We start from the raw sequence: 218,928 nt of genomic DNA, 5'->3' as shown, positions 1-218,928 counted from the left end.
TATTCCATTCCATTCTATTCTATTCTACTTCCACTAATAATGTCAATCATGGTTTCTTGCATTAAAAAAATAATGTATCATTTAGTTTTTCCAATGATGATTTTCCATTACAGTTAAAGGGATGGTTCACCCAAAAATGAAAATTCTGTCATCATTTACTCAGCCTCAAGTAGCTCCAAACCTGTATAAATTTCTTTGTTCTGCTGTACACAAAGGAAGATATTTGGAAGAATGATTGTAACCAAGCAGATCTTGCCCCCCATTGACTACCATAGTATTATTTTTTCCTACTACGGTAGTCAATTGGGTGGGGGGGATTAGTTTACAGCTGTAGTTTACAGCTAATGCTGTGTACTATAATATTAAAGGTTACAATTAACATCAGAGCCTAAACTATTAAATTCAGCTGCTATTTATTTTAAGATATAATAATCAACACTCATATACAAAAGTTACTGTCATACCTTGTTTTCATGACAAATTTATTTAAACATATTAATTAAGACATTACTAACAGGTAAAGTAAATATAATGAATTTATAAGCTAATATAGTGCATATATTTAGTGAAATGCTCCCCTCTAGAGTTCTTTTCTCCAGTGAACTAACATGCTGTGGACACTGAATGACTTGCCTGAGGTAAATGTAGTGCTATTTGAGATATTCTCAAGCTGTTTTATTGATGTCTTTCCGTGGTTGAAACACTGTTTGAGAGATTACATGTAAACATATCTATGCATAGATCATCTGTTCTTCTTCTTCAGCTTTTTCCTGTTGTGGAGGGTAGCATACAGCGTTGCATTACCGCACACGCCCCCTGCTGGATTGGAGTGTGGATCGCCTGTGACTGACTGTATTCGTCATCTGACTGTATGCACCAAACCGTGACGCTGGTACCATGACGGTTTAGGACGAATACATGTACTATTACACCACTAATACAAACACACACACTACCGTTCAAAAATTTGGGGTCTGTAATTTTTTGTTGTTGTTATAGTAAATTAATGCTTGCATTTAATTGATCAAAAGTGACAGTAAAGACATTTATAATTTTACTAAATATTTCTAAACTTTAACAAACTTTCTATTCGTTAAAGAATCCTGAAAATATGTATCATGGCTTTCACAAAAATATTAAGCAGCACAACCATTTTGATTATTGATAATATTAAGAAATGTTTCTTAAAGCATATTAGAATGATTTCTGAAGGATCATGTGACACTGAAGACTGGAGTAATGATGCTGAAAATTCATCTTTGACATCACAGGAGTAAATTTACATTTTAAATATTTTCAAATAGAAAACAGTTCTTTTAAATTGTAATAATATTTCACAATATTACTGTGTTTTACTGTATCTTTGATCTAATAAAAGCAGCATTTGTGAGCATATAAGAGACTCATTTTAATAACTTTAAAATTTTTTACCAACCCTAAACTTCTGAATGGTAGTTTAGTAAAGGTTTTTGACTTTTCCTCATCTATTCCACATCAGATCCGCTTTAAACCTTTCCATACAGTCAAAGCCTTTTCTTAGAAACATGTTTTCTGTCATTTGTGCACAAAATCAATTTCTGTGCTAAGTGTAGTGTAAATGAGGCTATAGATAATTGGATAGGTGTAAAAAACAATAAACTACCACCACACATTTCAGTATGCAAGAAAGAAAACCATTTAGAAGTATGCAAGTATTGCACTGGAGTAATGATGCTGAAAATTCAGCTGTGCATCACAGGAATAAATTACATTTTAAAATATATTTTTTAAAAAAAGTTAAATAGTAATATTTCATAATAGTTCTGCTTTTACTGTATTTTGATCAAATAAATGCAGCCTTAGAGAGCATAAGAGATTTCTTTTAAACCATTAAATTTTATCAACCACAAACTAGTATACAATACATGCAGAAACCTGAAATCATACAACATCAAAGCAAACCCTCCTGATTTAAAGGTTCCTTCTGTGGTCTTTCATGCTGATATTTTAAGCAGCTGTACCTTGAGCCATGTGTGGTTTCCCGCAGATGTATTAAGAAAAGAAATGCTCTTCTATAATGCATTGAGAGTATTGACTTCTCCTTGGTGCGCCATTTCCTTTTCCTGACAGGTAAGAGACATCCACCCCCCTCCGGTCTCTAATGCACCTGTCAATCAGAGAACAAATTCAATTTAGGCTTGTTTGTGTGGACATAAAGAGGGCAAAGCCAAGTCAAAAAAAAAAAAAAAAAAAAAGGTATTAACCGCTATCACTTGGATAATAATGCATTTTAAAGAGCTTATTGTCAGTAAGAGGTTAGTGTGATCGGTCAGAGAGATTAGCCACTTTATAAAGCACTCGTCCCCCAAGGCTCTTCACCCTCTTCCAGATTTATGAAATAAAGTTGTTTTGTATTAGGGGATTGGGAGAGTTACTTTAATCATTTATCACTGAATACTAAAGCCCTCGGTTTAATTCATTTTTTAACGCGTATGCGAGTGCGTATTTTATGTCGTAGAATAAGACAATGGAACCAAAAGTGCTAAAATGCTAACTCATTTCCAGACAGTTTTGACCTACAAATATATGTGATCCCTGCAGAACTCTAGACAAATAAATAAGTAATATTAACAAATGTAATTATTTCTGATTCTAATTCTAGTGTGCACACAGGCTCGGGCTCCACAGGTTCAAACCCTACCAGTTGATCCATGAACCATGGTGGCCTTAGGCAAGACACTAAACTGCATGTTCCTGCCTGTAATATGTTCCCAGAGAGAAACCAGAACCATTAACACACATTTACTGTGGGTGCAAAGGCTAACATCACAATTTAAGTTCAGCTCAGACAGTGCTTGAGTTTAAAAATCACCTTTAATTAAGATCATCACAAAACAACGTCTTCACCGTTGACTCCAAGCTAGACACATTCCCTTTAAAATCTGTATGTTTGCCACAACTGTGTGACAGGAAAGGAAGAAGGACACAAGAAAGCTTTCAGGGACCCAGAGACCCTGACAACAGAGGACAGCCACAATCCAAATGCAGAGAGACAAGTGCAAAAATCCCATTCAGACTCATTAGGCTGTGACATGTCATGGTGCTAAGACTGTTAACGTTACTCGCCTGGCATATGAATTTTTCAGCCTGTGACTGTTTTATTCATGGCGACGTGTGGCAGAGACATGTTCCTCTCAGACACCTGTGATTGAGGTAAGCCAGGGGTCATCTCCCGGAAAACACACCGTTCTGCATTCTGCACCTGCATGATGTGTTTCAGTTTTCAATAAATAGATAAATCTTTAATTAAATGAAATGGGTGAAGCTGGATTCCCTTTATCTGTTCTTGTCAATGGGAATTACTCTGGAAGTGCTGATTGTAGATTTGCAAGATTTAAAAAGCATTTGGTTTTTGAAGTAACCCTTATGTGAAGTAACCCTTATTTTGAAGTAACCCTCCCCCTTATGTGTCTCATGCTATTACTTTTCCAGGCCATGAGATGCACAATGATGATTTGGCGGATGCTAAAATGAGTGGGAAAAAAAAAACTCAAACTTAGACTGGAGTCATATCTACAGACCAGAATATCGTAGGCTTGGGCTATTTTAACTTGAACCAGTGAGCAATTATTGAGGGGTGCATTTCCCGTACAATGATGTAACTCGCTGCTTAACTACGTAAAATAATATATATATTAATCCAGTCTTAGATGGTTTGAGCTGGTCTAAGCTGGTTAAAAGTTCTCAAAACTCCTCTAAAAATAAAAGTTCTTTACTGGCATTTATGGTTCCAGTCAGAGTTCTGCCACTTCGGTCTGTTTATTTTTGGTTTGGTGACAGAGCTCTGACACTCTTATCGTCTTGTCTTTGTGTGAGCGTGCAGTCTAGAGTACGCTCGGGCCTTGCACTCTTTCCTCTGCGACAGGAAACATTGTATGTGCGGAGCATAGTGTTTGGATCCTGACACTTCTATCTAGTTCAGTTTCAGTTCAGTGTTGAACCCGATATTCATGCTCTATGTCTTGTCTCTTGTTGTGAACTCAGGGGTTGAGTGGTCATTTAATCGCCGTGCGCTTATGTGTCACATGTTTTTGTAGAGCGCCAGTCGTTCTTGTGTTGTCGTGTTCTATGTAGCTAGGGCTGTCGCGATAACCGCAAAATCGTAATACCGTGCTATTGACGAGCCAACCGCAGAGGACGGCGAAAACTGCAGCAACCACGATATTTGCATGTTTTCTATTTTCCTTCTCGTTTTACACTTTATGCATTTGTACTAAATATTAAATAAGTTAATAATGATGATAGCATAATGTGCACCATGGTAATTTGTACAGAGGCTCCGTAGATTTGCACTAAACAAGCCTAAACAGACATAATGTGAGAGAGATCGACTGAGCGCGTGCGATTACCTGCGTCTGTCCTTCAGGCCGATACATATTAGTGAAAAAAAGTTTGTTGTGTCCAAGGATAGCAAAATCTCTGCCTTAGCATCGATGCATTACTGGTCAGCTGAGCCTTATAAATGATTTCAACAGCTCGTTTCATTATATCTCACTTTGAATGAATCAGCGTTTTTTAAGGTGTAGTTGAATGAACGGTTTAAAGACTCAAAGACAGTCCCTTGCCGCCACCTTGTGGCACAACAATGTAACTGCACTGACTGACAGCCCGTCTAGATGAGCCCGCAGAGATGAGTAGTTCTGCTTATACTCTTGAAATATCAGCAGAAAGTCTCTTGTTTAGTCAGATTCGAGGATCGGAACTAACTATTATACATATAACAATAGCCCTACGATCTTACTGTCAGGTTTATGTTCTGTTATGTAGACCCTTATTTTGACATTCTCTTCTGTTTACTTCAGTTCCTGTTTCAACGCTCTATTTAGTTTCATTATTGAAAATGACCTCGTTACGCATTTAAAAATATATATATACACATAATCTGCGTAATGAGGTCATATTCAATAACGAAACTAAATAGAGCATATATATATATATATGGCGGTAATACCGCATATCGCGCTATTGAGCCACTCAAAAATACCACAAGGGTTCTGTGTAGCACGATGTCTTTAGTACCTTTCTGAACCTTGACAGTAGTGGTTAAACTGCTGTCTATGGAGAGACAGAAAGCTCTCGCATTTCATCAAAAATATCTTAATTTGTGTTCTGAAGATGAACGAAGGTCTTACGGGTTTGGAACAATACGAGGATGAGTAAATAATGACAGAATTTTCATTTCTGGGTGAACTAACCCTTTAAAATGTTCTTCACACTGAGAAAAAATGGTTATTTTAATAACTGTTCACTGATTTTGTACCGTCATCGTTTACTCTCACTCATGCTGTCCCAAAAGCCTTCTAGAACCAGCCAAAAGACCAGCAAACTATATTAGGCAGGTTTATTTAGCAGGAATTGTGTATAGCAACATTCTAAAAACACTCGGAACACTTTAGCAGCCACCCAAAACACTTCAGCATCATGGTGTCAACTTCAGAAAACAAAAATAGCCCTAGAAGATAATACATTTTCATGAACCTAAATAAATAAACTGCAACAACACTTTAAACTTAGCAAGTATTAACTTTGTTGATGCATGATACATTGCGCTTCACATTTTGTACCCAGACTCCTTCTCCAAGACCTCATTTGCATAGTCTATCTCCAGCCAATCTATGTGTTTTGGAGACCACATGAGGAGACTGGAAAGTAGAGAGTGAAACACTGCTCTAAATAAAGCCTGGCTTTCTGCTGGTGAAGACGTTAGACAGATTTAGCTTTCAGTACAAATATGAAGGGCCCGGTTATGCAGAAATGATAGAGAGGAATGGTAATATAGCCTTTATGATTAGATAGTATCCCGAGGGAGGAGTCCAATGGTAGACGGACGAGAGATGTGCATTTACCTTGAACTGAAACACATTATTATTGATGAAATGACACTCCTCAGCACTCGATCTCTTGCCTTTTCTCTCACACACATATAGTACACACTGTTCATCTTTCTAAATCAAGCTACAGAACTAGAAACCTAAACCTATATTTATTCTTTATCTAAATTCACAAATCAAGAAAAACATAAGCAATTTATCATAAAGGAGCTAACAATGATGTAATATAGAATTTCAAGAGTAAACCAAAATGATTTTTGCTTTATGATCAGAAATATTGGTAACACTTTACAATAAGATCTCATTTGTTAACATTAGTTAATGTATTAAAGGGGTACTTTCAATAAATCTAGGTTGCCTATGCAGGAGAAAGGCGAAACATTTTTTTTTTTTTTAAATCAGTGCTAACTAGGGCTGCACAATTAATCTAATTTCTAACCGCAATTATGATTACGGATGCCACGATTTTGTAATTATTCAAAAGGTGTGATTACAACATAAAATATCCATTTACATTATTCTGCGTGCTTAAGAGGTGTGTTTAGAGCATGTTACATCGTGAGAGGCGAATCACAACAAAAGTATACGCTTATTGATCAAACGAACGTGAAACACCAGCCCCCACCATTTTTAAAAAGCTGTGTGCACAGCCTACATATTTACTCCATGAACTAACTCTACAAACATGGAAAACAGTGATAGATACGCTAAGAAGAAAATCCAGCGCGACTTTGAGTGGACCAAGCGAAACATGATTATATTTCTGCTCAGCTAGTGACATTGGGCATCAACCACACGGCAAAAGCTAATACTTTTTCATATACTGTCTACTTTATATGTATAACAGTTCTATCTAATAAAATATTAGACAGAACTGTTAAACAGATCGTAAACTAATAAAGACAGAGAATGCGAGCATTGTGTGCTCTGGCTGAGCTGTTCTCAGCACCGTCAAAATAAAAGTCACAACAACAAGCGCAGTTTACGTCACTTCAGAGTTCCTATTGGCGGTGCGAATACAACCAGGAAAAAGGCCCTAGGGGTACATTAGTTCTCAGGGAACCACCCTACCCAGGTGGCTAGTTCCTAGAACTAAGTACCTAGAACAACATGGCCCCTATTATTATTACATGCATATGTTTATTTTTTTTTATTTAAAGAAGAAACCAACCAATGTATAGTTGACATTCAAGGCTTAAAGCTATAGAAAAGCAATAAAAAAAAAAAATCAGAAAGAGTGTTTTCAGCCTGTTTTTTATTTTTACATAGAAATATGCCATGTAGTTGCTTCAAACAATGGTATAAAGCTATTCAAAATATCATTCAATGTAATTGTGATAATCGTCATTACAATTTCAAGGGAATAATCGACAATTATAATTTTTGTCATAGCCCTAGTGTTAACTGACTTGAGAAAAGAAAGAAAAAAGGCTGTTGTCTTCCCTTTTGCCAAATAGGTAGGAAAAATTTAACACCCATAATGCACTGGGCATACCGCTGTCCAAGGCCATGCCCACCAGTCTACTATGGTTACGCTTAACCAGTCAAATACTGCCTTGCTTTAGTAGGAAATACTTCTTAGCAAACTTTTAGTCATAATGGTGTTGACTTGTATTGATCCTGGATGCAAGAATTCAAAGAGTAAACTATAAACGGGAGTGAGTTATATTTCGGTTTCCAGTGAAGGCTCCAGTGCATTGTAGGCAGCGGTTAACTGCTGCAAAGAATCGTGAATATGGAGAGAACACCACAACAGACAATCTGAAAAACCTCAGTGTTTGCAGTAAACATTTCAAACTGGGTGACCATGAACACAGTGTTTTATGTCAAACGGAGGGGAAAAACTGAGAGAAACTGCCTTTCTGTCAGTTCCGCCCAACCCCCCGTTGCGTACAGGTAAGAAAGCACAGAGTTCCATTTTTACCATAATGCTGTTTAAAGCATAGACTAAGTACAATACAATTTTCAGCGATAAACCTACCCTTACAATAACTGTTGTGTTAATAAGTTATTACATATTATGTGATCATTATGTGATGCAATCTATCTGTTCAAATACAGCTGTTCATTGTTTGTTCATGTTAGCTCACAGTGCATTAAATAATGTTAACAAATCCAACTTTTAATTTTAAAAAAGTATTAGTAAATGTTAAAATTAACATTAAGATTAATAAATGCTGTAGAAAAAAATTTCATTCTTACTTCATGTTAACAAATGAAACTTTATTAGGCTATAAGCATTAACAAATAACAAATCAATTCAAATTATGTTCCTTGCTATTTGTTGACAATTACAGTATGTTTAAGCCCATTTACTAAACAAGTACTTGCATAAGTGCAGTGACATAATTTCAATAATTAAGCTGATTTTCTTTTGAAGAAAACATGAAATGGCATTCACAACACATTTAGTTTACATAATGTGACATATTTCTGTGTGAAACAGTATATATTCAGTTGGAAATCATGTATGGAACTTAATTTTATCCAATGGTATTTGATCATATGGAAAGGCTATGCTAGGCTGTCATTAGTGGTTAAAGTTAAAAGGTAGAGCCTGAAGAAATTAATTATAAATAGAAATGAGAATTTTAAGGAGTCCCACTTAATTCCGGTTCCATAAATTCTTTTAGAACTCCAAGAGATGTTTAAGAATCACCAGTGCAACCGAAAGTCGTGAAAATGATCTGGGTCTGGTGTGTACAGGTTCAATTGTGTATGGTGGGCCCAATATTTCTCTCAGCATGTTCGTCCCTGCAGAGGTGAAAATAAGGTATGATTCACTCCTTTTACTTTGAGGAGAGGAATTTGTGTTGGCAAGGTCTCTGTGCACACACTGGTCAGCTGAAGAGACCGCTCAGGACCACAGACAGCAACTGACAAAACAAATCAAAGGCTCACGTACTGGAGGCATAGTACAGAAAGACAGTACAGCCGGCGGGTTACGAGAGACAGCTGCAGTCCTTCCAGCGTGGAACGTGTTAGAGAGGTAAAAAAATAAATAAATGAAATAAAAAGAGTACAATGTTGAGTCAGATTACCAGCTGCCTTTTGATTCTTTTGGCATATTTACAGAGATTTAGCCTGATATCTGCTTATGTTATGTTAAAATACCGCTGTATTTTACCAGAACTTGAACAGACTTCAAATTCTGTATGCAAATTACTGGTAGCAAGAAATACTATTGAGTCATTCCGTGACAACTCAACCAGAGGTCCCCGGCTCAAAGTTTTGATTATATTAAAATTTTTCTGTAGAAAGACAGACATAAATAGTGATGAAAGCTAAAATATTAAATGTCACCGATGTATATTTATTGAGTAATCTGCTATTTTGCAGAGGGGGGTCAAAATGACAATTTTCACCTGAGATTTGGAGTCAATTTACAGGGGTATAAATGAATGAATTTAGAAAGATGTCAGCATCGTTATTTTATTTTTACACAGAGATTGGTAGGTTTGTTAGTAAAATCTTTTGACTTTAGCAATCTTTGTTTCATTACATGCCAACAATGACAGTTCAAAAATGGGAAAAAGCACTTCTTGTGTTTTTTGCCTCAAGTTTGCATGCCTGTAACTCAAGAAGTATTAAAGATATCTTAATATCCTTTTAGATTCTGGCTCTTAACAAACTTTCCTTTTGGTATCTTCATTTTAAAGGCCCTCGATGGTTCACTCCTAGAGATATGGAGATCTTAATGCGGCTCCATGAGTAAATTGTTAAATTGTACACATTTTCAGTGGTCAAAAACCAAATGTGGGTCACTGTGCATACAGCTAATACTTTTTCTTTTTTCTTTTAAAGAGGAATATCTAAAGAACAAATAATGTTAAATCTAGAAATATATCTCATTTTCTTTCTATCAGCTCAATTGCATAGAACATACCAGTCTGAGTGCCATAAATATTCATTTTCCAAAGTTTGCTTGCATGTAACTCTAAAAGTATTCAATATATGTTAATATCCTTCTAGATTCTCATTCTTAATAAACTTTCCATTTGAAATCAAAAATTTTAGCCAGGGAAGTTTCCGAAATTTGGTTGATCTGACACGGAATGACCCTATTGCTATTTTAAGCTCATAAACTGTAACTTTCCTAGGTAAGCAAGCACCACTCAAACAAACAGTTCCATCAGAAAAATGAGCTTTCAAACAAAGTTAATTAGTAAGCCAGTAAATTTAGAAAATAAATTAAAGTCAAACATAACTCTGAATCTGCCCTATACTATTTCAGCACTGCCAAGAAATAAATCAAAATCCTTTTTACAGATCATTGCTTGTTTGGGCCAGATAGTAATGAAAATGAAGAATGCTTCAGGAAAACATGATACCAGTTTAATAGTCGATTCTCCATCAAATCATTTATAAGGGTGAGAAATGCAATTAATTTAATGATTCTTTAACTGTGTTTTAACTATAATTCCCATTTCCTAATACATCATTTAGTATTGTTTTGATAGAAGAATTGTATTTCTTATTTCCTTTAAAGCAGTCTGTTGGCAAATGGTGATGAGATTTTAGATTTCAGCAGAACAGATTTAACAAAATCAAACTAAACTAGCATAAACTAATATTAACAAACTGAACTTTATTGTAAAAATGTTACGACACATTTAATACAATTCTTGTGAAAGGTGTGTTTGCAGCAAAGAGGCGAATATGCAAGCCAATGTCTAAACTATTCATTAATAATAATAATAATATAAAAAGTTTACAATTTATTTTAAGGTGTCCTTGTTACAGTGTAATTATACAATTAAGTAATAAGTAATAGTAATTAACTACATGTACTTACTATATAATTAGGGTTATGGTTAAGGTTTGGTTTAGGGTTAGTTGCATGTAACAATGCATAATTGACTTATTAATATAATAACTACATGTAAAATGTGTAATAGGGACACTAAAATAAAGTGTTACAAAAATATATATAAACCATTACATAACACTTAATTTTAGCATTTATTCTCCATTTCAAGTGTCATGGCAAAGCATGCTGGGAAATAGAAATTCCAGCCCAGTTTTAGGTAAATGTAAGTTTGTCTAAATTAAAAGAAACAAGTTCATAAAACTCAAAACAATGAAACAATTCAGATTACTTAAAATGTGTCAGTTTCGTGACCTTAAAAGAGAAAGAAAGTTCTAAATACTTATAAATGTCAATTTGATAGAACTAATTTGTTTAATTTGAGTTTGCCCTACTAAAACCAATTCATTATTTGGAGCGTTAGGGTTTACAGTGTACACATTTTGAAAATCATTCAGTTCTAGGGCCTCATTTATAAAGTGTGCATACTCACAGATTTGATCTTAGAATGTGCGTATGCTTAAATCCACGCCAATGCTCATATTTATAAAAACGGTCTTTGACGTGGAAAAGTGCTTAGCGCCACGTCAGGGTCTGAGCAGACGTATGCACTTTTCCTGGTCAGATTACTACAGGTTTTTGGAAATCTAAGCTATTCTTGCAGCTCGCCAAGGATTGGGACGATGACTGGTGATCTTTTATATCTAAATGACATTAATTAGGTGTAGTTTAAAACGCGGAGAACTGAAACCGTTCAGCTGAGCGCAAGTTCAAGATCATTTGCGATTTATAGATTTCACATCTGAAAGAGAGGTGTACGCTCGTTTTCTGGCTGTACGTTCATTCTATGAATCACACGTACGCGCATCGGAGAAATGATGTTTGTTTTGTTTTTTTCTTAATGGATCTGTTCTGAATAAGAACCATTTCTTGGTTCCCAATCCTACTAATTTGAATAAACTTCACTTTTTTGACAGATGATGAGCCTACAGCCTGAAGAACCGTGAAAGTCACCTCAGATGTGGTCTCGTCCGTGTTATTTTACTGATTTGAGTTCTACAGCAGCTGTGATTAGTTCATCCATCAGGTTGCCATGCATGAGTCAATAAGCTCAATCCAGATCATTTATGTTCTTGTCTAGTGACCTGAGAGAAAGTTATGATCCATTTCTACAGCTTTTGGTGTGGAAGTCGTCTAGACTGGTCTCTCTCATAAGAATGACTAGGAATGGGAAAAAAAAGAAAAAAACAACTGTGTAATTAGCCTGTCAGTGTTATCAATCCTTGTGTTGCGACAGGCTCATTTTTTATCATCAATTACCTTGAAAGCGTTTGGACAATGATCAGACCCTGGCCGTCTTTCTCTAGCTGAGGCGCTGTCAACGGCGTTAATGGAATTTTAAATCTCCTCTGCGGGGATCCACTTAAAGAGCAAGTCCCAATTAGGGAGAGGGTAATACGGCTAATCTCACAAGAGACCACGATCAATATCCAAGCCGAAACATGGGCCCTGCCGCAGTGGAGAGCGATTTGCTCAATGGCTGGATACCACCCTCAAATTCAACAGGTTTAGTTGGGAGTCTTGAAGACAGTGATGGACTGGGACTAAAAATTAGCACAGGACTCATCTCAACCAACAGTGGACAATACACCAATATGTAGTTATAATACAAACTCCTGTACTGTTCAGAAGTTTGAAAGAAGTCTTTATGCTCACCGATGTAATTCATTGATGGCAAAGCCTTCAGAAATCATTCCAATATGCTGATTTACTGCTCAAGAAACTTGACAGACAACACAGAGAAGGTTACTTTTGATGTGAAACAAAGTCTCACATTTAAAATGGTAATTTTTAAAGAAATTTAAACAATAAATACCATTTTGTGTCATGACAGATCACTGTAGCGATGAACATCAGAAGGAATGTTGTTTCAACCACGGAAAGACGTCAGTACACACCATTTTTCAAGTTCAAGTGATTGCTTTGTCGGACAAAATGGCGGATTCAGCGTTATGATTGGTTAGATTGCCTGTCAATCAAACTTGCATTTCTTTACATTTGTAAAGAAATGCAAAATGAATAAACAGCAATGCTGAGTCAAGCATTACATCAAGAACTAGGGTTAAATCACATGGTAAGTTCTGTGGAAGTTTTGTTAGTCAGAATGATCAGAGAAGAAGGCCAGTGGTTCAATATAGTTCGATCAAGGTGAGTGCAAGAGATGAGATTGTTAAATATACATGCAAATACAAATTATCAATACATCACAAGCAAGCAGTTATGAATCTTTTATGGGCAAAGTAGACATGATCATTTTATACCAACTCATAAGTGTGTTTACACAAAACTGAAGACTTCATAAAGGTTTCAAAATGCACCATGCAACTTTTAGTATTGATGAGTGGGTCATAAATATTCAATGAGTTAAAAGAAACCCTAACGCTCTTGGCTTAAGGATCGCTTTTCAATTGACTTGTTCTCTGCGGAGCACAATATCATATGCTTTGTCAAAGTCCATAAGGGCTTCAGTTTAGACTCAGAAAGACAATCGGGGGACTCACGAGAGAGTTTGTTCTGTCAGGAAATATAGAAACAGCCCAAAATTAGCTCGCCTCAGCCATGAAAAAAACCACAGATGGAATTATAATTCATTTATCCACTGACTCTCCTCTTCAATTTTAAATGAAACTTCGTTGACTTTCATGTTTGAGGAATCTTCTCTCCACAGAGTGCAATCAATACTACCAGACAACAACATGAATTATTGATACGCATATCCATATTTCCTCTGTCTGCGCTGCCGCTGAGAGCTACGGCCTCATTATGAGAAGACTAGCGTCTTTGCTATGAACGGTTCAGCGCTAGCAGGCTAAACGCGGCATCTTGCGATAGATTAAGCTCCATTAAAACTACTTCAGCGTGACATGCTCTTCAAGGTGCCATCGCACTGTCAAGGACACGGGCATAATGAGCCCAGACTTTATTTTCCCATTTAAAGAAGCTTGTAGACAGAAGAAAGGTGAGGGCCCACCGCCAGCCGTGTGGCAAAGTGCAGTTTAGCAGCACAATGAGGCCAGTCTGTCAGTCATATGTTATGTCTGACAAGATCGTTGTGTGTTTTGAGAGAGCGTACTGTCACCTGAATGTGTCTGGTTGAGATGTATGACAAAAGTTTTGTCCTCAATAGCTCTAGGTACCCTGATAAACACATACACACTAGATGTTCAACTGACGTCAGAGATCAGTTCATTTGAATGATGTGACCGTAGTTTTCTGCGCGCCTGTGAACCGTACCTGAATCTGTATTAAAAGGGTGGTCTGGGATACAATTTATGTGAACTATGGTGCGATTCACTGCTGTTATTAATGCAATCGCGCTAAATTATGTAAGTGAACCGCTATTGATGACTTTTGATTTGACAAAACTGTGTGTTTGTGTGTGTTCTCACTCACTTTCCTGACTCACTTACAAGCAGAGAGAATGTATATCTCATTTCTGCTTGCCTTCAGCAAAAATGTACTCCTGCATTCGTTAGAACATCTGCAGTACATTCACGGCAGATAGGCGCAAGCGCTGTTAAATGTGCGGACCGGTGGTGTTTTAAAATGAGGAGGCAAAGTCCTCACATTTTGTATATATATATATATATATATATATATATATAAAATTTAGGCCGATATAAATTCATTTAGGCTGATTCAAAAATGCGCGCGAAAATAGGCAGGAATTAGCGCACGAACCAATCATATCCAATCATAACCAATCACATCCAATCATAGCGTAATGGAGGCATTGCCTCCTCTCATGTGACTTTCCCCCAATCATTTTCAATTACCCCCCACTAAACCCAGCGCATGCTTTTGGGGGTCTGTTTAAAGTCAATGGGATCAGGGGAGGCAATCCTCCCACTGTAACTTTACCTGTTGGACAGTGTTACTTTAGAAAAACGAGTGACTTTTACACTTTTAAATGTCACATTTTGTAATATTTGCATTGTTTTATTTTTGTAATATTCATACCCGCGTTACCCTCGGTTTCCAGTGTGCAACAAGTGTCTCATAGCCGCCGAGCGAACGCAGAGTAGCACTTTAACAACTTTTTTAACACAAAATATATCTAATATGATAAATTCATTTAGGCTGATTCAAAAATGCGTGCGAAAATAGGTAGGACTTAGCGCACGAACCAATCATATCCAATCATAACCAATCACATCCAATCATAGCGTAATGGACATTTGCTTGCCACATTTGCTTGACCGGAAGAAGCAGAAGCGGCGACTGCGGCATAATAAAAGATCCACTACTCTCGAGACGCGTCGCGCTCGTCTCTCAATAACAATCTCTCCAGCGGCCTCGTTTCTGCTCTCACAGCACTCGGCCCTGTGCTGCTTCATACTACAGTAACATTAATAATCTCATACAAGAACATGATTTCTGCCCGAGTCCCATCCTGATTCTTTTTCACTGGCTGTAGACGTGAAGACAACACCTCCCATGATTCCGCAAAATCAAGGCGTCATCAAGCTACGCCTTTGTTTTGAATAAGCGACCTCTAGCAAATTTGCATAGTGTGCCTTTAACTGTGAATGGTAAACATACCTGCTTTAGAAAGATACAGAAGAATATATGCAAACACAGATGAGAATAACTGGCTCACTGATGTGAATGTCATGACAGTAGTTGACCTGAAAGACAAAACTGACTGTAAAAGAAGACACTATACTGAGTGCACGTGAAGAAGCTGAGAAAATAAACTGAATGAATTATGCTCTGACATATTTCAACCATGATTTTTGTCATGTTTATCATCACTTTTCAAGATTTGAGTTGTTGACTTGAAAATGTCATGCCCTGCAGTGAGACATGTTATACTCCATCTAAAACTGTTTTAAACAGCTTATTGCTAATTATTTTATAATTATTATGCATGCAGATTTTATAAGCTCATATTAATCGAGAATCAACATATTTGTACTCATGTCACACTGCAGGACAATTTAAAATCAACTAGTCAAGGCAAAATTATTAAAAATGTTAAAAGTTAGAGTACCTAAAAATGCACCTTAACCTAAAATCTTAATGTTGGTTTAAAAAAAAAAAGTGTCAACAAATATATTACAACAAAAACTTCCATATTAAAGTTTAGTATTACATTGTTTACTTAAAGAGAGTTAGCTGATTGTGTTGACATGCTAAAAAAGACTTGCTGAACAATAACAAATTTTGCTGCAAAAATTACCCACCTTTAAAAGGCTGACCCCACAAAAATCACCGTATAATTTGCACACTGCACACACACAGTCTAGCGAGTGTTTATTCCCACTGTATCCTATCTGAAGCTCTCCATACACTCCTGGTCATTAGTAATTGTATTAATCAACACAATGTAATCAACTTTTTACTAATGATCGTTCCGTCTCGTTAAGAGCCTTCCTCATGTTTTATTGAACATCCAATTAGACGGAGCATTCAGCGGTTAATTAGCATGCCAGGGCTCATGTTGTTGTTGTGGGCTCCCACTGTGTGTCAAACAGAGATGTGAGAGGATTTACCAGGGGACGCTTCTAACCGAGGTACTGTATTTGAATGCCCTACTTCAACTTCAACATCTGTGCTATCACAAAACCACATTAAGCTTATTGTGAGACTCAACACTGTGAGACTTTACAATAATAGAGAATTTGTGCTCATATATAACACAACTGATTTTCACAATTTTTTTAAAGATGATATAACATGTACTAAAGGTATTCCAAAAAAAAAAAAAAAAAACTCTAACATCTTATTTAGTTTATGATCATTTTTAAAAGTTATAAAGAGAAGAAACATAATAGGTTAAAAGAAAAAAGCCTTCAAAAGCTGGCACTGCTACTTATGTTAGCACCTGTCTTGCAAATTGCTTTCTCATATAATAGGTGGAGGCTGTCATGGGTTTTTTTTTTTACTGACTGTACTGATGAGTGTTTTAGATGTTATTTTTCATGGTTAATGTCAGAAATGACTCTACATGTCAATTGACGGTCATCTCACAGATGACCTGATGTCTGGCCAGTGACTGCAGATTAGAGACATAATATGATCATACAATAATGTGTCTGTTTTCATATCCGTCCAAACAGAACTTATTATTTTAAGCTCATATTATGGGTGGAAAAAGGTCAAGGCTTGTCCCATAAGATAAAACACAACACAATGAAATTGAATTTTCCTTCAGTTCCTGTTTGCATTGTTGTTTTTCAAACAAAAAATGGAGAAGCATCAGAAAGCAAAAAGGCAAGGGAAGGCAAGGAAAGAAAAAAATGCAAAAGAAAAAGGAGCAAAAATGCAAAAGGATGCATGAAAGAAAGGGTAAAAAGACTGAAACAACACTGAAACAACAAGCAAAAGAATGAGTACATTATTAAAAAAAAAGCGTCGAAAAGCATAAAAGACCAAAATAAAAAAGCAAAACAAAAGAATTGAGAAAGAACAAAAGAAAGAGTGACTCAAGAAAGATCAAAAGAGAAAGAATCAAAAAATATCAAAATAAAGAACAAAAGAGAAAGATCAAAATAAAGATCAAAAGAGAAAGAATTACGAAATACACTGTAAAAAAATATTTTCATGATTTGTTATCATAACATTTTTTCTTTTGTCAAATCAACTTGGATAATTAATGCAGTTCAGATTACATAATATTTTGAGTTTCTGTTAATTAAACCAATCGCCTTCATTGTATTAACTCAGATTTTTAAATTTCAGTGGACTCAAAATTTTAATGAAACCAGGTAACTTACTTTTTTAAGTTAAACCAACCATTCTTTTTTTACAGTGTATAAAAAAAGAAAGGATCAAGAAAGAGCAAAAGAAAGAAAATAAAAAAAATAATCAAGACAGTGTGGAAGGCAAATCAAGAAAGAGGAAAAGAAAGAAAGAATCAAAAAAGAGTAGAAAACAAAGAGCTACAAAAAGAAACGAAAAATCAAAAGCAAGAAATAATCAAGAAAGTGCAGAAGAGATATATATAAAAAAAAAAAAAGAGCAAATAAAAGAAAGAACTGAGAAAGTGCAGAAGACAGGCAGACACACAGAGATAGATATGCATTTGCTGGACTGAACCATGTCAGATTCAGTAGTCACAGATTTTGACTTCTGTTGCATTCATTCACTTAAGCACAGAGGCTCATGAAATGCAGTGTAATTCCCAGATGTACAAGTGTGGTCACAGATGGGCTCTGTCCCAGACACCATGAGAGAAACCACCCCCCTCCTTCAAAATGCAGGTCCCCAAAACAAAGCATCAGCCATTAGTTTCACTCAGTCACTTCACACCTGACTGACATGAGAAAAAATCGGTTCTCTATTTCATGTTGGACTTGTGCTTGAAATAAGGCCAATGTTGAGGGGACAACAATTTCTGAGAGTGGAATATCGCCGGTCTGCTTCTATGGAGAAAGGGGCCGCTACCTGCACGGCTCATGATAAATGAGCACAGTCCAGAGAAAACGGGAAATAAATGCTTCAGAAAATATTGCTTTACAGAGCTCAATGGGCTGACTTCTGAAATGATTGTTATTTATGAGCAAAGGGCCGGCCAGATGACACAGCGAATTATTTTTAGTATATTTCATGCAACGGGATAGCAGTCGAAACCAGACGTGTACGGTCAGTACGAGAGATGGCTGCATCTGAGGGGAGGGGTGAACAAAATTGGTCAGTGAGCAGTAGAGGCAGAGAAAAAATAGAAATCAATAACCAATCTACGGGAGAAAAAAAAGCAGCCCTCGATGTATCGTACGGAGAGGTTATCATAGCAGCGCCTGTAAATGAAGAGTCCTTCAGAGCGAACGGCCACTCTAAGATCAGTTTCACGGGGTTAGTGGGGTCATGGAATGGCCGTCACCATCTTTACGCTGCATAGGACACATTAGTGTCTTTCGAGTTGGAATATGCTCACAACAGCAACCTGACAGCAAAAATATGTGTTAATGTGGTGACTGACGGCAAGTGTTTCCACCTCAATGGAGATATTGAACACTTGGAGTTGTGGTAGATTAAACTAAACTCAGAAACTCTGTGCCTTTCGATGTTTTTCGATGTTAAACTTATCTCACCTGGAGCTATTATTTTAACATGTCTTCAAAATGTATTTTCAGAAAGTTCCACTATTCAATCTATAATTCCAATCAATTTAACTTAAGCTCAAGAGCTCAAAGAACTAACTGCTTCCAGAATAAAAAATAAAATAAAATAATAAACTGGAATAAAATAAAATTAAATAATAAAATAAAAATGACTGACTGCTTCCAAAATAAAATAAAATAAAATAAAATAAAATAAAATAAACTGGAATAAAATAAAATAAACTGGAATAAAATAAAATAAAATGATAAACTGGAATAAAATAAAAAAATAATAAATTAAGCTCAAGAGCTCAAATGACTAACTGTTTCCAGAATAAAATAAAATAAAATAAAATAAAATAAAATGATAAACTGGAATAAAATAAAATTAAATAATAAAATAAAATAATAATAATAATAACATAAGCTCAAGAGCTCAAATGACTAACTGCTTCCAAAATAAAATAAAATAAAATAAAAATAAAATAAAATAAAATAAAATAAAATAAAATAAAATAAAATAAAATAAAATAAAATAAAATAAAATAAAATAAAATAAAATAAAATAAAATAAAAAAACTGGAATAAAATAAAATAAAAAACTGGAATAAAATAAAATAAAATAAACTGGAATAAAATAAAATAATAATAATTTAAGCTCAAGAGCTGACTAACTGCTTCCAGAATAAAATAAAATAAAATAAAATAAAATAAAATAAAATAAAATAAAATAAAATAAAATCTACTGGAAGTCCTTGACTCCTTACATTATAAAAGAATACAGAATGCATTTTGCCTGAACCATTGTTTGAAAGATATATGTCAGAGTTTCTAATAAAATCAGTTTGACTGAAGAAAACCACTGTCACTAACGTTATTTACATGTAAGTAATTATGTTATTAGACAATGGACAAATACACACACATTACCCAAAGCACTCATACACATGCAAACACACTACAACCTATGCACACAAATCAGGTAATACACCACATGCCATAACACACACAGACACACACTCACTTTTTCAAGAGTTGACAGTTATGAAGTCATGTTAATGAGTTTCACTCCTCTGTTTAATCTAAATTAATATCAGTAACAAACTAGATGGAGAGTCTTCACTGATTACAAATTAAGAGTCAGGGATGAAAGTCTATCAATCCTCCAAGAGTCAGAGAACATTTACTGTAGAATGATCAGAAGTAATCCTTCTGTTTACCTCTTTGTTGTTCACAAGCTCTATTTCTCCATTTCTGAGATCTGAACGGTCTAAATCACAGTGTCTTAAACTTAAAGACCTGAAGTCAACATAAAATGATATTCAGAGCCCATTTTCCTGCTGTAATGGAATGTTTTGCCAGTGGATATTTATTGAGAAAGAACTTGATTTTAAGGGTTGAAAAATAAGAGTGCTTGGTAACATCTTTACATTTTGATGAAACAATACAAATACAAACAAGCATTTTTTCCTCTGGAATAACGTGCACTGATAAATCATTCACAATAAGACCAGGAACATGCATTAAAAATTAAATAGGGTCCATTTTGATTTCATGTTGACTTTAACCAGGGTTTCTGAAGGTTTTATGAAGGTAAATTTAAGACTTTAAGACATTTTTAAGGCCAAGTAAAGAGGTTTAAGGGATACATTTAAGGGAGAAACACAATGAGTTTTATTATCAACTTGATTTAAAGATGTTTAGATATTAGTATTGGAAAACAGGACAAAAACACTTTCTGCTCTGATTTAATTTGTGTAAGGGCAAATTAAGACTTTTAAAGACCTTTTAAAGACCCACAGAAACTCTTTAAAGCTATTTAGTTTCTGCTTGCCAAAAATTGACAAATTCAAATTTCAGGAACTAGGCTATTTACTCATATCATTTACAGATATACAACAAATGACCATACCACGAAGTCTTTATTGCTCTGAAAAAAATGTTAATCACTCATATGCTCTGAATATCTTAATATAGTTCTGTCTCTAAATTCTGATAGGATGATCCACATTTTAAAGTCATTGTAAAATAGCTGACAAATTCTATATTAATACCCCAACTTCGTATATCTCCAGTATGAACTAATTTTATGCTAATGACCCATATTAGTTGGCAAATGAATTGTTCATTGTCACTATTAATAGTTGTTTTTTATGGAACAATGGTGTCTTTCATCATAGGGTTGTTGCTATTGTTTAATAGAAGCAATAAGCCTTACAACAACCCTTAAGCATTGTAAAACTCTTGGATACACTCAGCTGGCTCATGAGATCTAGAGCTTGTGTTTAGACACATAAAGAATAGCTTTAATATGGCTGTAATATTCCCTTCAACTGTTTTACCCCAGTCTCGCCGGATGTGACCTCAACTGCCTCCTGAAGCTGGTCTGGATTCAGTCCAGCTTTTCAACTTTTCTTTTCATGCCATCCGCTGGGTCTAGTGATGAAGACCTCACCACCTTGTGTGATCAAGAGCAGAGACAGAAGAAACAGCAGCTGTAAAATCCCCAGAGGAGACAGAGAAGAGAGAACAGCTCTGATGAGAGGAGCCACATGTGGGATCCTAAAAAAGTTGAATTTGGCACAAGACCTTCTTAAGGGAATATGCCAAAGATTGTGGGAGAGACACTTTAGAAATGAAGATGTGAGCTATAGTAGGAAACAAGAGGGTAAAAATATCTAAAACAAAAAAAAAAAAACAGGAAATAAATGGGAGTTTCTTGACTCCTAGTGAGAAATGGCTTTAATTAAAGGAAACTATGAGATTCTGTAAAGTGAACTGCTTTAAAATATATTTCAAAACAAACATTAAGAAGAAAAAAAAAGGAAACATTTTATGACTGTTCTGAGAATTAGAAAGTATTTGATAAAGAGATACACTATAAGGCCCCTACAAACATTCACCATGGTAAGCAGGTTTACACCAAAATATTATATAAATATGTATACTGCAGTTGTTGCTACTGTAGAATAATATTACAATAATACATTATACTACTTTTCAAAAGTTTGGGGTCAGTAAGACTTTTTTTTTTCTTTTTGAAGAAATTTTCAGCAAAGATGCATTAAAGAATTTCACACTGTTTAAAAAAAAAAAAAAAAAATCTATTCAAACAATCCTACAAAAAAATTTGCACATAAAAATATTAAGCTGTTCTCAACATTGATAATAATAACAAATGTTCCTTGAGCAGAAAATCAGCATATTAGAATGATTTCTGAAAGATCATGTGACACTGAAGACTGGAGTAATGATGATGAAAATTCAGCTTTGCCATCAATAAAATACATTTTAAAATATATTCAAATAGAAAACAGTTATTTTAAATGGTAATATTTCAAAATATTACTGTTTTACTGTATTATTTTTATATAAATGCAGCCTTGGTGATCAAGAGACTCAAAAACATTCAAAATAATTGTAGAAGCTTTAAAAAAAGAAGCTTTTAAAACCTTATTAAGTACTATTATATTTACAATTTAAAGGAATAAATCACCCAAAAATAAAACATGAGCTCCAATAATGACAAAAAGCACCATAACTTCTTGCCTTCCATTGCAGCTTTCAAACCACGTTCATGTTTGCATCTTTTTAAATGTCATGACACGTCGCGTAAGGTTTGATGTCAATGACGATCAGTGGAGATGCGAGAACCGATGACTCTTCATGTTGCTGATGTCAAACCTGACCAGCCATATTTGTATGAATACGAACAAAAACGATTTGAGAGCTACGGCAGAGCAAAACAGAAGTGTAGACCATTTATGGAGCTCTGCAGCAACCTTTTTTACTTTTAATACTTCTTACTGGGTCATGGTCTGATGAAATGGTGCTGTTATCTCTGTGACTAAGTCTCAACATAACAGTTTGAGACTAAATTAACCTCAGGATGAACACTGCTGCCCCACTGAATACATGATGACTTTTTTGGTACGTATTACCAGAAATTCTTCTGTAAATGTCTATGATGTAATTCTAGTAACAACTACTAGTACTAGCTAGCTAACACTTTTATTCCAAGCAATACATATTTATTACAAGTTCTGTAGTAACCTGAGGTTAAGTGTCTTGCTCAAGGATCAAACTTCCATGTTCAAATCTGCAATCTTAAACCACCCCGACTACAAAGAGGTCAGTGTTTTGGTAAGAAATACCAGGAGCACAGCTCAAAAAGAGCAATGAAAACAACTCCTGGCAACCTGCTCGCTAAGGATTATGGGAATGCAGACACAAGCTTTTCAGTGCAACCTTGACCAGGGTGAGCTATAGAGCAGTGCAGACCACACTACACCCTTTGGGCTCAACTGTGTCAATGCACAGCTCTCTGTAGAGGAAAAATAGACAAAGACGGCCAGTGGCAGAATGGGAAATGAGACACATGAGGGGAAAAGGGGGGAAAATTAAGGAACAAAAAAGCCCAAAAGGTCATTCCGGGAAATCATGTTATTCATGGTTAGGCGAAACTTGCTTGAATAGCCTGTCTCATGTTATTTAAATGTTTTCATAAAGGTAAAAAACATGTCCAGGCTGGGAAAAAATGAAGACAGAGCTTTTACAAAATTTGTCAAATTAGCAAATCTGATTCTGCATCATCTACTGTAATTTTGTACTGAAATACATGACAACATTTCTACTAGGGCTGGGTATTGACACACATTTCAAAACTTGATTTGATTTCGATTCACAAGCTTGCAATTCAATTCAATTCGAATTCAATATATATTATTTTGTATATATATCAGGAACAGTATATGGCAAATTTTCTCAAGGAAAAAAATCTCTCAACTAATGCAGTAAACTATACATGTGAGTCTATTGGTACTACATTACAATAATACTGAAGGTTAAAATGAACTGATTTGTATACAAACACTTAAATTACACTCAATGAAGTTTTTATAATAATAAAGTTAAAATACTAACTTTACAATTACATAATTATATTTCTACTCCAATGCGTTTTTTTGAAATATAAACATTTAAATGGTGGCTGTCATAAAAACTTGACGGATTTATTCAAACATGCAATTTTGAAGAACATTAAAAATTATAATGAATATGTAATAAGGTGCATATATTTAGCTCCTCTTTAGAGTTCATTTTTCTAGCTGACTAACGAGTTGGTCACTGAATATGGTTTTTCTGAGGTAAATGTGATGTTACCTGACATTGTTTACAAGCTGTTTTATTGACGTCTTTCCATGGTTAAAACACTGACTGAGAGACTACATGAGACAGGATACGGATTGCGGTAAGTTGTACTGTATATTTTAACATATCTTCGGTTCTTCATTCATGTTTATTTTGCGCTGTAACTGATATTAAAGCGGAGGAGATTATCAGTTCACATGCTGCCTCTCTTGAACTGAGGCGCTACAGCGATCTGTCACGCCACATTAAACAGCGTCAAAACTTTTTTTTTTTCGTAATAAAATGGACAGAATTTGAAATCTGAGACTTTGTTTCATATCAAAAGTAACAAAACACAAATCTTATTGCCATTTATTGAATGGGAGGCACGCTGTTCATTCATCAACTGAAAACAGACTAGACTAATCGATTCTTGGGATTTAAGAATCGATATCGGTTCGTAAAAAAATGAGAATCGACTAAAATCGAGAAAACAATATTTTTTTATCCAGCCCTAATTTTTACCTTGATCAGTTTTAATATCTGGGCTCAGTCAAGATCTTAGTGTCATCTCAGTACATTAATAGGTTATGTCATTTCCTTTTCTTGACCAGCTCGCAGTGATCTTATGAGTCCAGTTTACAATGAAGGAGCCACAATATCACCATTTATCTCCCTGATTCCAGATCAGTTTAGGGTGATGATGTGGAGGTCTTTCCCTCAGAAGGATAAATCACTGCAGCATGAAGAACAGAATTTCCAGCCCATTTCCTCCCTTTGATTGTGCCGTTATATTCAGCCCCATAATAGATTGTTGTGTATCATAAATCTCTTCTTTTCCTCCCCCGTCTGAGACCCTTTACACAGGGTAGCTTATATATTGCATGGCATCTCAAATCTGCCCCGATATGTATATATTATTATTATTATTATACAGGTAGAATATGAATATGAATTGAGCTTTGTTATGGAAGCTTGTTTCAGCCACTGAATAAAAAATTTAAAAAAGGCAATTCTGACTTTTTTTTTTTCCTCAGAATTGTGTAATATAAAGTCGCAATTGTGAATTATAAAGTCTGAATTGAGAGATACAAACTTCCAATTTTGAGAAAATAAGTCAGAATTGCGAGATATGTAGTTGCAAAAAAAAAAAACAGAATCGCGAGAAAAAGTCAGAATTGCAAGATACAAACTTGCAATTGTGAGAAAAAAGAATTGCGACTTTATATCTTGCAATTCTGACCTTATAACTCGCAATTGCGAATTTATCTCATAATTCTAAGAAAAAAAGTCTGAATTGTGAGATAAAAAGTCAGAATTGCAAGAAAAAGTCAGAATTGCAAGACACAAACTCGCAATTGTGAGAAAAACTTTATATCTTGCACTTCTGACATTTTAACACAATTGTGAGTTTATATTTCGTAATTCTGAAAAAGAAGTCAGAATTGTGGTATATAAACTCATAATTGCGAGAAAAAAATCTGAATCGTGAGAAAAGTCAGAATTGTGAGATATAAACATGTAATTGCAAGAAAAAATTCAGAATTGTGGTATATAAACTTGTAATTGCGAGAAAAAAATCCGAATCGCGAGAAAAGCCAGAATTGCGAGATATAAACTTACAATTGTGAGGAAAAAAAAGTCAGAATTGTGAGATAAAAAGTTAAAATTATCTTTTAAAATAAGCCCAGTCAGTCAGTCCAAAAAAAAAAAAACAGGCTGCATTTTGCGCACCCCCTAAAGCTTCTGGTTTCATATAGGCTTCTAACGCACTATAACATGTCAAATGATCTAAAACAAATTCAAGTGAGCTTTAGAAAAAATAAAACAAATATCTAATATTAACTATTATTAGATAAATATGAAATATAATATAATGAATAATTATTTAAAGACTATTAATAATAAATATTATTAAAAGTATTATTTAGAACTTGAGTCATAAGTTTAAAAAAGATAATCAAGGCTTTACAGAATGTGCCGATATGAGATCCAAAGATAACCACGCAATCCTCCTAATCAAGGCCCAGAGATAGCCAAGGCTTTATGAAATGCTCTGAAATGATGTCCGAAGATAGCTGAGGCCAAACAGAATGTTAGGAAATGATGTCCGAAGATAACCATGGCTTTACAGAATGCTCCAAAATGAAGTCCAGAGATAACAGAGGCTTACAACAGCCACAGAGAAAGATTTCCTTGTGACAGTGTATAGTCTCGGATACTATTCGCATAGCTTAATACATGATTTTGTTATGCTTAGATGTCAAATTGTTTTGCTACTTTCTACATAGAGTTAATCATAGCCTCTGGAATTCATGTAACTGTCAAGTTGAAGAGTGTTATTTCAGGCATTACTCTCAGATCTATACATCTGTAAGCATTCATACTACACAGGCTGCTATGACAGGACACATATCAAACAGCAAAAGATGTCAGATCATGTGAAGACATTACATGAAGCCTTGGGGTGAGTCTGACACTGACCTCTGACCTCTTTAAAGAGAATCTGAGGGTTGGCTCCCAGACAGAATGGCCCTGGAGGGAAGGGAGTCATTTTTATGCTCTGCTGGAAGGCATCTCTCTCTCTCGCTCTCCATCTCATGCTCGCCTTCGGGCAAGAAACACAACAAGAGTGATGGTATAGAGGAGAGTTTTGTTCTTCTGTTACTTTGTGAGGTTTTTCTGTGCTGTGTGTCTCAAACTTTGAAATAATGTTCCTATATTTGGGTGCATCTCATAAAGAGGGGTCCAGGACACAAAATAAAAAATAAAAGACGGAAGAAATATATTATCTGCGAAAAGAAAATAAACAAAAGTATTGGTAGGGCTATTTCTGCATTATTTCTGCAAACATTGAACATAATATCTGTTAGTCTTCTGCCCTAGATGTCACTACATGCTTAACATGGCGGATGTAGATGCGCCTTTCAGCGTGAAAGACGTTCCTTCAAAACAGTTGAAGGAACTGTCAGTGTCCCAAGGACAGTACTGCACAGTCACGAAAGTTTATCATTTGCACGCGTTTTCAAGCCTTACCAATTTAAGCATTCAAGCACAAGAAGATGCGAAAGATAACTCACATACTGTGTGGGAAGTTTTGTGTGCGCACACATCCGAAGCGCACACAGAAATTTGCGCATCTTAGACAGTGTGCAAATAATAAAATAATTCTCTTTCACGTCTCCTTGCGCTTAACCGGACAAATTCACACAAATTTATCTCAAAATGGTGCATTGGCGAGTATCTTAGTAAACATAGGCGGTTATGACTTAAGTGAATGTAAACAGTAGAAAGACAACGCATGTGTGTATCATTAAATTGGATCAGTGCAGCTCTTAAAGTGACAGCAGCCTAATATTCCTGCTGCTGTCTGTTTTTAATGTTAATCAAACTACAAATGACAAAGAAATCACTCACTGCTCTTCACTGAATAACTTTTTTGTTACTTTAATAAGGGTTATCCTTAATTTAATTTGTACAGTAAAGATTATTTGCAGTGTTATTTTAGATTTGATTACTTTATTCAATTTCTGTACCTGCATGAAAACTCTGTTAGACCTACAGTACATGAAAAACCTTAAAAGCACTGATTATTTCATTTGTATCTTTGTTCTATTGTATTTATTTGTGCTCTTGCTTGTAGTTTAATTATTTGTTGTTGTTTTTTATTAATGACTGTTAGACTTGTCTTTAATAATCTTTGAAATTTATATTAGTTAGATAGTAGTTCTAGCTGTGGTATCGAAATTGGAATCGAGAATTGTTAAATTTCACTGGTATCTAAAATTTTGGTGTCATAACCTTATTTATTACAATACAGATATACATGGGTCAAAAACAACACCAACAAAATTATTTTTTTCATTTACTATAATTTTTTTGAGGTGGGGCCAGTGAAAATCAAGTCATTGAATTCACTGAATTGAATCGAAAATTGAGAATCGAATCGAAAATTGAGCATCAAATTGAATCAAATTGAGATCTTGTGAATTAGAATCGAATCAAATCGGGACATCTGTATCGATACCCATTCTTAATTATTGGACCCTTATAAAAATGTGACAATATTTTCAGGACACTTCACATTACTGTAATGTCTAATCTCATATAGTCTAATCTCATTACTGTAAATAAAAAAAAAAAATAAAAAAAATTATTATATAGCAACTTAATTTTAAAATTTAAAATTTAACTTAATTTAAAAGCATTTATACATAATTCTAGCATTTATTGTACAGACTTTAATTCAAAATGAAAACAAATTTATTTAAATTAAAAAAATATTACAATAAAAGATTTCAAATATAAATGGAATAATATAATATAATATAATATAATATAATATAATATAATATAATATAATATAATATAATATAATAGATGCATAATTGTCCTGAAAATAACGGCACAATGCTTTTTCTTTGCTTATGCTTTTAGGAGTTTGTAGTTTTGAAATCATGTTTAAATAAAATATAAAATGTATCATGATTATTTGTTCATTGCTTTAAATGGAAAACACTAGGCACAGATAATGGCACCTCCTAAATGTCTAAAGTTATAATATACAACTTTATGTTCGTGGAAGCACACAGAGTGAATCCATTTGAGACCACAGAGACAGGCCATCATCCTGGAGAAAATAGCCCATCTCTGTTTGCTTGTATTCACTCTTATAATAAATCAAATTCACAATGTTGTAAGCACCTCACAATCATTTTCCCTATCACGGCTTCTTCATCAGTACCGGCAATAACAGTACGATATGATGATGTGCCAAACAAGCTAGCTCAGGTAAAATAAATCTGATGTTATTTTAAATTTGGTAAAATTAGCATTTTTGTCCATTTAGAGCCATCTGCATGGTACTTTGCATACGAATATTAGCAAAGATAACATTCTCATAAAACTCCCACATTCTGGCCACAGTGACAAAACACAACAGGACAATACGTAAAATTGAGCTGCGTATCAGAGCGCTTCTCATGAAGAACTGAATAGCAGGTATGAAATTGAGGGTGTGAACTCATTTTGAGATGCCGATGTTGCCGTTTGTCTCTGCGTGCAGCATACTCTGTGTTTGCTCAGAGCCAGTCTTGGCGTACACCATTATCCCGGACACCCTTCAGAGCTAAAGAGAGGCTCTCAGAAGAGCAGGGACTGCTGACGGCAAGACTTTTTACATACTAGCACGATTTCTCGACCACATGAGCACCAAAGGTGATGAAATGAGAGTCAGTCAAACGTAATGATGGAGATGTCAGGCACGGCGGTTCATCGCTTTGCAAAACACAACATGCAGGGAATAATAATGAGGCTTTGTTGTTGTTGTTGGTAATTAGAGCGATGTGGCTATCTCTCGTTTAGCGGTGATAGTGTCAGGCTAAATTTCACTTAGCCTTAAGCATAAATGGACATTTCTTCTGCTTCACATTACAATGTCCAATTACATGTAACATGTACATGTAATTATTTACAAGCTATTACACCAAATAAATACAATTATACCATAATTACAGCTCTAAAAACCAATTGCCAATAAACACACACCAGTAAACAAATGTTAATTGAATTTTATGCTAATATACCATCTTGTTAAAAGCCATTTAAACAGTGTAATGAAATATTACTTGGAAGCACTGTAAATTATTACATTATTAAAAACATTTATTAGAATAAGGAGGATCTTTATAGACAGATGGTCATTATTGTCATTATGCAAGAAGCAGTTACAGAGATAAGCGCACCAATAGCATAAAATTTTGAATAATTGTAGTATTCTGTGGCCAGTTGCATAAACTGCTTAGACTAGTCTTACAAGTTAGTCATTTAATTTCTATATATAATATATTTTATATACAATATATACATTTTTCAATTGTAGTCTTTTAAAAAGGCATCTGAAATAATAAACTAAGTGCAATGTAGTGGTGTCAAAAATATTGTTTTTTTTTTTTTTTTTGGTACATATAACTAATGAAATATCTGAAACGCTTCCTATACTCATTTTTCGCAGAATAGATACACGATACCAGCTGCTAGTGTTGTCAAAAGTACTGACCGAGATACCAAGTCGGTACTGAAATTTTAAAAATATGACACTTTGAGCGCTGTTGAGCGGATTCCTAAACACCCCCGATTGGCCTTTGTGTTCACGCGCTCATGAGATATGTTTGTGATTGGCTACAATGATCAATGCTTCAAAAACATGTTGTAAATATAGTCATCAATGACGCTCTTCACCGTGCGCTTACACAGATACACATGGGAGCGTTTGAAAGCAGGCGTCTACCAGCTGACCGGTCTTCCTCCGAACGGTTCTAAGAACGTTAAGGAACTGTTTCCATCAGGGCTTGATATTAACTTTTTTGCTCACCAGCCACTGTGGCTAGTGGTTTCCCAAAGGTACTAGCCACTCAGCATTTTCACTGGCCATAATTTTGACATTATGGGGAAAAAACTGCCATATAGATGTTTTTAATATTATCTCATAATTTGGCAGCAGGTATAATAGGCTGTTGTCACTTTAAGACCTGATGCACGGATCCATTATACTGTTACATCTCAACTGTTTATGTGACTGTGTTTACATGAATACTCGCCAAGACCAGCTTTTTGACGTTATTTTGTGTGTATTTGACTGTTTAAGTGCAATAAGCAGCAAAAAAGAAATAAATTTAGTACTGTGAGGCGGCTTTATGTGCGAGCATTTTGGGTATGAGCACAAAATCTGCGGGAATGAGTAAAAAATTCTGTAAAAGCGGGAGAGAGACAGATAGAAAGAAAAAAAAGCCTGCTTTCAAAAGCGCCCGCTTTCAAATGCTCCTGTGCGCTGATCCTTGTAGCTAATCAGACATATCTGATGCGCACGTGAACACAAAGGCCAATCAGAGGTGTTTACGAATCCACTCAATAGCGCTCAAAGCGTCATTTTTAAAATTTTCGACTTGGTATCACAGTCGGTACTTTTGACAACACTACCCGCTTTCTCACTCTATCATCCCTCCAACAGCGAACTGACACACAGACCTGCCTCCAAATGTCCGCCTCCACTCACTCGTTTCATTTGCTCTGGATGAATGTTGTTGTTATAGGGCTTGAATTTCAGCATGGGATTGCGCATATTGCTCATAATTTTACTCATTCCTACAGATTTTGTGCTCACACCCAAAGTATGCGCACATAAAGCCGCCTCTCAGTACTAAATTAAGTTTGCTTTTGCTGTTTTTTGCACTTAATCAGTCAAATGCACACAAAATAATATCAAAATGCCGGTCTTGGTGAGGATTCATGTAAACACAGTTTTAAGTGAACGTAAACAGTTGAGAAAGAAAACGCATGTGTAACAGTATAATGGATCCACGCGTCAGATCTTAAAGTGACAGCAGCCTGATATACCTGCTGCTAAATTATGAGATAATATTAAAAATATCTATATGGCAGTTTTCCCCCATTGTATCAATGTCAAAATTGTGGCCAGTAAAAATGCTAAGTGGCTAGTAACTTTGGAAACCCACTAGCCACAGTGGCTGGTGAGCAAAAAAGTTATGTCAAGCCCTGATGGGAACAGTTCCTTAAAATTCTTAGAACCGTTCAGTGGAAAAGTGGCTAAAATGTCATAGCAAGACCTTCTGTTTAAACTGGACTTCTCTGTGGTAGGCAGGACTTCTCCAATCATTTAGTCTGCAAGCTCACGTTCATCTTCCTCCACATTTGAGTGCCACTTCTCAATGTTCAATCAACAACCCAAGCACAGTCCCTGCTCAACTTTTTTTTAACTTTTCCGATAATCCATTACACTTGGATGTACGTCAAAATACAGAAGAAAAAAAACTGTTATACTACTTCCATTTCATCATGACTTTAAACAATTGTTTCACACTTTGTTGTTAAACAGAGATCATCTTCAATTTTGCAGTCTAACAAGGCTGCCGCCCTTCTTCCTGTCTGCATAAATGTTGGTCAGTGATATTTAATACCATAAATAGGAGAGAGAAGACAGGAAATGAGTGCAGAGGGAAATCAGCACATTGCACAGGTTTCAGGGAGCACTTTGGTGTGTGTGTGTGGTGTACACGTTTTCCTGGGATTTTCGAGTCCTTGGTCAAGGGTAATGTCAAACGTTCCTGTTTGTCACTGTTGACTCTCTATCATGGACAGCAAAGGCCATGTAAGCAGCAGTCTCAACACGCTGAAATGCTGAGGCAGGATTGATATGGTGCCAAAAGTCACAGCATGGAAAAAAAGCCTCACTGTTCCTCACAGATCTAAGTGCCTACACAACAAAACAAATGCAGAACAAATCTGCAGCTAAAATAAACTCAGACGATCCTTACAATTACCTTAATGCATGACCAAATGGACCAAACGGCAGACAGGAAACACCACACTGCAAATATGAAAATCAAAGCAGCGTTATAATTTGATTTCTGTGCACGGCACAAAATTGCTGTATTTGAAAATCAACCTTGTATTCTCAAGTCCTGCAAATCCCATCTTGTTTTTCTTTCTTCCTAATTCGGCAGCCGAACGCTGCCTCCACATTTCTTCATTAACTTGGGTTCCTTCATTTAAAAATCACTCCCTCTTGCTTTTGAATTCAAATGACTTCCATTTGAAGGAGCCGTTTTCATTATAACTACTGACTGTCTCAATTGAGTATGATTTTTGATAGCCATAATCCTTTTAAAACAGTATAATGGTCATATATGAGGGAAAAGTCTCAGAGGAACACAAATAAAGCCGGAATACAAATCAAGTCTTTCAATTTACATATTTCTAATTTATAAACCCTCCCGTTTGAATGGCTATTTTGTGACCTATGGGCACAGAGATAAGGAAATAGCTGAATTTTTTTCTGCTATCTTTTCATTGTTTTTTCTCGTTTTTTTTCCCCTGTCTGTCTCTCTCTCCCGCTTTTACAGAACTGAAATCGCGTATGCTTAATCTTCAAAGATGAAAGTTTGTTATGAAATTAAAAAACCGTGTATAGCCTTCAGATGTTGTAGCCTCTTCAACTCATCTACTCTCTTCTAGCCTTGTTGTCTCGCTGTGGTTCTCCTCTTCTCCATTATTGACCTGTAACTGCGTGTGGTGGCTGTAGCGGGTCCCTCGTTCCTCTGACAGGGCAGCTGTAGCAGGCCCCTCATCCTCGGGCCCCAATTAGGCCATGCCATCCAGGCCGGTCTCCCCAGAGATGGCGTCTCCCCCTCAGGATTGAAGTGAGCTGCCAGTCTCTGATGCTGATGAGGGGGAACAGTAGCTGAAGGGGAGGGCAGTTAGAGCTGCAGCCTCTGAGGCCTTGCCAGCAATTTTTTGAGAATAAATGCCACTTTCATTTTGGGTTTTTTTTTGTTGTTTTTTTTTTTTTTTGCGTGCCAGTGCCGTAACAGCTCACAGCTTCTGGCAATGTGAACTGGTCGAATCAAACTGTGGGTTTAATAAGTCACTTTTCTATCTTTTTTTTTTTACCCTGCCCCCTTCTATCCACGTTCTTTCCTAGTTCTGGTGGACAATAAAAACATAAACAAAAAAGTTACTCAAGACATATGATATAGACAGGAGAATATTATAAAACTATTGCCAGAATGTAATTACCTAGTAATTACTGGGTAATTACTAGTACCTAATAATTACCTAGTAATTATGGAGCCTTATATAGTGGCCACGAATTCATAATTTGTTCTCTCGTTTTACCATTTTACATAGGTCGTTGACGAATAAGGTTTTTAAAAGTGTAAAAAAAAAAAAAAATGGAAATATGGAATAATGGAAATATAATTAATTTTGAAGTTTTATTAAGTGTTAACAATGAGATTATGTGGTTTTCATAATCAGTTAACACTGCTTTTGTCATTTTTTTACAAGATGGACAAAATTTGTCATCAAAACAAACCAAAAATGTCAGTTAACCAAAATTTCGGTTTTACCGAACAACACTTTTGGTTATACTGAATGACGATATTTTCAAACAATGCTAACAGGCTGATATCTAGCTAGCTAGCAAAAGGACAATCAAAATTTTATATTTAGTACAAGTTTTTAAAATATTACAACATTTTCCATTTTATAGCAGTTGTACTGAATGACCTGATGCTTCGGGACATGCGTATGAGCAAGTGAAAACATACATTTTTCAAATAGTTAAGAGAGAGTTAGTTACTTTGCTTCACGACTATGTGGTCCTTTGCAGGTGTCTGAATGATGTCCCATCCTGTCACATGATATTGATTGCATGACTTGATCCTGTCACACTTGGTTGCAGCAAATGATGAGATGTAGGATCTAAGCGCAAGCAGTATAAGGTTTATTGACAATAACTTTAAACAAAAACACTCTTCACTATGAAACAGAAACAGAACAACCAGGTTTACACAACAGAGAACTGACAACTGAACTGAACTAAACACAGGGCTTAAATACACTGAACAAACAAAGGAACTAATTAACTAGACACACCTGAACACTAACTCAATCAGTAACCATAGAGACCAACAGGGGGAGAACGGAGGAATACAGGACTAATTAACAAAACAAGAAAGCTTAGAACTCAAACAATGAACAGAAACACATCTTCAGAACAAACTCAAAACATGAACAATCAAACTCAAAATGTGACAGATCCAAAATGGTCCCTTTATATTGGTTACTCCGAAAGACATCAATGAAATTCATTTTTCCGGACATTCTTTCTCATAACAAAGCAACAACGACTTCTACACAAAATTTTAATACCATTTTGCACTATGTTGATATATGATGTTATAAAATCATGCCAGAAAAAAAATATATACATTTATTACATTTTAAGATATTTTAATCACAAATGAATTGGCTGTAGGCCTTTGGATGGTTAAACCGAATGACCTTTTGACACTTCAAAATCTTTAAAATACCTTTATATGTAGCAAAATATAATTAAATCATTTTGGATTCAATAAGAAAGATCTAGTTGTACTAACTTACATACTTTGGACAAACATGTCATATTTTTTTTGTTTTTTATTATTATTAAGGCCTTTGGACAGAAAAATGACCCGTCATGTCATTGACCTATATATATAGCGGCCAAGAATTATGTGGCCACAAATTTGTTCTCTCCTTTTAGTAAATCATAGCCATGATTTACTAATTCTTTCCGTTGTTTTAATTAAATCGTTATTATAAAATCAATATTATAATTTGTTTCTTTTGTTTTAGTAAATCGTGGCCACATTGTACTAATTAATTCCCTTGTTTTGATTAAACTAAAAAAAGAGAACAGATTATTACAACATGGCCATGATTTAGTAAAACGAGGTAACAAATTATTATATTGTGCGCATGAAGTACTTAAAAAGAGGGAACAAGTTAGTAAAACGTCCTGACGTTAATTCGTGGCCACGATATACACATTTTTTTCCCCACATGTCCTGTGCGGGGCTCCGTAACCTAGCAAATGACTCAGATAACATATGTCCAAAATGGAATACTTCCCTACTATATAGTATGCAAAAAACAGTACACCAAGAGTAGCATGAATACATATTATTATTAGAAAAACAGTAGGCGAAAAGTGCCCGAGTGACCTACTACTTTTACCGAGATTCTGAAGTGTGCAGTTGAAGGACACCATAGACTACTATCCCATGAGGCCACGGGAAAGGAGTTTTAAATGGTGGTGAAGTGATGCAACTGACAGCGTAGGTCACATGACAGTACATCCGAATTATATAACATAAAAAAATTTTCAACTACCTATAGCACCCTAGCGCCCTATAGCACCCTAGAGGTAACTCACTTTGACCAACACCTTTTCATTTTTAAGAAATTAATCAAACATGACAGTAAAGACTTTTACATTGTTATAAAAAATATTTCAAATAAATACTGTTCTTTTAAACTTTCTATTCATTAAAGAATACTAAAAAAAAAAAAAAAAACAGTTTGCAGCAACTGTTTTCAACACTGATAACAATAAGAAATGTGTATTTAGCATTTACAGAGTAATGATGCTGAAAATTCAGCTCTGCAATCACAGCAATAAATTAAATTTTAAAATATATTACAATAGAAAACACTTATTTTAAATTACAATGAAACTACACAATATTACTTTTTACTACTGTATTTTTATTAAACAAATGCAGCCTTGGTGAGCATAAAAGACTTCTTTCAATAACATTAAACTTTTGAATGTCAGTGTATGTAAACTAAATAATGCAATAATTTCACATTCAACAAGACTCACGCCTTTCTGAGTCATCGAGCAGTCTGAAGGACCACATCAAGGGTTGACGCCACCAATTTTCTGCCTTTTCAGATTTTCCAGTCATTACAGGTTAGTCATTAAGGCCATTCTTTTGAGAAACATGGACATAGAAGCATATCTGCCAAGTAATTAGCATTCCTGAGGTACATACCATAACCTTCAGACTGCATTCAAAATAAGATGGCATGAATCACACATGGCACACAAACTGGCAGATCTTGTGTTTAAAGAAAACGGATATCATCACTTAACACTTAACTACTGTATATCCACTTAACAGCTCACAGCAGACAATTACTCTTATTACAGACTGAAGTCCTGAGTGTTTTATCATCTCAATGTCCAGAAGTTATTACAAGCTGACAAAAAGAGACTCTAAGTACGGTATAGGACAGAAAAATAGTACAGACTATTTCACATAATCAGAAAACAGATTGATGCCACCTTGCAAAGTTCAAGGATTATTTCAGCCAAATATATGCTCGATGGACCAACCCATTACCTTTTTTTCAGACAGACTTTGAAAACAAACAAACAAAAAGCACCTCACTGGAAGTTGTGTAATTTCATCTAATCAGATTAGATCTTACTATGCTTTCCCTACTCAACATGAATTCAACTTCAATATAAACCAGCCACAGGTCCTCATGGGGGAAACGGTTTAATGATCTAAAACCACTGAAAGACTAAATTTTAGAGTCAAGGATAGAGGATGGAAAACATCAGCTCTGTATAAATACAAAACAAGTCATGATAGTAAAAACCTTTCAATTTTATTGCATCTAAGACAGCTGTCTCGCTCTTTTCTGCTGTATTATTTATCATTCTGTACTTAACTGCTCACATATAATATATTTTCTCTGAGCAGATAAACTCTTTACAGTATATGGACACTGTCATCTTCCTGCCAGGTTGACTGCATATCATATCAAAACAGCTTTATGGTGGTTTGACAATGTCAGGTCATGAAATGTTAATGCTTAAATAATAAACCTTGGATGTCTTCTTCTATTCAAGGATGTACTAAAGGGTTAGCTGACCCAGAAATGTTTTAAACTTACTTATTCGTGTCGTGTGAAATATGAATGACTTTATCCGTGGAGCTGGAAATGTTTACAGTTGCTTTTTTTTCCCCCACACAACGCAGGTGGGAGCAGGCACTGATGAACAAAAAGCCCAAAAGTACAATAAAAGCGTCATAAAGGTAATCATTACGGCTCTATATTCTAAGTCATATGATAGCTTTGTGTGCGGAATAAATTAAATTTAACTTACAATTCAGTCAAAATCTTCTTGTAAGTTAAATATGGCGCGTTTATAAAGCTGAACTGTTTTGTGTTCTCAGCGGAAGCGTTGCGACCTGCGAACCATATAAGGACAAGAAGGAGGAAACGTAATGGCAACTTTTGTTGACGCAAACTAACCAAACGCTGTACTTTTTAATAAACAATACATTATATATATATATATATATATATATCGTATATATATTTTTGTCTGACATTTCAACGTGATCTCATGAGAACACATGTGTATTTTTACGTAAATTGTGGTTCTACCACAAGTACATTTACTTACGTTTTCATACACACAAAAACGTACAACATTGACGTATTTAGAGGACTAAAACGTAAAAATACTTTTACGTATTAACAGCAATAAAAACGTAAATCATGTAACGTAAAGTGTGAATGTATATTAATTCCCATGTATTAATATTAAAATCGTGGCTTTAATGATTTAATGTTGTTTTTAGTCGAATTTATTGACAGCAGTTCACTCATCTACTTAATATGAAATAACATTTCTGTTCGTGACTTGTGCTGCTCGTTTCGGAGGATCGCATAATGTTAAACAAGACTACAATTTAAAACCTTATGAATACATTTTCTGTAATTGTTTAACCATTTTGTAATATTTAGTTTGTTTGCTGTGCGACACAGAAGGCGTTTTCTCCAATGCAGCGACTGACAATACAACCATAAGATACACCAAAACACAACATAAATTCACAAATCACATCAATTTTATTTGTTCGCTGTACTCCCAATCTTTAGAAACTATGTTTGTAAGGAACAGATCCAAATTCAGCCCTTTATCCATCGATCTTCATTTTGATTCTCAGCTACATCAACCATCACAGTCAAAGCTCGCGCTCTTTATGATTCAAATTTGAAAGTAGCGCCACCCTCGAGAAGCGTTACGACATGGTTTACGGCACTGATATCAAACGCTCATTGGTTCTCACTTGCTTCGTCACAGATTGCGACATGCCGTGTTTCAGTGGATTGACATTTGAAATGAGTGTCGCGCCTTCACGGAGAGAAGCCGGATTCATCATATTTTCATGGATTAATAAGTTAAATTCTGCTCTATACCCTATAAAAAACTATTACCGCCAGAGAGGACTGTGACTGGAACTCATCATCATTTGAACTACTTTTGGTACCACTTTTGACATTTTCGCTAAAAAAAAAAAAATGTGATTACGCTTGTTTGTCTGTCATTCTTTTATTTATATTAGTAACGTTAGGTAGTTTAAAGAAATGGTTATGGGTAGGTTTAGGGGTAGGTGTAGGATTAGTGGCTCAAAATATTTTAATGTTATATTTCTACTAAAATTGTCATTTTCCTACACATTTCTGCCCATTATGTTTTATTCTTTTAACATTCTGTATAAAATGGGTAGGTTTAGGTTCGGGATGGGGTTTAGGGATCTTACATTTATCTACAAAACGATAAAAGGGAAATTATACATATATCTTTAAGACATGATAAGATTCGTAAATATTTTACGTTTTTTCGCTGTAAAAACGTAAGTATTTTTACGTTTTAGTGCCATAATTACGTCAATATTGTACGTTTTAGCACCTTTCTAAACGTACAAAAATGTACGTTTTGTGTCTTTGAAAGTTACGTATTAATACCTACGTATTAACAATGAGACCAGGCTGGACATTTAGATTGCTTGAGTTATTGTTACTAATTTAGACATCTATCCATGTTGTATTTCCATGAATGCATATGCAGTTAACCCTTTTCACGGACTGTGATGACGCGTTTTAACGGTCATCAGCATAGTAAATCTTGCAAAGTTATCAATCTCTCTATATTTTTTCCTCTTTTTGAAAAAAATATATTTAATGTATTCTCTCATTCACCGCCATAGAATTGACCCTTTTCACAGACTGTGATGACGCGTTTTAACGGTCATCAATATCGTAAATCCTGCAAAGTTTTTTATATTTTCATTTTTTAAAAAACGTATGTACATTTATAACTCTATACTTAGTATTCTATTACCTTTGCATCAAATGACAAAAAACTAGTTAACACTGCTGTGAGGGTGTTTCTAATACAGCTGCTATGGGAGTGACGGTAAAAATTTCATCTTGCTCTCTTCTGACTGCCGTTATCAATTGCTCTCTATTTTTATTCCTCTTTTTTAAAGTTGTGAAAACACTATTGTGGAGTTTTTCTTTTGCTATTTGAGCAAATGGAAACAAAAAAAATATATTTAATGTATTCTCTCATTCACCGCTATAGAATTTTACCCAACTATGACGACTTCAAGAAACCCGGAAATGTGAAAAGGGTCTATTTTACCCAAGGATCTGTTAGGAAAGAAAGATTAAAATGAATAAACAAAAATAGAGAAACCTAGCCACACATTAAGCCCAAACAGATTCCAAAGTATCTGTGTATGTGTCTTATTCTCTGCTTTGACTACTTTAGTTTCTCTGAGGTCTAGGCTATTTGAATCATGCAACGTGGTTTAACGTGAGACCATTAATCTCCTTTTAAATTTAACTTTACAAATGACCTGCGTCATCACCAATAGCTTTAGATGAAACGTCATTGGAAAATCAAGACAGAAAGTTCATGTCATTTCCTGATAAGTTCACAGTGAGGATGTTGTAAATCCCGGCAAACCGTGAAACAAACTTTGACCTCTCATCCTGTTTCTATATCTTTCACCTCTTTCTTTAAGACGAGGAAGACGAACAGAATGAAGTAGTAGTGGGAGAAATTAAATGTCAGTATGCCCATGTCTCTAAATCCTCTGTGCCAAATGTCAAAGAAAACGAGAGAGAGGCAGACAGATTATCTAGCAGTCACTCCCGTCAATTTCCTGGTTCACCCTAAATGGTGTATTGTGACATAACTGGAAAACTGAGCTAATTATTTACTAATTATTCAAATGTCTACATTTAAGCCGGGGAAGGAGAACATATTTTATAAAGATTTGGTGAGACAGTTCAAAATATTTCATTATTTTCTTATAAACATTATATTTTTTTATGATTGTATGCTACATCATGTCAACCCACGTACACAGCACATGTACATCTGCAAGATGTCTGTTAAAAAATCATCTGGAAAAGCATCTGCTGCATACAAACGTCTATAAGGTGTCAGTTTTACCAACATTCCAAATTATAAACATCTTAAAGACATCTTCTAAACGTCTATTTGACATCTGACAGGAAACGTCCTATAGCAAACACTAAAAAATACATCTTCCAGATGTAAACACACACATCAAATATACATCTCTGAGATGTATGTGTGTTATCAGGGAAAAGTTTTAAACACAACAAGTTTATTATTTATTATATTTACTATTATTATTGCATATTTATGGAAGATCAGGGAACACAAATGATCAAAGACAGAACGTTTTTTGAAGGCATTCTCTTTTCATGTATTTTTTTTTTTTTATATTTCATTGCATATGCAAAAAAAAAAAAAACATTTATTCTGATGATATTTCAAACACTTTCCTTCTTCTGATAAGTAAATAAGGAGTAGTAACTCATGAGGGACTGTCAGCCCATATGCTTCAAAATGATTCATTCTCTGAAGTTACACTTCAAGCTTGTTTCACTGTGATGAAATTGAACAAAGAGGAAGGGAGACAGAAAGAGACCACCAGATGGACTTCTTTTACTTTAGTCTAAGAATTGAAGACACTGGGAGAAACTTCCTACAAAAACAAAAATTTCACGAACAGAAATAAATATTAGCATACAGAAGCAGCAGAGAAACATACAATATTGAATCAGATGGATGGATGGATGGATGGATGGATGGATGGATAGATAGATAGATAGATAGATGATAGAATTTTTTGAGTCATTAAAAACAAATATCTCCTTATTTTTGGCCATTGTTTGTTTTTTCTGTTTATCTATATAGTATATCTATATAGTATATATTTGACTTGACCAATTGTCAACCCCTCAATAGGACAACAAGTAAAAAAAAAAAAAGAATATCTAGGCTAGGGGGAAAAGGTCTCTAACATGATTTAATAGAATTATGCAAATTATCATAATTATTCTTATGAAACCAGTCCCATCTCCATAATTGCGACACCTTTTAAAAGCTGTGTGTTTAGGCCTTACCAAACACAAGGCTAATTACGCAATGACTAAAACCAGTGGTATTACAGATGACGAGGCCATGACTCAGCCCTGATCCTGACCTCTGACTGAAACAGAGGACGGGCCACTGGCTAAATGTGCGTATGCACCACTGCACCTGCCCTAAAACCCTGTGAAAAATAGGCTCTCTGCCAGGAAACCAACTTCAAACACTCAACCAAAGGTTTATTGATCTTTGTGGATTGCAGCCTCTTAGGAACATAAAGAATCTTAAGGTAATCACAGAGGTTTAATAAAGAAGAAAAGCAAGAGACACTTTGAGTTAATTATCAAATAAAAGTCAAGTGTGAGATACATAAATGTAATGAAAAAGCTGGCTAGGTAATTAAAAAAAGCTGTGCGTACTATTGCACAGCATAGAAAATGAATTTAGTTCCAGCCACTATAAAAAATAGACACATCAATGTCATTTCAAATATTCTTTTGAGATCCACAGGTGAATTAGTGCCATATGTACATGAAGTCTTGTACATAAGACAAAGCAGAAAAACATGAAATATTCCAAAGAACCTGTTGCACCCAGGGCCTAAAACTAACTTTTTGCCACATCTGCCAATGGCTGATGACTTAAGAAAATTGATAAATATTTTTTTATCAGCCATGAAACGGTTTCTGCAAAAACAGACAGTTATGATAGTATATTCTGAGTATAGTATATTCTAAATTCTAATTCAGTCAAGAGCAGTGAGTGATTTTTCTTTGTCTTTTGTTGTTTGATTAACATTAAGGACACAGACGGCAGCAGGTTTATTAGGCTGCTGTCACTTTAAGAGATGCACGGATCCAATATACTGATACACGTGTTTTCTTTCTCAACTGCTTATGTTCACTTAAGACATAACTGACTATGTTTACGAGGATACTCGCCAATACTTGCATTTTCAAGCACAAGAAGATACAAAAGAGTCCAATTCAGTGTCCACACACTGTCCAAGACTCAGCACGCATGTAACCCTTCCTGTTTGAACCACCCGCTCTAAGCGGGACTCAAACCCTGGTCCGCCGGCATGGTAGTTGTGCACTCTAACAAGGAGGCTAGTGTATGTTACGTATGCACAAGTGCGAGCACGAGTGATAAGTTGCTGGCTGCAGTTCACCTAATGATCACCGGTGGTGCTAATAACAAGGGTGTCTGAATTCTACATTTAGTCCCTTTAAATTACACCCAATCTTCATGGAAGTTCAAGAACACCATTTGTGTAACTAGAAGAATAGAATAGAATAGAATAGAATAGAATAGAATAGAATAGAATAGAATGAGATCTTCAGAGTTGTTTCCTGATAAATATTTGATTGATTGGGACACTTTTTGCCATTGAGATGACTGGGAAAAAGTGTCCCAATCAACCTGAATTCCCCCTGTGTAGAAATAAATCCGGAAGATCATATCCACTTAAAGTTAGCATGAAATAGCATTTACAACAAATTTCACTTGCATAATGTGACATAATTCTAAGTGAACCAAAACACTGAACAAGAAAATAAGTTTGGGTGGGACTTGATTTTATCCAGCGGGAATTGATTGGATGAATGTAAATAGAGTCACTTTTGATTTCATGCTGACTTTATCTGCGGGATGTTATACTGTATGTGGGCTGTTGGCATGTGGATGTGTGCTCTGTGCACCCAAAGATTCTCAAATTCACTTTTCAATGTTTTATGAGACCACATAAAACCATTAACAGGTTGAGAGGTGTACACATCCACTGTATCGGTTTCAGAAGAAGTAAAGAACATCCACACTGATCAATGGAAACCAGAGGAAGAGTAAAATGAGCCCGTGTTTATGGTTATACGTGAACATGCAGTAAAACATACTATAGATTCCCCATGTGATCGTCGGCAACAACACTTAAGTGAATCTGATCAATATGATTTTCATAGAGTGTACAGTATTTGTTTCATATGCGGGTCCAGCTCCAAACTAAAGAAAAAACACATTTCTGAATGATTCAATAAATGGCAAAAATAAATAAAAAGCTCAGAAAAAAATCCTCAAATGCCCATCATATGCTTCAAATACATAAAATATGCCATTTGCTTACATGATGCAGATACCATAACAACAAGTATTTTACTATTAATAAATTCAATTAGAATATCTAATGTGTATAATATCATGACGATTCTATGAATATATAATGACTCATTAAAGAAATTCAGAAGTGTAGATTTTATTTACAGTTAGCAAAAAATATAAAACAATTTCCCAAAACACAGTGAATAAAATATAATCAGACTAGGACAGGTATGGGTTACATTTACATTGTCAACAGTAATGACTTCAGTCCACTGAGCTGAAGATCTGAGGAGAGACGGTCGCTGTCCGTGGTGCTGAAAGACTAAGACTGTACAGCAGCACAACACTGAACATGAAAATAAGTTGGGCGGGGCTTGATTTTATCCGGCAGGAACTGATTGGATGGTGAATGTAAATAAGGTCAATTTTGACTTTAACTGCAGGATGTTATAAATATGTGAGCTGTTGGCATGTGGATGTGCTCTGTGCACCCAACTACAAGAGTATGGGTACCAAAAAAAAAAAAAATTAAATAAATATATATATATTTATATCACCAAGGGTGCTTCTCAATACTCAAATATTTCCTCGCTTCCTTGCTCCTTCGTCCTCCAGCTCGTGACCCGGAAACTGATCGAACTCAGCCATCTGGAAGGGCATCTCAATTCTCTAATTGCACCGTGAAGAGGCAAGGAACGAGGGAGTCATGAGCAAGGATACACAGGTGTATCCTTCCCTCACATCTTAAGGGGGTGGAGTTAAGATGCGAGAAAAGGAAGTGAAACAAGGATGCACAAATAAGAAAGCACCCCAAGAAATGATCAAACACAATCAACACCAGACAAAGAACTGGGACAAACAAAGGGCTATGTATACACAGGTGAAAATAAGTAACATGACAACCATTTAACAAAAAATGACAAATTCATAATAAAAGTCCATAGAAACATGACAGAATCAGTGGCTGTGTTTCCATCCAAAGTTGTGAATTTAACTAATGCGCAAAATTGGAATATCGCATAAAGCATTTGTAAATAAAGCACTGTTTCCATCCAATGAGCCGAAGAGAACAAAATCATCACTTCCTGATAAACTGGCGCTAAATATCACTTGGAAACATGGAAGTTGCTGCAGTAGGAGAAGCCACTGTATTAGTGCTGTCAAAATTAATGCGTTAATGCATGCGATTAATTTTTCCAGTATATCGCGTTTAAAATATTTAACGCAATTAACGCAGCATCCGTTTTTTTCTGTCATCTTTTAGCTAGTGTTATATGATCACGCTGTCATTCATTCAAGTGCTATTAAACCATTCAAGCGCGATAAGGCGCAAAAAAGAACTTAAATCTGAGTTTAAATTTGAGTTCTCTTTCGCACTTAAATGGACAAAAACACACAAAAGTATGCCAAAATGCCCTCAAAAGAGAATGCCTTCAAAATTGTCGAGTATTCTCGAAAGCACAGTCTTAAATGAGTTGAAGTCTGTAAAGAGTTGGAGGACATCGGGTGTGTGTCAGATCTTAAAGTGACAGCAGCCTAATAAACCTGCTGCTGTGATGTCTGTCATCAGTGTTAATCAAAAGACAAAGAGAAAATCACTCGCTGCTCTTGACTGAATCACTTTTGCAGCTTTAATAAGGATTAATCTATATTTCATTTATAATTTATGCAGTGAAGTCTGTGAAGTGTTTGGTAACTTTATTCAATTTCTGTATATTTCCTACCTGTTGTATCAAATATTTAAAATATACTGTCTTTATGTTGTTTCTACATTCATTTGGAGATTAGATGTGAATTTATTACAATATAAAAATATATTAAAAACTTTAATGTTAGATGTGATTAATCGCGATTAATTTTTTTTTTTTTTTTTTTAACCAATTGACAGCACTACACTGTATATAATAAATTACTTGCCCCTCAGAGCTTGTAGACAAAACGCAATAAATACATAGAGGTCTGCTGTTTTGGGAACACAGTCGTGTAAGATAGTTCTGGGAGGTAATTATACTGAACCACTTTGACGGCAGATTTTAGTCGGGCATTTCAGATGCTGTGCAACGAGATCAGTCTGCTGGTTGGTCCAGGTACCTTCCCATTGCAAAGTCACATGTCTTTTTTGATGCGCATCAAGGGTTTTATTCAGTAAATTTGTTTCCATCGAAGTTTATGCGCATTTTTTTTTATTGGATAAAAAGTTTATCCGACTCAATTGAGTACATATGTTTTTTTATACACAGTTTTAGAATTTCTATGCACTTTGGCGTTTTCATCCAGGGTTCTTTTTTTATGCGATATCCCAAAATGTGCATAAAAACAGGTGTATGGAAACATAGCTAGTGTCATCTACAACCCTAGAAAGCATGACAGTCATAAATCTTGAAGCTGCAACTGTGGCAAGAAAGTGACACAAAATTTTGTCTTCACTTTATTTTTATTTCTTCACATCGCCCTAATGAAATTTACTTGGTCCGAAGTACATTTTAGTCACTAAACATGTGATAGCTGTATAATTTCAATGTAGTTGCAAATGTTCTTCTTGTAAAGGAAAAAAAATATATAAAAATAAATAAAAAATAATTTTATTGCACAAAAAATTACATATAATAATAATATAATGACATTTATAACAACAACAACAATAATATTTAATGATACATTTAAATATTTTTGAATTATATATAAATATATAGAATTTATATATATATATATATATATATATATATGATTATTTGTATGTGGTGGGGACAGTAAAAATTATAACTACTGGCTTGAATGGGCCAGCAGAAAAAAAAAAAATCCTTGTTATAGAGCCCTGATAAATATTACACGAGGTAATGGGAAGCCAGATACTGAGATTAAGGTCCCTTTATTAGGATGAATTCATTTGACATCCTCATAATGAACTTAACACAAAAAAGGCATACTATCTCATTTTCCATTTTTGTGTGATAAACGTAGCCTATATATTCAGTCTGTCTCTCCCATTCACATACCGTAGACTATCTTTCTCTGTCTGGCTCCGGTGAGAAGAGTAAATTCCTGTCTTAATGTGTTAGCACATGACACATGCCCCCATTAACCATAAGTCTGTCTGCAGACAGAAGTGGGTTCACCCTCAGTGCAGCCTGCTGCAAAATGCATGTAGGAGCGTATAGAGCGCCTCTGAGCCAGCTGTGAAAGCACCATTTCCCCAGCACGGCCTCCCCTGAGGACCGGAGAGCACCATTTCCTGAGCGAGAGAAGGCTGGACCGCTCGTCTGGTGGTTATTGGCACATTAACGCTCTTAGTGTGCCGCTTTGTGACCTAGTAGAGGTTCAGAAGCCTTTTCCAGAAAGTTCCAGTAGAAATTGAGTCTTCCCCGAGGAGTGTCATGCTCCTCCGTGGGCCACAAGGGACTTTTTAAGTCTGCTCATTGTGGTTTTCTTGCTGAGTACAAGCTCTCTACGATAGCGTCCGTGCAGTTTTAGTCTTCATGATCAGATGATGCGGCCAAACCTCCCTAAAACAAGAGAAAAACAAGAAAAACATCAAAGTTAAATCAAACAAAGAAAAACCAAATGGCGAATAAACTTTTTAGCCCTATTCGGATGGGACTAGTTTTTCAGGGGGACGTTAGAGAAATTTGTGTTTCACAGACGTACTTTGTGTGTACCAAGTGTGTGTTTTTCTCACATAACCTCAGAAAAAAATCAAGAGCAAATTACCTACTGTTTTTCGGCAAACTCCGTGGTCCTCTGAGAAATCTAATCCCGTTCAAACGAGAATGTCTGTGATAGCTGATGTTCTATTATCTGTTTCTCCTCGTGTGTTTTTGACCTACCTGAGCTACTGTTTGCGCACCAATCTTTGGCATGCTTTAATTTCGTTTCAATAAGGACGGTATCTGTCGAAAAAAACATTATTAAATAAAACAAAATTAAAAAATATAGCCAAATCGTGGAAACTGCGAAGACTGTCCATTTTAATATCAGTGTCAGGTAAGAGTAAGATACTGATGCACGCACAGCAGATGACCTTCTGTAATGTCCACATCTACACTCACACCTCTGTAATAAACACGGTCCCATCCCGTCTGAATCGGTACATGAAATTACAGATACTAAGTGATAAGAATTGTAACTCAAACATCGTTTAGGAAACTATTCCCGTCAGAATAGGGCTTTTGACCCATGTAAAAGAGTACACCCACAAGACTCCAGAAACCAATACGCTGATCTGGAGAGCCTATAATGTAACATCATAAACTGGGGTTCTCTGGGGTCCGTCTCTTAGCCAGGGGCTCCCTAAGATGATGGATTTTTACACTTACTTTTCCATTGGCCTAGATTTCATAAGTATATTTTACATTTGTTTTCTATTTAAGCATCTTCAGTATAGAGATCTCAGTCTTAAATTATATTAGAAAAAAAGTAGCATCTGAAAATATTCAAATATTTGAAAAACACAGAACATTGCACACTTAATACTATATTATTTAATTTTTTCACTGTTGCTGCAATGGTACCAGGAATTTAGCAAATTAAATAAAACAAAGAAATAAAAGAAATTAAATTAAATAAATAAATACATAATAAAATTCCAATAAAATTAATTCAGTAATTAAAATTGTTTTATTAAAATGGATTTCAAACAAAATTTATCCAACAAAAAATCTTTAAAATATTAAAGTTATTTAAAAAATAAAAATATTAAAATAAATAAATTTGGAACAAACTAATAAATTTTTTTTAACACAATAAAACAGAAATAAAAAAACATTCAAATATTACAAATGAATTACAAACATTAAAAATTTTAAAAATATTACAAATTAAAAATAAATACAATTTAATAATAACACAAACCACTTTAATACATTGTATTAAAGTTCATTTCAAAGCAGATGTAGCCGAAACAGGCCTGTACAGCAGCACATTCAACTGAGAAGCACCCTTGGAGTTCATGGTAGGCCTGTCTTGAAAGGTTTACGAAGCTAAAAATCAATTTCTTTATGGAGAAAATGTGTCGGGTTTTAAGCGTCTGAGTATGCTATCAAAAAGAGCGTAGGTATTTTTCTCTGTGATTTTTGTTTACTCATTTCTTGTGTACGTATGACCAGGATGTAATCTGGAAAAAAACATTTATGCAGCTGTTTCTCTGGTCTATCTTCTTTTATATGGAGATAAACACTACCGTTTCATCATTTCTCTAGCATGCTACATTTGTAGTGGTGAGGGGGAGGGGAAAGTGGGAACCAAAAAAGTTTGAGATACCCTTGAAAAACAACAACAACAACAAAAAAACAGTTCTTGATGAAATAGTTCTTTGCTGAATGTGAAACTCTAAAGAACCTTACTTTTAGACAAAAGTAATAACATAAAACACCTTTTCGTGACCTGCAGCTTTTCTGTTGATTTACTAAACTGATCAGTTTCAGCTGAGAATAGATGCGACCGTACTTGCATAGGACAATACATGGATTAGTGCATCCCAAATCATTGTATGAATGTATGAAGTATATGTATGAAGTGTTTCTCTATGCCGATAATGTTGGATCACAGCAAGTCTTCGTCTCAGATGTTACAGCCACAGACTGCATAAATCACACAAAATGGGAAATACAGACGTTGGGAGTTTCAAAGTCATCATCTGATTGATTTAATTCTACAGGATTTCTGAGAGACGTTCTTTAACGGTCCACCTGGAAACAAAGCCGTCGTGAAGCCAAACCCCCTCATGGAAGAAGAAAGCTGCGGTAAAAAGTATGTGAAGTTTGCGGTGTCATTGTTGCAGTAAATTTTAGTAGATGCACGCTGGTCAGTTATTGTAGGGACATCAGGCCCTATCATACACCCAGTGTAATGCGACGCCAGGTGCGACACAAGTGTTTCAACCCGCCACAGTTATCATTTTCACGTCCAGCACCCACGTTGTTTAAATAGCAAATGCACTCATGCCCATCTGTTCACCCATGGGCATGCTGAAAACGAGGTGTGTTCAGGTGCATTGTTGGCGTGTTGCTATTTTGAGGCAACTGAAAACAACTGCGCCATTGACGAACAAAAACCTGGTCTAAAGTCAATATTATGTCGGCCACCATATCGGTATTGGCCAATATATGTTCATTTTTAATGCTATCGTTATCTGCCTGATAAGAAAATTTTGCCGATATATTAAAGCCTATAAATAATGGATTATTTCCTTCAGCTGAGACACTTCAGATGCACACTGTCCACCATTATGGTTTTGAATTGCTTGAAATATGATTGAAATCACTTTAAAAAGGAAAATACAGTTAAGCGCAACATATAGCGCAAGTCTGTCATATATGCTACATAATATTATAATGAAAACATTATAATTGTGTGCTTGAGACATGGCTTTTAATGGTAAGACTTTTGTTGGCTCTCAAAAAGTATATAAAAATTTTGATTTAGGTTTATTGGCCAATATATCAGTTATCAGCTTTCAAATATAAAAAAATATCGGTTATCGGTATCGGCCAAACTTTTTCATATCAGTGCATCCCTATATTTGACCAATTGTGGCAAAACACACATGTATTTAAACCGACTCATCAGGTTGAGGGTGTCTATATTCTGCCATGTAAGTAGCAATCCGCCATGGTGCAAGCGCACCTGGCTTTTAAAGGGAATAGGAGATGACACTCTGATTGGTTTATTGAACGTTACGCCCAAAACACACCCATTACTCATTAAGAGACCAGTTACAACCCTTTTGGACCATTTTTTCCGTCGTTAAACTAGCAAAAGTGGATTTAGACACTTCAGTGGATGCGCTTCAGACCATGCGCTTAGATCGTTAAAATAGAGCCCGACTTTACATTTTCACACCCCTAAACATGACAACGAACTGTGATTGGCTGCTTTACATGTCAGTCAGACTGCCTCTAGGCAGTCCTTGGCCATGAAAGCTGCGATGGAGTCCAGACCTTCTGCCATCAGTCTGAAGGTCTGGTTACGCGAGACTAGATCACGAGTGGCAGGGCGTCGAGGCAGAGGGTGGCACTCAGTGCAGTAATCAGCCACGGAGAGCAGTTGCACTGATAGGATTACTCTATGAGATCTCTACCCGTCTCTCCTCTCCCGACGGCTCAGCTCTTTATCCTCTCATGCCGTGGAAGCTCTTGTTTGACAGTCGCTGGAGGAAAGCCTGTCTGCTCTCTCGAGGCAGGGATTTAACAGCAAAAGCACTTAATAGAACTCTTGCTTTCTTCATCACTGTCAGACGACTTCAGTTAGTTTACACATTAAACCCCTCATTTGTGTTTAAATGCCTCATAATATCACAATAATACTGGAAACCACCTAGAGAGTATTTAAAAGGAAGGAATAAGTGTTTGCGTTCCCTGAAAGGCAGATTACGCTAGATATTCCTGCAAAAGAGTGTCATTATTTGTTGTAAGGGTGTTTACACAGATCTGTTTCCAACCGAGTACAGCATGACTCTAAACAGCATCCTAACTGAAATGGTGCCTCATAAGGGACTGATTTGGAATGCATTTTTAAATTTTTGCATTTAATTTTTTTTTTTTTTTTTTTTTTGCTTTTTTAATTACCAAAGTATAAACCCATGTAAATTAATTAATTATTTTGCTATTATTTGAACTTACAAACACTCTTTTATACCAGTGGCAATTAGAATATTTAATTGGATTAATTAATTGTAAGCATCTTAGGTGGTTGTTTTTAATTTGCTGATTATGATTATGTGTATAACTTTTGTGTTTTATGAGATGCCAAAAGGAAAAAAGTTCAGTCAATTAATCAGTCAATAAATAAATACATAAAAATTATATATTTAACAGTTTAAATAGAACACACACAATTCAAACTGTGAAAAAATTAATATAAATGAAATGAATATATATATATATATATAGTGCCCTCCACAATTATTGGCACCCTTAGTAAATATGAGCAAAGGCGGCTGTGAAAATAAATCTGCATTGTTTATCCTTTTGATCTTTCATTCAAAAAATTCAAAAAATTATAACCTATCATTGAAGTAAAACAAATGAAAATGGGGGGAAAAGCTCATTATGAAATAAATGTTTTTCTCTAGTTCATGTTGGCCACAATTATTGGCACCCAATTATTGCAACGTCCTTTTCCCAAGATAACAGCTCTAAGTCTTCTTCTAAAATGCCTAATGAGTTTGGAGAACACCTGACAAGATATTCAAGACCATTCCTTCATACAGAATCTCTCCAGATCCTTCAGATTCCCAGCTTCATGTTGGTTCTTCTTCTCTTCAGTTCACTCCACTCATTTTCTATAAGATTCAGGTCAGGGAACTGGGATAGCCATAGCAGAAGCTTGAGACTCAAGACTCAACTAATCTCTGCAATTCTCCAGCTGTGATCCTTGGAGAGTCTTTGTCCACTCAAACTTTCCTCCTCACCGCGCATTAGGACGATTTAGACACTCATCCTCTTCCAGGCAGATTTGTAACATCTTTAGTTGATTGGAACTTTTTAATTATTGCCCTGATGGTGGAAATGGGGATTTTCAATGCGTTAGCTTTTTTCTTATAGCCATTTTCTATGTTGTGAAGCTCAACAATCTTTTGCTGCACATCAGAACTATATTCTTTGGTTTTTCTCATTGTGTTGAATGATTAAGGGAATTTGGCCTTTGTGTTTCCTCATGTTTATACTCATGTGGAACAGGAAGTTATGGCTGGACAATTTCATGCTCCTAGTCACCCTGGTGTGCTAAAAAATGTAAATATGAATGGGAATATACTTCAGAGATATTTTACTCATAAGGATTTCTAGGAGTGCCAATAATTGTGGCCAACATGTATTGGAGAAAAACATTTATTTCATAATGTGAGTTTCCCCCCACTTTCAATTGTTTTACTTCGATGAAAGGTTATAATTTTTTGAAATTTTTGAATGAAAGAGCAAAAGGATAAACAATGCAGATTTATTTTCACGGCCGCCTTTGCTCATATTTACTAAGGGTGCCAATATTTGTGGAGGGCACTGTATGTATATATATATATATATATATATATATATATATATATATATTTATTTATTTTTTCATTTCATTTATATTAATTTAACAGTTCAAATAATACCCAATCAGTCAAAAATGATAAAATAAAATTATAAAAATTACATACACACACACACACACACACAAATATATATATATATATATATATATATATATATATATATATATATATACACACAGTGTGTACGGAAAGTATTCAGACCCCCTTACATTTTTCACTGATTTTGCTAAAATCATTTAAGTTCATTTTTTTTTCCTCATTAATGTACACACAGCACCCCATATTGACAGAAAAACACAGAATTGTTGATATTTTTGCAGATTTATTAAAAAAGAAAAACTGAAATATCACATGGTCCTAAGTATTCAGACCCTTTGCTCAGTATTTAGTAGAAGCACCCTTTTGATCTAATACAGCCATGAGTCTTTTTGGGAAAGATGCAACAAGTTTTTCACACCTGGATTTGGGGATCCTCTGCCATTCCTCCTTGCAGATCCTCTCCAGTTCTGTCAGGTTGGATGGTAAATGTTGGTGGACAGCCATTTTTAGGTCTCTCCAGAGATGCTCAATTGGGTTTAAGTCAGGGCTCTGGCTGGGCCATTCAAGAACAGTCACGGAGTTGTTGTGAAGCCACTCCTTCGTTATTTTAGCTGTGTGCTTAGAGTTATTGTCTTGTTGGAAGGTAAACCTTCGGCCCAGTCTGAGGTCCTGAGCACTCTGGAGAAGGTTTTCGTCCAGGATATCCCTGTACTTGGCCGCATTCATCTTTCCCTCGATTGCAACCAGTCGTCCTGTCCCTGCAGCTGAAAAACACCCCCACAGCATGATGCTGCCACCACCATGCTTCACTGTTGGGACTGTATTGGACAGGTGATGAGCAGTGCCTGGTTTTCTCCACACATACCGCTTAGAATTAAGGCCAAAAAGTTCTATCTTGGTCTCATCAGACCAGAGAATCTTATTTCTCACCATCTTGGAGTCCTCCATGCGCGCTTTCATGTGTCTTGCACTGAGGAGAGGCTTCCGTCGGGCCACTCTGCCATAAAGCCCCGACTGGTGGAGGGCTGCAGTGATGGTTGACTTTCTACAACTTTCTCCCATCTCCCGACTGCATCTCTGGAGCTCAGCCACAGTGATCTTTGGGTTCTTCTTTACCTCTCTCACCAAGGCTCTTCTCCCCCGATAGCTCAGTTTGGCCGGACGGCCAGCTCTAGGAAGGGTTCTGGTCGTCCCAAACGTCTTCCATTTAAGGATTATGGAGGCCACTGTGCTCTTAGGAACCTTAAGTGCAGCAGAATTTTTTTTGTAACCTTGGCCAGATCTGTGCCTTGCCACAATTCTGTCTCTGAGCTCTTCAGGCAGTTCCTTTGACCTCGTGATTCTCATTTGCTCTGACATGCACTGTGAGCTGTAAGGTCTTATATAGACAGGTGTGTGGCTTTCCTAATCAAGTCCAATCAGTATAATCAAACACAGCTGGACTCAAATGAAGGTGTAGAACCATCTCAAGGATGATCAGAAGAAATGGACAGCACCTGAGTTAAATATAGGAGTGTCACAGCAAAGGGTCTGAATACTTAGGAAAATGTGATATTTCAGTTTTTCTTTTTTAATAAATCTGCAAAAATGTCAACAATTCTGTGTTTTTCTGTCAATATGGGGTGCTGTGTGTACATTAATGAGGAAAAAAAATGAACTTAAATGATTTTAGCAAATGGCTGCAATATAACAAAGAGTGAAAAATTTAAGGGGGTCTGAATATTTTTCGTACCCACTGTATATATATATATATACAAATGTCAGATAACACTTAAGCAAAACATGGTCAGGTCAAAGTGTCTGAATAATTTTTGGTCCCAAATGGTTATCAATTTTACTGGTAGTCCACTGTATGTCGAATTTTTGGGTATGTCACAGTTTACTTTATTTTGCTATCCTCACTTACATAAATGAACTATAGCATCCTGCACCCACTAGTAAAAAAATATCAAAAATATAAAAAATGTCTGAATAATTTTTGGTTTGACTATATATATATATATATATATATATATATATATTATTCCAATCGTTGGGTATATTTGTATTTGGGTATAATTGTATTGGGTATAATTGTATTTTATAATCAATCAATCAATCAATCAACCAACCAATCAATCAAGTCAATCAATCAATTGATCGATCAATCAGTCAAATAAATAAATAAATAATTATATTTTTAACCGTTTGAATAGTGTATGTGTATATATACTCTATTCAAACTGTTAAATATATATATGCATTTCATTTATATTCATTTAACAGTTAAAATATGAATTTTTCAAAACATCAAGCTCACCCCAAACAATCTGAGAAGAGCTTCAGTGGCGTTTCATGGCTTCAGGCTCAGCTATCGCAATCTGAAAAAGAAAAGAAAAACATTAAAACTGATAAAAAACAAAACCAACAAAACACAAACAAACACAAGTTTACCATAAATCTGCAATGGTTTACAAAGCTTATAGTATGATAATATTAAACATTCATTTATTTAAAGCTATACCACACATACAAATATATAAGTTTAGCTCCTTCTTAAAAATAATTGGTGATAATAATGATTTGTTAAAGCAATATTACAGCTATTTATTAATCTTTTTACAATTTTACTTCTAATTTAAGTTCCTCAGCAAAACGTAAGCCAAGAAAAGCTTTAAATGAACAGGTTTGTTTTTGTTTTATCCAGTTTAAGGGCTAGTTTAGATGAGATTAGATTGTGACGGGTTGTTTACCTTGTAGAACGAAGGCCTGTAAATACAGCTACCGCCATCCTCATCAGCTCTGAGGTCAGCTGGGGTCATTTAGAGGTCATGTGGGGGCGGGCTGTTTAGTGGACTATAGAGACGGTCATGTGACCAGAAGGGGGAAGAAAGAGCAAAAACAGCAAGCAGAAATCCCCAAAAAGAACCAAGGTCAAAAAGCCACTGCTTACATTATTGAATCTTAGAATATGAAAGACAATATGTGGAATTAGTTTCCATGTGCAACTGATGCAATAGTACCGTCTTGGAAAAATTATGGAAAGGAGTATGATTAAAGATATATTAGTGAATAATTAACTTCTATGAGGAAGTTGCTTTCATATGCTTTACCACAGAAGAGCCTCATGTGTTTTCAAGTAGAAAGAATTATAACAGATAATAAGGCTGGTTTATAATTGCAAATTTATTTCAAGCTGCTGGGTACGGTATATTACAGATGAATTTAATTGTGCTGGTTGCAATTAAATTTAATTCTACAGAGGTAATTCTTGTCAAAATAGTTACATGCATCAGATTAATTTTGGGAGAAAAAAAAATACTAGAACAAAACTTTTTGGTTTATTTTCACTTTTATGTGGGCTTAAAGGTTTTTGTTCTCATAACGTACTCTACACTTTTTTATGATAATACACATCAGATGTTAGTTTAGATTATGAAGTTTTACCAAAGTAAACAAGGACAAAATGTGCTCTCAAACACAGTGATAATTTTGCTTTCAAAAAGTTTATTTTATAATCAACTGAGACGAGAATTAAAGGGCTTACACAAGCTTACAAATATTATAGCTCTTAACAGAAAAGTATTAAACTGCCACCACCAGTACCACAATAATTTTCATTACTATCACCTTTTAAACTTCAGCATACATTTGATTAGACTTTTAATAGTTTTATAAAACAGTACTAGTTAAACTTCAGTATTTGGTTTAGAAATGACCAGTAACACTTTGCTGTGCACTTGAAATGCATTACAACAAGGTTTAAAGGATACACAATGTGCCAAAAACTGCTGGATTCCCTTTAAATTTCATAGACTTTCACAAGTGATGCTTTTCTTTTGTTTTTAAATGCTCTGTCACTATTTTTAACCCATCCACGCTATATAACATACTAATGGACTAACCAACATTAGTGCCGGATAAAGGATTATATGTGCTATAATGGATTAGAATTGCACAGGAAAGTGTGCAGAAACATCATTACCTTGATGTATTTATTGAAGGAATCTATCATATATCAAACTGAACTGGGGATTTTAGCCACAATCGTGTTACTGTGAATTTCAGTCGGATTAATAGTCAAAAACTGTTGATTTAGACGCTCCTGAGAAGGTCTGAAAGTAGATCGCTCACTAGGAGAAAACACCTATCACCACAGAGCTCATTAAAGGGTTTAAACGCTCAACACAAAAACCAGACAAAACTACGCAGGCTTTTCTCATCGCAACTGAAACTGCACACAGTTTTTTACGACATGCTCCTATAAGCCCTTTAACGCTGAAGAACTTTCCATTTAGAAAAGAGAAAAGAAGAAAAACAACAGTTGCACTGACTTTTTTTCTACTTAATTTTCATTAGAGGTCAAATTTACAAGGGACACATTGAAGCTGATCACCCATCAAAAAAAAGTATCTACAAAAACTGACCTGCTAAATCTAAACATCGTACACCTGATATAACTCCGCCCCTAACTGCTAGTGCCCGCCTCCTTCCGACATAAGTGAGTCTATTTGAATTCTGATTGGTTTTCCGATTTAAACTACATAATCCAGTGATCCGTAATATTCCGTTTGCGGGGGTCGTCCATGTCAGTTCAACAGACATAATTTTACCCATCAACCTCTTTCTATTTTTGTCGTTTTGGTTGATTTTATTTGCAAAAAAGGAAATAGAGTCCATAGAAAATCCATTACTTGGGAGGGCACACGAAGGACTGTAGCAGGTCAGAACCGGGAATAAGGCTGCTCTCTGTACACTCCTTTGCTTGTCCTTGCTGGTGGCGCCTTGTTGCGGTTGTTTGTCCATTCCTCCGGGCCTGAAGAGGGACACAAAGAGCAGAGGTCAGGAAGTTCATTAGTGAAACACAGTCCTTTAGGCCTTGTTAGAATGCTTTAATTCAAGCATTCTGTAGCGAAACATGCTCATAAGACACGTTGCTGTGTGCGTCACAGACTAACATCGACATGTTTGCGTCAAAAACAAATGTATTTTGTTGAATTAAATCAGTTTGTGTGATGATTGTTTAAACTGCATGGTCAAATACAGCATGTAAACAGACAATGAAACATACGTGTGCAGAAAGAAAAATAACAATACTGACACGATAACACACATCAAAATGTGTGTAAAAAAAATTTTATAAAACGATAATTTACATTTTAATGGACTACTTTAATTTCCAACTACGATGTGAAAAAGGCTTTACAGAATAAACAAGTGAAAATATTACCAGTGTCACGTTTTAGGAGTGTGCGGAAAAATGGGTGACCTGTCAAGAAGATGCCCGGTTTTATTTTAATTTTTTATTTACTTATTTTTATTATTATTTCTTTAGTGCTTTTTTAACCTTCCCCTTCATAATTTATGAACACTGTATCGGCTACGAGTGTGATATTGCATTTATACAACAGTTCAATGGCACAAGTGTGTAAATAAATAAGAAACAACAATGGATTGCCTTTAAAAACCCTCTTTTGTGAGGAACTACTTCCTTCCACCACAGATTCAAATCTCAAGTTGACAGTTGAGACCAAGCCTCCCTTATTAATTCTAAAACGTCACTTTAGAACTAGTAACGAAGGAATGTTGAGTCGCTTCATTGAAGCTCATTGTAATATCTGTCCGCTGAGGAAAGCGATATCTTTGTCTTTGTCCTTTTAACATTTAAGAGGATTTCCCATGACAGCGCTAGTCGATGCATCCTTGTTTCAGTCCATTTTAATAGAAAAGTCTTTGCAACTGACTCGCTTACTCATAAAGACAGTCTTTGCCGCCATCTAATGTAACTCTCACTTAAGTCAAAATCACTAACAGACTCTTTCTCAATACCAAAATATACGGCATGTTATTTATATAAAATATTATTTATTGAACAATAATATTTAAATGAACAACAATAGCTGGAAAGACCTCTCAGCCAATCAGATTCGAGATATATATATATATATATATATAGTATATATAAGTATATTATCTGTTTTGTTGTAATTAATTGTTTTGTTAAAATTTAAAAAAAAAAAATAATTAAGGATATTAAGGAAAATTAAGCATATTTTACAACAAATAAGACTTTTTGGTATTGTGAATATTAATATTAAAACTTAAAATAAATAAATATAAATAAATTCTGGACTTGAAATGAGAATGGAGGAAATGTGGTTAATTGTCACAATGTAATAAAAATCATAAAATATAATAATTTTTTTCACAATGGAAAAATCTTGATCCTAAAAATAAGCTTTATTTTCTTTAAACAACATTTTATACATAATTTTTGGCATGAAATGTGACCTTGAGCATGTTTCTGTGAGATTCACCTGGATGCCAGTAAAGTGTAATTTCCTTGTATGTGTGTGTTAAACAGGGACCGACTGGGACGCTGACAGTGATTTGTAGTTGTGGAACACGCAGCAATCCGAACCACCTTCAAAAGCGACTTTTACACAACACCACCAATCTTTAAAGCAACAAATCCCAAGAGTCACAGCACCATCCACTATCTTCCTCTCTGAGCTCATGGCAACTCTGATAATTTAGCCCAACACTGACAATCAGAGAGAAACGTCCCCAAACCATCTTCCTTTTGTCCTTCACCTTAGAAAGAACAAAACAACTTTAATTGCACCAGAGGATCAAATAGCCACTTGAAAGGGGTTTAGTCGAGTGCCCTCAGGCGAGAGGTTACCGCCGCCATTAGCGTAACAGCAGAGCTCATTCACGAGCGTCCGTGTCGATGAACGAGAGCGGTATCGACGGCAGCTTTTGTGTGATCTTGCTCGTTTTCAGCTCTTCTTAGGGACAGAAAGGCACAAAGGCCGTTTCTCTAAAGTCACTCGTTTTGCAGACTGGGAGCCATAGCCAATAATCTTTAATTAGAGAGCTGTCAATCTCAGGTTAGCCCGCGCTAGCTTCAAGGAAAGAGTTCATGGGCACTGTCCTTGCGTTTAGTAAGAATAAGGATGTGTATCAGCCGGATAATAGAAAGTTCTCCTTTGAACTGTCAAGCTGTCAATGTTTTGTACCACCTGGAAAGTGTTAACTTGAGTGTTATGGATTGCTTGTGTGTGTGTGTGTGTGTGTGTGTGTGTGTGTGTGTGTGTGTGTGTGCTTGTATAATGAACATGAAATATGAGGACATTTCATGAGTCCTCATATTCAAAATAGCTTTAAAAACATACTAAATGTTTTATTAAAAATGTAAAAATGCAGACAGTTTTCTGTGATGGGTAGGTTTAGGGGTAGGGGTAGTGTAGGGGGAGAGAATGTACAGTTTGTACAGTATAAAAACCATTACAAGAAATCTTTTTAAAGACAAATCAAATTCTAGTCCTCAAAGCTATTTTTTTTTTTTTTTTTTAAATCATAAAATAGTTTTAAAACTATATGGTAAACAAAACTAGCTGTTGATTCTGTTACAATATATACACACTAAAAGCACGCACACATTAATATTCTAGCTGCTCAGAAATATATCTTATCTGTTTGGCTGGGACAATGAGCTTACAACTGCTACATCAGCAATTTCAGAGCATTGCAATTCTTTTCTAGATATCTCTGCCATATTTATTCTTTTCTGTACCTACATTGTTCGTAAGCGCAAACTTATTTGCCTTCCACGGAACGCTTGTCCGACAGCATTTTGATTCTTTTGCTGCATCCAAACCCGTCTCCTGTTTACATTCAATTGTAAATGTCTGTTCATGTAAATACAATGCTGCTCTATAGATACTGCAACCAAAAGGCTTGCAATGCCAGCAGTATTTATAACAACAGCTATACAGCAGGAGATGAGCGTGCTACAGGCAAAAAAAGAGAGTGACAGACTCAAGGTTCGTGTACTAACTGGAGTTATTATTAAAAAAAAGGCAGCTTACTGCTTCATTGCACTAGAATTGTGGAAATAAAGCAAAACATGTTGACAAACTACTGCAGTAATTTCATGTGATTATAAAACTGCATTGATAAAAAAACACACACTTACCGTAAGAGTCATATGATTCTCCGCTGATACCATGGCTGTATTCATAATAATCATCTGAGCTGTGGAAAGAAATGAGAGACATTTATTAAGCAAAATAAATGCAATGCTTGATAATCCATTTTAATGATCCTTTGTACAGAAAAAGCATGGTTCTATTGTCAGTGTATGTATTTGTGCATTCATATATAGACAAAGAGAACTAATAATAAGTGTACCTACATATGATGTTTAATTATGTGTTATGTTTGACGCATTTCAGGTTGTGCTGCTAAAAAGAAAATAGTTATTTTTTTGGGCTTTAATATGCTTCCTTGTCAAACTTCAAATAAAACCAACTAACTAAAGACAGAGAGAACGACAGTGAGAGAAAGGTGGTTGAGAGTTCAATTTATGTGTATGCTTGTTTGACATTGTTTGCTCCCTATTTAAATTGACAAAGCAACATCTCAGCAGCCACATGAAGCAGAATAACCCATCGGAGAAGCTATTTTCCGAGCAGATTTGTGGTGTGCCTGCCTTTCATTGCTGCATCTCAGAAGTTTTGCTCCTGGGTCTCTGTTTCCTTTCTGCTTCCAAATTGAGTTTTCTCCCATAGGCCCCTTCAGCTGAGCTGTCCAGTGCCAATCATAGCTGACTGCTAACCATATCCTGATGTTCATGCTCCCATAATTCCATAGGCCTCCCATCAGTACGGATGGCGCTACGAGAAATAGAAGCATTACTGGAAAATAAAAAGATGCTCGCCTGTTCTCTTAGCTTCCGACAGCGAGAATTCTTCAGATTTAGACCTAGTGTTTACATCGGCAGAATTAATTGTTATTCTTTCCATGATTTCTATAGAAGCTACATATTTTGTATTTGCTTCCTTAAAGGGCACCTATTATGCAAAATCCACTTTTACATGGTGTTTGGACATAAATGTGTGTTGGCAGTGTGTGTACACAACCACCCTACAATGATAAAAATCCACCCACCTCTTGTTTTAAAATCCTTATTAAACCAAAGCAGTCTCACTAGACAAGCTGTTTTGATTGACAAGCTGTTTGGGGCCCCGCCCATGACTGCTGACTGACAGTCCTGCATTACCATAGTTTCCGCCCTCAGTGAGTTATGCTGTCTGCCATTTTCTCCGCACTCGAGCAGCTTTACCGACAACAATGTCTCGTAAGCAATTGTTGGATGTAAGAGTGAACATAGGAGTCTTCATTTTCTCCCAACAGCTGAGCCACTGAGGACGGCACTGGACTAATTTTTGAAGGTAATGCGCCCCAAAATACATCTAAATTCATTTATGTCTGCACAAATCATTTCACTTCAGACTGCTTTGTGAATGACAGTCAATGCAAAAGGACAATACAAAACACAGGTTTTGCTAAAAAAGTTGTTACTCAAGGATGGATCACTACCAACTGTTTGTGATCCAGCTTATAGTCTCTGGAGCGATACTGGTCACGGCAGCAATGAAGGTGAGAGCACACACTTTATCACTGTTCATCTGAGTTGTTTTGCGGATATAAAGTTTACCAGTTTATGAAGCACCCTCAATGAAAAAAGAATAAGGTCTGTATATATTTGTCTACTGTTAGTTGTAACAAGTGTTTCTGTGTAATTCGATCACTGTTTATGTTAATGCAAGGGAGAGAGAGTTTATGGATAAGACTTTAATGTGCACTTCTTGTACTGTTTTATTCAGCTCTACGATGATTTTTCTGAAAAAAACGGATGCTTCATCTTTTGTGTGATGTACAATAAACTTTATAAAACTCATCAAATTTTGGCCATCATTCGGACGGGGTCCGCTACAACAGGCTTGTACTGATAGTGGATAAAAGCAAGATGACAACATAAGTTATAACCCTAATTAAACTAAACTATACCTGTTCTATCTCCGTGCAGCATATATTCTCTGGCTCTGTAGGCATCATTGTCTGACTCCGGTTCAAACTGAACACCATTACTGACAGTTTCTAACATTTTCAGTGCTTTAGATTGTCCTGTTTGTTTGTTGCATGAGCTCTTAAAGCTCCGCCCTCTTCCTGAAAGGGGGCCGGAGCAGCAGCTCATTTGCAATTAAAGGAACACACACAAAAATGGCTATTTTAACATGCTATAAAAATTATCTGTGTGGTATTTTGAGCTAAAACTTCACATACACACTCTGGAGACATCAGAGACTTATTTACATCTTGTAAAAAGGGGCATAATAGGTGCCCTTTAATTTCCATAACTCCTCTTACCATTTCTATAATAATAACTCCTTTTATATCTATTGTAACTAAGTGTTTCCCTGTGGTGGCCTGCCTAATCTTTCTGACTACCGTTTCATAATAAACCAAAAATATTTTTAACCTTCTTATAATAACATAAAAGATCTCTAACATTGTGTTTTGCACCATTGCTTTGGCGAAGCATCTAGCAATCACATTAAAATCAAAATCACAAAATGCTTACTGCACTTATAGTTAAATAAGCATTTAGTCTGTCGTGCTGTGAGTTACAATGCTAAACGTGGCACTGGTTATTATCTGGCTCATTATCTGCTGTTTTCAGCAGCTCTGTCAGTTCACTCCACCTGTTTTGTGAGTTTAACATTTAACATTTGGTAAACATTTAACATTTTGCAATGTGTGCCAGTTACGCTTTCTTTTCACAGTTGCATAATTTACAACATTTTTGTTGACAGATGATTACAGCATTTCACCAGATTTGAAATGAGTCGTATTTGTAAATCTGTTTTTTCTGTTATTATTATTATTATTATTATTATTATAAAGTGGACTATGACATTATCACAACTAAAAAGATGTTTGAGTCCACTTTAAAGTTTTAAAAATATCCCCAATTCCAATCATACGATCAAACCCCTCCCCTTATTCAAATCATAATATTAACTCCTCCTCTCATTCAAAAGAGATACTCATACATACAACAATCCACTGTCAGTGGCTGAGAAAAGAGTGTCTTGGATTTTCATAAATTGTTATGCAGAGAGGAAATCCCGTGTCAAAGCTCACGCAGAGGTGCCTATAGCTAGCCTGCTGTTACTGCTAGTTTCACGCTTAAAATGTGTCTGCACACCAGGGAGAAGAAGATAGGATGAGAAAGAGAGAGAGGAATTATGCTGGGATTGCAGTGTGTAGACCTATGGAGCACAACTACGGTCACTATTCTCCTCAGATTCACACACACAAGCTCAGGAACCTCGTGAAGGCTGGGAGGAGGCTTTATATCATATGTGTGATGAAATTCCCCACTTCCACCGTGCATGAAGGTGAAATTGAAGAGACCTAAAGCTTTTGTGTTCAGTAATGCATCAGTCAACTTCACAACCTGCTGCCAGATGCATCTCTCTCTGCTGTTTCACACCACAAAGAACCTCTTCTCCCCAATCTGAACACCAGCCTGGGTTCAAACCTAGTTAGACACCTTTAATTTCTTCCCTGACACATCGTCAATATTCCTTCTTCCCTTAATTTGGCTCTCTCCCTCTCCTCCAGTGCCGAGTTTGTTCTGTTCTACTCAATTACCCTGTTCAGCTCGTTCCAGTCGAGGTAGAGCGTTAGCAGAAATGATGATGCATTTAAGTCACACACAGTCCAATTCCTCCAATTAGCAACACACACGTGTAAACACTGCAAACATGCTGTTGAGTGAACTACAATCACCCAAAGGAACAATTCACTCTTCAGAGGAGACTTAATGGAGTTATCAGGTATGCTGCATAGTAGCATTAACTTACTTAATAAGTATCAAAAATGCTTTGGAGGAAAATATATATATACACACTGTATATAAATATATATATATATACACTGTATATACAACCCGAATTCCAGAAAAGTTGGGACGTTTTTTAAATTTGAATAAAATGAAAACTAAAAGACTTTCAAATCACGAGCCAATATTTTATTTGCAATATAACATAGATAACATAACAAATTTCAAATTTGTTTCAAAATAGTTGGGACGGGTGCATGTTTACTATAGTGTAGCATTTCCTCTTCTTTTCAAAACAGTCTTTTACAGACGTCTGGGCATCGAGGTTATGAGTTTCTGGAGTTTTGGTGTTGGAATTTGGTCCCATTCTTGCCTGATATAGGTTTCCAGCTGCTGAAGAGTTCATGGTCGTCTTTAACGTATTTTTCGTTTAACGATGCGCCAAATGTTCTCTATAGGTGAAAGATCTGGCAGGCCAATTCAGCACTCGGACTCTTCTACGACAAAGCCATGCTGTTGTAATAGCTGCAGTATGAGGTTTTGCATTGTCCTGCTGAAAAACACAAGGCCTTCCCTGAAATAGATGTCATCTGGAAACCTTTATATACCTTCCAGAATTCATAGTGCCTTCCAAAACATGCAAGCTACCGTATGCACTTATGCACCCCCATAAAATCAGAGATGCTAGCTTTTGAACTGAGTGCTGATAACAGAAAGATCTCCCTCCTCTTTAGCCCGGAGGACACGGCGTCCATGATTTTCAACAAGAATGTCAAATTTGGACTCGTCTGACCATAGAACACTTTTCCACTTTGAAATAGTCCATTTTAAATGAGCCTTGGCCCACAGGCGCTTCTGAGCTTTAGTTGGCATCTGCAGATGTCACAGTGGATTGTGCTTACCGACAGTGGTTTCTGGAAGTATTCCTGGGCTCAAAGACCACGGGCATCCAATAAAGGTCTTCGGCATTTTATTCAAATTTAAAAAATGTCCCAACTTTTCCGGAATTCAGGTTGTGTATATATATATATATATATATATATATATAAACTGATTTCTTGTGAATAAGAAACATTATTTACATAATGTTTTTTTTTCTCTCAGACACAGCCATGTTTACCCAGCTAAAACTGACTCAATGTGTATCTGATGTTCTCTGAACAGATTAAATAACAGATTGGCTTGTTTAAACTGGCATCAGATTTTCACTAAAGTGTATAGAAACACTTCAATCTCTCAGAGATCTGCAGGCGACTGTTGAGTAACTCTGTCACATAGATCTGAAACCATGAAGTACCGCACAGGTGTTTGCTGGGAGTTTTACTACAGGTAACCAATTACAACAATACCTTGTTTTGCTTTTTTTTTTATATTTTGCACTTCAGTGGAAGCAAGAACATTTGACCATCTGTTTTTCTACAAGTTTATGTACAACTTACTAGTTGAAATTATAGTGAGCAAGAATTATAAATATTTTTATTTTAATAATCATTAAAAATATTTTAATCAAAGAAGTCTATTAAAATAAAAATACATTCATAAAATTGAATATAAAATATTTTTTAATGTATTTTTTAAAGTCTATATTCAGACAAAATACCAAAAATTAAATAATAATAATAAACAAATTAAATTAAATTAAATTAAAATAAAAAAATAAAATAAATTAAAATAAAAAATAAAATAAAATACAAAAATAAAATATAAAATAAAATAAACAGATGACGAGTCAGACAGATAAAAATCCAATATGAAGTTTAATCCAAACAGGCAAAGTAATCCAACAAAGGCAGAGTAAACACACCATAACATAAACGAGACCAGACAAACACTAAGTGAACAGGAGGAACTTAAATACACAATGGTGATGAACTAAATGACGAACAGCTGTGATAACAGATGAGTGGTGGGAAAATCAAACAAAAGAACACAGGAACTGAAGAAATACAAACTAAAAGTACATGAACAAAACTAAACTTAATATAATGGTGGCAAAAATAAAATAAATAAAATAAAATAAAGAATATCACACAATAAGCAGATCCCAGATGTTTGACAAAGTGAGAGCTTTTTCACAGGAAGGGCCCTCGTTGACTTAAGGGCCTTGCACATTTCTCTCACTCTCATGTGGTTAAACAGATGGTGGGGTTAAATCTGACTGATGTACTACATGTCCCAGGTGATCTCTGTGTTTCCTCGTTCTCTCGTCTTGTTTTCACAGCTGGTAAATGAGCAGTGGGGTGTCTGTGAAGAGTCTCGCTGGTCTAATCTACTGTGAGAGGCTTATCACTAATCACTAATTACTGCTTCATTCTCTCGTGCTCAAAGAGAAAGAGTTTGGAAGAGGTTTAGAGGGCAGAAAGGTGAATAAACATCACACAGAGCTAATTATGTTTTCCATACATGGGTCACAAAGTTTCCTTAAAGGAACAGTTCATGTTTTAAATGCTCATTCCAGACTATGTCATTAATATTCATTCAAGATGAGACTGAATGAAATCAATTTATACAGTCTAAAAACGGACCCAGTGGAAAACCACAAGCCTTTGTCCTCTATTGAGCCTCCTGCACCAATTCAAAGCTTAATTTCCAGAGCATTCAATGTGCATTTATTATGGCTAGCATGTTTTGTACACACCATAAGCCATGTGTAAATATGTATGTTTGCGTCCCATTTTATGGCCTCCTCATGCAATTTTCTAGATCCAAATCTGAACATAACATCCTTTTCATCATAAATTATTGTATGTCTCTGTCTATTCAAACAAGCTACAGGCAAAATCATAGTTCGCATATGCTTGTGGACTTTGCGACAGACACGGAAGAGAATTCACTCTGTTCCCTTCTCAGATGTAAATTAATCTATTTTTAGGTTGTGACAATCTTCTTGTCTCGCTAACAGAACTGAACAGAACCAGAGGTCCACAGAGACGGAAACGAAGACAAGAACGAAGACACCAAACCGCTAAAATAGAGCCAAAACAAGTTAAAAATATCAGCGCGTCTGTCTGAGGAAGCTCAGAGAAAGTGGGACAGGGGACAGAACGTGTGAGTAAAGGAACAGAGAGGAAGACAGGTGTGGAAGAGAGAGAAACCTGCCGAGTCTGATGCTTTGAATGGAGGAGTAATCAATCGTGATAATCGCGACCTGCAGAGCTGAACTCTGTAATGTTCCTCTTCATCAGGTGTGGAACAGCTTTCTTCTGTATTTACAGGATCAAAAGAACCGGAAAAACAAAGTAAGAGATCTAGATTTCTAGAGTTTTCCGCTGATAAAAGAGCCTTTTATGGAGAACTAGAAGTATATTTATTAATTAAAAATAAATTCATAAAATAATAATTCAAAATACAAATAAATACAATTAATAAATGTATTGATTCAAAATATAACTTAAATGATTCATAAAATAATTTAAATGAATCTTAATATTAATAAATCAGTCTCTTTTTTTTTATTAAAAAGGAAAAAGACTATTAGATAGTATTGTGGAAGCATATGTGCTTCAAAAACTATGAGTCATAACTCTCTGTGTCTAATGGGGTGTGTCTTAAAATTCAGCTGAAAGTTCATTGGTTGGCCCATCTGATTAGCTGTCAAATTGAAACATTTTGCAAATGGAAAAAGAAAGCCAATTAAAAACAAAAAAAAAAACATATTAAAAAGAGTTACACTTTATTTTAAGGTGGTCATGTTACAGTGTAAGTTCTGAGTAATAATAATTAACCACATGTACTTACTATAGGGTTTGGGTTAGTTACATGTAATTATGCACAATTTATGGTAATTACAATAGTAACTATATGTAACAAGGACACTAAAAGAAAGTGTTACCATAAATGTATAATTATATGTTACATTAATCTACATGTTTGAACATTAAATAAAAAATAAAAAAAAATAATTAAATAAAATAGGGTAGGCAATTTCAGAGAGGATAGCAATAGCAAGCTAGCTTTGTAGGCATGAGACCCTCCCTTCAGAGCATCTCCAAAGTCACGCCTCCTTCAAAACACATAAAGGCACACAGTAGAGTCTGCAAAGTGTCACGAGACGAGAGATGGTGTTGCCATCTCATAATTACGGTCATGCCATGGTGTGAACGGAGCATAAACTTGTTGTTTTGGTTCAGCAGGAAGTGTAAAAGGCGGCTGCTGTTTGTTTGTGGTGCTCTGTGACTGTCTGTCTACAACTCTGCATAGCCTTACGGAATGGCCTTTACTTTTAGAAGACTTTAGAAGATTGATGATTTTGAACATCTGAATTAGAATTTTTGAATGTAATATTTTATTTTATTAATTATTATTTGTATGAATACAAACTAGAAGCCTGCAATTTTACATCAAACTCAAAGTTGTATGAACGAGTTGCCAATACAGTGTACTCAAATTTCACTCATGTATTTAAGTTTCACTATAAAAAAATTGAAAATAAAAACTGTGGATTATCAAGAACATCTGATAGATTTTCAAACTTACAAAAGGGTGAATAAAAATGCAATTAATGATTGCTAATGAACATGCTAATGCTAAACATGCTAGTGAACGCTAATAATTTCAGGGTTTGGTTTGCTTGGTTTGTTTGGTCTGGACCGAAAAAAAAAAAGAAAACATTTAGTCCTGGTCTGCTTAGCATTCACATTGGCATTTTTAACACCGAACCTAAAGGCATAGGGATACATTCACAACCCAATTGGTCTGCTTTTATGACATACATTTTGCAACGGAACTTACCAAGCATCCAAAAAAATGCTGCGTGCTGGGCTAAATGTGCTCGCTGTATGTGCCTACATATTATGGTATTTTGACCAGCTGAGATCTCATGAAGAGCTTATAAAATGTGTAAAGGAGTCAAAACAGTGGCAGAAATCCCTCCATCACACACACAAACGAAGATCTCCTGAGAGGAGACGCGGTTCTGATGCCTGTACCGAACTGTGATGGGCAACATCGCGACTATGACAGAAAAAAACAGGTATGCTTGAGCATTCTGTCCTTTTTAGAGTCGCATCTTGTGACATCATGTCCTGTTTCTGGTTCGTTTACATGTCTTTGGTTCGTGACACGTTCATATTTTATTCAAACCGCACCAGAGTTCATTTGGAAGCGGACCGAGACAAATCCTTTCATGGGTTTCAGTCATACTTCAAACGAAATCGAAGAATGAACTGATGTAACGTCATTTCGAACAAGATCAGGCTAGCCAAAGCGAACTCTCAGGAAAAGTTCACTACAGCTGCAAAACACCTTCGTACTACCACTGATCCGTGACGATAACGTAATAGGAGGTGTGCGCTGAGGCTCCGCCTTTTCACGCAGAACTCTTCTCTGACTCATTTCTTTGGTTGAGCCCGTTTCTATCAAAATGTTTGCTGTTTTCTCATTTTTGTTGTGTTTGTTATTGCGAGGAAAACGCACAGCACATATTTACATATTCAAATCGGAGTCAGATGTTCAATAACAGTATATCGCTGCTCACGTATTTCGAATTTTGTTTAACCCCTAAACGAAGTTCAAAAAAGAACATCACCATAAGTATTTCGGTGCCTTTATTCAAATTAACCGCACTCACAGAGCAATCGCACCAGAGTTCGTTTTAATCTAACCCAACATGCCAAGTGTGAACACACCCTTCAAAGTGGTCCAATACTTGCCTAGCTGCTATCACTTTAGCAAGAATTAAATGAAATTAAGTGTTTGCAAACATCAGTTATTCAATTCAGTTTATTTGTACAGCACATACCTTTCCAAAGCAGCTTACGAAGAACAGTGGCCTTACAAACCCTCAGAGATCAAGCCAAAGGCGACAGTGGTGAGGAAAAACTCCCAATCAATCTCCTAAGAGGGAATTTCTAATCAGTTGCTGCTATAATTGCTCTTTTCCCCTCTAAATCTCAACTCTCAGAGTCGTGTCTCCTGAAGCAGTTCTAACCTTTGAAAAGCAGCAGTCTCTGAACTCACAGCACTGACATTTTCCAAAACAAACTGCTCTGCGGAGGCCTATAGCCGCTCTGACATTCAGTGTGTGTGTGTGTGTGTTATGTGGGCCATATGGCGCTCTATAGCACTCTGAAGAAGGTGACTAGCAGTTTAAATGCTGTCAGACACACTCGTGCACCCCTGAGCACTTCCATAGGGAGCGCGACTGCAACACTGCAAGTGCACACGTGTGGAGTATCCGGACCACTACACAAGAAGGTGACACACCTGGGAGAATCACACAGCAAAGGCTTTTTCATAAAAAGTCATAACATTTGACCTCTGACCCTTTTAATGCTCCTGTGAGATAAACCTGCCACCTCAGTGAACATTTCATCTCTGAGGTCTCCTCTTCCTCTAACGCTGGTAACGCCGGCCTATTTCTAGCATCGAAATGCCATGATGACCGACACATCTGACAAAATTTCAAGTCATGACACTAAAAAAGACTTTTTTATAATTAGATTTTTTTTTCCCCTGAATAAAATGAGTGTTGACACAATGCTAGGGTGTTGCTATGGGGTTTCTAAGGTGTTCTGAGTGGTCATTATGTTTTTGGTGTTGCATACCAACGGTTAAGCATTTGTTTATATTACTAATTTAAATACGAGCAATTATAGTTATGCTCTCCTCAACCAGAAACATTCTACGATGGCTAAGCCAATAATAACAATTATATATTATTATATACACCTATATATTAAAATTCACATATATATTCACTTAGATTAATCTTAAATGAGTTTGTTCCAAATACTGATCTGAGACCAGGTCTGCTGTGTCTTTGATATAGTATACACAGGGTAAACCACCTCTGGATCACTGTATATTCTAGGATTAAAATAAATGCTGGTTTACATATCCCTGGATTACATATTACAAGATCAAAGACACACCAGGACGAGCTATGAGGAAATCTACCATAGCTCAGTAACGCACAGCGATGTTTTATGAATCAAAGAGCACAGAAACCTGCCGTATAATGAAGTGCATGTAGGCTTGTGGAAAGACTCCTCGTTAATTAGTAAAAAATGAATCAGTTTAACTGTTGTTTGAGCTCCTAAAAAAGTGTTTGAGCTCAGGAAGAAGCTGTTGACTGACACAGATACAGAACAGTGCTGGTTAGAGTGTGATGAAGTCCACCTGAAGATTACTGTGACATGCCATCACTGCCGTAAATCCAGCATCATGTCTTTTTCGCTCTGTTCACACCACAAGTCAAGTGCCAATGCTCATTTTCTGCTCCAAATCAATTTTTTGTTGTTGTTGTTGTTCATGTGACTTTGTGGCCCATATCAAAAACAGTGGTCAAAAGTGAAGACATTGAAGAAATTCTCAATTTGCAGAAATAAATTGGACTTTAAATCATATAGTTCAATATTTACAATATACACATGCTAAAATAAATGAAAAAAAGAAGATTTAAAAAAAAAAAAAAAATATATATATATATATATATATACATACTATAATATATAATATGAATTAAAATATATATATATATATATATATATATATATATATATATGACAAAAATATGATTACAATTGATTTAAAAATGTAAAAAAAATTAACAAAATATATTATATCCTATCATAATATATTATATGAAACCTTATCGAGAATTTAATTATTATAAAATCCTACTTTGTCAACATCTAGCCCAATATTGTAATACATATATTAATAAATATGCACAAAATAAAGGATATATATAAAAACAAACACTTTATATATTTATACATGGAACCAAAGACTTTATAGATATACAAAGATGGTGCACTCATAATATTATGAATGAGAGAAAGTGCAACGCACAATATGGCGGAATAAGTCCCGCCTTCTAAATAAGAGTCAATCGCTGATTAGTAAAGTCATTGCGACACTGCAGCGGCCATTAGAAGCTCCGAAACAATCAGATGCTTGCTTCCTATAGTGACGTGCACTTAGGACTGCGCATGCGCATTAGCTTGATCCAGCCTGAAAAATGCAGTTTTTTGTCATGATTCGTGCATTTAGAAACAAAATTTATGAGACAGTTGTTGTCAGATTTCATTGGTGATTTCAAATATGAAATTTTATCGAAAGCTTAGCGAACATCTTTGGAGAATTTGATGTTTCCCCATTCAAAGAGATAGGAGCTGTACTTGAATGCCCGAGAGGCGTTTTAAAGATGGCCGCCGAGTGAAATGACTTGTCTTAAAGGGACTTTGATGGAACTCAAAAAATCTTAATTTAAGTGTTAAGTTTGTAGTCTAACTTGAGACACAAATTGTATTCTACTGCATTCTGATTAGCTGTTTTAGAAAACAAGAACATGTCATATGTTAACACCCACTGATCATGAGTCAAAATGTCCTTTACAAGACTGTGGTGTTTATAAGGCCTTCTCTGGTACACAGTGACAACTGACCCTGTCATTCAGCACTAAATGTTTCCTTGCAGAGAAAAAGGCGAGATAAAAGAGTGATTCATTAGTGAGATGGCCCGCTTCTCTCTTTTGGACTTTCAAAGTTGCCCCCTACATTAGCCTGAACGATTTCCAATGCAGCAAAGCTCCAAGTCCAGCTCTGTGCAGACCTACACAAACTCTTTGGTTCGATACAGAGAGGTGAGCACTGACCTATATTGTGAATAAGCTCTCTCGTTCAGATAGACACACAAAGGCACTCTGAGAGATGCCCTTTACACTGACAACAGACAAAACACACACACACACACACACACACACACACACACACACAAACACACACACACACTTACTTCTGTGCCTGATTGCTGTAGTTGTTGTCATATGAGTCATATCCCTGGTCATCGTAGGCCGTTCCATATCCATCATCGTATTCCTACAGGGAAGAAAATATATGCTGTAAATATCCATTTTTTTTTTTTTTTTTGCCAATATAAAGCTTTTTTAAAACAACAGAAAAAAAATGACATGTGTTTTGTTCCAGAAATAAATCAGTGTTTTTGAACAAATCGGTTGTGAATGATTCAAAGACTGAATCACTGAGTTTTAGTTGAATCAGTTGAATAAATGATTCAAAGACTCACTCATAAAGAAAGTCACTTGCTTTGTTCATGAATGAATCTGTGTTTTGAACAAATTGGTTGATTAAAATATTCTATGACTCACTCATAAAGACAGTAAATAGTTTCATTTCTGAATGAATCGGTGCTTTGTAAGAATCGGTTGACTGAAAGAGTCAAAGACTCACTCATAAAGAAAGTCACTTGTTTTACTCATAAATGAATCATTTTTTTTTAACAAATCAGTTGAATGAAAGCTTCTAGGACTCACTCATAAAGAGAGTCACTGGTTTTGTTCATGAATGAATCAATGTTTTGAACAAATCGGTTGATTGAAAGATTCTATGACTTACTCATAAAGACAGTAAATAGTTTCACTCCTGAATGAACCAGTGCTTTGAACGAATCAGTTGAATTAATGATTTCAAAGACTTTCATAAATACAGTACAGTAAATAGATTCTATGACTCACTTATAAAGACAGTAAACAGTTTCATTCAATTCAGTGTCTTGAATGAATCGCTTAATTGAAAGAGTCAAAGACTCACTCATTAAGAGAGTCACTTGTTGTGTTCATGAATGAACTGGTGTTTTGAACAAATTGGTTGACTGAAAGATTCTATGACTCACTCATAAAGAGTTACTGGTTTTGTTCATGAATGAATCAGTTTTTTGAACAAATCGTTTGATTGAAAGACTCAATGACTCACTCATAAAGAGAGTCACTTGTTTTGCTCATGAATGAATCAGTTTTTTGAACAAATCGGCTGAATGAAAGATTCTATGACTCACTCATTAAGAGAGTCACAGGTTTTGTTCATGAATGAAACAGTGTTTTGAACAAATCGGTTGATTGAAAGACTCAATGACTCACTCACAAAAAAGTAAATAGTTTCATTCCTGAATGAATTAGCGCTTCATTCAGGAATCACTTGAATGAATGATTTCATAGACTTTCATAAAGACAGTACAGTAAATAGTTTCATAATAGTTTTTAGTATAGCTATTCAGTATTTTCACAACAGCATTTAGTAAAAATGATTCAGTGTTTTGAAAAACTCGGTTGATTGAATGATTCAATAACTCACTCATAAAGACATTCACTTATGCTAACAATGCATTTTTGTACAACGAAAATGATTTTGACTTAATTTCTGTGGAGATTCAGTTCAAAAATGGTCTGGGGAGAGAGATATGTATTGTGAACGTTAGAGTATGTCTACATAGTACATCAAACTCCTATTTTAAAAGAGCAAGAAAAATCCTGTTTTGCTTGATATGAACCCTTGAAGAGATAAATGCATGTATAATGCAGCACTGCAGGCCGGAGTCTGGAGCGGCGGGCAGTTACCAGAACATACATTTCATCAGGGTCAAGAGATCGGCTCTAATGATGAGGCATTTCGAGCCGTCCTGGATCCACACACACTCCCAGACTCTGCTTAGAGGTTAATCTACTCTGCTGAACCCCGGTCGACATTAATACTTCATAATATCTAGAGCAGAATTAGCAGAGAGCCACGCATGAAAACTGAAAAGCAGCTCTTCACTTAAATGAAAGGTTGTGAAAGTGCTTCATTAAGTCGAGGGCTGATATGATTTTGACACTGTAATTAACATCACATAATAACCCTTTAAAAGTGGATAATGAAACTTCATGGGGGTAAATATCTAATATAGCTATTATTGTGACATATCGCAGATTGCTTTATGACACACGTGGCTTTGTGGCCTGTTGTCAGATGCCCTGTTTGATATGTTTATGAAGACTCTAATGAAGGGTCAGGAGAGGTCATAAGAACAAGATGGAACTTTTCAGAAATTGAGTTATATGTAGGCCAACACAGACTTTGCACTGTTTCTTTTCCAATTACTGTGCTGATTGTGGGGGAAAACTTTATTAAATGTGTTAATATAGACGCTCCTACAAATTGAAGCTTAAAGTCATGTAAACGCATGTAAACTTTATCAGACAACGGTCATACTTTGAAATCAACATGAAATAAACCTTGACACTATTTTCTGTGTTAATATATTTTTTTGTGAATTTCTTGTACATGTGTGTACATAGTGTACATGAAACTGGTCTTTTTGTGAACAATATTTAGCATGTTTTCATAATTTTTCATAATTAACTTCTGCCTCTGAAATAAATTAGCTTTCCAGATGATGTCATCAAGCCCCTCCCCTCTAACCACAGCACTTTTCACCATCCAATCAATTCTTGACGCATAAAATCAAGTCCCACATCACATTTCTTTTGAGTATCATGTTTCATTCAGCAATAGCATAATCTTTAATCTCACATAGCAGATTACAAATGTTGACTTCAAGCAAAACTCAACACACCTACGTTGTCAAATTCTCTCAAATATTCTCACAGAAGACAAACATCAAAGCCTAGTTCTGCTGTTCTCCTACTAATTTCGGATAAACATCCTCCACAAAAAGGCTCCGACCCCTTGTGACTGCTCCAACATATCCGGGCCCAGCTCAGTTCCAAATCCATCTGCCCTCAATTCACATTTCGTAAATTCCTCCTCAACTACGAAAACAAAGACAAAACCCCTCTCATCACACACCCTGCAGTCTTAGAGCGGCATTACTGTCCGATTAGAGGCACGCCGCTGCCAAAGCACACTGTTCACTGTTTCATCTTTAATCCACAAGCAAAGTGACATTTAAACTGAGTTTTATAATGAAGTAAAAATAAAGAGAGAAGTTTTGCTGCTGATGGCATTAGCATTGGCAAAAAGTCTGCATTATAATAATAATTTACATTTATTATTTAGGGAGACACTTTCTAATCTAATGCAGAGTACATTTAAGATATACAGCTTTTAAGAACCATTTATGTATGCATTCCATGGGAATTAAACCCATGATTATGATGTTGCATGCACCCTCTAGTCCTCTTCAAATTGTTTTTAAGCGTGACAAACAAACAAACTTTTAATAAACACTAGGAACACAGAAGCATTTACAACTAGGGTTGGGTATCGAGAACCGGTTCCAAAATTCGAAAAACCAAGTATTCGATAAGACGTGTGCATTTCGATTCGTCTTATAGATTCCTCTGTGTGCATTTTAAAAGGGACCTATTATGTCCCTTTTACAAGATGTAATATAAGTCTCTGGTGTCCCCAGAATGTGTCTGTGAAGTTTCAGCTCAAAATACCCCACAGATCATTTATTATAGCTTGTCAAATTTCCCCCTATTTGGGTGTGAGCTAAAACATGCCGATTTTGTGTGTGTCCCTTTAAATGCAAATGAGCTGCTGCTCCCGGCCCGCTGTCCAAAAGATGGCAGAGCTTTAACAGCTCGCACTTCAGTTGCTCAACAACAACAAAGCTGGAGAATCTCAAGCAGCCAAAATGAGGATTGTCAGGAAAGGTGTTCAGCCTTACATTGTTCAAACCGGAGTCGGACACTGATGGAGAGACTCAGGAAGAAGTTAAAACTTTTAAAATGCAACTGGACATTTCTGAACGGTTAGTGGATAAATTTATGTAGCTGCTGTGGAGTTGATTCAACTCATCGACTAGCATGTGCCGTCATGTTAATCTTTTGTGCAAATCCAGCATTGAATTGACCCTCGTTTGTGAAGCAGTCCAGCGTAAAATGATGGCATGACAACAACACTCTACTACAACAACTCTTCCTCTTCTCTAAAGCAGCCCAACATGGCCTCATCCCCTTTGTTGCATGTTCCCTGGGGCAGGGTTTATGTAAACTTCCTTTTTTTTTTTTTTTTACCTTATTGGAATCTAAATTAGGAATCGCTAAGAATCGGAATCGATAAGTAGAATCGGAATTGTTAAAATTCAAATGATACTCAACCCTATTTACAACATAACATTATCGCAGGACCAAGAAGAGAGGCAAACTAAGTCTTAAATACACAAGGGAGATCATTAACAGAACAGGGAACAGGTGTAACTCCATGAACAACCATAGAGACTAAATAGCAAAAAAAAAAAAAAAACACAGGCAAACGGGAACAGAATAGAATCAAACTAAAACACAATGACACTAAACATAACCCTGACACACCCTTCTCCTTCCACCAATAATTTCTTGTCTATCAATAAAAACAACCTCAACCCAAAAAATCAAATGAGGTCAAAATGGAAACTGTAAAACGAATTTGAAGAAAGGATACAAGAATTGATCCTCCGGGAAAACCTGGAGCTCCACAATGTTTCGCAGGGATTTCAGTGCCTCTCCATAGGTCACCTCTGCCAGGCTGGAGTCTGGAGACCTACTACTCTACGCTGGTTACTGACAAATAACAGCAGCTCAGATATTTGATGAGAAGCCAAACAGTTTAATTTCCTTCTTTATCCAAAAGGAAAAGGGTTGAAATCAAAGCCAAATGGAGGTATTCAGCAATTGAACCTTTAAATAAAAACACTCAACGGTGAGCAACTCATCTTCCTTCCAAGCTGAAACAAGACTAGACTCACTCAGCTATTTATAACTGAAGATATTTCCATTGTGCCATCTCGGCTGACAGTGATCTCTTATCTGCAGCACTATGAATATATCATAAGGTAAAAACCTCTCGTATTCTGAAGAGCGAAACTCTGTTACCTTGGCCGATTAGTTATGCACGACTTTGTGCACTGATCAAATAAATTAGTCTGGTTGAACGTGAAAACAAAACCAGGTCAGGTGTGAGAGAGAAAGAGAGACAGAAAATTAGACTTTCCTTCAAGAACGAAAAAACTCATTTCCAAGTTGCTGTAAAGAAGTTGAAAGCCGCTGACAGTCACTGTGCCATTTTGATCAGCTCAGGTTTGATCGAGTCTGTCAACGTTGCACAAGCCACTGAAATTAGACATGTACACATCACACACCAAGCAGGGAGAAAATGAAATCTCTGTTCGCACGGCATGTCAAATCTTTTCAAATTTGGTTGTACTTACAATGTCTCAGCTTTGTATGAAAGAGGAAAACAGATCTCTGCTGTTGCCATCGCGATGAGCGCTGTGTTCTCTGGGATGAGAGACTGATCGCAGATTGTTTGGTAAACTTCTCGCTAAGCTGAAGCTGAAGCATTTGAAGACATCTTTGTCACAGCATCTCTTTCACGATGGATCAAACTCATTTAAACATGCCGCATGTGAAGCGAGGAGTCTTTCAGGTTTGTGGTTTATTAGACCAGAAAAAAACACCCTACAATGTCATTCACATTGAAGAATGGCTGTTTTTTTCTTTGTTAGCAATTAAACAAGCATAAAAGCAACATGAAACAGTATTTCCAATGTATTTAACTTAAGTAATGTGCCATATTTCCAACTGAAATATTTATTTAGCTTTATAAAACGGTTAGTTCCTGTCCTTGATTCTAATTCACGATAAAACACGGCTATGACCGCTTCACCCAATGGTTCTGTGTATTGCTACACAACACCCTTAGCAATCACTCTTAGCAACATAAACTGTTTGATCTCAATTTATATTGTTCATTGACACTTACTGTATTATGTAGAAGAGTATTGTGAGAAAGATCGATTGAGCGAGTTTATTACCTGCATTCAGATTTAGCATTTTCCTTCAGGTCAGTCCTTTGTTCATAATAAAAAATTATTTTAAATGTCGCTGCAATATCCTTTTAACAGTTAAAGGTTTTTCCCATGACTGACAGCGCTAGTCAAAGCATTTGTCAGTTGTGTCTTGTTCTGTGTTCACAACATTTCAGTCTTTTCAATATAAAACTCTTCGCTACTGACTGACACACTCATAAAGACAATCTTTGCCGCCATCTAATGGCATAATAATGTAACTTCTGTTGCTGTTCACGGTCAGGGACTATTTTTTTTCCGGTGGAAGGAAGGCTTTTAGTGATTTTATGTCATGGAAGTTGCATTGATACATATTTTTTGGCTTTAATATTGGTATTGTGTGGTAACCATTTTATAAAAATAGAAAACAGTTATTTTATGAAGTAATAATATTTCACAAATATTACTTGTTTTTTAATTAATATTACTTGTTTTACTTTATTTGTGACCAAATGCAGTCACTATTCTTTTAAAAACATAAAAAAGTAGTTACATGTTACTACATAATTACTATGTAATTACTATAGTAATAACAGTAAATTATGCATAATTAAAAGTAACTAACCCTAAACCAAACCCTAACCCTACTCATAATTCTATAGTAAGTACATGTAGTTAATTAATATTACTTAGTACTTATTTGAGTAAGTACAACGTAACTACATCACCTTAAAATAAAGTGTTACTCTTTAAGTTGTCCTTGTTACAGTGTAATCATACATTTAAGTACTGAGTAATATTAATTAACAACATGTACTTACGTAGGGTTAGGGTTTGGTTTAGGGATAGTTGCATGTAATTATGCATAATTTACTGTTATTACTGTAATAAGCATATGTAACATATGTAACAAGGATGCTGTAACATAAAGTGTTACCAAATAAAGTGTAACCAAACTTTCAAGATCAAGCAACGACCAAATCACTTATTTTTAAAACAGCCACTCATAAAATAGCAGCTCCATTGCTGTTTGAATAATTTTCTAGTACTATTGGACATATACTATTGCTTAGATTTCATTTTTGACTTGAAAATGAACAAATGCTCTCCTGCAGACATAGATTAATTATAAAGTGAAAGTGAAAGTGACATGTGAAGGCCAAGTATGGTAACCCGTACTCAGAATTTGTCCTCTGCATTTAACCCAACAAAGTTAGTGCACACACATTAAGATTAGTGAACACACACACAGCAAACCATGGACACACAGGTTTGTGCCTGGAGCAGTGGGTAGCCATTTTGCTGTGGCGCCCGGGGAGTGATTGGGGGAGTTAGGTGCCTTGCTCAAGGGCACCTCAGTCATATTGACAATCGAACTCGCAACCTTCGGTTACCAGTCTGACTCTCTAACCATTAGGCCACAACTGCCCCACATCATAATTATCAAAACATATTAAATTTTTCACGCATTACTTAGCTAATATTTACAAGCTATCTGTGACATCACAAACCACCATTATCTGTCGACCCAGAAAAGTTTCCCCACAACTTTTTTTAAACAAAGTGAAGCTCTTGAGTTGGTTAATATATTTTCCCCATTATTACAACAGCAGAAAGGTTTCAAAGGTTTCTGTAACAGCAGCAGATGACCTGTTTTCAATCTCACCTGCGCACGCTCTAATTTTGAGTATGCGACTGACATTGTGGCTGCGATCCGTGGACTGTGAGAGTATGGATCTTTATTCAAGCTGCCAGCTGGGGTCTCAGTGGTGAGTCTATCAGAGTCCTGTTGGCCGGAGCTCAGGTAAGCGGTGTGCTGGAGAGAGCTCTATTAGAGCGGAGTAAAGCCATGTAATCACATTACATTTGCCTCCTTCAGCCCGGTGCCAGAAACTCAAAGCCACATTAGAGACATGGAGAGACCCAGACAAACTCAATCATGTTTAGCCTCTCTCTTGCGCACACACTGACACGTGTTTACATTGCTATCTCAATAAGGGGGAACATACTATTTTTTTTTAGATATCAAAGATAATTATTATGATTGCAGACTAACCCAAAATAATTTCTGTTATTATCATTAATCACTTAGCAATAAATAAAAAGAAAAATAAGTACAGTGATGACAAAAATAAGTAAGTCGTGAATATATAAACGTAAATCCGAATACAAATCTGAATATATATTTATAAGCCTAAATATATATATAAAAGCATATTCTTTATAATTGTTTGGAGGAATTTAGCACATTATAAGCATGAAAACTTGTAGGAATGAGTAAAATTATGCGCAATACCCACAATCCTGCACAAAAATTCAGGCCCTAAGTAGACAATATATGCATTTAAATATTCAGAGTTTATAAATATATATTCAGACTTATAACTACATACAGTATTCAGGATTTACATTTATATATTTAGATTTATATTTATAAGTTCAGAGTTATAACTATACATTCAGTATTTACATTTATGTATTCAAACTTATAACTATATATTCAGATTTGAAACTATATATTCAGACTTAGAACTATATATTCGGATTTACATTTATATATTCAGATTTAAAACTATATATTCAGACTTAGAACTATATATTCGGATTTACATTTATATACTCATGCTTATAAATATGTAGTTGGATTTGTATCTATATATTCAGACTTTATATATTCAGGTTTATAAATATATATTCGGATTTATATCTTTATATTCAGATTTACATTTATATATTCACAACTACTGTAAAACCAAACAGTGAAATTAATTAAATGAAATGAGTTTGTTTCACTCAAATAATAATGAAAGTTCATTGTACTTAATAGAAAAAGGTTGCGTGAACTCAAAATTTCATTGTAGTAAGCTGAACTTAATATGATTGCAGCAGATTTCTAATTCCCAGCATGCTTTGCATCAGACTGTATAAATAAATGTTGAAATTAAGTGTTATTTTGTGTGTTTTTGCACAAGATTAACATAGAGAGACATAAGATAGTGTTTAATGTTGTGTTATGTTGGGATTTACACGGGTTCTGTTATGTTAGTTACGATTGCGGTGAAGAGTAGAGCCTGTGGTTAGATTGAGGATGGGCTGCAAAACTTTTAAGACCACATATACTGTATGTTGTTTACTGTATTGTATGCCATACATGACTGGAATACTGTACTGTATGCCAGTGATGTGATTATTAATGAGAGACACCTGTGCACCACATTAGCCTTGCTCTGCTTCCGTGGCTCTTCGCCCCGCCCCACTTGTCACAAAAATTTTTAAGTTCTACTAACTTAAAAAAAAAAAAATGAGTTTGTTTACTTAAATGTTTTGAGGTAATAAGTTTCCTCAAATGACCTGGTCCAGTTAGCAAACAGCCTGCAACCAGCTAGAAAACACCTAGCAATGACCTAGCAACCTCCCAGAACACCCTAGCAACCACCAATAACATGACGTTCCTTGCCTCCTCTATCACACAAAGTCCTTCAGGCGGAAGCATTGCTGGAATAGTTCTGGAATAGACATTGCTGTGGAATTGCTGTGATAACACCATCTTCTGCGAGGGAAGTCTTTCATCTCTCACTATTGTCAGAGATTTGCAACAGTGTTTGAGGGTCGCAAGAACACACACGTTACATCAGACATAATGAGAACATCGACACGCTTAAGAAGCACACACACACACCACAGCCTGAATGAGAGACAGGCAGCTCCCTAGGTGAGTGTTCTGGTAGAACGAACACAATCAGCTGAAAGACAGGTTGTTAGAAGATAAGAGCTGCCCTTAAAGGCCACAAGACCTCAATCACACTTTAACAAGTTATCTACATGAAGACATACTAAGGACTTCTTCTGCTTAAAATACAGCTAAACTAACAAAAAAGTGACAAAATGTACACAAAACCACAACACACACTACCTGAAGAGGATCTAAAAACACACACAGACTGACACTCACGCATGGCTTGTCTGACTAACTCCGTCACACTTGCTCATTTCTGCTCCAGTCGCTGGGTTTTCTGGAACATTTCTTAGTTTCACAGCTCAGAACAAGAGCTTCATGACTGCCAAGATGCTCTGAGCAGCTTCACTCTCTCGGAATACTGAACACCTAACAAATATGAGCATGCAATTTACAGCACAACAACAGTATGAAGGGATATTTTTGCTTTGTTGCCATTTTTATCCATAGTATTGACAGAGAGAAGAAAATCATTGGGAGAAGAAAAGAGAATGGATTAGGGAAGTGACATGAGCCGCATTTGAACTTACATGATCAAGTAGGACGTTCCTGGGTCAACATATTTTGTTGATCCTTGAATGTTGTTGCTACAAAAAAAGCCATTTTTTTCCTCCATAGTCTAATGGGTATGTTTTACCATACATATAATAAATATTACGGTCAGTGAATGAAGTAGACAGATGCCGAAGAACTCAAGAACATCCTGCTCTGCTGGACTAATAAACTTGCGTTGGTCACACAGAACTAAACTACACTAGTGTCAACTGCAATTACCGCAAGGCTTCTGCCATGGTGATCAAACTGAGAGAGGATGGAAGTCATAAACGCTGAGCTATCATGGAACTCTGGCCAAATTTGCATAAACAGAACTGATTTATGGGTATTCGGGTAGTCAGACTGAAACTATGAGGCAGAAGCATGCATGACATTATCCGTTTAATGGAATTTCATGCTCTGTCTCTCGCTTGTTATATGATAAGAAATGTTTCTCTCATTAGATATAATACTCACTATGAGCATTCTGAAAGTTTCAGAGGCAGGGACCAGAGGTTACACAAGCACCAATCACACCAAATTGTACAATAGGTTGGCACAAAAGCACAAATAAATGTGATCCGTTTACATGTCTCAAAGGTATCTGAAAAGAAAGACAGAAAGAAAGAAAGAAAGAAAGAAAGAAAGAAAGAAAGATAGATAGATAGATAGATAGATAGATAGATAGATAGATAGACAGATAGATAGACAGACAGATAGACCGATAGACAGACAGACAGACAGACAGACAGACAGATAGATAGATAGATAGATAGATAGATAGACAGACAGACAGACAGAGATAGATAGACCGACAGACAGACAGACAGATAGTTAGATAGACAGACAAACAGACAGAGAGAGATAGATAGACTGACAGACAGACAGACAGATAGTTAGATAGACAGACAGACAGACAGACAGAGATAGATAGACCGACAGACAGACAGATAGATAGATAGATAGATAGATAGATAGATAGATAGATAGATAGATAGCCAGACAGACAGACAGTCAGAGATAGACAGACAGATAGTTAGATAGACAGACATACAGACAGATAGACAGACAGATAGACAGACAGATAGACAGACAGAGACAGACAGACAGACAGACAGACAGATAGACAGACAGACAGAGAAAGACAGATAGACAGACAGACAGATAGACAGACAGACAGACAGACAGACAGACAGATAGATAGATAGATAGATAGACAGACAGACAGACAGACAGACAGACAGACAGACAGACAGATAGATAGACAGACAGACAGACAGACAGATAGACAGACAGACAGAGATAGACAGACAGACAGACAGATAGATAGATAGATAGATAGATAGATAGATAGACAAACATACAGATAGATAGATTGATAGATAGACCGACAGACAGACAGATAGATAGACAGACAGACAGAGATAGCCAGACAGACAGACAGACAGACAGACAGATAGATAGATAGATAGATAGATAGATAGATAGATAGATAGATAAAACATAATCGGATCTTGACTTTCTTTTGACTTTCCCTTCTCACTAATACACTTTTAACAAAAAGTGTCAAACGCCCCCTAAAAACAGAGACTTTTAAAGTTGAAGACCCGAGGCTCAGGAATATGTTTTAAAGTTTCAGCATTTACTCAATAACAACTCTCACACGGGTCTGCATGTCACTAAAGTACTTCAGCGTGATAAAAAGTGGTGTGGACTGAACGAAACGGCTCAACAGAAGAATCTGAGGAGCCCGGAGGTGAACCCATACGTCTCACCGTACAGCCCTATTGAGAAACAAACTCGTGATTTGTGTTGGTTCGAGAAACATCATGCTGGACACGGGCATTCATAACACAACACTGGTGACAATGGAAGCCATTTCAGCACTCGACCAAAGGAGAGATAGTATCGCAACCGGCTCGGTAATTATGAGGCTAAACCAAAGTGACAAGCGGTTTTGATTGTGGAAACAGAGGTTCTGAGATACAGACCGGGATAATACATGCTGTAATGGTATTATTGCAACCCTCCGCAGAGAGTGACTCAGGTATCAGAGCGGCCCCTGAGAGGGAGCCAACAGCCAATGCAATTACTTCCTATTAATGACTTACACGGGGTGAGCAGATCCACCCCCAAACATGCTTGGAATCAGATTCAGTGCCTTTAAAAAATTTTTGGCTTATTGATTTGCGGTAATCTGATCAAAATGTTTTCAAATAAAATAAAAGACGTGTTCATGCTGACCTCAGTTGATTCCCAGAGCTTGATGAAGATAAAGATATGGCCATGTTTGGGTCAGATGTATTAATCATGCAGGTTTTTGATATGATACATCTTTTCTTTCCAGACTTGGGAAAGCAAATGTGATTAGCTGATTCATGTAAACCCATATGCTAAGAGCGGATATGACTGGTTGATCCCTGTAAATCTGAATGGTAAGATTAGATGTGATTGGCTGATGAAATGGGATGCCATATGGGGTGGAGATGAAAACACAAACTGCAAGGTAAGAAGTAAAAAAGGTTGATATTTGACATTTGATATTCAACAGTGCTTTGCATCTGCCTGCATTGACACCATTTTCTTTAAGAGCTGCTGTGCAGCCAAAATTATATACCAGTTATCACTGTAAAGCTGCTTTGACACAATCTGCATTGTAAAAAGCGCTATATAAATAAAGGTGACTTGATGTATAAAAAAAAAAAAAAAAAATTGCAAATTGGGAGAAAAGAAAAAAAAAGAAAGAAAAAAAGAGATCAAGTATATGGGGACCCAAATGTGTTACTCAATAATCAACAGATAAATAAATAAAAAATTAAAAATGAATCAAATCAATTAATAAACATGTTAACATGGGGGTTAAGATAATTAAGAATTTGGTCATTTAAAAATAATTTCATACTATAAAAATACTGAAAATACAATGTTGGCCATTTACAGTATTAAAATAAAGGGGAAAAAATAGTTATACAACCATTCAAAAGTGTGTTTTTGAAAGAAGTCTTTTCTGCTCACCAAGGCTGAATTTATTTGATCATAAATAGAGTAAAAACAGTAAAATTGTGAAATATTATTATCATTTTAATTTTTTTTATATATATTTTAATTTATTAAAATATATTAAAATATAATTTATTCCTGTAATGGCAAAACTGAATTACTTCACTCTTCAGTGTCACATGATCCTTCAGAAATAATTCTAATATGCTGATTTTCTGCTCAAGATGCTTTTGCATTATTATCAATGTTGAAAACCTGAACAGCATTTTTTTTTTTTTAAATAAAAATATTTTGTAATATTATTAATGTTTTTACAGTCACTTTTTATCCATTTAATGCATTCTTAATGAATGCAAATATTAATTTCTTTCAAAAATATTTTTAATACATCTTTAATATCTTTAATACACTTAATATATTTCTTTCTCAAATGATTATACAGTGGCATAAATAGGCCTGAATTGGTAAATGCAAGAGATGAAGAATGAATGTTGAAGAATAAATAGTATGAAGTGTCATTTTGAAAGCCAACAAAAATATGATCATAATGTAAATCTTCAAGACACACTCTTTTGTTCAACCCAGATGTCATTTCCAACAATACGGGAACTAAAAGACACTCTTGAGTCTAAAGCTGTCACAATAGATACAACACCTTAGGCACAATGTGATCGACACAGCCAAAGTTTCCATAAAACATGGAGGCTTCTCAATAAAAGATCAACCGATTAAGAGATCTTCTTAAAGGGATAGTTATTTACTCAGCTTCGTGTCGTTCCAAACCCCATGTTGTTATTTTTTCCCATGGAACACACTTTGCATGTATATTTTACATACAATGACAGTTCATCGTAAACACGTCTATCAAGCACCAAAAAGGACAAACACACTATAAAAATAGTCCATACATCTACAGATTTCTGTCATTGTACATAAAATATATTTGTCCCAAGATGCTTCAGATTCTCCTTTTGTATTCCACAGAAAAAAATAGGACCATACTTGTTTGGAACGGCATGAGCGTGAGACAGATTTTCATTCATCCATTTCTATTGCTCTACAAAGATGTCTTGTTAATTTCTCATGATTTGTCAAAACTCTCAGGACAGTCAAAAGATCTTTTTCCAGTTCAATCCTGACGAGAAACATCTAAACATTAATTCATAATGACAGTTTCAGATTTATCATCCCACAGATGTTCGGATCATTCCCAGTGTTTCAGGCTCCTGCACAGACGCGTGTTTCGAGGCCGTCGAAATGATAGGGAACAGCTGGCGACTGAGTCGTTTCCTCTGACCCCAGCGCATTCGAACGGCGCCCCCTAAATAAACCTGTCAGATGTGGTTAGATACGGGCACTGCGGGGCGGTGTGCCAACTCCACCCACCTCTCCGGGCCTGCCATCTGTTAAATATGCCACACGCGAGCCAGAAGACCTCTGAGACGCGCAACATCGAGAGGGGCTGGCGAACATTCAAATAAGCTCCAATGTATTTGCAACTCTCTCTGATAAATTAAAACTCAAAGCAGTGGAAATCTATAATGGTGTCAGAAGCAGGCGAGCAAATAAGACCATTTTTCCACATAATCGCAAACAAAAACAAGTAAATCAAGCAGATGAAATGATTTAGGATGTCTCCTGTAGACGGCAGTACCATGTACTGTTCTATTACGACTGACAAATGAGATCAGTGTCGGAAAACATTCATTTCTGTGAGAGCCTTGGAAAGCTATTGAGTTTGTTTTATATAATTTATCGATATGAGAAATGTCAACAATAAAACACTAGCTATTATAGACATATATCATAGATCACACTTACTGTCTAGACAGAGTACTAAAATTACTGTAACGGCACAGAGTAAGTAGCTCGCTTATTCAAGCTGAATTGTGTTGCTTCTGCACAAAAACGAAACTGTAAAAATAATGAAACCCCAAAGAAATTACATCCTTGACTTTTAAGTTTCATCTACCATTGTTGTTATTGTTCATGAAAACTAAAATTATTACAAATCACTTTTGTTAATTTAAATAAATCAGAAATAAAACAAAATATAAATATTACAAGACAAGCTTAAAAATTAAAAACTTTTAAAACAAAAATTTTATCTTTATTGTTACATTGGCAATGTTTAAGTACTAAAATTACTAAAATTAAACTGAAATAAAATAGATTAAAGCTATATATATATATATATATATATATATATATATTTATAGAGAGAGAGAGAGAGAGAGAAGATCACCTCTGCAGAAGTACCGCCTACTTCATCATTGCAAATTTAGCCCCGCCCACTGGCTTGTTAGTGAGATGACAAAGAGATAAGAGCGATACAGGATCACTGGACTAAAAATAACATTACCTTCCCAAGGATCCTAATGCTAGGAATGTGGTTATTTATTTTCAACAATGTGAATGTCTCAGTTGAGCATTTGTATTCTGTACATTTCACTGTGGATTCTTTGGTAAATCAGTCGCAATTTCGGCGCAGGCTTTGCAAACAGACTTTTATGATATGGACTCGACAGTAATGCAACAACATGCAAGTAACTGTATTAATTCTAATGCCTGATCTGATATGTAATGATTCATGTACAGTCAGATGTTCTTTGTCTGTGTCAGTAAATCAAACCAGTGACTAAACGGTCAATTTCACGTTGTTACTCTTAGTAGGATGAAAATAATCTGTTATTTAAACTGTGATTAAATTATATATAGGAAACGATTAAAGAACGTTCTCTTTACAATCGCTGGAGCTGTCAATCAAACAGCGCAAGTGTATCAGTGACTGAGTTCTGGACTCTCGCCAAAACTCTTGTTAAAATCAACGAATCTCTTATTTACATCGTGTTTGCACTGTTAGTTATGATGAAATCATTAATTAGTGTGCAGAAATCGAGTTACAATGATGAGATCACTGCATTCATGCACTCAAGAACATGTCTGTTATCGGCTACAATGTTCATCACTGCAACCTTTCATGCCTCGATCTAAATATAATGCTATAATCAACACTTTTATGATCAGTTAACCTTGAGAGCTGTGATATTAAAAATGTGCTAAAAGTTTTCAAGAGAGTTCCACATGTAATACTTAGCTATTTTATATGCAAAGATGTTAGCCAATCACAGCAGTGGGCATTTACACTGAAGTCTCACAGCAGACACGCCCCTTAAAACAAGGCGTTCAAATAAGAGGGCTAAAATCAGGGTATGAAAAATTATGACATTTTTTGATGTAAAAAGCATACTAACATTATAAGTGCACCCCAGGAAACATTATAAAACAATGCAGTTCATGACCCCTTTAAAGTGCGTAGATCTGCACCGGTGTACACAATCAAGTATTAGAAATTCATCTTGCGTTGTAAAAGTTGCTGCGAGCAAAATTAGCTTTAAAAGCATACATGAATGCATATTTCAAAAATCCAGCAGAAATAGTACATCATCCGGCCACCATTCTGACCTTGCATAATAAATACCCTTTGTTAGGCTCCCTGACGAGAGTGTTGTCTGCAGTAATGGATGTTACAGTTACTTACATATTCACCGTAGGTATCCTGCACGGCTGGAGGGGGAGGTCTGTACCCTGGTGGGGGCGGAGCTCCTCGTGCTCTCTGTGAAGGAACGCCCCTTCCTCTGCTGGACGGAACCCTGCTGGGCGGAGCTCCTCTGGGCGCCACCCCCCGCGGAACTGCAGCCTGAGGCGGAGGAACACCCCCTCTACACCTGCAGAACAAACACCTCATAAATTATATCAATATAATTTCATATGTAAATCAATTCATATTGTGAAGGAATCATATGTGAGACATTACAACAGGAACAATGATGAACACAAACTAGTGTAAAAAAAATAGTCATATACACTGTAAGTGAAAAATTTGGGCATAAACAAACTGAATTAGTGATGTAGGGTTAGTTATGCCAAAAATGAAAATTATGTCATTTATTACTCACCCTCATGTCGTTCCACACCCATAAGACCTTTGTTCATCTTCGGAACATAAATTAAGATACTTTTGATGAATCTGATAGCTCAGTGAGGCCTCCATTGCCAGCAATGTCACTGAACTTCTCAAGATCCAGAAAGGTACTCAAAACATATTTAAAACAGTTTATGTGAGTACAGTGGTTCTACCTTAATATTATAAAGCGACGAGAATACTTTTTGTGCGCCAAAAAAACAAAATAACGACTTTTCAACAATATCTAGTGATGGGCGATTTCAAAACACTGCTTCATGAAGCTTCGAAGCTTTACGAATCTTTTGTTTCAAATCAGTTGTTTGGAGCGCCAAAGTCACGTGATTTCAGCAGTTTGGCAGTTTGATATGTGATGCGAATCACTGATTTGAAACAAAAGATTCGTAAAGCTTCGAAGCAGTGTTTTGAAATCGCTCATCACTAGATATTGTTGTTTTTAATAATTTTTTTTTTGTTTTTTGTTTTTAATAATATTAAGGTAGAACCACTGTACTCACATGAACTGTTTTAAATATGTTTTGAGTACCTTTCAGGATTTTGAGAGGGTCAGAGACATTGCTGGCAATAGAGGCCTCACTGAGCCATCAGATTTCATCAAAAATATCTTAATATGTGTTCTGAAGATGAAAGAAGGTCTTACGGGTGTAGAACGACATGAGGGTGAGTAATAAATGACATTATTTTCAGTTTTGAACTAACCCTTTAAAAAAGTTTTCAACTAAAAATATGTTCTTAGATGATTAAATATGTTTTATAGACTAATAATATGTTTAATATATTTATATATATTTATAGTCATAATATATTTAACATTTTTCTGGTCCCCATGTAATTTCCATAATTCCACAGATTTGATGACATTAATATTAATCCAAGACATGGAAAATAGTAGTAAAAACATCCAAATTTTTGACTACTTAGTACACTATGGTTCAACAGTTCGAGGACTTTATTTTTGGAATTTTTAAAAGAATGAATTCTTTTATTCAGCAGGGATGCACTAAATTGATCAAAAGTGACAGCAAAGCCTTTTACATTGTCACAAAAAATTATATTTCAAATAAATGTTATGTTGAACTTTCTGTGACACTGAAGACTGGAGCTTTGCCATCACAGGAATACATTTTAAAATATATTAAAATAGAAAGCAGCTATTTTAAATTGCAATAATATTTTACAACATTGCTGTTTTTAATGATCAAACATATTTGTATTTTTGGTCAAATAAATGCAGCTTTGGTGAGCATAAAACATTAAAAAATCTTGCCGAGTATATAAAAAATTCCACTTTAAAATCTGGACAGATCTAGTCTAGTTTCTGGCTATCATTTACAAAATAACAATACACCATTGATTATATTCTATCCTCTAATGGAAGATTACTTTGATGGTTTGATTGAATTTTCCTCTCCAACTATAATGAAAATGAGACTGATTTGAAGAAATGACATTAGCATCAGTCCATGTGAGAATAAATCTGCCAGTTATACCGCATTAAACTCTCAGTGGAGTTTAAAATTCTTTGCTCAATAAACAACAGAGAAAAAAAAAAAAGAATGAACAGAGAACGTGAAATTAAGGAGTTATGAGTTATGAGCTATGAAATCAGTCTGCTGGTTAGTTAAGTTAACCAATCATATCCTCTGTTGAGGTATAGTCACGTGAGTTTTTTGTTGCGCATCGAGGGATTTATTCTGTAAATGTGTTTCCATCGTAGTTTATGCCTCTTCTTATTGGATAAAAATGTATCCGCCTCAACTGAGCACATTATTGTTTTTTATGCGCATCTTGGAGATTTCATCCAACGTTTTTAATTGCAATATCCCAAAATGCGCATAAAAATAGGTGGATGGAAACATAGCTAGTGATTACAATACAATCAAACCCGATCGAACGCAGCCGCACCTGTGCGGTCCCGGCGCTGGTGTTCCTCTGCCTCGTGTGCTGGTTTTGCCTCTCGCCGCCGGGACTTTCGCGTCCTCCGAGCCGCCGTTCAGATACGTCAGCTCCTGTAGCTGAGCCTGTCTGATCTCATCATTATAGTCCTGTACGACACACACACACACATGGGCACAAGTTAATGAGCTGTAACGTGCAATAACGGTCCACTTGTTTTTCAAGGGGAAATATATGCCCCCTGCAACCCCAAACACGCACCAACATGTGTTTTCCCCCAAGAGGAAGCATTCTGTATATAAATAGTAACATTTAATCTAGCTTTTCATTAGCATAACAGATGTGACTGAGATATTATATACATAAAGTCAATACTGCGCACACACGTGTACATATTATGCACAGTGTCTAGTATAAAGCAGAGAACATTTATTTTTGGTCTGATGGTAATAAACCCTGCAATCAGGTGATGCTGATGTAGATCGCACCCACACCTGTATGCACAGACGTACCGGAATAAGGAATTTTTTTATCTCTTCCAGAGCGTGACCCATTCTGGCGTATGCTTCTGCGGGGGGAGCGAACACCTCAATCAGCACGTGGAGATCTTCGTTAAGGTGATGATACTTTGCTTCTCCGCTCTTTCGCAGTTCTTCTTCCTGTTAAGGTAAGCGTACGAAAAAAGAAACATTTATGCAATTGCACACTTTTACCAGCACCGTCCTCTGCTAAAGGAACCAAAAATAGTGTAAATTAAGTGTCAATTAAACTGTTTTTTTTTGTTTTGTTTTTTTTAAGTTTTACTTATTGAAAAAGTTAAAGGATTAGTTCACTTTAAAATGAAAATTACCCCAAGCTTTACTCACCCTCAAGCCATCCTAGGTGTATATGACTTTCTTCTTTCAGATGAACACAAACAGAGATATATTAATAAATATCCTGATTCATCCGAGCTTTATAATGGCAGTGAACGGGACCAACGAGTATGAAGCTGAAGAAAGTGCATCCATCCATTATAAACATTCTCCACACGGTACGGGGGTGTTAATAAAGGCCTTCTGAAGCAAAGCGTTGCGTTTGTGTAATAAAAATATCCATATTTAACACGTTATAAAGTAAAATATCTAGCTTCTGCCAGACCGCCTTCCATATTCAACTTATGAAAGTAAGTTGAATATGGAAGGCGTAGGACGTAGCGTAAGCGTTTTGAACTGCGAGAGGCGTTACGCTTTCTTAGTAAGTTGAAGATATTTTACTTTATAACTTGTTAAATATGGATATTTTCCATACACAAACGCATTGCTTCACTTTAGAAGGCCTTTATTAACCCCCCGGAGCCGTGTGGAGTACATTTATAATGGATGGGTGCACTTTCTTCAGCTTCATACTCGTTGTTTCCCGTTCACCGCCATTATAAAGTTTGGACGCGTCAGGATATTTATTAATACAACTCCGATTGTGTCCATCAGAAAGAAGAAAGTCATATACACCTAGGATGGCTTGAAGGTGAGTAAAGCTTGGGCTAATTTTCATTTTAAAGTGAACAAATCCTTTTAATATTTTAAAATAAAATAAAAATAAATAAAAAAGTACAGTAGCAAAAACAGCCTGTTCAAAAAGTTTACGTTCAAAAAGTTTATTAAAAGAAATTAATACTTTTATTCAGCAAGGACACATTAAATTGATCAAAAGTGACACTAATGACATTTATTATGTTACAAAAAATTTCTATTTTCAAATGAACTTTCTATTCATCAAAGAAGTAATGTAAATAATAATTTAGAAATAGAAGACACAGGAAGGAAAGATCCTTTTTCCACCTTCGAAATGTCACGTTCTGGATATTGAGGATGTAAATAAATAAATAAGCAGAATTAATAAACTGCACATAGTAATTATGCCATGCATATTCAATTCAATTAAAATGGAAATTCCATATGCAAATCCATTAACACTGGGCAGCAAGTGTAGGGGGGGCTTGTATCCAGCACTGTGAGCTGGCGCAAAGCAAAAGAGCAATTTAACAGGAACTGTGAGACAAAAACATGGCAAAGAATTACATCAGCCCACCCGTCAGATGCACAGATGACGCTGCTTTATTTCAAAAGCAGGGTGAGATTCTTTTATTTAACATGGTGTTTCATTGGAGAGCAAAACGTGCTGTTAAGCGCGTGTGTGTCTGTCTGCTATGCTTCCTCTGATGTAATGCAGTTAATCTGGTGTCTTTAAGACAGTCGCTGTTATGCAAATGAGATGCTAATTCCATCCGCAAATCTGCTGCTTACTGAAAGAGGTCAGCTTAGTGCTGATATGGTGAGGTAACAGAGCGTGTGTGTGCGTGCAGTGGCAGTCGAGATGGGTCATGATTAAAGACTAGTCAACTAGTTGTCCAAAAATCAACTAGTGAGGTTGACTAGTTTTAAGGCTCGTTCACACCAAGAATGATAACTATAAAGATAACGATAAAGATATAGTTCTAAAAATTGTTGTAAATATAAAAGAATAGCACTGTCCATACCACAACTGTAATGATAACGATATAGAGAAACAATATCATTGGGATCACTTTTAGAATGATTTTTTTCCAGCTGTTGAACAATGAAACACTGACAGCCAATCAGAATCCGTTCTAATTTAAGGGCTCGCACATTTAAAATGGCAGACGACATTGCGGAGAAGTTAATCGCAGAGGTCTAGAAAAATTCACCACTGTTTGACAAGTCAAATGCCTTTTCAAGAATACTCTAAAGAAAATGGATAAATGGAAAACAATCGGTCATACCCTCGGAATAAATGATGAGAAGTATTGACGATGAGATCATTCTGCCCGGCTAGCAAAGTGTGTAACATAAAATTACCTCAGTATCCAGTGCTAGTTTCGACAAAATTGTCTTACTTCTTTTGAAGTTGCAGTGAAAAAGACTAGGTGTTGTTTTTATTCCACAATATTGACTTTGTCAGCTAAATTCACTGTTAGATTAGATCAAATGCACTAGCTATTTACTCGAAACATAGCATGCTGAGGACATCTGCAGGTTAAAGAAGTGTAAATGCAACATGAACAGCAAAAACATGTTGTACACACTTTGAAACCACAGCGCATGATCTTAGAATAAATAGACCGTTATCATTCGTTGGTGTGGACGCAAATATAGTTATCGTTATAGTTATCTTTATAGTCATCGGCCCTTTACACTTGTTAATCAGACTTTAAGGAGCATCTGGCATAATTTTTTTAAACAGCAAATTAGAGGTTTCCCTTTTAAAATGCATCTTGCATTAAAAAAATTTAATAACAATTTATTTATTAAATATTTATTTCAGAGGTAGAGCAAGTTGTTACATTTTGATGAAAGATTATTAAAATCAATATTTTTTATCCTTTTGAATAATATGCACTGATGAATTTTTCAATATAAGACCAGGAACCTGTGCAGTAAGCGATTTCTGAGAAACGCTGTTGAACGTGGATCGGACCGAGCAGCACAACACACTTCTAGCCAATCAGCAGTAGGGGGCATGTCCACTTATAATGGGGGAGGAGAGAGAATGAGCAAGAGGGAGATTTGAAGAAAGACTGTAGAAAGGCAGATGGCTGAGAGACATTACAAAAGAGAAAAGCTCAGAGGAATATTACTGGAAAATGAAGGACTATGATCAGGCAAGAGCTTTAGGACCAGCGTTAATATGGAGATACCTAAGCGAGAAGGCATGAAAACGGACGCCGAGGTTGTGTTGTTTCTGCTCCATATGTGAGTAACATTGGATTTGCTGTTTCACAGAACCAAGACATGCTTTTGTTGTAATGTTAGCTATAGTAATAAGACAGTTTTGAGTGTCATTGTTTGTCTGGAGCTGCTGTGCTGCTGGCGACTAACAACAAACTCTTGCTTATATATATCCTTGTGTACTGTATGCTCATTTTTTGTTCTTCCTTGTCGATCTTCGCTCTATTTTTCATGAAGAATTATTTTGCTTCCCTTCGGCTATGATAAAGAGACATTCACTCTTGAATTGTGTGTTCGTGTATTTTGGGGGCGGAGCAATGAAGGGAGGGGTGTGTTTGTTTGGGTTAATTTTTCAGAAATTGCTTACTGCACCTTTAAGGATGTAAAAGTATCAGTTTTGATTAAAAAAATAATTATGTTATATTTGTATGGTCTACAACTTTTTAAGAGCATATTTTCTATATTTATCGGTGAACACACATATATGTTTTAAGTTTTCTAAACTGCTTCCAAAAAACAACCTCTTGTGGGGTTTGGGGCGTGTATGTTTACTATCAACATCGTTTGGTAAATTCTGTGAAATTCGTTTCTGCAAATTCTAGAACATCAAAGAGAATTATGAGCTTTAAGCAAATCTCTCCTCTCTGCTGTGAGACGGCACTGCAGGAGAATCTCCAAACGGCTTAAAACCGTGCAGGTGAGCGTTCCAGATCCAAACCGTCCAATTTGCGCCGCACAATTCTCCCTCTCTCGCTTTTCTCCATGGAGAGCTTGTTCACCAAAATCTGACAGGACCGGAGGAGTGCAGCAGTCAATAACAACACGCCCAATTAGTAGATAAAACCTTCCAGAACACCCTGAGCTCTGTAACAGCTGTCTGAAGGGAGAAGATTGCTCGTGTGAACAGGGAATGTAATTGCAAGCACGCTTATACATGCACACATCAAAATCACCTGCGGTTGAGCTATTCAGAAATGGCCCAAAACCAACATGACACGCACAAATCTGTGAAAAATATGCTGTTGGGGAAATGTCGATAATTTAGAGGATACAAATTATGGATTTTCCTGACTCTTTTGAAATACATTTTGCATACAAAAAGTTGGCTAATTACAGCTATGTCATTTAGAACACTCTTAAAGGTGCAGCCTGTTCTAAAAGTTTATGTCACAGTTTTTGTGTTTATTTACAAAAAATAATACTTTCTTGAGCAGCAAATCAGCATTTTAGAATGTTTTTTGAAGAATCATGTGACACTGAAGGCTGGAGTAATGATGCTGAAAATTCAGCTTTGCACCGATATGAAAAAGTTTGTCCGATACGATAACCGATATTTTTTTATATATATATATTTGAAAGCCGATAACCGATATATTGGCCAATAAATCTAAATCTTTTTTTTTTTAATTTTTGAGAGCCTGATTACAAAAATGAAAAGTCTCAACATTAAAAGCCATGTCCCGAGCACACAATTATAATGTTCTCATTATAATATTATGTAACCTATATGACAGACTTGCTCTATATGTTGCAATTAACTGTATTTTCCTTTTTGAAGTGATTTCAATCATATTTCAAGCAATTCAAAACCATAATGGCAGACAGTACACATCTGAAGTGTCTCAGCTGAAGGAAATAATCAACTTTTTATCAGCTTTTATATAACGGCCAAATTTGCCGATAACGATAACATTAAAAATGAACATATTTCGGCCGATACGAATATTGTGGCCGATATATCGTGCATCCCTATAAATTATGCTTTAAATATATAAAATATATTGTATTTTATAATATATAGAAAGTTATAATAATATTATATGCTAATATTATAGCATTTTTGTTCAAATAAATGCAGCCGCAGTGAGCATAAAAGACTTATGCTCAACAACATTCAAAAAAATCTTACCGACCCTTTTGAAAGGTAGCATATGTTTTCACTTTATTCTCTATGGGAGCTGAGTGAGGGGATTGTGGGATTGACAGTGAAGCATCAAAAACTTTATGAAAAGTGCAAAAATGCAGGATTGCAGCCAATCACTGTGGGGTGATCTTTCTGATGAACACAATCGGAGTTATATTAATAAATATCCTGACACATCCAAGCTTTATAAAGGCAGTGAATGGACCAATGAGTATGAAGGTCAAGAAAGTGCATCCATCCATTATAAATGTACTCCACACGGCTCCGTGGGGTTAATAAAGGCCTTCTAAAGTGAAGCGATGCGTTTGTGTAAAAAAAATATTCATATTTAACATGTTATAAAGTATAATATCTAGCTTCCGCCAGACCGCCTTCCGTATTCAACTTACGAAGAAAGTGTAACACCTCTCGCAGTTCAAAACGCTTACGCTACGTCCTACGCCTTCAGTGTTCAACTTACGAAAAAAGCTTTTTTTCGTAAGTTGAATATGGAAGGTGGTCTGGCGGAAACTAGATATTTTACTTTATAACTTGTTAAATATGGATATTTTTCTTACACAAACACATCGCTTTGCTTCAGAAGGCCTTTATTAACCCTCCGGAGCCGTGTGGAGTATGTTTATAATGGATGGATGCACTGTCTTGAGCTTCATACTCGTTGGTCCCGTTTACTGCCATTATAAAACTCGGATGCGTCAGGATTTTTATTAATATAACTCTGATTGTGTTCATCTGAAAGAAGAAAGTCATATACACCAAAGATGGCTTGAGGGTGAGTAAAGCTTGGGTTATTTTCATTCTTTCATTCTGACTTGCATTATAAGCAAAAACAAATAAATTGTACAAAACAACCTCTTTGAGAATGAGAATGCTTCTGAATTATTTGAACAGCCAAAGTCAGTTGAGTGAACTGCTGGAAGAACTACTCTGTTGTTTGCCAATAACCCCAAAAGCCTGTCAGAATATATCTCTCTTTCCCTTTGTCTCTTGTGCTCTTTCTCTCTCTGACAGGACGCTGAGGTTAGCATTTCTTTATGACATCGTATCCCTCTTTCCAGGTGAGGTGGGGGGGGGGAGCGGCCCATCAGCAACTATCGATCGATTCAATCAGCGGCGCAGCACGCAGAAAAGCGACAGACGCAGTGGAGATCGTTCAGAACGCTTCTCACCCATGACAGCGGAGACAATGAGACGATGCGGTGAAAAACGGGACATAAAAAAGCACCAGCTCCGGTGTCGTACACTCTGATTAACTGCCCAAAGGAAAAACACTGATAATAAGGGGAAAAAAGAATACCTTTTCTTTGTCTCTCATGGATCCCTTGCCGAGGATGGACATCTTGGTCAGCGTGTCCTCTTGCAGTCTCTTTAATGAGTTCCCTCGAGGGCCCAGGAGTTTACCCACAAAATTAAACTAATAAAGAAAAGAAAAAAACAGAGTTTTACTTGCACTTCACAGCACTGTCTTCTAATTACTATTCCTTACTATATCAGTTATGCAGAATTACATGCTAAATATTCCCTCTGCAAAAGTAGTTAAACATTTATCAAACCCACACACTGGTATATTGAACATGGTATTTTTATTGCCCATATCAACCAATTAAACGGCACTGCTTTCCTTTCCATTACCCATGATCCTCTTTTTTACTTGTTGTTCTGCTTTAATGAGCAAATATTTATCTAAAACAATGTACTTGCTTTTTTGTTCAAAATTTAAATGAATAAGTAAAAGAGACATCACATACACTTTTTTTAATATAATGGAGGACTCTTTTCATTGATTTTTTATTTTATTTTTATAATTAGCTAGTTAAAAATGTAATGCACTAATAATACATTCAATATATTTTTAATAAAAAAATACATTTTTAATAAAATATATATACAATATTCAGTCAAAACACACACACTTTGATTTATTTATAATTCTTTTTATAATAATTTTATTAAAGCTATTAAATGATTAAATGATAAAAGCCACCATATTGTTTGTTTTATTTCCATATAACTGAATATAATCTAATCAGCGAGGTCCCAAACAAATGAAGGTGGAACTTCAATAGTAGAAAAATATTATGCAATATGTACAAGTTAGGGGGCAACAGTATTCATTTTTTATTACATTTCTTCTTTATAATTAATAGTGTCAAATTGTTTTGTGCTTGCAAGGGGACAAAACCACAAAGTTTCTCATGACAGAACTGCATCTGTGAAAGACGCTTTACTGAATCGCAAGAGACTCGAGATCTAAAACACACAGTTTTGTGTCCCATTCAGATGGAAACAGGTGGCAAGGATCAAAGAAACATGAGAGAGAAGAAAGAGAAAGAAAGGAAAAAGAAACGTCCCAGAGATACCAAAGAATGACAAAAGAAAGAGGAAGCGTATAGGCCGAGGAAGTGAGACGGTTTCTCGACTGTTGTTGTTAAACCGCTTCACCTGCGCCTGCTGTCCAGGCTTGTTAGCGATCTCACCGCTGAACCCGGAGCGGAAGATCAAACCCTGCCACCCATGAAGACCTCAGAGAATGTCTGGTGACATTCACAGCAACACAAAGGCTTGACTGAATCTGATGGTAAAATTCGAATCCCAGAATTAGCAGAAAGAGCGGAGCGGCAGTACTAAAAGCATGCACTTCACTGGTGATGGGAAAGTACACACTTTTGAGTGTTAAAATGAGTGTTAAAATTAAATTGCATTGTTTCATGAACTATTAGCTTAAAAAACAACTTCTGCGGAAGGATAGATCAAAGACTTTATATATAGAAAGACGGTGTACTCATATTATTATGATTTGGAGAAAGTGCAACGCGCAATATGGCAGAATAAGTCCCGCCTTTTAAATAAGAGCCAATCGCCGATTAGCAAAGTCATCGCGTCACTGCAGCGGCCATTAGAAGCCGGTATAGAAACAGTCAGATGCTTGCTTCCTATAGTGACGTGCACTTAGGATTGCGTATGCGCATTAGCTTGATCCAGCCTGAAAAATACCGTTTTTGTCATGATTCGAGGGTTTAGAAACAAAATTTATGAGACAGTTGTTGTCAGATTTCATTGGTGATTTCAAATATGAAATTTAATCGAAAGATTGGTGAACAGCTTTGGAGAATTTGATGTTTCCCCATTCAAAGAGATAGGAGCTGTACTTGCATGACCGAGAGGCGTTTCAAAGATGGCCGCCGAGTGAAATGACTTGTCTTAAAGGGACTTTGAATGGATGCATACTTTGAAATTCCAACAGTAAAACTTTACTATCTGATCATCTCTGGCATACTACTTTCAACCCAGAAGAAACTTTTACTGCTCAGAGTTTGCTCTTTCATTAAAAAGAATAGTTCACCCAAAAATGAAAATTCTGTCATCGTTTACTCACCCTCAAATTATTTCAAATCTGTATGAATTTCTTTCTTCTGCTGAACACAAAAGATGATATTTTGAAGATTGTTGGTAACCAAACAGTCGATGAGTCCCTTTGACTTCCATAGTATTTTTTTTTATATAAAAATACTCTTCAAAACTCTTTATATTCTTTAAAACATCATCTTTTGATCAAAACATCAACAACTATCCCTTTAAGTATCCAAATTTTTAAGAGATAAAAATAGACACAAATGAGACAATTGTTGACATACTGTACCGTACAGAACTATACAATAAATGTATAAAGAAGCTCAGATCATTTGCATTCAGAAGAATTTAACCCTTATGCTGTGTTGAAAACCTTGTAACAGTCAAAAATGACTGGCCTAAAAAAATAGCTTATAAATCTCTTGTTATGCTATATTATCACCAAATATTGCATTCAAGCTTTTTGTCAACTTGATTTCTTTCAATTGGGACAGGTTTTTGTATTTATTTTTGAAAATTGATCGTAATTTTGGGAAGTAGTTATACCAAGTCAGTAAGTTTTAGTCCAATGTGAAGACAATAATTAACATTTTCAGGAAAAAGAAAATCCTCTCCAGGTCAAAATGACCCGAACACAACCTAAGGGTTAATGAGAAATGTTTGAATTCATCTCTATCCTCTAAATTTAGAGTTTGGTATCTAAGCACATAAGACACAACTGAGATCTTTTCTGAAACTCTAAAGGAGAAACTTTCCATTAAATTTCCATTCTCTATACATTGCTCTCTGGAAGAAACGATCGAGATGTTAAAAAGATCTCATTTGTGATTTTTCAGTCCAATGGGAACACACTTTGATTTGAGACACACTAATCCTCATACTTTGGGACACAATAATCTCACATACTTTGTAGCTCTGATAGTATGCAAATTAGCATGAAGCTGATGACTATGATGTCACTGGGGACACTGTAAAGAGGTCATGACCTTTAATTCAAACCACTACTGAATCTACGATGCTAGCAAGATCTTTTGCATATGCCATATATCCATGTACTTCATAAGAAACATTGAACTATATTTGTAACCTACATCACACATCTGCTTTATGCTCCCATTAAGTGTCAGTAAGTGTCCCTGCGGTGTGGGATTTTTTAGAGCGCGGTTTGTTCTGCTGCTGATAGCTGTTTGTGTAGATGTTTTCATTAGATTCCTGTTATTTACTGAGGGTTTTGTTTGGCTGCTCTTTAATGGTGTAATCTGATGATATTAAGGCTTGTAAATGACAGCGTGGGCCTTAATCTGGACATTAAACACAACACCGAGCTGTGTGAGGATTTACGGAAAGCTTTAAAGCTTTTAAAGGCACCCCAACACACACACATACACAAACACAAACACACAGACACACACACGCTGGCCTCTCCTCAAAACGCACAAATACAGAAATGCTCAAATCGATATGCTGTGTGACAACACATCTTATGAAAAGACAATAAATGCATAACCATTGTCAATTTAACACGGGTTTGACAAAGAGAGAGAGAGAGAGAGAGAGAGAGAGAGAGAGAGAGAGAGAGAGAGAGAGAGAGAGAGAGAGAGAGAGTTTTCAAATTCGACAATCTGAGAATGTGTACTACATTTTTACATGAGTGAGTGTGAATGGTGTTTGCCCATGCAAAAATCACTGGCATGTTGCTAGGGTGTTGTGGATGGTTGCCATGACTTTGCTATGTGGTTGCTAGGGTGTGCAAGTTCCCAAGTCTCTCAATGCAAGTCTACAGGATTTATCATCCACCAAGTAAATAGCAATAGTGTCCTTTTTTGTCATTATTGTAGCACAAATGGTGCGGGATGATTTACATACCAATGTATAATACTTACAAATAGGGATGTCAATTTACATAAATTTCCCATAATCTTTTGTTGTTTAAATTAATGATCAATTATTTGATTAATCGTTAACCTCTTAAAGGGTTAGTTCACCCCAAAATGAAAAATCTGTCATTAATTACTCACCATCATGTTCCACACCTGTAAGACCTTTGTTCATCTTCGGAATACAAATTAAGATATTTTTGATAAACTCCGATGGCTCAGTGAGGCCTCCATTGACAGCAAGATAATTACCACTTTCAGATGCCCAGAAAGCTACTAAAGACGTATTTAAAACAGTTCATGTGACTAAAGTGGTTCAACCTTAATATTATGAAGCGACGAGAATACTTTTTGTGTGCCAAAAAAACGAAATAACAACTTTATTCAACAATATCTAGTGATGGGCAATTTCAAAACACTGCTTCATGAAGCTTCGAAGCTTTACGAATCTTTTGTTTCGAATCAGTGGTTCGGAGCGTGTATCAAACTGCCAAAGTCACGTGATTTCAGTAAACGAGGCTTTGTTACGTCATAAGTGTTTCGAAATTTCAATAGTTGACCACTGGGGGGCGTGACTTTGGCAGTTTGATACACGCTCCGAACCACTGATTCGTAAAGCTTCAATGCTTCACTTCGCATTTCTGGAAGTCCGTTTCAGTCTGACGGCTCTGATTCTGATTTCGCCTAGTTTATGTGACTTTCTCACATCACGTAAAACGTAAATGTCAAATGTTGTTGTAGGAAACATGCTGAAAGTCACTGCAGAAACAAGGTTGTGTTGTTGCAATGTGCCGGACAAGCAGAAAGTGACAATATAGCGGTGACAAGTATAAAGCCACTCATACCAGCCTCCGTTTCTGCCCCATAAGACATAGTACTCCAGCACAGCAGCTACACATTGTCATGTGGTAAATAAGACAAGATCTGTATTGCAAACCCCTCTTTGTTAGGGTTGTTGTTGTTGTTTTTGGCATACGCCTACCAACGCAACGTCATTGCCATAGAATCCAATGCAGATACAGTATTCTGGAAAATGAAAGAATGCCATGGACATACAAATCGGATCTGAACAGTTGCGATACATAATGTGGATGTCAATAATTTTTTAACATGTAGAGTTGTTGTTTATTCTATGTACTTATAGCATTTACACAAGTAAGTAGTTCTTATGTTCAGTAAAATCACTTGTTTGGGGGGTTTTTTTGGACCCTTGGTTAATTATGTTTTGAAATAAACGGCTAGTCTACTTAATCCATCAGGCTTGAAGACATTAATACACTTAGAATACATAACTACGGCGTGCTCAATTCATTTTTCCTTGTGTGTCTGCTGCACGTGTTTTGACCATGAGTGAAAAATGATGACCTTGCTTAATTGACCATCGATTAATTATCGATTAAATTCTTGTAGACAAATAATCGATCGTCGATTAATCTTAAGCATCCCTATTTACAAATGAAAAGCACTAAGTATAAGCAGTAATAAAAGTGATGCTTGGCTTAGCAAGTTTTATTAGTTTTCATCTGCATAGCTTCTTGAAAATATTACCATTCCATGACAAAAAACTAGGGGAGGATCATAACCGTTATCTGATATAAATGCACAAAATGTGTGCAGCTTTAGGAAAATGTGTGTAGGCTTATAGGAAAGGCGCTGGCAAAATGGGGTAATAGCTCACAGGCAAAATTTTGATATCCCACCATGACATTCATTATGAATTTATTTTAATTGCAGATTACATCAGGTAATGAGGCCAATTTACCGATCGTTCAGCTGATAGTGTCCTGACGCAGATGCTAAATTACATACAGTATTCACTCCATTTTTTCTCAAATGCTTTCAAAAAGATCTATGTGTCACTTATTAAGCCTGGTTTACTTTTTATGGATATATCTGTCTTGTTAATAAAGCTCAGTTTGTTTGGAAAACATAATGACGCAACTGAGAAGAAAGCGGCATTCTCTGTTTCAGATGAAACAGACGGCACACTTTGGGTCTAACTAAACAGCCTTCACAACAAGACTGACCTCACAGACAGCTGCCAGAGACAGGCACAGTGACTGCAGAGAATGCGCACACACGTTTACTGTTTGGTTACTGGGTGAGAAAGACATGAAAATGCAAAAAAAGTTTTGATAACACTTTAATTTAAAGGAATAATTAACCTAATTAGTGCCCTAATAGTGTGTTTATTTACTCACCCTCATGTCATTCTGAACCCGTATGCTGTTATTTAATCCAGAGAATAAAAAAAGGATTTCTGAAGAAAATGTAGTCTTTTTTATACATGACAGTGTCAAAAAAAAAACAACAAAAAAAACATATGACTATTTTCTAAGTCTACTGAAGTAATAGATTTATGTGAAAAATAAATAAATATTTAGCTAGTATTTCACTTAAAATCTTCCCCTCTTCTGCAGCTCTCAAAACTGGCACATCTCGTTCTGAATCTGAACTGGACTCAAATGAGACATTACAGCTTTAGAGGGGAAGATTGTCAATACATAACCTGTTGTTCACAAAAATAGCTATGGATGATTTGGAATTTAAAATTATGGGGTTAGTAAGATTTGTTTGTTTGTTTGTTTGTTTGAAATAAATTAATACTACTACGGAAGCTTGTTTCCACCACGGAATAAAACCATTTAAAAGATAATTGCGACTTTTTATCTCATTTATAGTTTATTGTCAGAATTGCGAGATATAAACTCATAATTCTGACTTTTTTTTCTCACAAATACGAGTTCACATCTAACAATTCTAACTTTTTCTCAGAATTGCGAGATATAAACTCGCAATTGCATGTTATAAAGTCAGAATTGCGAGATGACCTTATAACTCACAATTGCACAATTATCACACAATTCTGATGAAAAAAATATAAAAATTGTGAGATAAAAAGTTGCAATTACCTTTTTTATTTTTTTATTAAGTGGTGGAAACAAGCTTCCATATAATACTCTTAAATTAGTAAAATAAATAAATAACATTAAAGACATTTATAATGTTGAGCATCAAATCAGCAAATTATAATTTTCTCTAGGATCATGTGACACTAAAGTTAATTTCGTTAACAAAACATATGATGAATAATGTTCGTTGACTATCAAAATCAAAAATTTTGACAAGCATCCTGACCAGACCTACGTTGTAGCTCAGCCAATAGCGTGAGCTTGGGGCGGGACAATCTGTTTGACTCACCAATGGCAGAAGGTTTGGGAAAACTATAGAGTGGGGCAGGTATGACGTCACTTTGTAGGCCAATCGGCAGTTAGCATCACGCTGGTTCCCTCGACAAAAACCCAATAGGATTTTTCCATAGGCTTTTGGATTATCGCAAAAAAAAAAAACAAGCTCTGCGATCAACAAAAGTTTATGATACTTACACGTTTTGTCCATCAAGATAATTTTAACAGATGAACACAACTTTTATGAACTTTGAAGCCTAAATGCAGTTGCCAGAAGTAAAAAGCTAAAGGTAGGCTACAAACGAACTACACCACGGTCCCACAATTTCAACGACCTTAGCTTCCGACAACACTTTCAGTTTTTATATAAAAACATTTTCCTATGAAGTTTGAGTTAGAATAGTTTGTAAGAGGGCAGTTATAAGAATAATGAGGCAGTAAAAGCGGACTGAGTTTACCTGTTTGACAGGATGATGTTTAATGTCCCCAACTGCCTCTTTAGTCCCATTTAGCCACTTGTTAGCAACCGCCTTTTTCAAGACACGTAACAGCTTAAAAAAATCACGAGTGGGGTAATACTGATGTATTTTATGTCGTAGAATAAAACGTGAAAGTGTCTTGAGCTTTTGTTCACCACAGACCTTATTTCAGCCAAAATCCCATTAAAAAAACCCATTGACTTTGAACTGGAAGTGCTAAAATGCTAACTCGTTTCAGCGTTTTGGCCTACACAGTGATGTCATACCTGCATCACTCTATAACAAATCCATGACTGGTGGCACAGAAAAGACATACTTCACCCTTAACAAACACTTAAAATGCATATTTCTTGCTTTCTAATACAATTTGTTCTTTAATCTCAAAAACCAGCTACCATGACCTCACAACATGAAATTAGCCAAGAAAGTGTTCCTGTCTTGTAAACATGTGCAACATAAATGAGGCTAAAGGTGACGTCTGGAGGAAAACTGTTCCAATCAGATTCATCACACTCACCCTTCAAGCGTTCTCTCTTTCTCTACATCCACCTGTCAGACTGGACAAATTGAATTTGTCTTCCTCCAGTAGCTCTCTGAAGCTCTAAACAGCGCATTAGTGTCTACAGTCATCAGAGCTGTCAAAGGCAATCTGTTTAGTGTGACGCGGGCGACGCGAATAGCCGCGCCGTATGACATTACACTGGCACTCTCGCTCCGTCGCTGATAATTGCTTTATTTGAAGTGGCCGATCATTACTGCTCTAACTCTGAGGGCTCACGTACCCTGACATTCCTTTTAGCTCTGAGATGAAGTTTCATTTACAGGACCTGACATCCGGATCTTTTTTCTTTCCAACAGTCATCCTATAACGCATCGCTATGACAGACCTGAAGTCGACAATAACCACTCAACATTGAAAGGCAGTGCTCAGGTTTGAGTTGTGTTGGCCAATTTTGTGCTCACTTGAACAAACTTAATTTCATGTACTTTGGTATTTATATGGTACTCCAAGACAATTCCAAGAATACCATGATTTTACCACGGCAAACGTACTGAACGATTACACTTACAAAAACTATGGTACAACCATGTTTTTTGGACATGGTACTATGCTATTTTGGGATGGTACCATGGTATTTTGGAACTGAAAACCATGGTAGTACAGTACAAATGGTACAATGGTACTAAATGACACTTACAATACATATGGTACTTCCATGGTATTTGGGACATGTACTATGGTACTGTAGTAGCATATAAAAACCATGGTACAAGAATTTCAGTACCACAGTGTACTTAAAAGTACTACAGTATTAACATATGATACCATGGTATTATGTTAGCATCACAGTACGTTTTGTAAAGCTAATCATATTCATATACATGGTATTAATATGGTCCTCCCAAGTACTTCCAGGAATACCATGATTTAACCATGGCAAATGTACTGAATGATTACACTTACAAAAAGTATGGTACAACCAAGATTTTTTAATATGGTACCATGGTATTTTGGACATATACCATGGTAGTAGCATAAAAAACATGGTAAATGAAGTACCACGGTATTGGCATCTGATACCATGATATTATGTTACCACCATACTTTTTATAATGTTAATCATATTCAAAGATCATGGTCTTTATATGGTACTCTAATGTACTTTAAAGAATACCATGGTTTTACTTGTGTAAAAACAATACCATGGGTAATTGAATTGAATTATTATACTTACAAAATGTATGTTACTACTGTATTTTGGACATCTACCATGGTGGCACTCTACAAAACTATGGTACATAGTATATAAAGCACCACAGTTTTACCATCTGATAAAATGTTACTACCATAGTACTTTTTTAAGGTTAATCATATTCAAATACCATGGTATTTATATGGCACCATAAGGAACTTTAAAGAATAACATGGTTTTTACCATGGTACATGTCTAAAAACCATTTGGTAATACTATGGTACTTTTGGGTAAATATGATGAATTATTACGCTTACAAAGAGTATGGTACTACCATTGTTTTTCAGACATGGTACCATAGTATTTTGGACATGTACCATGGTATTACCATCATATAACATGGTGTTATGCTACTTTTTTCGTAATGGTTAACATCTTATTCACATACCATGGTATTTATAAGGTACTCTAAGGTATTTGAATACCATGATTACCACGGTGCATGTAAAACCTTTTTGTTAACATGAGTGCAAACATAATTATGCTAATGCTACTTTACCCCCTATTACTAGATGAAGTGTTAAATGGGATCAGGAAATGTTGAATTCTGGACTCAAACCAGCCTCAACCATGTGAGCATCACAGCTCCAACGCTCTGATATTTTGTGTATTGTTTCTAAAGATTGTAACCTTCCCAAGGGTCACTAGAAGTAAAGATACCAAATAACTCATGATCTAAAGCAGCAAACCGCTTCTGTGCCCATGATGGACAGTGGGAAGAGTTTGTTCGAGTTTGGCAGGCACTCTACCATAGTCTGTGATTAAAGCAATCAGCTGATCATCCAATGAAAGCGAGAGACTCCGGAACAGAAGACAATTATATTCACAACACTGCAGCGTGGAAACGCATCATACAACTAGATCATTCGACTCACTGCACTGTGACAAATTTCATACTGAATAGATAATAATGTCATTATAAGGTCCAGCTATAATAGAACCACAGAGCCAACATGCTCCATGATCCACAAACATCTCTGGGCGACTGGGGGCTCCTGTGGGTGGTGGTGTCACCAGTAAAGCTGGAATTGTGTTTAATAACACAAGCTGACATTTGTGTTTGATTAACATTTAGACAGTGTAGAGGTCTGGATGGGGACTCAATTGAAGCACAATGCTACGGTAAACAAAACCCTGTGACCTGACAAAACCCATGAGACCAAACCCAACCAGAAGTCTAAATTAAATTAAATTAAATTAAAATTGTAAAATAAAATAAAAAGCAAGTATCATTATTAGGGCTGGGTATCGTTCAAAAATTTTTGATATCGATACTGATTCCTGAACGATACATTTTTCGATACAAATTTTATAATTGGATCATAAACATTATATATATATGCTTTTTCAGGAGACAACCGTTTGAAAATGTCCGCTCTGAGGGTGTGGTTGATGCTTGCACACAGTGGCAGTATCAGGAGGACGCTGATACCCTTTTTCCACCAGAATTGTTCTTGTTCTGGAGCCAGAGCCTGTGCTCATACAGGCGAACTAGAGGCCGTCACGAACCGGTCGCGTGTTTCCATAGACTTGAGGAACGAACGCTGATGTAACGCTGCTGTGTGTTGTACCTGTCCATAACTAGTCTAAAAAACATTGCGCGTCCCGCTGTTTGTGCAGGCAGTGCGGCACTTCTGTTTTGCTGTATCTGGAGTGACTGTAGTGAACTGGCTGCTTGCATAAACAGCCGGTGTACACTCACCCATCCTTTTCGGAGATAAACTGAAAGTGAAACCGTTGATTCACTCGCTCTCTCGCACTCAGGGTCTCTCTCGCGCACATAGTTATATATATTTAGATATAAATAACAATGTAATGCAACGTTATTACATTGCTCAACGAGACAGCGACAGCATTTCTCCGCCCACTCTCCCCTGCTCCGTTTGGAGGTATCGAAATTTGGTACCGAATGACAAGACACTTCTCGATACTCGATAGTATCAAGGCAATTCGGTCGGTACCTAAAAAGTATTGAGTTCGATACCCAGCCCTAATCATTATTGGCTTATGGTTAGTGATTTGAACACTTGAAGGTGAATTGACACTTGAAGGTCCGTTTTGACTTGGACCAGTTAGACCACCTAGCAACACCCTTGCAACCACACAGTATGTTTTGATCAGATTTTCTTAAAAACAAACAGTAAGTCCGACTCAGACATAAAGCAGCCTGTTGCTGCATGCATGAGCAAAATAAGGGTTATATAAAATAAAATATACAATATGAATTTATTTTTATTTATTAATTTATTTCTTCCATCAATTACAAATCCAGTCCTGATTGAAACTTCAGGTTCTTTTGGGCTCAGGTTAGGTACCAGACCTTTAGTGTGGGTAAAAATGAGAGTAGTGTGTGTGTGTGTGTGTGTGTGTGTGTGAGAGAGAGAGAGAGAGAGATGTTACCCTTCACAGCACACTCCCTCTGGGAACCCAGAGCCCATTTACAAACCCTCTTCAAAAAATAGCTCACACACACATATTATCACTCTCTGAATATGTGCACACACATAGCTGCTCGAATATCATGTATATGTGCACAAATGTATGTAGCTGCCATCTGCTTTCATGTTAGAATTTTGATGAATTTTTCATCTGTCCAGGGTCCATTTGTTATGAAAAGAGGCTGTCACTGTCACTTGTTGTAGGTTTTTGATTGCTTGCAACCATTCAAATCATTCTAATATACTGATCTGGTGCTTTTATTCAGCAAGGATGCATTAAGATGATCAAAAGCGACAGTAAATACATTTATAGTGTTACAAAAGATTTCTATTTCAAGTAAATGTTGTTCTTTTGAACTGTATATTCATCAAAAGTAATCATTGATAATGATAAGAAATGTTTCTTGAGCAGCAAATCAGCATATAGGATGATTTCTGAAGGATCATGTGACACTGAAGACTGGAGTAATGATGCTGAAAATTCAGCTTTGACATCACAGGAATAAATTACATTTTTAAATATATTAAAAAATAGAAAACTGCTCTTTGAAATTGTAATAATATTTCACATTATTGCTGTTTTACTGTATTTTTGATCAAATACATGAGCTTTGGTAAGCATATGAGACATAACTAATACAAAGAAAAGTGAAACATGTCCTGTTCATTTCCTCCTCTCTTTCTTCACTAAAACTCCTCCTCAAACATTCACATAAACACTCTGTTCTAATTATCATCTGTCTAAAACCCTTTCACTGCCCTAAAAGAGAGAGTCAGACATCTACACCTGCTGCTTCAATTTCTCTCTTTCTCTCTATTCTCCTGCTGTGTGTCGCTCTTTCACCCTCTCAAGATGGAACAGTGTGAATTAAAAACCAGGCAAACAAAGAAGCCCATTAAATTATGTTTGGAGAACTACGAAAGCACAAACTAAATGAGGTACAGAAAGGATTGGTCCTCGTGTGCGAGTCTTTTGGGAATACAGCGGGAATATATGCACACGTCACATGAACACACACACACACACACACACTCAGTGGTATGATAATGTGATAGTCTGCCGTCAAGGTCACGATCACCTCTATGTCTGTGAAGAAGGAAAAAAAATCATCAAATAACACACTCAACAGCAACAATATGGAAATTAGGACCATTTGCTGGAATCGCCCCATGCATGCTTCAATATCAAACTCACGTTCATATTAACATGTAGCCTCGCTGTGAAGTGCTTTTCATTCTTAGAAATGACTGTGGCCTGTATATCAAGTGAAGTGCTGCTGTGATAACATGTTAAACAAACGAAAGGTTATCAGCCGTGAAAAAGGCATGCCGATGTCAAGGATTTCTATACATCTAATAATTCTACACTATAACACTGCATATCATAACTTTATTTTATAAAGTGCCTTTAAAAGTAGCTTTCTCAAAGTGCTGTACAGAAAAACATCAACAATAACCACAAATAAAATATAACATCCATAATACACACCAAAGTCAATTCCAATTTAAAGCCTTCCTGAAATAAAAAGTTTTAAGACAGGATTTAAAAATGTCCAGGGATTTAGCTTCCCTAAGGTTAGCTGGAAGAGAATTTCACAATTTTGGGGCATGAAAAGCAAGAGCCCTGTCACCCACAGAGCGAAGCCATGTTTAGAGACAGCCAAGAGACCACTCTGAGAAGAACGCAAATTACGCCTTGGCATATAAGGAATAAAAAGGTCCGCTAAATACTGTGGATCTAAATCGTGCAGTGCTTTATAGGTTAACATGAGGATTTTTAAAATTGACTTGGTACCTGACCAGGAGCCAGTGCAGAGATTCCAAAATAGGAGTTATGTGATCACCTACCCTAGCCTCATTTATTATATGCAGAAGCATGAATATGCAAATTAGTCCCCGCCTCCACTCATTCACACCAGGTCAGACTATTATATTTGGAAGAACGTCAGTAACCAAACAGATCTCGCTCCCCATTGACTAGCATTGTACTTATTTTTCCTACTACGTAGTAAATGGGGGGCGAAATCTGTTTGGTTACTGACATTCTTCCAAATATCTTTCTTTGTGTTCAGCAGAATAAAAAACTCATATAGGTTTGGAACTACTTGAATATGAGTAAATGATGACAGAATTTTAATTTTTGGGTGAACTATCCCTTTAAATATTGCTGAATTTCACACTTAATATTTTTGTAGTGCTGGCTAAATCATTGATTTATCATAAGTTTTTATAAATATCCATTGGTGATTTGCTAAAAATTTAAATGATTTTCTGTATCTGCATAGCACTAGTGCCATTGGGTTATCTATTGATGGTTCTGTTTTAGAGTTGAAGAATCTTGGGAGTCATTTTTGACTCATGTTTGATGTTCGAACCCCAGAGTGTTGTTAAGACATCCTTCTTTCATCTCAGAAATATTGCATGTTTACATCCAGTTTTGTTCTTTACTACCGCTGAAAGATTAATTAACTCCATGTCTTAATGCGCTACTAGTCTGTGTTTCGAAATAGACTCTCAATAAATTACAATTAGTGCTGTCAAATCGATTAATCGCAGTTAATCACATCTAACATAAAAGTTATATATATATATATATATATATATATATACACAGTTCTTTCTGGTTTTCAAATCTGATTGGCTGAGAGGTCTTTCCAGCCAAGCAATATTCTACCAGTATTGCCACAGGAACCATTTCACCGTTTGAATCACTCTGCTTTCAGCATTCTCACAGCGAGTGTCATGGCGGACGAGCAAACCCACCATATTTTTTTAGAACGGATTGTAGTTTTAAGAATTTTTCTGGCAAGAATATAGTTGGTTAGACCTCATATATGTGATTTATATGTAAACATAGCGCCTATTTTAAAATTTGTTTAGACGCTTTCGGAGATGCAAGCTCCAGGCCGTTCAGAGCTCAAGTACCCGCAGAGAACAGCTTCATCTCGGCCAGTCCTTCGGGAATTTGCCGTTGGCTCTTATGTATGTAGTGTTTAAACATGAGGTATATTTCATTTTGGGTAAATCAGGGGAATCTTTGGTCTTATTACTTGTTCCAGAGCTAATAGATTTGGATTAAGGACTATATTATGTTTCATAACTTTATAATTACATTGAAACTAAATCCTGTACTAACTAGAGCGCTGCTTTTGTACGTTGGACTGAACTGTTTATTTCCTATTTTACTTCTTATACCGTTATAATGGCTATTGTTGTTCTATTAAATATTATTGTTCAATAAATAATATTTTATATAAATAACGGCATATTTTTTGGTACTGAGAAAGAGTCTGTTAGTGATTTTGATTTCAGTGAAAGTTACATTAATAAGCCATTAGATGGTGGCAAAGACTGTCTTAATGAGTGAGTCAGTAAGTTGCAAAGGCCTTTATATTGAAATGGACTGAAACATTGAAACAAGGATGTTGTATTTACTTTAAATATCTTACGAAACACAACTGACAATTGCATTGACTAGCGCTGTCATGGGAATGTCTTAAATGTTAAAAGGACAAAGACAAAAAAAAGGATATCGCTTTCCTCAGCCAACATTCAAACCGATTTTGTGATTATGAATATAAGATTCACCTGAAGAATATCAGCTAGATGCAAGTAATACAGGCGATCTCTCTCTCTCATAATACTCTACATATTACAATGAGCTTCAATGAAGCGACTCAATGTTCCTTCGTTACTAGTTCTGAAGTGACGTTTTAGAATTACTAACAAAGGTTTGGGCTCAACTGTTAAACTGTCAACTTGAGATTTGAATCAGTGGCAGAACGAAGTAGTTTCTCACAAAAGAGAGTTTTTAAAGACAATTTGTTGTTGTTATTTATTTACACACTTGTGCCGTCGAACTGTGGTATAAACGCAATATCACACGAGTAACAGTTTTATACATTATATATATGTCTGTGTGTGTATACACAAACTTTTAAAAATTAGTGTAAGTGACTTGTTGGGTGTAACCTATATGATACTACACACTGAAAAAACTTTTTGTCGTACTCACTTTGGGAAACTGTTTTACAGGGATCAAAACCTTCTGTCCCAGTTTCATGTTCTTGTTGATGACCACATCAATGAACTTCTCATCCTCTTTGTCTTCGTCTTTTTGAATCTTTTCGATTTCTGTTGAGACAGAAAGATAGGGAAAGTTAGTCAAAACATTATCTAGGTAGAATAAAGGTTATCAGAATGAATCTCAGGTTCAGATAAGCCCAGATGACAGTCCTGCCATTTGCCCGATGTCATTTGTACCAAGCGTATTTTGACTGATCAGTGGACTGTGAAATAGCTTCCATTGGTCACGCTGTAATTCAATTGGATGTGCTTATAATCATATCTGATAGACATTTTTCTGTGATTGGAGGATATTTCTGTCTGTGTGGCAAGTGTCGTCTGATTAGACATTAAAGTGTGTAAATGAGCTCTTCGAGAATGCACAGAAGTCTTTGTTGTTGTGGGACACAGTGGGGTGCTGCGATATTAGTTACATTAATGAGTTCTTGTATGTGTGTGGGTCGTAGTATCACTGTGGGTACTCGTGATATGTTGCATTATTGAGACAGAGTGGGTTTATTGAGGTACTTAGCAAAAAATGATATGGAAAAGGTTGTTTAGAGACGGTGACAAGCAGATAGGAAAATCAAAACGTCCATCAAACATACAACATCAAAGTTCACATGATCTGGACAGTGCAATGTTTAAATTGCTTAATGAACTGCAAGATTTATCTTATGCAAACAAACATCCAGAAACTATTTTTGGAATATACCAGTCCTTCTATAGTTAAAGATTGGCTTATTTATACATTGTTTATGCAACAATGGCTAATTAATAATGAGATAAGTCATCAATAGAATGCAACAGTGCCCATCGAATGTATCATCAGCCTTGGTTCTGGAAGTATTTTTTATTTTTCCCATAGGGAAAGTCTTCATTTAAGATTTATAAGCCATGAATCAAACCAACTGGCTACGGGGTGAATTATGTTACGAACTTTGATTTGAAGCAAAAGTTATTTGACTTAAAGGTAAGTGTTTTAAAGATGAGGAATGGGTGGGTGCTAAAGAGTTCTTTTGCCACAACTCGCTTGTCCTTCTCTAATTAGTGAACATTTCTCTGCAGAATCATGGATAATGTAGTTTTCCCCAGGACAAAAGCCTATACCATAGATTAATAACCTTGTAGTTCACAGTAAGTCTGATTTAAAAGGTTTATAAGTTATTATTCAAGATCAATTTATGTTGAAATTCCTGCAGTTTCAGTAGTTCCCATCTTCCTGACGAAAATTCCTGAAACAGTAAACCTTGGCCATTAACTCTTAATGATATTTAGAGCACTTCAAAACAGTTTAAATATGAAAAGCACTTTTAATGTTCTTTTCTACAATCTGTCATCTTGTGACAGTTATTGTGCTTTAATATTCAACACTCTTTTCCATTATTTGTGCTTTGGTGAGGAGAGTTTATGCAAAATTAAGACATCCTCCAATCCCTCGACTAATCAGGAAAGCATTTCTACTCAAACTGTTACGAAGAGTCATCAAAACTAAAAGCGCAAATATTCCGTTTAGTCCGGTTGGGGCCGGTTACATAAACCGCTAAGACTAGTCTTAAAAGTTAACCATCAATGCTTTTTCTTTTAGACTGTTCATAACTTTTTTAAGTTATTTCCCTAAAAATATAGATTTGCCTAAATGATATTGATATTAATCTATATCTTTTCAAGATTACTCTTTTCATATTTATGAATAAACTTTCATAAATATTCATCAGTGTATATACATGCTAGCATTGCATAGCATTATCCTCTGCAGTTTAGGAGTCTAGGAGACTTTAATGTCAATCAAACAACTGCTGTTACAAGAGGTCTGAAGAAGATGAAGACAGACGACAGAATTATAAAATATAAACATGGTTTATTAAACTAGAAGACAGCAGGCGTAACAGCGTGCGCTAACACAAATAACAACCGACAGTGAACTTAAGTTCAGACTCAAAGAAGATAATTAATCAAACACAGCTGAACTGAACGAACTAATCATATGTAATCATAGAAACTCATGAGAGGCGGGAAACAAAGACAAAGAAACTGAAAGTCCATAAAAAAAAAATAAAAAAAACTGAACATAACTGTGACAACCGCAAAGTTAATAGTTAGCCGTTAAATATGACTTATCTGGGATTTTAACATTTGGAACGACATTTTCTCTAAGTTAGGACAGAGCAACTACTTGATTCTGTTGGAAATTTGACGTCGCCTGTCTCATCTGGATCTGTGTTTCATACTTTTTCATAAAATAACAAATTCATTTATATGTATAGCTATGAACTGGTAAGAGAACAAGTGCTGCCTTCCGCACTCTGTTTTCCCAGGTCCACAGAGACAGAGGATTCAGTGGGCTGTGGTTCATCTCATTGTTTCGTGTCATTATTCCCTTAGTCGAGGGGCACAAAACACACCCGAGAGAATACTTGAAAAATATAAATTTCCTTCCTTAACCAGCAGTCTTTACAGCAGAATCTCCATTCAGAAGATTGTGACCTACCAACAGATCTAAGCTCTGGAACAATAACATAGCTATTTTTATTGGATCATAGACCATAACCTCCATTTTATATTAGTGTATTGGACAATTATTGAACTCAACGAAAAAAAAAAATATTTCTGCAAATTGGTTCTTTCAAAGAGTTTTTACATTTTAACATGTCTATGCAGGCACATTAAAATTACATATATATGTAGTCAGGGCTTGACATTCCTCACCAGCCACTGTGGCTAGTGGTATTCCAAAGTTACTAGCCACTCAGCATTTTCACTGGCCACAATTTTTACATTGATATCATAGGCAAAAAATGCCATATACATGTATATATTTTTAATATTATATATCATTAATATCATAATTTGGGAGCAGGTATATTAGGCTGCTGTCACTTTAAGACCTGACGCACGGATCCAATATACTGTTACACTTGCGTTTTCTTTACGTTCACTTAAAACATAACTGACGTTTATGTGACCGGCATTTTGACATTATTTTGTGTATATTTGACTGTTTATGCACAAAAGCAGCGAAAAAGAACTCAATTTAGTACTGAGAGGCGGCTTTATGTGCGCATACTTTGGTTGTGAGCACAAAATCTTGTAGGTGTTAATGTCAAGCCCTGTATGTACATACTACAGTTCAAAAGTTTGGGGTTAATAAGATTTTTGTTACGTTTTTGAAAGAAGTATCTTATGCTCACCAAGGCTGCATTTGAGCCAAAATACAGTAAAAACAGTAACATTGTGAAATATTATTACAAATTAAAACTGTTTTCCATTTTAATGTTTTAAATTGTAATTTATTCCAGTGATGCGAAGCTGAATTTTCAGCATCATTACTCCAATCTTCAGCGTCACATGATCCTTCGGAAATCATTCTAATATGTTGATTTGCTGCACAAATATCCATGTTGAAAACAGAGCTGCTTAATATTTTTGATAATATTTCACTGCATTTTGCACCTGTTTAAACTAGATTGCGGGTGTTTGTTGACTAAGATTCTGGGGTTTGCGCTGAAATACGAAGTTATGAAGTGGCACAGCTGTTTATTGTTTTGAGAAGACGGGGTCTCTCCTTTTGTCTTTAGCATGTCAGGATAATCTAATTTCTGTCCAAAGCTTCCAGTCATATGAAATGCGTGTAGGGCAGCATAGACTCTGAGCTCAGGTGGGGCAAAATGAATAGTACAAAGAAAAGAAATTTGGGCTTTTCATTTTAAAATTCATAAGCTGGTATGATTTGTGGGATTAGGGCAGACTCCCTCTTAAGACTCCAGCAGAGGAGAGCCAGAAAACGCTCCATTAACTCCTCAAATTTCACTTCCTGCTTACAAAAAAAAGTGGCAGAAAGAGGAGATTGGCAATAACATCTCAAAGAGATTTGGAAAGGCTCAGGAATCCATGAACACTGATTCTAAGCATTGATTTTTCATATACAAATTAACATAATGGTCTTGAAGACAAGAAATGTCTGTTTAATACTCTTCTAAAGGTAGCATGTGTTTTTACAGCTGTAAATTACAAACATTTATATATACACAATATAACACAATATATAGCATGTGGAAATGAATCAGCTGTCCTATTGCTTATTGAAACTAATGTTGCTTTTAAAAAAGGTCTGTGCACAGGCCCAACAACAACCCCAGGTTACTAAGAAAAAAGCTTCAAGAAACAAACACACACACACACACACACACACAAACACAAAAACATCATATGCGTTTAAGAAAAAAAAAAAACAACAAAAGCATTTTTAGAGGTCTAGAAAGCAATACTTCTTATGACAAAAGATGTGTCAAACATCCAAACTAATACTGGTCATACTTGACAGAACAGCTGAAAAATGTTGAACATTACACGCTCAAGTACAAAACATTTCTCCACCCTTCTTTTTTCTCTGCATTTTCTTTGCCATTCATTTACGGTTTTTGTAGTCTTGCCCTGTAGAAAACCAAACAGAGCATGAGCGCTACCAAATGTGAACCTTTGTGATGGCAAACAATGTCAAAATGCATAGAATTTGCTGTCAAACTGCGGCATTCAGCCAGTGTTGCATAAATAAAACTCACAAACAATGTCTTGTGCTTCTTGAAATAGACACCAACCACAGAGAGCTTTAGAATTTAACCAGGCGGAACAAAAAAGGGTGCTTCTTTAAGAGTTATAAGCCATAAGGTGCTTCAACCTTCTCAGGTGAGGAGTTTTCTGGTTTCTAAATAGAGGTGTGGGCTCAAATCCCATTTCTACCAATTGACACAGAGTGGTGGTTAGAGAACTGGGCTTCTAACAAAAAAGCTTTTGGTTTATACCTTGCAAGGGGCAAACTATAGGCTCATACCATTATATTAATTCATTTAGCAGATGTTTTTATCCAAATAGACTTACAAATGAGAAAAGCCGCAGCATAAGTGACTGTTTGTTGCTGTATGAAGGAATGTACAATCAGTGCATTTGGCTGTTACATTGTGTTTCACACTATGAGCATGGCAGGTTTAAGATGGTGTCGAGGTAAAAATACTTCAGCTTTCCTTAAAAAATATGTTAATTTTCCAACATTGCCTTAGCAGTTTATGAAAGGTATATCTGTTATGTTTAAGTCTGTTTGGTTTCATTTAGGGCTGCCAGCTAATAGTCAACTAAATTTTAGTCGACTAGAAGAGTGTGAGCACTTCAGATCTGTCAGTCAGCACGAGTAAGATCGTTTTGTCGTTCAGCATGAGTTTGAAAATCACATTTCATTGGTTCAGACTCATGCCATTGAGAATTCGCTGTGAACATTCACAAAGTTGGAATGCTGCGCTTTAAAACAATACCAAACTTGTGCTGAGGGAAGCACCAGTAGTCGAGAAGAGGAAAACGGCATTTTTCATGGCCAAAGGAAAGGTACTCCTCTCAGAAAATGTACAAATAAAGATACTTTTAGATGTTTAATTGATATTTGGAACATTGGGATCGCTAGACGAGGGCTTAATGAACTCATTTTTGTGAAAACCTCAATTTCGAGCAAAATTGACATTTTTCACTTGTTTTGCCTGTAGCTCGAAATTAGCCCGTGCGCATTCCGACTCATTTTGCCAGCGCGGGTCACATATATCCAAGTGTTCGTGCGGAGTGTGGAAGGCAGCTAAAGTATATCGCACTTTACTGCACGACATGGAGGCGCCGACGCGACCACTTGCATTTTTCAACTTAAAATACCCTGTCATTTTTTGTCATTCCGAACTGTAAAGGGTCTACTTTTATTTGTGTATGCTCACATTAACAACAAAACGTTGTGCTTTTGTAAAATAAAATCTATCTATCTATCAATCTATCTATCTATACTAAAGTCTAATTTAAAAAAAAAAAATCACTATATATTTATATGATAAATGTAAGTGAAAAAGACAAAGTAGAATTATTTGTTTGTTTGTTTTTTTCTTTTAAATTCATGACAAACAAGTAATTTTGTCACCTACAGCACCATATACAAGATGAGTCAGTCAAACAGAGACAGACGGAGTGATAAAGTTGCTTATATTTTCATTTTGGTGGCAAGAATATTGCACATGGTGCCACCACATGGAGTTCTCAAATAAAAAAAAAACAACTATAGGCATCCAAGATAAACGGTACAGGCGAAAACTAGTAGACTACAAATTGTGACAGCCATGTATTATGTTGCGATTATTAAAACATTATCAACCAACTGTTGAGTAACTCCAGCCATTTTTTATGTGCATTTGGTGCTTGGCAAGAATCTGTTTTGGACCCTGCCATCATCTCATGACGCTGACCAGCATCTAAAACATATTCAAGCCACAACTCTGCTCTGAGAAGAGCAGAAGGCACACGGAAGGCGCTTTTAAAAGGGCAAAATGTACTTCTAAAACAAAGAGACAAAGCTTGCTTAGCTCCATGTTGATATTTATCGACTGAAAGAAGCATGCAGAACATTTTTGGTGTAGCTATTGATTTCCATATATTTCTGAAGTCTCCAGTTCCTCTGTTTTTAGTGTTGCATGCAGTCCAGTTCTCGGTCAGGGCCGTGGAGCGCCGGCGTAACAGAATAGCAGCTGAAAATGAAAAATAAGATACGTGTTGTGAAACACTTTAGTGCGCTTTTTCAAGAGTGCGCTGCCGTGACAGATCGCAGATCAATACCAGCGGCTGCCCGCTGTCATCGCCCCGTGTCACCCTGCCCACATCTCATTCCTGCAACCCTCCCTCTGGACTCAGACCCGCTCAAAACTGAGAAAGAAAGAAAAATGGCTATAGATTTCCATGACAACCAACACATTTCTTTTTTTCCCCCACGGGAAAAGCATGTTGCGATGTGATGTGTTAAAGCTGCAGACTGGAGTGACAGCGAGTGTGCCCTCAGAGGCTCACACACACACATGCTTTCTCAGTGTGGTTTTCATTTGCCACTATTTCAGCAGGGCCTGACGAACATGAATATCTATCCGTCTGCATTTTTAACTAACTCGGTGCAATCTTCAGGGCGTTTTTTCATGTCATAATCTCTGATGTCTCTCTCGCACCGCACCTCATTCCCACAACACGCTCGGATTGTAAAGCAAATGAACATGAGGCAGAGGGAAAATATATTTCTTCATTATAAAACAATTCTGTCTACAGGCACAGCTGTAATGAAAAGCAGATAAGTCACAGGGAGATGGTGACGGCAGCGCGACGGGAGGTCTCACTCACCAGCGTGTACACTGATCTACTTTCTATGAATTTAGATATTTCTACAGCTGCTTTCTAATAAAAAAATCATGAATCATTTTGCACAAAAACAATCCATCCTAAATAATAAGACAATGCTGTTTTTATAGTACTTATTCAATAGGGATGGATGGCATATCACAGTAATATTGCATTGTGGTAAATGTTCATATCACAACGTAGTTATTTTTGCTGAAAATCAATGCATTAAACATACATGTGCTAATGCATATTTTTGTGGGGGTAACAATGAACTAAATATGATGCAAATATCATTTGATTATTTACACAATCACAAACCAAATGATTATTTTAAGATTAAGATTATTTTAAGAATAATTAAGATTTTGTTCATTTGCTCAACAATGCTCAATTTATTTGATTAAAAATACAGTAAAAACAGCAATACTATTATAATTTAAAATAGCTGTTTTTATTTGTAATATATTTTAAAATCTAATTTATTTCTGTGATGGAAAAGCTGAATTTTCATTGTCACATGATCCTTCGGAAATCATTCTAATATTGTTTATGCTCACGAAAATCTAAAGAAACTGTTTTGGGTGGAAGTAAAAATTGATTAACATTATAACTAGACTTCAAGAAAGATAATATATAATAAAAAAGAACATGGTCCCTTTAAGACCAACACCATTAAATATATACACATCCACTGTCCATTCATACACCCATTCATAAAATGTTTTATTGCTTACACAGTGGAACTGCCTCAGAGATACATAAACATAAAACAGATCCATGTGATAGCATACATTTGTGTTCCCATCATCTCTGCAATAAACTGACAAACTGGATAAAATAAAGTAAATATTAAAGAGAAAAAAGCTATTTTGGTGATATACTATACAGTAGATCATCTGTATATATTACTCTAGTTAGAGGCATTGAAAGAAACTTCAATAACCTGAGATCTCTGCTTAGTGAAAGTTCTTCAGGAAAGTCTAAATTTCATAAGAATCCTATAGCGTGCTGTGCAACCACATTAAAATTCCCAGCACGTGCGGACCACTGGGATGTCATTAAGTGGGGTCAGGCTGCCCTTTTATACTAACCACTTAATGGGTTTGTACAGTAGTGCACTCTACATGATAAATGAACTCAACTGTAGAGATTACTAAAGAATGTTTAGGGAAATCCTGGAGCCGTGAACACAGTTCTAGAACAGCTGTTCTGTATGTTTACATGTCTAGAATTACTTTGCATTAGCATCTTAATGATAAAGGGTTCAACAATTCTTCATCATTAACATTTAGTAGGGCTGTCAATAGATTTAAATTCGTAATTAACTGCCTTATATGCAAATTAATGAATTATTGTACCAGGGTCACCATGATTTTGCCAAGTAAGACATGTTCCTGGATCAATATATTTTATATTTTGTTGATCCTAGAACAACATTTAGTCCTAACCCTATCCCTACCCATAAACCTAACCCTGCCCATAACTGAATAATATTGATGTAGAAGTACCTAACTCTGGTTGTAAGCCTAAACTTGATATAAACTGAAAACTTGTCCCAAATCTGACTGGTTGACTGGAATGTTGTTCAAGGATCAACAAAAATGTTGTACTTGGTGAAATTACGTTCACAGTCATGAAACATATGCTCATCACTGACCGACAGTCCATAGACAATCATTTAGCAAATAGAGTCTGTTGATCTGTCCGATGTAGACTTAAGGCCAAAGTATACTTCATTTTTTACACATTCTAAAAACACAGAACTAGCAGAAGAACTTACAGAACTTCGACTTCTAAAAGCACAGAAGGCTCAAGCATACCTGGTTCTTCTCGTCATAGGAGCTATGTTGCCCATTACAGTTCAGTAAAGGCGTCTGAACTGCCGTCACATTTTAAGACCTTTCTTCAGTCTGAATGCTAAGTGAACCAAAAATAAATGCATATTTTTTCATTTTTGGTCCAGACCAAAAGAACTAAGCGAACTGAAATACAAATGTGAACACCCTAAATGTGGTTGAAAAACCTGTAGTTGAACAAAAATACCAGAATTTTCCTCACAGGAACAAAATAGCCAACTGACCTGTTTATAAAATGAAAAACTTCTCATTCGACATTGTGATTGACCTGCGTCAACAAAGTAATATTTTCATGAATAGTCCATATAACGGTAGCATTGATGTAACTGATACGGATAAATTTCATGCCGGTTATTTAGATCTAATTTCTCTTCAGTCCATCCTGTCCTTCTCTCCATGAACGATTAGAGTGCAACATATTTGCTTTGACCTTGTGCAACTTGCATTTCTAGTCTGATCTTCAGCCTTGGCAAGATTAAGCCCCATGTCTTTAGCGTCTGACAGACGTCCCATTCAGAGCCCGAATAAAGAGGCCAAGGGAGAAGTCTGAGACGCTCGGGCTGTAATCTCGCCTTCCCACCGCTTCCCGGATCAGCACAGCTCATCAGAACAGAACTGAGAGAAAAACTCAGACGGCCAAAAGCTGTCCTTTGAAGGTTATTTACGCCACAGAAAAATCTGTGAACAATTCCACCCGTGACTCTTAAGAGATGACAGGAATCAGACGTGTTAATAAGATGGAATGTGAGACAATGTCCTCTGTGGGAATATAAGAAATGCTAATTATTTGGAACACAAACATTAACACGCCATTCGCTCATGAATATTATAATGCTGCAGGCATTCGGCTGCAAAAAATGATCTGGCATTATAATAGATTTTTTAAGAGGGAAACATTCACTTCTTTATGCTGTGGGGGAAAAAAATCTCTTATTATTTGATGCTTTCTGGTTTATCATTAAGGGATTAAGTTCTTTCAAAGGCTGGTAAAATATATAATATGCATCTCGACAACAAAACAACAGGGGACCCCAACTTTTGTGGCTAATAATATTCTTTCATCCCCTCTTTGAAGTGATTCATGAAATGTTAATCAACAAGAATGTGCTAAAAGTCACATTTAATCACACTAATTGCATTCAGTGTAATACAGAAATACACTGCAAAAAATGTCTTATTTTCCAGTAAAAAAAAAAAAATAATAATAATTATATATATAATCCTAAATAAATATCCTAAATCCACCCTAAATATCATCCTAATATCTTAAACTAAAACAAGATACATTTATTAATTTTTTTGGATTTTTTTAAAATGTTGTAATAATATAATAATAATAATAATGTAATAATATAATTTTGTAATAATAATGTAATAATATAATATATTTTTATTTTATTTATTATATACATTTACATCTTGATTTCTCACAACCTGTGTGCTTTTTCCTGGTGAATCGGAATGAACTGCAGCGCTAATAGAGCCTCATGAACGTGCAGCCGTGCACAGAAGACCAATGGCCAAGGTCAGGATTTTCGTTTAAAAAACATTAAATTTCGGTTTGTTTATACCAAACCCTATCGTATACCCCCAGAAAACGTGGGGTATATGACACGTGTTGCATGGGATCATTCTGTGCTACTTTTGCATCTTTTTTTAAAGCTTCATGCTGGTCGCTATTCACTGCCATTATATGGACAAACGCGAGCAGGACATTTTTTAAGATTTCTCCTTTTGTGATCTAAAAAAAAGAAAGAACAGCATACGGCATTAGAACAACACCAGGGTGAGTAAGTGATGAATTAATTTTCATTTTAGGGTGAACTATCCCTTTAAAGTTGTCATGAACTGAGAAATCAAAATTTCCTTGATTTTTTGAAAATAGTCTAAAAACAGCTATATTGAATCAAATCTGCCAAAGCGACAGGTCATGGAATGTGCGACTTTATTACATAATAGTGTGGCTAAGCACCACCTGAACAGAATAAGATCAATGCCTGCTTCTACATCACTGCCTGTTTAGCTCCACCCACTGAATCACACATGCCATGTAGTAGGTAACAGAGAGACGCTATACTGGGTTACTAGAGCTAGCAAGCGATAAAGATGGCTTTGGGGACAGCGAGATGTGAATGTCTAAGTTGAGCATTATTTATTTGTATTTGGTACATTTCACTGTGGATTATTTGGTCAATTTGCAAACAGACTTTTACGATATGGACTCGACAGTAATGCGACAACATGTGAGCAACTGTGTTAATTCTAATGCCTGATCTGTGACTTTTGATATTAGTGATTCATGTACAGTTCTTTGTCTGTGTCAGTAAATCAAATCAGTGACTAAATGGTCAACTTCACATAGTTTCTCTTAGTAGGATAAAAATAATCTGTTATTTAAACATATATATAATTTTTTATAGAAAGAACGCTCCCTTCACAATCGCTGGAGCTGTCAATCAAACAACGCGAGTTTATCAGTGACTGAGTTCTGGACTCGCGCCAAAACTCCTGTTAAAATCAATGAATCTCTTATTTACATTGTGTTTTCACTGTTAGTTATGATGAAAACATTCGTGAGAGTGCAGAAATCGAGTTGCAACAATGAGATCGCTGCATTCATGTGCTCAACAACATGTCTGTGATCGGCTCCAATGTTCATCACAGCAACCTTTCATGATATGATCTAAATATAATGCTATAATCACCACTTTTAATGATTATTTAACCTTGAGAGCTGTAATAGTAAAAATGTGCTAAAAGTTTTTGAGAGAGTAATACTTCAATTTCAAATTGAAAGATGTTAGCCAATCACAGCAGTGGGCGTTTACACTGAAGTCTCACAGCAGACACGCCCCTTCAAACAGAGCGTTCAAATCAGAGGGCTAAAATCAGGGTAGGAAAAATGCCTTTTATTTCTAAAATATGACCATTTTTGATGTAAAAATCATTCTAACATTATAAGTGCACCCCAGGAAACATTATAAAACAATAAAACAATGCAGTTCAAGTATATTTTGTGCATTAGGAAATTAAATAGCATAACATTTCTTTAAAACTTTTCAAGTTTTTCAAAACAATTATCAGAGCTGAAAGAATAAGATTAGTTTACATTACAGTAATTATCATGAAAATCATATCACAATGCAAAAAAACAAAAACAAAACCTTAATGTTCCTAAAAATAGGCTGCAATAACAGCCGCACATTTCATCATGCGATTCACCTATCAAGCTTTACATTTAATTAGGCATGTTACTTTTTAATTAGCAGTGAATTAGAGATATCTTCAAAGAATTATTTGCATATTTAATATGTCTAAGGTCTCCCTTACACAAGTGTGTGTGTGTGTGCGCGCATACACACGAGACATGTTATATAAGCAAAAGAGAATTCCCTATGTATTATTAAAGTCTGTCTCTTTATCAAATATTCCCTTTTCTGCAACAAAACATAACATAAGCAAAGACAGACACACAATCCCACAGGCGCACACACTATCTGCACACTTTAGTACTTCATTACCGACCTGGGCTTTATGTATATGTGTGTGTTTAAATGTTAAACCAGGGTTTAACATCTATCCTGGTTACTTCTCATTTCCATTTGACCTGCTCCGTCTATGTGTGCGCGCTTGTTAAAAATGCAGGTGGAGAGACAGACGGAGAGACAGAGAGAGAGAGAGAGACAGATCCAGATGAGATAGGGCATCTGTTCTTCTCTCCACCAGACGTCGGCCTCTTCTGTCTGTCATATCATATTTCATAACTCTTATCTTTTTGGGGCTTGCAAAAAGACACATATTTTGCATCAGCATCTCTGTCTCTTTTTCTAATTATCTTTAGAGGTGGATTGTGTATAACAGATATGAGCAAACAAACGGCCCAATCAAATTGAAGGACTGTTGTATAATGAAATTTTTGTTGCTTGAATGTTAGTGTGAATGTCAAATGGCCATCAATGGAAAAAAAATATGCTTTTTTTCCACATAATGATACAGTTATTGTACACACCAACAAGATCTAACCAGTCATACCTTGACCCTCTGTCACCTGCCAACGTCAGCCTTTCAGCAAATCAGTTAGGGCGAATCTCGCATAACGTAATTAATATTCATGACCTATGCCGCGCCTGGCACAGTTTGAGTTGACAGAAAGTAAACATTCTGAAGAGAGACGAGCAAAACACAGAACAGAGAAGTCATCTTAGACATAGATTGTGCATTTTATATTCATAGTTGTCAACAATTTTTCAGGCCCAATTATTAAACGATTATGGCAAAATGTCCTGAAAGTTTTGCTTGTTAGCTAACAAAAGGTCTGTCATATGAGATTGTCTGTGGCAATTAGGCATTGAAAACCATGTCATGGTTGTGAAGAGAAGCTGATGAGACTTTTAAAGCATCCACCTACTTTTCAAATCATTCCTATGCATCTAAAAATATTAATCTGGTTTTGGAGCGCACATTTGTTTCAAATTCTAAATCAAAATCTTGCAAACTGGTGCAAGTCTTTACATGAATATCGCCTGAGGTGACCCCTAAAAGCATTTGGACAACGTAAAAACGTAAAAATATCTGCCATCTTCAAACACGTTTGAGGCCACTATGAGATTGCCAGAAGAAAATAAAAACTAAAAAAAATGCCATCCTGAAAGAGGGAGGTCATAGGTAAGGTTAAGGTTGGGATGAACCCATCTAAACCAGCTTATAACTTACTATCTGAAAACTGAATCTGGCTTCCATCAATTAGTTGAGGATCTACTGACCTTCAAGAGTCAGTGTGGGATGAAAGAGTGTATTAATGCAATTTTATGGGAGGGGCTTATGTGTTCACCTGATCTATAACCCCACCCACCAACACACCTGTACACCAGCTGAAACTTTTAGAAGAAAAAAAAACCCCTTTTAATCTAGTGAGGATTTCTGAAGGAGAAATGAAAGAGGGGAATGAGACAGCAGAAAAGGCTGGCTGAGCGACAGCAATCCAAATGTTCATAATCATCTGTTACGAATGAAATTTCATACTCTCCATTTCATCAGGGCTGAGCTCTCCAGCCTGGGGCTCTGACTCACAATACAAGCAGAAGCGTGGAGAAAATGTGAAGTTTGAACTTTTGTGAAAGGAAATAATATTTAATAATGCGGTAATATTTTCATGACTCAAACACCTGAAATATGCTGAGTAACAAAAATTTAACACTATTCCTTTTAAGAAAAATTACCATGTTAACCCCAAAATGCTCACTTATTGTTATCGTTAGAATAAATTAATTTGAAATTAAGTTGCAAATTAATTTATTCTAACGATAACAATAACTTACATTAATAACTTACAACTTACAAGGAGATTTCGGAATCTTTATCTGTTTATTTTAAATACTGAAAGTAAAAAAAAAAATTAAAAAAAAATCAGCTTTTTTCCATACAATGAAAATGGATGTGGACAAACATTACCAAAAAAAAAAAAAACCACCATAAAACTAGTTCTTTCCCAGGGTTGTTACTGTTAATTTAAACTACAATTAAGACCATTAAAAATCTGTTTCACCATTTGAAAGAAGGATAAAATAAAATGTAAATATTATAGTATATATTATATTATATTATAGTACCAAAATAACTAATAGTAAACCTGAAATAAAAATAAAAGTGAAATCTAAACAGAAATCATAAAAATATTAAATAAAAAAAAATTAAAAATAATAATTATTTTTAAACGTTTTGCTGTGGCACCCGGGGAGTGATTGGGAGGGTTAGGTGCCTTGCTCAAGGGCACCTCAGTCATTTCCTGCCGGTATTGAGAATCGAACCCGCAACCTTCAGGTTACCAGTCTGACTCACTAACCATTAGGGAAAATCAAGGACAACAATGTGCATAAGCATTTCTGCTCCTTTTTTGTCTGTGTTTTGATCCGGAGATTCAGTATTCTTTCAAAAGATGCGTAAAAGCGCCCCCCTACCATATAACAATAAAAACATGGAAAGCCAGAAAATTCCGTCAATGGTGGGGAAGCGTTGTCTCATAAATGACAGGAAAATTCCATCAATGGCAGGGAAAGAGTTAAGAAATAAATATTAAATTCTAAAATCATATGGATTTGGAACAACCTAGGCTGTTGGGTTGTAAATGACAACAGAACTTTATTTTTTGGATAAACTATTCCTTTTAGTATTTTTTCAGGTCTTTTTCAAAATGGTTTGTGTGGGCCGAAGCTCGCAGTCAAACGATGCTGTGTTCTCCAAACATCTGTCATCCTCTCGCCCCTCTCTGTGTTTCACACTTTTCTCTCAGCGCTACAGCCGATCTTCCCCATGTACTGTTCTGAGTGAAGACAGAAATCTGTCAACTAATGTGAAGCAGTAAACACCCTGAGCAGCAAAGACTATCCAAAACATCTCTGTGCTTGTACAAGCTTCATCTTTTAGGCACTGAAATGAAAGTTAAAAGTGCTGCTCCAAGATTGTGGTTTTAAAAATGGGGAAAGGAGCCAGGCTAGCTCACTGTGTAGGCTTGAGTTTCTCAGGGACACCGTACTGCTCCAACCGCTCTCCATTATTTAGTGCTACGGGACCTTTGAGGTGAGAGAACCAAGGAGAGAAAGAGAGAAGAAGTAAAACACAGGGACAGAGGTGCAGTACCCTTCTAAGGTACATGTCAAGTGAGCAAGGTACCGTCGTCAGGGTACAGCTGACATTCCAGACAGAGAGACAGACAGAAAGAGTCAGGCTTTTCACGCCAAGGTCAGACCTCAATCCGGATGGTGCAGAGCTGCAGCAGACGCACAGTGTCGTCTGACACCGGCTGACAGGCACCTTCGGTTCTCCTCACTAATAATTAAAGGTAAAGCCCAAAAGAAAGAAAATTCACAAAGGAGAGCTCTTTAATAGCTTAGCTATTTCTTCTATACAACAAGTTCAAATGAAAATCAAACACGGTTTTGCTAAAGTCTGAGACTCCAGGGAACAAGGCCTTGGTAACCTCACATCTCCTTTAGATTCAGAAGCGATCTCAACAACATCATAAAACTTTCTAAGAAACCAAAAACAATGCAATAGTCAGAGATCTCATCACCTTAGTTTTCACATATCTGACATTGTTGCAGCACCTCTTTTCCTAGTCTGTCAGAAACTCTTAGGGATGTGTTTCCCGTACAACAACATAACTCGCTGCTTCACTACCATAGTATGAATCATCATTGAAGAAATTGACTAGCTAGTCACGACTGTTTCCCGAAATGGTATTGTCAACCACAACATTGGTTAATGTTGTGACATCATTAACCACCACACTGATGTCAGGCAGGTGGTGGAGTAATAACTTCTTTTAATGAATCCGTTTGAGATCGAATTAAAGCCAGATTTTTTGCTATAAATTACAGACAAGGAATCTGAGGACTACTTTTCATTTTTCTCAGTTATTTTGCTTTATTTACAGATTAGGCTCCTTCTTACATACTATGGCAGGCACGCATATGCGCAAAAATGGCACTTTAAATCTCTTGACAAACTAAAAGACGTAAATGAAATTTGTATATGTGACCCATACTGACAAAATAAGTCACAAACTCTATTAAAAAACCTTCAAAATGATGTATGATTTGTTGGAATCAGAGAACAAATGACTGAGCTACACCCGTTTAAACTCAATAGAGTCAGCAAAATCAAGTTAAAGTTTTCTGAAGTTTCCAAAACAAAATCACCTAGCAACTATACCTTAAAATCCCTGTTAATAACACCTAATTTGGCACACACCTCGTCAAAACCAAATATCTATAGGAAAAAAAAAAAAAAATATATATATATATATATATATATATAACTCTTTTTCAATATTCTACTTCAATATTTTGAAGTACTATAATTCTGTTTATATGTGTATATCAGGATCGCACGCTGTCTGAGGCATCTTTGTGCGTGCGCTTTGGATCTGTCAGTCAGCGCGAGTAAGATCGATTTGTTTACATCAGCATGAGTTTTACAGTCACATTTCAATTGGTTCAGACTCATGCCATCAAAAATGGCCTATGAATATGCACAAAGTTGGAATGCTGTGCTTTAAAACGATACAAAACTTAGACTAATGAGGAAGTTGCTGAGGGGAAGCGCGAGTGGTGAAGCGAGCAGTCCTTTCATGGACAAAGGAAAGGTATTCCTCTCAAAAAACATCCAAATAAAGATACTTTTAGATGTTTTATTGCTTAATGAACTCATTTTTGTGAAAACCTCAAATTTGACCAAAATCAACATTTTTGACTTGTTTTACGTGTAGCTCGAAATTAGCCTGTGTGCATTCATTTTGCCAGCATGGGTCATATTTATTCGAAATTAAAGATATAGATTGTACTGAATGTCAGCTTGCTTATTTTGCTCAAGATAAGGACTTATTAAGTCCACATGTCATGCAAACAAGAAACTATGTTTCTAACCACAGGTCGAGAGCTGCCATTCCAATCACACAACTTTGCGATGCTGTTTGCGAATGTTCGTTGGAACTATGGTTTCAGAAAAAACAGGCTCACTGAACTATGTTGATAATGTTGGAACTTGTGACCATAGTTGGCTAATGATGCTTTTGGGAAACGCACCCCTGTTTAGTTCCTGGCTTTATGAAGCCCCTCCTTCTAAAAAAGCACAATGTGCTCTGATTGGTCGGCTGGACCAGTGTGTTGTGTCGTGTTTGGAAAATGTCACGCCCCTTACCATAACCGTGACTAACACAACTCAACCAGGACTCACCCCCTTTTTTTGTGTTTATGCCTTAGGTGGGAATTATTTAATTGAGTAATATTGTGACGTGTACATTACCGGAAAAAAACTCAAGACTACAATGGAGGTGTTTCAGGGAGTTATAACTGCCACTGGAATGACTTTGTGCTTTTTAGATCTTTTTCATGATCAAACAGCAACATTACACACTAAAGAAAGTTGAATATGTAAAAAAGCATAATACGTCCTCTTTAATTTTATAGCTCTATACTCTTATCTTTGGCTTGCTTAGTTGGGGTTTAAAAGACACTTAATGTTCAGTAATATTATTGATTTGACTGCACTATCGAAAAAGAACAAAACATGAATTGAGCTGGATGATGATACTACTGCTTTATACTGTAGATGAATCGACTTTGTTTTATAATTAACGAATTTTGCAACATTATTGAACATGACTGAATAAACACTAAACTGACTTGAGCTGAATAACAGCAGTAGAGCTGCTTATAGCTGAATATAACTAGTTTCATAATTGATGAACTTTGCATCATTGATTCTATTGTTTTCCTGTTTATCACCATGAAGCTGCTTTGAAACAATCTGTATTGTATAAAGCACTATATAAATAAAGGTGACTACTGTATGTCAACAATTGTCATGTGTCTATTTTTAGTTCTCCTAAGAGATTTAAAGCATGAAAAAGTTGATACTTCAATAAAAACATATCTGAGAAATCAAATAATTCTCCTGAGTTATGAAAGTGAAGCCAGTAAAAATTTCCTCTGGGATCCTGAATCGCTGAGCCAGTGGCATCAGAGCTTCCAAAATCACCTTGTGTTTGGAGCTACGTGACAACATGAAGGATACGACAGCATTGTTATTCATTAAAAGCCTTTGCTGTTGACATGCTGTAATGGCCTGCCAGTTGTCGTGATTACAGGAAGCAATTTTAAGGTCTGGGTGTAGGCTGAAGTGAGGCCTGTGTAAACTAAATCACACAAATACAGAGCCTTTTTATTCACTGTCTTTGTGCAAAGTGTTAGACATGCCCAAATCTGTGCTGAAATTCATTTACATTTATAAATTGATGAATGTGAACATGAATGTTTAATCTGTAGTGTAAAGTGTAAAGTAGTATTTTTCTTGCTCATTTCAAATAAAGAGTTCACAATGCAAAGCTTCCTCACCAGTTAATACCAAAAAAATATCAAAAATCATGGTTAAGATGTCACAACCATGAACTCATTAACATTTAACTGCCTACATTTTTATATCAAGACATAGTCTATCAAGAATAGTACAACTATGTCAAAGGTAATGGTAAGTGCTTGTCAGAACATATACAAGACGTTCATTCATATAACACATGCACTTTGTGGATTCCCCAATGTCTCCATAATTAAGCTGCTACTTGTTCCAAACACAGCCATCAGAGCTATAACCGGAAAATATGATTGTATCAATCCTATCCTATTATACTATATGATTGTCCAATCCTATTATCATCACTATACTGGTTATCTGTCTGCATGAATTATAAAATGCTTCTACTTATAAAGCACTTAATGGTCTACAGATCATCATAATACCTCTTATGCCAGTTCAGGTTCCTTTAAAACATCTCATCTGTGTGCCAAGTGGGGAGGAGGAAGAGCATTTTTATCCGTGGCTCCTAAGACTGAGACGGGCTTGTTGTTTAAGTCTAGGCTGAGCACTCAAATGTTTAGTAAGGCATATTTAAATTCCCATAGCGAATTAAATTCCCAATGCTATAGCCATAAACAGTGTCATACGCTGACTGCATCACTATATGCATATCGAATTGATTCGTGTTTAAAGTCCTTAAAATCGTTATATTTAATTAAACATCAAATTAATCTTTTCATTAATATTATGTGGCAGGACATTTATTAAAATTTGTGTATGTATGCATAGCATAAATTACTAGTATTTTTTTGATGTGCTCACTGGGGATTGATTTAACCATTCACAACAGTTATTTGTATATATATATTTGAAGACTTAAGATGCAAAAGCCTCTAAGTGCCATTTAAAATTTTCTTCTAAAATGAGCTTTTTTTTTATCAAGCTTGTATGTTTATGTTCAGTAATTTCACTTAAATGGCAATTAATAGGTCCATGTGTATATATATATATATATATATATATATACAGGTATGTATGAAAAATCTAAATAGAATTTATAAAAAATTCATATTAAATATATGAAACATATCAATCACTTTTTAGAAATTCTATTTGGTTTTCATTAACAATATTTGCTAGACAACACCAAAAAAGATTCACAAAATAAAAATTACATATGTAAACTAGATATTCAAATTTTATTTGAATTTTGCTTGTACGAGTATTACTTGACAATTATAACATATAAATATAGCTGCGAGCAGCAATTATCAGGGTTCAAGCGCTTTAAGGCCTTTAAGCACATGCGTAAAAAGGTATGTTTTAATTAGCAAGCCTGTAACCATCTCGATCATAGATGGAAAAGACCATTTACAGTCAATACAGGCAATTTATCATAGGAAATTTATGGTTCATAAAGCTTTTTAACACTAGTTAAAAATGACTAGTTCGCCAAAGTTGGTTTTTGAAATAATCTCCAACATTTAAGATTCAGTGGACAGCGGCAGTCCTTGAGGCAAAGTTGCTCAGAATGAGGAGTTCTACCATGTGGTGTGAATGTTGTGGTCGTGCACAAAAAAATCGTGCGATACACGATCCTTTACGCACATGAAGAATGCGAAGACGCCACCCTGTGGCCGATTTCTTTCGAAATCCTCACAGGCCTCTAGGACCGTGAGTCAAACAGGCCCCAGCGAGTTTTGTTCCGATCGGCCTCTGTTAACCTTGTCTGATAGTTGCTCAAATTTCAGTGGCAGATGGCGGACATGTTTTTTGAGATGCGTCAATGTCCTCATAGACAGCCCCTCGGACAAAGATGCTGCATGCCAATTTTCAAGTCGATCGGACTAACGATGAAGTAGTTATAGCCGTTTTCAAGCTTTTTTCCTGTTATAATGCCACCAAGTGGCCAATCACTGCGCCCTTTTTCACGCGACCACTGAATGGGCTCTTACATAGATGTGCCGAGTTTGGTGAAAATATCTCATTCCGTTCACGAGTTATAGCCATTTTAGTAAAAGTGGCTCCACCCACTTCGAACGTTTTGGCAGCCCTTAGAAAATTTCAACTTTTTACTTTTTGATAATTATTAACAATCAGACTCCAGAGTATCTTGCTGCAGTGGTTTGGTTCAGATTGGGTCAAAACCTAGGACTAGTTCACAAAAGTATTTTTTCTAAATATCCAAAATACCTGAATATTCATCTTGAGCCAAGGATTCTAACGATATAAGACACTTGAGTCTATGCCTAACGGTTCAGGAGTTCTGAGCCATTTTGTACTTTTCACCACTGTAGCGCTCCTGTCAGGCCGATCGGGGCGAGCCTTGGTGACGTAGTAGATGGTGTGAATACTACCAGCCCTCAAAGTTTCAAGTCTCTACGACTTACGGTTTGGTCTGCCCGATCACTTTTAGGGGAGAATGCTGAAATTTAACAATTACAATGAGGTTTCAGTGCTGTGCGCTCGAACCCCTAAAAAATAAGGCTGACAATTAACATCAACATTGCTAGTTAAATAGCTCATTTTAATGACTATTTGAGACCCTATTTTGCACCCCATTCATGAAAAGCATGTAATCAGCTGCATTGTCATTCATATGTCCAAGGTTCATTCCCTTCTGTGCCTTTATATCAAGTAATCATTCTATGGATGCATAACGTCATTTCACCTGAGGATACACAGCTAAGCTTCAAAGTGCACTTATTATAGGAATGCCGTCTTAGCCGTCTCCGCTGTGATACGCTGACACAATACATCATAATTAATATGGATTCTGTATGTGCGTATCCTTTTCCTATCTAGCTATCCCTGATTAATTATTCATATTCACTAATAGACTGCGACTGCTTGACGCTGGTCCTGTAAGACAGCGGCAGAAAGCTAGTGTTGGATCTATTCGATTACACAAAGCGCTGAGAATGAGAAAAAACAGGGATCGATAGCCTAAATGAAGGGAAGAGTGGTGGCTGGCTGGGTGATAATACACTTGTAAGAGACGCAGAGCGCAGCAGGACAGAGACAGAGGAACTTTAGGGGGTCTTTCAACAAAACGGATGCCTTTTTGTGTCACTCATACACAGTGCCCTCCAAAAGTTTGTGAAATGCTGTAGGCAAAGTAGGCTGTAGGAATCTGAAAATCTTTTTTTTTTTTTTTTTTCAAAAAGAAATGCAAGTTAGTTGCTTTTAAGAGAAGAAATGATAATTTATCATTTAGGCTGGATTCAAACTTTTAGAGGTATTCATGTATTCACACTACAGTTTTTAATGTTTTTGAAAGCAGTCTCTTATGCTCACCAAGGCTGATTTACTTGATCAAAAATACAGTAAAACAGTAATATTGTGAATTATCATTACAATTTAAATGTAATATATTTTATAATGAAATTTATTTATAGCTGAATTGTGAGCATCATTACTCCAGTCTTCAGTGTCACATGGTCCTTCAGAAATTATTCTAACATGATGATTTGCTGCTCAAAAAACATTTCTGATTATTGTCAATGTTGAAAACAGTTGTGCTGCTTAATATTTTTGTTGAAACCATGATACATTATTTTTAGGATTCTTTGATGAATAGAAAGTTCAAAAGAACAGCATTTGTTTGAAATAGAAATCTTTTGTATTATAAAATGTCTTTACTGTCACTTTAAGCCCGGAACACACCAAGCCGACGCAGACGAACTAGTGGCGATGAAAGCAGACTGCGGGGCTGGCTCACATCAGCAGCATCTGGGTCCAAAGTTGCCCTGACACGCCAAACTGACGCTCGACAGCCGACGGCCAAGTAGCATATCCGTTCTGCGCCTGCGTAAGATGATATGCCTTTCCATACCAGCAGGTGGCAGTAGCTGAACAGCCAATCAGAATGATCAGATGACCCGACTGACCGACAAGCTCCGATGCCAATTCAGTCGGTTAAAAAAACGTAGTCAGCCGACGAACAAAAACAGCTGACCGTCGGCTTGGTGTGTTCCGGGCTTCCAATTGCACATCGCCATTTTTGATGTTCATTTACATGATCATTTTTTTGGGGGACCTGAAAACGCAAATTTTTGAAAACAGGTTTCAAAGTGCAAGTTTTTGAAAACAATACCGTTATTATCTCTGTGTAAACTACAGAAACGTGAATTTGTGAAAACTGTGACGTCATGCACATGCGTATTACGCATTCAGTCTATGGGCGTGTAGTTTTTCTTTATAAAGTGACATCGCCAACTACTGGCCTGGCAGAATAATACAGCATTTTTAGTCATTTTCACCAGATCCATGTGAACATGGATTGTTTTGACAACGTCGTTACGCAAAAAAAACAACAAAAAAAAACACACACAATTGAAAAACTTTTCCATTTTTAATACATCGTTGTCATGTAAACGTGCCTTTAGATCAATTAAATGCATCCTTGCTGAATAAAATGATTAATTTCTTTTTAAAAAAAATCCTACTGACTCCAAACTTTTGAATGGTAGTGCATGTTAAAGTAACTTTAACAATGAACTGCTGATGCTAACTTTTTGTTAATATAGATTTTATTTATATAATCTTTGAAAACAAAACTGTAATGCAAACCGTTAAACCCCTAGTAGTAATGTCTACATGCTATTTTTAAAAGTATTTTTCAAAAGAGCAAGGAAATTCAGCGGGTTTTTTTCATGATATGGCCCCTTTGAAAACACCAGCATTTCTGAGCATCATTCTGTTTCTCTAAAATAACAGCTTGACCTTGAGTATATGAACAGGCGAGATATATCTCTAATAAGTGTAAACGAAAACCAGAGTGTGTATGTGAAGGTTAATCTTTTTCATCTCACTACACTGAAAACAACTCGACTTAAAATGAACACTACACATTCGACAGGCCTCACACATGGGATACAGAAAAAAATTGATATCTAACACTGACTTTAAAATGCATTTGCCCATAATTACCGAAGCAAGTACGACCATCCATTATGCACAAAAAGCTGTGTTTTTAAGCGACACGAGCAAAACGAGAAATCTGATTTCTCAGATCTTCAGATCAGATCTGATCTTCAGATGTGCTGGTATCAGGTGAAACCACGGTAAAGATGCTCGGATGACTATCTGCTGACACTGACTTAGGGATATGAAGCGGAAAATACCTTGTGTATATGCACCCTCAGACCATTTTCTGTCTCAAATACTCATGCCTACATGAAGGTCCAGCATAGCAATTGGCTTCACGTCGATTTCCACCATAAAGGCTTACTGAGAAAAACACTAAAATACTGTAGCAGGTTATTTGATTTAGAGCAACTGGACTGAACTAAAGCTGCAAGGTCCTTCCGTCTTCCTAAATGAGATTCCCTGTGACAATTGGAAGAGAGATGGCGAGGAAAATATTACAATACAGATGATTGCTAAGCCGAACAGATGAACTTTTGATGAGAAAAAGCTCATTAGGTCTTTCCGGTTATACACACGCATGAAGGCGGTCGAATCGGGCTAATGAACAAAAGGAATCGCTGTTAAGTCAAGAGAGGGTGAGGACGGCACGTCCTCTGTATCGACATGAGTCATTATCAAGTTGAAATAGCTATACGATGCCTTTACGGCCTGTGGTTTCCATTTGAAAGAACTGAATTCAAAGTAAAGCTGCTGCAAATATGTTTTTAATATGCTTGGCTCTTTGTTTCTGGATATGCTTATTATATTTCTGAGCAATTATTTCCTGTTTTGACTATGTGTATTATGATTCACCAATTAGCAGGCTGAAAGAATGATTTTTACATGACGTTTAGGTCGCATTCCTCTTTAGAGTAAAAAACAAAAGAGATAACTACGAGTCTTAAATAAGAGTCACACTAAAGTCACAATTATGAGAAACAAAGTCACAACTGAGAGATATAGTCAAATTTGTGAGATTTAAAGGCAATATAAGTCACAATTAGAGGCGAAAACAGGCTTTCAAACATTTCACCCAAAAAGCTAAAGAAAGTGCACTACAGAATAAATTCGGGAAAAAGCTAGTGGAGAAAATGTTTTTTGTACTTTCTGAATTTCACAATAGCACAATGCAAGTCAGTAAATTATAACTATATCTGTGCAGATAATTAAAATGAAGAAAGTGGAATTACAGTTTTCTCTTCTAATTATTTTAAATACATTTTAATACAGTTTCGGCAAGTGATACATTTCAAAGATAAATAGTTTATCATTTGTTGACCTGCACTTTATTTTTTTTTTAAATACGAAATGCAGAAAATACAAGCAACATATTAAAAACAAAACAAAACAAAAAAACAGTAAAATGTGAGTCTAAGGGTATGTTTACACGACAATGATGAAACGTTTTTCCTTTGCGTTTTTGAAAAGTTTCACGTACAGTGAAATTTGTGGAAACGAGTTCAGTAAGGAGGTCAAAAGTTGTAGAAGCTCATAAATCATGTACAGTAAGTTCTGAAAGACTCACATGAAATCATACAGGAGAGAAGCCAGTCAGTTGAGTTTGTGGCAAAACCTTTTACAGTGCTTGAGTATTGTTGTCTTTTACATAATGATAATTCATATTCAGGAAGTAGAACTGAAATGACATTCATTACAAGATGATTAGTTACAACATTTCAAATGCACCTGCAGACTATTTTTCTAGTCATGTATTTCATAATTGAGGATTTCTTAAAAATACTGTGTAAAAAATCTTGTGTCTCATCTCATCTCATGAGCTACCTGTCTCGTTACACCCCTAACGTTTTTGTAATTCCAGATATTTAAAATCACTCACTTCCTAAAACACAATTCTTATTTCTTGATATTGAAATGAAATATGGCCAGGAGGTTTCGTGAGACGTACCTTGTTTTTAGGAGTACAGAACCTGTTAGTGTTCAAATCTATTGAAGATAATATAGATAAGTTTTGGCAAGAACTAAGAACTTGTCTGCAGGTTCAAATAGAGCAAGAAAGAACATGATAAAATAAAAAAGAGACAGAGAGCGAGAGAATGAGAGAAAGAACTGTTTGGGAGCACAATGCCATATGTTCACATCTTTAAACAGAAGCACAGAGCTACAACAAGACATCTTGATTAAGTGGGGGTCAGACATCTGAAATGTAGCCAGAGACATCAGGGCGTTTTGCTTGGGGAGCGGAGCACGACCGACACAACGTGTGCAGCGTTAGAAATAGAAGTGAGCGGCAAGAGAGCTCTCGCTGTTCCTACTGTCTCCACTAATGCAATTAGCTCAACAGATGCTGCTTCAACCCACAGTTTTTATTCAAGAGATGAAAAATATGATTTGAAATATAGCATCAAAGGCTAGAACACATCACAAATAAGACCTCTTGAAAGTTACAATGGTCTCCTAAACACCAATTAAAGGAATAGTTCATCCAAAATGAATATACTGTCATCATTTACTCACCGTCACGTCATTTCAAACCTGTATGACTTTCTTTGTTCTAGCGTAATTAGCTTTTTCCATACATTGTATGTAAATGGTGATCGGTGTTGGGGAAAGTTACTTCTAAAAGTAATCAGTTACAATATTGCATTACTCCCTAAAAAAGTAACTAACTGCATTACTTTTATGGAAAGTAATGTTTTACGTTACTTTTTTAATAACAAAAAAAGTTCTGTTTTTGGCAAATGTAAAGGCCCTTTCACACACCTAAAGTAAAATGAATAAGTAAATGCAAATTTACGCCTGTACAGTAGAGGGCACAGCTCAAACGATAGGAAGCAGGAGAAGAAAGTTCAAGGGCCCTATTTTAACGATCTAAGCACATGTTCTGAAGCACATGGCTTAGGTGCACTTAGGGCGTGCCCAAATCCACTTTTTGCTAGTTTAATGACGGAAAAAATGGTAGGTGCGCCAGGCGCATGGTCCAAAAGGGCTGTAAAGTCTCTTAATGAGTAATGGGTGTGTTTTGGGCCTAACATGCAATAAATCAATCGGAGTGTCATCTCCTATTCCCTTTAAAAGCCAGGTGTGCTTGCACCATGGCGGATTGCTATTTACATGGCGGAATATAGACACCCTCAACCTGACGACTCGAGTCAGTTTAAATACATGTGTGTTTTGCCACGATTGGTCAAATATAGGGTCAGACAAAGAGCGGTTCAGAAGCCCCTTATGAGAAGGTTGAAAACAAGGTCCGTTACGTCGCCCGGTATGGCGCAACCGGGGCCCCACCCTGGAGCCAGGCCCGGGGTTGGGGCTCGCATGCGAGCGCCTGGTGGCCGGGTCTTACCCCACGGGGCCCGGCCGGGCTCAGCCCGAAGAAGCGACGTGGGGCCGACCTCCTGTGGGCCCACCACCTGCAGGAGGGACCGTAGGGGGCCGGTGCATTGTGGATTGGGCAGCAGTCGAAGGCAGGGGCCTCGGCGACCCAATCCCCGGACGCGGAATCTGGTGCTAGGGACACATATTTAATTATTGCAGGTTCTTAATAATGTTCTGAGTTTGTTTTTCAGTGTTTTTATTCATTTTAAGGAATACTGAATCTGTTTTTGTGCAAGTGAAATGAGTAAATGCATGTTCACAGTATAACCATCATGATTAGACAGTACACATCACCTCTGCACTTACTACCGATTTCTCTCAACATGGGGACAGGAGTGCTGTCAGTCAATAAATGGGAAAACAAATGTTTTATAAATTTCAGATATGAACAGCAGTAAATTATGACTCATCGGTATCAATCTGTGCAGACGAGTAAAATGAAAAAAAGTGGAATTTCAAAATAGTTCTATTATTTGTAAATGTCACAAAATATAATTAAATGTCAATTGATGCATAAAAATTTTTGATGATTGCCTAAAAATAATCAGGCCAATTAATCTGGCTGTTTTAGATTATCATGCCCCTTTGGCTGATTAAATGTCGGTTCTAAAGTTTGGTTAATGCACATTCTCCGTTATAATATTTTAAATAAATTTTTAATACAGTTTATGCAAGTGATCATTTTCAGAGATAAATAGGCCATAAGATATTGACTTGCACTTTACTTTTTAAATGTGAAATGCAGAAAATACAAACAACATATTCTCCATGGGATTTCATGCATATTTTGAATTTATTTTGTAGTGAACTTACAGCGGCTGTAATCTTTTCAAATGAAAAACTTTCAACACGCAACTTCAAAACATTTCAAAGGAATCAATAACCAATTCTAGATATTTCAAAAGAATAAAAAAGACATAAAAACCCTGAATGTAAGAAGATATCTTTAAAGCAGAAATCTTTCCAAACACACACACAAAAAAAGATTCCAGACAGCTAATGCATATACTTGAAACTTAGCAGTATATTGAAGCTGATTAATTTTATATGATTAAAAAAAATATTAAAATAAATGTTAATCAGAAAACTAAAGACTTGCTAAAATTACCTATGACCTATCTTCAGATTTCTATTCTAGGATGTCTCTAATGAGCTGTCAGAAATGTAATTAGTATACGAGATGAATATGATCAAATATTTATTGGAGGAGGAACATCTCACAGGATTCATGTCTTTTTGAAAGTTTGGTTGTCATGGAGATTCGTCCCAGGTTCCTCCTGTCTAAAGACACTTGACCCCTTTAAAATCAAGTTTCACTGCCAGAGCAGGACTTTTCATTAATGGTCAAAATCAGATCGAGGAGCGACGCCATATTCTCTATAAGATATACTGTCTGTGCTGAGATAGAATAACAAGTGCTCTTCAAAAACAGCAGAGGCAGAACAATCATATCTGCAGCATTTGGTTTGGTAAAAGCATTTTATCTGTGTAGGAGAGAAACAGACTACAGAATGTCCAAGAATCCTCTTATTTCTGAGAGCAGCTACACTTGAGCTCATGTGTTCGGTGTCAGAGATTTGTTTTTGTGATTAAATCAAGTCTAGGATTAAAGTATAGTATAGACTAAATTGCATTCTCGACCGCAACCTTGATAAATTCTAGTGAGGAACCAGGCACATACCTGAACACCGAAGATATTCTGCACCCGCATCCAAAACTAAATGAGACTTGAAATATATACAATCTTCCCAAAGAGACCATTAATTTTCACAAATAAAACAGCAATGAGATTGAGAGTTATGAGCCCGCTTTTATGACCCTTGTAATCTCACATGTCTCCTCTAGGGTTTGGGAACAATCTCAATGAAGTCTCATACTGAGCTCAGGCAACAAGGTCTGCAATTAAAAGTCAGAGATCTCTAAAGCTCCTTTCACACTGTCAGCGACACGATCTCATTCATTTTTAATGAGAGCTGGTGACATCCAGTGACACAAACGACAGCAACAAGACAAAGTTTAGAAAAGTTTAACTTTATGTAAATGAGAAGTAACTTTGGGAATTGACTAGCAATGGAAATGAGTGCACATGCTTTGTCACCTGTAAGATATTGCAGTAGAATGTCGACAAGTTGGGGAAGTTAATTCTATCAGGTAACGACGTTAAAAATAAGCTTTTTATATTAAATCAAGACTACTCTCCACAAACAAATTGTCAGCCGTTTGTAAAGGGATATGGCTCTGTGTTTGTATTCTCCTTTCTAATCAAATCTAATCCTCTCCAGCATAAAGTACTGCTGGAACCGGACCTCATCCCTGCTGGTGGTACTTGCCATACTGGCTACAAGCCTGAATGGTCTCATGGACCAAGATAGCCCGGGGGTTGCGCTTTTACTGCATAAATATAGATAGCTGCAATAACAAAGAGCATGTGTTGTTTCTCTGATAGCATGGATTCAATTTATATACAGTAGTTTCCCTTCAGAATGTTTATTTGTATTGGCAAAAAACTGATTTGATGTCAGTAACATGAGAAGACATCCACTTATGTCATTCATAAACATTACTAGGCAATGGAAACGCTACTAGGTACCCATCTTTCATCTTTTCATTGGTGTGAATGGGGCTTAAAAGGACTGTTCACCCAAAAATGAAAATTCTGTCATTTATTACTCACCCTTGTGTCGTTCCACATCCATAAGACCTTCGTTCATCTCCGGAACACAAATTAAGATCTTTTTGATGAAGTCTGAGAGGTTTCTGTCCCTCTATAGAGATCCAACGCAACTACCACTCCAAGGTCCAGAAAGGTAGGAAAGACATCATTAAAGTACTCCATGTGACTCCAGTGGCTTAAACACAATTTTATGAAGCAACGTGAGTGCTTTGTTTGTGCAAAAAAACATAATTTACCACTTTACGTACAAAAATATTTTATCTCAATGCGCGTTCACTAAAGCTACACAACAAATGCGTGTTGTGTTCAGACTCACACATCAACTCAACGCACATGTGCGAGTGCTCACAAGAGCTTCAAGACACGTGAAGTGTTTTGTGTTCATGCGAGAGCTGGCATTGTTGCGCGAACACGCTTTGGATAATATTATTTTGTAAATAAAGTGTTTTTTTGCACAAACAAAGCACTCATGTCGCTTCATACAATTGAGTTTAAGCCACTGGAGTCACATGGAGTTCTTTAATGATGTCTTTCCTACCTTTCTGGACCTTGGAGTGGTAGTTGCGTTGGATCTCTATGGATAGACAGAAACCTCTCAGACTTCATCAAAAAGATCTTAATTTGTGTTCCGAAGATGAATGGAGGTCTTACAGGTGTGGAACGACACGAGGGTGAGTAATTAATGACAGAATTTTCAATTTTGGGTGAACTAACCTTTTAACTCACCCTCAAGTTGTTCTAAACCTGTAAGAGTTGAACACAAAAGAAGATATTTTGAAGAATCTGGGTAACCAAACAGTTTCTGGTCCCCACTGACTTCCATAGTATTTTTTCATACTATGGAAGTCAAAGGGGACCAGCAATTGTTTGGTTATCCACATTCTTTCCATTTTCTGTTCCCTATCTCTTTAATACTACAATTTTTAAATATTTATATCTGCTGAAAGACTTTTAAGGAGTACACTATTAAATAAACCACTGTTCAAAAGTTTGGAGACAACACTGCAAAAAAAAAAATGCTTTTCTTACTTAGATTTTTTGTCTTGTTTCCAGTCCAAATATCTAAAAATTCTTTAATCAAGAAGCATTTTCTAGACAAGTAAAAATTATTGTCCTGTTTTCAGAAAAAAGAAGTCGAAATTAAGTGAATTTTTCCTTAAAACAAGCTAAATAATCTGCCAGTGGGGTAAGCAAAATAATCGTAAAAATGTTTTCGATTTGAAATAAGATTATTTTGCTTACCCACTGGCAGATTATTTTGCTTGTTTTAAGGAAAAATTCACTTAATTTTGACTTATTGTTTCTGAAAACAAGACAATAATTTTTACTTGTCTAGAAAATGCTTCTTGATTTAAGAATTTTTAGATATTTGGACTGGAAAAAAGACAAAACAATCTAAGTAAGAAAAGCATTTTTTGCAGTGAATAAGATTTAAAATAATAATAATTTTATTCAGTGAGGACACATTCAGTTAAGCATTAAAAAGTGTTTTATAAAAGATTTCATATTTTAAATAAATGCTGTTCTTTTGGACTTTCTATTCATCAAAGAATCCTGAAAAAAATTTATCATGGTTTCCATAAAAATATGAAGCAGCTCAACTGTTTTCAACATTGATAATAATAAGAAATGGTTCTGAAGGATCATGTGACACTGAAGACTGGAGTAATGATGCTGAAATTTCACCTTTGCATGAGAGGAATAAATTACATTACAAAATATATACAAATATATTAAAACAGTTATTTTAAATTGTAATATCACAATATAACTGATTGCACCATTTTTTACTATTAAATAAATGCAGTCTTGGTGAGCATAAGAGCATAAAAATAAAAATAAAAACTAACTGACCCAAAACTTTTGAACGATACTGTAGATGACCGCAAAGCTAAAAGACTTGGATGAAATCTGTAATTTTAAGTTATTAAGAAAAAAATACAAGAGAGCATTTGCAGTGAAACTTATAAAATACTTACAAATCTAAAATGACGGAAATGTTTCAGCAAACATGTTCTTTTCAGACAGAGCCACCACATCACGGCCTGGATTACTCACTCATGTCATTACAGCTGAACGTTTGACAGAAGTGGGTGTTCTCCAACGGAATGATGAATAATAGACTGATGAGGTGAACATTTCCTCTGGCTCGATCCCCTGTTCTGATCTGGCTCTGATAAGCCGGCTCAGGGGCCACTAACCGCAGATCCTCTTACAGAAACCGATCAGTCTCAGTAGATACACCATATACAAACTCTCATCTAAGGAATCAGATCCACTAATAGCGATCCGACTCCTTCTCTCACTCACCCGCTCTCTCTCTTTTCACTCTCTAATGAGAAACTGGACAAATGACTCTAAATATAGAGCCGAATGCATAGAGGAACAGGACACAGCTCATGTTTAATGAGGCACAGACTGTAAATGCCCCCGTGTCCAGGAAACTGATCCAATATAGACATTTAGCAAACTGACTCTCGCTGATTTTGCATTCACAAGCACGGAATGTGGCTCATTTATCTCCTGACTAACCGTTTGTCAGGTGAAAGACGAAAACATTGTCTCCAATATAATTCTGGCCTCAACCTACAAGGTTTTCTTGATTAGGTATTTTCCTCTACAAGTTACCCTGTAGGAAAGGAACAAATTAACTTGTTTATCTCTCAACTGTTAGTCCTGGACAGCAAAAAGTTTAATTAAGAGCTAGTTTAATTGTTAAGTGTTACTTAAAGGCATTTATTAACCCCCGGAGCCGTGTGGTTATCTTTTGTGATGGATGGGTTTTTTTGGGCTTTAAAATCTTCTATTTACTGCCATTATAAAGCTTAGGAGAGCCAGAACATTATTTAATATTTCTCAGATCGTATTCGTCTGAAAGAAGATAGTCATATACACCTAGGATGGCTTGAGGGAGAGTAAAGCATGGGATAATATTTTGGGTGAACTAACCCTTTAAGTATCCTACTTCTAACCCCTAGTAATCCCACATACCTCTTCTAGAGTATCTCAACAATGTGTCAAACTGAGGCTATACGTTCACACTGTGAGTTTTTTGGGATTGACAACTGCATTTACTTATAGGTTTGAGTCTCAAAATGTCCCGTTCACACAGTAACTTGTAGTACCACCTCAAATATTGTCTGTATGAACAGCAAGGGGAGTCAAGCCTGTATTCTTTTACCAGTAACCATATAAACAATGACCAAAGTAATAGAAAAGATGGCGATGTCCATAAGACTGAAATGTCTTATCACTTTTACCATGACAAGAGTCCAATCGAGCCACGAGTTCATCCGTCAAATCCTCATTAACCGACAGATGCTTTTATATCTGGGCGGAGAGCGGAGCATTTGAGTCAGCATTTTGAGTTCTGGCCTCATCCAAATAAAACGAATACATATGAGATGCCAATAATATCTGAACTGTTACTTCATGAGAACAATGAGATTAAATTGAGACTTAAGGTTTTTCACAACTAAACCCACCCAATTGCTACTCAAAACTAGCCCAAAACTAGCCCAATCACATTCTGAGGGATAAAATCTGTGTTTTTGGCAGGGTTCCCTTGGCAAAATTTGCATTCCAGGGGCTAAATATCATGTTATTTGGGGTCGCTTCAACCTGTGGACGTGAAAACAACCCGTAGCAACAGTGTTAAAGCAGCCCAATTCCACGGGAAAACTGTGGACTTGGCAACAGTCTCATGCTTCTCAGAATTTTCTCTGCAGATCACATTAGATCTCATCAATCTCATCTGAATTCATTTTCAAAAATGTTCCTTTGACAACAATAGACAAGTTTGTTGGAATTCTCAAAGAAACATCTGAGAAAAAAAGCTATTTGTCTAAACTAAACTAACTGAGAACTCAATTAACGTCTCTTCAGTTGTGAAAGATCAATTGAAAAATTGCAAGAAGCAAAGTAAAGTATGAAAATAGTTGAAAACTAAAGAGGGATCAATAGATATTACAGTCTTTCTTAAGCTCCTGACTGATTTTCTGTAATAGTAAGAAAGTTTTTCAGAAAATCCTAATAGATATTAAAATAAATAATGAAGTCTTCAGTGATTACTCATTCATTTCTTTCATTTCACACACTTTTATCTCAGGGACTCTCTTTGCTCATGTTTTACCAACTAGAGTATGTGAGCGATGTGGAGCATGGAACTGTGTGACTTTGCCTAGAGCAAGGAGTGTTTTTTTTTTAAGTCAGAGCATCTCTGTTCTCTCTAACTTCAAGATAGCTTCATTTCCATTCAGCCAATAATGCAATTGCATGTCAAAAATAAACTAAGTTAAATGCAGTGTTCATAGGAAAAGAAAAGAAAAGAAAAGAAAAGAAAAGAAAAGAAAAAGAAAAAGAGGGATGCAAGCTGTTATAAAAGTTAACCTGACACTCCACCTGTGTCGTAGCTCACCTTTGCTTCTGCTGGGTTTTGATGAATTGCTGAACATGAAGGTTACTGACACCAGCGGGGAGGATTAGAAAGAGGACTAATGAACGGATGGATGAAGAATGAGGAAAGATGAGACAGAAAGATGAGAGTAAAAGAGCGAAGGTGAAATCTGAGAGAAGGCTAAATGAAATGTTCTTTTACGTGTAGCAGCTACGGACGGAGATATCTTTTTTTAATGAGCTCAGTTCCAATCCTATTGAGATGCCTTGCTGTCTACCTACATAGGATATGTCCTAAATGGCACGCTGAGCCCTTCCAGTTCTCCTCCAAATCCAAACGGAAACCTAAAATGACAAATGGAACACCCTACAGTCTCATAGTCAAATCATGTCACATTCATTTAGCGCTTTATTCAAAATACAGATTGTTTTAAAGCAGCTTTACGGTAATAAGAAAATAGCAGTATTAACGCTGCAAATTGTGAAATTAATACAGTTTCGTCTATAAAGCAGCTCTAAAAAGACAATGGCATGCGTACGCACAAATTTGTATGGAAACTTGTTTCCGCCACTGAATAAAAAATATAAAAGGTAGTTGCAACATTGCAATTGCGAGTTATAAAGTCAGAATTGCGTGACATAATCTCACAATTGCGTGTTATAAAGTAAGCATTGCGAGACATAAACTCGCAAATGTTTACATCTTGCAATTCTGACTTTATTTCTCGCAATTGTGAGTTTATATCCCACAATGCTGACTTTAAAATTATATAAACTAATAAATAATACAATTTAATTTAATCTTAAATACATTTAATCATATACAGTGAAAGTAAGAAAAGCTGTGTTTTATCTTCAGCTGCGAGGTTTCTCTGAATAAAAGCAGCAGATATACGCATATGTACAGCTGAAAGGATGTGCGGAAAGCCCTTATATGCAGATGTTTGGGTGTGTTTTATGCAAAGAAGAAATTCATGTGCGTACGCAAGTGTTGTGAAGTTCTTCTGTGCGTACAAATACAAAATAATCCATGCAATTATTAGAGAATGAGAACCCAGTGTCATTTTCAGCTCAGTTTAGTTCAAAGACGATTCTATTTAGTTCAATAACAGTGTCAGTGCTGCAAAGTTCATTAGTTAGGAAGCAAGCTCTATTCAAATATAAAGCAGCTCTACAGAAAATAATGGTGTCATTAATCAGATCAAGCCAGTTTAGTGTTCAGTTTAGTTCAATAATAATGCAAAGTTCATCAAAATATGAAACAAGCTTAATTCAGATATAATTCAGCTAGCATAAAATCAATAGTCATCACCACAAATACAAAACAAGTTTTAGTAAGTAGTTTTGTTTAGATTTTTTTGTTTTTTTGAACATCAATGAACTTCTGTCTGATTTATGCTTAAAACTAGACAAAAGCAATTCGTTAATTGAGCGAAAACAATTTTAAAATATGTTCTCTGAAATCAAGACATATCATGCACTGTTGGTTCTCACAACTTCTTGGGTATACAATGTTCTTATTTTAAAAGATGTTTATATATTTTTACTGGAAAACAGGATAAAAGTACTCATTAGGAAATCATTTTTTGCAGTACATGCTTTGGAACAGAACCATGCAGTCTCCTCTTCCTGCCTTCTCTAGCACTAACAAAGGCAGCAGAAAAATCATTCGGTAGGCCAGACCATCCCGTCAGCCATTGATCGGCTGCCCACTAATTATGAGGAGCGATGGCCGTATTGTTTTCATATATTTTTATTTTCGTTTCCTCCTCAGCCGCACCGCCTACATGGGCCATTACTCTGTGAGACCGCAGGGAGTGGGGGGGACGACATTCGGCAAGATGGGATTTGACATCTGGTCAACGCAAGGGTGGCTAGAGATCAGGGGATCAAATCGATGAGGGTATCAAACTAATACTAGGCTATATGGGACCTGATGAATCATATTAATTTTATCGTAGCATCTATATAATCAATAAGCCGAATCACTGAATCATTTTGGCTATAAGACCACAAACTTACACATGTCATTTGTGTGTAAGTAATAACTGCTTACATCCATATACTAGAGATTTCTCTTGCTCCTTGGCACCTGACAGATTTAGGTGATCTTTAGACCTTCTGTTCTTTACCAAATAATGAGATTCACAAATATAAGTGGTGTGACCTGTTTACACACTCATAGTGAGGATGGATGGTGTTTGTGATGCCAATACTCATCAGTGTCAGAACACGTCTCAAACAGGACCCAGACAACCTCTCCATAAACCTAGAAACTTGCCTCTAAAAATGCTTATTACCCACAAACATACCGAAAATTTTGGCAACGACTGTAAGCCACAGCTCACAAAGGAAGCCATACAACAACAGTGAATGTTAACACAATTTCCCATCATGTGGAACACAAACTTATTCTAATATATTTTATTTCATGTACAGTATTTTATACAGAAAAAGAAAAATCCATTGCTCGGTAAAAAAAAATGGTGGAGTATGCGGGAGAAATATTGTTTTAAAGTGTTAGTTCACCCACAAATGAAAATTCTGTCATTAATTACTTACCCTCATGTCGTTCCACACCCGTAAGACCTTCGTTCATCTTCAGAACACAAATTAAGATATTTTTGATGAAATCTGAGAGGTATATGACCCATCCATAGACAGTATTATAATCAACACTTTCAAGGTCCAGAAAGGTACTAAAGACATCACTAAAACCGTCGACGTGACTGCAGTGGTTCAATCTTAATGTTATGAAGCGACAAGAATACTTTTTGTGCGCAAAAACAAAACAAAAATAACGACTTTATTCAACAATACATTGAATTACTTTATGTAATCGCCGCAGTAAGCACAGTGAAGGCTTCGGTGTTTACGTCCGAATGCCAGCTCAGCTGCACACGTGAGCAGCACGAGGCATACATGTGATGCTGACGCAGGAGCCAGCCAATAATGAGTCGCCGTTCTGATGTAGAACCTGGAGGCGTATGAGAGTGACACAGAAGAGAAAATATTGTTGAATAAAGTCGTTATTTTTGTTTTGTTTTCGTGCACAAAAAGTATTCTTGTCATAACATTAAAGGGGACCTATTATTCAAAATTCTTTTTTTTTAATCCCCATAAATCATAAGCAGTGTCTCAGAACAAGCTGTTCCCAGATCCCTGGCAGTGTGACGTCACATTAGCCACAGGCCCCGCCCACGAATGTTGATAGACACTGGCATTTTAACATAGAACCACCCTGAGCAAGTTCACAGCGAATTGTGCAAAGTCCGCCATTGTTGCGCTGACGAGAATGTCCATTTACTCCTGAAATCTGAGCTGCTGAAGACGAGGTGGATTAATTTTGTTTTCGAAGAAAATGCTCCCTCAACTCTACCGAAATTTGTTTATGTCTGCGCGAATCATTTCACACCGGACTGCTTTGTGAGCTAATGTCAATGCAAAGGGACAATACAAAACATACAGTCTCCAGAGTGATACTGGATATGGCAGTAATGAAGGTGAGAGCACTTTATTACAGTTCATCAGAGTTGATTTACGGATAAAGTTTACCAGTTTATTAAGCACCACCCGAAAAGGCATAAGATCTTTATATATTTGTTTACTGTTAGTTGTAACGAGTGTTTCTGTGTACTTCGCTGTGTATGTTGATGATAATGCAAGGGAGAGAGAGAGAGTTTATGGATAATATTTTAATGCACACTTGCACTGTTTTATTAAGCTCTTACAGTGATTTTCTAGAGTGAAAACGAACGCTTCATATTTTGTCAGAAGTACAATTAATGTTATAAAACTCATAGGTAAACAGGCTTGTACTAATATAGTGGATAAAAACAAGAAGGCAATATAAGTTATAACCGTAATTAAACTAAACTATACCTGTTCTATCTCCATGCAGCATATATTCGCAATTTCTGACATTATAGTGCGTCCTGACTGACTCCTGACACCGGAGAATCAGCTCTTGAAGCTCCGCCCTCTTAAGCCGAACGCAGCAGCTCATTTGCATTTAAAGAGCACACACTGAAACGGCGCGTTTTTGCTCACCCCCAAAAAGTGGCAATTTTAACATGCTATAAAAAATTATCTGAGGTATTTTGAGCTAAAACTTCACATACACACTCTGGGGACATCAAAGACTTATTTTACATCTTGTAAAAGGGGGCATAATAGGTCCCCTTTAAGGCTGAACCACTGCAGTCACATCAAATGTTTTAGCGATGTCTTTAGTACCTTTCTGGACCTTGAAAGTGTTGATTATATTGCTGTCTATTGACAAGTCATATACCTCGTGGATTTCATCAAAAATATCTTAATTTGTGTTCTGAAGATGAACGAAGGTCTTACGGGTGTGGAACGACATGAGGGTGAGCAATTAATGACAGAATTTTCATTTTTGGGTGAACCCTTTATAAACCCTTTATAAATGATTAAATGTAAAATATTCTTAAATTTAATTCAGTACTGGAAAACATTAGCTATGTTTCCATCCAAAGTTGCGAATTTAACTTATGTGCAGAATTGAAATATCGCATAAAACATTTGTGAATAAAGCGCCGTTTCCATCCAGTGAGTCGAAGAGAACAAAATCCTCACTTCCTGATAAACTGGCACTATGAAAATAGTTAAAATACAATGTATTTGAACACACATACAAAGTTACAACAATCATTTGAATTCTGACACTCCGTCTAGAAAATGAGGTAGAGAGAAATGTACCGCTCCAATGGAAGAGTGAAGAGTATAGAGTTCAGAAAGCCGCTGCCAAAAAACAAATTAACGAAAGAGGATGTTTTAGAAATTGGATCCTTTCCAATTGTACGCTCGTCTGTCCATAAACTGTGCTTTTAGTGTATAGCTTATCTTTTGAAAAAATGCACTACCCATAAAAACAAGGTTTGAAAAGGCAAGGACATCCGATACGCCAAAGTGAGCCAGAGTCACGGTGCCTTTCCAAGAACCCCTTAAATTCCTCTTGGGTTCATCTTGTCTAATCTATTAGAGGGAGGGAAGAAACTACAGTTTTTTTGTTTTTTAATGATCCGGGCTCACCTGTGGGCCCCTGTTCCCCCACTCTGCATCTGTGAGTAGTTAAATTAGCACAGAGGTGCTGAGACATGGAGACTGTCAAGACTGCTGCATTGGAACATGAACACACACACACACACACAGCGTGCATTCAATTCCCTGGAAGCCACCACTAACCAGGGACACCAGTGAGACACGAGCAGGAACCCTGCCAATGACAAAATCAACGGGGATAAAAGGAAAGTGACTGTAGCTCTGTTCCAAAACCTAGTGAGCAGCCTGGCACGTTACATGAAAATGGTACACTTTAGTGTCTTATTACTTGTTTCTACAGCATTAGAGACACAAATTGCATGTTTTTCATTGCAAAAACATTTGAGTATGGTATTGTCTAGGATTAAATTAGTCTAGCATGAATATGCATCAAATGCCTTTATAATTGTGATTTTAGCCTGTCTCATCTCCCTTGCTTTCTCTAAATTAAAACCATACAACAATGCAATAATTTTGGCAATCTATTGTTTTAAATTGCAATAAAACATAAATGCGTTAATTAAAATGAGCCTTCAATGTTTTGCATTAGATATTTTTACTTATTTTAATCACATAAAACATAGTATTTAGCAGTGTCCCATTTCTAAGGCAGCATTGCTTTCTCTATGAAGAAAACATTCAGTCCAAGAATGCACTGCAATGATCTGAGTGGGAAAAATGTTGGCAAACAATGGTAGAGAACTCGTCACCTTGGAATTATAAGGTTCTATCTGCATTCTGAGCAGTACTGATCTTCAAAGTTTTTGCATTCCATACAGAAAAAATGATATGTGGAACAAGTCTCTTTCATACATGAAAATGATTGAGATGTATCTTAACTGTACAATATCAAAATCCTCTTAAATTTGTAAATGGGGATTTTTGGAAACACAAACAGTTTACTTATAATTTGTTTTAAAACATAAAATTAGTGTTGTAACAATGTGTTGACATGCATGAGAAAGTTAAATTTAATGGTTTTTATGACATTTATTTCATATTTTAGAATTAATATTTTTTTTCTTGTTCAAGTTTAAGTTCTTGTTCTTGTAAACCATTTAAGTTTAAGTTTCCTTTTGTTTAGTCAGAAAGCAGCTACTGTAATACATCTGAGCAGGACTTTATTCCACAGAAAGTGGGACATGTAAAATGGCTTTCTCTATAGACATCAGTATGGCTGAACGTTCATTGTTGTAATTAAGACCCCATCAATTAAATTGTTGACTGCTTGACCTTTAAGGCTTAATATTGTCAAATTTAAGACATTTTAAGACAAAAAAAAAAAAAATCTGCAAGATTTCATCAAAAATATCTTAATTTGTGTTCCAAAGAAGAACGAAGGTCTTACAGGTGTAGAATTACATAAGGGTGAGTAATAAATGACATTATTTTCATTTTTGGGTGAACTAACCCTATAATGTCATAGTTTATACACTTTAACCCAGTATGCCATAACGTAAAGCTTTATAGCTACAATCCAGCTCTATACAAATACACAGGATGGATCAAGGTTAAGACATAATCTCCCTCGTATGACAATGATGTGACTGGAATAAAGCAAATAGACTACAAATCCTCTTAATAGCGCTGCTGGCTAGCATGGTGTCTAACTGAAAATAACTCCTCAGCAATAGCTACAGCAAAACACACAAAAAAGACTAAAATTCCCTGGAATTTGGGCTGCTGTCATTGACAAGATCATAAATAAAATAGTCGATTATGAGGTTTCTAATAAACATCACGTTGCGTGGTATTGTTTAGTCTTTTTTGCGTAGATTTCACGTTTTCTGCTCTCTCTTCCGCTGTCACGGCAGTCTGGCGACATGACAAAGAAAGCTGATCCTGATTGGTCCTCGTGTGTGCATTCAAAGTGCTGAATTTGGGCTGCTGTCATTGACAAGATCATAAATAAAATAGTCGATTATGAGGTTTCTAATAAACATCACGTTGCGTGGTATTGTTTAGTCTTTTTTGCGTAGATTTCACGTTTTCTGCTCTCTCTTCCGCTGTCACGGCAGTCTGGCGACATGACAAAGAAAGCTGATCCTGATTGGTCCTCGTGTGTGCATTCAAAGTGCTGATTGGCTCACAGATAGAACCTTATAGAACCAAGCTAGATTTTGGCTTTGTAGATAGAACCTTTTTGTTTTCTAAAAAAAAAAAGTACACAACTTTAAAAAAGAAACATCACATAATGTAAATAAGTTGTCACAAAATAAGAATATGTGTACAACTCGATTTTGACAAAAATTTCAGATAGAACCTTATAATTCCAAGGTTACAAACTGTTGATTTTAAATATAATTATAATTCATTCAATTAAGTAATAAAAATAATATAGCATAATATAATTCTTATCACAGCACCGTATCATTAGCTTAGCACCAAACTCTGTTGATATCAGTTTTTAGTCAAAGTCTTCGTCATGTACCTTTAAGGCCAGTAAGTTCACTCAGCGGCCATCTAGATAACAACTCAGGACAGCTTTTCTATGTAAGACACAGGCATGTATAGTGGATATAGCAGATAATTAATTCAGAAGTGAAAGACCAAAATCTCAGTTTTGTGTCAATATTACTTTTTCTAATCAACAACGAAATCAGACAAAACATATCATAAATTGGGCTTCTTTAGCTCAAATCATGGAGTGTTTTACACTATATCTCTGGCTTTGCTTGAGGATGAAGCTGCTGTCTATTTAGAGCGTTCCAAATTGGTCACTTTTATGAGGTTGCACTTCAGTTAGGATGCTGCCTTTGAAGACAACTGCCCTCTGTATAGCCATATACTGTAGAGTTTGGAACAGAGCCTGTGTGTGTGTGTGTGTGTGTTTGTCTGTGTTTGTCTGGAACAAAGACGGACGTGGACAATATGCCTCTGTGTGTCGGCATTGTGCCACGCTGTAAAAAGCCTAACCTGCGGCTCTATCGGTCTCTCTTTCTGTCTGCTGCGGGGGCCTCCAATTACACAGGCTTAAGATTTTCCATATCACAAAGTAATTAACTGATTTCAGCCCAAATCCTGTGGAAGCTGCTTAGCTCGGCATCTTTTATTGGAGATCTTACATTACGGGAGCCATGTTTAATTTGAAGAGGGAGATCTCCTTTCCTAACCCTGACTGGAGCTGGTGAGAGGCGACATGTACCCAGGCAGCGGATGATCTCTCTCCGGATAATGAGGCATTGTGCTGAGATCCCTGGAGGAGCCAGAGGAGAGCAGGATATTGAGATGAAAGCTGGATCATCCAGCCAGCTGGGCTGATGTAGAGACGTCCTTATTGACCACACGCTGGTGACTGAAGAGGTTCACAGAAACACACTCACACACACTTGGATGTACTCAACAACCCCTAAGTGTGGAGACAAAGTCAACATTAAATCAAACGGACCGTATTTACATGAATGCATGTTCCTGATCTTACAGTAAACGATTCAATCAAATAGCTATTTAGACATAATGCTGTTTGTAGCAAACTTGCATTCATTCTGGTACAAAATGCACACTTTCCACAACTTAATCAATTCCAGATTATTAAAATCAAGTCCTGTCCTACATTATGTCTCACTTTAAAGGATTAGTTCACTTCAGAATTCAAATTTCCTGATGATTTACTCACTCCCATGTCATCCAAGATGTTTATGTCTTTCTTTCTTCAGTCAGAAAGAAATTAAGGTTTTTGAGGAAAACATTCCAGGATTTTTGTCCATATAGTGGACTTCACTGGGGTTCAACGGGTTAAAGGTCCAAATTACAGTTTCAATGCAGCTTCAAAGGGCTCTACACGATCCCAGACGAGGAATAAGGGTCTTGTCTACTAAAATGATCTGTGATTTTCTAAAAAAATAAAAAATTCTATACTTTTTAATCACAAATGCTTGTTTTGCACCAGCTCTGCGATGCTCCACGCATTACGTAACCATGTTGGAAAGGTCACACGTGACGTAGATGGAAGTACCGCGGTAGGGCGAAAAACTCCATCTCATTTTCTCCTCCACCTTCAAAATCGTCCAATATCATTGTTTTACCTTTTTTGTAAAGGGCACGTTGATCTGTACTTTCACGTACGTCACACGTGACTAGAGCTGGGTATTGAATTCGATACTTTTTAGGTACCGACCGAATTGCCTCGATACTATTGAGTATCAAAAAGTGTCTTGTCATTCGGTACCAAATTTCGATACCTCCAAACGGAGCAGGGGAGAGTGGGCAGAGAAATGCTATCGCTGTCTCGTTGAGCAATGTAATAACGTTGCACTACATTGTTATTTATATCTAAATATATAAAACTATGACCCGGTTCGTGACGGGCTCTAGTTCGCCTGCAAGAGCACAGGCTCTGGCTCCAGAACAAGAACAATTCTGGTGGAAAAAGGGTATCAGCGTCCTCCTGATACTGCCACTGTGTGCAAGCATCAACCACACCCTCAGAGCGGACATTTTCAAATGGTTGTCTCCTGAAAAAAAGCATATATATATATATATATATATATATAATGTTTATGATCCGCGGGTCGGGCCAAGTAATAAAAAACATTCCTATTAATTGCGGGTGGATGAGTGATAAGTCATTAATGTGTTGATCTTAATAAAGACATGGAACTCTCATTTCACGGCAAGACGCAACAAACGTGCGTCACTCTTTTACTTTCGTTTTCAACTGAACGTATTTCTCTTTAGAGAAAACCAGTCAAGAAAAGCATGTGCCTAGAGCACCTCCTAGTGGTCATTATATAAAACACAAAGGAAAACCCTACATGAGATATTGTTTTATAACTTAACAGCTTTAACTAAAAATATACACAAGCTTAACTAACAGAAATGATATAATATTTATTATATATAATTATATATCCAACAATGATGTAAGGAAACAGTGGCAAAATATAAGTTTGAAGGGACTAAAGCCTGTGTTTAAAGGCTGTTAAGGAAATGTAATTTAGCCAAATAAGAACTTTGATTTTAAATAAATGTTAATTTATAAGCAGACTTTTTATTCCTTTGTGCAGTGGCTCAGGAGATGAGTCTTTGATTTTAACAGATTTTATAAAATTGGTATCGAAAAAGGTATCGTTCAGGAATCAGTATCAAAGTCAAGGTATCAGTATCGATATCGAAAATTTTTGAATGATACTCAGCCCAACAAGTGACCTTTCCAATGTGATTACATCATGCGTGGTGCATCACAGAGCAGTGCAAGACGGGCATTTGTGGTTAAAAAGTATATCATTTTTATTTTTTTTAGAAAATGAATGATCGGTTTGCTAGATAAGACCCTTATTCCTCGTCTAGGATCGTGTAGAGTCCTTTGAAGCTGCACTGAAACTGCAAGTTGGACCTTCAACCCGTTGGTAGCCTTTGAAGTCCACTATATGGAGAAAAATCCTGGAATGTTTTCCTCAAAAACCTTCATTTCTTTTTGACTGAAGAAAGACATAAACTTCTTGGATGACATGGGGGTGAGTAAATTATCATGAAATTTTAATTCTGAATTGAAGTAATCCTTTAATATCCTGTTTCACTCATAAATTTGTCTTAGCTGACACAACTGTTTTCATCTGCACTGTCCTAAAAATTACCTTTGAAGGTACATTGAAATTCAAAGCAAGTCTGTGAATGCTTGTGTGTGTGTCATTGTCATGATATACACAGACTGGCAGATAGTAAATTGAAGTGTCATATTAATGGTGTAAACCCATCTCGACATTGCACTGTCATATAAGAGTGTTTTCTCTTTAACTCAGTCGCTTACGCACAGCGGGATGTTTTAAGCTGTCTATGAGCCTCAGGCACATTTGTATTTGATGAAAATCTACGGCTCTGTTCCAAAACCAAGTGACATAGGCAACAATTTGTGGCATCAAATGTGCTACTGATGCTGTTCTAAAATGTAGACAACAAAATTATAATTCTAAGTGACATTATTTTGCCTAAATACTTGACTAAATGATATGCATAACTGGTCAAAAGTGGCAGTTAAGACTTTTACATTGTTACAAAAGATTTCTATTTCAAACAAATGTTGTTCTTTTGATCTTTCTATTCATCCTGAAAAAAATGTATTGCAGATTCCACAAACACACAACTGTTTTCAACGGTGATAAAAATAAGAAATGTTTCTTGAGCAGCAAATCATCATATTAGAATGATTTCTGAAGGATCATGTGACACTGAAGACTGGAGTAATGAAGCTGAAAATTCAGCATTGCATCACAGGAATAAATTACATTTTAAAATATATTAAAGTAGACAATAGTTATTTTAAATTGTAATAATATTTCACATTCTTTTATTGTATTTTTGATTAAATAAATTCTGCCTTGGTGATCATAAGAGACTTTTTCAAAAACATTAAAAAGTCTTACAGACCCAAAACTTCTGAATGATAGTGTATATTAGATTATAAATATGCTTCATTATAGATTAATTATCCAAGCCGAGACCAGTATTGTGTTTTGACCCATATTTGAATAATATAATTCAAGTAATAGCAGTTGAAAATAGTTAAATATGATTTTAAATGGCATATTTTACCAAATTTTGCACAAATGTTGTGTATTTAGGAAGTAGTCGGCAATTACTAGGTTTCGGAAAAGAGCAAAACAATCATACTCTAACAATATTCTCAAAACCACACAAGAACAAACTGAAATATTCATTCTGCATGATATTAGGAAACCCACTGAGATTGTGTCTTCAGGAGATTGGATCCAAAATAAGACTTTTTAATATATTTTATCATCTGATCTACAGTCAATACCCATGAGCTGACAGTTATTTCTCCTGCTGGGTTTCCTGACATGTCTCCTGTGTGGAACTGGCAGTCAAAGAGAAAATCACCAAAAACTGCTATAAACAGACGTGTGGCTAATACCTAAGTTAATCTGCCAAAAACCAAATTCAGCTTTACTAAAAGGTACCACAAACTGTGCTGTAGAAAACGGAAAATGGTCACCGTGATTTTGCCAAGTAAGACATGTTCCTGGATCAACATCTTTGTTGATCCTGAACAACATTCCAATCAACCAATCAGATTTGAGGGACAAGTTTACCATTTATGTCCAGTTTAGGCTTGCAACCAGGGTTAGGTGCTTCTACATCAATGTTATTCACCTGTCTTTCCCCTCTGATTTTAGGGATAAGTTATGGGTAGGATTAGGTTTAGGGGTAGGAATAGGGTTAAGACTAAATTTTCACACTGGAATGTTGTTCCAGGATCAACAAAATATGTTGATCCAGGAACACGTCTTACTTGGCAAAATCACGGTGACCGTAGAGAACAGTTTATTAGTTTGTTTTTTGTTGCCCATTTGTATTCTACCCAAAATCTTGCTAGTTGTCAAAATAAACATAAAAAATTCATACTATTTTTCAATTAATGACAGAAAACTATAGGCTCACTCGGTCTCCAAACCTTGAGGTAAATGTTTTATTCAGCTCAGACATGCCCCAATCCTGTTATTACTGGAGTCTGTTCAAGAAACTAGCCGACTACAACAACACAACAGAGCTGTCACTGCTAATCTGAACCATCAAACTGGCACAAATCTTCTGGTGAAATCGCCTGGATTTATTTCTAACAATGAACACAAAAAAGAGATTCTCAATCTTTCAATTCCATTACACTGGGATATAGTGGCGTTGACGTGAATTAAATCATTGAGGGGAAGTCTAGGTGTCAAGCTAAGCCATGTTAGCACTGTTGATACAACAGTCTCGCTTTGGATACAACGCAATATAGCCTTCAATTGCTACATTCATTTAGTCAATCTGTCTAAACATATTTGTGTGTGTGAGTCATGATGAAAACTATGAGACAGTCACTGATTTATTTGAAAAGAGAGTGTGTGGCAACAAGTAACTGTTACGATACGCACATGCACATTGCTTTGATTGGTTCCCTAATTCTTAAACTACTACAACAAAAAAATAACAAAAAATATATATTCAAATACATTTAATTAACAATTTTAATATTAAAGGATTAGTTCACTTTTTAAAAGAAAATTACCCCAAGCTTTACTCACCCACAAGCCATCCTAGGTGTATATGACTTTCTTGTTTCTGATGAACACAATCGGAGTTATATTAATAAATATCCTGATGCTTTATAATGGCTGTGAACAGGGTTTACGAGTATGAGCTGAAGAAAGTGCTTCCATCCACATCCATCCATCAAAAGTGTGTACTCCATAGAAATCCATATTTAACAAGTTTTGAAGTAAAATATCTAGCTTCCGCCAGACCGCCTTCCGTTGTGTTCATCAGAAAGAAGAAAGTCATATACACTTTGGATGGCTTGAGGGTAAGTAAAGCTTGGGCTAATTTTAATTTGAAAGTGAACTAATCCTTTAATGATCAATAAAAAAAGGTTTTACTAATACAATACACCAAATACTATATTTTAGACATGTACCAAGGTATTAGTACTTTGGAGAACCATGTAAATACCATGGTAGATTAATATGGTAATCATTAAGTGCTGTGCTATACTGTATATCAAGGTATCTCAGGTATCAGTATTGTCATCTGATATCACCCTTTATTTGGTAAAGCATATGTGTTTTTGAGTGTTTGCCCAGAGACTCGGTTGGCTGTAAATCTGTCATGTGAAATTAAATTAGGTAGATAAAATGAATTATGGATTGAGTTGCCCACTTTATTTCTGTGAGACTGCGTAGGAAGCTCCAATTATATATTTAGATCCATTTAGATATGTCTGAGGTAAGTTTGACTGTGTGTTACAAGGGTTAAACAGCTTTAATATCCACATTTCAGGTTTAAAAAAAGCATCTATACATCTGTGATGAGGAAACATAGGTAATGATGCCATGATGAGGGAAAATCTTTACAGTATAGCAATCCAATTCATATCTTTTATCCATTCATATTGCATGTTTACATGCAGAAATCTTCCTTTCGAGGTGTGAATGGTCATGTTTTAAGTACTGTATCTCTCTTAGAGGGCTCAATCATAGTAGGATGGCTCAGAGCTGCCTGATTCCTTCTCATCGTTTTTTTTTTTTTTTTTTCTGCCAATCTGGGAAGTAAAACCCACAGGCCTCTGGGCACTGGAACAGCTTTCTAACTGTGAGGCAAAGCGCCTGCCAAGCGAGTAATGTGTTTAAAGAACAGCACTGGAACATCGCAGGTTTTATGTCCCATTTATCTCTCTGGCCCTCTGTTTTATATCCTCTTATTTTAACACACAGTATCTGTAAAACATAAGGCAGTGGTTCACAACTGTTGGGTTGTGGCCCAAAAATGGGTCACAGGTTCTGTTGGCTGACAATGGAGGAAAACGATGCTAAATGCTAATAATAAAATATAATCGTGCAAAGTTAGGACAGAAAAAGCAGATAGGCCGATTAACTTTTAGAAAAAAAGCAATTTTTTTAGTAGAGTTTATGGTTTATTATTAACAACATGTCATTGTCTGATTTTAAGGATTTTTTTTTTTTTTTTTTTTTTTTTGGTGCAATAATCAATTTTGGTACCTTGTTAGATTAATGTAAAATCTGGATCCTGAAGCAAAACCAGTTGAGAACCACCAAACTCTAGGGATGTGAAATTAGAAAATCTATTCTGCTTTGAACAATCATATAAAAATTGTTTCAAATATTTGTTTTACAATCCCAGTACCAATGAAAACACTGATGAAATAAATAAATAACCACCAGTCATTACCAATCAGACTATCAATCAAACAATGACAGAAATAATCATGAAATTGACTATAAAAAATATGAAAAACTGGATTTTCCTTGCTCTTTTGAAATAAGAGTTCAATGTACTATGCAGGCAACCTTCAGAATACAAAGCTAACCATACTATGTACGATTAAACTAAAAACAAGCAGCAAATCAGCATATTAGAATGATTTCTGAAGAATCATGTGACACTGAACACTGGAGTAATGATGCTGAAAATTCAGCTTTACCTTCAACAAATATATATATGTGGGAAAACGATTATTTTTTAACCCTCATTCTGACCCTCTGTCTGAAAATAATCTATTTTTAAGGGGCGGGTCCCTTAATGCTCCTTTAATAAAAAGCTAACTTTCCTTTGCGCTTCAATTTACACTTCCATTTGTCCTGTTGTCGGCAGACTCAAGTGCGTGGAGTATGTTCGAAACTGAATGCTGTATCTAGTGTAGACAGCGTCAGTGATTATAATGGGTTCTGTTTGCTTTTGATGCGACACAATGCTCACATCCAGCGTACGCAAGTGTCAGCCATTAAGCGACTAAACGCCAGTGGGCGGGGCCTATTGTGCGATGATATAAAACTATTCATTGCTGTCTTGCTCTGGAGGCAGGCATATGCAAATGTATTTGCTTGTGTGACATCACAAATCCGACAATATCCAAACGAGCCATTTTTGGAGCTTGATTAAATAAATGCTTTGTTTATAACGAGGAGGATGTTTTAAGCTATGAAATTTGCAGGATGTTTTAATGGTGTTAACTGATCAAGGCAAATTTTATTTCTCATGTCAAGACCCCTTTAAATTATAACAATATTTCATAATATTAGCTGTTTTTGCTGTATTTTTTTGCAAAAAAAAAAAGGTAGTCTTTTAAATAAATTAAATCTCTGATAAAGAAATGACAAAAGGTTCAGGTGATGGAATCTCATGAGTTGATAATAACTGCTGTTCTAATAAAAGAAGAGGAAGTTCTCAACTGCAGACGGCACAAATGTGTCATGCCAAACACTGCACACCCTATTCTACAAAGTAAACCATCACATCCCAGGGACATCAACAACTCAAACCACACACCATCTGACAAAACCCGTCTGCTCATGAGAATTAAAATAATTAGGGGCTGAATTATGATGGTGCAAAAATGTATCTAATATAATGTTTCATTACTTTCATTAAACAATCATTTTACTGTCAATTAAAGGGATAGTTTACCCAGAAATTAAAATTCTGTCATCATTTACTCACCCTCAAGTTGTTCCAAACCTGTATACATTTCTTTGTTCTGCTGAACACAAAGGAAGCTATTTGGAAGAATGTTTGTAACACCAAGCAGATCTCTCCCCCATTGACTACCATAGTATTTTTTTCCTACGAGATCTGCTTGGTTACAAACATTCTTTCAAATATCTTCCTTTGTGTTCAGCAGAACAAAGAAATGTATACAGGTTTGGAACAACTTGAGGGTGAGGATGATGACAGAATTTTCATTTTTGGGTGAACTATCCCTTTAATATGATTAGTATGTGGCTCTCTGGAAAACTTCACTCTGATTGGCCAATCACAGCATTGTGTGTAAAAAAAAAAAAAAAATAATAATTTAATCCCAGAATGTCCTCATTGTACTGGGAGACAAAAAAAAAATGTTCCTCTTTTATTCATTACATGTGTACTAGAGACTGTGGGAGGCAATGTAATAATTTTAACCTAAAAGGGTAATCCAAGCCACTCATCAATATCATGCTTTTAGTGGAATACAGCACATGAGCAAAGCTGTAGCGTTTGATCCACTTTAAAATCCACTAGAATACCATAGTAGTATTCCTGTGTTGATTTTATAGTGACTACAATGGTTGAAAGTCTGAAAGCAAAATGAATGAGTTTTGAAATATATAACATACATGAAACATACTGAAAAGAAATTCAGACTGAAACCATATTGGGATGCCTTCTCTGTACAGTCCATTTTAAATCATGTGTTATGAACGCAAAGCGTTCCATGTTCACTTTATACTTTACCCTATAAAAGGCAAACGTTAAATCAAAGGTAATGACGACATGCACAGAAAGAGATGAGACATTTACTGTATGTCTATGGAGAAACAAGTAAATTTCTAAATAAATAGAAATAATACAAATATAAAGAATAGTAAAAACACAATAATAGAAATAAAATAAATTAATAAGTAAAAATAAATAAATATAAATAAATTAAATACTAAAAATCCAAATTAAATACATGGAAATAAATAATAGAAATAAATGAATGAAAATTAAAAATAAATAGTAACAATACAATAATAGGAATGTAAGAAATTATAATCAATTACCATAAATATAAATTAAATAAATAAATTAACATAAATAAGAACAATTAATAAATAAATACATTTTTACATTGGTATATATTGGTATTAATAGAAATTGGACCCCACTTGTAAGTCCAGGGACAGTACGAGTGTAAAGACTGGCCCTGTCGTATGAATTCATACGAATTTGTCAACTCGTAAAATACGTATGATTTAGCAAAAAACTTATGAATTCATACGAGTGAGGTCGTATGAATTCATACGAATTAGCCACCTCGTAAAATACGTACGAATTGCCGTGAGATCGGGTTGCCCAGTCCCAAATGGAGCCCTAAGCCCTCACAGTCTTCCTCTGAGTCCACACTTTCATGACATAACACTGCGGAGCTCGCTCCAGGCTCAGCAAAAGTGCGCATCTAGAGCGCAAATCGGCTCACGAGCACCCTTCTGAGACCTAAAATGAAATCTAAAATAGGACATCCTACGGTCTCGTGGACTGCACGATCATGCGCATGCTGCGGCCATTGTAAGTCCACAAGACCATAAGCGCATATGAAGTGTGCCATTTGGGACAGGGCCACTAAGTCCTTTTTCACTCACTTCATTTCTCCCTTCACTCACTTGAATAGTCCACTGAAAATGATCTGAAAGAATGCCTGTGTGTACACTTTAAAACTTTTGACATCCCCAAATCCAAGCCAAACAGGTCACTCTTGCCTATTGACAAGCTGTTCAGACTGGTGATTGATTTCCACAAAGACAACAATGCTTTTCCCTTTGTGCAAACTACAGGAATGTCACCATAAATTCACCTGAGGCGAATCAATAGCTCAGACGAGGTAGGCAGAGAATCCCATCCAACTGTGCTTTCACTCAATACTGCCTCACAAAGACAGAACGCTTTTCCGCTGATGGATCGTCCTTCCTATCACAGCTGGGTGGTGGCCATATCGGAAATGCTCTAGACAGTGACATACAGTCAGTTGTGTTGGTAATGTCACTGTTTAATAGCATTCTTCTTGCTCAAAGCCTAGCGCTACTTTCCTGCTACTGGGAAAACAATCAGCATTAATTAAATGTAGTAATGACTATTATACTGGAGAGATTAGGGTTCTCAGAATGTAACCTAGTATGTTTTAGTGCTACCCAGCTAACAAAAATATGTTCTAAGAACGTTTCGCTAATGTTCCCAATAAGTTATGAAAACGTTATTTCTGAATGTTTCCAGAACGTTCAGATTTTAAAGACCCCCTGTGATGAAAATCATGCACATTCATATGTTAACACCATTGCTGAGTATTTTCTCCTTAAAACTGCAGGGAAAAAAGATAGTCTTAAACCCCCGGTTTGAAATCGCTAGCATCTGTGGCGTCACAAACTACCTCGTAACAAATCACATCAATGTGCCGGCGGGCTTTAGCATATATCATTAACAATGAACAAGCAGGGGAGTCTGCTAAGCCAGGTTATCCCGATATATTTTTCTGTTAATATGAAAAATTGTGTAGATTTATCAATATGGTGGGTGTATGAAGTATATTACAATGTTATGATGAACTATATGCCTTTCTCCACTGACGTTCTGAGTTGTTAAAGCGTTTGTAAGGATACTGATTGTTAGAAGGCAGCTGTGTGACTCTGACATGGCGAACGGGAACATTATTAGCTGTTTGATAACGTAGTCAAGCAAAAGGATAATCATATTAATTACTGTTATGTGTCCGATGTTGTAAAGAGCGATACCATTATGCAGCGTTTACCTCAGTAAGTTGACCTAGTGGATCTCTGAGCTCGTACGAGTGAGTGGAGACAGGACTAATTTGCATATTCATTGATCTGCGTATATTAAATGAGGCAAGGGTGTAGAGTTACATTCAAGCTATTTTAAGGCATGAAGAAATTTTTTAAAAATGTTTAAATATGTAATTTTGGTGATCAAAGATGAGTTTTAAGGGATAAAATTATTGACTACAGGGAGACTAAAATTTTAAAAAACACTTTCTTGGTTATGCGAACATTAAGGGAACATTCCATTTTATCATTTTGCAAGCATGGGAATGTTACTTTTGAATGTTCTCTGAACGTTCTGAAATGAGAAAAATTTTAAACAAAATGTCCAACTAAAAAAATTCAGAAAAACATTCCATGAATGATGTATAAATAATGTTTTTGTGCTAATATTTTGAGAATGTAATTAACTCTTTCCCTGCCAGCTTTTTTAATTATTTTCACAAAAACTGAATAGCCCTCATACAAATCTGGACATGCAATATATCAAAAGAAAGAACAGAGCCTCTGCTTTTTTATCAACACCTGAATGTGGGTAATTTTCATTAAAACGCAACAAAAAGCTGAGAAAATCGCAGGGGTTTTTTTCAAAGACTACAACATGTACATAAGCAATGCTTCTATTGCTTGTTTCTGCTTCTTTTTCGCCCATGTGTTGATCCAGGGATTCTGTACTCATTCAGAAGATGCGTAATAGTGCCCCCTACTGCATAACAGTGAAAACATGAATTGTCAATGGTGGGGAAGCGTTGTGTCATCAATGATGGAAAGTTCTGTCAATGGTGGGAAAAGAGTTAAGGACCAGATAACTTTAAACGAGCATTCCATTAACATTACTGGAAGAACGTTTAACTTTGGGAGAACCTTGCCAGAATGTTAGCCAAATTTCTGAGAATGTTCCCTGTTAGCTGGGTGGTCATCGATCCTCTATCACATTAGAAAATATCCTTAATCTATCAGGGAAACAAGTCCAAGATGGACAATAATATGCTTCTTTCTCTGAGAGGTGCAATGCATACAAGCACAAACACGCATGCAAATTCACAACCCCCATGCGTTTCCTTTCTTCTCAAATCTCCACACACTTAGACTCACATCATCTGTGCATCAAATACCCATCTGATCAGAATCAGGGCTCTTTATTACAGAGCTCACAGGGTCACAAGACACCATAAATATGATAATTCAGCCATCTATGGGGATGGGTGTTTGTTATTTGTGTGTGGTTGTCAGAGCTGTACCCAGCTGTTTCAAAGTATGCCCATTTAAATTAGCCCAAGACAGGAGTGCAGCACACTGATTTAAACTACACAAGAGCAAAGCCGCACCGTGAGAGTGTGCGCGTCTGTTAATTCTGTGGATATGCATGCGTGTTTGTTTGCATCTCATCTCTGTGTGTGTTTGTCATTAATTAATCAGTGCTTGTTTATTCTAGGCGGGGAAAGCCTGAGTAAACAGCTTGGGTAATATTTGCAGAACGACAGCGAGGTTTGTTTGATGGACGCCGCTGGGATTCCGGTTGAACGTCTTCTTGCTACACACGAGGAAAGAGTAGTCCTGCTAGAGCTGCAGCTGTGTGCGTTCTGGAGGTGCCTGCACTCCCCTGCTGCGAATGCACAAATACAGCACACATGAATGTGGGAAATCTTACCAAAGTCAACAGCCTGAAAACGCTTTCCGGATGATGTTTGGAGTTGGGTGGAGTATCTACACTCTAAAAATGCTGGGTTAAAAACAACCCAAGTTGGTTTGAAAATGAACAAACCCAGCGACTGGGTTGTTTTAATCCATGTTTGCCCAACATGCTGGGCAGTTTTATTTAACCCAACTTTTGTTTAAAAATGACTGTATTGCATGCTTAAAATGAACACAAAATACAACCCGAATTCTTGCCTGATATAGGTTTCCAGCTGCTGAAGAGTTCGTGGTCGTCTTTGACATATTTTTCATTTTATGTTGCTCTAAAACCTTTATATGCCTTTCAGCATTCATAGTGCCTTCCAAAACATGCAAGCTGCCAATACCATATGCACTTATGCACCCCCATACCATCAGAGATGCTGGCTTTTGAACTTAACACTGATGACACGCTGGAAGGTCTCCCTCCTCTTTAGCCTGGATTTCCAACAAGAATGTCAAATTTGGACTCGTCTGACCATAGAACGCTTTTCCACTTTGAAACTGTTCATTTTAAATGAGCCTCGGCCCACAGGACACGATGGCGCTTCTGGAACATGTTCACATATGGCTTCCTTTTTGCGTGATAGAGCTTTAGTTAGCATCTGCAGATGGCACGGCGGATTGTGTTTACCGACAGTGGTTTCTGGAAGTATTCCTTGGCCCATTTAGTAATGTCATTGACACAATCATGTCGATGAGTGATGCAATCCACGGGCATCCAATAAAGGTCTTTGGCCTTGTCCCTTACGCACAGAGATTTCTCCAGTTTCTCTGAATCTTTTGATGATATTATGCACTGTAGATGATGAGATTTGCAAAGCCTTTGCAATTTGACGTTGAGGAACATTGTTTTTAAAGTATTCCTCTTTTTACGCGCTCTTTCACAGCTCTGCCCATCTTTACTTCTGAGAGACTCTGCCTCTCTAAGACATCCCTTTTATAACTAATCATGTTACAGACCCGATATCAATTAACTTAATTAGTTGCTAGATGTTCTCCCAGCTAAATCTTTTCAAAATTTCTTGCTTTTTCAGCCATTTGTTGCCCCCGTGCCAACTTTTTTGAGACCTGTAGCAGGCATCAAATATGAAATGAGCTCATTTAGTGGATAAAAGTGTAAAATTTCTCAGTTTAAACATTTGTTATGTTATCTATGTTCTATTGTGAATAAAATATTGGCTCATGTGATTTTAAAGTCTTTTAGTTTTCATTTTATTCAAATTTTCTGGAATTCGGGTTATATGTTGGAAATTAACATTTATTAATATGTTTAATAAATGAGCATTTATTAACAAGTTTAATGAATAATAATTAAACAATAAACATTTATTAAATTGATTATTAATAAATGTTCACCTTTTGAATATTATTGTTGCCTCTAGTAATTATGTGTCTGATTTTTAATTTCCAACGTATTTTGGATTCATTATAAGCCAGACATATAGTAATTTTTTTTTTTAGCAATAGTTGGGTTAAATAAAACTTCCCATCACGATGGGCAAACATTTAATCCAACCGCTGGGTTAAAACAACCTAATTGCTGGGTTTGTCCATTTTTAACCCAAGTTGGGTTGTTTTTAACCCAGCATTTTTTAGAGTGTAGAACTTAGGATGCGAGTTTGAATGTATAATCCAAACCAGATTAGGATTCCAACTCTGCACGTCTTTTTTCTTGACATAAAATTGTGTGTTAAATTGCAGTACATTTGCAGGCTCTCTATGTTGTTAATGTTAATCAAATGACAAAAGACAAAGAGAAAATCACTTACTGCTCTTGACTGATTAACTTCTGTAACACCAAAAATGTGGAATGCAATTGGGCTAGTTTTGGCCTAGTTTTGAGTAGCAATTGGGCGGGTTTTGTTGTAAAAACCTGGCAACCCTGCTGATACCTGCTGCATTACAGGAATCTTCAAATTTTAACAGCAAATTTGCGTAAACAATCTAATTTTACAAGAATAAATCTTATGCTATATGCTTGGATACATGTCTGAATAAATAAGCTAAATCAATTAGACAGATTACTTTGCTCAGAAATGCCTTTACAACTGTAGTGAATCAATGACTGACCCCGTCTCAAAAGAGCTTTTCATCTACACTGTGCATTGAAAACAATGACTAATAATCCATACAGCTAAAAACATGCAAGCTGCATTCATTCTTTATTGCATCAGCCTACATTGTGTTTTAAAGGACTGTGGCACCCCGTTGGTGGACTCTAAGTGTTATTTTTCAAAGAACAGACTATTAGGGTGCAACATAAACACTCTCTCACTCGCACACACCTCTCATTACAGCATTATCCCAGTGGGTTGTTGTCCTGTTTATAGGCGTCAGAGTTAGATAAAAGAGCATTTCTGTGCCTCGTTGATTTCTCATAATGAGTTCACCCGTGGAGCTGATTTGTCATTTTTTCCCCCTTTTCGTCCTTCTGTTTCCTTCAATCTCTCACAGCTACAAAACAACGTTCACGTTCATCCGTCTGGCCCTCGTTTCTTTCTCTCGGTCTGAGATGCGGGACTGATTCTTTGATCCGTTCTTCGGCTGAGGCCGGACACTCAATCTTCCTGAGTGTTTGTGTCTCACTGTGGATTGGGCTCATGTGTCTGGATGTGTAAAATGAGCTCGAATGGCTTTTGTATCTCCTCTCTGAAAACCTTATCTGATTCTACTGAAGGGAGAACAAAGACAACACACACACACACACACACTTTCTCCGTTTCCTATCGCAGCCATCTCCTGTTTCCATCAGCATCTAACACAGAAAACATTTGATATAACTACCATCTTGTAAACTAAACAAGTAACTATACACACACAACCAACACTCAATATGTTCCCCACCGCAGCAGGGTTGGTGTACAGGGCTTGGCGTTAAATGTAAATATTTATACATTTTCTGGTCATTTGTACTTTTCTAGGTAATGAAGCAAATGAATCATAGAATCAGTGCTTTGAATCAATTAATTGTTTGAATTGTTTGAAATTAGCTTTAAGTTTAATTCTAGCAAGATGCTATTAAAAGATTTGTCTAAAAATTCTCAAATTTGCAAGTTGTGAGTCAAGGAAAAATCATGAAATTAGTCTAATGAAATGCTCCCAAGGAAACAAATAAAACACATTAAAATCATCCATGTGCATGCTTAATTTTATATACAGCCCTCACAATGAGTGGGAGGATGGGCACTAACTTTTCCTGCATTTTTATGTGTTATGTGACTTCTTTTCTACTGTCTAAATACCTCCTCTACCTCAGCAAAATAAAATTACACCTCCGCTGCAATTAGAACCAGTGTCTCAACACCTCTAAACCGCAGATCTATAACCAGGACGGCATCTATCTCCCTTATCTCAGCAACCTCTCACTTACATCGCTCTCACAGGAGCTTTGGGCTGCGTGTATGTACTGCAGCGTCTGCAGGATAATCATAATCATGTCTCCAGAGAGAGAGATGCGACACTTCAGACCTAAATCAATGGAAATTGTCAGTTCTTTTCTAATCGCAGCTTGAAAAGCTTGGTGCGGACACAACTTATCAATAAACGAATATCATAAAGTAATGATCATTTCAGCTGTAGTCTTCATAAAGGAGTAAATGACAGTTTGAGACAGTGTTGTTAAAGGATTAGTTCACTTTCAAATGAAAATTAGCCAAAGCTTTATGCATCCTAGGTGTATATGACTTTCTTTTTTTCTGACAAACCAAATCGTAGAAATATTAATAATGGACTTATGCGTTACCAAACGAGTATGAGCAATGCGTTTGTGTAAAAAAAATATCCATATTTAACAAGTTTTGAAGTAAAATATCTAGCTTCCTCCAGACCGCCTTCCGTATTCAAATTACGGAAAAAACGGAACTGCCGTCGCAATATGAATAGGGAAGGCATAGGACGTACAGCGTATTTTGAAGAATACGGAAGGCACACGTGTGTGTGTGTGTGTGTGTGTATATATATATATATATATATATATATATATATATATGTGTGTGTGTGTGTGCGCGTGTACACATATACATATACATATGTACACAGGATGCACTGTGGGATGAAGACAAGCCGGTGGAGGGAGTGTGATGCTCTGGGCAATGTTCTGCTAGGAAACCCTGGGTCCGGCCATTCATGTGGACGTAAATGACAATGGTGGTGATGGTGTTCCCTGGTGGAAGTGATCTCTTTCAGCAGTATAATGCACTCTGCCACACTGCACACATTGTTCAGGAATAGTTTGAGGAACATGATGAAGAGTTCAAGGTGTTGCTTCAGCCTCCAAATTCCCCAGATCTCAATAAAATCGAGGATCTGTAGGATGTGCTGGGCCAACAAGTTCAATCCACAGAGCTCCACCTTGCAACCTACAAGACTTAAAGGATCTTCCGCTAACGTCTTGATTCCAGATACCACAGGACTCCTTCAAGGGTCTTGTAGAGTCCACGCCTCAGCAGGTCGGCACTGTTTTGGCAGCACACACATATTAGGACCAACAGCATATTAGGCAGGTGGTCTTAATGGTATTAGTGGTCATAGTTTTCGTGTATGTGTATATATATATGACCATAGACTGCATTACATCTGGTATCACCTACTGAAAAACCCACACTGGTGATCAACTGGCATATTTAGATTTTTTTTTAAAAAGCCACTTTGCGTATAATTGCAGGTTTGCTTCTTTTTCAGGTAGCTGTAATTCACCTTAACTCAGCAACCCGTCTGAAAACCCTTGCTGGCTTCAGCACCACCAAGACATCTTAGCTAATGGGCTTTCAGACAAAAGCAGGAGAAAAAGAGCGAGCAAAGAACAGACTGCCTGCAGTGAAAAGTTTCCAGACAAGGAAAGCAAGCCGACGAAGAGAGGAGGGGGTGTACGTGAGCATGTACCGCTGTCTTTAATGAGCTACACCGCTCAAACCTGTTCATGGGTCAGAGATGTAACGAGCCAAAAGGCCCGATGCTTGTGCCAACCTTAACGAGCACCAAGTCCAACAGCAGGTCAGGACTCAAATGGCTTGAATGGAGAAAAATAGTAAACAGCATGAGGAACAAAAAGAGTTTCATTAAAAAGAGAGAAGGAGAGGCAGAGAGAAAATGAACCTGGAGAGTCAAGCAGGGCGGTAAAGATAGAAACAGCCTCGCTAAATGGAAGACAGCTATATACGCCATAAAATACAGCTGAAGACCCAGTGGGCGAATACGAATAAAATACGATTGGCTGCTCCAATAATAGTGGAGCTGCTGTTTAGTATGTTCTGTGACCTTTAAGACAAAATGATCATCTGTCTGCTGCTTATGTCAACTGATATAAGAGACCTTTCTCTCTGTCTCTCCCACTGCAAAAATGACTGGTGAGCTTTCACTGCCAAGTTGTACAGGGTATTACAGACAAAGAGTACAGAAGAATACAGTAGTAGGATTGGATCAATACCAAAAAATCTGTATGATATACAAGCCTCTGCTACCTCTGTATTGACACTAAATTTATACCTTGGTCCAATGACTTTCAAAATTATGTTTCAGAAGAAAAGACAAGGAACTGCTTTACTGTTTCTTTCTGGTTCCTAAAAAATAATTGAAAATCATGAGATTAAACATGATTATTTCATTCTATTGACAGCCATAGTTTTTGATAGCTAGAAACAGAAACAAATGTGCATAGTATTGTGGGAAAAAACTACTTATTTATTTCTAAGTACTTTTCTTTGCAACTTACTTTCATGTCCTTATACCTTTATTTGTGATGTTTCTACTCACCACTGTCGCCTTTAGCTCGCTCTGGGGGGTTGTGAGGCACAATCCACTGTAACGCTGCTTTAAAACAATATTTATGGTGGAAGGGGCTCTGCACATACATCTGAATTGAACTAAAAAGGTTTCTTTGCAGGCTTATACATTTAGCATTCATCTAATAATGGGTGGGTAAAAAAAAAATACACTATCAATTTAATAAAAAGAATTAAGCATTACGTAAATCTCACATAGCCAGACTTTATTAGCATAAAGCCTGCTCCACTTTCCAGCATTTTGCAGCTATTCCAGCATGAATGAACAGAATGAGTGAGGCGTTTCATTCTAGAAACACCTTAATGTGTATAGAGCAGTTTTTCATAAAATTCTTTTAAATACAATTAAAAAATGAAAAATCAGTAAACTGATTGAAAAAAAAAAAAAAAAAAAAAACTTGTGTACAATACAAAGGTGACAAAAAAAAAGAGATCTGCAATACAAACCTACTCATTGAAAAAGGTTTTACTTGGAAAAGCTACAATACTATGGGGAAAAAATACTAATTTTCATAATCTTCACAAAAGTAAACAATAATAGACAAAATGTGCAATTATGAGAACAAAATGTGCACTTTATTCAGCTCTATATACAAACATACCATGAGTACCAGAGGAAAGTTTAGTTTCACAGTGGAAAGAGAAACACCCTGTTTTGTGAAAAGAAATCGTATAATGTAAAACAGGATTTCTCAGTTGTGCTATGTAGAAACTATGTAGCAGAACACTTGCATGTCATAATGTAGCCTTTTGGAAGGCATTCGGAAGGTTAGCTTGCGTTATGTATTTGTGTGTGTGAGTGTATTCCCTCTCCTTCTGAAACTTGCCCCCTTAACTTTGGACCCTCCATGTACGGTAGTCAGATTTAAATACATTTTTTACCCTATTAAACTTCATATGAAATATGTGACAAAATGTGTGTAATATATATCACTTTAATTATTCTGTTTATATGTTTATGTTAATATAGGAACTTTCCCACCATCTACTGTGCCTTTAAAATTAATTGCGAGGATTTGCTACCCTGGGTCATATGACCATAAACAATAATATTACTTCCTTGAAGTGACCATCGCATGTACCCTTTGCTAACAGCCTTGTGGAAGGGCCCTTTGTGAAGGGATTCAGTCATTCACTTCTGTTTGGAATGCCCCTACAAATGGCATCCCTTTCCGAAGTGCCCTTCAAAGTCACAAAAACGCTGTTTGGAATTCGCCCTCACTAATGTGCGCAATGTAAAGCGCCCTTTCTGATCTACTGAAACCATGGAAACTAAACTGCAAAACTCACTCATTCAGAATTCTTTATTTTTATGATATCGCAACCATGAGTTCATTAAGACTGCCCATGTTTCACATCAACACATATTCAGTATATACCTATTTGACCTGCACTGATGAACAACTGTATGAATTACAGAGGTTATCCATGAAAACAAAACCCCTAAAGGCCCACTGAAGTGCCTTGGAACGCGCAGCATTATTCAATGTGTTGACATAATGTCCATGGAAACAGGAAGACAGGGCGGGACATATCAAACAGCTCCACCCTTTTTTTAAAAAAAATAGCCAATAGTGTTTTGTTTATATCACAGCTCGTCCAGAGCTGTTGAGCTTGGTAAAGCCTCAGTTTCCTCCTAATCTCTAACCGTTTCTCCTCCTAATCTCATCCATTTCGCTTTAAAATATAGCACAGGAAAAAGGAAATTTTTAAATTTATCTCCAATTTTGTTCGTCTGAATGAAGATAGTCATATACACCTAGGATGGCTTGAGGGTGAGTAAATCATGAGATAATTTTCATTTTTGGTTGAACTATCCCTTTAACATTATAAGTGGACTTCTGGGGAAAATAGAAGAGCAGAATAATGGCCCCTTTACAGACTATGAGAAAATGTATACACACAAGATGGCCTGTATCCGGATTACCCATGATTCATTAGCATTCAAAAGTGTTGTATCAGCACCAAGCCAAACAATTCTAGTGTATAATTGTTGCAATAATTATTTTGGATTTTATTGACCATGTTATAAAGAGGAAAAATGCCCTGTAATCATGTTTTTATGGCAAAGCAAACCAGACCCCCAGGAGCCATTTGAAATGGACAGAGGAAGCTCCTCTTCTCTTTGCATGCCTGTATAAAAAAATAAATAACAGCATAAAGCTTCTCTCGCAGAGCTTTTAGACCCTCATCCACAAGAGGAACGACATCACACACACACCGTTATAGGGTATAATGGGGAAAAGTGAGGATCTCGCCGGGTTATGGAGGGGCATAAATCTTTAATAGCACAGAGGCGAAGAAACAGGATATCAGTAAATGAAACTTAAGTGGATTTTCAGGCTTTTGTAGAAAGAGAAGTTATTCGGTAATGTGCTGAGAGTAGCGTAGGAAACAGGCAGACAGAGAGGTTTGACTTTTCAAGGCTTTTCTTTGACCACTACATGTGTTAACTTATGCTCTTTCCTCATTTGATTAGAAGTATAAAAAAGTTCACACTTTCATAACCTTCATTATTGTATATTAGATTCTTTGAGCAGAACATCATATTGCACTTTCACAGACAAAATAAAATGGTATTATTTGGTATTTGTACAAGTATTACTTTTAGTACAATTTAAATTTAATACAAAATGATTTTATCATAAATAATAGACATTCACTATAATATATAAGCTATCTACATATACCAAAAATTTAAAATCAATCTCCTACAACACATTAGTGGTGATTCATCCTTGAATGAATCAGTGCATTTGAACAAATTGGTTGAGTGAATGAATCAATGACTTATTTAAGGACACACTGTAAAAAAAATATATATATATTTTCATGATTTGTTATCAGAACATTTTTTCTTTTGTCAAATCAACTTAAATAATTAATGTGGTTCAGATAACATAATATTTTGAGTTTCTGTTGATTAAACCAATCTCCATTGTATTAACTCAAATTTTTAATTTCAATGAACTCAAAATTTTAAGGCAACTATGTAACTTACTTTTTTAAGTTAAACCAACAATTCTTTTTTACAGTGCAGTCACTTGATTCATTCTTGAATGAATTCAAATGATTGAATGATTCAGCGACTCATTAAAGACTAGTGTAACAATATAACCTACAGAGTCACCACTAATACACACACTGACAATCTGTCTTGAACAAACACTGACAAGCAGAGTGATAAACAGTAAAAGTCCCAGTGCTGTTGGACTGCATATTATTAGACATGAAATTAACTATGTATAAACATGCATAGCATATTGTGGCGAAACAGACTTTTTTTTTACCTGAAGTAAACTACCGTTATAAAAAATGAATATGTCAACACAAGCGAGGGGAAAAAAATTCAGCAAATCTATTCTTTGAGCCTTTTGCCACTTTTATTAATAGCTACGGTAGAGGAAGGGCAGGAAATAACGGGGAACAAGAGAAAGGAAATGGCAATTGACAATTGTTATGATCCAGACTCAAACTCAACTTCAAACATTTTAAAGGTGAACTATTCCTTTCATATTCAGTAGAATTCCAATGTACTTTGATCACATAACTCAAACTTCAGACAGAGTTCTAGATCTTCCTTCTGTTGTTCTGCTTCTGAATAAACATGTTACAAAAAAACATCCTCTTAACAGGAAACAACGTAAGCCACAGTGTCAATGTAATCCACACACTATTTATCTCAATACACTTCCAATCACACTCATACTGTGAGTGCTGTGGGAGATTTTAGCTTCCTAGTGAAAGCATCTGGATTTGAGAAACACCCTGCGTTGTGAAGAGACAAAAACACCTTTTAATGTGTGAATATCACAGAACTCTCTGAAATCACACTCATGGGTGTCCCGCCTTCCAGTGATACCGAGTAAGTCCAACGAATCTGGACTTATTGCCAGCTATCCTCTCTCTGAAGAGTCTCCGCCACACCATCTGTATCCGAGAGCCATCTTCAGTCACACAGCAATCACAAGCACCAAGAAGCCTTCTTATTTACATACTACCATATTCTATTTCTCATCTTTCTTTTATTCTAGCTTTATTTGTTTCCTATCTGACCTCCTTGTTTTTCCTCCTCCTATTTTTTCACCCATTACAATTCCAATTTCATCCTATACTTCGTTCTCCTATTGCCTTCTCCCTGCCTTTTGAAATTTAATTTGGTGGCAGTCCTTCATAAATAACTTTCTCCCTACGGAGGAGTGCGGCCTTATTCAAACTGTAGCCCGGAGCACAAAGACATACTGATTAACAGAGTCTCTCTCTCACTCAGTGTCTTTCTAATCCTCTGTTATCCAGGGCTGCTGTTGTACTGTCCCTTGCTCTTCTGAGCGATGCATTAACATCCTGCAGCAGTAAAAGATTAATACTGTATAAATGAGGAGGGGAGCACCACAGGGGTGGATTGGTGGCCTAGATTAACATTACAGTGCCACGGGTTGAAGGTTTGCCAGACAGTCTCACCGTGAGCTCCCTAATGTAAGTACCGAACACTACTGAGCAGAGATTGGGATCGTTTAGCTGTATTAAACCCATGTCATGCTCATCCTAAAACAAAGTAAGCATGCATTATTTAAAGAAACAGCTCACCAAAAAAATGAAATTGTATCATGACTTGACAGAATTAAGACTTCTGAAGCCGTAAGTCAACCCAGACAGAATCTACAGACTGGATTTTGGGGGTAAATTTGCAGAATGGATTTAAACATGGTAAAATTAGTCAAACAGAACTGAAATACAAAATCACCAAATGTCATTGTTTTTCATGTCTCAGAATTGAAACTGACATGCCAAATTAAATCAAATGTAATATAACAAAAACTGTGGGATCAGTACGTTTTTTATGCTTTTGAAAGAAGCCTCTTTTGCTCACCATGGCTGTATTTATTTGATCAAAAATACAGTTAAAATGTAATATTGTGAAATATTATTAAAATAACTATATTCTAATGTAATACATTTTAAAATAGAATTTATTATGCGATGCAAAGCTGAATTTTCAGCATCATTACTCCAGTCTTCAGTGTCACATGATCCTTCAGAAATCATTCTAATATGATGATTTGCTGCTCAAGAATTATTTCTTATTATCAATGTTGAAAACAGTTGAGCGGCTTAATATTTTTTGTAAACTGATTTTTTTTTCATGATTCTTTGATTAATAGAAAGTTCATAAGAACAGCATTTATTTGAAATATAAATGTTTTGTAACATATAAATGTCTTTACTGCCCCTTTTGATCAATTTAAAAGGGGTCCTTGATTATGATTTCACTTTTTTAACTTTAGTTAGTGTGTAATTTTGCTGTTTGAGCATAAACATCTGCAAAGTTACGATGCTCAAAGTTCAATGTAAAGGGAGATATTTTCTTTTAAAGAATTTTCTGTTTAAGGACTACAACAAACGGCTGGTAGGGACTACAACGATCTTCTTCCCGGGTAAGTGACATTACTAACCCTAAAATTTACATAAATCCTGCCCCCAAGAACACACAACAAAGGGGGTGAGGCCATGTTGGGCTGCTTTAGAGAAGAGGAAGAGTTGTAGTAGAGTGTTGTTACCATGCCGTCATTTTACGCCAATCAATCAATTCAACGCTGGATTTACACAAAAGTTTAACATGACGGCACATGCTAGTCGATGAGTTGAATCAACTCCACAGCAACTACATAAATTTATCCACTAACCATTCAGAAATGTCCAGTTGCACTCTAAAAGGTGTAACTTCTTCCTGAGTCTCTCCATCAGTGTCCGACTACGGTTTGAACAATGTAAGGCTGAACACCGTTACTGACAATCCTCATTTTGGCTGCGTGAGATTCTCCAGCTTTGTTGTTGTTGAGCAACCAAAGCGCGAGCTGTTAAAGCTCACATTTGCATTTAAAGGGACACAAAAAACGGCTCACACCCAAATAGGGGCAAATTTGACAAGCTATATAACTGCTCTGTGGGGTATTTTGAGCTGAAACTTCACATTCTGGGGACACCAGAGACTTATATTACATCTTGTAAAAGGGGCATTATAGGTCCCCTTTAAAGCATCCTTGCTGAATTAAAGTGTTTATACAAGTTTCAAACTAGGGCTGGACGATTAAGGCCTAAAATCAAAACCTCGAATAATTGAACATTTTACCTCAATTACGATTAATGAACGATTATTTTGTTTCTGGTTTTTTTTTTTGGTTTTTTTGCCCTCATAGTTCACTGACAAGGTTTGTACTGTAAATATGATTGACTATTAAAGGTGGGATATTTTTCCCTATTGAAAGAGTGATCTGACATAACAGCTCACTATCAGCAGTTATTTTATCTATGGTTCATAACATTTCTTACAGATTTCTGCTCGTTGTAAATCAGATAAAGATAAATTAGCACAGTAGCAGTACGTAATGAGAGCGATTGCGTGTGTGAATTAGTCATACCATCTCTCTATTAATTGTGAAGCTGTGGGTTGTAAATAGTTACTTCAAAAGTAGAAAAATATATGCTATAATAACGTTTCTAAGCTACTTTAGTGATAAATCACAGGACAGCGCTGACAACTAGTTGCTGCTCCTCTAAGTGCGCGCGATCTTCACGTTTTGTGCAGCTACTGTTTGTATGAGTGTTCGTGCCACAATGCAGCTGCGCGAGCATGGTAGTTCGAAATAATACACATCCTATCGTCTAAAATTGCTTGAATGTCCAAACTGGCAAACCTTAAAACAAATACAACCGACAAAGTTTAGTGAAGACGCAAGGCTCACCGCTCGCGCGCCATCTCTGTGTGTTGACTTTGCTGGACGGGGCAGAGTCACGTGGCTACACACGCGGTAGTATGTTTTTAAGGGGGAAGTATTAACAGGATTAAAAAACGAAATAACCGACATGGGAAAATTACATCGGTTGGAGATTAATTGTCCAGCCCTATTTCAAACTACATGAGAGTTTGTAAATGAAGACAAGATTTTCATTTCAGTTCCTTTCTTAGCAGCCTATGGAAATATTGCAGTCGAGGGGGATTATTGGTCACCACAGGTTGTTCGGTAAGACCGCTACATATCACATTACAGATTTCCAGTTCTCAAGGGCAAGGCAGAGAAGAAGGGAGGGGGAACGGAGTGCCTCTTTTCCTCAAACTCACAGAGACAGTATTTCACAGCTACACGCTCCGGCTCATTATCCCTGACCCGTTGTGTCGAATCAGAGCTCGGCGTCTGAGAATCCAGGCTCATTTGTTTTTCGAGTTGACCTGAGAAAGCCCCCACACAGAAACTGCTGAGACTGACAAACGCAGACACAAAACCACCGCTTTTTTTTTACCGTCAAACAGAAAATGAGAAGCGTGGCACGTTTTCCACGTCGCTGCGTTTTATGGGGGATGAGAATGCTTTAAAATCACCCATCCCATCACACAAGGGCCGCTGGAGATGATTATACCTGTAGACGACTGTGGCTTGAGATCGGGAAGGAGTAATCCGAGGTGACGCGCAAACATCTATTGCATTTTAGCAAATACGAATGTAAAATAGATTCTGAAAACAATGTCACACCTGACACACACGGACTACTCCCTCTCATAAAAGTCCTGTAAACCTGATTTATGATACTTGAATTGATTTATTTGATCGTTAAAGGTGAAGTGTGCCATTTCTGCAGCACCTGCAATCTGTTTGTTTGAGGAGATAATAACATAGGCTCAACCAATGCCATGAGTTTGGGGTGGGACTAAGTAAAGGAAAAGAAGCTTGTCATTATTTGTGTAAACCTGCTTGGTGCCACTAATGGTGCAAGAAATTACATACTTCACCTTTAAATATTATTCTTCCCTTGGAGATAATCACCCAGCACAACACTGAGACATAAACCAGTAAATTACACTTGCTAGCCATTTCTTTGACATAACTAGGAACCTTAATCAGATGTTAAGGGTAAAATCAATATGTGTTGACTGCAGTTAACAAGCAGTCATTAGATTTTATGAGGAACAATTCGAGTCTCTCAGGAAACAGTTCTCACTTCACACAGAGGAAAAGCGAGTGCATTGCCGCATGTCTAAAATCCTTTCCGTAAAAGACATCCTGCAATAAGTGCTAACTTGTCATTAGCTGCCTAAGCAGGATCAAATAGTGACAGAGCAAAAGCAGAAAAATAAAAGGAATAGCATGAGATTATGAAGAAAATATGGATCTTTTTAATGCCAACTTCTGGCAACTCGCTACAAGGATATGAATAATTGAGAAACACTAAAGCATTCTCTCCTGTTGCATTTGGTTTGCATTCCTTTGTAGTGCAAAACTATTGCATTATCCCTCTGATACAAGCAATAAATCACAAATAAAACTCTTTTTTTGTTTTATTCAAAATAAGGATAAAAATCACTCCCAAAAAAACACATTAATTTTGAGATAGCAGCACATCTGTCCACAGCAATAAAATAGAGTAGTAAATATTCAAGAGAAACTTGATGCATCGTCCATGTTGAATTTATGTTGACATAATTGTTTTTTTTGTTTTGTTTTTTTAAATGCGATGACATAACATGGTCGCTCATATAGAATTATGGAAAAGAGATGTAACAACACCCTTGTTAAAAACAGCTTGTAAAGATCTGTTCACTGCCTGTGAGCATCTATACTCATGAGAACTGACCCTAGATCGGTTTTCCTCATCCAATCCTCTCCAGTAATGTGATATTAGCACCAACCGACCTGATCTTAGATCAGAAACTCACAGCAACAGCTACTCACGTACACACATGATAATATATTAACGCTGCCCGGGGCGTCTGAGAGACAGTGATGATTATCTCAATCAAGTGCCATTCTCCTTGCAATTTATCTCTCTAACTGTCTCTATCTATCTCCGTTCACAAGGCATTTGATGCACTGCCAGGCGCTGTTTCTGTTTGCTGGTGGGTGGTTTTGTAAGCCAGCATATAGCCACAGACCAGAGGGCAGAGAGAAAAAAAAAAAAAAAACACATTTTTACAGATCTCTGTATCATAGCAGGAATCAATGTCTCTTCCTGAATCTTAAATGTATCTTATAGACCATCTTACACAGCACATGCTGTGCTTTGGGAGCTTTGGGATTTTGCACAAGCATTTGTTTATTCTTCAACAAGGATGCAGCATACATGAGATAAACGATTTCCTCTTTTTCTCGTCACTCACTCTTTTCTCCTTCCTCTGGTTAAATGGTAGGGCTGGGACAATACATCGATTCTCGACAATGAATCTGGATCGAATCTGAAGCTTAGTTTTAACAGTAGATGGCGCTCTAGGCTAGTTTTTAACCGTACAATCAAATGCTCACGAAGAAGAGCACTGGACAGCGATTGTGCGTTCATATTTAAGTGGTTAAATATACTTGCACCTCGGCTCAGAATGCTTTTATGAGGCGAGATTAAAATAAACAGCCCACTGCGAACACCCTTGTAATTCGCTTCAACCTTTTCGAACTTTATGAATGATTATTTTAGGTTTAAGTGGTGTGTGTGAAGGAACTGGAAGCAGGCAGAATACGGGTGTTTCTAAAGCACATAGTGCCATGAGCTGTTAAAAACTAAGCTCAGAATTTATTTGAGAGAGAATCTCGATACATCGGAAAATATCAGAATCGCTCCAGATTCTTTGTATCGAGAATCGATGTATTGTTCCAGCCCTAGTAAATGGTGGTTTGGATATGATATAAACATGGTAAAACCAAGATGGTCTATAATTCCTGGAAAAAGTGATCCATTTGGCATTGCCATTGATTTCAGCTGGTGCACTGAGACCACCACAAATAATCTGGCACTGATAAAACATCTACTATAATATAATTAAATACTTTCAATTTATATGCATGCAAAATAAACCAGCAGAAGTTAATTTATGCTGACCAGCTAAATATTGACCGCTAGGTAAAGCACAGCTAAAGATGTGGCAAAGCTAAACATCTGCCCATGTAAAATTACTGCTCTAAAAACTAACATTTTTGTAACATGGACTGGCTTTAGAAGGTGCCGCACTCAAGTACTGTACAAAAGTGATGCAAACGTGTGACACTGAATCTTTCTCATGCATTTGGTGATGTCATTTTCAATACAATAATAAATTTGGAATAAATTACTATGCATTTAATCATGACGTATATCACGTGATACCCAGACTTACAATAATGTATGTACACAACCATCTTCAGAAACACCTATGCTTACTAAGTTCAAGCATACACATTACTATTAAATGTAAGCACAGTTATGTGGTCTAAGTCTTTACTGGAACATTAAATTTTACTTTTCTAAAGGCCCAATTATGGATCCGTTTTTAATTTAATGGAGTGTAATTACACTAAATACCTAATTAGCACCTCACATGCTCTTAAGAAAGGCCTTTCTAGCAATTAAGTAAAAAGATTGTGTGGGATTTGAGAGTTTAGTGACTGTTGGTGTGCGCTGGTTTAATAAAACTCCCACTGCATCTGTTTCCAGCCAGTTAAGAATTGTTTAGCGGCCTGTGTAGCATTGCAAACAGTGTAAATGCATGTGCGAATGTGTACTTGTAAGTGGCTTTTCTTTCTGTTCCTCTTCTCCTGCCAATTACATAATTTAGTTAGGATTCAAAGATGAGAGCTACTCGACATGACATCATGAGCCATCTGTAGTATACTGGAGATAAGAGCGCAAGTTTTTCTCAAGATTTGGCAGCCACGCAAACATCTCCAAACCCCAGGACGCCTATGCTGATTTCTGCCAATAAAACATTCAGAGATGTTAGCTAATTACTTGCAAATTGCATCTTTCTTAATAAACGAGCAAATACACTTATGAAGCCGTCTTTCTTCCTGGCTTGCTCAATTTCTCTCTCACTCTTGCTCCCTCTCTCTCTCGTTTTCATTTCTGTAAGTGAAACTGTCCAGGAACTGAAAAGAGGTTTAAAATCTCTCCTTCTGTCATCATGCCTCTCACTACAAAATATCATCCTGCTAAAAGGCCTTGCAATTTCTTAAAGAGAAAGGAAGCGAGTAGAAAAGTGCTGAGTGTGAAAGTGTGAAAAATGTTATCCGCTACGCTGGTCATACCCCCAGTTCTTCGCTCTGACAGAAGCACTGTCCTTCTCACGCCAAACCCTAGCGGTCTCTCCAGAAATCTCAGTTACTGGCGACAGAACTCATCTGAATATCTTCCACCCTGGCAACTTGATGTGGCTTTGAGAAAGAGACAGAGAGACCACACAGCTTTTGCTGAGAAATGAGACAAGTTTGATGTCTGATTACATTACATTTGATGTCTGCATTTGGCCACAACCCCAAGCTAGACTGGAATGACCCTTTAAAAGACATTTTTGGATATTGAATATAGGAAAAATCATCAAAAAACATCACTCCGTTTATAAAAAGTGAAACTTGGAAACTTGACTTTACACTATTCCCTACATATATACTCTCAGCCCTTGTGCTCTTAAAGAAATTTTTCACCCAAAATTTACCACCCAGTTACAAAATCCATTATTTTATTTTTAATTTCGTTTCTGTTGAACAAAACGTATGAGTTATGGCGATTTTTTTTTTTTCTGTTTTTTGGAGCTTGACATCTGTTCACTTTTAAAAAAGAGTATAAAAATATAAACAGCATGCTGGTTTGGAACAACTTGGAGGTGAGTAAATCATGACTTTATTCTGGCTGTACTATTACTTTTACACTCAAACAAGAGTCTTAATCCCATACCCCATTAATATACGAACGGTTGCACAGAAAGAACATGTTCCACATTATGCTGACTCTGCAGCTTATTATCAAACCTCATATGCCTTAGTGTTAGAGCTCCTAGACCTTCAGTCACCCCCTTGGGCAAAGTGAAACCAAGAGTAACACATTCTATTGCATAAGTGCAGCTTTAATTGAAGAATGGCTACATCATGCCTAAAGCTGCAAACGGACTCTCTTACGCAGTGGTACACCAGATTTAAAGCTCTGTGGTTTTAGTTGGAGATTTTACAGCCGATTCTGCCCGCTGAATCATGTGGAAGTTTTTCATTGGATCGCATGACGAGAAACACATCATCTCAGCAACAGCATCAAATTGTTTCATGAGTAAATAACTTTGACAAATTACTTGTGCAACACTGCAACAGAGAGCATTCGGATGAGAGAAAGAGATGGAGCGCACATCTATGACAGCTATGTGCAAGGCAGCGCCTCGCCAAACTTTTTTAACTGGTAGGATAAAGAAAGATACAGGAATAAGACGTGGGAATAATAACGTTTTGCCTATATTGCCAGACTCATGCAACAGCCTCCATGCAACACGGTCATGTGAGTCTTTGTTTTAATTATGTTCCCACCAACTGTCAAACTAAACCTTCAACGGTTTCTTTAAGCTGCCCATCAAGATAAGTAAACAGGACGGATGTTTATGTTTTAAAAACAAATCATTTGAATGCAAAGGCCAAAACAAAGTTCTAAAACAAATATCTGGATGGAACGCTCTGGTGTTTAAACACTTTCCATTCAGTGTTGATTTGCCTGAGAGACCCAAAAGACTTGCGTCCAATCCAGAGACGTGAATAACTGCACCTGCTACATTCATTCTTAGTGATATTGGTTCTGTGCAGCGCTCTTAAAACGGATTAATTAATGAGTTCTCTAGACTCAAATCTGCTTTGCTTCCTTAAGACAAGCGCAAATGAGCTCATGCTCTTGAGGAATGAACATGCTTAATTCTTTATAGAGAACAGAAACATACACATATAAAAAATAAAACCAGTATGTTTATGCTGCCTCATTAGGTTACTGCGCTTACACTTACTCATTAGCACATCCAAAATGACTTACAAATAAGACTAAAATCAAACTGTATGTGCAAAAGTAGAATATATGATTTGTAAAAGAAACAAATTTAGGATGAAGTTCAGCACTTTCTGGGAGACACCATTTCACCTAATTCCATGTATACAGAATACTCAAATGACAAAATATTTTAACTTTTATTCTTATAATAACTAGTTTCTACTAAAACTAGTAATTTCTACATGACTAATACTTGTATTTATTGACAGGAAAGTAATCCAATAGTGACAATTCTTCAGTTTCACTAGTAACAAGATAATACTTATTCCCTCTAGTATATATTCAATTAGTCATTAGTAACATGACACTAGTATGAGTATGTGATTAGTACTAGTATGAGACACTAGACTCTAGTTGTCGCTAGTAACATTTTATTTCACTTGTCATATGCTATGGTTAGTCAGAATGAATATTTTGCAGTTCAATTTTTAAAAATAAGTTAAAAAAAATTAAAATAATACTAGTAACAGCACACACTAGTAACAGTATCTATTATTAGTATTAGTGTCAATTCACTTAGTACAAGGAAAACTGAAACAGATACTAGTAAATATTTTGGGGAAAATTGCAATTTCTTACCAGCAACAAATGGGCTAGTAGTTTGTCACTACTGTGACTAAAACAAAGGAACAAGTACTAGTATGCAATGAATAAGTTGTGATTCAACAACAAATTCAATTTATAGAATAGCTACTGGAATAACTAGTGTCTAAGGAATCGATACTAGTGAAACTGGAAAAAATACTAGTCGCTATTATTACACTAAATAGATTAAAATGGATTCGTGTGAAGACGGCTTGCCACAATACACATGTATAAATTTATATTATGTTGTAATATGTTACAATAAGCAAATAGGACAACAAAATAAACCGATCACCATCTCCTTAGTCTTTCAACGAGTGATCGCGCAAAACGCACAGAACACCGCGTAAAGGAATTTAAGAGGTGTGACACGAATAGTTTGACAGGAGACAGCGGGACTTACCTTGATCAAGAAGACGCAATGAGTGCTGGAAGGACGGGTCCAGAGAATCCTTCTCCGCCATCAGTTCTGGCAAGTACTTTTCGCTATCCATCTTGCCCAGCGAGTTTGCTCCGACAAAAAGCTTGTCAGTTGTAAGAGAATGTAAGATCCTGCTGTTGTCCTAAAGCAAACCAGCCAAGATGCGCACCAGCCGTATAAGGAAACGAACCCAGTGATTCTATTAGCGGGCGGTAAGCATCTACAACGTAACCTAGAGTTCGCTTTTTTCTTTAGTTGTGCTGAGGATAACTACTGTCCATGCGCTTCCCAGATGGTTCGTCTTTAGCCCATCTGCAGGAAATGTGCCGATGCCTCCGTCCAGTCAGAGTCCTCCAGTCAGACTGCCGCTCTCAACTGTAAACAACCGCTTTGAAGCTCCCCCTGTTGTATCCACGGGCAACGACTGCAAGTCCCAGATCCACAGTTGATTGGATGTAGCTGGTGCCGCTCGGTGAGATATCGGATACCCAGATGTCAATCATTCCCTGAGGGCGGGGCGGGTGTGGAATTGTCCGAGGTGCTGCAGTTTCTCGCGCAATGTGGTGATTAGAGATGGGAATCGTAAGGAATCTGATTTTGGTTCAGAATCATATTTAACATTCCTCGTCCTTAACGCTTTCATTTACGATTAGCTCTGCGAAAGAAATATTTGGAAAAAAATATTTATTATTGCATTTAATCCCCTTAGCTGTTGCCAGTAATAAAATAAATTCAGACTTCAATAGAAAATATAGGCTATCAAATAAGAAATAGCCTACATTTAACAGAATGCGTTCAAAAGGTGTTTACATAATGACTTTTACAGGCATTTTAGAGGTGACAAACGCAATTAATAATTTTCTCAAATTAGTATTCCATTCATTTTGTAGAATACTAGAGATTACAACAAAATCCTAATGTGTCCATACAATCTTTAACCACACGTTTCTATATGATAGGCTAAATCAGTCAACACGACAAGATACAGTAGGTTCACGAGCGACATAAGTTCTCGGTTTGACGAAAGTAACTGTTCAGTTAGCGAGTCAACTCCGAATGAAAGTGATTTTAATGGACTAAAAAGCACCGGCTCATCACTTTTCTTTCGTGTCATTTGGGATTCGGACAACAGCGGTCAACGCTGTGTGTTTTTCATCCACTAAAAAGAACCGGCTCATGATGCATTCAGGTAATCGGATTGTGGCACTGTATGGTTTTGATGCACTAGACTCACAAGAGTCATTTTAGCACGGTGTTCGGAAGTAGGCTAATGGAACGTCCTGAAAATCATTCAATCTTTTAATTGAAATGGAATCGGTTCTGAATAAGAATTAATTAAAAAAAAAAAAAAAAAATGAATAGCTCATATAACCAGCTCTGAATAAGTGGTGATTTTTGCAATTTGGAGGAAAGAGACCCTTTCTAAAAAAAAAAAAAAAAAAAAAACAGGCTGATTTGGCAGATTGTACATGATGTGCATCATGAGTATCTTGTTTTTACTTACCCTAAGCTCTTAAATTGTGAGACAGTTCAGAAAATAGCTGATCAGAGCTGTTCTAGAAAGAATTTGGAAAATTCTCAACAAATTTCTAAGTGTTACTCTGGAGCAACGAGTGCAAAACAGGATTTTCACATCCCTCCCTGCAGGTAAACAGAGACAAAGAGAACTTATGAGCCAAAAGGCAACATATATGTGAAACTCCTAAATGTAATTTAGGGAGGAGCGAGCCCATCTAATCTTCCAATCAACAGCCAGAGTATATAAGCAGCTGCTTATAGCTGCTTCAGTCTCAGCTGTTCCAGCATCCCTCCACCTCCCCAAACTCCACCTTCATCTCAGGTACCTTGCCCTATGTAATCATATCCTATATTTATTCACAGTAGGTGGTATATTAGAGCTCGAGTTGAAGCTGCTTCATCGAGCCCCTCATCACCGGACAGCAAGCCAAATTAGCTAACCTAATACCCTAAAGATTATATGGGCAAACGAACTCGTTAAACACCATATAAAAATATATCAAAATGCATATATTCAGAAAAACACATACATCTGTGTAACCCACTACATTAATAACCAAGTAAGGTCAAAGTGGTCTCATGGCTGCAGGCTTACCAACCGCAGAGTTTACTCTGCCTTCATGTCAAAATGCAGCAGTATTAGATGCCAGTCAAAACTGATGTGTGTTGCCAGGAGGGACATGGCACATGCATGGCCGGTAGCTGCAAGAGACATGCCCAAATTAAGATATTTTAAATGAACAACTGAAATGTCAAAAATAGGAATGCAAGCTGTTTTACTGTAAAGCCCCATCTCTACACATAGCCTGGGGAAGGCTAAACTTAACTCAAGAGTGAGTCATGTATCTGTAAAATACCAGCTCAGATCTTACTGATGAGGTCATGCATGTGTAATACGAGAGATTGAACACAGGAAAGAGATGCTGCCAGTATTTCACTGGGGAGCGATCGGCCCGCTTATTGAGTTATTGTGTTTGGTAGCACCGTGTATGTGGTAGCTCACCATGTTTGCTCCTTTCATTGTCTCCCAGATACAGTCATTGAAAAATGGATTGTTTTGGCAAACGCATTCTCAGATTGCATTCCCTAAAGAGACACAGCCAAATGAAGAGCAAAAATCCATGCCCTGCTGAGCCCTTTTTCCTGTTTGGAGGAGAATAGTGGGTGAAGAGGTTAAAGGTCACAGTAGGAGCATATCACTACACAGTCAATCAAAAATCCACTCTGAATTAAGTTGGAGAAATGTTTCATACCTTTTTTCAAATCCTTCATTTCATTTCATGAGCAGATCTATGCAGCAATCCAGAATATTATTGTAGAAATTTATTCAGGAACATCTGGACATGTAATGCAGTAATGTCATGCTGTCTTGACTGATTTGCATTGCATTAGAATAAGCACATCCTATCTATCTATCTATCTATCTATCTTTCATTTCTAAGAGACGGCATCACAATTCAATGAGCATGTATGAAGTTTGGTCCAGGTCTCCGCTGGATTTCTTGTGCAGATGAACGTGTCCGATCTTTTGCACCATGTGGTGTGTGTGTGATTAATCAGATCTCATCTTCCGTTAAAAGCTCACACTCTCAGTAGGTTCTTTCACCTCACTGCTAATGACCGAACTCAAGAGTCACCGCAAAGGAAACCCACACGGAGAGCATTCAGGTCACAGTTTTTGTTCAAGGCTATTTTCTGTTACCATCTTTGATAATTTATATGCGTTTGTCAACAGACACCCCAAAAAGTGAGGCTGAAGAGCCAAATGAGATACAAATCATCCAGTAGTGAAGTGGGGTGTCTCATTATACCAGTCAGGGGTAGTTCTCAAGTCTTCAGTTGTCAGAAATTGAAAAATAAAAAGGTGGATGCTTAGGTGGGCGTATTGGACTGTAGGCTGCAGAAACAAGTTGCATAACTCAGAATGTCAGAGTTCTGATGAGCCAAACCCACTCTATCTTCACAAACCCTGATCCATGGTTCTGAAACCAATAAAAAAAAATAAAAAAAAAACTTCTATGTTTATCAGCACTTTTATGTTCATCCACATCAAACTTTGAGGTGACGCTCTGTATGTTTACTGTGTGGACGGGAAGCTTCAAGCAATCGATGAAATGTTTATTTATAGGTACCAGTGGGTTGAGTATATGGAGAGGTTAGCTCTGGGAACAGCTAAAGTTAGAGATAGGAGACAGTTAGCTGCTATTGTATACACTATGCAAACTTAGGGATGATAGAAGGTTAGGACTATCTATCAAAGTTTTACAAAAATTACTTCGAACACTATACCACTACAAACCATGCGGCTTTTAAATATGACCTCTTAAAACAGCCAGCAGGTCAATCGGTGATATGTACGTACATCACCTACTCGTCAAATAAACAAGTCAGAGTTTATTTGATGACTTTTAAAGACAAAACTTGTTCACTTTTGCTTGTGTTTCTGGTCTAGTGCTCACATGAAATTATGAATGAAAAGTATAGTCTGCCGACACCTTTAAGAGAGAAAAAACAGGAACATGGTAACTTAAAGATTGCAACCCAGCATACATGATCATGCTATCTTGAATTATGGTACCTGTTTACACATGTTTGCCTCTGAAAGAAAAAAAAAGGTCATTGCAAAGCTTAAGAGTCAATGTTTTAATCTCTGCAAGAGACCATTAAAAACAAGCTCAAAAGCACTAATCTCCCTCTCTGAAACATGACTTATTTATAGATATGGTTGCCATCTGGTGCTGTTCTTCTCCAACATTTCGGCACAAGATAAATCTGCTCCATTAATGGGCTCTTGTCTTAGCATCCTGCTCCTAATTGCAATGTATCACACCATAAAACGATAAATAAACTTTGCTGAGTGGTTTTGTTGGTTATGATACGCTGGTTGTTTCTCGACGCACAGCTAAACAATTGCGTCCCAGTGGTCGTTATTGTGGCAGAGAGTGGTTTTAATCATAGCGAAGGGAGGTTACCTGCTTGACAGCGCTGCCGGGAGACTCTCCATTTAATATTTGTCTCATAAATACCACGTTAATTACACAGCCGAGGGGAAATGACTGACACCTTTGGGTGTTATGATTCTTTTTGTCCTCACAACAAGAAGCCAAACATCTACAGGCATTTGTTTTCACTATAAAACCATTAGGGTATGAATGTGTACTGTATATATGTTCTGAGGTAAAAAAAAAAAAAATAAATAAATAAAAATGAAGAGTATGAAAGAAAGTCACAATTTTAAACCCAACTGTGTAGTCATTTCACTTTGGTTCATTATGCAAACCCATATTTTTAGTAATGATGTTAAGTTTAAAGACCTACACACCTTATAACGAATAAAACAGTTAGTATAGCCTATACATGCCCTAAGGACTAAATGAATTCCTCTCATGACAAGCTTCCGTCTCACCTCAGGAATGAAGAGTGCTGACATATACTTAGCGGTTAATTTGAAAGTTTCACGGCTGTCACTGGGAGGATCTTATAGCCTGTGTGCCTTTCACTAGTATCCCACCGCTCACAAGAAGAAATCACAAAACGCCCGCTAAAACATGAAACGCGCACGTCTTGTAGAGCGCGTGAAAAAGGCGCGAGTTCTGAAGAGAGAAACGCGCGCATGAATTGGAAGTGGCAACACTGGCTCCGTGTGGCCATAACAAGTACTTCCGCTTGTTTAGGAACGACTAGGTGAGTCAAGCTCAGTTAAAGCTCAGTTTAAACTTAATTGTAACCTCATTGGGTAACTATTTGTTATCCAAGCTGCCTTTAATCCATGAACACCACAAAAACGTACATTTTCTGTAAGGACAACGAGATATTTTGAATAGATTTGAACATTTTCTGAAAGAAAAACAATCCCAAAAGCGAACAGATTGAGATATGATTATTTTATTATTTATTATGATGATTATTTCCCAAGAAGATTGTCCACTTAAGACATTCTACTGTAACTTCAACTACATGTCAACTAATTCCACTAACCCAAACCCTAACACCTAACTTATTACATTCCAACAGTCTACAGTCTACCAATGAGAGTTAGGTGACATGTAGTTGCAAAGTTACTTATAGTTAGTAGAATGAGTGGACCATCAAAATAAAGTTTAACCCAGGAAGTTAATAATTATTATTAATATTAATATATTCCTAATATAAAATGAATATAAATGATCATTAAAATGCCTAATCATTGATGGCTGCTACACCCTGTTGCCTGTGAACTATCAGCAGTATGTTATCAGTGACCAAACTGACTCATTACAGAAACTCGGTAGCTGTATGAGTAACTTAAAAGGACCTTTGTGACATACTCATGCACACACACACACACACACACACACACACACAACCCATCCGATAAATGGCCATTCAAACAGAGCGATCTTGCAAGCCCTGATCCATCACAGGAATTGATCTCCCTTCCTCCCTTTCCCCCTTTTACTCTCTTTCTCTCTCTCATTCTCTAAAGGAAATCGTAATGAGGAGCTGTCAGCTCAATCCAGGTAAACAAATCAATGGCACCTAGACTGGAAGTGCTCACAAGGTCAACTGTCTCTCTCACCCTCTCTCTGTGTTTATGATCTATTCCTTTACATTTTCTCCTTTCATAGCCTGGTTGCACAGGGACCTAAACTAACCTCTCCTCTTCTCTGCATCTCAGACTGGAAGACCTGTCAGCTGTCTGTTAATTTATGATTCCATTTGGCATTGCATTTAAGTTTCATATGCATTTGAAATTATCATTTTGCCTTGAAGGCTGATAATATTACTCTTGAAACTCTACATAATTTCATATGCTTCAGATGGAGTGCACAAACTCTTTAGATTCCAGGGCGTCACAAGAAAAGCGACATTGCTAATGTTCTCCGCAATCCCATAATGCTCTGCATACACCACACAGTGTACACCCACCTGCATGAGTCTGGCAGGATTGGAGTTTTTATTTATTTTATTTTTTTATTTTGGTTGTCTTCTACTTCTGAATTGTTCTTGAGTTCTGAATTGGTTGAAAAGTAAGAGGGCCTGGTGATGTCAGCCAAAAAGAGTTGTTGTTTTTTTTTTTCAGATACGGACCAAGTTATTTGACAAAAGATTATGAAGACAAACATTTTAATGTATATATTTTAAATAATCTGCACAGGCACATACACAAATAAGAACAAGAGTGTGCATTAAAGCTGCAGTCTGTAACTTTTTTGGTTAAAAATTATTCAAAATCAGTTTTTGAGCAAGTCCATAACCAGCCAGTGTTCAAAACTATCTCTTTACCTTAGCCCGATTCACAACGGTAAGATTGTAATAATGTTTTCTAATTTGAGTGGTACTGGTGGGTTTCTGCGGGAAATTCGAGCATGCAGCCATTCGTCTTTGCGTCATTACATCACGTTTGATTACATAGAGAAGGAGTCCCAGCTAGTACAATATTATCTACAGGCGGCAGATCATTTATAGCCTTTTCTCACAGCAGCTGCAATAATTAAACTTAAAGGGGACATAGGATGCCAATTTTCCACAAGTTAGTATTATTCTTTAGGGTCTTCATGAAAAGTCTATAACATACTTTGATTAAAATTTCTGAATGGTTATGTAAAAAACACCCTTTTTACCTTGTCAAAAACAGCTCTGTTCACAGCGAGCCGTTTCGGTGCATGTCCCTTTAAATGATAATGAGCTACTGTTCACCCCACCCCTATCTTCCGTGAGCGGGCTGTAAACACGTATAGAGTACCTCAGGGAAGACTTATTTTTGTAGGCAAAATGTATAAATGTTGTGTTAACTTGTAAAGATTATCTTGATAGACAAAACGTGTAAGTGTCATAACCCTTTGTTAAACACAGAGCTTATTTTTTGCGATTTTCCAAAAGTCTATGGGAAAAATGCATAGGCTTTCAATCGAGGGAACCCGTGCGCAGCTAACTTCCGGGTCCTACAAAAACACGTCATCCCTGAGGTACTCTATAACTCACCATTCTTATTTATGCCGTTATAAATGCTCAAAAACGATTAAAATACATTTGAAAATTACTTGTTAGTCATTAACTAACACCTTTATAAACCTTATTGTAGTATTACCATGTTATTGTTACATAAAATGTACACAGTTTGTAATAAGACAATAACCTTAATGCATTGTTCAATATAAACGTACAGTATCTACCGGTGTGGTGACTGACAGCAAACATTAGATTCATCTGCGCTGACGTAACACACAACCCACGTAAAGATGATAATTCCGCAAATAACTGCAATTGCAGGTTTCAAACAGAAATGGCGACAAAGAGGCAAACCTTACGGACTGCAGCTTTAAGGAAGTAAAAGGTATAGAGACAACATCAAATGTCTAAATTTAGACATAGAACTCTTTATGTATAAATTTATAAATAAATGCATATTTGCTCTTTTTTTTTAGATTGCACAAGATGACACATACTAGATCAGGCTTTGGTTCTCTCACTATAAAAATGTAATACCATAATACCAAGCTATTTTAAAAAAAAAAAAAAGTACATGACATTTTAACAACTTATGCTAAATATAAATACTAAAAAAAACTCTCCTCATAGATTCAGATGAGCTGAGAAACATTTGACTCTTAATTAAATAACACAAACCGAGGTCTCCTCCAGGAGCATAAATGTCAAAAACTCAACCTTTCATAAGTCAACCTAAACAGAGATGACTCAAAATGCAATTAACATATTTTTCGCATTGTAAGCATTGGATGGAAGCTAGAGGGGACACTTGCATGTCTTGGCCTGTCAGGATTGTAGCACAGTAAAAAGTCTGTGAAATCCACACGTCCATCAAACCCTGTAGGGGGGGAATATCAGGAAAATAAAAGTGAGGGAAGAGTGTGAGGAGAAAAGTGGAGAATGAAAAAAAGTGGAAGGAGAGTGAGATTTCGAAAGCGAATGGTGGCTGTCAAAAATCCCTGTCAGGCAGCAGAAGGTGAGATGGCTCTTTCCCATAAATTCCTGTGATTATGGAGAGAAATCTGTGAGGAACATGCAGTCATTGCCATAGGTAACAAATGAACATGGCTGCTGTGATGGACATGCGGTAAAATGCCTCCCAGAAAGTGCTATGTCAAATCACTGTTCCTCTGTTGTTTTTGTGAGCTCCAGGATTACTTGTGGACATGTTTTGAATTTTTGGTGGCTAAAATTCATCAGTGGAAAAGTTGCTTTAATTTCGAGGCATTTCAGCCGTGATTTTAGGTTGTCAGCGGTGTGACAACTGGTTGAAAACTCCAGCCAAATATGACTGAACTAATATTAGTCATTACTGACCACTTGCAATACAAGTAATTATCATTTGTGTCATCAGAAATGAGAATCTGTCTCAGAATTTTGACTCAAATCTACACTAATAGGTTGCATCAGTTTCAGCAAAGAAATGAAAATAGCAGAAAATGACTGAAATAATTCGACTTCAAAGCCTTTTCGAGGGGACGTGCAGCCATTGATTGTACCGGAGTGGTTCAAAATTGGTTGAAAACTCTGCTTTTTGAAATAGCTACAAATTTTGAAGCAATTATAAGTACTCAGAACATACTCAAAGTTGCTTTTGCTTTCAGTATAAGCACATGAAATTCTCCTTAAGAAAGCATCAGCTCGTGGATTAGAACAATTTTTTCTACATTCTACAATTTCTCAAGAAGCATATTGAATAACTGCATGAGGCGCCCAGGAGTGGGATGTATACAAATTTAAAATAGTCATGATGGTCTGCTTAAGAGGGTTATTAGCAGAGTTTAGAAAGCAGGAGAATTCAGGTTGGAGTGCTTCCTCCTCCAGATCTTTAGGAACCGCTCACTGTGTGGGAAGCAGGTAGGAGGGAAGACCTGCTCCTCTGCCTCAACTCCTTCCTCTTTCTCTCTCTCCCTGCTTCTTGTCTCTGAGGAGTCTTCCAGCGTGAGTATGGGGGCGTATTAATAGATACTGAGAGTAAGAAGAAATACAGCATTTTTACTCTGGCTTCTAAGTTCTGTTTTTGCTTCTCTCTGAGGGCAGTACCTTCTGTAATTTTAATTGTAAAAATTAAATCAAGTAAATTAAGTCTATAAAAGTGTATGTCATATCTTTATATCTAATCAAGATATCAGCACTTAAACATTTTTAATTATAACTTTGTTTACATAATGGCAAAAAAATGAACAGGAGTGAATTTACATTTTAAAGGAAATATCACATTTTTATTTATTTTTATCCATCTTTTGAAAATCATACAGATTTTTGTAATTTCATTAAAGCTGCTCTCCGTAACTTTTTTTTTTTTTTTTTTTTGGTTAAAAATGATCCGAAATCAATTTTTGAGCAAGTACATAACCAACCAGTGTTCAAAACTACACTCAAAAAATGAATTGTTGGATTTACTTAAAAAAAAAGTGTCAAGTGGTTCCACGCAACTATATTGAGTAATTTGTATACAAATAACAATTTAGTTGTATGAACAAAAGAAATTTAAGTAAAGCTGACAAAATTTCTTTGAGTAAAAACAAATCATTTGAATGTCACTGTTACATAATATTTATATGTACAGTGTACTTAATAATGTTATGTTTATTACGTAAGGTGAATACATTCATTGACTTAATTTACCTTATTAAATGAACTATTTTCTCTACAAAATGCACTCAAAAAATAACTCACTGAACAAACTCAATTGAATTGAGAGCAGGAATTCCATCCTAAACATGTGTATATGAGTGTGCACAGCCTAAACACAGGCGACACTCTTCTGCATAATGGTAACCACAAAATTAAAAAAACATTACAGAAACTCCTCTAAATGTCCAACATAACTGAACATTAAACACTAACATAAACTAACAACATCTTTCCCTTTACTGAAAAACACATAAAATAACACTTTAATCCCTAAATTTACTCTCTTAATGCAGTCCCTTGCAAAGCATGCTAGGAACTACGGATCCACTGCCCAGTTAGTTATGTCAACATTAATTTGTGTGTTTCACTCAGCAATGTTAAGTTGACTGAACAAACACTTACTAAGTAAAGCTGACAATACTAATTTTTAGTAGAAACAACGCAGTTAAATTACGTTCATGTAGTTACATGAGTTTTTTAAGTAATGTGAACAAGGGTGGTTTGAGTGAAATGAACGGAAGTGTATCTCCTTACCTTAGCCCGATTCATAAGCTTGTAATAATGTTTTATAATTCAAATGGTACTGGTAGGTTTCCACTGGAAATTCGAGCATGCCACCATTTGTCTTTGCATCATTACATCACATCTGTTTACATAAAGAAGGAGTCCCAGCTAGTAGGCTATATGTGAGGATGCTGCAGGTGGTGGATCATTTATAGCCATTTCTCACTGCAGCTGTAATAAGCAAATGTAATATCATTTTGATGGCGGATTGTATGGTATGACAAATTAACGTTAGAGATTAGACTGTACAGAAATTGAAATCTACGGGTAACGCTAATACACACTAAATACATAGTCACGCAATGCTGATGTTGTTAACATTAACAATTTGAGAACAAAGTATAACAATAATAATTTGCACGGTTTGATGTGATATAAGCTAAGCGAGCATTAGATTTATTCACCATTGGTAGTGCGACTTCTTGTAATGCTTGTATTGTAAAGTGGCAGATTTGTCACTTATTTGTTCAGATGACATTTTTTGGTAAAAATTCTTATTTTGGTCGTACTTCCAAGACTGCAATCTGTAATTCCGAAGTACAGTATCCACCAGTGCGGTGACTGACACCCACACATTCTCCTCAAAGCATTAGATTCATCCGCGCTGAGGAGTCGTGACGATGCACAACCCACGTAAAGATAATAATTCCACAAATAACTGCAATTGCAGGTTTCAAACAGAGATGGCGACAAAGTGGCAAAACTTACGGACTGCAGCTTTAAACAAAATATCTGTTTTAGAATGACTCAAACTAAATAGCAACACAAAACATCACACAAATCCCCAATACTTATTGATGCTGATATAGTTTTTCATGTTAGACATTATGACAAAAATGAGCATCCACTCAAACCAAAGTAGTGTAATGATTTAAAACTAAACGATAAACTGAACTGACTGAATTGGAGTCTGAAATGCTTGCTTTTATGCTGGATTTTTGCATTTGTAATTTTAGAATTGGCTACATACTCAAACAAACAAAAGATTATTAATCTCTCACAGTCAAATAAAAATGGAAATTTAAAGATGAGGGGAGAGAAGTGTTTGAGGGAGAGATGCCGTGAGAAACAAAGCTGACAACATTCATTCCCCAATTATCAGACTATTCCCACTCATTGTGTCCTCTCTCTTTCTCTCTCTCTCTCTCTCTCTCCTGTTTTTCATTCATAGCCATGTCTTGTCAAACTTTTCTTATTTTTTATGTCAAATTTATCTTTTAAAAACCTGAAACATTGTATACGTACCTTGTCCCAGGAGGTGTCACCTGATAACACAATCTTGTGTTCTTCTAAAGTGTCCTATCTGTAGAGACAGCACTTCAGTGCTTCAGAGAAGATAAAACAGGTTTACGTTAAACCCGCATCCTGAAAGACCTGATAAATGAAACAAGCTTATCTGTATTCTGTGGGATGTTAGACATTTTTCTTAATCTCTCTCTCTTACAGCCCCCCAGTCTACACTGAGAGCGAGCAACACAACGTGACAAAACTAGATTGTTCAAATTACAATCAACGTAACTGTCTACACTGCAAGTGTGCGTCAGCATGGTTGATTATAATTGGAGCAACCTCCAAAATCACCCTCTTTCCCCATATAATACACAATTTTGGGTGTCAGCCATTTTGTTGGGGTGTCTGACACTATATGTCCACCTTTTTCCTAACAAGCCTACTGCGTTTTAGATTATGGGATGCACTTCCGGTTTGGGGAAGTTCCACTCAAAAAGAATGAAACAAATCATTTCAAATCATAATGTTGCGCTACAAATAATCTTTATCCATCAGTTTGACTGAATGAGCTGTAAAATTTATACTTGGTACATAATACTTGGTATTTTAATGTGACATGGTATGACAAGAATATCTGTGGCAAGAGCTCTTCTGAATCTCCCCCTGATTGTTTTCTTTTTTCCTTTGTATTCTGCTGTAACAGTATGAAAAACGACAACATATACAGCACATTTGTGGTCTGATCTCCTGATTTAATTTTTTTTTATCCTATGAATAATTCACTGGAATGTGTTAAGAATCTCTCATTTTCCTCCACAAATCCTCACGTCCCTTTGCATGTTTGTTTTCACACAGATGCTTTTCACTTCTAATCCTTATTAGCAGTGTTTACAGGAATGTTTCTAAAGCAGGTAAATTTGTCAAAATGACAGAAATCACTTTGAAATATTATCACTCAATGTTCCAGTTAATAAACATTATATAGACATATATTACTACAGTGATATTTAACACATCCGTAATATTGCTGCGGAAATAATCAATCTTTTGGGCTTTCCATGGTCTGTTGTAGTAATTTGATAATGCTTTTACACTTTTAAATTTTCTTTTAATGTTCAATGGTTGAACAGTAAGTAGAATGTCATCTCATTGTACCCAGTTTTTGAAAATGCTTATTATTGCGTTCATAGAGAGAAACTTTCACTAATTCCATATTTATTTACGGATGGATGCATTTTTTCTTTCTTCAGAATTTGGGCTACCATTCACAACCATTATAAACCTTGGAAGAGCCAGGATATTTTTAAATATATTTTGGATTGTGTTCCTCTAAAAGTCATATACACCTAGGATGGCTTGAGGGTGAGTAAATCATAATTTTAATTTTTGGGTGAACTAACCCTTTAACACTGTTTGGTCAAACAGCAAACATATTTTGCAAGCAACGTATATTGATAATATGAAGTTACAGCTCAAGTTATTTTTAAAAACGTTGTTCCCATGGGCAAAAATGGCAGAATTTAATTCACGTACTTTCCAATAGCTTTCTCCAGCTGTAATAGAACTCCTTGGATACTGCAGTTCTGCTGTGAGTAGAAATGCCTACTAGCAACCTACAGAACAAAACTCCTGCAATTTAATCATGGTCAGCGTGAATGTACCTTCACATGGTGTTACCCAGCAACAACTGAACTTTTACATTGACAGACAAAAAAAAAAAAAAAAATATTCAGAAGTGCTTATAATTGACCTTATAATTTAAGGTCAGCATGGTTTCACTGTCTTACACTTTCTTGCACCATGTCTTACTTCAACTGTTTCAACTGTCCAAAAGGCATTTTAAAGGAAAAACTGAGAAAGAACATAATTATGGAAACTCATTAATAAGATCAGATATATACACTATATTGCCAAAAGTTTTGGGACGCCTGCCTTTACGTGCACATGAACTTTAATGATATCCCATTCTTAACCTGTAGGGTTTAATATGGAGTTGGCCCACCCTTTGCAGCTGTAACAGCCTCAACTCTTCTGGGAAGGCTTTCCACAAGGTTTAGGAGTGTGTTTATGGGAATTTTTGACCATTCTTCTAGAAGCACATTTGTGAGGTCAGGCAGTGATGTTGGGAAGGCCTGGCTCGCAGTCTCCGCTCTAATTCATCCCAAAGGTGTTCTATCGGGTTGAGGTCAGGACTCTGTGCAGGCCAGTCAAGTTCCTCCACATCAAACTCACTCATCCATGTCTTTATGGACCTTGCTTTGTGCACTGGTGCGCAGTCATGTTGGAACAGGAAGGGGCCATCCCCAAACTGTTCCCACAAAGTTGGGAGCATGAAATTGTCCAAAATGTCTTGGTATGCTGAAACATTAAGAGTTCCTTTCACTGGAACTAAGGGGCCAAGCCCAACCCCTGAAAAACAACCCCACAACATAATCCCCCCTCCACCAAACTTTACACTTGGCACAATGCAGTCAGGCAAGTACCGTTCTCCTGACAACCGCCAAACCCAGACTCGTCCATCGGATTGCCAGACAGAGAAGCGTGATTCGTCACTCCAGAGAACACGTCTCCACTGCTCTAGAGTCCAGTGGCGGCGTGCTTTACACCACTGCATCTGACGCTTTGCATTGGTGATGTAAGGCTTGGATGCAGCTGCTCGGCCATGGAAACCCATTCCATGAAGCTCTCTACGCACTGTTCTTGAGCTCATCTGAAGGCCACACGAAGTTTGGAGGTCTGTAGCTATTGACTCTGCAGAAAGTTGGCGACTTCTGCGTACTGTGTGTCTCAGCATGCGCTGACCCCGCTCTGTGATTTTACGTGGACTACCACTTCGTGGCTGAGTTGCTGTTGCTCCCAATTGCTTCCACTTTGTTATGATACCACTAACAGTTGACCGTGGAATATTTAGTAGTGAGGAAATTTCACAAATGGACTTATTGCACAGGTGGCAACCTATCACGGTACCACGCTTGAATTCACTGAGCTCCTGAGAGCGACCCATTCTTTCACAGATGTTTGTAGAAGCAGTCTGCATGCCTAGGTGCTTGATTTCATACACCTTTAGCCATGGAAGTGATTGGAACACCTGAATTCAATTATTTGGGGGGGTGTCCCAATACTTTTGGCAATATAGTGTATATCACATTTACCTCAATTTAGTGGAGAGGAGAAAAAAGTGAATCATATTAAATGCAGATTATTAGTGTAAACTGTAACAGGGAAATAATATCTGGGGCACTTTATGAAATGGCGTTCTTGCCCCCATCTAATGACTATGGTGTCATGAGTCAAAGTCAAATGGATTCTCTCCCAGGTCACAGTGCCACAGGCAATATCAACATTTATTATGACTTTCTGGAGTACTTAAGTCTGATTGGTTAAACACAGCATTCTGCGTTCAACAACTTTGCTCTAGGCTGCTGACAGGTACACGCAAGCGGGAGCACATTACGCTGATTTTGTCTTCCCTCTAATGGTTGCCGGTTCGTTTCCATATAGAATACAAACTTTTAGTGTTTTTTTTTAAGTCCATAAATGGTTTGATACCAACATATCCTGATTCTTTAGTGAAATGTCACACATCTGCTAGATCCTTAAGGTCTTCTGATCAGCAACTTTTAACAATTCCCAGATCTAGATTAAAACTTAAGGGTGATTGTGTCTTTTCGGTTGCTGCTCCGAAACTGTGGAATATGTTACCTGTGTATATTAGATCAGCTCCGACTATCTCTAGTTTTAAATCATTGTTAAAAACTTATTTATTAACTCAGGCTTTTAATCTCTCTGGGTGTTATGTTTTTCTGTTTCTCTTCTCTGTGATGCTACTGTTATTGTTTGTGTATATTTATAAAAAAAATTTCATCTTTGTACAGCACATTGGGCAACAATGGTTGTATTAAATTGTGCTATAGAAAAAAGAAAAAAAAGAAAAAGAAAAAAAAAAACACTATATGAATGAAAATAATTCAAATCAGATTAAATCAAGAGCAAAGATGGCAGAATCCAGATTGCATACTTATAGGGCTGCATGTAGCCAAGCATCTGGCATTGAGATTAAAGGATGGATGGATTTTTAACTTGATGGCTGAAGTTTTTAAGTTTAGTTCAACTTTAGACACCTTCACATTCTAGGAGTCTTGAGTTAGTAACCGTCAGGAAGACAGTAATATGCTGTCCATCTTACTCTGTCTGTGTGTGTGTGTGTGTGTGTGTGTGTGTGTGTGTGTGTGTGTGTGTGTGTGTGCACTCTCAGGTCAGATGAATGAAACAGCCACTACAGACCAAATATATCGATCTGACCTCTGACTTTTCTTTCTGTGCTGCTGAGTGAAACTCATCAGTAATGAGAAGCTGTGATTTCAACTGCTGAACAGACCAGGGAGAGTAAGACAGACACAAAGAGAGAAAGAGAGAGAGGGAGGTTTTAGTACACTGTAAAACAAACAACAATTTTCACTCAGAAATTGCTAGTAAAATTCACAAATAATTATAAAGAAACAGCAGTAATTAAACATGACATTTTGAATTGCATTTCTATTTAAATTTACAGTTTTTGAATTCAGTTCATTTTAAATTAAATGCAATAAAAATTAGAGAGCCACATTTATTAATCTCACAGGGTCAGTTTAATTACACAGTGGTTGTTTGATCACAGTGGATAATGGATAGTTTCCCACGTCGTAATTCCCATAATTCCTTCAATCTGGACCTTTTTGACGTTCCTCATTGCCCTCTTGCTCATAGATTTGCTATTTCAATAGCCTTTTGTATCTTGGAAAATGACATTTTCTACAATGTCCTCACTGTTAACCGAGTGCTTTGAGGTTCGCTCCAGTCAGTCACTTCAAATGTGATGTTCACTGAAGGGGTCAAAATAAATGAAGAATAAAATAAATCCAGTCCCTTTGAGAGCTTTTAATGCCATTTTTGCCCTTTTTGTTGGTAGAATAAAAATATAAAGGCCATCAACAAGAACCAACTTCACTTTGTAGTTTGTCTCACTGTCCAATAAAAAACATTCACATTTAAAAAACATATGCAGAATTTACATGCAAGCAGCTCTCAATAACTGCTCAGGCACTGAAGCCATCTCCCATGATTAATTGAAAGCAAGAGAATTTTGTCAAAATTGCATTTGATTTCAACATTAAAAGGATAGTTCACCCAAAAATGAAGCCATTTACAAAGTGTGCCTCAATTGCTTCCAGATGCATGCTGGGGAAGTACTAGCTGGGTTGACGAGCAGAGGTCACAGGATGCATGGCGCATAGACGCCAAAGGTAGGTGGATTTGTAAATGCACACACTCATACACACACTTTCACACAATTCTGTCTCAGTTGGAGGTAACAAGCGTAATCGCACACTCACAACACAAACTACACACTTTAACGTACAATAATAATGCTCCACACAGACTGATGTATTCAGCGATACTGAAGTGTTCCTGATTGAACATTTGAGAATGAATGAAGCAACACAAAGGAGCAACAATCCACATGCAACAGTAAAAAGAGGGGAAAATAATCAATAAACTACATACTGCATTTGAGTCTGAAGCTAAAGAAAGAAATCCAGGATTCAAGAGTGTAGATGGTAAATATGCCTCCATATGTTCTCAAATACAGATAGATAATGTTTAATAGAAAATAATGTAAACTTATAAAAGATGAACCAAACAAATGACATTTAAGGTGTCTTAACATCATTAAAGCAAGATTAGAAAATTAGTTTCTGAGAATATCGGTCTGTTGCAAAACCTAGTAAGGTTGCAAAAGGGAACTTTTTTAATAGAAGAACATTTTTGGTTCCTCAAAGAACCCATCTGTGAACAGTTCTTGAAAAAAAATATAGCTCAGTGAGGCCTCCATTTACAGCAAGATAAGTTCCTTTTTCAATGCCCAGAAAACTACTAAACACATTTAAAACAGCTCATGTGACTACAGTGGTTCAACCTTAATATTATAAAAAGCGGCGAGGAAACTTTTTGTGCTCCAAAAAAACAAAATAACTTTATTCAACAATATCTAATGATGGGCAGTTTCAAAACACTGAAGCTTTGAAGCTTTACGAACCTTTTGTTTCGATTCAGTGTTTCGGAGCGCCAAAGTCACGTGATTTCAGTAAACAAGGCTTCATTACTTCATAAGTGTTACAAAATTTCAATGGTTCGCGTGACTTTGGAAGTTTGGCAGCACGCTCCGAACCACTGATTCAAAACAAAAGATTCGTAAAGCTTCGAAGTTTCATGAAGCAGTGTTTTGAAATCGCCCATCACTAGATACTGTTGAATAAAGTCGTTTTTTTTTGCGCACAAAAAATATTCTTGTCGCTTTATTAAGGTTGAACCACTGTACTCACTTGAACTGTTTTAAATGTGTTTTTAGTAAATTTCTGGGCATTGAAATAGGAAATTAACTTGCTGGCAATGGAGGCCTCACTGAGCTATCGGATTTTATCAAAAATATCTTAATTTGTGTTCCATACAGGTTTGGAACGACTTGAGGATGAGTAATTAATGACAGAATTTTCATTTTTGGGCGAACTAACCCTTTGATGTGAAGAGCATTTTAATAAGAAACAAGAAGCATCTAAGAAACATTCCACTATAACTAGTCTTTTGTGCGATGGAAATGTTCCACTGACGATAAAGGTTCTTCATGGAACCAGTAAAGAGCCTTTATTTTTAAGAGTGAAGGTTGTTTGTAGAAGTAACGAAATTGAACAAAGATGGACTAAATAAATGAAATAAAAAGTAAAGTTTGTGAAATATGACAAACAAAACATTTTTATCTAAATAGGTCTTGATATTTTGTCCTTTAGCAGACAAACCAATTAACTTCAAGTGTTGATAAATCAAAAAGAACTGGTACTATGACATTTAACTCAAAAGCAATTAACCGTCTTTTAGCGTGATGTGTGAATATTTCATCAATGTGCGGTGAAATTCCATCGGGAAAGGTGATCACATAGTTTGGCTCCAGGCTGAAAATATCTCATTAAATGTGTGGATCTGAAATGGAATCTGTCAAATCAATGTCATGTTATGACGGCAATAGAAAAATCATTACTGGTGATGGTCTGAACGTGATAAAAACCACACGTGCAACCACACACTCTGAAAGACATGCAAATGCATAAGTGTTTATTCTTGGGTTGAATTTATGAATTTATGTGTTGAAGTTTGTTTCCAAAAAAAAGTGGACACAAGTGGGAGAGAATTTCTTGCAGGAAACAGTATCTCATTCTTGTAACGGCGAATAACCAGAGGATGTGATTAAAATCAGACCGCAGGGGCTCCAACAAGCCTATCTATATACAAGGTTAAAGGGATCTCTACAGCTGTTCCTGTCACGCACACACTCACTGCGAGAATAGGTTGCTGAGAAGGAGTGCAGTAGATATTGATTGGTGATATGGATCATCTCTCTGCACTACTGCTTGACTCCTGCTCTCTTTCTACAATTCAGTCTATCATAACTCAGCATGTCTCCATCAGAATGTTGCTTTCTGTCTGCCAGTGACACCCAGAACTCTCGATCTCAGCCCTGAGCATGCAGAGGTTATCCAAACAGAAGCCCACCTTTCGCTTAGGACCTCCCTGAATCAAGCACACTGCAAAATATTATTTTATTAATCAATAATTTTGTCCTGTTTTCCAATACAAAAAATCTAAACATCATTAAAACAAGATAACTTCAGAAGAAGAGTTGTGTGGAATTTTTTTTTTTTTTTTTTTGAGAATATGGGTCTGTCTACTGCCTACATAAGTAGAATCTCTGGAACCTCTGATTTGGATGCTTTGTCTACATACTGTAAGCAGCAACTCAAATAAAGCATAATGCAGACTCGACTCACAATTAATTCCAATAAGATGTTGGTGTTAGCATGTTGATAATGGCCTGTTCACACTGATAGCAATGCAATAAACACCAAACTCAAAATGATTGATAGGTGGCGCTGACTGAGAATGCATTTTACACCTGCACACTAGGTGGCACAACCCACTATTCAGCTGATCGGCCTATGTCTTTGACCACTGAGAAGAAGAATCACCACTGCACAACATACAACAGTAAATTAAAGGGTTAGTTCACCCAAAAATTAAAATTCTGTAATTAATTACTCACCCTCGTGTTGTTCCACACCCGTAAGACCTTCATTCATCTTCAGAACACAAATGAAGATATTTTTAATGAAATCCGAGAGGTTTCTATCGCTCCATAGAGATCCAACGTACTGTAAATACCACTTTCAAGGTCCAGAAAGGTGAGATAAGACATCGTTAAAGGGTTAGTTCACCCAAAAATGAAAATTCTGTCATTAATTACTCAGCCTCATGTCGTTCCACACCTGTGAGACTTATGTTCATCTTCAGAACACAAATTAAGAAACTTTTGATGAAATCCGATGGCTCAGTGGGTCCTCCATTGCCAGCAAGATAATTAACTCTTTCAGATGCCCAGAAAGCTACTAAAGACATATTTAAAACAGTTCATGTGACTACAGTGGTTCAACCTTAATGTTATGAAGCGACGAGAATACTTTTTGTGTGCCAAAAAAACAAAATAAAGATTTATTCAACAATATCTAGTGATGGGTGATTTCAAAACACTGCTTCATGAAGCTTCGAAGCTTTACAAATCTTTTGTTTAAAATCAGCGTTTATCAAACTGCCAAAGTCACGTGATTTCAGTAAACGAGACTTTGTTACGTCATAAGTGTTTCGAAATTTCAATGGTTCTCCACTGGGGGGCATGACTTTGGCAGTTTGATACACACTCCGAACCACTGATTCGAAACAAAAGATCCGTAAAGCTTCAAAGCCTTATGAAGCAGTGTTTTGAAATTGCCCATCACTAGATATTGTTGAATAAAGTCGTTATTTTGTTTGTTTGTTTTTTTGGCACACAAAAAGTATTCTTGTCACTTTATAATATTAAGGTTGAACCACTGTAGTCACATGAACTGTTTTAAATATGTCTTTAGTAGCTTTCTGGGCATCTAAAAGTGTTAATTATCTTGCTGTCAATGCAGGTCTTACTGAACCATCAGATTTTTATCAAAAATGTGTGTTCTGAAGATGAACGAAGGTCTTACGTGTGTGGAACGACATGAGGGTGAGTAATTAATGACAGAATTTTCATTTTTGGGTGAACTAACTCTTTAAGATAAATAAAGTTTGGTACTACACCAGAAACAAACTATCTATAATACTTACAACTTTAATAAGATATCAAACTCTGCAATTCCTTGCCACATAAGTTTTTTGTTGTTGTTGTTTGTTTTTGTAGTCGCTGTGACTTTTATCAAAATGTTCTCTGTTCTCAGACACCTGATAACAAGAACTTAACATCCATTCTCTGCTCTCTTCCGGAATACTTTTCTTCGGTGTTTACAGTGGTTTTCAAAACAGCTTTCTGTGCTATAGTGCCACCAATCTCGCCCTTTTGAGCAACAGCAGCAGCTCTGGGAACGTGATCTAAAGCTCAAATCTAATTGGTTGGCCTGTTTCATTGCAGGGTTGACGGGGGGAAAATCGTCACAATGGTCGAAAAAATAAATCTTGCTTTGTCGCACTACAATTGATCATGCTCAGTGTGAATAGCTCCATAGAGATCTATTGTTTCAATTCAAGAGCGTAATCGCGTCATACATTCATGTCTCTTAATCGTGCTCAGTGTCAAAGGCCCTTAAGCCTGTCAGGCACAAAGTGGGGCTCCTTTCTGGAATTTCCATGAGGTCCTAAAATAATTCAATGCAATTAAAAAGGAACTTTTTTACTCAATATTTGTGTGCGCTGTGTATTTTTATGTCCTGGGATATTTTAGTCCTAATCAACACTTATTTTGACTCATCCAATCTTGGATATTTTTTTTTGGCACAGTGCATCCTGGGAATGCCAGAATTCTGAATTTACTGCATATTAAATATAGAATTTGAATTTCATAATTACACAGACTTTCATGTATTTTTTTTTACCACACTGGCAAATAGTTTTTTCTTTCTAAGATTCAAACCTGCACACCCCACATACACACAATGGTTTAACATGTCTGGAGTGTGAGTGCTGATCACTAAATCAATCATCTCATATTCTATATTCAAACATATTTTAAACTGTTTCGACATTGTATGGAATTATGTTTCGGAAGCATCAACCTCATAATTGCAATGATATGCAGCAAACTGAGTTTGTGCATGTGCATGTGTGTGTATTCTGCACGCTGCTGCTTGAAGTTGGAGGTTATAAATGCCAAGGTTTCCCTCACTGACAGATCCCACACAATGACCTTTAGCCAGACTTACACAACAGCTCAAGAGCCTGTTATTCCTCGTGTATACACAACCACACATATACACAGAGCTGGTTTGGATGTTAGAACAGCACTCCCAGTCACTGAAGACTTCACTAGACGTACGCGCAAACTCTAATAGAGGTCGCGGCTTCACTTTGGTGCTGGCAGAAACCTGCAGACTCCATTATTATTGAGGCCTTTCATCATGGCCATGATGTGCAATACTGAAAAGTGAAAAGGCAGAGAACACTAACCTGCTTATTTTCCCCTTGAGTCTTTTCTAGTCTCCCGTAACCAGACCTTCAGACTAACGGTAGAAGGTCTGGACTCCACAGCAGCTTTCATTGGCCAAGGACTGCCCAGAGGCAGTCATATAAAGCAACCAATCACAGTTTGTTTTGTTCAACATCATGCTTAGCGGCGTGAAAATGTGAAGTCATCCCTACAATAACAGACCGGCATGTAAAACTCTTGGATGTATTTTAAAGAGTCTATGCCGCAAACTTTACATACTTCACATTCTTTTGAAAATCCAGCGTTTAGTTGATCCTGATAAGTTCTCATTGTAAGTAAACACCACTGCTTTCTTCTTCCATGAGGGGGTTTGGCATCTCGACGGCTTTGTTTCAAGGCAGATCATTAAAGAAAATGACACACGTCTCCCGGAAATACTGTATAATTCAGCCAATCAGATAACGACTTCGAAACTCCTGAAGTGTTTCCAATTTTGTGTGTCTTATGCATCAGACGTTCAGCCCACAGTCTGTGGGCGTGACGTCTAAGGCTGAGACTACTATCTTTCAAACACTTTTCATTCCCTTATTGGCCTCTAGACTAACAGACACTGCTGGTAAACAGTTGACTGACATGAAATTGAAGCAGTGATGGATAAACGTACAGTCTTGTGTTGTAATTGTATACCCTGCATTTTTTTTTTCAAATGAAATATGTGTCTACCTCAAGCATTTAAGGTTTTGTTGGTTCGCACAGGGCTTTTCCCAGCTAGTGGATAAGTAGACATCTGGCTGCATCTTTCTTCAAGGACAGCCATTCTAAAATATAAATCACAAATTTCTGCAAGCAACACTTACACTATCCTTCAAAAGTTTGTGGTTGGTAAGATATTTTAATGTTTTTGAAAGAAATCTCTTATGCTCAAGGCTACATTTATTTGATCAAAAAACAGTAATATTGTGAAATATTATTACAATTCAAAATAACTGTTTTCTATTTAAATATTCTAAATTGTAATTTATTCCTGTGATGCAAAGCTTAATTTTTTAGCATCAGTACTCCAGTCTTCAGTGTCACATGATCCTTCAGAAATCATTCTAATATGCTGATTTGCTGCTTTTTTCAGGATTCTGTCAGGACCACTATCATCAAATATGATTGATAATTGCATAGAGTTTGTATTGGCGGTATGGTTCTGTTCTGGGCAAGAACTCCCTGCGCATCCATGCAGCCTAGTATGGATAAGAGCAGGGAGAGCAGCAATAACCCCCCTAGGGTAAACAGAATAGAACCAATATGCAGATATAATTAATATCAATAATTTAACATGTACACATATTTCAAGAATTAGTTTGATTCAGGGGAATCATAAGGCCAATCCTGACTGAAGAGAGGAGGAGCTGGGGATGGAGGAGGGTAATTAGCTCCTGAGAATGCAATAGCTGCTGATAATACTGAAGAGCTTATATATGGATGCTGTTATAGGCGTCGTATTCCTATAGGTAGACGTGAGTCACCTGGGAGTCAGCTGATGCAAGCTTGACTGACGTGACCTGCCAGAACTGACGCTAACGCTGGATTTCTTTGATGGATAGAAAGTTCAAAAGAACAGCATTTATTTGAAATAGTAGATTTACATTTTATTAGTTGCATTACATTGCATTCCTTAGAAATCAAACCCATGACCATGGTGTTGACCTACAGGAATGGCATATGACAGGGGTGTCCAATCGTGCTCTTGGAGGGCCACTGTCCTGTAGACTTCAGCTCCAACCCCAGTTAAACACCTGAAAAGCTAATCAAGGTCTTACTAGGCATACTAGAAACTTCCAGGGTGTGTTGAGCTGCAATATGGGCCAGAATTTACAAAAATCTGACTATGTAGATCTATGGAAACAAAGTCTGTGAGCCTTCATCTTGATTCCTCTCCTCCCCTCTGTTCCCTCCCTCCATCTGATGGGCATTGATTACCCAGAGCCTGACGCCTGGGCCCACATCGAGGAGTAAGCGGATACAGCTCTTTACCTCCTACAAGCTTGCATGCGCCCCTGCAGGGACAGGTCGAGGTAAATGAATAGTGTTCTCACACGTAGTAGATATCACTAATGTATCTGCTATTGATAGAGTGAGACAACATGAGTAGCTTCGCCTTTACTTAATACAAAACATAAATCTGGCAGGACAGTGCCAAGGAGCTCAGACAGAGGCCGGGTTGTCTCGGGCAATGTCACTAGATTGTAGCAGTTTTCGTTCATAAAAGTGATACAAAAAATACTTTAACATCTATAGTACTAAGGCTCAGAATGTTGTCTATAAGGTACTACCTTATAGTGAGCTGAGCTTTGTGTGGTTGAACACTTGTTTATGGCTTATTTAAGCCCATTAAAATTTTCAACGACATTGAGTGTACTTGAATGACAACAGAATATGACAAAGAATTGATTTTGTGTTCCGGCAGCTCAGAGCGTGGCATTCATAATGTCAAGGTCATGAGTTTGATTCCTAGCACAGGGACTGATAAAATATACACCTTCAATGCACTATAACTCCCTTTAAATAAAAGAATCCAAATGCATGAATGTAAAATTTCAGTAAATGAGTCAGATCAGTTTTGTGATGGATGTTGCAGTCTTTTTTCTACCTCAAAACTGACCTGAGTCATCTTGTCATCTACATGCACAATTCTTTAAGCATCAAACAAGTAGAAGATGGTGTGAAAGACAAATTTTAAAGGAATGGTTCATCCGAAATTCAGAATTTGCAGAATTTGTGATCTACAGAGCTCTTTCAGGGAAAGCAAGAACTGATTAAATATACTTTGAATTGAATGTAAGTCACTTTGAACAAAAGCGTCTGCCAAATGCATAAATGTAAATGCAATAGATGGATGACATCAAAACCCAGAAGACTAATTTGCCACTGGTTCCCTCGAGATTCTCCTATGGGTTTTTATAATGGGGTTTAATGGGGTCTAGTTACTTATTAGAAACATACATTTCTTAAAATAAACATAACAGCTTCAAAATTTCAATATTGGTGTGTATAATTTATGTTGTAGAACAAAATGTCCAAGTATCATCAACTTAGGTTTACCACAGACCTTATTTGTGACCCTGGACCACAAAACCATAATCATAAGGGGCAATTTTTTTAAATTGAAATTTATACATCATCTGAAATCTGAATAAATAAGCTTTCTATTGATGTATGGTTTGTTAAACCTCAAATATATGGCAATATTTGGCCGAGATACAACTATTTGAAAATCTGGAATCTGAGGGTCCAAAAAAATCAAAATATTTAGAAAATCGCCTTTAAAGTTGTCCAAATGAAGTACTTAGCAATGCATATCCACTCACAAAAATACATTTTTGATACCTGTGTGACTTATGAATGGTTTTGTGGTCCAAGGTCACAAATAAGGTCTGTGGTAAACATACTTGGACATGTTGTTCTACAACATAAATTATCCACACCCATATTGAAATTTTGAAGCTGTTATGTTTATTTTAAGAAACGTATGTTTCTAATAAGTATCTAGATAAGAATGCTAGTTTATGAGAGTTTATGTAATTTACATTGTAGAACCAAACGTCCAAGTATCATCAACTTTTGTTTACCACAGACCTTATTTTACTCATCAATTGAAAACCCCCCATTATAGAAACCCATAGGAAAATCTCTAGTTAACAAGTTTGTCTTCGGGTTTTGATATCATCCCTGCACCGCAATATACTCACCCTCATGTCATTCCATGCTGGAATTTTGTCTGTGGAGCATAAAATGATCATTTTCAAAGAATCTTCACATGTCAAGACATAAATAAATACCAAAAAATACAAATAAAGAAAGAAATCACAAAACCACCATAGTCCACATGACTAAAAAGTAATACAGGAGCTTTGTGCGAGAAACAGACTGAAAAGTCGATGTTAGAGGATGTCGACTTGATGAGAAGGCCCTATTTGAGTAATTGTTTATGTACACTGATGTAAATAATATTTTGTTATTGTTTACCTCATTTTTAACATTTGTACATGGCATTGTGGATCTTGGCAGGCATGGTCACTGTGAACAATGTAAAGAAAGGAAGATTTTTCCAATTTTTCTTGTGCTCCACATAATAACAGCAAAGCTGTTTGAATGACATGAAGGGGAGGAAATAATGGCAAAATGTTCATTTATTAGTGTTCCTTTAAACACTTTCGCATCTGTTATTCCATCTAAAATCTTCTCATATACTCTCAGTAAACTTTTACAAAACACAATGTTTGGATTAACTCTTACAAAAGCCTATAAAAATATAATAAGTGTCTCAGTTTAGTGCAACTGTTCCAGCCTTTCATCCTGCTAAACAAGCAGAAAGCTGTATTTACTGTATGTGTGTTCATACCGATTGTATACTGAAGCTATGCTGATTGGCTCATATCTCACCTGTAGTGACAAGACCAGCTTTTACCAAGAATAAAGGGAGCGTTACACACACATACACACACACACACAAAATTGCTCTCACTCAACAGCCAGGAAAATTACTGACCACCACAAAATCGCAATAAAATCAATCTCAAGGTTTCACTCCATCACATTTCAAATTGATCTCTCTTCAGATATTTTCTCTCTCCTCACCTTCCCTTCCCTCCCTCTCTTTTTTCTCTTTCACATCTCATGGTACAGGATATGATGAAATATAAATGGCCTCACACCAGATTGACAAATAACCAGAGGAAAGTAAAAATTATAGATTTTTACAATTATTTTCACACTATTCTTCACACTCTTCATTATTATTTTTGAATAAAGATTTTACTCATGTCTATGTCTATGATATTATTAATATAATTTAATAATCATCTCACTATGACAAGCTTCACAAATGCCTGTTTGTGAACAAAGTACACTTAGATAAAAATATAAAAATAGGAATGAAAAACCTGTTCCTGTAAAAGCTGCATGACTGGCCAAGTTTCCGTATGGAAGCTATTGTTATTTCAAAAACACACCCCTCAATTTAAGGGTTAGAACATACTGTATGAATGGGCACAGCAGGATACGAAAGCATGCCATTACCGTCAATTTATGTGGCAGTTTCAGACTTCACAAAAATGTCTATAGTGTTTTGATCAAAGGAGACTTATTCGGTTACACATGTGGAGGCAGATGGATTGTATTATCGGAAACTCTCAACAAGATAGAAACTCAAATCCATGTTGAACAGTTTCCTTTTCAATAATGCACGCGTTACCCCTCAGAGATGTCATCAGATTGTGTGCTGGTAGATATCAGGGTCATCTTTTTGCTGTCATTGTATTCTTCCTCCAATAGCGTCTGTCTGCAGTAATCAAAGAAGAGAAACATTATGTGAGCGCCGGTTTTGATGAGCGCAGGAGTCATGACTTGCTTTGGCGCCACATTGCCTTGTGCTTTGCTAAGAAGAGACCGTCTTCTTAACAATTATAATAAAAAATGTTTATTCACATACAAATTAACTACTAAACAATCAAATTTAAATTCAAAGTGACAACCAACTTTGTCCGTTTGATTCCAGAAGTTTTTTTTCTCATTTATTTTCTCCTTACAGATTTTAAAAAATATAATAAACAGGTCTAGTTTTAGGTAGTATACTTCTGTACCTAAAGGCCAATTCACACTGGACGCCAACCAACGCTGGCAATCACAGATTACAGTAGCTATGTCACTTCTCAGACATTCCACGGCCTGACAAATAAGCAATGACGAATGGCAACAGGTCCTGACAGTGGTAACCAGTGTAACCAGTTACTTTTAAAAGTAATGTGTTACAATATCACGTTACTTCCTAAAAAGTAACTAATTGTGTTACTTTTTATGGAAAGTAATGTATAGACCCTTTTCACATTTCCAGGTTTCTCAGAAGCAGAAGTTGTCATTGTTGGGTAAACTTTTATAGCGGTGAATGAGAGACTTCATTAAATATATGTTTTGTGTTTCAATTTGCGCAAATAGCAAAAGAAAAACTCCACAATAGTGTTTTCACAACTTTCAAAAAGAAGAAAAAAAATAGAGAGAAATTGATAATGGCAGAGAAATGTCATTTTTACCATCACACCCTCACAGCAGCGTTAACTAGTTTTTTTGTAATTTGATGCAAATGTAATATAATACTAAGTATAGTGTTATAAATGTGCAGAATTAAAAAAAAAAGAAAGAAAGAAAATATAAAAAACTTTGCAGGATTTGTGCGTCATCACGGTGTGTGAAAAGGGTCTATTACATTACTTTTTCATTACTTTTTCTCACCTGGGCTGGGCTTGCTAGTTTGTTTTTTATTGCCAAAAAAAATTATATTTTTGGCAAATGTAAAGGCCCTTTCACACCAAAAGTGAAATGAATAAGCCTCAGGCTGAAGGAAATGCAAATTTACACTGGTACAGTAGAGGCAGTGTAAAAAAAATATTAAAAATGAAACAAAAATGTGATTCTGTTACGTATGGTTGAATTATAGCGAACGAAGACGAGGAATAAAATGAAAACTGTCTTTAAAAAATTCAAAAACAGAACACTCATACATGGGGAGTGTAATTAAGGATAAAACCGAACACTTATGAGAACTGATGGTAACACTTTATTTTACTTTTACTTTATTTTAGTGTCATTGTCACACGTTACATGTAGTTACTGTAGTAATAACTATAAATTATGCATAATTACATGCAATTAACCCAAAACGAAACCCTCATCCTAAACCTAACCCTATAGTAAGTATATGTAGTTAAATTTTATTACTCTGTACTTAAATGTATAATTACACTGTAACAAGGACACCTTAAAATAAAGTGTAACCCTTGACGTTGTACTTACTCAAATAAGTATTGAGTAATATTAATTAACTACATGTACTACACAACAAAATCCCTGGTGTTAAATTAACACCTCTCTGTGTTTATATGGGAACCGCCAGTAGGGTGTTAAAAGTTACACTGAAGCAGTGTTAGAGTTAATTAGATAATTAAGTGATTAATTGAATGATGATTGTTTGTTTATTAAAGACACTTGATGATAACGAGCAGAATCACTGAAGAGAAACACAAGAACTAAAACAGACTTCCAGACACAGCCTTAGATGAAATCAACAAAAAATACTTTAGCGAAAATTATTCCATGATTTACTCACGCTCAAGCCGTCCTAGGTGTATATGACTATCTTCTTTCAGACGAACACAATCGGAGATATATTTAAAAATATCCTTAGTCCTCCAAGGTTTAGAATGGTTGTGAATGGCAGCATCCATCAATAAAAAAA

At 36.4% G+C, this 218,928-nt stretch overlaps 1 protein-coding gene across 2 annotated transcripts; it reads right to left on the bottom strand.

Annotated features, from left to right (window-relative positions):
- Positions 1-43,760: 43,760 nt before the first annotated feature.
- On the bottom strand, positions 43,761-189,615 carry khdrbs3 (KH domain containing, RNA binding, signal transduction associated 3). 2 transcript variants are annotated; one of them, XM_051872712.1, is made up of 11 exons: positions 189,176-189,615; positions 114,793-114,911; positions 98,988-99,104; positions 92,551-92,697; positions 92,048-92,187; positions 89,699-89,885; positions 73,113-73,195; positions 60,657-60,715; positions 57,370-57,491; positions 54,996-55,056; positions 43,761-47,129 (listed from the first exon to the last, which is right to left on the bottom strand). In XM_051872712.1, exons 1-9 carry the CDS (start codon positions 189,264-189,266, stop codon positions 57,400-57,402), a joined length of 1,035 nt encoding a protein of 344 aa, XP_051728672.1. In that variant the 5' UTR covers positions 189,267-189,615; the 3' UTR covers positions 43,761-47,129; positions 54,996-55,056; positions 57,370-57,399. The 2 variants fall into 2 exon arrangements, with proteins under 2 accessions (XP_051728672.1, XP_051728671.1); XM_051872711.1 differs by having other exon boundaries at positions 55,429-57,491; positions 189,176-189,614.
- Between the last annotated feature and the right edge of the window lie 29,313 nt (positions 189,616-218,928).

The sequence above is a fragment of the Ctenopharyngodon idella genome, chromosome 19 (genome assembly GCF_019924925.1).
Source record: "Ctenopharyngodon idella isolate HZGC_01 chromosome 19, HZGC01, whole genome shotgun sequence".
Classification (NCBI taxonomy): Eukaryota; Metazoa; Chordata; class Actinopteri; order Cypriniformes; family Xenocyprididae; genus Ctenopharyngodon; species Ctenopharyngodon idella.
The sequence above is the reverse complement of the archived record's forward strand: the minus strand, read 5'-3'. Positions and strand labels throughout refer to the sequence as shown.

Excerpts from the sequence above, each read along its gene's own strand:
- khdrbs3 (XM_051872712.1), bottom strand. The coding sequence starts at position 189,266 with ATGGATAGCGAAAAGTACTTGCCAGAACTGATGGCGGAGAAGGATTCT. Across the intron at positions 114,912-189,175 it reads ATTGCGTCTTCTTGATCAAG|AAATCGAAAAGATTCAAAAA; the intron begins GTAAGTCCCGCT and ends CTGTCTCAACAG. Across the intron at positions 99,105-114,792 it reads CTGTAAAACAGTTTCCCAAA|TTTAATTTTGTGGGTAAACT; the intron begins GTGAGTACGACA and ends TTTCTTTATTAG.